The sequence below is a fragment of the Prunus avium genome, chromosome 1 (assembly GCF_965620075.1).
Source record: "Prunus avium chromosome 1, drPruAviu1.hap1.1, whole genome shotgun sequence".
NCBI lineage: Eukaryota > Viridiplantae > Streptophyta > Magnoliopsida > Rosales > Rosaceae > Prunus > Prunus avium.
Window position 1 is genome coordinate 9,805,801 of NC_142284.1, and position 279,661 is coordinate 10,085,461.

At 38.0% G+C, this 279,661-nt stretch overlaps 33 protein-coding genes, 9 long non-coding RNA genes, 5 other non-coding genes and 1 pseudogene across 66 annotated transcripts; 28 read left to right on the top strand and 20 right to left on the bottom strand.

The window, feature by feature from the left end:
* Positions 1-349: 349 nt before the first annotated feature.
* LOC110771152 (Peroxidase family protein) lies at positions 350-1,940 on the bottom strand. The gene is made up of 3 exons (XM_021975408.2): positions 1,576-1,940; positions 1,021-1,381; positions 350-912 (listed from the first exon to the last, which is right to left on the bottom strand). Exons 1-3 carry the CDS (start codon positions 1,780-1,782, stop codon positions 506-508), a joined length of 975 nt encoding a protein of 324 aa, XP_021831100.1. The 5' UTR covers positions 1,783-1,940; the 3' UTR covers positions 350-505.
* A 3,068-nt stretch (positions 1,941-5,008) lies between these two features.
* On the top strand, positions 5,009-7,430 carry LOC110771139 (Pectin lyase-like superfamily protein). Its single transcript, XM_021975386.2, has 5 exons — positions 5,009-5,326; positions 5,424-5,586; positions 5,864-6,070; positions 6,175-6,425; positions 6,660-7,430. The coding sequence occupies exons 1-5, from the start codon at positions 5,064-5,066 to the stop codon at positions 6,811-6,813; spliced, it is 1,038 nt and encodes a 345-aa protein (XP_021831078.1). The 5' UTR covers positions 5,009-5,063; the 3' UTR covers positions 6,814-7,430.
* LOC110771140 (uncharacterized) lies at positions 7,290-8,435 on the bottom strand. The gene has a single exon (XM_088247512.1). The coding sequence runs from the start codon at positions 8,356-8,358 to the stop codon at positions 7,423-7,425; it is 936 nt and encodes a 311-aa protein (XP_088103638.1). The 5' UTR covers positions 8,359-8,435; the 3' UTR covers positions 7,290-7,422.
* Positions 8,436-16,258: 7,823 nt separating this feature from the next.
* Positions 16,259-17,224, top strand: LOC110771134 (DNA-binding enhancer protein-like protein). The gene is made up of 2 exons (XM_021975377.2): positions 16,259-16,592; positions 16,930-17,224. The coding sequence occupies exons 1-2, from the start codon at positions 16,405-16,407 to the stop codon at positions 17,075-17,077; spliced, it is 336 nt and encodes a 111-aa protein (XP_021831069.1). The 5' UTR covers positions 16,259-16,404; the 3' UTR covers positions 17,078-17,224.
* Positions 17,225-17,633: 409 nt separating this feature from the next.
* Positions 17,634-23,856, bottom strand: LOC110771143 (uncharacterized). Its single transcript, XM_021975394.2, has 13 exons — positions 22,814-23,856; positions 22,155-22,569; positions 21,419-22,079; positions 21,069-21,109; positions 20,695-20,763; positions 20,301-20,401; positions 20,078-20,156; positions 19,902-20,000; positions 19,699-19,767; positions 19,533-19,582; positions 19,337-19,418; positions 18,942-19,036; positions 17,634-18,295 (listed from the first exon to the last, which is right to left on the bottom strand). Exons 1-13 carry the CDS (start codon positions 23,287-23,289, stop codon positions 18,169-18,171), a joined length of 2,364 nt encoding a protein of 787 aa, XP_021831086.2. The 5' UTR covers positions 23,290-23,856; the 3' UTR covers positions 17,634-18,168.
* Positions 23,857-36,491: 12,635 nt separating this feature from the next.
* Positions 36,492-42,372, bottom strand: LOC110771141 (phytochrome B). 2 transcript variants are annotated; one of them, XM_088244132.1, is made up of 5 exons: positions 39,793-42,372; positions 38,302-39,109; positions 37,860-38,153; positions 37,577-37,643; positions 37,170-37,308 (listed from the first exon to the last, which is right to left on the bottom strand). In XM_088244132.1, exons 1-4 carry the CDS (start codon positions 41,831-41,833, stop codon positions 37,610-37,612), a joined length of 3,177 nt encoding a protein of 1,058 aa, XP_088100258.1. In that variant the 5' UTR covers positions 41,834-42,372; the 3' UTR covers positions 37,170-37,308; positions 37,577-37,609. The 2 variants fall into 2 exon arrangements, with proteins under 2 accessions (XP_021831080.2, XP_088100258.1); XM_021975388.2 differs by lacking the exon at positions 37,577-37,643 and having other exon boundaries at positions 36,492-37,308; positions 39,793-42,369.
* A 959-nt stretch (positions 42,373-43,331) lies between these two features.
* Positions 43,332-48,489, bottom strand: ACLB-1 (ATP-citrate lyase B-1). Its single transcript, XM_021975378.2, has 17 exons — positions 48,258-48,489; positions 47,566-47,693; positions 47,369-47,471; positions 47,096-47,161; positions 46,898-47,021; positions 46,675-46,809; positions 46,232-46,292; positions 46,061-46,137; positions 45,797-45,952; positions 45,574-45,702; positions 45,332-45,464; positions 45,111-45,238; positions 44,856-44,961; positions 44,663-44,739; positions 44,493-44,563; positions 44,088-44,372; positions 43,332-43,649 (listed from the first exon to the last, which is right to left on the bottom strand). Exons 2-17 carry the CDS (start codon positions 47,663-47,665, stop codon positions 43,574-43,576), a joined length of 1,827 nt encoding a protein of 608 aa, XP_021831070.1. The 5' UTR covers positions 47,666-47,693; positions 48,258-48,489; the 3' UTR covers positions 43,332-43,573.
* A 12,615-nt stretch (positions 48,490-61,104) lies between these two features.
* On the top strand, positions 61,105-61,300 carry LOC148297248 (U2 spliceosomal RNA). Its single transcript, XR_015833357.1, has one exon. It is a non-coding gene; the product is annotated as a U2 spliceosomal RNA (small nuclear RNA).
* Positions 61,301-63,943: 2,643 nt separating this feature from the next.
* LOC148297249 (U2 spliceosomal RNA) lies at positions 63,944-64,139 on the top strand. The gene has a single exon (XR_015833358.1). It is a non-coding gene; the product is annotated as a U2 spliceosomal RNA (small nuclear RNA).
* A 40-nt stretch (positions 64,140-64,179) lies between these two features.
* Positions 64,180-67,210, bottom strand: LOC110771138 (uncharacterized). Its single transcript, XM_021975385.2, has 13 exons — positions 67,063-67,210; positions 66,778-66,923; positions 66,633-66,681; positions 66,374-66,520; positions 65,914-66,050; positions 65,737-65,806; positions 65,526-65,616; positions 65,330-65,399; positions 65,113-65,208; positions 64,896-64,995; positions 64,729-64,815; positions 64,566-64,654; positions 64,180-64,395 (listed from the first exon to the last, which is right to left on the bottom strand). The coding sequence occupies exons 1-13, from the start codon at positions 67,109-67,111 to the stop codon at positions 64,237-64,239; spliced, it is 1,290 nt and encodes a 429-aa protein (XP_021831077.1). The 5' UTR covers positions 67,112-67,210; the 3' UTR covers positions 64,180-64,236.
* A 228-nt stretch (positions 67,211-67,438) lies between these two features.
* Positions 67,439-67,634, top strand: LOC148297250 (U2 spliceosomal RNA). Its single transcript, XR_015833364.1, has one exon. It is a non-coding gene; the product is annotated as a U2 spliceosomal RNA (small nuclear RNA).
* Positions 67,635-68,902: 1,268 nt separating this feature from the next.
* LOC148297251 (U1 spliceosomal RNA) lies at positions 68,903-69,064 on the top strand. The gene has a single exon (XR_015833283.1). It is a non-coding gene; the product is annotated as a U1 spliceosomal RNA (small nuclear RNA).
* Positions 69,065-71,648: 2,584 nt separating this feature from the next.
* Positions 71,649-71,835, top strand: LOC148297252 (U2 spliceosomal RNA). The gene has a single exon (XR_015833174.1). It is a non-coding gene; the product is annotated as a U2 spliceosomal RNA (small nuclear RNA).
* Positions 71,836-73,464: 1,629 nt separating this feature from the next.
* LOC110771149 (receptor-like protein kinase ANXUR2 pseudogene) lies at positions 73,465-75,383 on the top strand (annotated as a pseudogene).
* A 2,770-nt stretch (positions 75,384-78,153) lies between these two features.
* On the top strand, positions 78,154-81,207 carry LOC110771147 (receptor-like protein kinase ANXUR1). Its single transcript, XM_021975399.2, has one exon. The coding sequence runs from the start codon at positions 78,461-78,463 to the stop codon at positions 81,041-81,043; it is 2,583 nt and encodes an 860-aa protein (XP_021831091.2). The 5' UTR covers positions 78,154-78,460; the 3' UTR covers positions 81,044-81,207.
* Positions 81,208-81,909: 702 nt separating this feature from the next.
* HCF107 (high chlorophyll fluorescent 107) lies at positions 81,910-85,805 on the bottom strand. Its single transcript, XM_021975400.2, has 8 exons — positions 85,194-85,805; positions 84,936-85,079; positions 84,298-84,603; positions 84,122-84,181; positions 83,694-83,939; positions 83,081-83,191; positions 82,667-82,843; positions 81,910-82,550 (listed from the first exon to the last, which is right to left on the bottom strand). Exons 1-8 carry the CDS (start codon positions 85,737-85,739, stop codon positions 82,215-82,217), a joined length of 1,926 nt encoding a protein of 641 aa, XP_021831092.1. The 5' UTR covers positions 85,740-85,805; the 3' UTR covers positions 81,910-82,214.
* A 904-nt stretch (positions 85,806-86,709) lies between these two features.
* On the bottom strand, positions 86,710-92,501 carry LOC110771150 (fip1 motif-containing protein). Its single transcript, XM_021975404.2, has 9 exons — positions 91,881-92,501; positions 91,345-91,556; positions 90,988-91,114; positions 90,731-90,796; positions 90,503-90,634; positions 90,313-90,414; positions 90,047-90,225; positions 88,226-89,948; positions 86,710-87,759 (listed from the first exon to the last, which is right to left on the bottom strand). Exons 1-9 carry the CDS (start codon positions 92,286-92,288, stop codon positions 87,205-87,207), a joined length of 3,504 nt encoding a protein of 1,167 aa, XP_021831096.1. The 5' UTR covers positions 92,289-92,501; the 3' UTR covers positions 86,710-87,204.
* Positions 92,502-93,172: 671 nt separating this feature from the next.
* Positions 93,173-97,817, bottom strand: LOC110771151 (Nucleic acid-binding proteins superfamily). Its single transcript, XM_021975407.2, has 13 exons — positions 97,391-97,817; positions 97,106-97,292; positions 96,949-97,021; positions 96,708-96,852; positions 96,491-96,600; positions 96,120-96,251; positions 95,906-96,047; positions 95,689-95,832; positions 95,107-95,267; positions 94,924-94,998; positions 94,590-94,728; positions 93,721-93,987; positions 93,173-93,495 (listed from the first exon to the last, which is right to left on the bottom strand). Exons 1-13 carry the CDS (start codon positions 97,637-97,639, stop codon positions 93,334-93,336), a joined length of 1,986 nt encoding a protein of 661 aa, XP_021831099.1. The 5' UTR covers positions 97,640-97,817; the 3' UTR covers positions 93,173-93,333.
* Positions 97,818-98,804: 987 nt separating this feature from the next.
* LOC110771154 (Cyclophilin-like peptidyl-prolyl cis-trans isomerase family protein) lies at positions 98,805-101,725 on the bottom strand. Its single transcript, XM_021975414.2, has 8 exons — positions 101,387-101,725; positions 101,112-101,278; positions 100,940-100,979; positions 100,770-100,814; positions 100,191-100,276; positions 99,502-99,639; positions 99,261-99,411; positions 98,805-99,166 (listed from the first exon to the last, which is right to left on the bottom strand). Exons 2-8 carry the CDS (start codon positions 101,261-101,263, stop codon positions 99,080-99,082), a joined length of 699 nt encoding a protein of 232 aa, XP_021831106.1. The 5' UTR covers positions 101,264-101,278; positions 101,387-101,725; the 3' UTR covers positions 98,805-99,079.
* A 714-nt stretch (positions 101,726-102,439) lies between these two features.
* LOC110771145 (uncharacterized) lies at positions 102,440-104,555 on the bottom strand. 3 transcript variants are annotated; one of them, XM_021975398.2, is made up of 3 exons: positions 103,829-104,555; positions 103,606-103,681; positions 102,440-103,464 (listed from the first exon to the last, which is right to left on the bottom strand). In XM_021975398.2, exons 1-3 carry the CDS (start codon positions 103,943-103,945, stop codon positions 102,719-102,721), a joined length of 939 nt encoding a protein of 312 aa, XP_021831090.1. In that variant the 5' UTR covers positions 103,946-104,555; the 3' UTR covers positions 102,440-102,718. The 3 variants fall into 3 exon arrangements, with proteins under 3 accessions (XP_021831090.1, XP_021831089.1, XP_021831088.1); XM_021975397.2 differs by having other exon boundaries at positions 102,440-103,681; XM_021975396.2 differs by having other exon boundaries at positions 103,606-104,555.
* A 3,682-nt stretch (positions 104,556-108,237) lies between these two features.
* On the top strand, positions 108,238-110,207 carry LOC110771157 (putative N-acetyltransferase HLS1-like). Its single transcript, XM_021975416.2, has 3 exons — positions 108,238-108,531; positions 108,703-108,833; positions 109,100-110,207. Exons 1-3 carry the CDS (start codon positions 108,349-108,351, stop codon positions 109,968-109,970), a joined length of 1,185 nt encoding a protein of 394 aa, XP_021831108.2. The 5' UTR covers positions 108,238-108,348; the 3' UTR covers positions 109,971-110,207.
* A 364-nt stretch (positions 110,208-110,571) lies between these two features.
* ALDH22A1 (aldehyde dehydrogenase 22A1) lies at positions 110,572-116,234 on the bottom strand. 2 transcript variants are annotated; one of them, XM_088247402.1, is made up of 15 exons: positions 116,079-116,231; positions 115,778-115,984; positions 115,643-115,686; positions 115,217-115,321; positions 114,882-115,009; positions 114,529-114,651; positions 114,071-114,224; positions 113,725-113,828; positions 113,553-113,631; positions 113,009-113,104; positions 112,728-112,865; positions 112,412-112,627; positions 112,123-112,314; positions 111,320-111,463; positions 110,572-111,222 (listed from the first exon to the last, which is right to left on the bottom strand). In XM_088247402.1, the coding sequence occupies exons 2-15, from the start codon at positions 115,887-115,889 to the stop codon at positions 111,067-111,069; spliced, it is 1,791 nt and encodes a 596-aa protein (XP_088103528.1). In that variant the 5' UTR covers positions 115,890-115,984; positions 116,079-116,231; the 3' UTR covers positions 110,572-111,066. The 2 variants fall into 2 exon arrangements, with proteins under 2 accessions (XP_088103528.1, XP_021831065.2); XM_021975373.2 differs by having other exon boundaries at positions 115,778-116,234.
* A 482-nt stretch (positions 116,235-116,716) lies between these two features.
* On the top strand, positions 116,717-119,198 carry LOC110771131 (UPF0481 protein At3g47200-like). The gene is made up of 2 exons (XM_021975374.2): positions 116,717-116,987; positions 117,725-119,198. Exon 2 carries the CDS (start codon positions 117,751-117,753, stop codon positions 119,074-119,076), a length of 1,326 nt encoding a protein of 441 aa, XP_021831066.2. The 5' UTR covers positions 116,717-116,987; positions 117,725-117,750; the 3' UTR covers positions 119,077-119,198.
* A 649-nt stretch (positions 119,199-119,847) lies between these two features.
* On the top strand, positions 119,848-121,500 carry LOC110771133 (Adenine nucleotide alpha hydrolases-like superfamily protein). The gene is made up of 4 exons (XM_021975376.2): positions 119,848-120,127; positions 120,365-120,474; positions 120,597-120,715; positions 121,069-121,500. The coding sequence occupies exons 1-4, from the start codon at positions 119,953-119,955 to the stop codon at positions 121,157-121,159; spliced, it is 495 nt and encodes a 164-aa protein (XP_021831068.1). The 5' UTR covers positions 119,848-119,952; the 3' UTR covers positions 121,160-121,500.
* A 155-nt stretch (positions 121,501-121,655) lies between these two features.
* LOC110771132 (Plant invertase/pectin methylesterase inhibitor superfamily protein) lies at positions 121,656-123,198 on the top strand. Its single transcript, XM_021975375.2, has one exon. It carries the CDS (start codon positions 122,081-122,083, stop codon positions 122,948-122,950), a length of 870 nt encoding a protein of 289 aa, XP_021831067.2. The 5' UTR covers positions 121,656-122,080; the 3' UTR covers positions 122,951-123,198.
* A 334-nt stretch (positions 123,199-123,532) lies between these two features.
* Positions 123,533-126,554, top strand: LOC110771137 (PAPA-1-like family protein / zinc finger (HIT type) family protein). Of its 3 annotated transcripts, none has more exons than XM_021975380.2 (7): positions 123,533-123,746; positions 124,157-124,554; positions 124,899-125,505; positions 125,609-125,706; positions 125,783-125,872; positions 125,962-126,089; positions 126,207-126,554. In XM_021975380.2, exons 2-7 carry the CDS (start codon positions 124,201-124,203, stop codon positions 126,349-126,351), a joined length of 1,422 nt encoding a protein of 473 aa, XP_021831072.2. In that variant the 5' UTR covers positions 123,533-123,746; positions 124,157-124,200; the 3' UTR covers positions 126,352-126,554. The 3 variants fall into 3 exon arrangements, with proteins under 3 accessions (XP_021831072.2, XP_021831071.2, XP_021831074.2); XM_021975379.2 differs by having other exon boundaries at positions 123,533-123,742; XM_021975382.2 differs by having other exon boundaries at positions 123,533-123,742; positions 124,164-124,554.
* A 362-nt stretch (positions 126,555-126,916) lies between these two features.
* UBC32 (ubiquitin-conjugating enzyme 32) lies at positions 126,917-129,343 on the bottom strand. The gene is made up of 5 exons (XM_021975395.2): positions 129,102-129,343; positions 128,631-128,762; positions 128,426-128,510; positions 127,739-127,902; positions 126,917-127,650 (listed from the first exon to the last, which is right to left on the bottom strand). Exons 1-5 carry the CDS (start codon positions 129,210-129,212, stop codon positions 127,219-127,221), a joined length of 924 nt encoding a protein of 307 aa, XP_021831087.2. The 5' UTR covers positions 129,213-129,343; the 3' UTR covers positions 126,917-127,218.
* A 1,637-nt stretch (positions 129,344-130,980) lies between these two features.
* LOC110771129 (DELLA protein RGL1-like) lies at positions 130,981-133,029 on the top strand. The gene has a single exon (XM_021975372.2). The coding sequence runs from the start codon at positions 131,066-131,068 to the stop codon at positions 132,863-132,865; it is 1,800 nt and encodes a 599-aa protein (XP_021831064.2). The 5' UTR covers positions 130,981-131,065; the 3' UTR covers positions 132,866-133,029.
* A 2,844-nt stretch (positions 133,030-135,873) lies between these two features.
* On the top strand, positions 135,874-137,199 carry LOC110771163 (DELLA protein GAI1-like). Its single transcript, XM_021975423.2, has one exon. The coding sequence runs from the start codon at positions 135,874-135,876 to the stop codon at positions 137,197-137,199; it is 1,326 nt and encodes a 441-aa protein (XP_021831115.2).
* Positions 137,200-139,921: 2,722 nt separating this feature from the next.
* On the top strand, positions 139,922-145,281 carry LOC110771158 (heme oxygenase-like, multi-helical). Of its 4 annotated transcripts, none has more exons than XM_021975418.2 (4): positions 139,922-140,138; positions 140,311-140,531; positions 141,727-142,105; positions 145,020-145,281. In XM_021975418.2, exons 1-3 carry the CDS (start codon positions 139,983-139,985, stop codon positions 142,091-142,093), a joined length of 744 nt encoding a protein of 247 aa, XP_021831110.2. In that variant the 5' UTR covers positions 139,922-139,982; the 3' UTR covers positions 142,094-142,105; positions 145,020-145,281. The 4 variants fall into 4 exon arrangements, with proteins under 4 accessions (XP_021831110.2, XP_021831111.2, XP_021831112.2 ...); XM_021975419.2 differs by having other exon boundaries at positions 145,080-145,281; XM_021975420.2 differs by having other exon boundaries at positions 145,083-145,281.
* On the bottom strand, positions 142,641-144,724 carry LOC148297253 (uncharacterized). The gene is made up of 2 exons (XR_015833032.1): positions 144,443-144,724; positions 142,641-143,028 (listed from the first exon to the last, which is right to left on the bottom strand). It is a non-coding gene; the product is annotated as an uncharacterized LOC148297253 (long non-coding RNA).
* A 5,880-nt stretch (positions 145,282-151,161) lies between the features above and the next one.
* LOC148297254 (uncharacterized) lies at positions 151,162-154,849 on the top strand. 6 transcript variants are annotated; one of them, XR_015833089.1, is made up of 7 exons: positions 151,175-151,909; positions 152,215-152,302; positions 152,561-152,687; positions 152,792-152,891; positions 153,179-153,261; positions 153,402-153,463; positions 154,479-154,849. It is a non-coding gene; the product is annotated as an uncharacterized LOC148297254 (long non-coding RNA). The 6 variants fall into 6 exon arrangements; XR_015833088.1 differs by having other exon boundaries at positions 151,173-151,909; positions 152,561-152,891; XR_015833092.1 differs by having other exon boundaries at positions 151,162-151,909; positions 152,134-152,302; positions 152,561-153,261.
* Positions 154,850-155,807: 958 nt separating this feature from the next.
* LOC148297255 (uncharacterized) lies at positions 155,808-156,385 on the bottom strand. Its single transcript, XR_015833093.1, has 2 exons — positions 156,249-156,385; positions 155,808-156,176 (listed from the first exon to the last, which is right to left on the bottom strand). It is a non-coding gene; the product is annotated as an uncharacterized LOC148297255 (long non-coding RNA).
* A 2,853-nt stretch (positions 156,386-159,238) lies between these two features.
* On the bottom strand, positions 159,239-161,017 carry LOC148297256 (uncharacterized). 2 transcript variants are annotated; one of them, XR_015836605.1, is made up of 3 exons: positions 160,667-161,017; positions 160,307-160,579; positions 159,239-159,514 (listed from the first exon to the last, which is right to left on the bottom strand). It is a non-coding gene; the product is annotated as an uncharacterized LOC148297256 (long non-coding RNA). The 2 variants fall into 2 exon arrangements; XR_015836606.1 differs by having other exon boundaries at positions 159,239-159,750.
* Positions 161,018-161,810: 793 nt separating this feature from the next.
* On the top strand, positions 161,811-162,992 carry LOC148297257 (uncharacterized). Its single transcript, XR_015835832.1, has 2 exons — positions 161,811-162,249; positions 162,877-162,992. It is a non-coding gene; the product is annotated as an uncharacterized LOC148297257 (long non-coding RNA).
* Positions 162,993-165,365: 2,373 nt separating this feature from the next.
* Positions 165,366-166,823, top strand: LOC148297258 (uncharacterized). Its single transcript, XR_015835834.1, has 2 exons — positions 165,366-166,326; positions 166,434-166,823. It is a non-coding gene; the product is annotated as an uncharacterized LOC148297258 (long non-coding RNA).
* A 3,131-nt stretch (positions 166,824-169,954) lies between these two features.
* On the top strand, positions 169,955-170,931 carry LOC110771156 (uncharacterized). Its single transcript, XR_002528845.2, has 2 exons — positions 169,955-170,187; positions 170,387-170,931. It is a non-coding gene; the product is annotated as an uncharacterized LOC110771156 (long non-coding RNA).
* A 15,650-nt stretch (positions 170,932-186,581) lies between these two features.
* On the bottom strand, positions 186,582-190,983 carry LOC148297259 (uncharacterized). The gene is made up of 3 exons (XM_088254491.1): positions 190,712-190,983; positions 187,577-188,430; positions 186,582-187,481 (listed from the first exon to the last, which is right to left on the bottom strand). Exons 2-3 carry the CDS (start codon positions 188,418-188,420, stop codon positions 187,465-187,467), a joined length of 861 nt encoding a protein of 286 aa, XP_088110617.1. The 5' UTR covers positions 188,421-188,430; positions 190,712-190,983; the 3' UTR covers positions 186,582-187,464.
* Positions 190,984-199,635: 8,652 nt separating this feature from the next.
* Positions 199,636-201,342, top strand: LOC148297260 (toll/interleukin-1 receptor-like protein). Its single transcript, XM_021975393.2, has 2 exons — positions 199,636-200,797; positions 200,895-201,342. The coding sequence occupies exons 1-2, from the start codon at positions 200,235-200,237 to the stop codon at positions 201,250-201,252; spliced, it is 921 nt and encodes a 306-aa protein (XP_021831085.2). The 5' UTR covers positions 199,636-200,234; the 3' UTR covers positions 201,253-201,342.
* A 1,070-nt stretch (positions 201,343-202,412) lies between these two features.
* Positions 202,413-204,390, top strand: LOC110771142 (disease resistance protein RLM3). The gene is made up of 2 exons (XM_021975389.2): positions 202,413-203,836; positions 203,934-204,390. Exons 1-2 carry the CDS (start codon positions 203,274-203,276, stop codon positions 204,301-204,303), a joined length of 933 nt encoding a protein of 310 aa, XP_021831081.2. The 5' UTR covers positions 202,413-203,273; the 3' UTR covers positions 204,304-204,390.
* A 6,293-nt stretch (positions 204,391-210,683) lies between these two features.
* LOC148297261 (uncharacterized) lies at positions 210,684-211,553 on the top strand. The gene is made up of 2 exons (XM_088244617.1): positions 210,684-211,125; positions 211,435-211,553. Exons 1-2 carry the CDS (start codon positions 210,684-210,686, stop codon positions 211,551-211,553), a joined length of 561 nt encoding a protein of 186 aa, XP_088100743.1.
* A 7,731-nt stretch (positions 211,554-219,284) lies between these two features.
* Positions 219,285-220,051, top strand: LOC148297262 (uncharacterized). Its single transcript, XM_088247461.1, has one exon. The coding sequence runs from the start codon at positions 219,373-219,375 to the stop codon at positions 219,883-219,885; it is 513 nt and encodes a 170-aa protein (XP_088103587.1). The 5' UTR covers positions 219,285-219,372; the 3' UTR covers positions 219,886-220,051.
* A 2,315-nt stretch (positions 220,052-222,366) lies between these two features.
* Positions 222,367-225,062, top strand: LOC110771153 (uncharacterized). 2 transcript variants are annotated; one of them, XM_021975410.2, is made up of 4 exons: positions 222,367-223,016; positions 223,466-223,507; positions 224,255-224,635; positions 224,831-225,062. In XM_021975410.2, exons 1-3 carry the CDS (start codon positions 222,806-222,808, stop codon positions 224,629-224,631), a joined length of 630 nt encoding a protein of 209 aa, XP_021831102.2. In that variant the 5' UTR covers positions 222,367-222,805; the 3' UTR covers positions 224,632-224,635; positions 224,831-225,062. The 2 variants fall into 2 exon arrangements, with proteins under 2 accessions (XP_021831102.2, XP_088103457.1); XM_088247331.1 differs by lacking the exon at positions 223,466-223,507 and having other exon boundaries at positions 224,831-225,060.
* Positions 225,063-231,768: 6,706 nt separating this feature from the next.
* LOC110771155 (uncharacterized) lies at positions 231,769-232,756 on the top strand. The gene has a single exon (XM_088255167.1). It carries the CDS (start codon positions 231,818-231,820, stop codon positions 232,526-232,528), a length of 711 nt encoding a protein of 236 aa, XP_088111293.1. The 5' UTR covers positions 231,769-231,817; the 3' UTR covers positions 232,529-232,756.
* Positions 232,757-242,397: 9,641 nt separating this feature from the next.
* On the bottom strand, positions 242,398-245,520 carry LOC148297263 (uncharacterized). 4 transcript variants are annotated; one of them, XR_015832989.1, is made up of 4 exons: positions 245,205-245,520; positions 245,030-245,106; positions 243,385-244,199; positions 242,398-242,655 (listed from the first exon to the last, which is right to left on the bottom strand). It is a non-coding gene; the product is annotated as an uncharacterized LOC148297263 (long non-coding RNA). The 4 variants fall into 4 exon arrangements; XR_015832987.1 differs by having other exon boundaries at positions 243,385-243,449; positions 244,799-245,106; positions 245,205-245,519; XR_015832986.1 differs by having other exon boundaries at positions 243,385-243,457; positions 244,799-245,106; positions 245,205-245,519.
* A 4,675-nt stretch (positions 245,521-250,195) lies between these two features.
* Positions 250,196-252,660, top strand: LOC148297264 (uncharacterized). Its single transcript, XR_015833115.1, has 3 exons — positions 250,196-250,647; positions 251,402-251,465; positions 252,390-252,660. It is a non-coding gene; the product is annotated as an uncharacterized LOC148297264 (long non-coding RNA).
* An 8,410-nt stretch (positions 252,661-261,070) lies between these two features.
* Positions 261,071-261,798, bottom strand: LOC148297265 (uncharacterized). The gene is made up of 4 exons (XM_088244129.1): positions 261,763-261,798; positions 261,461-261,650; positions 261,221-261,306; positions 261,071-261,121 (listed from the first exon to the last, which is right to left on the bottom strand). Exons 1-4 carry the CDS (start codon positions 261,796-261,798, stop codon positions 261,071-261,073), a joined length of 363 nt encoding a protein of 120 aa, XP_088100255.1.
* A 46-nt stretch (positions 261,799-261,844) lies between these two features.
* LOC148297266 (uncharacterized) lies at positions 261,845-267,952 on the bottom strand. Its single transcript, XM_088244689.1, has 4 exons — positions 266,607-267,952; positions 262,337-262,340; positions 262,055-262,233; positions 261,845-261,971 (listed from the first exon to the last, which is right to left on the bottom strand). Exons 1-4 carry the CDS (start codon positions 267,950-267,952, stop codon positions 261,845-261,847), a joined length of 1,656 nt encoding a protein of 551 aa, XP_088100815.1.
* Between the last annotated feature and the right edge of the window lie 11,709 nt (positions 267,953-279,661).

Sequence of the window (279,661 nt, forward strand, 5' to 3'; positions counted from 1 at the left end):
GTTTAAGTTTCGCATTTGTTGCAAACTACATGGCTATTCAATACATTAACGCTCGAGTCTCATTACAGGATTAGGGAGAGACATAAAATTAAGTTAAGCCACCATCCGTACCGTATCTCTTTAGTTTTCCTTTTCTTTTTTAGGAAATTAGTCTGGCTTTAGTTAGGAAATCCTGGGTTTAGGTTGCTACACAAATTTTAGTTTTGCTTTGTATAATTTTCGGTGTGTGGCCTTTGCTTTTGAGTTTCGGGGTTGTGTTCTTGTTTTTGTTGGGCCTTTTATTGCTCATAGGCTTAATGGATCGTATTTTAATCAGAACAAAACAGAGGATTTGAACATGGAACGAGCCTAAAAGAAATAAATGTATGTATATATTGAAAAATAAAAAGTAAATCTTCTTGATCCAAAGTTTGGAAAGCAATGAAGATTCGAATTCAACATGAACTGAATAATTTTTGGTAACAACAATGGTATTGCAATTTAAATTAACAAACACCTTTGACTCTCAGTCCAGTGCATTGCATATCTTTCTAACAACACCTTGATTCCCACTCAGGACACTAGAGCTAGAGAGCTTGACAAAGGCAGAAGAAAATGCCTGAAAGAAACCATCCTGATCAGCAGCAAATCGCTTGACAGCGAGAGCTGTGCGCGGGTCCATCACCATTTCAGCATCAACTCCAAGTACCCCATGGCCTCTAATTACATTATTGTAGTAGTGGTTGTCAAATGTAAGTGTTGTAGGGTCATTAAGAACGAAGCTTGCATTTGATGTCAAAGAGCCTTGAGGACAGTTTATCCTGAGGAATGCTTCAAACATGGGCGCCATGCCTTCTACACGCCCACCTTGATCAAGTCCGCTTAGACGATTTAGAATGTTCAAACAATGTGTCACCCCTAGTGTGTGCGCGCCTGCAAAATTGCAATAATATGTTTTTGGACGTGTTAGTTTCATAAAAAGAATTTTAAACAAAAAGGGTTGGTTTTCTGAAAAAGCACTTTTTAAGTTCATGTAGCTACCCATTATGGCCACAGATTCTTCAACTGTCATCCCTTTCTTTGCAAATAGTTGAAGCATGCCATCAACTCCAATGGCAGCAGAAGGAAGCAAAGAATCTGCAAGCTTATAGTTTGGAGGAACAGAAGAGTCTCTTCTTCCCAAAGGAACCTTTATCTCTGGCCCTCCTGACGCAGCCACTGCCTCCCGAGCAGCCAAGACAAGAATGTCAGAGCAAGAAACCTGTTGGGGACATTCCAATTCAACCATTGCCTTGAGAATGTTGATTGACTCTCTCTTTCTGATACCAAAGTTTTTCCCTGCAGCCATTTCAGATGACACAGTTTTCTCATTTGGATCCACAAGAATTGAAGCATCACAGCCCTGTTGTTACAAAATCAAACCATCATTTATTGAAAAAATATAACTAATAAAAAATAGACTGCAGAGTTTCTATTTTTAAGCCACGCACTTCACCCTCAATGTTTGGGCTTATATCTCAACTAACCTATGTCTCAAATTCCTAAACTGAGAGAGAGAGAGAGAGAGAGAGAGAGAGAGAGAGAAATAAAAAAGACCTGAACTTGGCAATCATGGAACATGAGCCTCAACAGAGCTGCAGGAGCAGTGGGATCAGTGAGAAAAATAGGTTGGAGGGCAGCTCTAACAATGGCCTCAACTTGTGGGCATGAGTTCTCATAGAAATTATAAGAAAGCCCTTGCCCTTCAGCTCCAATGCTGAACACAAACAGAGATATGCCTACCACTATAGCTCTCAGATCCATTGTGATGATTGGCTATGTGAACTTCAATGCTGCTGCTCTGACTCTCGGAAAACAGAGGACTCTATCACCACCAGTAGCAGTACGTGAACTTAAAGGATGCCAGTCCAATTTACCTCCAGTGGAGGGATCAATTTTCTTTTATAATTGTAATGCAATTATGAACTTATACGGCTTTTAGTAATTGCTAATACAAAACAGCTTTAATTTGTGAAAAAGAAAAAGGTACTGTAATAAGAACAGTGATGGAAATTAAACACATGGATGATTAAATATTTGATGTCGAATTGTTCTTGACAATGCCATGCAAAATGATTGCTTTCTATTCATTACGATTAATAATACATTGATTGATTGCCATCTATCTGATAAACAATTTATCCTTTTCCAGTGGCAGCTTATCCTGTGAAGTAAATGCTAGAGTTCTACTTATAGTTTGCCACTAATATTCTGTTCTGCAAATTTTATTTTGTTTACACAAACCCAGTTGGTAAGTAATTATAACCAAACCCTACCCTAATTACAATTTACATTCCACCCTTTTACCATGGTGAATGTCAAGTTCACCCTTCATGTTAAGGATATGGTTTGCCTCCTTCTCTAATCACGGTTTGATACATGTGCAAAAATAATTTATCAAAAACACAAAAAGAAAAACGTGTGAGAGCATATAGGGGTTGGTTTCAAGAGCATGTGTCCGACTAATTCATAATGAGCAGTTGAGTCTGGCGGTGGACTAGACTTAAAATTCCAACCAGAATCCAAATAATGCAGCAGGCAAAAGTTCAATGAAAAAAATAAAAGACGCGATTTTATTAGGAGAAGAAAAGCATACGAACCACAAAACAAGAAAAACTTCGACGACAACACGAGCCCACTTATTAATTATCTGTTGGTCAATATCAGGAAGTAAAGCTTTTCCATGGTTGGTTGGTGGTGGTTCTCCCCGCAAACTTTGATTGGCATTTTGTGTTGTCAAAATCAAACATGCAATGCCTTTGATGGGTTGATCTTATCCAACCCCCCCACATTTTAAATGTTTATTGCATATTTATTCTTGTAACTTTAATTGGATTTGAGGCATTACTGCTCCCTGAATTTGAGCTTGATCACAAACTATACGGTTTGTGAGTTTAGTATATCGCCCTTCTCAAGTGCACACTGCATTGTACATTTGAGTTTGGTACATCGCCCCTCTCCCTCTCACATGCACACTGCATATAGTTTGGTGCTTTGGTTTGGAAATGACCTGCAACTGCCGAAGTAAATGAACACGGCATCACTCACTTGTTCATGGGAAAGCCATGTTTTTTGTTTTGTTTTTACAAAAGAAAAGGCAAGCATGGTTTTAAATTTTTAATCGATGTATATTCAAATATCCAGAAATGTAATGTCAAAAGTAGAGACAGGTGTCGAGCGGAGAATACTAGAGACTGATCACACAAGAATATCATGAGGCTGTTTTACAATTGTAGATCTTTATTTTGTTAGTGCCATTGTAGATCTTATGGGTTTGACTGAGTTGAGTGGTTTGTTCTCATAGAGAATGCATGTCAACACCTCAGCGCAAAAGAATAGACCGATCACTGCAATGCAACTGTACCATCCTTAGGGAGAGCTTTTTGTAAACAGCAACCCAGCACGATGTCCAAATGTTATTACCTCCGCAATTATTGGGAATACTATCAATGAGATCATACATATATGAAAGCGTAGTAGAAAAAGAGAAGAGATTTTTTACCTCCACTTGACAAGCACACAAGTTCAAAGACTGGAAAGCATAGAGCACTCTCAAAGTTTCTAGGGTTGACATAAGATTTGTTAGGGCGTTGTATTTATACTTACCACTTTAAATTCTAATGAAATTGCTCAACTCATTAATTCCTTCAAAATAAATGACTTTTTGAATACACCTAAACTTTGTTTGACTTCTAAAAAGTCATAATTGAATACACCTAGATTTCGATGTATTTTTTAAAAGTCAATTGAAATATGAATTGAATACACCCAAACTTTTACAAACTCTTTTAAAATCTTAATTGAATACACTTAGATTTTTAAACTCTTTTAAAATCTTAATTGAATACACTCCCCCTAAGAACCAATTAGAATAACAAGTGGCTAATTTTGAGTTTTTCTCTCCAAATAGGCTCTATATGAGTTTTTGTATAATATGTCATGCTAAAATGAGTTTTTGAATAAATATCTATATTTTTTCTACTACCCCTCCTTGCTCTCCTCTATGTTTACAATGATGTCTGCACGGTAATAACGTATGGACGTTCGCATAAGAGAAGAACTGTATATGTATATATAGGTAATATAAACATATACAACCAAGTAGTTATTCATTTGCCAAGAACCCCTAGCCGTTCTCTCCCTCTGTGAGTCCTAAAGAAAAACTCCACAAAGGGGGGAGGAGGAAGAATCGTCACTGCCCCTCCTCCCCCTTATCTCTTCTCGTCTTTTCCTTTTAGATTAGTGAATAAGTCCGCTAGGGCGTTTTGAATAAAAATCCCCTTGTGGTGGTTTCTTCTAAATCATGGTTAGATTGAAGTTTCTCATCACCCTTTTTAGTCTATATTCTCAATCAAATCCTGCTCCCTAACGTCGCTCATGTTCTCTAAATTTAATTCTGCATTGTCGTTGATGGAGGCTGCTGCAAATCACCCAATTGTTCTTTGGCAAGGTTGTTGTTTTCGTGTATTTGTTCGCTCTTATGTGCAAGTAAATCACTAGAAATCATATTTTCCCTATATCTGTTACGGATGAGGTGGTGGGTGTGTGGCCACAACGACACTTCTTTAGGTGGTGGTGGTAGAGTTCATCTAGGTTCATGAGTTGTTCTAAGGTTTTGGTTATGTTGGGTTTATGGGCTTTGTTTGGGCTTATGGTTAATTGTGGTGGTGTGGGCTAGTAGTTTTAGTGCGGCTTTTGTCCGCATTAGTTTTGCTTTATTTAATGGTATACATGCAGTTGTATGTTAAACAACAAAAGAAAATTTGGTTACCACGTCATCATGTTAAGAATGCCATATATTGAACGGTTACAATCGGACGAGCTAAAACCTACCTACAACGGTGTTTGCACGCCATTTGTGTATGTTTCTCTTCCCATTTTAGAACGTGTGCCAACCTCAATTGCTCATTAAGCAAATCAAAAGAGAAAAACCAGACAAGAATCCAACGGAGGCCCTCTAAAATAGATGGAATTTCGTTTAGCCAACAATAAACCCCACTATATAAACTCTCGACCCAAATTGAAGATTTTGCTCTCCCTAAAACATGGCTGGGTCTACATCCACAACATTCATTACCTTGGCAATCATTTTTTGCATCGCAGTAACTTTCACAAATGTTGTCGATGGATTGACTGCGCAAAAAGTAATTGACTCTCCCCTCTTGACCCAAAAGATTCACACCAACCGCACCATCAAGGTCGATATCAATGGCAAGGGAGATTTCACATCTGTTCAAGCTGCCATTGATTCTGTTCCTGAAGGAAATAGTAAGTGGATCATCATCCATGTTAGAAAAGGGGTGTACAGGTAATTCACCATCAATTAGAGCCTCTTTTGGAATTAATTAATAAGTTTTTTTTTTATGTATTACATTATCTAATGCATTATATGTTTTGGCCGGCAGAGAAAAGGTGATCGTACCACGTAGTAAGCCCTATATATTCATGAGAGGAAATGGGAAGGGAAGGTCCGCCATTGTCTGGTCCCAAAGCTCTTCGGACAATGTCGAATCTGCTACTTTCAGCGTCGAAGCTCCCCACTTCATTGCCTTTGGGATTAGCTTCAAGGTTCATCATCATTTCCTTTTTCTACATACATATGTATATTTAAAAATGTTCTTAGATGATCCCTTTTTTTCTTTTTCAATTGAAGTCCCGTTTGCAATCGTAGGTCAAGAATGTAACATTTGCCTGATTTTTACTGTCAAACAAATGATAATCTAAACGATACTCTCAAGCAAGCAAAAACTTAATCATTCTCTTATCGGATTCTAGTAGTGTCAAACAAGCGTTAATCTAAACTACACTATATATATAAATAATTGAATGATGAGTGAATGTGCAGAATGAGGCTCCCACAGGTGTGGCTTACACCTCGCAGAACCAGTCAGTGGCAGCATTTGTGGCAGCAGACAAAGTAGCATTTTACCATTGTGCATTTTACAGTACCCATAACACCCTCTTCGATTATAGGGGCAGGCATTATTATGATAACTGCTACATCCAAGGCTCAATCGACTTCATCTTTGGACGTGGTAAATCTATCTTCCACGTAAGTATCAGTACTCCAATTTATCTTCTTTTTTTTTTGGGGGGGGTTTTCATATTGTTAATTTCACAAGAGTAAACTAATATAAATGTATACAATTAATGCAGGGGTGTGAGATCTTTGTGATTGGAGACAAAAGGGTGTCAATTAAGGGGTCTGTGACAGCTCAAAATAGGGAGAGCGAGAAGGAGAACAGTGGGATTGTGTTCAACCAGGGCAAACTGTATGGTGTTGGGGACACTGTGTATCTTGGCAGGGCCAAGGGTGCCTTTTCCAGAGTTGTTTATGCACACATGTACCTCTCCAAGACCGTCGTGCCTCAAGGCTGGACCAATTGGAGCTATGCTGGCGGTACAGAGTAAGAACCAACTAACATGTCCATGTTTTTAAAAATATAAGTGATAATTTAAACTACAAGGAGATGGGGGTTTCTCACACACACTAATAAGGTGTTATTGGGATTCGAACCGAGATTACTGACGTTTCACACACACTAACATGTTGTTATTTGTTTCCTTGTATTGGTTGTTATTATGCCAAAGTTTTAGTCGACTAACACAGAATGTTGTGGGATGATTATGAAAACGTACAGAAACTTATACCACGCGGAATATAAATGCAAAGGGCCAGGAGCCGAGGCTGGAGGGCGAGCTGAATGGGCCAAACAACTCACTGAAAAAGAAGCTGCCCCCTTCTTGTCTATCGACTTCATCAATGGCCAGGAATGGCTCCCAGTGTGGCTATGAATTAATTGATGTTTGTTTGTTCATGAATCTCGATCATTAGATTATTAGCCGGGAGTTTACGACATTGATCGAACATGCAATGCAAGAGGCTCATATATGTTTGATTAATCCCTATAATTTATTTCCATATACAAATGTATAACTCTGTATTATAATCAAAAGTTACATTATTCAGATATGTGGTTCTATCCAATCCATTATCGATCCAATCAATTGCTAGCTACAATCCAATTCATGTTAATTCTTTCTAGCTTATTACTCAATTCAGATTCCAGCTTGTACTGCAAGTAATGTCAGCAGTTGCTTGTTCCAACTTCGGGTTTTATAAATCAGAAAGTTTTATCTTTCTATATATAAATGTTGGTTTTCTATTTGAGTGTTAATAAATATTTTGGTTCTTGCCTTCTTACGTTTAGTTATGGTAGTCGTTTCGGCCAAAGCTTGGAATCACAAAATGCTTGCATGGAAGATGTAAATAAAAGCTAAAAGTGAAGCACGTTACAGCTCTTCATTTATTCTCTGTAGTTTAAGGGCAATACATTTTCATGCACGATAGCATATAACACACGACTTTTGCAGGCTAACTTGGGCTATAGCTGAATTTGGGATTTAAAATCCACCACCAATTCCTCCACCACCGCCAGCACCGCCACCAAAGCCACCACCAGCACCGCCTCCAACACCACCACCTTTCCCACCCCCAAAACCTCCGCCAGCACCACCACCTGCACCACCTCCCCCACCAACTCCTCCTCCAACACCACCACCTTTCCCACCCCCAAAGCCTCCACCAGCACCTCCACCAGCACCACCTCCACCACCAACACCTCCCCCAGAGCCTCCACCAACACCACCTCCACCTCCTTTGCCACCTCCAAAGCCTCCTCCGGCACCACCACCTGCACCACCGCCTGCTCCTCCACCAACACCACCTCCACTTCCACCACCTGCTCCTCCACCAACACCACCCCCGGATCCACCTCCTACACCGCCTCCTTTGCCACCTCCAAAGCCATGACCTCCTCCGGCACCGCCACCTGCACCACCACCTGCTCCTCCACCAACCCCACCGCCACTTCCACCACCAACTCCGCCTCCTGCACCACCCCCGGATCCACCTCCTACACCGCCTCCTTTGCCACCTCCAAAGCCATGGCCTCCTCCGGCACCGCCACCTGCACCACCGCCTGCTCCTCCACCAACACCACCTCCACTTCCACCACCAACTCCACCTCCTGCACCACCCCCGGATCCACCTCCTACACCTCCGCCTTTGCCACCACCAAAGCCCCCACCAGCACCACCACCAACTCCACCTCCGGCACCACCCCCGGCACCACCTCCTACACCGCCTCCTTTGCCACCTCCAATTCCACCACCTGCACCGCCTCCGCCTCCTACACCCCCCCCGAATCCCCCACCAGCACCACCACCCAAACCGCCGTCAGAGAATGTTTCTTTCTCAAGTTTGCGACACTCAGCTATTGCTAGCACCACTACAAACATCACGGCAAACAACCCAACAAGCTTGGAAAACCTCCCCATCTTTCCCCAATAAAGTGTATATAGAATAGAGGAAGCGGGACTGTTAATTGTTTGGTTTGATTAACTTTGGTCATGGGCATCGACTATTTATAGTGTGCTATAGCAAGTACATGATACTGTAGTTGTAAAGGTCAGAAGATGTCAATACATAAATGCATGCAGTTGAGGTGCTTACGATTGTGGACTTTTTACGAAACATGATTAATGAAATGGTGGGAAATTCAACCCTGTTTGACAAAATCATAATTAGCCGGCGCAACCATAATTTTGTAGTCCCTGACACCGTCTCAGTGGTGTCCCAGCTGTGCCTGTGCTCAACGACTAAGTATAGGCGTACGAAATAGTCCAACTCTACTTATTAGTGTTTCGAGAATTATAGTAAAATATGTTCGTATCCAAGCATTTGGAGTTATAACCCAAGTGATGAAGTAGAGTTGGAAAGTAGAGCCTCAGAGTTAAACTCAAGAAAATATGAGTATCCACGTTCATATATATTTTACCATAACTAAATGAGGCTTAATTTTTAAGCCTCATCTTAAAAAATAATCAAAAAAACAAAATTGCAAAAATGGGTGAACAAATTTGACGATGTTTCCTAACAAAAGAACGTGATGATCTCAATATGTGTGTTAACTTTTAACATGATAAGTTTGAGTGTGGGAATGCTTCTCATAGGGCTAAAAGTGCTTTCTAATAATCAAAAGCGTTTCTGATTGTGTTTGGCAGAAAAATTTAGAAGTGCTTATGGGTTATAAAGGCACTCCTAAGTGTTTTTTCTAGATAGCACTTGACACACACACACACACATATATATGAAAATTTCAATGTATTTATAATAAAAGTGCTTTTGTTAAAAGTGCTTATGAGCAAAAGTACTTCCTAAATGAGCAGTTCCAAACGAACCCTCAGTTGTATTATCACTAATTAATGCCTTGAAGTAAGTCCATGTGATTTTGCTAGCACAAAGAAAGAAATCCATGTGATTAGTTCAATCAAATTAATTATATGGACCACCGACAGCAATTTTGTAATGGTACAAAATTTCATGAGAAGATGAGATTTGGCACGTAAACATTTTATCTATAGCATTGAAGGAGATGATCTTAAATGATGATGAGTTCAAGAGTCAATTTGAATCCAAATTGAAAGTTGGAAGAAATTTAGGCCTACACTTCAAAACTCCATATAATACAACGGTTTCGAGCCTCCGTTCTGCTCATGTAATTTGTGTTTGGTTAGGCCTAGTAAGGGAGGATACTGAAATTAGGCTGTGAACTTCTTTAGCTTCGGCGAAAAGAGCCCTACTTGAGCCATTACAATATAAGAGCTATTCATTCATTCTTATCCGCCCATTAGTCTAACACGCATTCAAAATGGACTCCTTCAAAGCACAAAAGTAAAAATTTATGTACAATTGTCACATTGTATTTTGAGTGTAAGTAAAAATGAGTCATTGCATGTAAAGAAGTCAAGTATTTTCTGGATAAAGAAGTACAAAACTCACCTTGAAGTCAAGTATTTCACCTATCTCTTGTCCCGAAAAAGAGACGATGACATTAATCGAACTTGAAGAAATTAAGGTTAAAATTATGTGTTTGGAATAGTGCATCGACCGTTAGTGAAAGCAAGTGATAAAGCTGCATTTGCTATTTATAATCTCCTTCAATTTTTCCAGCAAACTTCTGGTCAAAAAGTTAACTTTGACAAATCTACTATTAATTATTTTTCTAATTCAGTTCTTAGACATAAAAAGGATGGAATTGCTAGTATTTTAAATATTCCGCATAAATTATCTATTGGTAAATATTTAGGTATTCGTGATATCATCTCCTCGAAAGATAAAGAAATTTCTAAAGAGTTTTGCTACTCTGAATTCAAAATAAGCTGTCTGGTTGGAAGTCACGTTTACTGTCCAGAGGAGGCAAACAAGTTCTGGTTGGAAATCTATTCTTAAAATCAGGCCTCTGTTGTTAAAAGGTATGAGATAGATTGTTGGTAATGGAAAACACATTAATAGATAATATTGTTGGAATTTTAGAGGTGTGTGATGAGTTTTTTGACACTCTGATACCATTGTTGGTTTATGTGGTAAAGGGATTTAAGACAATAGGACAATAGTTGAACAAAGCAATTTTATTACATTAGAGGAGAATAGTTCATAGCTTGGTGTACATCGGGTTAAGCTAATTGGCTTATTGGCCCTCTTTCTCCCTTAGCTTGGTGAGCTTATTGGCTCCTCAACATAACTTTGTTTGGATAGCTCTTGGCTCCCTTAGTTTGGGAGTTGGCTTGTTTACTCCCCATTTAGTTTGGGAGTTTATTGGTTCACTCCCCATCTAGTTTGGGAGTTCCTTTTGTTGACTCCACTTTGCTAGATTACATTGCATGTCTATTATTTTATAGTTGAGTCTTGCCGCCATGCTTTAGTCCCACTGACTTGTTCTCTTTTCTCTAGCCACAAGTGTGTGGCTTCATCTAGAATATTCTTTGCATATTTTTTTGTGTGTTGCCGACATTTCATCATCTAGTTTGTAGGTTCTTGAGTTTTCTAGAATTGTGTAGTTACATCTACACAAATATGCATTACTTTTTCAACAAATTTAAATGAAATGAATCTTGATGATTCTGTTGCTGATTACATCCTTCATAATCATTGGAATAAAGCTGAGCTGATGCAAGTCTCTTGCATGGTGATACTGTTAATTCTATCACACCCATCAATTTACCTCAAGATACTGAGGATAGTTTTGTCTGGGGTCCTTCCCCAAATGGCAGGTTCAGCTAGAAATTTTTTGTACGACTTGTTGGAAAATCTGGCAGTTGCGTAATCAATTTTTAAACACATTGAACCTTCGTGTTACAAAGCACTTGAAGATATTCAGGCCATGTTATCCTCATACTGGCATATAAATGTTAATAATTCGAAAAAGAAAAGGAAGCATCATAGGGTAATGTATGGTTGGGAACCTCCTCCAAATGATTTTGTTAAGATTAATTTTGATGGTTCTGTCTGGAATACTGGTAAAGGGGCAGGTGGTTTTGTCATTAGAGATAGTTCTGCATGCGTTTTGTTAGCAGGTGGGTGCGATTCCGATTGGTTAAGTCAAACAATATGGGTAGAATATTTTCAGATATATTTCATTCTCCGAAAGGAGGTATTTATAATACAGGTTACAAACCCTAGTAGGGTTTAATTAGGAAATAAGTGGAATCCTAATTACATAATATCTATACAAAAGAAAAAATAAATAAAACCCAAATAGAATAGGATATATTCTACTCGCCAACACTCCCCCTCAAGTTGGAGCAAAGACGTCATGCATGCCCAACTTGTCAAGCGAGTTGAGAAAGATACTTGTAGAAACAGCTTTCGTAAGAACATCAGCTAACTGATACTCTGAACGGATGAAGGGGAAGGACACAATCTCCGCATTCAACTTTTCTTTAATGAAATTTCGATCAACCTCCACATGTTTTGTACGGTCATGTTGTACAGGATTATGAGCAATTGCAATCGCAGCCCGTATTGTTACAATATAAATCCATGGGTTTATTAGGCCCAAAACCAAGGTCTTTCAACAATCTCCTCAACCATAGTAACTCAGATACACCATGGGCCATTCCCCGATACTCGGCCTCAGCACTAGATCTAGACACCACCTTTTGTTTCTTGCTTCTCCATGTAACAAGATTGCCACCCACAAACATAAAATACCCAGATGTCGAACGCCTATCTGTGGCTGAACCTGCCCAATCAGCATCTGTATACCCTTCTACATTCGTATGGCCATACTTGGAGAAAATTAACCCCTTACCAGGAATTACTTTCAGATACCTTAAAATACGAGTCACAGCCCCCATATGATCCACACTAGGAGAGTGCATAAACTGACTCACTATATTTACAGCATACGCAATGTTCGGACGGGTATGAGCTAAATAAATCAATTTCCCCACAAGTCGTTGATAACGTTCTTTATCAGTCGGAACTTGATTGGGATATATCCCCAACTTATGATTCTGCTCACTAGGGGTATCAATTGGTTTACAATCCAACATTCCAGTTTCTGCAAGTAAATCCAAAACATACTTTCTTTGGGATAGAAAAATACCATGTTTAGATCTGGCAACTTCAATCCCAAGAAAATACTTTAAATCACCCAATGATTTCATCTCGAACTCCGAAGCCAGATACTTCTGAAGACTCTGTATCTCCACATGATCATCTCCAGTCACAATCATATCATCAACATAAATAATTAAAGCCGTTAATTTACCTTTATGACGCTTCAGAAACAAAGTATGATCAGAGTTACTTTGTACATACCCAAACTTCTTCATGGATGCAGCAAATCTTCCAAACCATGCTATTGGAGACTGCTTTAATCCATACAAGGATTTCCGTAGCTTGCACACCACACCCTCCTTAGAAGTCACAGGGATACCCGGCGGAGGATTCATATATATTTATTCCTTGAGGTCACCATGGAGGAATGCATTTTTGACATCAAATTGTAGCAGCGGCCAGTCACGGTTAGCAGCTAAGGATAGGAGTACGCGTACAGTGTTGAGCTTAGCTACTGGAGCAAAAGTCTCTGTGTAATCCACTCCATATGTCTGAGTATACCCTTTTGCTACCAATCTTGCCTTGTAACGGTCAATGGAACCATCAGCCTTGTGCTTCAAAGTAAACACCCATCTGCACCCAACTGCCTTTTTTCCTTTTGGTAAAAGAACTAACTCCCAAGTAGCATTTTTGTTCAAGGCTTCCATCTCAACATGCATTGCATCTACCCAGTTTTGATCAGAAAGAGCATCCTGCAACTTAGTTGGCACACATACACTAGATAATTGACACAAATATGATGCATATGACTTAGATAAACGATGAGTTGACATATAATGGTTAATGAGATATTTAGACTTGGCATATATATCAGGAGAATATTGCACTTTAGGTTTCCCACGGGTAGTACGTGGGGGCAAAGAATAGGTAGGCACATCACTAGAAAGTACCTCATTATCACAACTTGATTGAGGCAATGGCAGGGCAGAGGGGGGTCTATTATCAATTTCATCTGTACGAGAGTCGTCAATATCACTGTTATGTCCTTCTAAGAGAGGCTCGAAAACACAAACAATTTCGTTTGGCGACTGGTCGTGGCTTTCCTCGCGACTGGTCGCGTCACTCGTATCGGTACTGTTGTCGCTCGTCGACGCGAGCGACTGGTCGCTTCTTATGTGCGACCGGTCGTTTTCATCACAGAGTCGTTGGCGACCGGTCGCGTCTTCCCTGCGACCGGTCGCTTCCTGTTCGCTAGAAATTCCTTCTTCAGGTCCAAAAACTTCCATATTTTTCACTCCGAAACTCTTCAATTCACTCCCCCTCTCCCCCTGAATTGAAGAGGAGGGAGAGACATAGTAAGGTACTTCTTCATGAAAAGTAACATCCAAAGTGACATGTACCTTCTGAGTAGGCGGGTGATAACACTTATAACCCTTCTGAGTAGTAGAATAACCAATGAAGACGCAGCGGAGAGCACAAGGATCAAGTTTACTCCATTGATGGGAGTAGACATGAACATACGCAACACACCCAAACACCTTCGGAGGTAACTTAGAGACCGAAATCGGAGGAGTAAGAGCACACAACACATCAAGTGGAGTCTTGAAATCAAGAACCCGACTAGAAGTACGGTTAATCAAGTAGGCCGCGGCCAAGATACCATGTCCCCAAAGATGATGAGGAACAGACATATCCAACATAAGAGAGCGGGCAACTTCAAGTAACTGACGATTCTTCCTTTCAGACACGTCATTCTGTTGAGGAGTGAATGGAGTGGTAGTTTGGTAAATGATACCGTGATCACGAAAGAACTGATTCAATGTATGATTCACATATTCACCGCCATTATCGGTCCGAAAAACTTTAACATGAGCATGAAACTGAGTAGACACCATGGCACAAAAATCAGGGAGAATAGAGGCAACATCATGTTTATTCTTCATCAAATACACCCATGTTAAGCGAGTGCAGTTATCAATAAACGTAACAAACCAACGGAAACCATTTGAAGTCACACGAGCAGGACCCCATACATCAGAATGGACTAACTCAAAAGGCAAGGCAGCTTTATTATTATTTAAGGGAAAAACAGTACGGTGACTCTTGGCCATTACACAAGTCTCACATTTGAAGCTAGACTCATCACAGGAGCGGAATAAAGATGAAAACAGACGCTTAAGGTAGCCAAATGACGGGTGTCCCAAGCGACGATGCCATAACCAAATTTGCTGTTTGTCTTTGATACTGCAACGTTGAACAGTATTAACGACACGATCACGAACTGGTGCAGAAGGTAATGTCAAATAATACAACCCCCCTATCCGTTTACCATGCCCAATCACCTCGTGAGTCTTGAGATCCTGAAAAGAGCAATGAGTAGGATAGAAAGTAGCAGAAGCATTAAGTGTATCAAGTAAGCGACCAACAGATAACAAGTTACAATGGATATTGGGAACTAATAACGCACGAGACAAGGACAGAGTTGGGGTGAGAGAAATGGTGTCCTCGCCAGTAATTGGAGAGGGCAAACCATTAGCACTAGTTATATATGGGTCACGGGTGTTACTAGACAACTCATCAAAAAATTTAGCATTATAAGTCATATGATCAGAAGCACCAGTGTCAATTATCCAAGTATTAGAGCCAGTACCTGGAATAGAGTCAGAAATACGCAAATTTGCAGAAGCAGCAGCAGCACCAACAATGGAATTATCACCCATGATTGTAGCAGAAACTCAACAAATCACGCAGGGTATACAACAGATCACAGCACAAACACAAATATGGCATATGCATGAAGACAACAGAGGCACAAACACAGTAGAGGCAGATGCACGAACACAGTAGAGGCAGATGCACGAACACAGTAGAGGCACAAACACGACAGAGCACACAGCGGAACACGGCAAAGGCACAGACACAAGAACCCTAAAAGAAATTAGGGCACACAGTAGAACACGGGTGGGCATAACACACACAGGTCACCAGAAACCTGGCTCTGATACCAAGTCAAACAATATGGGTAGAATATTTTCAAATATATTTCATTCTCCGAAAGGAGATATTTATAATACAGGTTACAAACCCTAGTAGGGTTTAATTAGGAAATAAGTGGAATCCTAATTACATAATATCTATACAAAAGGAAAAATAAATAAAACCCAAATAGAATAGGATATATTCTACTCGCCAACAGGTTATTGTTCTGTGCTACAAGCAAAGGCTTAACTCTTCGCCATGTAGTTTATTGCGCTCGACAGTGTAAGTTCAGGACTCAAGATATTTATTGAAGGCGATTCTCAAAGGAGTCAATGTCCATGGAATGTTGCTTTGTAAAAGGAGTCAATGTCCATGGAATGTTGCTGCAATCATTAAAGATATCCAGTTAATTGCTGAAGATTTTGAAGAGATCTTATTTCGACATGTTTTCAGAAAAGCGAATAGAGCTGCAGATGGATTTGCTAATATTGGGCAAACTAGGAGTATGTGGTTTTCTAGTTTTCCTTCGACTTTGTACTTTGTCATATTACCCTATACAATTGGTGTAAGGACTCCAAGGGGGTCTAACTTTGTACCTTTGCTTGTTCCAAAAAAAAAAGACCGTTAGCGAGTAGAAAGAAAAATAAAATCGATTAATTCTCTCACTTGACCATTGCCACCCTCTTGGGCCATGCCTAGGGTTTACCATTGACTTCGCACACAAGTTAGGGCTGAGCAGGCTATGATTATAGCCCAATTTTTAACGGACTGATTGGGCCTTCTCTCATTCTAGCCCAGTAGTGACGGGCTCCTAAGTCCTCAATTCTCAATTTCTAAGCAGGCACTCACCCACCACTTCAAGTCTCAACAAAATCTAGGGTTTTAGGAAATTCCTTCAGAAAAAAAAAGAGGCTTGTAATTCTCTCTATTTCTCTGAATTGTGTGAGAAGCAGAAAGAAAACGCAATCAAAATCGAAAGCAGGATCAGAGAAGAGAAGAAAATGGAGGGAGGTGGAGAAGGAGAGATAGAGAGGGTGGAGAACTCGAAGGACTTGCAGCAGCAGAGCAAAGCCTTCGATAAGCTCACTGACCGCGTCGAAGATCGCCAGCTCGACTCTACCCGAGTCCAGGAGGCCATGGCTTCCATTGCTGCCTCCTCCGAAGCCGATTGGAATGCTATGCGATTGAGGTCACTGTTCAGATTTACTCTTTTTTTTAAATTCTTTCTATCAAAAATTTCAATTTAGGGTTAACTGAATTCAGTTTGAATTACGCATGCGATTAAAGCACAATTTTTTTGTCATGAAATTTGCATAAAGTCGTTAACTTTGATTTGGGGTTTAGGCAGAACTGAAGTTGAGGTAGCAATAATTATATATTTGTATATAATGTGTAGCAAATTGCATCTTTTGATGCCAAACATAAGCATAAGATGAGCTTGTTTAAGACTTGGGCCTGCCCATATTTAAAGTTTTCAGCTTTCTGAAAGAGCTCCATGGCTCTCTATGCTTCATCACAATTTACAGGGAGAAGGAATTGGCTGCAGTGAAGATCAATGCAGCTGATGTTGACATAATTGCAAATGAACTAGAGTTGGACAGGAAGGTTGCTGAGAGGACCTTGCGGGAGCACAAAGGTGATGCCGTTGCTGCCATTCGACACTTGCTTCACTAGAATAATGCCCTTGACAAAATGAAGATGACAAGAACTTGGGTTTCTTCTTATTTTCATTGTTCAATGTTAAATCAGATGTTCACATTGTTGTATTGTGATTTGTGACGAGGATAGATTATTAAGAAACGTGCAGGTTTGTGAGTGTTACATGTTTGGCTTGGATTGACCCAGATTTGTTTCAGCGTTTAATGGAAGATTATACCAAATAGAAGTGGCCGTCCTAATTCCTAAGATAAGATTCCATGACAAGAAGAAAGCGCGTTCGTTTTCCTGCCCGTCCATATTGTCTGTTACCAATATGCGGTTGGCCTAACACCATCTTTAAAGATATTATTTGTCTGCCAAAACTTTTGTGCTGCAGTGGATATTATCAACTTATATGCACGTTGGGACAAATTAGGGAATTCCTCTTACGGCATGCGATGGCCATCCAATCCAATGCACTGGACCCAGATATTGGTAACAGAGAGAGACACATTGATAAAGTGAAGTGCCAGGTGCTTTTATAACAACCAGTGCATGTGATAAAATATCAGCAAAGCATAAGCACACAACAAGCACTTAAATTTTCAAGCTTTATTGCCGCAGAATTGCCTATGAGGAATCAATAATAAAAACCCAGTAAATTGAAATGATAAAGCAAAGAGATTGGTAACTCACTCTATTTACTAAAATGAATAAAGACTCTACCCCTTTGTACAACCTTTTTTCTTTTTCTGAGTAATGGTGCTTGGAATTTTCCAATATAGAATCACAAAATGGGCGGCATGTGGCGCCCTGTTGCATGACACAGCGTACTTTGAAGCCCATAATTTTACTTTTGTAGGATGTCATGTCAGTGGAGTGAATAAACAACCATCATCACACATTCAAACCCATCATCATCTACAATTAGGCAGCTCCCTCTCAGCTACTATCTATCTGCCTTTCAACTTTGTGGTTCCAAATACCACTTGCCATTTGTGGCTATCTCTGGCTAATTACCATTTTTCCAGCAACAAGTGAAAAAGCATCTATTTGAGAGTGCCTTGCTTCTTCATCCAACAATGTGGTAGATAAAGAAACCCAATGCAATGCCACACAAAGCTGAGCTACAATTCCTTTTGGGTGATATCACCCGCAGCAGAACGTGCTGCTTGAAACTGAAGAGCATATTGTCTCTGCATGTCTCTAAGCTTTTCCAGCAGTTCTTGAAATGTTGGCCGAGAAGCTGCATCACTGGTTTTGATGAAGTTGAAATCAGCACAATAGCCACCGTTTTACCAAAGTTGATTAATAACAGTTAGAAGAAATAACAACATAGAAGTCTTGAATTATAGACACCAGACACTACAGGGTAATAAACAACTAAGCTTGACCTTCGGATGCCATCAATGTCCCTTTCAAATATCCATACGACCCAACAAACGCATGCCAAACTACCTTTACCACAAAAATCAAACTAAACATCTTTTGAAGACAATAAAATATTCATAGGATAATATGATCCTTATCCATATGCAATTAATATGAACATCATATATAACATATATACACCTACTTGCAATTGACTACAGTCCACAATATAGTGATGGTTAATGCAAAGCCCTATTGATTAGGCTAATTCTGGCTAGAAAGGCAAGTTGGTAAAACAAGTGCAGCAAAGGATATGAAGATATGCTTCTAGCAGCATGTCAAACAAAGAAAGTGAGGGTCATGTACTTCACAAATGTCATACGGACTATTTTGTAAGCATACTGACCAACTACTGAGATGATAATCACATGTGAACTGATCCAAGTTGAGGGGTAGCATTTCATATACTAAATTTAATCCTTGGATCAAAAATATGAAATCAACTAAGAAGCATGGAAAGAATTACCACCTCTGCCAGCAGCTCTCAATCACAGAAGCCCACTGAGGGTCCACATCTTTTGGGATCTCTAGCCTTTGGTTCATAAACCCTACAGCTCCAATCACCTGCAAGTATCCTAAAAAAATTGTTGTTCATATGTGCACACAATATATCCTGGCCCCTTTTGTTATTATTATAAAAAGAAATGGCATAGTGAAGAGATACTACTAAGAATGCTTGGTTCATTTCTCGCCACTGAAAAATAAGGTTTGTGGGAGAACTGAGGATATTGAGTTTAATATTACATCTCTAAAAGAAGGTAATAAACAATTACAAAAAAATTTAATTTATGTAAGTTTACAGAAATGTTGTGATATCTTTCGTTCTTGAATAGTGTCTGGATATTTTATCAAAGAAAACAATACCTGCATTGAGTTTAGATTGTCCCAAGGGATCTTCTCAGTAACAAGCTCCCACAATATCACCCCATAGCTGTATATATCAGACCTATATACATCCAAAGTTCCAAACAGCACAAAGAGATAAATTTAGTTATAGAAATCATAGAAGGAACCAAGACACCGTTAAGGTAAATATTCCAGATGAACAATTACAACATACTTCTCATCTGAGGGTTCATTACGTAGAACTTCTGGTGCCATCCATTGAGGCTACAAAAAATAAAATTGCCACATGTAAGTGAGAATTTCAAAATTTTATGCAGGCTCATATATAGTGACATTAGACTGATTGGTTTAATATAATTAGTAAAGACGAGTTAAAATACCGTCCCCTTCCCAGTCTTGGTTGTGAGAAATGTATCATGCTTAAGACGTGAAAGACCAAAATCACCAACCTGTTCAGATAACATTAAATGGGTCATTGTTTAACTTGATAGAACTGCTGTGTAACCCAAAGAAGAAAAAACTTATGGACCACAAAACATCAAATAGAGGGATTTAAGAAATAGAAACATGACCGGCAACAAACCTTGACAGTCCAGTTCCTATCAACTAGGAGATTTGAAGACTTCAGATCCCTATGAATGATAGGTGGATTGAAATGATGAAGATAATTCATGCCTCGTGCCTGTGGAAAATTCAGTATTTCTTGATGAGATTACTCTAATATATATCGTTTTTGTACTATTACTCAATAATACTCACTATATCTATTGCCATATGAACACGTCGTCTCCAGTCTAGTTTTGATGTGTTCCTCTGTAGTAAGCGAAACAAACTTCCACTGCATTAAGAGAATATTGATATGAGTGGCACCAGTGAACTCGCGAAGTACTTTAAAAAGGATATATGAACTTCCAGAAATGATAAACATAAATTCAGACACTTGTAAATATAGAGCTTCCAGAAAGGGAAGTTCAGAACCAACCGTGGGAGGAACTCTGTTACAATGCAGAGACGCTGAGGTGAAGTCACAGCTCCCATAAAAAGCAGAACGTTTGGATGTCGAAGCCTTTTCATAAGAGACACCTTGATAAACAATACCATATTGTAACATGAGCATTTAACAAAATGAATAACTACAAAATTAACCATAAGACAAACGATGAAAGGAATGCCATAGAAATATTTTTTTGCAGTCTGGCATGGGGTGGTCAAGATTGTCACACCCACAAGTCCCTTCTAATATGGAATGTGCATTACATAATCCCAAACTCATCAAGAGAAATCTCCAAAAGGCAAATTCAAACGTTCCAGTCAAACTCTCATCTGCTTCCTGAGTACATAAGCAAGCGCAAATCATATGCAGCTAGAAAGCACACCTCTTGTCTGAAGGAAAGTATCACATCTTCTGCATATTCTTGCTTGGAGAATACCTTGACAGCAACATCCTGTAACAGCAAAGATATCAGTCAAACACACATGAACATTATATGCTCGCAATACTTCTAATGCTTCTTCACCTTCCGTATTCTAAACAATTAAAACAGAATAAACATCCCACATGCATCATCATCATACCACACCTAGTTCGTATGAATAAGAAGAGTTGTTCACTGATACCGCAAACACCCATATTTATAGAAGAGTAATGGGAAATCATCACTAGAACATATCACTTCGGTTAAATCTGGAACTTTTTTTTTAGCATCCACTTCAATTTGTAGTTAACTAAAGAAAGAGTCAGAGAACATACCGATCCATACCACAGACCATGGTATACAGTTCCACATGAACCTGCAGAATGAGGAAACGATAAATAGATATTAAAATGAAAATAAACCAAGAATAAACTCACAAGAGAAATTGTGTTGGCCCTTAGATGGACATTTTGGCAATCAAGCATGTCCCATAATCAAAGTCACCAATGATTCAATGCAGTAGATGATTCAGGATCGATGAAATACATAATGGACAACCCGCTTAATCACCTTTGGTCCTTTGGGTGATTACAGACGTGCTTTACCAGCATCAATCAAACAGTTTCTTGAAATGAAGAATATTATTACTTCAAAAGCATGCACTGGTCACTTGAAAGATGATTACCTTGCCCAACCTGTTCTCCGATTATCAAGTCTTCCCATAGGATTTCGTAATCCAGGCAGTCACTGTCCACATCCACCTTATTCACAGCACTACTGCTGGTACTTCCACAGCTGCTGGCACTGCTTGTGCTGTTCACATTAAATGAGGAGGTCCAAGATCCAGAAGCCTCATTATTTGCAGTCCGATTATTTTCATTCACCTGACTCTCTGGTTTTGAACCAAAATAACTCTTCTGATGAACCGAATCATTTTCTTGCTCATTATGCAACCAAGGCCAAACAAAACGAGTAGTCTTAGCATCTGACCCTTCTCGCTCATTTCCTTTCCATGGCCATGATAATCCTTTCTTACCCATCCATGCTTCTGCTTTTGTTGATATTATCTTTTGGATTGAAGGTTTTCCTTCACTCTCATCGCCAGAATCTCTGGAGGGTTTTCCTGGAGACTTCTCATCAATCTGGGAGAACACACCAAAAGGAGATGGCGGCATATCTCCTCTAGGTGTGCTAGCCCCACTTGAATTTGCATCCTCCCTATGGTCAGAGAAAAGAGAATCTGAACCATGATCCGAATAATGACTATCTCCGCTCCCACCTTCGCGATCCATGTTGTTTTCTCCTGCCCGAATTCTCGACTTCACTTTGTTGCTCACTTTGGATGCCTGTTTCATGACTCTAACAATCAGCATGCACCATTCAATACTAAATCAAAGGAAGAGGGGAATTATAAGACTAACCAAATTTGTTAATTTTGATGCAATTGCATTTTGTAGAGGCTGCTGAGGATCAAGGCCAAGTTTAGCTGTAACACTAGCTCTAGAACGGCTGTAGCTTGAATCTGATTCTGGGTGCTTCGCACCTGACAATGGAATCCTCATTTCTTGTAAGGGCCGTATATCACTTGACACACTAATAATCCCAATAAAAGTGCCATCATCATCATAGAATGGAGTATTTGTTACAATGGCGGTAAACCTCTCCCCAAACTTGTTCTTGACAGGGAACTGCCCAGTCCAGCTCTCCCCATTGGTGACACGGTGGACTATATTATTTGCTACAGCAACGTCCTGGGGTTCTACTAAGAGCTCAATGGGACTCTTTCCAAGGGCCTCAGCCGCAGAAAAACCATATAGGTTTTCAGCACTTTTGTTCCTGCAAAATTAAATTTTCCCAAATGCACCAAACTGAAACCTTCTAAAACAGAAACCAAACTTCAACGCATAAATACTCAATCTCATTTTAACACCACAAATTAACAGTTGCAACGAGAAATCAAATAACCCCCCAATAATATAACAAATACTGAAAACAAAAAGAAAAATACAAGCAATCAAATTTCACCCATACAAAAAAACATCAAAATCTGCAAGACCAAGACTTTGATTGAGCTACTCACCAGTAAATTATATGACCATTAAGATCAAATATATGCACAGACTGCCCAATTGACTGCAATATGTTCAGATACTGCCTATCAGTAAAGTTCACAGCTGACGGCCCGCTGCCACTTCCACCACCTCCGCTGCTAGCACTGCCACCGCCGCCACGGAAGGTGCCTCCAGTCGGAGGATCATGGCTGCGGCTCTCCCTCTGAAGCGGCGACGAATGCCGAAACGAAGTAGACCCTTTCTTCCAAGCCGCCGCATCGATACCTCCACTACCACCACCACCACCGCCAGCGCCGGCACCTACTCTTCTTTTAGGCACAGACGATAACCTTGAGCGCTGTGGCGAAACGGAGTGAGCCCTTTGGTGCTCTGATTTGACATCGTCTGAGTGCCTGAGCTTGGACATCTCTTGCTTGAGGTGGGCGTGACCCGCTTCAAGTACTTGGATCTTCTTGAGAAGCTCCTCTGGAGGTGGACTGTCCATTGAAAGAAGCTCCAAGCTTGAAGCAATACACAACAACCCAATTGAGAGTCTTCAATGAAATGAACAAGCTTGGCTTGAAAATGGTATTATACCAAGCTCAACAAGAAGAAGATTCATGGGTCTGTCTCTCTCTCTCTTTGCTTCTCCAATAACCCAAAATGAGAAAATAATGGAGACCCAGTTGATGATCTTGAAAGCCACCTATAAGCAACTACTAAGCATGGGTTGAAATTGATAAGACAGAGTCAGAGAGATTGATGAATCTCTGTCCCTCTTTTCTCAAAATAACTGCATTCTTTCCTTTGCTTGCTTCCTATAATAAGTGCAGTCAAATTACTTGCTGATTTGAGAGGTCAATAGCATACTAAATAAACATCCCTGTTTACTTTTTGGTTTTCTGCTTTTGATCTTCTTCAACTTCTTCTTCTTCTCTCTCTTACTCTCTCTCTCTCTCTCTCTCTTTTAGGTTTTAGCTTATTCTCTCTGCTTTCACCTCTCTCTCTCTCACACACTCTCTCTTGTTTTGGGCGGTTTTGCTGTTTTCTCTGATTTTTTATCTCGTCATCATCATCATCTGAATATTACTATTTAGACCATAAGTTATTTATATGCTTAATCTCTGCAAAATGCTTTACCCACGCGCGGAATAAGCGAGTACATAGACTAACCAATCATTCTTCCTGATTTTCACCTTTAACTCCAATCAGCAATGGGCGTCTTCACCGCCCGAGCTGCTGCGTTTATCTTTTGCAAGTAAGGCTCTTCCTTTTCCGCTAAAAGGCCCTCTTAGTTAGTCTATTTCCACTCCTCTTTTTTATCCTACCACTCCCATCTTTTTTACCTTTGCTTCTTTTTTTGGAGGCCATGCAAAATAATAATATTGTACGTCATAAATTCCAAGTGGGCAAGGCAATGTCCATTTTTGTCCATAAATTTCTTTTTATTTTTTTGGAATTTAATTGGTCTATTATCAAAGTCATGTTTAAAATATGGGATTGGGTTAGCTTGAGGCTTTTTTTCTTTTTTCCTTTTTTGGTCAATACGAAGGTTTCAATAACAAAACGGAGAGGGCCAGAATCAAATACACCCGGGGATGAACACCAACCAGGACATCACAAGAAAATAAAAACAACTTAAAGAAAACAAATCACAAGATTTTCAATAGGACGGTTGTCCAGCAGGGATGACAGCAAAACCCCAAACAAAGAAGATGAGTGAGGAGCAAGACACCGTGCCTTATCGGGGGGCGCAGGAAGGCCATCCTTCGTAAGAATTCTGACCGGAGAGGGAGGGGGGTTAGCTTGAGGCTTTAGATTACTTAATTTGCAGTTGCACATAATATACATTGGACTGACTTGTAATGAGTTTACAATTTTGCCCTCGGCTCTCTTGTGGTATGAAAATTGTGCTTTATGAGAAACTATTTTATAAATGGAGGGATAAGGTTAGGTTAATGAGCTCATGAGGTTTCGTTCATACATATCACGAGAAAAGGGCAATTCTGTGCTCTAAAAGCTGTCTAATCAAAATGTTTTTGGACCTATTAGGAACCTGATTTACCAATGGTAGCATACCATAAATGGAGAAGAATTTTGGTTGGTTGGCTTCCTTTTAAGGGCATGACATAAAGAGTCTTGACTTACAGATCAGATGTCTCGGGTTCAAATTTTCACCTTATTATAGTTGTGTGTGAGGAATTCGCCTTTCCTATAAATTAGTCTATCACTTGTACTATTTTTTTAAAAATCTTGATATAGGCTGGCTAAATTGAGGGGTAGGAGAATGAGAAATTATTCAATAATACTGCTATACCACGTCATCCTGTGATACTTCCACTCAAATCTTGCCATTTGAAAAAGAAATGATTTGCTTTTTCACAACTGGACTTTTACTTAATTTTCATATTTTGAAATAGAAATATAAACATAAAAACAAATTAAAAAGTACCATAGCCGCCACCCCTCTCTCTTCCCCTTTCTCTCTTCCTCTTTCTCTTCCTCCCCTTCTCTCTTCCTCCTTCACCACTGCCACTACCAGCGGCTGTTGTGTAGATACAGCTGCACCAAAATGGATTCAGTTGCATCCTCAACTTGTGATACTCGCAAGTGCACGAGCCGTTTGGTAGTATAGCGTATGTAAGTGCGAGGTCGATCCCACGAGGATTGGTGATTGAATGATCCAATTCATTTCTCCTACACAAAACAGAAATGAAAAAGAAAGGAAATAAATAAAACAAGGAAGAAAGAAAATAACTAACTCAAGTAGATAAGTTCCCAAGTTCAATTAGATTAACGGATTGATTCTAGCTAATATATGATTAAGCCATGGTGTTTGGTCATAACCTTGTGTTCCTAATTCCCTAATTTGATCATTTGTTGTCTAACCTAAAATTAAGCATTAGGAACCCATTAAGCATAGAAGAACATTTTAAACAACCAAGTATGTATCTAATCCCTGTTGTCGAATGTCCATACATACTCTTCCTATTCATAGTTCAATTCGAATTAAAGCATGGTGTATACTCTTAATTCAAACCAAGATAGCTAACATGCAAGCCTAAATGGTGATCAATCATTCAAACTAGCATATTAACTTATAAGCATAATGAATAAGAACAAAAACCATAATTGAAACTTGGAAACTAATTCAACTTGAAAACTTAAGAAAAGAATTTACATAACAAAGAAAAATAAATTACAACTAAGAAGCAAAAGGAAAGCTAGAATTGAGAACTAGAAAGCAAAATTAAGAGAATTTGAGGGAGAGAAGGGAAGGGAGCTCTAGAGAAGTGTTTGAGAGCTCCCCCCCTTGGGGTGTGTTTACAAGCTTGGGAAACCTCACTATATATAGGCCTAAGGAAGCTGAAAATCTGAATTAAGTATGGCTAATGCATACAACACTTGTTTTATAAAATCTGAAATGGTTGATGCACTTCACTAATGCATACAACACTTCCATTATAAAATCTGAAATGGTTGATGCACTTCACTAATAAATCTCACCAGCAGCCCTAGCTCATCTTCATGTCACCATGACCAAGCTTCCAACCAGAAATAATAGCTCATCCTGAGGTCAGCATGACCAGCAACTTCAAGGGCTTACGAATTGGGCTTCCCTTAAGCAAATTAAGACTTTAAGCACTCAAACTTGAAGTTCAGAATGTCCTCTTTCCAGCCATATATCATTTGGGCCAATCCAAGGTCGGAGGAGGAAGTTAAGGCCAAAACAAATTGCTAACTCATTTTGCGCGCTGATAAAATCCATCCTGAGCATGGCTCTGTGTTTGCTAGGTAACAGACTCCATATTTATCCAATGGGGCTGAATTTTGGATATGTTATATTACACACCCATTGGAACAACTTTCATGAAGAATGTGGCCTCATCCGAGCTATGTAGGTTGCTGAAACAAAGCTTGCAATATGACCTACGAAACTGGGCTGGCAGGGGACTGTAGCCAAAATTGAGTTTGTCTTTAAGCTCTTCATCCATTCATCCAAATTAGGCCCTAACATGCATGGATTGCATCATTTACTATCCAAAGCCATCATTATTACCTAAAGCTCAATGAACTGAAAGATAAACACAAAAAGGATTAAAAGCACAAGTTTAACTAAAAAACATAACCAAATCATAAGCTAGAAGGGTACAAAATGATATGTAAATATGCACCGATCAAATACCCCCAAACCTAGATTTTGCTAGTCCTCGAGCAAAACAAAAGGAAAACAAAGATAAAAACAAACAAGAAGTTAACTAGACCACTTTCGTAGGTAACTCGATTGCATTGAGCATATGCAACAAGCCTTTAAACCTCTAGGCATCCCTAGTAGGAGGAGTTGTGTCTCCTGAGGGTTTAACAGATACGATACCCACAAACGTTTTACTGACTCTGTAAAACAAGGTAATTAGAAAACTTAAAAGATTGTTAGTCCTTAAGCAAAATAAAAAAACAAAAACAAAAAAAATAATTACATTAACAAAAACAAAACAAAAAAAACAAAACAAAACAAAACAAAACAAAAAAAATTACAAAAATAAAAAGAACTCAAAACAATCTTTCCGAACATTTTCTGAAGAGAAATGACTCATGCACATGACTCAAAAAGTTTTAACAATAAAAGCTCAATTTTAAACATTATTCACAAAGCGGCAAAGTTCAAAACATAATATGCTCAAAGTGTGGTAGTGTGATAGCCAAATGCAACAAATTCCCCAATCTTAGTTTTCACACAATTTCAAAAATCATACAAAGCACAAGTTCAACTTCAAATCTCACCAAAGTTGTCCTCTCACAAATGAATCACTCGGAAGAGGGCTATAATGCAACACTCAGTTATAAACATGAGATTAGAGTTAAACCATAAAGACTTAACTCGAAATAGAAAGATGAAGAACTTGCATTAATATGATCTCAAGAAGGATGCCAAACACTTAAAAGTAGAAAAATGAATGCAATTCAACCACATGACATTTAAGATCAATTTAGGTCTTTAACATAGGTTGTAATGGGGCCAAGGGTGTAAGGTGAGTGAGAAATGAAAGGTATGGATAATACAAAGTCCAAGGAACTCACAATGTAAGAGCATAAAAAAATTGTTTACAAGACTTCGAATCATCACGATTAGATTTTTTTTCTTTTACATGATCAAAACTCCTTATACCTTCATTTACAATGATTTAAACTCCTTTCCAAACACCAATGAAACCCAAAAACAAAATTTCATTCAACTACCATTTAATCATAACTTTTTTCTTTTCTTTTCTTTCACCAATTGTGTGATTTTCTTTTTTTTCTTTTTTTTTTTCTTCTATGTAATATCCCTTCCCAAACTTAGCATGAAAAACACATCCGACTTAGAGCTCATGAGTTCCTTAGAAAGGTAAATATTTGTTTTTCGGGCTAAGGCGAGGAAATATAATTGGTAAAATGAAAGAAAAGATTTACATGTAGGCTCAAAATGGTTAACACTGGAAAATCATGCTTAAGCATGCATAAGGTTAGCTTGAAAGGCACAAACGATCCAAAGAAGGCCTTAATATCATTTCTTTAAATGTCATGAAATCAAATTGCATATGAATGAATGACTTTTAAGTGTTCAACCAAATCAATGAATAATGAGATCAAACAACAACTTTGATGACAAGAAAATAAGAGTATGTGTATAACACTCATGAAATGAAGTACAAGGCTCAAAAGCTCACTTTATATGGTTGGTTATATAAGTCTAATTTATGCTTCATACAATTCTTTAGATCATGCAAATCCTTTAATTGGAAAATTATGAAACAAATGGCAAGTGCAAAGAAGATTTCGAACATGTCATGCTAGAACGATGCCAAATTAATTAATTAATTAATTTTATATATATATATATATATATTTTTTTACAATAAAAATTTACAAGGAAAAAATAAAAAATAAAAAATAATAAAAAAATTCAATTTTTTATTTAAGTCATGCAAACATTTATCACAATCTCATCAAATGTGTTCGGAAAGTGACTAAACAAAACAAGATTCAAAACAAGAAAGAAATTTAAATTTTTTTATTTTATTTTTAAATTTTAAGAAAAACCAAGTTTACTTGCTAAACTCCAATACCCCCAAACCTAGAAATGAGCATTGTCCTCAATGTTTAAAAATTAGCCACAAACAATGTCATAACAACAAATGAAAGGTATTAAAGCAAATAAATAAATAAAAAATCACAAAATCACAAAAGAAAACAAAAACAAAATAATTATAAAATAAAAATTACAACACAAACAAACAAAAAAACAAAAAAAAAATGAAACAGTAAACCCTAATCACACAATTCTGAAACCCAAAAAAAATTTTGAAGCCCAAAGCCCACAATTTCGAAACACAAACCACGGTGAATTTAACCCACTTTGAAACCCAAACTAAAGTGAAACCCGACCCACAATTTGTTTTCATTTCCGGCTTTTTATTATTATTTAGTTTTGTAAAAACAAACTATCGAACCGTGATTAGCAACACAAAGAGCGGGATTTTAACATGGGTCATGATGTCTCAGTTCAGTGTAAGGGACCAACAGACAGGGCGAGACACGTGTCGACGCATAGAGGCGCCGCAGACTCCACAAGCAAAAATTACGGGCTCATGGATAGGCGCGAAGACTTTACTGAACGCGTTCGTTCAGAAAAGACACGTCGTGATAAATGAGTTGGGTATGGTTGGAAGGCGAGAAGGTTGTGGGACTCAAGGAATGCTGGAGATTCAGAAAATGCTCAGATGCTGTAATGGCTAGGGTTTGTCAAAGACTAAGTCTATAAGAAAGGGTGAAAAAAAAACGCAAACTCAGAAACACACAAAAGAGAAAAGAAAGAAAGAAGAAAAGAGAGTGAGAAATCAAATGGCCTCTAACTACCCATTTTCATTGGATCTCAACCTAGCTCCACCGACTCAGACACGAGGCCAAGCAGCGGCACCAGTATGGATGCCCTACTTTGCTTCCACACGGGGGCCTGTGACAGTAACTGACTCAATACTCCTGGACAACGATGTTGCCATTGGAGTGGCTAGAAATTTAGTGACTCCTAAAGATATACGTGTTCTGGGGACAAGGGATGACAACCGGGTCGTGAGCGATGCCCTGGCACTGAGCGTGCAGAGTACGGCAACAGTCGCAAGTTTGGGTCATCGCCTACTTGCGAAGTCCCATGAGGTAGAGGTGCTAAAGGGTCAGTTGGCGGCGGAGCGAAGTATGGTTGAAGAGTGTCAGACTGCTATAAAAAGCTTGAAAAGGGAGAGGTCAAGGATAGTGGAGGTGAATCGACACCAGCTAGAAGTATTGCGGGACGAGAATAAAAACCTATCAAAAATGGTAGAGTTGTACTCTCGCGACATGCGAAAACAGCTGGAGGACCTAGACCGACCGGGTAAACGCAAACAAGCAGATCGCGAGAGTAGTTACGCTCAAGCTAAGATTGCGATCTTTGGGAGCTCAAGTGATGAGCCCCAAGAAGCTGTGCGTGAAGCCCCGGAAGAGGACAGCCAGAGGGCCAACCTCAAAGCTCCAATGGTCGAGACACCAAGCACCGAGAAGAAATGATTTCATACTGCATTATTGTTGTTTTTATTTTATTTTGTTGTTTTTGTATTTTCGTTATTTTGTTTCGGAAATAAAAGAGTAAGGTTGCAGAAAGAAAAAGAAAAAGAAAAAGAAAACACACTTCCCAACTAAAATAAAAACAAAGACGACAAACGGAAAAGAAAACACATTTCCCTAACTAAAATAAGACAAAGATGATAGCCGAAAGGGAAAGGCAAAAACACAAAGCACTAGAAAATGAAAGTAACGGGCAAAAACATTAAACACCAGAAAACACGGAGGAAAAAAAAGAAAAGTAAAGTAAAGGTGCTCCCCCTTGAAGCGATTAGGTCGAGCATGCCTGGGAAATCCGAAATGGTGTTGGCTCTCTCTCATCAGCATATGTCTATTTAAACCACACCTCTGCAAGCGGATGATACCCAGCATTTCTTCCTGCAACTCAAGGAAAAACATCAAAAAATCCAGAAACAGAAAAAAAAAAAAAAAAATGGCATCCTCATGCACTCACCTTGATGATCTCAACCTTGAGCTCTCACTTGCACCACCGAATGCCCAGACAAGGGCTCCTTCAAACACTGTCTTTCCAAACTCTTCATATCATCACGGCACGGCCTCAAACTTTGTTGAGGCAATACCGAACTTTTCTGAGGCACTGTCGAACAGAGCAGTGCTGCTAGGAGGCATGATTAGCAGCAAGCTCACTCCGACAGATCATCTGCATGTGGCACAGAGGTCTGATAAGGCAGCGGTAGAGGAGTCCCACAATTTAACTGTGCTCCACGCGGTCTCCGCTACCAATTTGGGCATGCGATTACTGGCGAGGACAAGGGAGTGTGCCGCGATGAGCGAGGAAATAGCTTCCTTGAAGGCTATGGTGGCGGACTTGCAGAAGCGGCTCTACTGTGCCAATCAGCACGTGGAAGCACTGCAGAGAAAAAATGAGGACCATGTGGAGCTGCTGCAGATTCTACAAGTGCGAGAAAATAGAGGCAAGCCATGATGATGATGGAGATGAAGAAGATGAAGAAGATGATGAAGAAGATGATGATGATGTTGTTTTTTATTTTTATTGTTTTTTATTTTTGTTTTATTTTTTTATTTTTATGCAATGTTTGAATTGAAATAAAGTTTGTTTTTAACACTCAGAGAAAAAAAAAAAAAAAAAAAAAAAAAAAAAAAAAAAAAAAAAAAAAAAAAAACTAACCATACCACGTAAATAAATACATAAACTAACTTAACAAAACAAACACAAAACAAAAACAAAGACTTAACAGAAAAGAAAACAAAGAAAATAAAAATAAAAAAAACTTAATTTAAAAACACACGAATATACAAGCAACTCATGGATGACCAGTTAAGGGCCTCAGAAAACACAGCCAGGGGATCCGGGAAGGTTGGAGGGGTCACAATGGTCCCGCTTAAAACCCAAACTTCTTAGACACCGAAGGTGTCGCCTAAAGAACTCCTAGACACTGTATTAACGGAAGTGCTCACTGGGGTTATCATAAGTCGGCTCATATGAAAAATCTTTTTATTTTTTATTTTTTATTTTTATTTATAAAATTTTTAAGATAAGAAACAAAAACAAATTAAGATAAAATGAAACAACAAACCATAAACGAAAATGAACTAAGTATTGTAAACAAATTCAAACAAACAACATAAATTGTTGTACTAAAAGAAACAAACCAAGAAACCAAAGAAAAAAAACAAACAACACTTTCTATCACCCGTTTATCACCATTTGGACAGATTCGTTTCCATGTTTTTCAGCTTCGACCTCTGTTCAGTTTTTAGGCTATAACTTTCCAACCGTAAGTCCAAATTTTACGTTCTTTATATGGTTGGATTCAGCATAGAAAAACAAAGAACTCAACGCGGACCAAAAGGCAAAAACAACTACGAAAATAAACAGAATTCAAAGAAGAGAAAGGATTGAAATGCTCCCCCTTGAAGCGATTAGGTCGAGCATGGATGCACTTGGAGGTCGCGACTTCTCCCACTACTCCACACTTCCTATCTTTGAAGTTGCCATCTCTCTCCATTTTTATTGAGCTATTTACATTGCTAAAACAAACACATACAAAAACTTGAAACGGAATTAAAGGATTACGAAATATAAAAAAAAACTAAAAATGAAAGGGAAAAATCAACACAAGTTCAATTTCATGCTTCAAAGCAACAAGCACCAATGAGTTGTGTAAGCTGGGACTTAAACCCAGTTCTCTTGCTTGTTGGGCAATTGTCCTTTTCTGTTGGACTACAAACACAACTTGTCCATTAACGTCATTAACTTTAAAACTTGAAATTGTTCAGTTAAGAAAAAAAATAAAATAAAGTAGGAAAGCCAAATAGAATCAAACAATGTTACCGATCCCCGGCAACGGCGCCAAAAACTTGTTGTGTAGATACAGCTGCACCAAAATGGATTCAGTTGCATCCTCAACTTGTGATACTCGCAAGTGCACGAGCCGTTTGGTAGTATAGCGTATGTAAGTGCGAGGTCGATCCCACGAGGATTGGTGATTGAATGATCCAATTCATTTCTCCTACACAAAACAGAAATGAAAAAGAAAGGAAATAAATAAAACAAGGAAGAAAGAAAATAACTAACTCAAGTAGATAAGTTCCCAAGTTCAATTAGATTAACGGATTGATTCTAGCTAATATATGATTAAGCCATGGTGTTTGGTCATAACCTTGTGTTCCTAATTCCCTAATTTGATCATTTGTTGTCTAACCTAAAATTAAGCATTAGGAACCCATTAAGCATAGAAGAACATTTTAAACAACCAAGTATGTATCTAATCCCTGTTGTCGAATGTCCATACATACTCTTCCTATTCATAGTTCAATTCGAATTAAAGCATGGTGTATACTCTTAATTCAAACCAAGATAGCTAACATGCAAGCCTAAATGGTGATCAATCATTCAAACTAGCATATTAACTTATAAGCATAATGAATAAGAACAAAAACCATAATTGAAACTTGGAAACTAATTCAACTTGAAAACTTAAGAAAAGAATTTACATAACAAAGAAAAATAAATTACAACTAAGAAGCAAAAGGAAAGCTAGAATTGAGAACTAGAAAGCAAAATTAAGAGAATTTGAGGGAGAGAAGGGAAGGGAGCTCTAGAGAAGTGTTTGAGAGCTCCCCCCCTTGGGGTGTGTTTACAAGCTTGGGAAACCTCACTATATATAGGCCTAAGGAAGCTGAAAATCTGAATTAAGTATGGCTAATGCATACAACACTTGTTTTATAAAATCTGAAATGGTTGATGCACTTCACTAATGCATACAACACTTCCATTATAAAATCTGAAATGGTTGATGCACTTCACTAATAAATCTCACCAGCAGCCCTAGCTCATCTTCATGTCACCATGACCAAGCTTCCAACCAGAAATAATAGCTCATCCTGAGGTCAGCATGACCAGCAACTTCAAGGGCTTACGAATTGGGCTTCCCTTAAGCAAATTAAGACTTTAAGCACTCAAACTTGAAGTTCAGAATGTCCTCTTTCCAGCCATATATCATTTGGGCCAATCCAAGGTCGGAGGAGGAAGTTAAGGCCAAAACAAATTGCTAACTCATTTTGCGCGCTGATAAAATCCATCCTGAGCATGGCTCTGTGTTTGCTAGGTAACAGACTCCATATTTATCCAATGGGGCTGAATTTTGGATATGTTATATTACACACCCATTGGAACAACTTTCATGAAGAATGTGGCCTCATCCGAGCTATGTAGGTTGCTGAAACAAAGCTTGCAATATGACCTACGAAACTGGGCTGGCAGGGGACTGTAGCCAAAATTGAGTTTGTCTTTAAGCTCTTCATCCATTCATCCAAATTAGGCCCTAACATGCATGGATTGCATCATTTACTATCCAAAGCCATCATTATTACCTAAAGCTCAATGAACTGAAAGATAAACACAAAAAGGATTAAAAGCACAAGTTTAACTAAAAAACATAACCAAATCATAAGCTAGAAGGGTACAAAATGATATGTAAATATGCACCGATCAGCGGCCACCCCTCTCTCTTCCCCTTCTCTCTTCCTCTTTCAAACAATATAGTTATCTTCCATTTAATGCCCCTATACCTTTCTCTGATTTCTCTCAGACCTAGACCTTTCTTATATTGCCACTGGCCGATCCTGATTACCCAAGCATGAACCCATTATTAATCATCAAGACTACTTCCCAACTGTTATCATCAATACCAGTTTGATCATCCTCCCTCTAAACCCAACCCCACTGCCTAAAATTAGTATAAGGGGTAAAGAGAAAGAGGAAGGGAGAGGGACGGTGGTCATGGCATTGGCAGGTGCTGGGGATTAGGTTCGTTGGGTTGGGGTGGTGCTGCTGCTGTTGGGGCAATACTCTATTTTTTTATATATAAATTTATTATCAAGTCTTTAATTTTTCTAATTCTATTTCAAAATATAAAAATTGAGAAGCCCAGCTGTAAAAAAAAGTAAATTATTCAATTTTAAAAATGAAAGCATGACAATATTTAAGTGGGAGTACCATAAGCTGACGTGATATATTTATATTATTCTATAATTTTTCGAAATAAGACACATAACATAAGCACCAGTTGGGGTTTGACTCGATTATCCTCTTTGAGTTTTGCATTATTGGGTGGCTTTTTTTTTTGTTTACTCTTTCTCCTTCCTACCCTTATCTCTCTTTTTGTATTTAGAGCCTTGCTTTCAACATTTGTATGGAGGAATGCCAGTTGGTAATATGTGTGTTGACAACTTGACAATACTTTATAAGCACTAATAACGTTTAACATTTGTCTTATGTTTATTCATTATTTATGTGTACATATATGGCTTATGTCAGTTTGTTAGGTAGATGCGTCGGTCTTATTGTATTCAAGTTCGAATATCTCTTTATCTAAATTATAGTACTTAAAAAAAAATATCCCCCTATAGAAAGAAAAAAAATTCATTATTTATGTGCACGAATAACGTTAATGTTCATCTCGAACTTATTTTTCACTTGTTTTTATCGTTTCATGCATGTGAGAGATGGATTTTTCTTGTATTCTTCTATCCCTTCTCTTTTCTGTATTTAGAGCTTTGCTTTCAACATTGGTGTAGATAAATGTTAGTTGTTAATGTTTGTGTTGATAATCTTCTATGTGCATGAACAACGTTTAATATTTTTCTTGTATTTATTTGTTGTCACGCACATGAATAATATTGTACATTTATCTTTTATTTAAAAATAAGTATGTCTCATAATCGCTAGTATGCGCGAGAATCATGAATAATATTTGACATTTATTTATTTTGCGTGTGTCTCATATTCGCTCGTATGCGTGAGAGTCAGTGAACATTTGTCTTTTATTATTCAATTAACTTCTAATAGGACACTTTCAACTTTGGAAGCAAGGGGCAAGTTGCCCTGTCTCTCTGCCTCTTGAACAAAAGTGTTGACACTAAAACTAAAACTCAGTTTGCGTGCACAGCATTACAATGGGCGTGCAAGCACACAACTTTTGGAGTGAAAGAGACAATGAGCAGCAGCAACAAAGCTTCTTGTTCTCTCTCCTAATATTATGGGATAACATAATATTATAATTAACAAACGAAACAAGTGACACTTCCATTATTACCATTAAGTGCTAAACTTTACCATAAAATATCCTTATCTCATACCAAACCCAGCATCTTGTAAGCTCATAGTGACCTATCAAGTTGACTTAGGCTCATTACATCCAATTCTACAATAAACTAAGTATGGGGGACGAATTTGACAGGTGAGAGACAAAACAACAAGCAAGTTCTAAAATCCATCCAGCTCTAAGAAAAATGGGCAATTGTAATGTATAATATTACTCTTGTTAACACCCACCTGCCCAAATAAGTTACAATTCACAGCAAAAATGGGATTTTTTTAATAATAAAAAAAACCGATATAATCAATGAGGCTGGTAAGGCACTCTGCTATACATGAAAAATTTAGTTGCACCGGCTATCCCGGCCGATAATACTATGCTACATGAGAGTGTTATCACGCGTGTCATAGCGTTATTGACCGGAATAGTAAAGTAGTGCTATCCCTGTTTCATGGAAGTCTATCTTCGATGTGGACACAGACAGAGGTGATCCAAAGTATATCTTCGCCAAGAAAAAAGCATATATTACTCAGACAAGTCATCCATGTTACATTAAATCCAGCAACTAGAGGATGACTATCAGTATCACTTTATTACATAGAAGAAGTATTATACATTAAACGGGAAAAGGCCAAAAAGCTTTCGCTGTGGACACTTTGAGAACGCGTAGCGGAAACGACTTTAGCACAAGCAATCAAGTAGAAACATGCGAAAGAAAGATGTGACTCAATCTAACGAGTCTCCTACCGAAAGACTTTTGATCGTGGAAGCCTCTCTACAATACCTCAAATACACCCACTTGGTCCTTTTCAATGAATAACACAGGGCAGCACACTAATGCATTAAGATTTGGCTTAACTGCATTAGAGAAATCTTAAGACTGCGCGTAGGCTATCAGCTACCTTACTCGAGCATGTTTGTCATTTGAACTTGTGTAGTCGAACAGCAATCTTGGATAACGCAAACATGTTTTGAGTTTTGTCAAGTACCCTTGAAACGAATCAGGTAGCTTTGGTGCCTGGTGCAGTTTGTTCTGGGAGAAGGAGCATCTCCTGTTGAGACTATAAAGTCCTGGATATCCAATGACCTAGTCAATACTCTTTGTACTCCGAGGCATAGGAAACTCAAGAATAATTAAGAAATAACATCTCTCTGACTCTCTGATATATTGGACTTCTCCATTCATGAGCTTTAAAATCTTCCTGCACATGCTCAGTCCTAGGCCCTCCTGAGTCATCCATTGACTGCTATGGAACATATCCTGAACTAATTGAGGAGGAAGACCTTCACCAGGACAAACCAACCTTCACCATAAACACTGTATTAGTCATTTACATATCAAAACAATATCCATGTCAATAACAATATAAGAAGAAAAGCGCTGCTTTTGTGCATTGCAATTTGCAAGTGATGCCCAACAAGACTAGCAAAGGGATGTTTGTATGAACTATGAAAAAAGTTGGCAGACAGATTTTACAATTGTATTCCATTGAGCACATAATCATTCTGGTCAGACTATGCCAAGAGAATGCAAGAGGACACAAGTACAAAACAGATTTTTGCATTACCGACCCATAATCACCGAACCAAGTTATTCAACAGACGTCAAGGCTCAGAGACCATGATTGCAATTTTGCTCCTACAAAACATGGCAGATAGTTTTCAAACCTATGGGTTCAACAAGACAGCCACAGTCCAACCCAAAAACGCCTCCTGGTTGGTTAAGGTTCTTAATTTGAGCCCACCGGACACCAGGTAAAGTCAGGTTGCAAGGACAATTTGCGTACATAACTTTATTGTCTCGTCACCATCAACGTCCAACTAATAATATATTAATACTGAGAAGCCAAAGTACCTGAATTCAGTACGAACCAGAGTGACTCCATCAGCTACTTTCTTCAAGCTTGGAAGAACATGAATCTCCACCCAGCCTTCAGGCGATGGTGCATAACGTACCATATTCAATAAGAAATCAGCTAAGACCTGCTGAATTCTCACTTGATCACCACAAACAGCCAATGTTTTGATTTCTTCAGGAATATCCCGAATCAATTGTAGATCCCTTTCCCTCAGCAATAACATTACTTGGCTAACAACAGCGTTTATGACACTCCCAAGAAAGAATTCTGACTTCTCAAGCTCCAGTGATCTAATTCACCAACAAAAAAAAAACTTAATTGTGTTTTTCCTAGTTTCAATTATGAAGAAATTTGGATACAGTTATTAATAATGCAGTCCTAGATGAAGATATTAAACAGAAGAGCATGTGAAAAGAATTTTGTTAAAAGCCTACTTACCCATCTTCAATGCTATCCAGATCAACATCTTCTATAATCTTCAAAATTTGCTTCTCACAAGCAGCACTGGTCTCCAAAAACTGCTTTTGATCTTCAGTTAAGTCTGTAGCCTCCAAAAGTGAGTTAGTAAAGCGTATACCACTTAAAGGATTTTTTATTTCCTGGCAAATGTAAGCCAATTCTTTCATCCTAGAAAAACATTCATTTTCCTGTTGCCTCTGAACTTTAAGAGCTTGCTGCAGTTCTGAACTTGCAATCTGCAAAAAGCAGAAAGCTCCAATAACCTGACCTTCTGCGTTCACCCTCTTATTGGCTGTCAAGAGAGCTTGTACATATTTCCCATTTCGGTCAAAGAATGAAAAGGAAAATTTGTCTGTGTCTAGCCCTCCAATGGCATTGTGTAGGACAATCATGAATTTTGTCATAGCATCTGGACCCTTGAGTCGACAGCAACTGCCGAAGACCTCTCCAACCAACATTTTTCCAAGGATTTCTCCATGGCTCCACCCAGTGAGCTTTGCCATGGCAGTGTTCCATTCCGAGCAACATGTGTTATCATCTGAAGCAAATATAGGAGGGATCAAAGGGTTTGGACTATGAACGATGGCCTTGTAATCACCTTGTATTTTTATGAACTTGTCCATTACTACTTTTTGACCAGTTACATCCTGACCAACGAAGCAAACTCCAACTATATTGCTAGTGTAATCCTTGCTACAGCAAGCATTAACCACCACAAATACAGGTTTGTTGTCGTGCTCTGGGCCAAATGTCCTCATTTTTATTTCTACATTCTTATCTTCTTCTCCTGCATTGAAAATATTAATATAGTAAAATATTCAATTTTTACCAAAACAGACTTGCTTTCAAAATAAACATTAAACATGTGATCCAAATCATCAATAATGAAACAAAAATGTATAAAAAATAAAAACTGTTTAGTCCCCTCTCTTGGGCATAATAAGCGCATAATAAGCCATACTGGCATTAATGTCATGTTCATTTTTTCTTTTTAAGGTAGCATTCAGAAACTTATACCTATATTGTACATCAACACTCATGTTCTGTCCATGTTCCATTGCTACTAAGCAACCACCTAATTGATCATTTGATAGTCACGCAAGAGAATAAGAAATGCATATATTAATACAACACAATACGAGCAACAACTACAATATGAGAATTGCATTGCCAATTCAAGAAAGAATAACATATGTAGATATTTACAGTAAAATTTAATCAATTAGAAGATACCTAGGCATCACAATGAAACGTCTCAGTGAACTTCACAACTTGAAGTAAGTCAACTTTCAATAAGACAAATATAGCGAATTTATTTATTTATTTTGGTTTGAAATGATTATATGGCCAAGGTTAGCTTTGTGGTTTTACTTGAAATTTTTTAATGAGCTGGAAACAAAGTCAATAAGACCCCATTAATAAACTTCTCGAATTAAGTAGAAATAAAGACATTAGGTCTAGAAAGACTACCTCTTAAAGCACGGAAAAGAAGCCTGTCAACAATTTCTTCAGATTCTTTGTAAACAAGATCATGAACCAAGGACTTCCCAGTAGCTTCCTCGACTGAGAGACCTGTCAACTCTGCAACCTTTGCATTCCACCCATTTATACATCCATCAACATCTACAGCAAATATGGGGGCAGTTGCAGTCTCTATCAATCTAACCATTTCTCTTGCTACCGAGCTGAGCTCATTGATCCCTTGAAACTCCAGATCACCAAGCTGGGCCTGCGTAACAGCTTTTGAATTGTTTGTCTCTGCATCCTTAAATGAGTCTCTCAAAATAATCTGCAAAGAGTGTATTGCATCCATTTCTGCGTTCTCCCACGGCAAACTACGGCTTTTAACCACTTCCAAAAATGCCTTGAATGAAGAGCGTGGATGCATCCTCTGTCCATCATCCTTGTCCTCTGGATGATGCTTTGCTCCACCCCATTTGATCTCTTTGCCAGTGTGGGATCGGAACCAGAACAGAAAATCCCTCTTGGTGATATAAGCAGCAGCCATCCCACAAACAGCATCGCCCAGAGAGGCAGCTCCGGGGTACCCAGCATCACCCAAACTATCTGTGCTTAAACCTGTTGAACTTCCATGGAAAGCCAACAGCCACTCCACAATGTCCTTTATCTGCGCTTCAGTCGGGGTCACACCTTGTGGGTAGTACTTCCCTTGGTAGTATAGTGCAGCCCCGTCACACTTCACAAGGTCCATAATACTAGGACTTTGAGTAACAATGCCAGCTGGGGTGTCACGAAGAAGCATATCACACAAGAGAGTCTGGGTCCTCAAAACATGTTTCTCAGACAATTGTGAAGCCAATTGCAATTCCATATTCAACTGAAGCCCAAAGGCCTGCATTAGGAACTCACAAGCATACCGAAGGGGAAACGGAATGCACCGAGCAGAGGTATGGTGGCAAACAACCAGGCCCCATAGTCTCATTGAGTTCCTCCCGCCAATAGCTTCCTCATCATTTCCATTGATGATGACTGCCAAAGCTAGCGAGGCAATGGAGCCCATATTAGCCATATACTGGGAGTGACAACCATGAGGGGCACGAAGTGTGGATCCAACCAAGCACAGAGGCTGCATCAGCCCTTCATCCTGAATTACATGGACCGGCGTGGCATGACAGTCTACTATCATTCTGACCCGGTTCTGCTTGAACAAAAACCTCGACGCCTGAGGTATATCCGTGGCAGGATAGTGCAGCCCAAGATATGGCTCTAAGTCGGGCCTCTTGCTCTCAGCCACAACCTCACCATGCTCATCCTCATGAAACTTATACACCATAACTCTATCATAACCAGTAAGCTCCCTTACACTCTCAACCGCAGTATCACACAAAATCTTAATGTCCCCACCAGGCAGTGACTGCAGCTGTGAAATTGCCCTCACTGCCAATTTCTGAGACTGAACCGCGCCGGCTATAGACAGCGCAGGGTCCTCTGTTCTAGCAGGCTCCAAATCAATCACAACCCCAACATCAATCCGGTGCAGAATTGCGTAAAAGGGCTTACCAGAAATCTTGGAGTGCATCCAAATTGGGTTCAAAAGAGTAATCTCCCGAGCCCCAAATGCCTTCTCGAGCAAAACTGCGCTGGAGGGCGTGAAGAGTGTACGGACATCAGTCCCAATTGTGAGGATCTCAGGTTTTTCGAGGATCGGAACTGACTGCGGCGTTAGGTCGAGCAGGTCTCGGGCGTTTTCGCTGTATGCAATGACCCCAAAGGTGGCTTCGTCCACAGCCATCATGCACCCAAAGGGTTGAATATGGCCCCCCCTTTGAATTTTGGACAGGTAAGCTGTAATCTGCTGCTCCGGGACTGAGTCTTTGGTGGTCCTCATGCTCTGTGAGTAGTCGAAGGACTTACCAGACTCGCCTGACTGCTCAAACACCGCGTGCAGCCGAGCATCGACGGTGTACTGAGCAATGGCTTTGCTTACAGACTCTGTATTGTTGTGAGCTTTGGCATGGCCTGTGCCCGACGACTGAGCACCTGAAGCCATTTGCTGACTTTGGTCTTCCTCTGTTTGACACAATTCTCACTGGTTTTTTTTTTGGGGGGTTAAATTTGCAGCGAGTGAGAAAAAGAGGCTAATAAAAGCCGAAAACCCATATCGGCATAAAAAATTGAGATCGATCAGAAAATGGGCTGCAGTGAAGCTTGTGACTAGTTGGAGGTGGAGGCTGGATTTCAGTTGTTTATGTGGTTTAATTGTGAGATGGGTAGAGAGCGAGAGAGGGAGGGAGGGGGGCCTATGAAGCAACGCTGTTTTGGTTTGATCTTCTTTTTTGTTTTGCTGTGCTCTGAGAGAACTGAGAAATGAGAGTGACACTTCTCTCTCTCTCTCTTTTTCTCTTTTTTTTTTTTTTTTTTTTTGGTGAACTTCTCATTTGTTTTTTTGTTTGTCTGATTTATCTCTCTTTTTCTTGGATTTTCCTTTTCATTTTCTTTGGGGGGTTTTACTTGTGGGCATGGACAGAGCTGCGGTGGTGGTGAGAGAATATAATGGAGGCCATCCGATTGGTTTGGTGGTCGTGTGCGTTTGGGGAATTGGGCCAATGACAATAATTTTGATGCTGCAGATTTTGTTTTCCTATTGCACACAGTTTACATTTATTCTTTATACTATTTCTGTCATTCAGGTCGACGTATTTAAATATTCTTTGCACCTGACCGTGTCAACTCAGTTTCCTTTCCTTTCTCCAAAAATATAATATAATAAGAAATCAGAAAGGAAGAAAGCAATGTCCTTTCTAATTTTAGCTTAAGAAAGTCGTTTCTCTTTCTTTCTTTTGCTTGCATTGGTATTCCCAAAGTGGATAAATTCATACCTGCTGCAACATTTATAGATTGTGTCCATAATTGACTTGGTTTGAGGTTTAAATGAGATACAAGTATGTTGCTGTTGAGAAGGGGAAAAGAATGGTGTTGCGGATTGTTCGGTAAACTGGAGTTATAATCTGAATTTGGGAATTTGCTTCTTTGATAAGGCTTCTGTCTGGGTTAGCTCTCTGTTGATGGATGACTTTCTTGGTCTTGCTAGGCCTCAACTCATGCGCGATGTTTAGTTGTTGTTTTCTGGGGGTTCTCCTTATTTCAACAAAAAAAAAAAACGTATGTCTACTTTTTTTGGGTCAAAAAGTGGAAAGTACAAAACCCCGTGGGCAATCCTTGGTTTTGGTTAGCTCAAGTTACTCAATGATATGGCAAGATTGGCTAAGCACTAGTTTCAAAACCCCAATTAGTGCTTAAATCTCCCAAGTTATAGTTCATTATTGCCCAGTAGAAGTTAATCAAAACATTAGCCTCTGTTAAAATACAGACCGGCACTCAAAATATGGACCAATGAAACCGAATAAAAAGAAAACGGTATGCGTGCGACAAATTTCTATTTATTCATTGACCTTCTTTTTTTTGGTTTTTTTTTTTTCCTTGGAGAGGACAAAACATGCCCAAGAGAATACCCACTTTACTCTATTCTCTCCTAAAAACCCAGAAAGTGAAACCAAGAAATTTTATAGGAAAACATAACTTTGTTTAGTAAACTGCTCGAGGTTGTCCCTTTATGAACTTTGGATACAACTTACAAATGAAGATACTCAACTCCAGCATTAGCAATACAAACACTATTCTAACAACTGAACAATCATTCCAAGCGAATCTGCAGACTCAAGGACCTTGAAGACAACAATGCTTGTCGAAAGCAGGTAAGTCGGCTTTGCACCTGCTATCCGAGAGCCTTTCACTTGGTGTAAAGAACATCCTCCCATGGGTGGCGGTATAGGGGCTGCTTCAATCTCTTCTGGTCAAAAGTGTGCCTGATATGAAGGGCAGGGAGTAATCAGTCAGGTAAAAGGAAATTTTACAGAAATTCTAAGGAATACATCATGTGTAAAGCAGAAAATGATGTCCTCTCTCCTATGTTTATCTGACCCACCACTGAACCTCATTGTCATCAAGGACAATCGTTTGTTTCGTATTACTCTCAATGGCAAAGCTAGGGTATCTAAACCATATATAAACCCAACAAATAGGAATTGACTACTTGAGTTATTAATAAGTCCTATCTGTATCAGCCACAACAGGACCGTAGGACCACCTAATCTGTTTAGCGACCTTTTAAGTCCAAATACATTTTCCTTTGGTGTAAAGAAGCTATGTGCCTATGTAGAATTGATTCTTCACGTGTCTATATCCAGAATTTAAGTCTACCTAACCAAAAGAAAATTGGCCAAAGAAATTATTTTAGTACTCACCCAATCAAACCGATGGAACGTGCCAGCACAAATAGCCCATTCAGATAGCCAATATCAACAATTTCATCAATCTCTTGCTTGCTGAACATTCCACTGCCTGCAAGAAGATCCAAGAACAGGGTGCCAATAGCACCATCGACATTAAGGACCAGGTTGTTTGCCTTCGAGAGTGTGTAGGTTTCAACTTGTACGGCATATTCCATGTATTTGACAGAAGGGAAATGTGTGCGTGCGAACGCTTGTAGCAGCTCTACTCTCTTATCTCTGTTGTCCCCTCTCTTGATCCTTTTCCACAGCAAAGAAACAAGAAATTCCAACAATAAGATTTCTTATGCAACTACTAAATGCATTAAAGATTGAAACCCCAAGTTTATACTATTGCATAATATTGAAAACTCTCAATACCTGTGCCCAATCCCTGGCACACGAATGCCCTTCTTTTTCATACTCTCGACAAATTCATAAGGTGTAAGATTCTGATGAAACACAGCAGAGGGATAGCTTGTTAGAGTTAAAACATTATTTTAACGTTTAAGCGTTGAGTTATTACACACAAAATGTCCAATAAAGCTCACCCTGTCATATGCATCCTTGAAGTATCGAGCAGCATCATCAACGGCACCACCAAATCGGGGACCAATTGTGAGCAAACCTGTTTCAAAGGCTCATATATAATTATTCCATAACCAAATCATCTCTGAGAAGCCCAGTCCTTAAAGTAGAAAATTTTATAACAAAGTATAGAACATTCAGTGGTAAAATATCTACCTGAGACAAGGCTGGAAACAAGGTCCTTGCCAGCCCTAGCAGTTACTATTGTGTTGTGAGCTCCAGAGACGCAAGGACCATGGTCAGCACATAACATGATGCATATCTGAAATGAATGTCATATGTATTAGTGAAAGAGGCTAGAATACACAATTTTGCTCCTAGAGCAATCACAGCTAGATTTTTAGTAAACAAAAGTTAAACAGATGGGTGAAGAAGTATGAATAAGCAGCTCCATAGTAATCAGGAATCTACCTCAATAAACTGAGTACAATAACGGGGAAGGCTGCGCTTGAACCACAAAAGAGAGATAACATCACCCACACCGTAACCCTGCTCAACAATGGAGGACATAGGTACACCAGCATAGCATGGTTCCTCACCTGCAAAGTGGATTAAAAGAAGTCAATGAAACTGATGTCTAAATATCAAACACATGAGTAAAATATAGGAATGTCATTGGATTTAATACATACCTCTATCATCAGAGATTGTGGATATAATATGAGTTGGAGCCCGAACTTTTCCACTCTTAATTGCAGAGTTAAGATCTTCAGGTATTTGTGGAGGCTTAAATTCCTTCACTGGTGTAATCTTCCCTTGTTCAACCTGTGGAAATCAACCAGATTTGTCTTAGACAGCCACGGACACTAATGGAATTAGAGAACTTTTCAAGCAATCTTTGTGGTGGTTATCCTCAAGGTATGCTGTAAATTACCAGTTTTTCAAAGGTTTCCTTGATAGCAGTTTCTAAAGCTTCATATGAAGTGGGAACAACAGCTCCAGCATCCCTCAAGGCTTGATTCTTTGCTTGTGCAGACTCCAACTCACCACCACTTTTTGCACCCTGATTTAGACAATGTGAAGGAAGATTTAGAATTTTTAACCCTTTTACTTTCTTGGGAAGAGATTAGTCAAGAGCAACTGAGATGACAACTTACAGCATGACCAAATTGTACTTCGGATTTGAAAAGCCTTGCGCAAGTTCCACTAACCCAAGCAACGACTGGTTTGGAAACTTTCCCCTGTTTCAAAGCTTCAACTAGAGAATACTCATCTCTCCCGCCAAGTTCCCCAAGTACAACAATAAGTTTAACCTGCATTAGATCAAAAAATCAGATTGCAAATTTCAGGATGCTGATGCCCCCAAACAAAATGCAAAAATGGACAGGCCCTGAAGAGAAGTAAATGAAAGCAAAATTTACCTGGGGGATATTGTTAAACCGCAGAACATGGTCAGAAAGAGTAGAACCTGGGAACACATCTCCTCCAATAGCAATACCTAAAGAGTTTCAAGAACATACCCAAATTTTACAACCTTGCTCAAATATTAAATCAGTTATGAAGACTAAATTAAGCAGACCAAACGTAGATACCTTCAAAAAGTCCATCTGTTACACGAGCCACAGTATTGTATAATTCATTAGACATCCCACCCTGCAATGGCAACATATTTTATTATTTTAAGAATTCTAAACAAAAATATGAGTTTCTTGACAAGGCACACCGCAACGCAGTTTGAATAAATATGTGGAAACTCATGGCACATTGCAGAACTAGACCTATTCTCAGTAGTTTCTAAAACTCAGGGCATAGGACTTAAATGAATAAACTTGATCAGACATTAAATACAAAAGCATAATGTAATTTGCTAGATGTTTAATGTATATACATTCTGACATATACATTTACCAAAATTATCCGAAAGTTAATGATATTGACTTCTGAGTGGGCATAAAGAATGGTCAACAATGGAACAAAACAGAATGCAAGAAAGAAAATGAAAAAAAAATAAAAAGGCACCGGAATAGCTACATACAGATTTGGAGACAAAACCAACAGATCCAGGCCTGTACAGCTTGCAGTGAATTATGTTATCAATTGTTCCAGCAGTGTCACCAATCTTAAAAGCACCAGCTTGAATTCCTCCCACAGTAGCTGGGCCAATAACAACCTGAAAATTATATGATCATTCAAGTGAGTACTTCCTGTTCATTTTCATAGTTAGTGCAATTCAGAAGACATTGTATCTATTGTCTAACCTTGTTGTTTGCTCGTGCATACGCGATCAATTGCTTAGCGTCTGACTCAGGTACACCTTCAGCAATGATTGCAACAACTCTAATGGTTGGTTGCTTCAGAGCAGCCATGGAGGAAGCGGCAGCACTGCAGATATGTCAACATATATTCAGGATCGAAATTCTGCACTCCAATAAACTACTCACGAAATAAGCACTGACCTTCTAAAGGAAGCAAAGTTGATGAAGACATCGGCAGTAGGATGTGCTGCACAAGATGCTTCAATCCTGCAACAGTTATCAAAATGAAGGTCAGGCAATCTCAAACTCAGAAAAAAAAAAATTCAATAACAACAGATCAACAATGAAATTTGATTAATAACTTAATTGGCATGCTTCAGTTATGTTAAGACTAACTGCACATATACATAAGGTGGATTGCAGCTAAAAAAGACAAATGAAATCTAAAAAGAGAATGAAAGAATGGTGACTTACGTTGAGTGCACTGGTATGGCGATCTCCTCTTGACCGAAAAAGAGTTTCTGAAATCCCTCAGCACCGGGATTAATGATTCCAGCAACGGACGGTGTTTCCCTCCCTATTACAAAGCTCAGTTACTACATTTACATTTTTATTCTAAAAGAATACAAGTAAGATCACTTTCGAGATCAAAATTAGGATCTGATACACACCACAAAGGAAGTCAAAATCCAGCATGCGCTGGATTGGGAGCTGCTTGTAGTTGTAGAACAAGGCTTGAGTGGTGCGCGAGAAAAGTTGTCCGGTGGCCATGGTTTCTGGTCAAGGCAACCTCCGGTTTCTGAACATACAATAAGAAACCAAAACTGTCAACTACTGACACTGATGCATCACACATGAATACATGATTCATACAAATTCGTAGCTCTTGTTTCAATAATTATGGGTTTAGGCAGAAGCATTTAGAATTAAGTAGATCAAAATGAAATCATCCAGTTAGGTGGATCTAGAGGCACAATATTGATCAAATTTCTGTTAGCTAAAGCACACCTAAAGCCAACCAGATCGCAATTATAGTTACCTAACAGATCTCTACGCAATGCACCTAACAAACCAACCAGCCCAAACAAACCCCAACCAACCCAATTGTCAAAGACAATACAAGCAGAAGCAGATCTTAAGCTCCCTCCTAAACTCCTATTTCCATTTATATCACCAAACAACGTAAACAAAACAAAACAGAGGATCAATTTTTCCTGGAGGACATCAAAAGCCGGGGAAATTTCAAATACGGACAAGAAATGGGATCCCAGAAACGGAACCAAACAGCGGATCTCGTAATCCGAGGCTGTTAGTTGGAGGGTCAACCGGAAATAGTAGAAGAAAGAGAGGAATTGCAGTTTACCTGTGAGGCTGTGAGAGTGGAATTTGGGATTTGGGGGAAATGTAAATGCTGGAATTTAGGGAGGATAGAGGAGGTGTTTAAATAGAGAGAGAGAGAGAGATATAGAGAAGAGAAGGGAAGAGAAGAGGGAGGGGTTGAGTTGAGGCTCTGAGACGGAGAGGTTGCTACCAACGAGAGAGAGGAAGGGGGAAGGAGGGCGGGGTGAGCTGGTCACGTGGCGCTGGGTAGTTAGCTCACTGACACTGACTTTTATTTTATAAATTTTTTTATATCATACTGGTTGGTTGGCGCTGTACAAAATTTACTCCTCTACTCTACTTCATTCAATATTGTTTGTGACGAGGTGTGTGTGTAGAGAGAGAGAGAGAGAGAGAGAGAGAGAGAGTGGTGGGCTGGTTGAGGGAGGTTGGTAGATCCAGGACTCTACGGGTTGGCGCTTGACCACTAAAATGGACAATTTTATTTCACACGAGTTTCTTTTCTATAATTCCATTACTTGAAATGTAAAGTACCCTCCAAATAAGTTTAAATTGCGAACCCACCATTAACGACTTTTTTCTTTTTTCTTTTTCTGCCAACAACCATCGGCCATAAATTATTATTTACCTATAAATAATTTCTCCAAAAAAAACTCTCTCTGCTTCGGTCCCAAGAAGAAAAGGGGACGTTTTGTCTACAATTTTGGATTACCCTCCCATATGGACAAATATTTAGGAATTCAAAATATTATTAGATGGATTGATTTGCACATTTCAAGGATTTCAATACTAGAATTAAGAAGAAGAAAGAAAAAAAAAGATGGTAGGAAATCAGGTTTACTGTCTAGAGCTGGAAAGTTGATTTTAATCATTTCTAATATTTATGATGTGCTCAATTATATTGGACACATCTTGTTTTCCTTGTCCAAGTAATGTTATACATAAGATTTATGTATATATTAGCCAAAAATTAATGGGTTTTTTTTTATAATACAAGTAATATAGCGTGAGGGGAAATCAAACCTCAAACCTCGGTTAGAGAGTTAAGTGCTCTTAATTACTTGAGCTAAAAACTCATTATGGGAGTTTAAGTATTAGAAATTTGGAAGATATTAATATGGTTTGTTTGGTAAATTTATGTTGGAAAATTTTAACTCAGTCTCATAATTGGTGAGTGTAGATGGTGAATACGAAATATTGAAATATTTCTTATTAAATTACTGCATTTAGTTCATGGGAAAGAAGGCTTGGGAATGAGAAATCAATTGTTTTCCTATGTTTGGTAAGTACATACATGGTAAATGTTTGTCTAACACATGAGAAAATATGGGGGAAATGTAACCTTCCTCCCCATTTGGTTTCATTTTCCCTTCCCATGGGAAACTTTGGGAAAATGTTCTAGCATTAAATTTAAATGCACATTTTTCATGACCATTTTGTCCCCATTAATAATTTAGAATTACAATATAGCTATAAATGCATTCTTTTTTATTTGATTTCATATGGCTATAATTGAAAAATTAAATCAACTTTACTTTCCTAGCATTACCAAATATGGGAAATGAATCTTCCATTTCTCATCCCTTAGAAAAAAATCATGGGAAATTATTTATCATCAAATCCTTCCCACAATCCAAACAAGTTTGTGTTGTGATTTAGAAACTGCTCATTTGCAATCACCCAACTTTTTATTTAATGGTACTTTTATTTCTAACAGCGGAAGAAATTTCAATTTATATTTCCCTCTACATAGTTTTAAAATATATATATTACTTCAAAATGGTGTGAACCAAATGCGTCCTTATGAACAAGGAATGGAAAAGCGTAGCCATAGCTGTCAAAATGGGTTTGACAATCAGCATGTGTGCGTGCAATTCATGTATTTTTCTTGATTGAGATTTTTGCTCTCCTTGTGCTCGATTAAAGTCCTGAAAGGAAAATTTCCATCGTGGTCCAAAACAATATAAAGCTCCCTGTTATTGACTTTCAAATATCAATCTCAGTCAGTGTTGGTGCTTGAATGCACATTCTACTAAGCCAATTTTTCCACATGCAATGCAATGAAAGTGATCATTTATGTATTTAGAGTGCGGACATAGCATTTAGCTAGGCCTTCATTGTTTTTAACATAGTCCTCTCTCGTTCTTTACGAATTAACAACTATGTTAACAAACAATCAGCTAAACTGGTTTTGCATAATAATGCAATAAAAAAGCAAGCACTAGGTCTTATTATGGTGGCCTTTTGCTCACTTAACCCAATCCAAATTACGTAACACTCATAAAAAATTCTGAAGCGTCTCCACTCATAAATTTCTGTCGTGAGTGGGGTGGGGTGTGTCATGGGTGACTGATGATAAGTTTAGTGTTTTTTATTTGTTATTTTTTATTTGAAACTAACGGTGTTAATTTGGAGTTAATTTTGGGAGTTTCACTAAAATACCCAAAATGGGGGCTGAAATTATAAAAATACCCAACACCCAAAACACTTTATAAACATACCCAAAACTCATCATTACACACACTCAAAACTCATTTATAAACATACCCAAAACTCATCATTACACACATACCCAAAACCCATTTTGGGTATGTTTCTATGTTTAAATAATGCTTGGGTATTTTTATAAATACATGTCTAGGATTGGGTATTTTTATAAATATCTATTAATTAAATAGGTATGTGTCAAAAGTTAAAAATTGATATGTCATATCTTAGTTGTTAGATTATTAGAATGGTTAAGATCTTACAAAATGCAAATAAATGCATGATAGCTAAAATATAGAGCCTCGAGATCCGTTTAACCTATGAGGCTATAAGTTTTTTTTCCCTCTAATAAGTTAAATATTTTTAGCAAGCCTTTCAAGAAAAGGATAATGCAATTTTTCCTTTTATTTTGAAGTTTATTGGGATTATCTTCATTATTTGTCAATAAAGTAAAACTTGAGTGAAGCATCATGCCAAGTTTGAACAAGTCTTTGCCAGCATTTAGATACTCTAAAGTCTACACGTTGAAGGATATTTAGATATTTTTTGTTGGCTTGTAAATGTTCAAAGAAAGTGGCCAAAACTCCAGTTGGTCAAAATTAACAAAAAACAGTATTCTCATCAACTCAGAGAGAATAAACGATACTCTGCAACCATTACTGTGATCAGACTCCAGTGCCAACACTAGTCAACTGCCGCTTTCTTTCTTTTCTTTTTTTTCATTTTTGGAGTCGGAGCTGCCTCTTGTTTTTCCTCAACATTGACTTCCATATCTCTGTATATATATACAGTCCTCTTCTATTGAGAGATTCCTCAAAATTATTTGAGGGACACCCTTTAGGATCTCCTCCTAATTTTTTTTCAACAATCGAAATCATCTATTTCTTAAGTCTACATTCATAGATCATCTTAGCAAAAAATTAGACAAATTGGAAACCATTTCGACATCTAATTGTGTCTTACAAAATCAATGAACACGGTGCTTCAATAAATTACTAAAACTTCAATAATTCAATTGAGTGGTCAAATGATATTGGATTCAAGTGATTTTTTGTAGAGATGATCTTTGAATGAATATTTACAAAATAGATTGTTTGGATTAGTGAAATACAATACGAAGTGGGCCCTATAAGGATGTCCCTCAAATAAGTTTATTTATGGAATCCATCAACTGAAGCTCGATATATATATATATATATATATATATATATATTCAGAATTATAAATTAGGAATTTATACCTTCATTCTTGGTTGAAATAACATATGTTTGTTCTCAAATTTATTCTTTTTATTTTAATGATATATATATTAGAATACTATTTTTTTTAAGCGATATTGGGGGAATCAAACCTAAAACATCGAGTGCAGGCTAAATACTATTAACCACTTGAGTTGTAAGCTCCTTACCTATAGAATATATTAAAATACTATTGTGTCAACAGATACACCGCCCGCATTAACATATTATTAAGGAGAGGTTCTACAAAATAGATAACAAAAATAGACTGCCAACAAAGTTAAACAACCGGTTGAAAAATTCTTCTTCTTTTACTTTTGAAACCAAATGTCAATCGAATATACATATGACCTATGACACATTTGAACATTTCTCTTTGCACTTGGTTGCACATTTAACATATATGTACAAGTTACAACATGCTTTTGAATTTTTATTTTCTTTGATTTGGACATAGTAAATCCTAGTCATTCTAGTCAAATTTCTCCAGCAATATCTGGCTATGTCACTCTAACCCAATTGACGTGCATGCATATATGCCATTTTTTATTGGAATTAAAAATATCGAACACAAACTTATTTTTATATATATTTTTAAATAAATCAAACAGAAACTAATACAAGAAATATCAATTGTTGACACCGTAACTGACCAAGCAACTAGAAGACTAGAAGGAACTCTAAGCAAAGTAAGAGGAGTCCCACATCGGAAAACAACAAGAAGTGAAGGCTCCCTCTCACCTATAAAAGCATACCACTCTCCACTTAAGGGGGGATACGAAACTGAGCTGGGCTCCCTCTTCAGGACTCTCCTGTTAGTCTGGCCTTCGAGTCCTGGGTCTCCAGACCCGGGGACTTGACCTCTGGGCTCCAGACTCCTAACTTTGTACCTTAGGCCCTAGGCCTTCTTCCATTTATCTTTGGGTCTAATCCCCTTGTACAAATGTAAACAATATCATAATGAGAACATATTCTCTGTGGACGTAGCCCATTCATTAAGGGTGAACCACATATATCTTGTCTTTTGTGTATTTATAAATTGGCCAAATCCTCACATACACGCAGAAGGTCCAAACCTTCACCCATCATCCATCACACCTCATCACTAAGTTGGACTCAATCTTGGCCCAACCATTTTGAGCATCAACAGTTTGGCGCCGTCTGTGGGAATCGACACAAAAGGCTTCTGTCATTCTCCCTTCCTTCAGTGCCCTTCGGCACCCCTCCAATCATCATCCTTAACCATTCAACATTATCTGTGTCGAAGTAATCAGGAGTCAAACTCAGACATCACATCAACATGCCGAAGTTTTAGGGCCAAGCTCCAGCCTGTTGACTCTCGAAGCCCAGCTCCACAAACCTGGCAAAGGTCAAGCCAAGACCCACCCAGAAGGCTCATGCCACAAGGCACGACACTTAACTAGCCTAGGCCCAACCATGGCTCCCCTGTCGAAACTAAGCCCAGACCCCCTTTGGCTCCATTCGGCACACCTTTTCTTGCGACATGCAAGCTTGGCACCTTCGGCACCCCATGCCCTCCGACATTTTATATTGCGACAAGCAAGTCTTATGCCTTCGGCACCCCCGTGCCTAGCCACTTCCTCTTGCGACGTGCAAGCTTGGCACCTTCGGCACCCCATGCCCTCCGGCATTTTATATTGCGACAAGCAAGTCTTATGCCTTCGGCACCCCCGTGCCTAGCCACTTCCTCTTGCGACGTGCAAGCTTGGCACCTTCGGCACCCCATGCCCTCCGACATTTTATATTGCGACATGCAAGTCTTGTGCCTTCGGCATCCTCGTGCCTAGCCCTTCCCCTTGCCACATGCAAGCTTGTTTCGCCTTCGGCACCCCCGTGCCTAGGCCCACCTTTGGCACCTCCATGCTTTGCAACATGCAAGCTTCGGCACCCCTTTGCCTAAGCCCACCTTCGGCACCCCCGTGCCTAAGCCCACCTTTGGCACCCCCGTGCCTAAGCTCACATTTGGTACCCCAGTGCCTAAGCTCCCCTTCGGCACCCCGTGCCTAAGCTCACCTCCGGCACCCCGTGCCTAAGCCCACCTTCGGCACCCTAGTGCCCAAGCTCACCTTCGGTACCCCAGTGCCTGAGCTCACCTTCGGCGCCCCCGTGCCTAAGCCTACCTTTGGCACCTCCATGCCTTGCCACATGCAAGCTTGTTTCGCCTTCGGCATCTTCTTACCTAAGCCCACCTTCGGCACCCCGTGCCCTTCGGCATTTTATATTGCGACAAGCAAGTCTTATGCCTTTGGCACCCCCGTGCCTAGCCACTTCCTCTTGCGACATGCAAGCTTGGCACCTTCGGCACCCCATGCCCTCCGGCATTATTGCGACATGCAAGTCTTACACCTTCGGCATCCTCATGCCCAGCCACTTCCTCTTGCGACATGCAAGCTTGGCACCTTCGGCACCCCGTGCCATTCGGCATTTTATATTGCGACAAGCAAGTCTCATGCCTTCGGCACCCTCGTGCCTAGCCACTTCCTCTTGCGACATGCAAGCTTGGCACCTTCGGCACCCCGTGCCCTTCAGCATTTTATATTGCGACATGCAAGTCTTGTGCCTTCGGCATCCTCGTGCCTAGCTCTTCCCCTTGCCACATGCAAGCTTGTTTCGCCTTCGGCACCCCCGTGCCTAGGCCCACCTTTGGCACCTCCATGCTTTGCAACATCCAAGCTTTGGCATCCCTTTGCCTAAGCTCACCTTCGGCACCCCTTTGCCTAAGCCCACCTTTGGCACCCCTGTGCCTAAGCTCACCCTCGGCGCCCCCATGCCTAAGCTCACCTTCGGCACCCCCGTGCCTAGGCACAATGCCTTGTGACATGCGAGCTTGTGCGTTTGGCAAACCACTCTGCCTTCGGCACCCTTGTGCCTTTAGCATCCCCTTTGCCTTTGGCACCCCCGTGCCTAAACCCATCTCTTGCAACATGCCTTCAGCACCCCCCATGCCTAAGCCCACATTCGGCACCCCGAGCCTAGGAACATTACCTTGCAACATGCAAAGCTTTGTATCGCCTTCGCCATCCCAACTCCAAAATTATGTCAGTATCCAAGGGACCTAGCCCCCTTCCGAAGGCTCAGCTCCAAAACAAACTCCTAAGGCCAAGCTGAGTACTTAGGCCTAGCCCTTGCCTAGCCCTATCTTGAGCAAAACAGGCTCAATAAAAGCCATAGATGGCCCTTACCGATCGGCACCTTGGTCCCTCGCCTAGCCCAACACTCAGGCCTAGCCAAATCTGCAGCTTGGCTCCTTGCGAAGCCTAGCCTCCTTCCAAATTCCAAAACTCCCAGCTTCTAGATCTCCCAGCCCCTAGACACTCATGCCAGCCCAAACTATAACTAGACTCCTTGCCGAAGCCCTTGCGGCCCAGCCCTTGCTAAATGCCCAGGCTAAACCCACATGACCTGGCCCTTCCTAAAATGCCCAGCTCTCTTGTCGAAACATTAAAAGGCCAGCTCTTGATGTTGGCTCCAATTCCATGCCGAAGCCTCAAAAGCCAAGCCCGTGTGGGACTCTATTTTTCTCTCCACGCTCCCTACCGTTCGGCAAGGAAGCTAAACCCTCAAGCTTTGCTCCCTTACCGAAGCAAATGGCTGACCCAGCCATAAAAAAAAAAAAAAATAATAAATAAATAAATAAATTTGCACCTGCCGAACGGTAGGCAACATGCAGAAGGAATTTGGGAAGTGAGGGAGCACTTGGCTGACCTAGCCACCAAAAAAAAAAAAAAAAAAAAAAAAAAATTTGCACCTGCCGAACGGTAGGCAACATGCAGAAGGAATTTGGGAAGTGAAAATGCCCACTTGGCTAGCTACTTGGCTGACCTAGCCACACAAAAAAAAAATAATAAATAAAAAAATATAAAAATTTTGCACCTGCCGAACGGTAGGCATTGTGCAGAAGGAATTTGGGAAGTGAAAGTGCCCAATTGGCTAGCCACTTGGCTGACCTAGCCACAAAAAAAAAAAAAAAAAAAAAAAAAAAAAAAAATTTGCACCTGCCGAACGGTAGGCATTGTGCAGAAGGAATTTGGGAAGTGAAAGTGCCCAATTGGCTAGCTACTTGGCTGACCTAGCCACAAAAAAAAAATAATAATAAAATTGAACCTGCCGAACGGTAGGTGACAGGCAGAAGGAAATTTGGGGGAGTTGCCAATTTTTGGCTGACCTAGCTCAAAAAAAAAAATAAAAAAAATAAAAAAAAATGCCGAACGGCAGGAAGCATGCAGAAGGTAAAATGGGGACTTGCCAATTTTTTTGCTGACCTAGCTCAAAAAAAAAAAACCTTCTCTCCCTCCAAACCACTTTGGTTTTTTGTTGCAACTTCTCTCCCTCCAAAGTTCTTCTTACCCGGGGACTTGGGGGACTGGGGATAGTGCACTATACGACTTGGAAGACAAACTACGGTGTTGCTCGGCCAGTGCACTTAAGATTACAAATCCCCAAGCAAGAAGTTCTTCTTACTCGCGAACTTGGGGGACTACTGTTGACACCGTAACTGACCAAGCAACTAGAAGACTAGAAGGAACTCTAAGCAAAGCAAGAGGAGTCCCACATCGGAAAACAACAAGAAGTGAAGGCTCCCTCTCACCTATAAAAGCATACCACTCTCCACTTAAGGGGGGATACGAAACTGAGCTGGGCTCCCTCCTTCAGGACTCTCCTGTTAGTCTGGCCTTCGAGTCCTGGGTCTCCAGACCCGGGGACTTGACCTCTGGGCTCCAGACTCCTAACTTTGTACCTTAGGCCCTAGGCCTTCTTCCATTTATCTTTGGGTCTAATCCCCTTGTACAAATGTAAACAATATCATAATGAGAACATATTCTCTGTGGACGTAGCCCATTCATTAAGGGTGAACCACATATATCTTGTCTTTTGTGTATTTATAAATTGGCCAAATCCTCACATACACGCAGAAGGTCCAAACCTTCACCCATCATCCATCACACCTCATCACTAAGTTGGACTCAATCTTGGCCCAACCATTTTGAGCATCAACATCAATGACGTGGTGCACCGAAAAAAATTATATCGATCGTATGGTGGACGCCTTGACGTCAGTTTGTTTGACTTATAAACATTTGATACGTGCATATAATATTCGAAATTTTAGAAGCCCCCCAGCATTTTGGTTGTTTTTGCTTCAACTGAAGGGCATTTCGGTCTACGTAACTATACCAACGTCCAAAGATGAATTGTTACCCAACTCTCTTTTATTTTTTCTTTCTTCATTTTACAATCAGAAATCTGCTCTTCAAACTGGAAAACAAAAAGACAAGAAAAACATAAGAGACAAATAATTGAAAGCTGTGAAACGGAGATATCAATATTTTGCTATTTTTGATCGATCACGATATGTCACAAGTGATCACTTTTTCCTGTGGCAATATGTGATTTGTTGGAATAACAAAATAGTGCTATCCATGTTATACAAGTTTTTCTGCTTTTAAAAGCAGCACAATCGGTTGGGAGTGGGTTCTAAATGAATGGCCATGAAAATTAGTTGTAGAGAAACTGATGTCGCAACCAACCATGTGACGCTGCGTTTCACAGTGATTGTACAACTAAACAAGTATGAAGAAGAAGATGAAGATTGGTCCATTTTGACTCAAATCAAGTGTCCTTGCTTCATACTCTTCATTTTTTTTTTCTAAGTTTGAATTATTCCCAGTTGGTGTTCTTCACTCAGTTGGCTTAATTACTGTTTTAGGTCAACCTCAGTTGGCTTGAGGAAAATCATTACGCCCATTCCTCTACGCTAAGCCACAATTGCACTGCATGAATAATATAAACCAAATGGTTCACACTATAATATTTATATTGCAGCCCCTCATCATTGACTAGAGCATATATATGGAGTTTTGGACTGAAGTTGACTACATCGTGTAGAGCATTTGATCAATAATAGATTTATAAAAAGAATTTAAAACCCTTTAAATCCATATTGCAATGCTATTTTAATTATAAGCCACCCAATCAATGATACTAAGTTGTTTATTTCAGCATAGTTGGTGTCGACTTGGATTTGTTTTTTGCCTTTTTCCTTTTCTTTGCCTCTGGGTTCAGATATCGGGATATCATTTTTAATTAACCTAACTCAAGAGTTTTTCAGGTATTGAATTACATATTGTAAGGTGAACTCACATATTTTTCGTTTTCGTATGTGTTAATAAATACATGGAAAGTCACGAAACATAATAACTTTAACATCCATGTGTTAGTTGTTGGAATTTTTGTGAGTATTTCAAAATACAAAATTATTTTATTACTTATTTTATGTTGAATTTATTTTTCCAGATTTTTGTGTGGTTTGATTACTTCTTTAAAACTGAAATCATTTTGTATATTTATAAAATTTACAGTTATGACCCGATACTTTTATATTAATTTTGAGACCCGTTAGCTTTGATTTGATCATCACTTAAATGGTCAAAATATTGTAGTTTAACACGTTTTGTTTTCAAAAACCATTTGTGTCAGTTTGGGGGGGTGTATTCAATTAAGATTTTAAAAGATTGTAATTACATGATTTTAATGTAATGGATTTCAACCGGATTTGTAATTATATGATTTTGCTTATGATTTTAATAGATTGCAATTACATGATTTTACTTATGATTTTATTCACTTATGATTTTACTTATGATTTTAATAGATTACAATTACAGGATTTTATTTCTATGGGAGTATTTTTGCTCACCACATTAACCAATAAAATCTCATAAACCTTTCTGCCCATTTTGCAACATAATATTTATAATATTATAAAAATGTTATTAATTGACAAAAACAATACACCCATTGAAGACAAAATTTGTTAAACCGAAACCAAAACTGAATTCATAGAAAATATTTCAAAATAACTCAATAAGTGACAATAAAATGTTCTAATGACATTGAAGTAATTTTATATAGCAATTAGAATATTAAAGTTGTAGATATAACATGATGTTGTAAGGCTAACGGCTGAAAGAAACTAGAACCAAAATAAATCAGTTTTTTGATTCCATACTTAATATGATATTTATGCCAGTTTTGATCCGTAAAGAATTTAACGGTCCATGCCATTACACATAATTTGAACGTAGTAGCGCTTTGTTCAATAGATAAAGACCTTCGTTTTACTTGGATATTCCCATTTGAATAACCAACGGAAGAGCTTTTACAAAATTGGTTTGCAACTTTCATCATCTAAAGTTGGTGGTTGTTTACTAAACACTGAGGGAGAGAGGAGAGTGTGAAGGAGAAAGAGGGGTCAGGGGAGGAAGGAGGAAAGAAAGAAAAAATTAGAAGAAAAAAAAAAGGAAGAGGGAAAGGAGGAAAAAGGGGGACTATGCTGTGATGTGGACCCTTTATCGTCTCTCTTATGAATTTTTTTTTTATATACAGTAAAAGGCATGAAAAAATAATGGGGAAGAAAAAGCATGAGAGCATATATGAGAATCATGCATAGGAGGGTGTGATTTGTTATGTGATTTGGTATATATATCACACACTCAAAAGTCTCACACAATACACCATTTAATGAAATACATTAAAATCAGTAAGTTTTTGAATACCACAGTACTTTTTCTTATCTATTAAAAGTCTTAATTGAATACCACCGGACTTGTATTGATTATTTAAAAATCCTAATTGAATACCACCAGACTTTTATTGTTTACTTAAAAATCCTAATTGAATACTGCTGTACTTTTAAGCTTCAAAATAATCCATTAAAATCTTAATTGAATACACCCTCCTTGGTATATTTACTTTTGGGAATTAATTGGTTGATTAAGTTGGGCAATTATTGCCTTACTTTACCGTTGAATTTTTAGGGCATTTATTTTGCCTAAAATGATTTTAAGATCCAACCTCTAACGGGAGGGAGCCAACTCCAATAAATACCCTTTGGTCATGTTTGGTACGCCTCATTGAATTAAATAGCACTTGAAATCCATTTTTAGTAAGAGATGAGACTAACTTAAATGAGACTATATAGTCCAATAGTGAAAAAAAAATGGCTCGCTTGCTCGTTTAATATAATGAGCCTAAAAAGTGGTTCACTAAATAGCACGCTCGCAAATTAGAACACCCAAGTTCGACACCTCTCTCTTTAAAAAAAATATCATAATTTTATTTGTTTTTTTTATTATTGTTTTAAATCTTGGAATGGTTTTTTTTTTTTTGGCAACATTTTTTTTAAAGGTCAAAATTTGTAATTAAATTTAAATATTACAAGAATGATTTTGATATGCATTTGATCACATTTGGAAAATCAAACTATAATAATTTACAATGTTTGATGTTCTTTTGATATTGAAAAAAGTTTAATAATTCATGATGTGCTGCTTTCTTTATCACAAGCAATTTTTACCTTGTCAAATTATATTTTTAAGTTTGAAGTCAAAAGTCAAATATACAAAAATTATATATATTCTTTTTTTAATTACTGTTTTTACAGTACTTCTATTAATTTTATTTAATCTACTATATCAATGTAAATTACAATTTTCTAATATATATTTTCTATGATGTTTTACAGGAAAAGTAGCATTCATAAACCAAATTTTCCAACATTAATAAATAAACACACAGAAATTTAGAATCAGAATAATTTCAATACCCTTTTCAAATAAGTAAATATGGAGACTAATTCCTACACAGTATAGAGAGTCAATTTCGATGTGTAGTGTGCAATAACATATATTATTTGCTGATCACTATTTTTTGTTGGTTTTTTTTTTAATTATTTTTAAAAAAGTTTATGCATATCCTAGCTAGAGCAAAGCCACCTTTCGTCCTAAGCGAAAATTTAAAGGTCTTAAATTACAGATTCAAATGGTATGATTGATATCCGCCATGCATCAACCATGGCATTCAGCAATCTCTTTAGTGAGTCAGAAGCATAACCTTGTTTAGGAAAAGAAAGATTTGCAGATCACTCTACCGTTCAAAGCTAAGCCAAGCCAAGCCATGGAGTAGAAGCTTTGCTTTTGCTGTGTTCTGTTTCTGGTGATAAGATGGCTGTGGATGCGGCAAAAGTACTTCAAGAGAGCGTGTTCGCAATCCCACATCGACCACTTCAAGAAAGGAGGAGAAAGGAGCTGTGTATAAAACAAACCGCACAAGCCATGAATAAACATACCTTTCTCGGCCTTTTGGCTAAGATCAAGTGTAGTATCTGTTCTTATCAGTTTAATATCTGATACGTGGGCTAATGGCCCACACGATATTAAATTAATTTCTTTAGGGGGAGAGCCCAACACAGTAGCTTGCTACTGGGGTTCTCACGCGTCGCCCAAGCGTTGCACTATTGCATGGGCCTGGCGCACCTCACCAAAACGAGTTTAAGCTTTTTACGGTCTAGCACTAAATGTTGTTCATAATATATGTTGTTGTCTAGCCCAAACCATATAAAAAAAATTATTAAATTAAAAATAAAAAGCAAATGCACCAACATTTCCCCACATCTCAAAAAATCTATTTAAAAAAGAAATATAAATATCGGAGATAAGAAAAAAGTTTTGATTTTCCAATGCTGTGTGTTTCCGTATGGGAATGGGAGACACTTGATGACTGACTTTACTTTGAAAATTCGAAAGAAAACTTGAAAGAGGATCCATTTAGATCAACTTGAAAGTGGATCCATGTAGATCACCTTGATGGTCTCGAGCTTTGGCTTTTGAGCCCCCTTATTGAACCTCTCACCAAAATCCCCCTCATTATAGCATTTCCGTCCTCGGATAGTTGTTAGAAATGAAGATGAGATTCATGCAATATCAAAGTGAAGGCAAAACTATGTTTTAGATAAAAGCAATATTAAATTGGGATTTGAACATAAAAGACCTCGGACAATATCAAACTTTCTTTTTCGTCCTGGCTAATACTAAAGACTGACTTTACTCTGGAAATTCGAAAGGAAACGTGAAAGTGAATCCATTTGGATCACCTTGATGATCCACTAGTAATTTTACTTGGGCTTTTTATTTTTTTTTTTTTTTTTTGGTGAACTTTTACTTGGGCTTTTGAGCCCTTGTGACCATTGTATGATTTGGTCATGGGTTTGTCTTGAGCCCTTTGCCTTTGAATAATTTATTTTGTTAATTTCCCATGTCCTTATAATCACCTAGTTTTTTCTAATATTAATTAGGTGCCAATTTTGGGGTCCATATTGGTTATTTACATCCTTATTGGATAGGTGTTAGAAATGATGATGAGATTCATGCACTATCAAAGTGAAGGCAAAACTATGTTTTTGATACCAACGATACTAGATTGGGAATTGAGCCTAAAAGACCTCAGACACAAGGGTAAATGTTTTTAACAAACCCCTTACAAAAGAAAAATGTGTTAAAACATACAAAAAACTGAAACACTTATGTTCACATTTAAGCTAGATTTGTGTTGAAAAGAAGGGTAATAATTAGAAGAGAAGAATATAGAACATACAATCAATTTACAAAACATTAAGCTACCAGATGATATATGCCTTGAATCAAGACACCTATGCTCAAGAAAATTTGTCCACTTCTGTGTTTCAAAAAACCATGTTAAGACACAGGAATATTATAGTTGACCATAGAAGGTATAGTCATGAGCATATTAGAATTGTTCTCTCTCTCTCTCTCTCTCTCTATGAACTCATACACACATGGGAAAATTGGCATAATGTAATATTTCCATACACAATAAAATAGCCAACCAAGTCTCACACAAACTACTCACCTAATCCCAAATATATAAAGGCAATCACTCAAACCTTAGCATATTAAATGTGCAGCATTGAATATAGATCAATTTTCAAACCCTCCTGCTTCCAATGATGAAGAGTTTAAAATCTCTAACACTCGTACTTCTCATTCAAATTGCCTTCCTTCCAATATTCCATTGCAGAATCTTATCCCCAATGGATGCCAATCTCATTGACCAAACATGCATGCAAGAAAACACCAAATTACGATCTTTGCGAGGGTTTTCTTGATCCACCAGGTTTGTGATCTCTGACGTTCAATCGAACGGCAGCTTGAAACCACTTAGGCCGAAGGTGCAGAAATGGGGTGCAAACAGACACACAAATTCTAATTTCCTGTGTGCTCTATTTGGGCTAAAGTAAAAACAACCATTATGTAAAATAAAATCAAGTTGGATTTGCTTATAATCCACAATTATCCACTTAACAGTCGGTGCCAGAACAGTTTTTTTCTCCATTTTTTGTTTGGTTTGGTTTGTTTTGTGTGTAAGACTATAAGCTTATTGGCATATACAACATTGGAACATAGCCAACAAAATTTTCAACCCTTTGTCCTGCTTTCAAAGATGGCAGAGCAAGGCATGAATGATGCTGCCAATGAGGTTGATTATCTATATTCAGCCACCCCGTTTGATAACCATTTCAATTTTGGTTTTTAGTTTTCATATTTTGTGCTAGAGTATAGAGGAAAAAGAGGGAGAATGGAAGTGAGAATAAGAGTGGAGATGTGATTGAGAGGGAAGATGGGATTGAGAGGGAAGATGAGAGGAGATGATGGGAGGGAATGGTAACAAAAGTGAAAACAAAAACCAAAAACTGAAATATATTATGAAATTGTTTTCATTTTCAAGTTTTTGTTTTCACTTTGTTACTCCTTACTCTCAGCCTCTCATCATCTCTATCAATCTCATCCTCACTCTCATTTTCCTCTATACTCTAGGATAAAAAATGAAAACTAAAAACTAAAATTGAAATGGTTATCAAACGGGCTTTTAGCAAATCAATAAATTGGTTCAGTTTCTAAAATATTTTATAATTACTGGATGATTTATACCTATGATGATAATAAGGCTGTGGAGAGGTTTTAGATGTACTTGCATTGACGCACAAAAACAGCAAAGATTTCTTCAAGAAAGGGTATTGACAATCCCATTGTCCCACATCGACCAGTTGAAGAAAGGAGGAGAACGGAGATGTGTATAAAACAATGAGCCCAAGACAGAAATAAGCATACCTTTCTCGGCCTTTTGGCTAAGATCAAGTGTAGTATCTGTTCTTATCAGTTTAATATCTGATACGTGGGCCAATGGCCCACACGATATTAAATTAATTTCTTTAGGGGGAGGACCCACCACAGTAGCTTGCTACTGGGGCTCTCAAGCGTCGCCCAAGCGTTGCACTACTGCATGGGCCTGGCGCACCCCACCAAAGCAAGTTCAAATTTTCCCAGCCAACTAATAAGAATGTAGAAGAAAAATTGAAACCCACCTTAAACAAAACTTATAATGTGAAAGACTGATTTGTTATGACATTGCTATGAGGGAATTTGAAATGGGGAAAGACTTTACGGTTCCGACAATAGAAAGGGCCTCTCTCAGTGCCTGAAGGAGATGGTCTGGATAATCCTCCATACTAGCAATGCCGTGCTGTGATGGCATATTACTTAGGATTCTTCCCACAATCTGAACAAAAAATATCAAACTTTGTACGTGAAAATAGTAAACATTGCCAAAACTAGAATGTGTATCCTAGCCACAAATTTTTGGGCAAAAACTTAAAAACAGCAGTGAAAAAATGTTAACTGAACGTGTTAGGAAGGTAGAAAGTTCAATGTGAATAGAATAAGACTGACCTTTCGTGCATAGCCACCATAAGCAACACCACCGATTATAGCATGCACTGAACTAGACGTTCCAGTTAATATTTCATCCCTTGAGTTTCCTGTAAAAATATTGGAATAAAAAAATTGCAAAAGAACAGAGTGCTTGACCAGATGAGAGGAGGAATTATGTTACTATGGAAGGATGTCGTTTGGAAAAGTCCGACTTTCTTCAACCCATCAACTGTGTGAGCATTGGTGCCACCCGCCAGTTGAAGAAAACCTGCCATTGTCAAGAGATCAAAAGAAAGCATAGCCTCTGTAGTCTGTACCAAAGGTGAATACCAGATCATATGTACAAACCATGAGGCCTATCTTTTATTGCAGCCAAACGAAGAGCAAAAGCAATCGATTCTCTTGTGGCACCTCGACCAATATCTCCACTCATGGGGCGGCCATCCAACTTCAGTTTACAGGTTTTTTATGCAGGTAGAAAGCCAAAAAACTAAGTGAGGTTGTGATGATATATTTTGAAAATATTTTAAGCAATTATGTTGGGTTCAAATTACAGGAGGCACACCTGCCATAGATTGAAGCAACATAGATCTGGTTCCATAACCGAGTACATATCCTTCATTGATGATACTGTTGCCTCCCCAATATCAGGTAAGCTAACCTGGAAATGGCAAAAATTATTGCAGAACTCCTAAGAAATTCTACCAGACAGACAAACAGCGAGTTTACAGCTTAATAGTCCCTGTGAATTATTAAACAGAAGAAGTAGGTGACACACTTACTGCTGCTAATCTCAAATATTTGATCGAGTCGGCCAAACCATCCCAAAGTTCTTTAAATGGAGAAATCTGCCTACAGAAATTAAGGCTTAGTACAGTGGGATTGCCTCCCCTTGAATTGATATAAACTCAATTAGATTAAGTGCATAGAACATCCATGAAATAGTAAAAGTTTCTTCCCTCAATCAAGAAACTGTACCTTCCAGTTGTATGAATCTCTACAGCATCAACATCATTTCTTTTGAGAAGTTCAGAGGTTGTAGCAGCCTCTCTTATATATGAGGTCACTCCTATATCAAATGCACATCAACATATAAAATAATTTTGTATCCAACACATAAATGATAAAAGTTGATGTCTAAAAAGTATACATCTTCTGCATATTACTTTTTCAGTAAAATGATTCATACTTATTTTATCATATGGGCAAACTGGAATGCAACGGCCGCAGCCATAACAGCGTTCAGTTAGAACTCCACCCTGCATATTTAGTTAAAAGTTTTAGAAAGAGATCCTTGATGAACACCATGTACAAAGATATAGAAGCCTCAAAACATTAATATTGCTTTAAGAAAGGGAAAAAACACCTTAAATGCACCAGGTGCATTGGTATGAAAAGAGAGTTGTGTTGTTGAATTTTGAGCCTCCAATGATATTGCATCAGCAGGACAAACTCTCTCACAAGGCTTTGAACAGTCAAGGGGACAATCCTCTGGATCAAATTCTGTTTTTAAGATGGTAATCAATTCGGTAAGACTTAAAAAAATTGTGGGTAACTGAGATGAATCCAAGAAAGCATTGTGTTCATGACAGCTGAGGCAGCCAATCATTAAGACTCAAGATCACAAAGTTATATTGATACATAAAATTACAAAACATGAGCAATTCCGGCTTGGAATTCTACCCAAAAACATAAAGGTATGCAAATTTCACCTAAGATAATTAGAAATAACACAAGAATCTGTGAGCTAAAAGTTACGTTCCATAGGCACTTGAGTTCATGGCAATGCCTATGATGCTAACTAAAGTAAAGAAGAAGGCGCTTACCGGCCTTGCGAAAGTGAAGATCCTCATCATCATTAACACTGATCATGACCCAAGGCCTTCGAAGGGGGAGAATCTCAATTGCTGCATCAATCCCCTCGTTTACGGCATTCACAACTGAGACATCTGCTGCACAGTCTATGCAATCAACTGCAACCGTTCATCCAGTAACATTAATTAATTTAACTTCAAAATATATGCTCACTCACTCAATCAAAAAGAGTTAAAATAAAGCTCCTCAAAAGAGTTTTTAATTAATTACCTCCTGCAAGAGTGTAAACCAGAGAAAGATTCCTTATATCAACCACATCCTAGAGAGAGACAGAGAACAGTTAAATTAGTGTGACAGGAGGTGATATTGAAATGGACGGCTGGAAGGGTTTTAAGGGCCTTGTTGCTGTAATTACCTCAAAGCTTGCACCACATATGAGCTTGACCCAGTTGCCATTTTGAAGAGATTTTACTGGTGAGCACGTTATTGATGGAACCCCAACAGTTTTTATGAGATTCCTCACGTCTTCAAGGCCTTTGTTGCTTTTAAAGTTCACTTTTGCTGAAATTTTTTAAGACAGAGAACTGTCAGAGATGGAAAGAGAAAGAAGAAGAAGAAATGATGTTAAGGAGAAATTGAAGTACTGCAGGAAAAGCTCATAACACAAAAGCCATCAGAAAGTGAAAGAGAAAGGAGAAACCTTGGTGCTGAGGAGAAATAGAAGCACTGCAGGAAAAGCTCAAAGCCATCTCAACGAACAAGGCACAGAGATTTTCATTAATGGATAAATGAGCCAGAATTTGGCGGTGAAATATCCCAAGAACCTGTTAGTCTGTTGGGGATAATTTGGGCTTTCATTTTTTTCCAAGAGCTGTGACAGGCCCAGTTCAATTAAACTAAAAGCACGTTGAGCCCAATGTCAAGGGATGCAGCAGTAAATTTACTGAAAAAAACAAGTACAGAGACGGCAAGAGAGAGTTTTTCGAGAAAGTGTTTTCGCATTCCCACATCGACCACTTGATGTAAGTAGGAGAACGGAGATTGTATAAATAAGTCAGCCCAAGACAGTGAAAAGCATACCTTTCTCGGCCTTTTGGCTAAGATCAAGTGTAGTATCTGTTCTTATCAGTTTAATATCTGATACGTGGACCAATGGTTCACACGATATTAAATTAATTTCTTTAGGGGGAGAGTTCACCACAGTAGCTTGCTATTGGGGCTCTCGGGCGTCGACCAAGTGTTGCACTACTGCATGGGCCTGGCGCACCCTACCAAAACAAGTTCAAATTGTTCAAGAAAAACAGAAGCCAATGGAAACTGATCTTATAATGTGGAAATCAAGGGTTTTTTGCCAATGTAATGTGGAAAACTAACAGTCATAAAACCCACTTATGCCAATAACGCCGATCAAAGGCATAAAACCCACTTAAGACATTACATTGGCCAAAAACCCAAACACTCAAAAAAAAAAACCTTCCCATTTGAAATACAAACCATAAAAAAACAAAGTTGAGGCCCAAAAACAAAGATCCCGCCCAAAATAACACAAACAAAGAAAACTCTAAACCTAAGAACATGAAACTAATGTACCATCAACACATGTCTACAACTGCAGAGGAGTAACCGTTAAATAAAACCAAAGCTTCCAACGGAGAATAGGGGTGGGCAAGACACCAAAGTTTCAAAGAGTGCTACTACAATCCAAAAATAAGTGCAAAATGTACTTTAAATACATTGACATACTAGAAAGTGCCACCGAGGAAGAATGACGGAAGAGGCACTCGTGGAGTTGAGGAGCAAAGGATGGTGGTGGAGATCTGATGCCGAGATGCAACTGAATGCAATGGGTAGAGAACAATATAATATATAAGGGGAAAATGGTGGAGATCTTAGTCCACTATTAAAGAATGCAAATGGATATATTCTCGACTCTAATAAAGGAAAATTCTGAATCCAACGGAAACTAAAGTAATATAGTTTTCTATTACATTCTCTTTACCCTGACATTATGTGTGCATTAAAAATAATTGATGTTGTTAAGTCAAATTGTTGAGGTTAAATGTGTTTAGGATGAGTGGAGAGAAAGCTTCTGATGAGCTGCAACTAAATCACACACAGAAAACCATTCATTGTGAAATTCAATCAAGCTCTCAAAGTACACCTTATGCAGCTGCTGTGTTTGTCAATTATACTGTAGCTGCGCATCTAATTCTACAAAACCCCTAGTCTATGAGACTATATATGACCAGTTTCCTTTCTTATTTCCTTTATTATTTCGCGTTGGACTTTGGAGGTGAAAACATGCAACTTTTCACTGCTAAGATTTTACTTTTCGTATATGCTCCTTAATATTTTACTTATAATAAATATTTTAATTACAAGTGTTTCTCTAGTTTAATCTTGTCAAATTGCATGTCTTTGGCACTTTTCCCGTCATTTTAGCCTGTGATTATATCTAGCTTCAAGTACCACATCGGAAATGCACAAGAAGTGAAAAGCGAGAATCATGTATAAAAGAGGAACTAGAGGCACTTTAAAAAATACTTACCTGGACGGGGTCTATGGGCGATCAAGAAGGCTCATGGCCTAGGTTGGTGACCTCCATTGCACTTAGGAGGGGTGCCCGCCTATGGTCTCCTCAACGTAGGAGAGCTAACGTCATAATTTGTTGCAGTGGGGGCATGCGTTCGCGCGGCCCCTACCTCAATTCAATATCAACTTTATGCTAATGGCTAGCAAAATAGGGTTAATTTCTCAATTTTTCTAGTATAATTGTTTAATATATCAGTTGTTTAATTCAATTCGCAATTTCCCAAGTTCAATTGTGACATAGTTTGTTCTTAGCCCAAAAACACATATATTCAAAGAATTGATTCTAAATCAGCATGTTTTTTCTCCTAAAAAAAATCAGCATGTTGAATATGTTTCATATTTACCTACTGCCGTACTCATAAGGTTTTTGTGTTCTGCCTTATCTACTGCCGTGCTCACAGAGTTTTTGTGTTTCACCTTACCTACTGTCATGCTCACAGGGTTTTTGTGTTATGCTTTTATGTGCTCTATTTGTTTGGGTTTGTCAATTGTTTCACTTGTGATTTATGACAAGGCCTTCTCTACAGTTGTTCAATTGGTCAATGTCGAGTATGGTGTTTTATGACTCGCTTGTCAAGTTGGGTATGCGAAATATCTTTGCCCCAACTTAAGGGGGAGTGTTGGCGAGTCCTAACTTAGTTAGGATTTTGGTTATTTACCCATTTATCTAGTCCTATTATAATTTAGATTTATTTTCTATTGTAATTTAGATATATTTCCTATTTTATTTAGGGTTAACACATCTTTGTACTTATATAAATACCTCCATAATGGAGATGAATAAATATATGAGCATAACTGAATATATGCCCTACTTTGTTTGACTTAGATTATATGAACTTTCACGGCTCCCAAATTCGAGTCCAATTATTCATGTACCTTGAATGTGGAGGTTGCCAGAAAGTTGCCAATTTTTTTATCGCCTTATTGTATATGAAATTTGATTTTTTTTTTTATATAAAAATAATCAGAATCAAGTTTCATTAATATAAAAAGCTAAAGCTAGTTACATCAAAGAAAACTGAAAACAACAAAAGCAACACAAAAGACATCAAGCCCATTACAGTCATAAAACTCACTATAGGCATAACGCCAATCAAAGGTATCAAACCCAATAGGCTTAAAAACCCACTTAAGACATTACATTGGCAAAAAACCCAAACATTTAAATAAATAAATAAATAAATAAAAAACAACATCCCATTTGAAAAACAAACCATAAAAAAAACAAAGTTGAGGCCCAAAAATAAAGATCCTGCCCAAAATAACACAAACAAAGAAAACCCTAAACCTAAGAACATGAAACTACTGTACCACCAAAGCACGTCTACAATCGCGGAGGAGTAACCGTTAAATAAAACCAAAGCTTCCAACGGAGAATGGTGGTGGACAAGCCACCAAAGCTTCGAAGAGCGCTACTGCAATTTAAAAAAAAAGGTACAAAATGCACTTTAAATACATTCACATACCAAAAAGTGCCACTGAGGAAGAACGACGGAAGAGGCACCTATGAGGAGCAAAGGATGGTGGTGAAGATCTAACGCCGAGATGCAGCCGCATGTGATGGGTAGAGAATAATATAACATATAGGGGGAAAGTGGAGGATGAAAGTGAGAAGTGTATGGTGAAAACCAAAGGTGGTGGGTGGGGGAGAAAGATTAGGGAGAAGTTGTAGATCTAGGGTTTCCATGTTCACCCAAATTTTAGGGGAAAAAAGGTGAGGGTAGAGAGAAGAAGGGGAAAAAAAACAGGTTCAGAAAAGAAAAGGGAAGAAAGGAGAGAGGATAGGGTAGTGGGGGGAGGTGCACCCTCTGGTACGGCGTTGAAGGGCTTATGAGGATATGCTAGTGTTGAGAGCTCTTTCAGTGTAGAAATTTTCCTCTTTGAAAATTTGATGTTCTTAATTGGCAAGGGCATGTCAATTGTATTTTGGTATAACATACTCTTAGAGTTGGTAAAAACTGACACACTCATCAAACAAACAAATCCTCAATTTACAAAGTTGAATTTTAAAGTACACCCTATGGCCTATCCTCACATTTAGACACTTCAATTTCAATTACTTAATGTTGAAACATTGTTGGTTTTCAATGAGTTTGCAAACGAAACATTCAAGTACAAACACGTGAATAGATGTTATTATGGGAACATGATATGTATGTGCCTGCCTAGAGCATTTCCACCCATTGTGCCGTGGCAAAGGGTAAGGGCAAGTAAAGACAGACACTATTCACTTGAATATTGTCTGCCCTATCCTTTTTAATTTTGCTTTCCCACTTATTGCCATGGCAAGTAAAGGCAAATACTATGCACATGAGATATGAGAAAATGAATTTGTATGGAGTTTTGGTGTGGGAAGTGAAGAACACAGCTAGGTAGGTTTTTTTAAAATTTTATTGGGAATTTAAATTGGTCGCTGATGTCACGCTAATATTCATGGGCTGGCTCGGGTAAATATGGCCCATTCTTACCCAGTCAAACTTTTGTTGCTCTGGGCATTAATTCAAGACTAGGCTGCCTTTTGCTAGGCCAAAAGGCAACCAGTGGAAGTGCTTTAACTAAATGCCTTTGGCTGCCCACAATTATTTTTGGTGGGATTCAAGAGTGTTCGCAAATATCCCACATCGACAAGTTGAAGAAAGGAAATGAATAAAGGTGTACGTATAAAAGAATCAGCCCAAGACAATATTAAGCATACCTTTCTCGACCTTTTGGCTAAGATGAAGTGTAGTATATGTTCTTAATCAGTTTAATATCTGATACGTGGGTCAATGGCTCACATGATATTAAATTAACTTCTTTAGGGGGAAGGTCCACCACAGTAGCTTACTACTGGGGCTCTCGCGTGTCCCCAAAAGCCACAAATTTATACACACATTTTCAACCTTTCAATTAAAGTAGTTTTAAACTTTTAATGGTTGAGATTGCATTTGAAAAGAAATCAATATCATCTCAACTATATATGATTAATATGCCTTGAAACTAACACATTTTCTCTCTCCTCCCTCCTCATAAATTCAAACCAGAAACTTATGACTTAATTTGTTCTCAAACGTTTAAACAAATTTTTTTGCCTTTGGTATAATCTACTAGACACATGTATGTTACAGAGTCATGATTATGATCAGGAAGCTTTGTGATGGATGGTCCGAAGCCATATGAAGAAATCCATGGCTGTTCATAGTCGTCCTCCAGCTCACATTGAAATGTTGATAACTGCTTTTCCTTTTTAATGGGTGGGGGGGTGTCTTAAATCTTCAATATTGTTCCAATTCCCAAATTTTTATATACTTACTAGAATAATTAAAGAGCTGTACGTAAGCAGTGGTGGACCTATTAAGGCACAAGAATGTGCAGCTACACCTTCTCTCACCGGAAAAATCATTGTAGGTTCTTCAAATTGCCTCTTTGCTTCAACATTTAAGTAAATGTCTTTGTCTTTTTTCTTTCATTTATTTTTTATATTACTCCATTTACTTAAGTTTATAACGTAAATAAGGAAGTACCCCCATTTGGATTCAAATAAAAATACTAGAAAATCAAATTCCCACCAAATCAAAATTTGAAAAATCGATTTTAGTGCAAAATACGATTTAGGCTAAAAATGATGGCTCATTAAGTCAATATATATATATATATATATATATATATATATATACTTCATACTAAAATCCCATAAAATCAAGCTTTCTTATTTGATGTGTACGGAATAAAAGCCGCCAAAAATTATCTTGAGAAAATGATTATTCCGAAAAATTATTTTTCATACTTAGTCAATATTTTTACATAAAAGAATTTTTCATGTATGATATGAATGCATGAAGGGACTTAAAATCAATCTAGGTAAAAAACTTTAGATGTTCAATTCACAAAGAGTTTTTAGCCTTTCAAAATTGGACCTCTGCTAAAAAATTTCTAGATCCGCCAGTGTATGTAGGACGTGTTTTGCACGTATTATTTAGAAGCTCACAGGCAAAGTAGTGTTCCTTTTTATTTTTCTTCAGGTAAATGAAAGCAATGCCTACCTTAGTACATGCATTAAAGAAGTATTGTTTATTATTAAAACACCAAAAAAGAAAAGAAAAACAGGGGATGGAAACGTCACACTCTCACGTAATATTATTAATTTACGTGTTAAAATTTAATACTGATGGAGGCTCCGTTTTAGTTTAGTATTTGCTAATTTTGGAGTTTTCTCTTCAAATACACTCTATATGAATTTTTGTATAATATATTATGTTAAAATGGACTTATTTAAAAAAAGAAAAAAAGGTAATAGAAAGTACTAATGGTAAAAGGAATAGATGTAATTTTATACACCCATGCAATGCAAAACATCTACAACCCAAAAGATAATTTGGGATCAGTCTTCGACTCGGTCAATGCCAAAGAGAATTAAGCGCCTCTCTCTTTACCGTTACTCTCCAACCACATAACGACCTCCTGTCCTAACAACCCTCCACCGGTAATGGACACAAAATTTCAAAGAAGAAAACAAAACAAAATTACAGAGAAATGAAAGCAAAACACAGTTGGAATTCTAATTCTTGCATCACTTCCTAAAATTCTCAGGTAAATTTCTAATCTTTTCTTCAATTTAAAGAAAAAAAAAGATCGAAAAAAAACGAAGTTCGATTTGATAGAGCCACTGCAATTGAATTCTTGTACAGGAATGTTTCCCAGTTTTCCTGTACTCTGTTTTTCCCCTGTGACAACAATTGGCCTTGTCCTCCCCTGACATCTCAGTTGTTGAAATCTCTCCATCTCTACAGGGTTGCTCCATTCAGCTATGATCTCCAAAACCCAAATCTTGTTTTCTCTGATTTTGCTTTCCTCTTTCTCATTAAACGCCATTCATGTTCTCTGCAAAGCCCCAGCCCCAGCCCCAGCCCCAGCCTCAGCCTCCGAGTCCCAATTCATCTCTTGTGGCTCTTCCCCGTATGGCGAAACTGATTCGTATGGCCGCAAATGGGCCTCGGATTCAAAGTTTCTCACCTCCTCCGACAACACGAAGAGTGCAACAACCGACTACCAAGACCCAGCTCTGCCTTCCAAAGTCCCATACATGACAACGAGAATCATCAACTCTGCAACATCATACAAGTTCTCTGTTTCATCCAGTCAGCGCCTTCTCTTGAGATTCCAGTTTTACCCATCCGTTTACGAGTCTTTGGAAAACAACAAAGCAATTTTCGACGTAACGGCGAATGGCCTCACTCTGCTCCGCCATTTCAGTCCTTTCATCACAGCCCTGGCTCTCACGCAGGCCTACATCATAAGAGAGTACTCGCTCGTCCCTGTACCATCCGGCTCTCTAACCATCACATTCACACCTTCTTCGAAACACGAAAATTGCTTCGCTTTCGTCAATTCAATCGAGATAATCCCCATGGAGGACACGTTCAAGCCCGCAGACTTGCTCGGGTTCAGGGGCCAATCAATCGACGTCAAAGGCTCTTCGCTCCAGACCATGCACAGGCTCAATGTCGGCGGAGGCTACATTCCACCAATAAACGACTCAGGGCTGGCCAGGACTTGGCTAGATGACTCGCCCTACTTGTTAAACGCAGCTTTCGGGGCCTCATTTTTCGATGGGATCTTTCTTGGGGTTGCAATTGAGGCTGACAATAATGTTACAGTTAAATACACTGATGATGTGCCAGAATTTGTTGCACCTCTCAGTGTGTACAGGACAGCAAGATCCATGGGGCCCGATCCGAAAGTCAATGAGAAATATAACCTCACTTGGGTTTTCCAGGTTGATGCAAATTTTACATATCTGGTTAGGTTCCATTTCTGTGAGTTCCAAAGCACCAAGGCCAATGAGAGATCGTTCGATATTTTTCTCAACAACCAAACAGCAGAGGAGACTGCAGATGTGATTCAGTGGGCAGGGTCCATAGGGACGCCGATTTATAAGGATTATGCAACTCATATTAATGATAAAGAGGGAGATGAGATGCTTTGGGTGGCCTTGCATCCAAACCTGGGGCAGCATCCTGAGTATTATGATGCAATTCTTAATGGACTGGAGATCTTTAAGGTCAATGACACCCATGGGAACTTTGCAGGTCCAAATATTGTGCCCTCAAAGATGCTTCTTAACGCTGACGCTGCAGCCAGGAGTTTTATGCCAAACTTACTCTAGACCTTGATGTTGGGGGATTTTGTGGAAATGGATCCCCTTTGATTCATATACTTAACTTAAACTATTTTGATTCCAAATTTCCAGGGTTTCAAAGCATGTAAGTGTGATACTTTTTTTAAAAATGCAATTTATGGGCCACATTACAGGTAAAGAACAAGCATACGATGGTCGACTATGATAGTAAAATCTCTTTCATTTGCATCATAATTTTTTTTTTGTTGACAAAGAACTATGTATTAAAATAAGCGTCATCATCCTTTGTTTCTATCTTAATAACAATATTGCAACCCTTCAAAAGACAGAATTAAAAAGTTTGAGTACTTGTAATTGTGTTTCTCCTTAATTAGTTCGTGATTGTGAGGTACTTTTGAGTACCAATTACATTACTTGTTAAGGGCACCTCCAGCGCGAGCCCCAAACCGGGCAAATGGCAGCCCCAAGCCCCAAACCCCACTCCAGCGCGCAAGGTCCATCCTGGGCAAGGGGTGGGACCCACCAGCCACGGCAAGCCCACGAGCAAGAATCGACTGGGCTGTTGACCGAAGGCTGCTTACGTTAGCGGCTAACCCACAGCTGCCAGAAACACGTGGCTTCTCCTGGAGCCTCCGATCCAATCCAACAGCTCTCCAATTTTTGGCTAAAAAAATTGAAAAATTTTGTAAAAAATATCAAAAAATTATGGAAATTTTTTTATATAAATAACTACCAATATTATTCACTTTTCACACCAAATCTTCATACAAATTCATCTCCTTCCAATATTTTTCACTTTCCACACCAAATTTTCTACTACAAAATTTCATTTGTGCAAAAATACAAATGACCTCTTCAATCGAAGTCGAAGGGTCGTGGACAAAAGTTCGAAGAGGTTAAAATCTTGGCGACGAGGTAAAAAAAAAAAAAAAATTGCCGTTTTATTAAATTTAATGTCATTTTAAAAATATATTTCTTGCATTTCCAATTTCATTTTTTAAAATAGATTATTCAAGGCAAAACAAACAAGAGGAAAACCATTACACATGGCTCCTCAATGGTGCATTTGGATGAGGGAAATAAACTTGGGATTTTGACAAAACTCAGAATTTCTAAATTGACATGAACCAATTCTCGTTTTTGGATTAAAAAACATAGAAATTTAGAAATTCCGCGTGGGAAAAAACATGGAATTTGGAGATCATAAATCCCAACTTTAAATTCTATCTAAAAGTCATCATATCTAAAATCCCAAGAGATTGAGTTTTTAAAAAAGACAACTTTACAAATAAAGGTTAAATTCCGTGTTTTAAATCCGTCACCCAAACAAGAAACTTTACAAATTCTAGAACATTAATTTATGTCATTTTAAATTCCGTAATTTATGAAATCCTTTGTGCTTTTAAATTTCCTCATCCAAACACACTGCAAGTGAACAATGCCCGTAGTCGGTTCCAGTGGTGTGTTCCATGTCATAAATAATGGCACTACTACGTCCTCCGAAATAAAATACTCCCCCACGTCGTGATCTGGTGGAACCACCTCTGCCAATGATTGTATCGTCCTTGTACTCGATTGTGTATGACTATGAGGATCAGGAGTATTTCAATTGTATGATGAGTGCGATGTGAATTTTATAATAAATACGGACACGTGGCAACCGAAAATCTTATCCGAAAATTTAATCCTAAAATTTAATCCGAAAATCTTATCCAAAAATTTTATCTGAAATTTGAGATGAGAATTTTATAATAAATAGTGACATGTGGCAACCGAAAATTTTATCCGAAAATCTTATCAAAATTAATGGTTTAAGAATAAAAAATAGAAAATAAATTAAAGTGAATAGTATTGCCCTTACCCTTGCCTTTTGGGGTGGAAATAAAAAAAGCAAGGCTGCCACTATTCATGTGAATAATGACAAACATTGCGTTGTCTTTGCCTTGCCCTTACCTTTTGGGGTGGATGTGCTCTAATGAGAAACAATAAAAACAACCGAAGAAAAAAGGGAGCACAATCACTTAAAAGTGGACTGCATGGGAGAATGGGCATTAGCTTCCATTCTTATAAGAAAGCCCTCTTATGATGTTTCTAATACTCTATGCAACATTCTATGTGTGTATGTGACAAGAAAAAGGTGTATTTCAAAATTTCATAGTTTGAAAAAAATCATTCGAACTAAGCTTGTGAACCTTGATATTTGGTTTGACTCGACTCATTTACACCACTATGTAAGAAAAAGTGATTTACAGTAATAATTTATATACATTTTAAAAACATTATTCTTGCACTATTATAGTGGTGAACCTTATGTAATCATATTTTGTTATAATTTATATATAATTATAATGCCAAGATGAGCTATTGCCTTACACAATTTTGTCAAGATCTGACCTAAGTTCTATGTAATTAATGTGATATAAAGTGCCTTAACAAATCAAATAGGGATTATAAATATGAATTAGTATAATATATAATTTGTCTTATATAGTTATTTATTTATGAATATTGTATATCCGATTTTGAATATGATCTGAATTTAAAAATAAAAATAAATTATACATGTTTTTTCTTTTGTGTAGAGAAGGATTATACTTAGCTTCTTATAAAATTACCAGAAAGACGAATTTAGTGTCATGTATATGATTTTGGGTGATCGTTGGTGGAGGAGTCTCAAATTGTCTTATTTTTTATGTTAGATTGCTCCGTCATTATAATTATAATGGCCATTTATGGCTAGCTTGTATTGGTCATTTATGGCTAATGATTTTTTTAACTGAATTATAAATGCAATTTCATAATCTTTTTTTTATTTAAAAAAATGTGTCATGGATATTATGCTTTGTGATTGGGATTTCAATTGACCCATGCAGTGCAAGCATGCATATTACAAACAAAACCAAAGTATAATTCGGATTCATTCATCAATCCACTCGGTGAATGTATCACCACTCAAAATCAAACCTAAAGAAACGCCAAGGCAGTCAATGCCAAACACCATTTACCGTTTCTCTCTCTAACCCAATTACTCTCTGACCAGTAACTACCTCCTATCCTAACGTTCCCTAGACCCTGGACCCAAAAAAAAAAAAAAACAGAGAAAAATGAAAGCAAAAACACATCTTGATTTGTAATTCTTGCATATCATCCTGAAATTTCCAGGTAAATTTGTAATCTTTACTTTTCATGAAAACCAGAAGACCCCATTTGGATTTAGTACAGTTATTGTAATTGAACCTCAGGAAAGTACAGGAAAACATTTTCTCTCATTGTTCTTGTTCTCCTGTACTCTGTTTTCCCCTGTACCATAAATACATATTGATCTTGTTCTTCCTTAACCTTTTAGCTCTTGAATTCTCCATCAAAAGGGTTTCCATTTTCAGCAATGATCTCCAAAACTGATATCTTATATTCTCTGATCTTGTTATCTTTCTCATTAAACACCGTTCATGTTCATAGCAAAGACTCTGATTCTTACGTCATTTCTTGTGGCTCTTCAAGTGGAGGCACCGATTCCGATGGCCGCAAATGGGCCTCAGATTCCCAGTTTCTTACGTCCTCCGATAAATCGAACACGGTAACGGCCCAATACCAAGACCCTTCTCTGCCTTCTCAAGTTCCATACATGTCTGCAAGAATTTTCAACTCTGCGTCGTCGTACAAGTTCTCTGTTTCACCCAAGCAACGCCTTTTGGTCAGGCTCCATTTTTATCCAACTTCCTACAACAGCCTCGACCCTTCCAACTCATATTTCGACGTGGTTGGAAATGGGTTTACTCTCCTTCACAATTTCAGTGCCTCCATTACAGCCCAAGCTCTCACACAGGCCTATATCATGAGAGAATTCTCACTCATTCCTCCCCAGTCTGGCTATCTCAACATCACATTCATACCCTCTTCACAGCATGATAAATCCTATGCTTTTGTCAATGGGATTGAGGTCATCTCAATGCCTGCTGATATGTTCAAGCCTGCACACTTGATCGGGTTCCAGGACCAAACTGTCGAGGTCCAGAGCTCTTCCCTTCAGACCATGTTCAGGCTCAATGTTGGTGGACAGTTTATTCCTACAACCAATGATTCAGGGCTTTCAAGGACATGGTACGATGATTCGCCATACTTGTTTGGTGCAGCATTTGGGGTCACATCTGAGGCTGGTAAAAATGTTAGCATTAAATATCCTCCTGAAGTGCCAGGCTATATTGCACCTCTGAATGTGTACAGCACAGCTAGATCAATGGGACCGGACCCGAAAATCAATCAGAATTACAATCTCACATGGGTTTTCTCTGTTGATGCCAATTTTACATATGTTGTTAGGTTCCATTTTTGTGAGCTTCAACTCACCAAGATTAATCAGAGGGTGTTTGATATTTTCCTCAACAACCGAACAGCACAGAAATCTGCTGATGCGATTGCTTGGGCAGGGTCCATAGGAGTGCCACTTTATAAAGATTATGCAACTGTTGTTAATGATAGAGATGGTGATGAGGAAATATGGGTGGCATTGCATCCATCTGTGTCAGAGAAGCCTGAGTATTATGACTCAATTCTTAATGGTTTGGAGATCTTTAAGCTCAATGACACACGTGGGAACTTGGCAGGCCCAAATCCTGAGCCTTCAAAGATGCTTCAAGAAGCCGAGGCTGCTGCAGCTAGTAATTTTTCTCCCCCGCCGGAATCCAAGAGCAAGGGTGAAGTAATTGGAATAGCTGGTGGGGCTGCTGGTGGCGCGGCTGTAGTTGCAGCAGTATGCTTTGTTGTGTACATAAAGAAGAAGAGAAAGAATGGAATGGAGTCTGGGATGGGTGCTTGGTTGCCCCTTTATGGTAACTCTCACACATCAACTATTTCTGGCAAGAGCAACACTGGTAGCAGCCACCTTTCAAGTCTGGCTGCTGGTCTATGTAGGCATTTTTCATTATCTGAGATAAAACATGGTACCAAGAACTTTGATGAATCTCAAGTTATTGGGGTTGGAGGGTTTGGGAAGGTTTACAAAGGCATTATTGATGGAGGGACCCAAGTGGCTATAAAAAGATCGAATCCATCTTCGGAGCAAGGAGTTAATGAATTCCAAACTGAAATTGAGATGCTTTCAAAGCTTAGACATAAGCATTTAGTCTCTTTGATTGGTTTTTGCGAAGAAGACGGGGAGATGGTTCTTGTTTATGATTACATGGCTAATGGGACTCTAAGGGAACACCTATACAAGAGCAACCAACCTCCCTTGTCATGGAAGCAAAGGTTAGAAATTTGCATTGGAGCTGCTAGAGGATTACATTATCTTCATACTGGTGCCAGGTACACCATCATCCATAGAGATGTGAAAACCACAAACATTCTATTGGACGAGAATTGGGTAGCTAAAGTGTCTGATTTCGGGCTATCAAAAACAGGTCCTAATATTAGTCAAAATCAAACCCATGTTAGTACGGTGGTGAAGGGTAGCTTTGGGTACTTGGACCCTGAATATTTCCGCAGGCAACAATTGACAGAAAAATCTGATGTGTACTCTTTTGGGGTGGTTCTGTTTGAAGTCCTGTGTGCCAGGCCAGCGCTCAATGCTACATTGCCAAAGGAACAAGTTAGTCTTGCAGATTGGGCTATACATTGTCGAAAAAAGGGAATTCTCGGCGAAATTATTGATCCGCATCTTAAGGCAGGACCCCCTATAAATCCTGAGTGTCTGAAAAAGTTTTCAGAGACAGCTGAGAAGTGCTTAGCTGATCATGGACTTGAACGTCCTTCAATGGGTGACGTCCTTTGGAACCTCGAGTTCGCACTTCAACTGCATGAAAACCCTGATGGAGAAGCAGTTGTTGCTCAAGATAAAGCAAATGATGCTTATGCAATTCACAATTCCACATTGACCGTCGAGGAAGAGAGCACTGCAAGTGAGGCTACTGTAGAAGACTTAAACACAAGTGCAGTTTTTTCACAAATAGTGAATCCAAGAGGAAGATGAGGCCAATCATGTAAACTATGCCTCGATCATCTCTTTTTCTATATTGTTTTGTTTTCTGGCTAGGAATTTTGTTTTAGTAGGCTGTGTATTGATATCATGCCTCTTCAAATTTTTGTTTTTCACCTTGGTAGATCCAAGAAGACAGAATGGAAACTATTGCAGAAATTTTTTGGGGCATGATCCCATCTCTCCATCCGGTAAATACCTTTATTTATTTAAGGAATTTGTCAATTCTTGTTTTGGTTTCTGTATTTGAAGGAAAATAATGTGGCTTTCTGCCAATACCAATTAGATATGGGCAAAATGACAACACAGCTCATGTAAGCATGTAAGCCTGTAAATTATAAAGTTGAAGACAAACATAAAGTAAGCACAGGGGAAGCATTTAAACACAGACACCAAATGTTCTGAATTGCATAATACTATTTACAGAATGATTACAAAAATAACAATTTGGTTCCCTTTTTGTTGTTCCATCACAACAAGCATGGAGAAGGCCATTTTCAAAACCCCTTTTTCTTTGTACAAAATTCAATACCCCATTTATAGGCAAAAAATAAAAGAGTCTCCAATCATTCATTTCTGCGTTTTTTTTAAAGTCAACATTCATTCTGTTTTCTACTTATCTGTACTTGAGCTCTGGTTGCCAAAGCCAGAGAGAGAGAGAGAGAGAGAGAGAGAGAGAGAGAGAGAGAGAGAGAGAGAGAGAGAAGAATAACATAAACTATTGGTGGCTAAGTCCCAAAATGATCACTCTAAGTAGAATGTGATAGTTGCGAGGGCTAAAATATAATTAGCAAATAAACTTCGCGGACTTGAAAGCAAGGGGGTACATGAGGGTGTTGGAGCAAGTGAAACTGATGAGATGATGGGGCTTCAAACGAGATTAACTAAAAATAAGAAAAGAGTTTAACATTCCAAAATATTTTCTTTAGTCATTGAAGGCTGAAGCCCAATGCAAATGGTTTTTCTGTGTTGACCAGTAAATTACAAGTTTTACTTGCATATCAAGTTACCTTACTCCGAGGTATGAAATATACAAGGCGAGCCCTCAGCCTCAAATTTCATGATACAAACCACAAAACCCACAAGAGGCCCTGTCATATATACGATTAAAATGCTCTAATGTTTTCTGTACTATGTAACAGGTTCTTCTCCATTTGGCAAATCACTATAATACTTTCGCTCTTGTTCTGTTTAGTACAAAAGGCCGTGAGGTTTCCATCTGAACTTCTAGCTTGGATGGGTCTAGAGATAATTTTTCTGTAACAAAAGCATCCACATCAAAACCACTCTCATTTTCCATGTCATTTCTTTTAGAGGAAGGGCCAGCCGACTCTTCATCGATATTATTTTCATTTGCTCCTGTTATTGTTCTCAGAGAATCCTGTTGTAGTTGTTGTGAATTCTGGTCCAACTTCAAGAGGCTCTTTATACGGTCAAGCGCGGGGTCTATAATGTCTAAGAATCCCATAATCCATGAAGCATCATCCACAATTTCAACGCGCTATTAAGAGAAACAAACGAGTGTTAAAAGTTGAGGGCTTGAAGCCTTCCAGGACAAATATCCCAAACAGATAGCTTTCTCACAAATAAAATGCAGTGACTATGCTAATTACTAACCTGCTGGAAATAGAGGTCACGAATTTCCTCTGCACGTACAGAGTTTCCTTGATTTTCCTCTAATGATGCCCATGTCATCCACGTGACATAACTCTGAGAATTTATATTAAGGGAGGACCTAAACAATCTCCTGGCAGCTGATAGGTTACCATTTCTCTGTTCTAGAACTCCCCAAGCCTACCACAGAAACAGATGGTCATGGGCATGAAGCCTTAATAATCATACATGTGGATAATGTTTGCTATGGCATTGATCTAAGTTTCTTCCTTAAAAATATGGCTTGTTATGTGCCATCGCTAATCTTTTTTCATAAGAAACATGATAGAGAAGACCTTAAGGAAGTTGCTGTTCCAAGTATAACATAACTGAACATTTTCAAGTATAAGATACCAGACACCTAACTACGGTCTTTACCTGCAGGCAACGAGCAGCAGTTTCACTAGTTGAGTTGATGGACAATGCTTTTTGGTATAATTTCCTTGCTGTCTCTATGTTTCCTTCTTTCCATTCCATCCATCCCCAAGCCTAAACACCCCAAGATTTCACATTTAGAGAATTAGTTTTCTGTTGAATTCACAATGATGCACGTATACACAAACAAGTCCTGTAATTCCCGAAGATAAATCTGTCTGGGTATTTCGGAAAGTGGCCAATGCATAAAGGATGGAAATTACTTTTCTTTTCTTGTATAAGAAATGATGTTGTGGTATGAAATAACTTGGATAAGAAGAGTATCAATGGTATGCAACAAGGAAAGGTAATGGTCTGTGCAGTCCAGCACTTTATGTAGGCAACAAAAAACGCCCAATAAATGTTTTCGTATTCTCTATTATCGCAAAGTCTGACTAATTCCAATTCTGCTTTTAGTACTGTTGAAGAGCATTCATACTTCTGTTCAACCAATTAGCAGTATACAAGCATCATCCACACACATAATTTATCAGGTCGTCATCTCAAACAAATAAATGGCAACAGGTTTATGATTTATGATCCAACTCGGATCTCCGTACGGATAAGCGAGTCTTACCGTCCACACTGGTTGATGCCTGGGATCCAACTCAGATGCTCTCCTGAATAACTGTCGAGCAAGATTTGCAGTTGAGTTTTTATATTCCAATAAAGCAAGGGACTGAAGCAGAACTGGATCCCTTGGATTGAGCGCGTGACCTATCTTTAAAAGCTTTCTTGCCTTGTCAACGTTACCTATATTAGCTTCAAACATTCCCCAGACATGCCATGCAAACCTATTCTTGGGGCTTGCCTGTATCGCTTTCTACAAATAGAGGTGGAAAACATCACAATCAACGCTGTAAATACAGAAAATAAAACAAAAGAAACTAAACATATCCAATTTAGTAACTGAAACATTCTAAGAAAAGAACTGCAGCAAAGTCCTAATCTACAAGGAAATGGAAACTGATAGTCATGCATGATCACAGTAAAATAAACAATCACCTCAAAGAGTTGCCTGGCAGCATGATTGTTCTCCTGTTGCATCTCCAATTGAGCCCATGCCTGAATCATTAGAATTGGACAAATTACTACCAGGAAAAAGACATTTCAACAGCCAGAAAGACATGGAAAGTTAACTTGTAACAGAGAGGCCTACGTGCAGGAGAATGATGACTTACAAGCCAACTGGCACAGCTTTTGGGATTGCACTTGGTGGCCTGCCTGAACAAATATCGAGCCTGCTCATAGCGATTGGCTTTAGCTTCCAGCAATGCAAGTGTCTGGTATACGTACTCATTCCCTCCACAAAATCTTAGACCTTTAGCAAGCAGATGCCTTGCCTTTTTTATATTTCCCTGCTTTAGCTCTAGAACTCCCCACCCATGCCAGGCAGCAATGTGCCTCTTATCAGCAACCGTGGCCGCATCAAATAATTCCCTTGCTCTCCTTGTATTTCCCATCTTATTTTCCAAAACAGCCCAGCACTGTAAACAACCACCTCAATGAAATCAATCAATCAATCAGTCCTAACAAGAACTATTCCCACATATGACTTCCTAACAAATTACTTTCTTTCGGACTTCTATAACAAACAACAGAAAGCCTGATTTGTTCATGGTTAAAAATCATCAACCAGAACTAATGATTCACCATTTTGGGCATCAATGGAAGAAGATATTTTCATTTTCCAACACCAAATCTTAAAATAAGTGGTACTCATATTAACAAAGGCCTGCCCCACACTTTAAAATTTCAATTTTGCATACCAGTTAACCAGTTGCACAAAGTTCAATTTGAAAAACAGAGAAAACCAAACCTGCCAAATGTATGGATTTTCTCCTTGAGTAGCTTGGCAGCCTTTCTCATACACAGCTCGAGCTTCGGCCGTCTTTGATTGTTTGCTTAAGGCCTTCCCCAGCGCCACGTACGCTCTTCCATCTTCAGGCCAATAATATATACACTGTTGCAAACAAAGCCACTCTCAGTGAAACAGAACACTACTAATTTTAATTTTTAAACACTTAAAAAAATTCAGACATGCATAACCGCAAACACAATTGATAAGATTATATACCTTTTCAAGTAATTTCTCTGCTTCAGCATATCGATAGTTTCTGGTCAAGATCTTAGCTCTATACAATGCCAAGTCCAAGTTCACCGACAATGGCTTCTCTTTCACACCCGATTCAGCCTTCTGTTCCGGCTCGAATAACGGCATCTTCTTCGCCAACTCGGCAAGCCCTGCATCGAGGGCCGTCGGTGCCTCCTCGCCACCGTCGCCGTCGCCGTCACCGGAGACTTCCATGGCTGGCCGGCGAACCACGAGCACTCTTTTTGACGACTCTGCCTCAGGCAGCAAGGCATTGCTTTGGCTCTGGTCTTTCGAAACGGCGATGTTGGAGGAGTCGGAAGAGGGGAGAGGGGTCTGGTCGAGGACTGGTACGGAGGAGTCCCGGGTGGAGCAGCGTGGAGGGGTTGAGAGGGAATAAGGAGAAGAGTGGAGGGGTAAAGTGGGGATTTTGAAGGCGAACTTGGAGTGGTTGTTAGGGTTTTGGGAGGTGCAGGAGAAGACAGTGAAGTTGGGGTTTGAGGGAGGAGGAGGAGAAGAGAGAAGGTGCATTTCTCTCTGTGTTTAACGGATTAAACTGTATTGTATGATCCACGTTGAAACGAATGTGAGGCGGGTAGAGGAAGAACCACTGCTTGTCCAATTACCATTATAGCCTTACAACTCTCTTCTATTTGTTTTGCGAGTAAAGCAATAAACACTGACAAATAAATAAACTGGGATTTTAGGGGAAAAAAGGCTCCATAATCCATATATGTTAATGTATGATATGAGATTTCTTTTTCCTTTGTCTTTTTTGGTTTTTTGAGTACAAATAGTAGTTTAAATTAGAGTAAATGGGGGTTTCTCATACATACACAACTAAGATGTTATAAGGTTTGAATTTAATACCTCTATTCTGCCGGTTAAGGCCATTTTACACTAAGCTAAACTTTTCGGCTTTGTGTTTTCTTTTTAAATTATTAAATAGGTGCAATATTTACTAAGTTTTATATGAAAGTTTTAACTAGTAGTTTTTTTATACCAATATTTTTAGAGTAAGATGTAGTTTTATTTATTTATTTAAATTTTATCAAACACCAAAATTCTTCTTTATAAAACGATATTTTAAATTACTCTAGTATACAGAATAAGACATTTTTCATACTCTCTTTTTATTTTAGTGTGAAAATGATCTCATTTGGAGAGGATATTGTAGTCAATTGCAGAGAGCGTACTCAAAACTAACGGTCATTCACCGAAGGACATTTCTCCTTCAATTGAGAGGATAGTTGGCGTACACCTTGCCACGTTTTCACTCTTGCTTTTTTGTTACTTTTTCTTATGTGGTTCTAGAGAGGGCGGATTTTTATGCCATGTGGAAGCTCCTTATTGGTAGTTCATCAGGATCAGATAGTTTATCAGACTAAAAACAATCTATTCAATCCGAAGCCTCAGTATATCAGGAATCAGGATAGTAGCTCACAACAATTTCGGAGATTTTTGGACAGAAGAAAATACACAGTCAAATCAGTTGGCCCCGTATACCATATCAATATTATAATTTTTTTTATATAAAAAGGGACAAAAATAAAATATGCATATACAGGCAACAACAGGATATGAGTGAATTAAATGAATCCGAATTCTGGCAAAAATGGTTCAAATTCAACCAATCTTCTTGAGCATGATTCTTGGCCATTTGCTGCAACACAAGCACCCTTATTTCTCAAACTTGAATCTGCATTGAAGATTGTTATCGCAATGAAGTCTTTTGCAGGTAGGAATAGGTAATAGGTCACTTGAATATCAAATCTTCCCTCCAATTTCTCTGAAAGAAGGGAAAAATAACAAAAACTCTAACCTGATTCTGTATCTCAAATTGCTGTGTTTAAGCTTTTATTGACCTGCCTCAAATAGCATAAGTCACTCTGAGGAAGACTTCAAGTTCAAGCCATGAGATCAAATCTAAGACTACTATAATAAAAGTCTATATATAGAAAAACAAAAAATAGACATGGCATTGCTCTTAAACAACCTATACACCGCCCCACCGCCTCTTTCGGGCTGGCCTATGTTGCTTTGTTTCAGCTGTTTCAGCTAGAAGATCAACCTCAGGCTTGGACAATTTGTCTGGCTCTTTTTTCAAGGTGATTGACTCCTTAAAGCGCTCCCCACGTTTCTCCATTTTTGCCATTGTCTCAAGAATCCTTTGGTTGTCATATCCTTCTACAACCTTATTCCCATGGGAAGCACTCCCATTATTAAACGGTCTCCTTTTTACATTGTGAGCTGGTGCTGCATATTCAGAATCATGTTTTCTCTGTAAGGGATGTGCTGTGGTCAGTTCGTCTGTTACAATCTGGCCATCCTCCATATCCAAATCATCATTTTGACCTGTAACTGGAAACGCTTCAAGCCTGTTCTCATTGTTTTGGTTACGTCGAACTTTTGGGATGCTAAATTGGACTGCCCTTTTCTCAGATTCACTAGAACCCGCTAAAGTTGTCCGTGCCCCACCAATCTCTGGGTCCATATTTTCACGCCTATCATTGCACATCAAAGTTCTGCCTTTGGAGCATCTTCCAGAGGACTGCAGTGTATAGTCACAAGGAAATGTCACTCATATATAATATATCAATCACTAAATGGGTAAAGTAGATGATTCAACACATGCAGCAGAAGGTGAATGAACCAACTCCGCTACTAGGGGCGATGCAAGAAGAACTTAAATTAATGGATCGTTGATCGACGGGGAACATTTTCCCCCTCATTACATGCTTCACACCCTGGACCTAAGAAGGCCTTATGTTGATCTGAATGGAAACTCTAACACTCAAGAACATATAAACAAAGTAGAAATTGTTAAAGAGCTTCACAAAACACATTACCTGGAGAGGGGAAAGTGAAAATATTATATAAAAAGGAAAAGGAGAAACAGAAAACATGCAACGGGATAGAATTGAAAAGAATAAATAAGGCTTGCTGAACTCATGTCGAGCACTCATATATACAAGTACAGTGATAATAGGTTTCATCCTTTGTTCCCTTAACTTTACCTTGCCTTCCCCAACAATCAAGTCAATCGAATCTCTGCACCTCGGGATCGTCTGCTCATGCTTACCCATCAAAGGAATTCTATTCATACACTTAGCACTACTTCTTTTTCTCATCATTTTCAATCTATGCTGCTCTGGTAGCATATCATCAATATGCATAGCATCATGAGAAGAACCATATTTAACATGAAATGTTTCATTCCTTACATATTTCCGATAAGAAACAGATCCCTTCTTAGAATACAATTTGTCACCATGATCCCTGACAGTTAACTGATCCTCTGTCCAGTGCAGCACTTCAGATCGCCAGTTAGATCTTCTCCACCTTAAATGATCATTAGGATAAATGATATCATCAATTTCATCAGTATTATGACTATCAAACCAGTTATTCTCTTTGGCTTCAGCAGAGTATATTTTGCTCGCATGTCTCCAATATCTTTCATCAGTTGCTCTTGAGTAAGAAACATCATTTCTTGGTGATAGGGAGTCATTCCACCTTTCTTCATCAGCTGTGTAAGACTGATGGGACAAATATCGATTTTCTCCGTGTCTGCAATATTGATCTTTAGTTTTCCCAGAGCATGAATCATCCCAATACAAAACGGGACTGTCAACATGTCCACCCCTTCCCCTAGAGTTTTTTAATTCTCTCCTGCCCTGTGGAAATTTCCTTTTTCGGTCAGTGAATGAAACGCATCTCCCAAATTTTTCTCCCACAAAGTCATCTTCACATTTATAATTAAAACCACCACTAGGGTTTGGTATTTTCTTAAACTGCAGTTTGCTGCTATTCCTTCTACATGGAGCATCCCTTTCTTCAGCAGTGTGGGAGGAATACCTAGAATGCAACCCCCTGGACTCCCTGTTGGTGAGAGGACTCCTCTCTTTAGTGAATTGTGTTCTTCCAAAATGATGCCAATCTGCATCCCGCTCTTCACAAGAATACTCCCTTTCATTCCAGGTTTTTCTGACATATGGATCTAGCATGTCTTGGAACTTCTGACTACCTTTTCTATTCCAATAATTTGTATTAGCTGTCTGAACATGGTTATCAGTATATCTAATACCATAATGGCTTGATTCTTTATAATCTGAAATATCTTCTCTGTGACTACAGCTGAAATCTTGCAGCCTTTTTTTCTGTCTGCGAGAATTCACATAGTGATCCCTGTCATACAGGTCATCTGTTTCCGAGGTGGGGGATGCATCATGATCATCTTTTCTGTGAACATTTGGTTCAACAACACTGCCAAGCCTCGTACCCTGATGCTTGCGCTTCTTTGGAGCAGGACTTCCACGTGCAGGATAATCTTTGACATCAACTACTTTTCTCTTGATGACTATGCTTTTTGAGTTCTTACAAGATGATCTGACAGATTTGCAATGTTCAATGTGTGGATTCACTGTTGACCTTACAGGAGTATGGATATCTTCTGGATCAAAATGATCATTATTATTGGATGCTTCAGAATCACTTACAAAACAGGATGAAGTGGGGCTAAGTTGATCATCATCACCAAGTGATAATTGTGCTTCCATCATGCTTTGATCAGCATAGACAGCATTCCTGCCAACACTTTCTGTTGTTTGATTTGCAATTTCAATGGTTTCCAATGAGATAGCATTCACTTGCTTATGATCATACCCGTCCTGATCAAAGGCCTGTTTATTTGTGTGATTATCAGAATCTATTGCCATGGGACTGATCTGCTGGGAACACCTGATGATATCAAGGAAAGATATATGCATTACATGTGGCATAAGAAATTGTATAATAACTGGAATATTTAGGGCCCTACATCAAACAAGAATACAGACCTGTCTAATCTTCTTGAGTTTCCTTTGAGACTTCCTACAGATAAATCGTCTTCTTTGGCAATATTAGAAGAGGGAATAATAAATTCCCCATTTGCAGATGCCTCATGTACAGTGCCATTTGTACAGCCCTGTCCCTCACCAGAATCAGAGGTTTCCTCAGTGGGGCCCTGCACAGTAATCTACCCAATCATGTGACACTGATTAGTAATAGCATAATATAAGGTAGATGCAAAAAATCCATAAGACAATTCAAAGTGACAACACACCTGTATCACAACATCAGAATCTAAACTACGTGGATGCCTACTATCAAAAGATGGTTGGCGTTCAATAATACTATCTTCAATCTGAATTGCTCTGCCTTTCGGCTGAAACATCAAAAGCCAACAAGTTATAATTATCTCAAACTAGTTTCTGAATACAACAATCACAGAATAGTAATAAATTCTGACATACTACTTCCAACTGTCTCACTCTGGAATCAAAAAATCTTGATAGAGGACCATGTTTCCTTGGGCCAGCATGATTCATATCTTTAGAAATAGTTTCCTGAGCAAATTTATCATACTCAGATCCAGCTTCTTTAGCCTAGTAAGCAAGAAACGGGTGGACATGTAAACACCAAAAATTTGAACAACGGTTGTGGTGATATATTAAGAGTCCCAAAAGATTTAAATAAATAACCTGATAGAGTTTTGAGGAGTCTGGGACAGGGATCCCAAACTGCATGGATGTCAGCCGAAGTTGTTCCTGCAACGCATTAATTATTAGGATTGTATTTACAAATTGCTTTGTCAAAGAAAACCATTGAGAACCAGTTTGGTCATAAGGCCAGACCATTTAAACCTGACATAACATCCAAATGGGATCTAGAAGACAAGCCTAGAGAAATTTTTTTATAAATTTGTTTTCAATGATAAGTATGGCACCATTTCATTTACCAGGGAGTTGCAGTACTGTTTCCAACTGTCCTCATTCAAACCAAAGTTGAAGTAATCTGTTAAATCAACTCCAGGATACCTCCATGGCTTCTCCTCAAATGATTCAACATTTACATCAAGTATGGTCCTGGAAGAAAGAAAATAAGGATGCTTTGTGTCAAACTTTGGACAGTACTACTCTAAAATCATTTTTTGGAGAAAAATATAAATTCTAGAATTCTCTACAGAGCCAGAGTTCTTCTCAATTCTTTTGTTGTCTTTTTTGGTATTCGAATTCATGAAACTTGACATATTGACAGGTTAACCATTAAAGAAATTGGGTTTGTGAAGATTTAATTTTGTTTGAAATTTACTAACCTATACCAAGGAAGTCTGAAACCATATCTATTTTGAGTCAGCACTGGATGGGGTGTATCACGAACACAAGCAATGTGAGAGCTTGACCCCTTACGTTGATTGCGCACATTATTATTATCATGGTCTCCTATAACCAACATGGAAGACACCAAGCCCACAGCCTCATTGGCTTTTCCATTGCTTGGACAAGTAGATCCTTGAGTCCTTACATACTGCACAAATCAGCAAGCATCTCTCAGTTAGAAAAGTAGTAGGCAACAAGACAGCAGCTAAAGAAACATAACATTTCGTATCGAAAAATATCAGTGTTGGAGTTGAAATACTTAAACACGTAGAAAATCAAACATAGTATTCATCATCTATCCATATTCAGTTCTGTAACCGGAAACATTCCGATTATATATTTATTTTACAGGGCACTTTCATCTTTCTCCTGAATACTTAAGTTTCTATAACTAACCAGTGAATGAAAATTACTGGTTTCAAATTAGTTCAGAAAATTTAAAAATTAAATTTGTCTGGCACAATTAGAATACCTTGTACTCTTTTGTAGCCACAAAACCATCCTCATCCTCATCCTCATCATTCTTCATGCTCCCTCGGCCTTCAACTGGAAACATTTGACCCTCACAGTCCTCATCATTCAAAACTATTTTCAAGTCATCCTCACTGTCACTTCCACTGTAGTCTTCATTCGCCTCCAAACCCGAAACTTTCTCACCCAACTCCTCGGAGACAGAATCGGGTTTCTTAGAATCAGAGACAGATTGCTCCTCAGAACCAGGCCTAGCGTTCTTCACCTTGTGGTCATCATCATCATCGTTTATATCTTCTTCTGGCTCTGTATAAAGGTGAGCAAAGTTCGGAACGCCATTGATGGCTGAGTTGGCCTGCGGTTCAACACCAGCATATAGCTCCCCGAAATCATCGTCGAAATCTTCCATTGCCTATAAACTCTGGAAGTTAAGAGGGGAAATTCTCCTAGGGTTTTGCTTGCTAGTGATAGGGAACCTCCATTGGTAACGAAATGATAAGGAGCTTTGGATGGCTCCGATGTATAAAAGTCTCGAGCTTTTGTTTTTGGTCTGGAAAAGTCTCGAGCTTGAAATGCTAAAAATGTGTCAAAAACCCCTCAAAAACCCTGAACCCCTTTTGACCAAAAAAAAAACATAGAAAAACCCTGAACCCCTAAAACCCTAGCACACAGCCACTTATTATTTGTTTTATTTATTGCATTATTTTCCTCGCTGGACTCCCTAAATTTTGTCCCGCCAAAAATAACCAAAAAACTCAAACCACTTTCTCTGACTTCCCTCTCCCCACTCCCGCCACCGCCATGTGCTCTCGCCCATCTGCCTTCAACGCTGTCATGTCCGGCACTCGAGTCGCCATCAAGAAGCACAAAAACCCTACACCCTAAACCCAAGGAAACTCCCAATTGCTATCCAAATCCCAATTATTCCAATTATGCTGAGGACGGTAGTAAGCCTGATGATTTGGTAGCTGTGGTTCGTCTGTTGGCCAATAGGATTGCGCCGGCTCATAGGGCTTGGAGATTGGGATTGCAGATAAATCAATTACTAAGAAGCAAAACAAGGAACTTGGAGACTTGGCTTTTCAAATTCATCTCAATTCAGGACTGGCAACTTGGCAAGCCTGCTCCTTTTTAACTGTTGCCAAGGTTTTCAGTACATTTCATCTCATCATTGTTATGGAGTCCGAGGAGAGGAGTGTCCTTATGACCTTTCTGTGGATGATTGGGGGTTTTTTTATTTTTTTTATTTTTTTTCTTCAAATGCTGCTGTTGATTGGAGTTGTGATCAAAACATTGAATAATAGGATTTAAATTTGTAGATCTCTACTGGATTTGTTTTGTTCGAATGAAATATGAATTTCTACTGTATCTAGACTGATAATCATATATTTTACCCTTTTTTTTCACACAAATAATAATTTGAGCTGCCTACTGAGTATTACATTTGCAAGCCATCATTGTTCACTCTTCAATGCTCCAGTTATCTCCCATGAGATCCCTTCAGTCTCTAGCATACGAAGAGCATCATTGGGTCCACAGCCCTGCTGCTTACAATTAACAATTGCAACCATGAATCTCTGTTTCTCTAATGAAGTAGGATACATAGCTTGATCATCCTGGAATACAAATCAAAAGTTAAACTAAAAAGGACATGAAATATGCAAACAAGTAGAAGCATCTTCTCAGCAAAATACCGTTGCAGATCTAAAAAATTAAGCAACACAAACGGAGATCCTCATAATTAGATTGTAATTTGGCTTATGATAACGTTTAAATTGTACATGCATTCATTTTGACCTACTTCCATGTAGCTAGAAAAATCAATTGATTTCAAACATTACCTCAGGCAGTTCAAAGAATTCATCAGGAGATATTTGCAGCAACTCTGTAGCAGTATGACCAGTACACCATGCAGAAACTTCCCCACTCTCGTCTGCAAGAGTAATTTTCAGGTAGAAAGTATGGATAACTTCAGCACCACAACTGGTGTTACAGAAGCTGCATTCCAGAACATCATTGGGCTGCTCGGTAACAAAATGGCCGCATATGGCATGCGAAATTTTTTTACTGACATGAACCATCTTCATTTTCAGCCAAACCTGAACTATCTGTCCACATGATAGTATATAATTATAGAAGAACAGATATCCCAACTTACAGGCTATAAAATGCAAGACATATCCAGTGTAGTAGATAATTGATATAAAAGCACAACACCTATTGCAAGGAATAGAAAACGTGGCTCCTTCATGCCCTCCCCCACACTTTCCACCAAAAGGAATGCGAAAGAGAGTTTTACCACAATACACATCGTGACTGACAAACTTGCAGACAAGGAAGACACGGTAATTCTGTGCCATAAAGTTGCAGCACTATAATTCCTTTTCATTTCAGGATTATTGTTTTACTAGGTATGTGTGAGTGATTGAGTGCGTGTAAGCTGTCAGGAGCACACACAAAATCAGGCCTACTATTCTTCCTCAATTCTAAATAATATTTTGGAAACAGGGTTATGATAAAGTGGCAAACGTTTGCACATCCAGAGAGAAGCGGAACATGATAACTTCTTTCTTTTTTTCCCTTTTGCAAGTGAACATATTAGTTTTACAGCATAAAAAGCAGAAGTATAGATAAAGGAATCATGGCAGAAACAGACAAATGATTTTATCATGATAACTAGTCACAACAAAAATCTATTGGAAACCCACACCTGCATACAGCTAGTCTGGCTAGATAGATCAGAGAGGCTTGACAATTTATGAAGACAAGATGAGTTTAGCAACGCTGGCAAGGAACTGAGGTTGAAGAAAGAAGCTCCAGCAGTATTCTCGAACCATAATGCTTCCAGGCTGTCAAGCAAAAAATGTTTTCGTGGAACCCTTATAAATTCCAAATCAGACTACAAACCACATAACTAGGAACAAACCAGAAAGTGTCTCTCAACTATAACTGAAAATGACTGGTCGAGAACATTGGAACTTGCTTTAACCACCCACATATTGACATTAGAAAATGACTAATTGAAAATGCTTGAATAAGCTCACCCCTTCCGCTTCGTCATAATGCATGTCAGGCCTGATATGTACACTGTGTGACCAATGCTTAATCTTCTTAATGACCTAGGAAATACACATTTTAAAGCAAAATTATATTATTAAAAATGTGAAATTTATAGTCGGGGAATGGGTCATAAAACCAATTGTACCAAATTAACTTATTATCCTTACCAACACTTCACAAAATGTAACTTTGCCCAAATTGCTCCAGTGGTATCTTCAACTCTCAAGGAGAAGATAGCTTCTGTGGTACTTCTTTCTCTGGTAATATTGGTAACAACACCGTAAAGGCTGACACCAGTCATCTTGTCATGAAGGTCAGTCACGAATGACTGCAAACTTCACAGGAGTAAGAGATATTAATAAAAACAACGATATGCAAATGCTAACAGGAGACTCGGGTATGAATCATTCAGGCAGTTGATTTCACACAAACTTGGATGATTGCATAGCAAGTAGATAAGAATGGAATAAGTTTTTAAATAACTGCATAAAGGCATTAGTGCATGATTGCTGAAGAATGACAATAACCTACTACATAATATGACTAGGACAGATGTTCATGGAATCAGTGCATAAGTTGATTCTGTGGTGCTCAAAGCTTCAAAATTCTATCAATAAACCATATTCAAGAAATTAATGATAATGCATCCCTTGAGAATCATGGTACTCATAGCTTCTAACACAAATTAAATTATAGACATTGCTAAATAGTGTTCACACAATAAGGAAGTGTAATGGAAGGAAACTCACTTGAAAAGGATAACTACTGAAGTCAATGGACCCATGTGAATCACAGGGCAAGGAAACTTGAGAAACTTGTGGAGCCTGACTGGGATCTATTGTGCTCTGCAGTCTTGACCCTTGATACCGATTTGGTGTCAGTGCTACAGATACCTGATTTATACAGAAAATTAACTCCATATCTTAAATGATAACCCAATTATCCAAACTGTGATATATGACTTACTTGCTCCTCATGTTGAATCAGAGGCACCAAAAACAATTGCGTTGTACTACCAAATTCAAGGCAAACTTCATTACTCGTTTCAATACCTCTGTCTACGGAACTAGCAATATATGGTCTATCCAGTGCAAGCATACTTCCCATGCTGAAGAAATTGAATTATGAACATTCAATGGAAGAAAGTATCTAAAATATGAAAAATGGTTCTAGAGTTTACCTCAAAAGATTGGCCAAGACAACCTGATCACCCCACAGCAGAAATTGTAGCTTCACACCATCATTGTCAACAAGAGTAATTTGTTTACTCTGTAAAGTACCATGTACTTCCAGTGGCCCAATAATTTCAATTCTACACATAAAGAGGGAAAGCAAGGTAACCACTTCAACCCCAGGGAAAATTCAACCTCACTAATCAGCATTATTCCAGTTATGAACTTCTAATTTCAAGACAGGTCCATATGATATATCATGTTTATAGGATCTCAGTTGATTATCACATCCCCACCTCATTAGGACATCTGAAAATAATTAATATTTATAAAATATCTCGCATACTTAAAATTGGTTATTAGAAACAATTTATCTTACCTTGCGTACAACGAATAACAAACATCTTTATAAGTGGCATCAGGAGAAATTGAACAGAATGGATCTGAACAAAACTTAGTTCCTATCAGCATTAAATCACCATCTTCAGCCTATATTAATGAAAGCAAAAAAGACAAGTAAGAAGAAAAGTAAAAAGACACAGCCCAAATCCTTTTCCTAATCTCAAGGCTGGGCAGCAGTCAAATCTGAAAATTACCTCATCTAACAATATGGTCAGATATTCTGTTGGCAACAGCCGCATATAAGCGGATCCTCCTTTAGTTGCAGGACGAAGATAGCACCCAGTGAGAAAGATCTCCCTCCCTTTCTTGAGAAGTCCATTACGAGTCAAGTCACAGTATCTGCACAGACAAAATCTCATGCTATTGGTTTCACCAGAAACTTAAATGTAGTTGTAAATACACATAAAAGCAACACACACCAAGAACAACATATACCTTTGGTGGAGATAAATGTCAATAGTATTGGAGCTCCAATAATCTCCTAAGGAAAGCATAGAGATGTTGGTACCTGAGAAAAGAGAAGCAATTAATATCACCGATAAAGAAAATAACAATTACGTTAAAGCTCCAAAATTTCAAAATGAAAGTCTACCTGGGAGAACAAAAGCTTCCACAATTACGGCTTCCAAAACACTATTCAAGGACAAGAAATTCTTTTCATAAATGGAGTCGATGGTCACGGTGTTCGGAAGCTTCCTTCTCTTGTACTTCTTTCTCGACTGCTTCACACATTCCGGCATTTTCTTTGGAGGCCTGTCCCTATGTTGCTCACTCCACGCCTAGCAAAAACCAACACAATTCAAATCAGGTTCCTTTCTTTTATTTTCTCACATTTTCTCAGCAACCAAACAGAGACGAATTCGATTAAAAACGGTACCTGAGATATATCAGAGAGTAGAATCGCGGCAGTGACGCCGCTGGAGTAGGCGCTACAAGTCTTGAGAATCCGAGAGGCTATCCAGTTCCAGCTGGGTCCAATACTGGTTTCCGGCCCCTTTTCATTCGGATCCAAATTTTCGTCTGGTTCAGGCGAGAGAGCGGACCTCGCGTAATCAATGAATTTGAGAAACGGATCTTCTTGATTTTTTGGCTGATCAATGTCCATGACCGAGTCGAGCGAGTTCATTTCCACCGAGTTCACAAGCCCTACCAATCTGCACTGTGTAATAATATAATACACATTTTGGGATTTTAAGGGGGAGGGAAGAGAACTCGTACAGCTTTTTGGCGCGGGTTTTGAAAATTGCGGCACCGGTGCTGGACTGGGCCGAATACTTAATGATTAGTATGTGCCTGGCAATGCAGCAAGAATTCTATAATGAGGGCCATTTGTGAGGTCATATCTTTTAACTGTTCGATCAAATTGGTTAATCGTTGGATCAAAGTGGTTAGCTTAATCCAACGATTAAGAAATAAAATCTCGCCTAAGGGCCGTATATAAGGCCCTCACTATAGAATGACTCGACAACGTAATCCTTAATCTTTTGGTCCACATATCAATTTAATCCCTCTTGTCGCATTTAGTTAAAGATCTTTGTTAAAATTGATAATGTGGAGTAATGTGATAGCACGTGGCCAACTTTAAAGGTATGTTTGTGTCACAATACAACTTATCCACCCATGAGACAGTACAATTCTCTATTTTTGCTTAACAAGACTAACCCTAAAATGGAGAGCAGATGACTTCGTTGAGCAATAACATGAGGTTTTATAACTAAAATAAGCTATATTTTGATGAAAATTATCGTTTAAAATTGGTCACGTAATGACACTTCATTAATAGTGAAAATTTTGTCAGACTGGGACAGTAAAACCAAATTGATGCGCATACCAAAAGATGAAGGACCTCATGAGTCATGAATTGCTTTGAGATTTGAAAGACTAAAATGAAGACTTCTAAAAAGTTCAAGGACCAATTGTGATTAAAAAAAAACAAACAAACAAACAAACCCTTCTTTTACGGTTTACCCCGATAGATGCATAAACAAAGTTGATCACCAAATCCAATTACATGAGAGCAATTTCAACCAAGAGTTTTAGGCCAGCACGTGGATGACATAAAATAAAAGGGGCAAAGCAAGAAGCTGGGCAATCGTTTGGAAGTACAACCCATTCAGGCATCTAACAAGGTGAAATATCAACTCAGTTACCAAACTGTGCAAATCGAAACCTTAACCTCCATGACTCCGTGATGGCGACAACAATCCACGACATTGTCTAAGAATAATTTTAAGGTGGAAATGCCATAAGAAGAACAAAATGAATCATATCAAATAATCATAACACAATGATTGCGACAACAAAAGTCCATATCAAATTAGCTTCATTGTCATATTTTGTCCACCCCAGATGTGGAACCTACACCTAAAATGAGTATCAAAACTCCCCCCTCCCCCACTAAATCACAAACCAAATCAAGAGAGTAGAAGAAGAGAAAATTGGACGGGGAACATCAGAAACCTAAGATGTACTGTTGTACATTGCAAGGGTAGTCCGGCAAGAAAATACTCAAACCAGCAACTATACTATGCAGGAATACTTCACATTATATTGTATTGAATTGCCCTTAAATCTCACGTTTCAGAATCACGCCGGTGATCCCTACAGAAGATTTAGGCCGATAATGTTCATCTGTATCGACCTCTTCGATTTCCTGAATGGAAGATCATATGCAAAGAATTATATATTAGATATTATCCAAGTCTAGGCATGACAAAATATTACTCAAGATGCAAAAATATATATACCTGCACCACATCCTCTCCCTTAATGACCCGTCCAAACACAATCAGCTTATCATTTAAATCTGGTATTGGTGCAGTTGTGATAACAAGCTCAAATCCCTTGTCATCTGGTCTATTCTTCGTAGTTCCAAGCATAAAAGCTTCATGCTTTGGTCTTCATGTTTCTCACAGGTAAGAATAAAGCTATCAGTTTTGTGACAATGGATGAAATACCAACCAATTCAATTTTTTTTTAAAAACAAACCTCGTAACTAGTTGACTACGGAGCTTCCCTTTTGATATCCAATCTTCAGCTGCTCCAAGTCCTTGGGAACCTCCCCCTTTAATAACATAGTGTTTGATCACATGACTGAAGGGCATCCCCTTAAAGTGCCCCTTTTGACTGCAAAACTAATGCCTTAGAAGTGTCTTGAGAGCATAACACAATATTACCAAACACACAAACCAAGCACGTCTATTTGTAGATGTTACTGCTAGTCAGTATATTGGGATGCTTTCCAATTGTTAAAGTTCGTATTTTATTTGCAATTACTGCACTAATCAAGCCTACATTTAGGACCTAAATGTTGTCAAGATATCTAGAACACAGAACCCTTTAACTTGTTGGTGAACCCCTTCACAAAGGAGCTACAACAAAATATATGACAATGGCTTATAAAAATATAAGAATATCTAAATGATTAAAACATGGGATAGAGAACTTTTATTAATAGGAAATTCAAGAAGAACCCAAATTAATGGGAAACTTATTGTTGGTTTGACTATTGGTAATTTGGTAACAGCTATGCACTAAGATCCGCCCCATCCCCTAATTTTAACTTTATTCTCTCAATCTTTAGGGAAAAGGACTCAAATAGAGAGGGAGAGATATATGATTTTCGATAACTAGAGCATGTATGCATGTAAGATTTATATGCACTGTTGAATACTCACCACAAGTCAAGAAATCTATCCACAACCTCTGGAGAACCATCCTTGAAAAGTTCCACTGTGATAGGACCTTTTGACGTATTTAGAATCTATATAAAAAAAACACAGGGGAGGGGAGAAGAAAGAGAGTGAATAACTAACAATATAGAGAAGCAGATAGGAGTGTTCGGTGTTACATCGAATTAAACCACTAAACATAAACATCACCAGAAAAATAGGAATAAAATGTCTCCAAACGAAACCAGTGCAGCAATCCTTATGCATTAAATTTTCCCAAAAATGAACCTTCTGTAAAACGAAAATTCATTCTCAAAACTGGCGTGCAAATTAAGTGACTTCTTGCACAGTAGTAATAGTTGCTCGATTATTTGTGTATTCCAAATATAACAAGATAAAATCTAAAACACAAAGCAAAACACTGCTAATGTGCTCATTTAGAGCCATAAACTGATCGATAAACATTGACGTCATAACTAATTTAACCACACCACCACAACCAAAAGCACACCCTCTTAGTTCTAGCAGTCGCAGTTGCAGTTCACATTAACACAAAAAAGCAAGTTGGAAAAAAAAGACACTTACAGCATAACCGGGAAGATCGTACTTCTTTACAAACCCACCAATATCCTAGACAATAAAAATTAATAAATTTAGTCAAATATGCATTTACTCATAATTACTGCAAAACAGGAAGATTAATAATTACACAAATGAAAATGAAAGGAAAAAAAAAACTCATTTCAAATAAATACCTCTAGAGTAGATAAGTCCGACCCAGATTGGTCCGGCGACCTACGAGCAAATTAGCGCACAACAAAATAAGAGGCTGAAATTATCCAAATTAGCACTACAATTCAAATTTTCCAGAGAAAGAAAATCACGAAGGATATGAAAACTACCACAGACAGAAAATAGAAATGCTACCTTCTAGACCAATAGCGATAAGTGGCAACTAAGGACAAGGCGATCAAAGCGATGATTAAATTGCACATAACTATGGTAGTGATACTGATTCGAGTTGGGCCCTTCTTCTTTTTGCTCTGAATTAACAGCGCCTGAGGCTTTATCCGAGCCATGAGCTTCGACTTCAACTGTAACCACGAAATTCAAAAGAATAAATAAAATTGGATGATGCGCCCCGATCCCCAAAATAATTGGAAGCGAAACCCTAGAAAAAGAAATGAAATTGGTGAGGTTACCTTCGGGCTTTGGGCTGTGAATCTGCTGTGATTCAAGATCGCAGGAGTGGTTTTGGTTTTTGGTTTCAGTGACGTTGAGAAGTTGAATCAGAGAGAGTACGGTTGGTGGGTGATTTCAGTTTACGCCAATCTGGTCGATCTTCTTCTCGGTTGGATTGGATTTGGACCCATTTTTCAATTTTTCGAATGTTTAATTTTAAAACTGGTGGGGGGTGGAGCCCACGTGAGATTATTCGCCGGAGAGCAGAGCTCCAGCTCTTCCCATATCACGTGATGGACGGTCGTGATTGGATTAGCGTGTAGATTTTTGGGAGCTTGGCGTTCGGTTTCTGGCCCCGATCGCGGGTTTTGGCTCCATCCTTTAAACCCGTCAATTTTCCCACCTGCACGGTACATGTCATTTTTCATTTTTCATTTTTAATTAATATTTATCTTTCTTTCTTTTCCTTCCTTATTTTTTTCCTAACCAAAGAAAATGCAAATGAGTCAAGAAACATTACAAGAAGAAGATTGTTAATTTAAGCTCTTGATGTTAGCCTAATTGGTGGTATTAAATTTGCGATAACCAAAGTTAAAGATTGAGATAGGTTAAGAGTTCAATTTCCTCCAATGTAACAAAGAAGAAGAATGTTAACTCAAAATTCGCTTATTATAGGTATTCTTTTTACTTTTTAGATTCGCTTATTCATACTTAAAATGTTGTTTAGCTCGCTTAACGTCAAACCAACTTGGTGTTCCCCATCATGAATTTAATCTTAAGATCATTGTTTTTTTATAAAATTTAAAACAAAGGGTAAATTCACCTCGTACCCTTGTCTTAAATTCCAAATGTTCCACCTTTTTCAGGCACCAAATGAGAGACACTTGAACACTTAATACATTTAGTTCTTAGCATTGTTAGCATCCCTTTGCATATTGCCAACAATCTCACAAATTTGGAACCCTTGCACCTAATTACCTTGGTGGGACGTTTCCTTTCTTTTGCATTGCAATATGCATTGACAATATGTGATCTCTGGCAGTGTGAATACCTCAATTTTCAACACTTCAATATTCAAATACGCATTATTATTATTATTATTATTATTATTCAAATAAATAGAGACTACACCACTGGTCAAAAGGAGAATCAAAGTCTTTCTCCATTTCAACCAACACTTAAAGAAACAAAAGCCATGTTCATAGGCTTCGTACAAGACCAACAAAAAACATAAACAAACTACTTAATCTACCACAAGTCAAAAAACCAACCCAAATGTCACTCTCTCTTATAACATTCACAGACACAGAAGAAAGCAGCAAACTTTTTATACTGATATCAATTTATCTTTCTCATAGAAACCACTGGTGCACAGCAACTCCCAGATCCCTCACCCTTCCATACAAAGCAATACATTCCCAATAAGCCCTTTTGCTGCCATACGTCTTTCCATTTTTCTGCCACCATCCATTATTGCACTCCAAAAACAATTCATCTACCAAGCAGATTGTCTTCTTCTTTATCATTTCCACAACCATTTCTGCTTCTGCTTTCATCACAACATAGTCCTCTTCCCTCACATTTTTCTTTAGCCAATCTGATACATCATTTCGTGGCGGTGCCACCGCTGTGCTTGAAGCTTCTTCAGGCTCTACTTCGAGGCTGTAAACTTCAAATTCTTTATCCATTTTTGGATAGTTTAGCTGAAACCATTCAGTCACGCCGCTGTTGTCCTCATTTAAGTCCACATTAACAAACACTCGGCGGTCATAACCTTGAAGAGAATCACCCAACAAGTTAGGAAGGAACTTGATCTTCTTCAAGTACTCATTTGATTTAGCCAACACACGTCTCGGTGGCTCAAGCACCACATCTTCTAGACCGTTCAACACTGTCTTCTTGGCCTCGGTTTCGAATTGGCAAAGCCGCCTAGACTTCACCGCCAAATCATAAGACGGGCCGGTTTTCCTAATTGCCACAAAGGTGGAAGCATATCGACGAAGATACACGATCTTGTAATTGGGTTTCAGTCTAAAAGCATTTGAAGGGTCATTGCTTAATGGAACAGCCACAATGCCACCAATCTTCAAAATGCGATCTACAAATTTAGCATCAACCAAGTTGAATACGAAAACAAAATCCAAAGACTCGTCCAAGAATGAGCTTTTTCGCTCCAAATCCGAATCCATAACAATGTCAAATACTTTATAATCAAAAGGATGAAGATTTTGAATCATACCAACATTGACAGGGCTCACAATGAGAACCTTGTCACTTTTTCTGCGAAGGCCTTCACCAGCTAAATCATGGAAAAGCTGACCCAATTGCTCAAAATTGAAAATTTCAGATTGAGTATCATATTTTAATTCAGAAACACTTACTCCCCTCAAAAGGGACCCAATGCAGGGCAGTGTGAGAATAACCAAACCCAGAAAAACAGACCTTGAAATAATGCGCAATACCTTGGAATCAGGAAGCTTGATCACCAAATGAGTCTCGGAATCCAATCCCATCCTTCCACCATGAAGGTGCTTGACCTTGCTCTGGTCCTTGGCTGTATATCCACCAGCCAATTCCATTTCTCTGTTTCCTTTTCAACACTTTCGTAAAAAAATTATCCGATAAAAGCTCTGTGAAAACGCGAGATCCGATCTGCAGGTCAAGAAGAAAAGCTCGAAGAGCCGATTTGGTGGGTACCCAGATGCGAAAAAAGTCTGAAGATTGCAAATTTTGCAATGTATTCAAGAAGGAATCGAAGGTAAAACAACTAAGAACATTTTGGGATTAGCGGGCACAGAACCTAGCGGCGGTGTGATTACCACCCACGAGGGCCACGAAGGATTTTCTACACCAAAGAAGTAAAAGCTGCCTAATCCTCTCAACCTCCATTGTCTTCTTTTTAATGCACACTCGCTCACTCGCTGTCTCTCTCTCCCTCCCTCTCTGTTTATGATTTTTTTTTTCTCTTACCCAGATCAGTGTGAGAATGACGTTTCAGAATCCTACCCAGATACTAATTTGCAATGGATCGTCATCTGAAAGCCAACCACCATAGACCAGAGTGGTTGGATTGCGAAGAGAGAGATGGAGCGAGCGATATAGAAAGATAGAGACTTTGGGGGTTGCGAAGAAAAAGAGAGAAGACTTTTTGTTGAAAATGAAAAACTTATGGGGATGGAATTGCGTGACAGAATTGAATTTATTTATAGAGAAGGAAATGGAATTATGGAAGGATGTGATCGTAGGAGTGTCCTATGCAAATTGCTATTTTTGCGACACAAATGCCGTGACTCGGCCACATTTTGTTACTTTCTGTGTTTGGGCCACCTACCTTACCAATAAAAAACAAAGAAAGAAAGAGAGAGAAATATACCAGAATATGGTGGGAATGGGTGAGAGATATTGAGATGGTTGGGAAAAAAAGTGACTAAATTTGGGAGCTAATTATATTGTTTAGATTGGCATTTGAGATGATGGTTGTGGTGGGTTGGTTTGTTGATTTGTTTAGGTTCAACTTAAGTACACATTATCTTATCTTAGGAACTTGTAGTGTTTAGGTTGAATGTCATACTTATTAGGTTCATGTGTTCCAAGATCTTGGAGCATAGAAATTTAGACATCCCAAGAGAAAGAGTATGATGTTCAAAACGTACATGCATTGGGCTTCAAGAAATCACAAAAGCGTCCTTAGGGAAGTAAAGTTCATAAAGCCTTCTCTCAATGGACCAAATAGGCTGCAACACACAGAAGCCCATGATCATTGGTAAAAACTAAAATTTGTTGGAGTAAAATTCCCATACCGACCAGTTTCTTTGCCTTTGGAAGCAAAATAAATCTATTTATACTTACAAATAAGAACACTTTTACATGCAACTCTTGGCAGTCTCATGCATATTCTAAAATTTCCCATTATATATACAAATCAGAACATTCTTTATTTTTTATTTTTTATGAAGGGGCGGTAAGGCCCCAGAACCAAACCAGCTAACCAACACATTCAAACGGGCAAATCAGAACATTTTGAATGCATACATCAATGCGAATTGGATAGCATATAAAGAGTTCATATCTTTTTTTAGGCTATTGTCAAGAATTGATCATGTCATTCTTCCGAGGTGCAGTGGCATGACATTTACCCGTCACACTCACATCATCATGTATTCATGTTGCAATGCAAAGATATGATGATGCTTACTTAGATGTGAAAAAATGAAACAATAAAAAAATGGCTAAAATATTTGAAAATTTGTTTGGTACCTTTGGACTAAGGGTCATCATTTGGCCCGTGGTCCGCAAGGGCTAAAGTGGGTAGCTTGAGGCTTGATGGGCCAAAGTTCGGTCCAGCTCGATGGTTAGGCTCTTTTAGTTCGGTTCGTTCTAAGGTCGGGGAGAACTTCGGTTTAGGTTTTGAAATCTCCAGTTTGACAAGGCCCACTCATGATTCAACCCCACCCGAGTAGGCCCGTTCATTGCCTTGTTGTTTTTTTGTTTCCCCTTATATTGCCTTATTTCCATTATAAACATTTAAGTAAAGGGTTATTTACTGAAATAGTTCTCAAACTTATACCCGAGTTGCATTTTGGTCCCTCAACTAAATTATTCGTTCAAATTGTCCACCAACTCTTTATTATTCGATGAATTGGTCCACTGTTACATTTTCTGTGAGTTTTAGTCATGTGAACTGCATGTGAGGAAAATAGGAAGGGTAAATGCGATTTTTCATAATGGAGTTTTCATTTCCCTTTTTCTTCTTCTTCTTCTTCCCTCCTTGTACAACCAAATGACAGCGACGCCGAAAGATAATCAGTCGGTGCAGAAGAGATGACATCGACGACGACTTCATTCAGACATGACTTCTTTGACTTCGATGGCCAATGTTGCAGCACACGTTGAACTCCACAACAGGTTACAGTGGTGGAGCCGGCTTGTTGCACCGCTAAATCTTAAGAAATAGGAGCAGAGGATTGAGGGAGAAGGCACATGGGTGCCTTGGTCAATTTATGGTATTGGATTCCTCTTGCTGGAGTTGCAAAAATGGAAAAATAAAAAAGCAGTTCTCTTGTGTTGCTCTGTAGGATAGATGTGGGATGAGATGAAGGGGATATTTCTTGTTTTATTTATCACTTGTTTTTTTTTATATATATGTTCTTAATTAAGAGAAAGAAGAAATTGATGAGAGAAGAGAAGAAGGCAGAGCCACCCCCACCACCAGCCCCAACCCACACCCACTGCCCACCCCTTCTGCGTCCTCCCTCTATCTATGTTTTAATTAATTAATTAATATTTTAGTATAAATTGACGATTTTAACCCTCAAATGAATGGCAATATTGATGGAGTGTAATTGTAAGACCAATGCGCCGATTAATAAAGATTTGGTGGACCATTTGAATGAATAATTTAGTTGAGGGACCAAAATGCAATTCTGGTTTAAGTTTGAGGACCATTTGAGTAAATAACCCTTTAAGTAAATGTCTTGTCTTTTTACTTTAATTTATTTTTATATTAATCCATTTATTTATGTTTATGCATCACAAATTATTTGAGCATGTGAATAAAAAAAGTTATAAGCTTTTGTGCTTATGGATCTCAAAACGTATAGAAAATGGTGTTTCAAATTGGCATAAGATTAGAGATGTGTTAAAGCATATTTAACTTATATGCGAAATTCGCATGTGAACATGAAATGACAAGAATTAAAGATAAAATTATTTCAACTGAGTAGTCAAATTCTACATGGTGTTTCAAATTGGCATAAGTTTAGAGACGTGTTAAAGCATTTTTAACTAATATGTCAAATTGGTATGTGAACATAAAATGACGAGAATTGAAGATAAAATTATTTCAACCAAGTAGTCAAATCCTACATGAATTTGACATACATATGGAGTTAACAATTTAACAGTGCGTAAAACTGAACAATACGAAAATGTTGCTACACCCTTCGAACAAAAAAAAACACTTGTAAGGTAGGTGGTGGTGAAAGTCGAGGTGGGGTTGCACTAATACATGAGAATGTTGCTGTGTAATCAATTATGAGAAGCCACCAAAACCAAGAGTGTGACCATGTGAAACAAGCTCATTCACAACTTCAAACACATATTTCTGGAACTCTTCTGGCACCGATTCACACTTTCGTTTGTGATTGTGGTGCACAGTTAAAGGAAATCTGACCCACTACTCATTATCATGTTGAAAGGTCAAGTAATAATTCTTGCACTTGCTGTTTTTAGTCCTAGAGGTCCTGTCAGACAGTTAATTTCTTCTTTTTACTTTCAAACTGGAACCCCCGGTTACCAGGTACTGTCCCATGTTATATATATGGGTAATGCTAGGCTTACCACATTTTTCATACCACATTCATACCACCTCTCTAATAGAGGTGGAGCCCACCAATACAATGGGGCCCACCTCTATTAGAGAGATGGTATAAATGTGGTATGAAAAATGTGGTAAGCCTAGCATTTTCCTATATATATATGCATACATAATGTATGCTGTAATTGTTGAAGCAAAGGTTAAAGGACACTGAACCCACAATAATGAATGGGAAGACTAGTTTCAAACAACAGCTAGCACCTGATCTGAAACTAAAAAATGAGCACACAAATGTACAGCAAAAAACACAGAATACAGAAATGATTACAAATATTCCCTGAATCGCTTTGCAATATCATTGTTCCATTTTTCTGGTGCAGCTCAAGTAGATAGCACAAGAATAGTATTTTTTTGATGAATTATGAATGCATCAAGTTCTGGTCCAATGTGATTTATAGAACTGAGATTGCTGACAGAAGTAACCAGCCACAAAAAAAGAAAAAAGAGAGAAAAGAAAAGAAAAAACAAATTATAACATAGGTAGCTAGCCTAGCCTAGCATATAAGAATGCAATAAGAGGCACTTGGGGCAGCAAGCCAAATTGAAGATTGTTCTCCACTTCAAATCTTATAACTTTGCTCTTTTAGCAAGAAAGAAAAAAAAGACATGGTTGACAGCGCAGAGAACAAAGTTCTTGTAAGGGAATTCAATGCAGACACAGATAGTGAAGTGGTGGGGAAGCTAGAGAGGAACTGTGACCTAGGGTCTAAAAGGGGGGTCTCCATTTTCACTAACATGATGGGTGACCCTTGTTGTAGGATTAGGTTCTACCCCCTTCATGTTATGCTGGTGGGTTAGGGTCACTTTTTCATATCTCATAATCATTTTTATGTCTCCTCCAATAAGCAATAACATTTGCATGATTTCTATATTATTTTGTACTGCTTTCTATATGGAAACCCCTGTCCCCCTCTGGACTTTATTAATGTAAAATGATCATTGCATTAAAATGGCCTACAGGTAGCAGAGCTGCTCGAAAACAGGGAGCTTGTTGGAGTGGTTCGAGGATGCATGAAGCATGTAGGCACTGGTTTTGGGGCAAGCTATGAGATAGGTTGCATACTAGGCCTTCGCGTCTCTCCTACACACCGGTATTTCTCCACTTTGTTTATCAGATAGAATGGAATTTAGAAGAAATCTTCTTCTCTAAGCAACAAGTTTTCATTTCTGAATTGCCAATACAATCGGCTGCAATTGAGTGTAAAAGCTGTGACTCTTTCTGAACTGAGTTGCAGCATACTGGAAAAGCTAAATGATGTAAATAAGCATAAGATTAATAAGTTCTAGCAGATCTCAAGTATAAATATAAAGAAATTTTTTTATGATGGATTAACTTTTATATGTTTCTCTGGTTTAGGCGGATGGGAATTGGATTGAAACTCATGAACTCAGTGGAGGAGTGGCTGCTGAGGAAGGGAGCACAGTACACATTCCTGGCAACCGAAAAGGGCAACATCGCCTCTACAAATCTCTTCACTTTCAAATGCAATTATGTGAACCTCAGCTCACTAGTCATATTTGTTCAGCCAATTTGTTCCCCTATTGATGATCTGCTTCCCCAAGAGATAAAAATAGAGAAGCTGCACATAGACCAGGCAATTTTCTTGTACAAAAATAAGCTAAGAGGCAAAGACATGTATCCGACGGACATTGATGTGATCTTGAAGGAGAAGCTGAGCCTCGGCACTTGGGTCTGCTATTTCGAAGAACAGGGTTGGATCAACTTAAACACCGAGGAAAATGGTAAGGACATCACCAGTAAAACTCAAAGCTCTTGGGTAATCTTTAGCATATGGAATACATGTGAAGCTTACAAGCTTCATATAAGAAAGTCTCATCCACTAAGGTCTTTTCATGCTACCCTAAGCCATGCAAGGGAGAAAATATTGTCCTGCCTAAAATTGCCTGTCCGTGTCTCCATGCAGAGCTCCTTTGGGTTTCTCTTTCTCTATGGGATTCACGGAGAGGGAGAGAAGCTCGGGGAGCTCATGAAATCTGTGTGGAACTTCGCATCACGGTTGGGACAAAATGTGAAGGACAGCAAGTTGATTTTAACTGAGCTGGGGTTGTGTGATCCTCTCATAAAGCATGTCCCCAAGGATTCCAATATGTCATGTATCAATGATGTCTGGTATGCGAAAAGCTTGATCAGCCACGCTGATGAAAAAGATGAACTGCTGCTGAAGGGACAACTAGGTAATGTGTTTGTTGATCCAAGAGAATTCTAGGGTTCATTACTAGGCCAATGTTCCAAAAACAGCTCTGGCTAATCAACATATCAATGCTATTATCGTTGTATTCGTATATTCTTATTTTGGTTGCTTGGAATGTTGTTAGTTATTCAAGAGAGCAAACATCTCTAGATTTTGGGTTTGGAATTTTGAAAGGAGACTTGGGAATGGGAAATCAATTGCTTTCCCATGTTTGATAAGTCTAGGCATGGGAAATCGTTGCCTGGCCCATGGGAAAGTGAAGCCATCCTCCTAACATGAGTTTTGTTTTCTCTTCTCATGAGAAAGTTTGGGAAAATAAGCTAATATTAAATAAACATTTCTCATGATCATTTTGTCTCTATTAACAATTTAGAATTACAATATATCATTAAATGCATTCTTTTTTTATTTGATTTAATATGGGTATAATTGAAAATATATACAAACTTTGTTTTCCATTCTTACTCAAAACAAACATGGGAAAGGAAATAAAGTGATATCTCCCAATTACTTTCCCAGTATTACCAAACGTGGAAAAAGAATCTTCCATTTCCCATCCCTTAAGAAATGACATGGAAAATGATTTCTCCTTAAATTCGTTCAGTGAATCAAACGGGGCCTAGAGATTTTGGGATTTGACATTTGGGGTTTGCAATTTCAAGTTTCACGGCTTGACTTTGAGGTTTACCAGTTTGAGGTTCGGGTTTTGGCCAACACAAAACTCTAACCACAAGACCCAAACCCCAAACTAAAACGTCTAATCCCAAATAGCAAAATACCAACTGGGAACCCCGAGACCCGGTAGTTGTTCAAAAGAATATACAGAATCAGTATTTCTACAAGTCTTAGAGAGACCCAAAATACCAGCCGCAATCATTGCTTCAAACAAACTCTGTTTCTATATTGAAAATCAGAATTTCCTTGAAAGGATTGGACAAGACATTCGAAGCAGAAGCATTCTGTAACTAAAAAAGAACCAGAAGGAAAAACAGAAGTGATTAGGTTGATGCTCAACAATAGCCATGATTCTGAGATCTATGGGAAGTCAAAATCCACAATATATTAGAACTCGGTTAACTGATGAAAATGTTCCAATCCTCATGTGCCCTACTCAGTCATCTCTTCTCTTACTGTTAGCAGGAGAGTTTTGCTCTGTAAGAATCTTTAGAACATTAACCAATGCTCGCAAACGGTCCCAAATGTTCATGCCGTAGAGTGCTTCAACAAGTGACTCCTGGAACTCAAAACCATTCTCTCCAACAGGATACTACAGTTGGTCAAGCAAGAAAATCAGTCACATTTGTAGAATTTCAGAGACAGAGAAAGAGATGAGATGACATTACAGTTTAGTTTTGAAATCTGACCTGAATAGGCTTTGGTATCTTGGTTTTAATGTACGGCCACCATCTATCCTCAACAACTGACTTTACAAGACAACAAGCTCGCAATCCTTCTACACCAGCAAATCTTCCAAATCCACTGTCTTTTACACCGCCAAATGGCAGGGACTGGAAATTCATGAGACATCTTTAGTTCATTGGATTAACAATGTCACCATGATATAAAATCTTTCATTAAAAGAAATAATAATGAGTGATGTTTCAACGCTTAACTAAAGAGATCTCTGATTAATATGGCGGTAAAATTCTTTTATGTTCTGAAGAATATTCATGAATGGAAAGCATTCCCTTGAGATATATGATATCAGCTTCATCTTGTATCGCTGAATTGTCTAACTCAGACCTCAGAAAAGAAAAACTGTCTAATCTAATCAATGAAAGCATTTTCTTTCTCTTCATAAAAAGAAAAACAAATCAATGATCACATTAATTTTTTAGAATAAGTTCACATCCAGTCTTTCTGCTATCTCTAAAGCAGGAAATTATTCGTAGTTCATTATTAAAAGAAGAAACAATGTATCATCTAGTTAAGTCAGTAAAGTCTCTTGTCTATCCAAAAACTATCAGTAAAGTCCCTTGCATGAGCCCTGAGACAGACTCCCACCTTCACCAATGTTGGAGGGGTTTTATGAGATCGGAGAGGGCTACCTCCAGTTCTATAACCCACAGAACCAATAAGACTTTAAAGGACCCAGAGAAAGAAGAAAAAAAAAAAAAAGGAGAAACAAGACACATTATCAACTGCCGACCACTTGAAAAATTATTACCTGACACATGTATGTTGATGCGAAATCGTTGATTGCAGCAACTCCACAATGTATCTGGGAAGCTATCTCTTTTGCACGACGCTGGCTGCCAGAAAAAACAGCACAGCCAAGTCCATATTTTGAGTCATTAGCAAGCTTGACAGCCTCTTCATCAGTGCTAAATTTCATTATTGGCATGATTGGTCCAAATGCCTGCAAAAATGTAGAAAGAATTTCTCCATGTAACTAATTGAAGATTAAAGGTACATGTGAAAATGCAATGTAGAACAAACTATACGACTTTCACTACCTCCTCTTGCATCAACTTCATCGTGTGATTTACATTTTCTATTACAGTAGGTGGGAAAAACTGATCAACTGCGCCTTCACCTATATGGCCGACACTTCCCCGAACAACAAATTTTGCTCCTTTGTCTAAGGCATCATTTACAAGGTTTTGAAGCCTTTCAGAGTGCTCTTGCAAACATATAGCTCCCATATCATACTTTCCAGCAAGTGGTGGACCCTAGAAAATAAGATAAATGAAAGAACCATGAATTTTAAACATTAAGTAGTTAGATTCATCTTCCTTATAATAAAAAACATGATGAAAGGGGCATACTTACAGCAGTAACAGATTTTACAATCTTGGAAACTTGGCTGACAAATGAAGAATAAATGTCCTTGTGAACATAAAATCTCTCAGCCCCAGCACAGTTCTGTCCACTTGACTGAAGAACAGCTCTCACAGCAATTTGGGCAACCTAAATTGAGTAGTTTAGTCTCCTATTAGGTCACATAGTGTTTAAGAATACAAAAAAATCTAATTCAAAATGTCATTCTCCAATTGAATGTCCAAGCATGGTAGACATCATAAAACACTAGTGAAGGTGGGAAAAATTCATACATGTTTCACATCTGCATCTTCACAAACAATAAATGCATCTTTTCCACCAAGTTCTAGTGTAACTGGTATAAGCATCTCAGCAGCATTTCTCATTATCTGCAGGCATAATAATTTCAAAAATGACATGATGTATCCGAATTTACTACTGAAATAAAACTTGTGTAATAGATGAAATACAGAAAAATTCAGTTAAAAATCATTTCTAATATATGATTTAACCAGAATTTTATAAACTCTTCAAAACTTATCAAAATTTTACGAGGAAAGTGAGAGCTTAGATCAAATGGCCTATATATATATATTTTTTGTTTTCTTAATTTTTCCCTATTAGGCCAGGGTTATTAATCTAGGGTTGCACAGTTGGGTTTAAGGGCTTAAGTTTAGGGTTTAACTTTCAGAACATTTGGAGCAAAAGAAACAAATTAACTAATAATTTGAGAGCTATTAGAGCGAAAGAAGGATTAGAAGTTTGGAAGTAAGAAGCATGTTTCAGGAATTAAACAAAAACAAGAAATCTAACCAATCAGCCAAAAGAAGACCATACCATCTTACCCACACCAGGTGATCCGACAAAAATTATCTTGTCAACAGAAGACACCAGCGCTTCTCCAGTTTCAGCGAACCTAGTGAGGAAAAGGTTTGATTATAGGGAGACAAATAAACAAGACTAGAGAGAAATCCCACCCAAAAAGAATAAAAAATGAAAAATTAAATACCCAGTTATGACGTCAACTAGATTTTCAGGAGCTCCTACAGCAGCAAGGGCTGATTGGATTATTCGGAAGTAGAAACAACCAGACCAACTTGCATGTTCTGAAACCTACAATTAGAAGCATATGGTTTTCTGAAAAATTAACAAAACAAGCTTTGCAACAAATCCTTAGAAGCCAGTTTTTTAATGATACATAGCCTCAATCCACACAACCAACAACAGCTACCAAAACTGAAAGGAATAAGTTACTACGGATATAAAACAGGTGCAATGGTGTCTAGTTCTGACGAAAGACACAAAGTACAGATAGTGATTAAAGTAAACAACAGTGACATTCCAACATTAACTACCTTAATCACAATGCTATTTCCAGAAAAAACTGCTGCCAGCATTGGATTAAAGATATTATGAAAAGGATAATTCCATGACACAATGGCACCAATAACGCCAAGCGGGTGGAATTCCACTTTGGATTTCTTGTGAAGCATTGACCTTCCAGAACACCTGAAATTTTTTCATGAACAATATAATCACAATACAGTATTGAGAAAAGTAAGGAAAGGTAAACACTCTTTATCGGGAAAGAAAACCAAAAATTGGATAGGAAACGGTAAAACTTATTTAATGATAGGGTGCATATCCAGAAAAGAGTACAGTAGAAGAGCTCAAGCAATGCAAATATTAAAATGTAGATTGCCACTGAGATATATCAAGACAACAAGATATACGTCACAACACCTTGTTATGTCAGTTGAATTAATAGTGATTAAATAAGATATAGAAAATGCAATAAGGAACAAGCAAATACCTGTATTCAGGCTTTAACCAACGCTCACCCTCTGAAAGGAGCCAAGTGATCTTCTCACATGTTGTCATTATTTCCCCTAAAGAGGCATCTACCATTGTCTTCCCCGTATCACGTGAAGATATTCTAACGAAAATGGTATATGTAAGTACACAAAATAATATAGAAAAAGACGATAAAGGTGGAATCCATGTAAATAGATTACTAAATTTTTTAACAAAAGATAAACCCTACATAATACTTCAGATCACAGTAAGGATGAAAAGTATATTTCAAATTAGCATGCACAGGCTCATGCATAGAGAGAGAGAGAGAGAGAGAGAGAGAGAGAGAGAGAGAGAGAATAGAGTACTTACTCACATATAAGCTCCTGGTGTTCAATTATATACTTCAGAAGAATCCGGAGAAGCTGGCGTCTTTGCTTGAAGCTACTCTTTGCCCATATTTTCTGTGCCTTCCTTGCTTGTGCTACCCGCTCCTTGACCTGAGAATACATATTTACAAAGCGAATTTCCCAATAGTTGTGATATATCATTTGAGCTCTGTGTCAAAATGCCAAACCAGGTGCTATGTAGGCACAAAATCAAGTTCATCACTTTAATGCCAAACAGCAAAGAGGAGTACAATATAACAGTTTCCTACACATTCAATTCACCAATCCCCAAATCCAAACATGCATAACAGGACTAACCTCATCTGGTGTCAGTGCAGGGAAATATCCCAAGTATTTCATGGTTGCAGGTTCATAGCACTGAACCTTCGTCTCAGCTTGCGGCGTCCTTCCCCTCGGAGGTACCTGCACATAAACACCAATGAGAGGCAGCCAATTGGATGCTTCACATGATCACATTCATACAACTCAAACAATGTAATAACCTTAAGCACCCATAAACTAGCAAGAAACAGTACAAAGTGAAAAGCAAATTTGAATCTAATTATAAGCAATTTAAGTACTTCCAAAACTATAATTAGCTAGGTTTAACTGATAAAAAGTAAGTAACATCGACAAATGCAAAGAATTGAACTACAATCAAGAATTGAAGAGAAATGCTTACAAAAAGATACAAATTTTAATAAAAATTACAATCAAAAGACAAAAGCTTTGATAAAAACTCACATATATGAAACCATTCTCCTGCGTCTGGTTCCCATCATCCGACACTGGCATTGATAAAACCGCGCCAATCAATCACCAATACAAAAGAAACATATAAATGGCGAGAGAGAGAAAGAGAGAGAGAGAGAGAGGTACCATCAGAAGCATCGACTTCGATGGAAGGCACATTAGGGGGAATGAGCATAAAGAGGAATTTACAAATGGCGTAAGCGAATCCGAGGACGAGCAGAGGCCACCAAAACGCCATCGTTTCGAAGCAGAACACAAATCAAAAACCTTTTTTCTGCTGAACCCCTATAGTGTTCTTGCAAATGAGAATCAGAGACAATGCTCGAGAGAAGACTGATGGGTAAAGTTGCAAAACAAAAATGAAAACAGAATAAAAACAAAAGCAATGGAAACAGATTCTCGGACTTGGCTTTGGATCGGACTTTACTTTACTTCTTTATTGGGTATTCCACTTTCTTCGTCGAGAAATTTAATATGGACGGCCAAGATGGCATCTTGAAGACTTGATCTCCTCAGATAATGATGTAAATTTATAAGTGAAGATTGAGAGACTGAACTGAAGTGAGGGAGAGAAACGAGGGGTAGTTAGTTTAGTTTTAGACAACTTCTCGTGTATATCCGATCAATCACGTGACATCCCATGGCATGGCACGTGATATCTAAAATCTACATACTGGATTTTGGTTTTTTTTTTTTCTGGGTAAGAGATTATTTATTTATTAATCAAATTCTTACATATTGTCATGTGAAAAAGTTATCACGCATAACATCCCGCAGTTGGTCGGTAATAACAAAACATTGTTATCCCTGATTCATACCGGTGTTTCTCCTCAATAGGCTCATGACAATAAGCCAAAAACAAAAAGCTAACAAAGTAGAGAGAGACCTCGTTGATGCGTTCATATTTAAAGCCACAGTGAATTTACTATAACTAATACTTAAATTTACTTTTAAGCAATTATATTTAGCTTTATCTTTGGACAAAGCTATGCTTTGGTGTCCACGTTTCTTTTTTCAGAAGGAATACTGCTCTGCAGACTGCAGTTCCGTGTAATTTATTGCATTCTGTTTTGGTCTGTTTGACAAACTGCTCAAGTTAACATTGATTCCTGTACTGTCGGACCAAAAATTTCCACCCAGATTTTGGTCCTCCACAAGCTGAGTCTTCTTTTATTAGTTGTGAAAGTTTTGGGCTTACATATAAATGGCTCCTTGGTTTCCTGTAACCATGAAATGCTCATCAAGTTTTGTTGTGAAAACAAAGGAAATGCTCATGACTGGGCAAAATAGCCCCATCTAAGCAGCTCAGCTACATTTTCCTGTTGATTACAGCAAGGTACACTGATTCCTGAACCATTCTGTTATTATTTTCTCTGTATATTCTGTCTTCGAAATGTTTGCCATGAATGAATGTATATCTATTTGAACAAGGTACATTATATTGGAATTATTCTATCCAAGTGGTAAGAGCCAAATATAATAGTTTCTGCTGCGGCATCTGTTTGTTCTGCCTGCAGGTCAGAGAAACACTCATTTTATATATCAAGAACTTCCTAAAAATTATAAAATTGCCGTCAGTTTCTTAAAACAAGCCCAACCCCAAACCCTCATAAACTCAAAACACTTAATAGGGCATCAAAGTAATTTAATAACCAAAATTAAATGGTGTATGGTTTATCTATATCACTAGTGCTAAGAATGGGTATATAACTAAATGTTTCGAAGAACAAATCCAAGACTTTACCACATTTACTAGGTCCGTTACAGTTAAATTAAGATATCTTATGTTTGCTGCTTCTCAATCTTATCTGATAAACAATACCAGACCCTCCTTACCCATTTTTGCCTAATTGTTGTGCTATTTCAAGGTTTTATACCAACATTGTGAAACCAAAGTAAAGGAATTTGTTAAAACCCTTTTTCTCCCTGGAGAAAGAGAAAAGTTAACATGAATAGTGCACATATGAGACTCTAGTTCTGTATCATGCTTGTATTGATCTAGAGAAGAATGGCATTGCATTTTCTGTTGAGAATTCGCAATACTCAAATTGAGGGCTTTTCTTTTTTGCATAGAACAAACCACAACTTCTCTTTGAAATATGGAAAACAACAAGATTTCAGAGAGACAGCCACAATTAAGAGACCATGTCTCGGTTGAAATCACTCCTGAGCATGATGAACTTGTATCTTCTATCAAGGAAAAGATGGAAAACATTGCTGTATCAGTCTGTATCTTCAGAGTCCCCAAGGAACTTCGCGAGCATAACGAAAAGAAATATACTCCTGATCACGTTTCCATTGGTCCTCTGCACCGTGCAAAACAGACTACAGTGCCGCAAGATGATAAGTGGCGCTATTGTTATGCACTCCTCAATCGAAAACCGAATTTAGAAGCAACCTTGAGCATCTGCGTGAAAGCTCTTCGAGAGTTGGAGCACAAAGCACGAAGATGCTATGAGGGAGAGATTGATATCAGCAGCAGTGATGACTTTGTTCAATTGTTGCTAATTGATGGCTGCTTCATCATTGAGCTATTTCTGAAGTATGCCTACAAGAGCCTTAGGTCCCGGAGAGACCCTATATTCACTAAGCCTGGGATGCTTTTCGGCCTGAGATGTGACATGGCATTACTAGAAAACCAAATTCCTTTCTTTGTTGTTCAAAGGCTATTTCAATTAGTACCACTTCCTCCAAAATGCAACGAGCCACTCAATGAGCTCGCGTCCCGGTTTTACAGAAGAATAATACCAGGAGATGATAAGCATGTTATCAAAGACAAATTCAATCAAGAAGGGTATCATTTACTTGATCTAATTCGGCATTGTATCCTCCCAACATATCCGAAATTGCATCTGAAAGAAGATGTGCCTCCTAAAGATTTGGATTGTGCCAAAAATCTTAAAAGGGCAGGCATTAAATTCAAGACGGCTACAAGCCAAAGTTTCTTGGACATCAAGTTTGCTCATGGTGTTTTCCAAATCCCACCTCTTGAAGTCCATCATTGCACAGAAACACTTCTTAGGAACCTCATTGCACTTGAGCAGCATCAGCTTGATGATACCATACAGCATGTCACATCTTATGCCTTCCTCATGGGGTGCCTCATCGCCTCTGAGAAGGATGTGAAATTACTTCGGCGGAGACAGATTCTCATCCACGATGAGAAGAAGGATAAAGAGGTCTATGAAATATTCAATAAGCTTTGCAAGGAGATCAAGCCTACGGATTTCTACTATGGGAGGCTTTTTCAAGAGGTGGCTGAATACATCAAGAACAAAAGTTGGCATGAAAAGCGGCAGAATTTGGACACACATCTCAAAACTCCAACTTCGGTTATGGTGTTTGTTGCTGCAATTTTGCTTCTTCTTCTCACCTTTGTTGGAGCTTGCTTTTCCATACTCTCATTTGCTCTCCACCATGTTTAGAACAAACAACCCCTAATCCATACACACTTGATGAAACCACATTTATATATTATATGATTGTTCAATACACAATTAATAATTAATTAATAATATGATTTCACAATGATTGATTTTGGGTTCAATATTTCTTTAATATAGCCTGAACAATAAATAATCCATTATAACTTTAAACAACATAGCATTTACAAAAAAATATAATGTAAATGTATCTAATCCCATTATTAATCACGTCTCTAACAAATGAAATAAACACGATGTAAGTGGTTTCCACATAAATATCGCCATACACATTATAATCAAACATCAAATTTGGCAGCGAAAAAAAAAAAGCAGTCGGTAAAGTCTTTAGATCAAGTTGTATCTTGTCTTCAAACTCAACCTTATGAAAGGACTCAAGCCATCCCATCCCATCTAATAAAGCGTTTTATTTTTTCCACTGTCTGAATTTTCATTTATTTTTTGGCTCGCATTTTGGGGCTAACTGACCCGACAGACAGAGTGACACACTGAGCATTATATGTACCCTTTGCATATTTGACTGGGGCATTACTCAGTCGTGTCTTATGCTCATAATTCAAAGCAAAGACTTAAACCTCCTATCCATCACATGAGCACCACATCTCCTAAACATCCACCGACAGATGCTCATCACAAGCCTCAAGACCCCACCCAGAGTACCATCCAACGGTTCACATAAACTAACAAAATATCACGACAAGTGGGCAGATCACATCACTACACACCCAACTTTCTATCATGTTGGTGGTCATGGCCAATTGCATAAATAAAGAGCTCTTCTTTCTCACCCTCTGAACTTTCGGTGTTCTTTCTTCTGACCAACTTTTCAGATTAAAAAAATCCCACAAACTCAGAGAGATGGGAGAAAGGAGAATTGGAGTGGCTGTGGATTTCTCGGCGGGCAGCCGGACTGCCCTGAAATGGGCAGTGGACAACGTTGCCCGGCAGGGCGATTTCCTCATCCTGGTCGTCGTTCGTCCTGAAGAGAACTATGAGCAAGGCGAGATGCAGCTCTGGGGAATCAACGGTTCCCGTATGCCCTCTCTCTCTCTCTCTCTCTCTCTCTCTCTCTCTCTCTGTGTCATATAAATCTATAGATCTTTTATAATTAACTCTCTCTCCTCTGTTAAATGTCAGCTCTGATCAAGATTTTCTGGTTAAAGTTTGAAACTTTTCTGTTTCTTTTGCTTATTTGGTTTAAAGTTTTAATTTTGATTTCTGGGTTTTGTCTGTTATGAGTGGATGCATGATATATTGACTCACTTTTCAGCTTTGATCCCTGTGGTTGAGTTCTCTGATGCCAACATTATGAAGAAGTATAAAGTGAATCCTGACCCTGAAACCTTGGACATCGCCAACACTGCGGCTAAGCAGAAAGAGGTTGGCTGCAACTGGGTTTTATTAATTATTCAGCTCATCATACTAATTGAGCTCTGTTTCAATGATGTTCTTGCACACTTGAATAATGAAGTGGTGTTTTGTGATCTTGTGATTTGGAGCAGATTACGGTGGTGATGAAGATCTACTGGGGCGATGCCCGTGAGAAGATCATTGAGGCTATTGACAAGATTCCCTTGAGCCTCCTTGTTATTGGAAACAGAGGCCTTGGCAAGCTCAAGAGGTACCAATCACAAACTCAAATCAATTATTTCTTGATGCATGAATTTGAGTTTGTGTTACAACAACATGTTTATTGTTTTGGAATTTTTGAGTTTGGTTGAGGGAGGCTGCCATTGTTTTCCAGTTCGTGGTTGGCTGCATTCTTTGGTTGTCAAGTTCCTATTGACTTCTTGGGGCCCATGATGGCAATAATAATCTAATAGCTACCATAGACTTTTCTACACAGTTATACTGTTTGTACTGTTATGAAACGTCGGTTTGTGAATCAAACCACTTTGGAAAATTAAAATTAAAAAATGCTCATCTAATTTCTTTTGTGTTTTGATGGATCTGGATGCGTTTGTTGTTTTGCAGAGTCATCATGGGCAGTGTCAGCAACCATGTGGTAAATAATGCTTCCTGTCCAGTTACTGTAGTGAAGAACAATGCGGACCAGGAATGCTAAATCCTTTGTCCCCCAATGCCTGCTTGGTAAATAAGTGCAATGCTGCCTCTGGTTCAATTGCTTCCTTTCCTGCAACTGCAAGCCGTTTTTTAGTATGGATAAGATTTAGTTAAAATTATGTTTTCAACTGTTTGTTACTGTATATTGAAGTTGGACAGATTTCGTGTATGTATATGCTGGAGTTTGTGTATGCATATAACGTATATATGTGACTTCAGCCTGTGGCCCATGATGGTGATTTTGTTCTTAGAATTCAAGGGCTAATTAACTTGTATACAGGGTTTCTCTATTGCCATGTACCTGGGTTGGAACTTCAGGGAAAGAGTCTTTTGCTTTTGGAAGAGAGGGTATTTGCCTATGTGTGCAAGTGGCTTGTAGTTCAAGTGGCTAAGTGCATTTACCCTGGACCGTAGGTTCTAGGTTCGGTTCCCCCTTCCCAATATCCCCCTGTATAAAAAAAAAACCTAAAAAAGAACTAAAACTTTTGGATTGACAATCCATGCTCTGATTAAAACTAAGCAATACCAAGAAAGACCAAAGATGACCAATCCATGTTTGCTTAACCGTCAACATTAATTTCTCCTTTTATTTTAGAATGTCCACTTTCTATTTTTATTTGAAGAGCTTAAACTATAGATCATTTAGAAGATTAGCCTTTATCAGGTTTTGTGGAGAGAGAGAGAGAGAGAGAGAGAGAGAGAGAGAGAGCATCCACCTATTATAGGAGATTGAATTGCAGTCCTCTCATTCTAAAGCTCATGGTGAAAAAAAGAAAAAGAAAAAAGGAATGAGCTAAAAGAAGTGAATCCCATTCATAGCCAAAAAATCCGCAAACCAAGCTAATGGTCTTTCAAAAGCTCTCATTCCTTCATTTTCTTCTCTTTTAGTTTCTCCCACCCTGCAAACAATTCAGAAACAACGATGGAGCCAAAGTACTATACTCAATCACCTCTCATCATCATATTTTTCTTCCTCTTTTGCTTCAACTTTGCACAAGCCGTTTGCAAGCCTCGGAATTTGTACTTGAGGTACCTAACTATTCCCTCTCCATCACCAAATTCTCCTTCAAACTCGCAGCCGGCTATGCCCCCTACAAAGCCACAGCCGGGTCAATTCTTCCCTTCATGGCGCCCAACAGGTCCTCCACCAAGCCGTACTGCATCAGCCCCAAACCCTTCTTCACAGCCTCCAGAAAAACCACCTCCTGCTGGCAATTCTATTTCTCCTTCACCTTCCTCCACATCCTCTCTTCGCCGCCCTTCTGATAATCCCAAAGACAGCCCGCGCAGCAACCTCTTTCCACAGTCTATATATCCCAAATCAGCTTCATCATTTGTCCCACCTAACCCAGCAATCCAACAAATATGCAAAAACACTGACTACCCTGATATTTGCGTCTCATCTGTGGCCCCTTTCCTACCATTAGCACCCAAGCTGGACCCTATAGGTGTGCTTGAGATGACAATCAAGGCAGCCAGGACGCATGCCAAGTTGTCGCTAGCCGCGGCCTCAAAACTTGTGCTGATGGCTAACATTGCCCGTGGCACAGCCGCTGCGCTCAGCGATTGCAAGGACATGTACGGTGATGCCTTGGATGGCCTTCAGAGTGCAATGGATGCAATCCAGAGCCGGGACATTGGCACGATCAATAGCATGCTCAGCGGGGTGGTGACAGATGCTGTGACATGCGGGGATGGGTTTGAAGGAGAGAAATCTCCATTAGGGGATTATGATGACAAGCTTCACAAGATGGCCAGCAATTGCCTTGCCATTGCTTCCTTGATCAAGTGATCATGATATATAAATCTTCAATTGCTTCCATTTTGCTTTTGTGCTGTCTCTTTTAATTTGTAAAAGAGAAACATCAAATATATATAGCTAGCAAATTGGGAAGAGTAGATGTAGGAATATGTTAAACAAGTACCAGCATGTATCATTTCGAATTACTTGTATAGACATATATATACTTGGTTATGAAAGAATGTTATGCGAAGACACATAAATTTGCATCTTTGCATTCAAACTAAGGATTTTGAATATTTGAATTTGTATTAGGGAGTTTTTATCGGCACTCTAAAAAAGTTTCTTGTAAAAATATAAGGAAGAAATTACATTTGAAGGAATGCATGATGACTTTTCTGGAGTGGCGAATAACGGTTTATGAGATTTTTGAAATACTAATCGGTTCATCAAATCCACATATATTTCACTACTTTATAAATTTAAGATAATATGGACTTCAAATAATCAAGAAGAAATGGTGTCTCAAAGCTTTGGTCGTTATTTATCTTCAACAACCTTTTCTGTTTGGGCTTGAGGCCTGTCCACGAGCCCATGACTGGTTCATGCACATATGACCTGCTTAAAAACCTGTGCTAACTAAATGAAGGAAAAACAAAAATGGAGGAAAATGAAGCAGATAATGGAGTTCCATTTTCATGCTTTACCAAAACTAGTCCCAAAATGGCAAACTCCACTCTCTCACACTCTGAGCATTAACTCCTTGAGTCTTCCTTTGCAGCAACCTAGGGTTTCTATTCGCTTCATCGCTTATGCTTCGTGCTACTCCCTGCCTTCTTCAATGTAAGTAAGTGCTTTTCATGTCGTCTTCGTTTTCAGTTTCCACATTTTCTTTTTCAATTCTCTGTTCGTTTCCACGGAGAATGGTTTGACAGAAAATCTGAAACACCAACTCAAGAAAAGAAGCTAAATTGTAAGGAGGTACTTTTTTTTTTTGTTCTTCTTCTTAAGCTTGAAAGTAGAGTAAGAGTGGACGCTGGTGCGGCCTTAATTTTCCGTTTGGTTGCTTAGGAACGAAAATGTTGTCTCTAAGAACTTAAAAATCCATGACAAAACCACGGCAATGAAATTTTTTAAGCTTCAGTATGTTGCTGCTTTTCGTTTTCTGTCATAAACTACATGTTGGTGCCATTAGATTTGTGCTATCATATTTATTTATTTCTTGCTTAGGGATTTGTTTTTATTATTTATTTTTAGATTTTAGGTAGAAGCATAAAAGCACTGCAGCTATTTTCGCGTAAATGGAAAGTTTCGTTGGAGCTGGGCTTTCACCTGGAGGTTGCATTGTGAGGAAGAAGAGGAGTGTTGTAGCACAAAAACCTCGCTTAGATCCCCCCATATTTTCACAGAGCTCTAATAATTTTCCACCCTTTGGAAACATTGATAAGGATCAGAATAATAAGGAGAAAGTAGTTCTTTTTGATGGATTGGGAAGGGGGAACAAGCTGAAGAAGTTAAGGCTTAAGCTTGGAGGTGTTACCCATACAATCCACACCAAGTATACAGAGGATTTTGGCTGTGGTGGTGGCTCTTCCGTCGCTAAATCTTCAAGCTCGATCGATGCCTTCACACCCCAACTGAAGCCCCTTCCTCAGGTACCTCACTCTGATTCTTGTAATTATTGCAACTGTTAATATGTCTCATTCTGGACCACCTGTATAAGTGGAATTTATTTTTTCAACCTGTCTGATTTTCCAAAGAATTTGATTTTTCTTCTGTGTAATCACAACTGTAATGACAAGGAACTCTTTAAAACGTTTGTAGTTCAATGATGGCTATTTTGGTTTCACAAGTTACTTTATAGAATGAAATACCCCCATTTTTAGAAGGAATTGTATGTGACTTGTTCCGTTTTTCATGTTTCCAATATATGGATGGATGCCTTGTCATTTTACTTTTTACCTAGATGAGAGCTTGTTTAGTAATACTGTTGATGCAGGATGATGTAGGTGGAGGTCCCTTCTGTTCTGATGGGGGAAATGGCTTTAGAGTTAAACGAAAAGACCACTTGAAAGTTGATTCTAGTTCTAGAAAGGAGTATTCTTCAAAAGGAAAAATCTTTAGGGAAAATGCTCAAACGGATAATGAACCAGTTCGTAAGAGCAAGCGGGTTCCTAAGAGATGTGTCTTAGATGCGGATGAAGATGATGATGAATATGAGGAAATCCGGTTCCTTGGAAGACTAAGTGCTTCTAAGGTTGCTCGTTCAGAGAGAATTCAAATGGATGATGACTTTCATGGAGATGCTAATGGAGAATATAAATCATCAAGAGTGGGAAAAGATAGGAGAAACAAGTCAAGATCAGAGAAAAAGTACAAGGACAAAGACTATTTGGAAGAAGAGGAACAACTAGCATCTGCTGATGAGCCTGAACCAAATGGGAAGAAGCTGAAAAGGGGATCTCTTTGTTTACCTCTAGAAGGGTGGAAAGAATCACCCCCCACTACACGTAACCGTGCCCTCCAGTCGGGAAAAGATATTTTAAATGGTTCTGGTTCAGGTTTTCATGAACTTGCAACTGATTTGCTTCCTGCCCCATCTAAAAGTGCGCATCTTCTCTCTTTTTTTATTGCGTAATTCTGGTGATATTTATAAGCATATGTTTACTAAACTTGTTTTCAGTTTTTCTGTTGGCTGGTTGACCGCAGGAAAGGAGAAAGTCTCTGAAGTGGAACGACAATTAAAGAAAGCTGAGGCTACACAGAGACGTAAAGTACAGTCAGAGAAGGCAGCTAGGGAAGCTGAGGTTTGGCCTTTATATCAGGTTTTATAATATTATCTCAGGTGACAAATGTAGAAACAGTCTCACTTCTAATTTTTAGGCTGAGGCAATCAGAAAGATACTTGGTCAAGATTCGAAGAAGAAGAAGAAGGAAGAAAAACTGAAGCGGCAGAGGGATGAATTGATTCAGGTATTTGAGAAATTATAGAATATTTGTCTTCATTTTCTCATGGCTGTTTGAATTTGTTATGATGCAGTGTTGACTATCATATTATGCAGGGAAGGACTGGCAGTGCTGTCACACTGGCACCGAACACTGTCCGATGGGTCATCGGTCCTAACGGAACGATCGTTACATTTTCTGATGATATTGGGCTGCCAGGTATATTCAGTCCAGTGCCCTGCAGGTACGGCATTTGCTTCCTTCTTACCATCCCCAGTTTTTGTTTTTAATCTTTAAATGTTGCTTTTGCTTCATGTAACTGGCACGTAAATTTGATGATTTGGTGATTTGTGTTATTTAGCTATCCTCCCCCACGTGAAAAATGTGCGGGTCCAAATTGCACGAATGCATACAAGTATCGGGATTCCAAGTCGAAGCTTCCTCTGTGCAGTCTTCATTGTTACAGGGCAATACAAGAAATGATGCAGCCTCTAATTGCTTGCTGATGATATCATCTCCCCCTGCACATCATTTTGAACCAATTAATATGTTTGATGTAGGCAGACGGATAATGGAAACTCATCATTTTGAAGTCATGCTGGAATGGCGCTAGATCATCCCCTTCAAATTGTCAACTAACCACTAATGTTTTGTTAGGATAAGCAAATTATGCTGTAAGTGCAATTAATTAGAATAGTTATATGAAAAACGGATGTGTTTCAATACTGCATTATAATTACTGGCTTGTGCTAATTTTGGCGCGAGGGAAACATGTTTGAATCAAATAATGCTATTTTCTTACTGCATATGCACCACTAGAAATCCACGTGGACCTCCGTTGCCAAACAAAAACATGGCCACAGTGTTCACGTTTTGACTTCCTATACCCTTATAACAAAGTCTTTTGTGCTAGTTGTTTTGTTACCGGAGAAAATGAGTAATTTCGATTCATCCATAGGCGGGAACGAATTATAGTAATTTGTTCCAACCTGAGACATAAACAAAGACAAGGATAATCTTTCTAAAGCCAAAAAGACTCGAGAAATCAAAAGTAACCTTAATTACAAGGTCTGGCCAAAATGCATAAATGCATCATATACATAAAGGTGGTCACTGGTCACCAGAATTTTCATATATCAAAGTGACTTTCATATATCAAAGATTTGTCAATTTCTGTGACATGAATATGTTTCTGGGATGACCAAGCTTAGAAATGCAAAACAGGTTAAGTTTACTTACAATTGTATACAATAAGACGATCATAATAGATCACAAATTCTCCAAATAGATGTAAAACTTTAAACAGATGTCTTTTAGCTACTATAAGGCAAAGGCATCTTCTGTTACCAAGGCAGTACCAATCATCTCTAAATCTAAGATCCATCCATGAAAACAGCACCGTGTCCGCTAGATTTCATAAACTTCTTAAATAGAAGAACCATAATTGCAATGGTAAGTCCAACAGCAGCCCATGTGAACAAGCGATCATCGGCCGGTTTTTGTACTTTCATTTCTGGCCTTTGTAGCAGCTGACTTGATCCACCGGAAGGAGCTACATTCAATGTCCTCACTACTTCAGGGCCTGGGTTAGCATTCAAAGGGGCTTCCTGTACTTCTTCAACAATCCTGTCTCCTACTGCTGGGTTTGGAGACCCTTCTGCAGCAGGTTCCCCAGCAGGTGTGGCTCCATCATTTTGGGAACTCACCTGAACATCACCTTCCCTGTTTGAGGGATGCTCTTTGGAATCCTGTGAGGGGCTCAGTTGAGGAACAGGTGGTGCCTTGCTTAGCATACGTTCATGAATCTGTGAAATTAACACATCCATTAGCAAGTTTTCGTCATGAAATGTTAGTCTATGTTGATTGCAATGAAACTTTCAGTAGTTATGGTACCTCATCAATTAGCTTCTGACGTTCAGCAGTGCCATATCTTGGGGCTGTTGCACGAGATTTGATGGCCAGGGAACGCCTTTCTTCCGTCTTGTATTCTACTGAACCCAATGCACCATTTGGGTTGGTGGGCATAAATGCAATAAGTGCAACTAAAGCAGTTCGCACTGCAAACGGCAACAATACATTAGCAAGATGAAAGTAAAATGTCACAACTCAAATTTCAGCTGTCTTTCCCATTAGCACACTGACCATATTCCCAATCCCGATTAAAATGTCAATAACTGAATAAATACACATTAAGAATAAAAATAGGCAAAGATCAAAACACGTCACATTATAAAAAACACTGGATGCAGCCAAGACAATTAGTTCAGGTTGCGGCATGGACTTATAGTCATTTGGTCATTGGACTAAGCAGTCCAGTTCCAACTCCATTTCAAGCCAATCATGGTTTAGTGGTGTATCTATCCATTAAAATGTCATGAGTTCTGGCGTGCATGATTGGGCTAAGCAATATGGATGCCCCTTACTAAATGCATATTGGAAAATTGCTAAACCTATCCAGCATGAGTGAACCATATTTAGCTACCTAGTAATCAGCTTCCAAATTTAAACATCATATGAAATTTTAACTGCATTATACAATACTACTAGCATACACAATCTCTCAGAAAGAATGAAACTCACCACTCCATGATGGCTGCCAGTGCTCGGGATGATGATTCGATATGCTTAAGCAAATCTTGGTTTGGGTTTCAAACCGACCATTGGGCTGTAAGTAAAGTAAATAAGCCAACCCATCATGAGTGATACTTTTTTATATATAAAAATAATGAAAACTAACCCAATCAGCAAAAGAGCCCATAAACCTCAAAAAGCAAGAACATATTACCGTCAACAACATAAATGAAGGAGGCTTGAATGGGTATTCCGCCGGCAACTGGATCCGCCCATGATAAATCCCACCCTCGAATTCGGTTTCACTAGGGCCTCTGATTGCAAATTGCCAGTCAAATATGTTCTCCTGAAAACAAATACCAATGAGCTAACAACTACAGATATCGACAGATTGATAATTAGCATTTTGGCCAAACAACATGCCCAATTCCAATAGCGGAAAAGCGAAAAAACGAAGTGACCAATTATGCCCAATGTCTTCTTCAAAAAACCACAACAACTTATCTTAGAACAAATTCGAATGCTAAAAATCCCAATTCAGCTCGAACCCAATACTCAAAATTCAAATAGAATTGAAATTCACCTATCAAAATCTTAACTTACCCATCAAAGTGAAATTAAACCAAAAGTCAAAGATCAATTACATAAAATAAAAACAAAGGGGCATGGGAAAAGTAAAATTAACCTCGAGGGGGAGGCTCATGAAATCGTCGGAGGGATTGGATTGCATCTCCTTAACCTCCTGTAGAATCCGCTTCACCGCTGGGTTCTTCAGGTTGTACTTGTCCTCCGCCATCACCCTCCGATCCGACTCGATTCGACTTTGTTCGATCTGCCCAGATCCACCCGATCCACAACCACCTCTTCCGGTTAACAAAACTTTAAATTTACAATTATTATACGAAGCGGAGAGAGGAAAGAGACCTGCAGGTGTTTATAGGTGTGATTGAGATAGCACTCTTTGATTTTTGTTCGTTCTTCGCCACGTCATCTGATGTGCGTTTGCGTACGTGTCATAATATTACTGGATATCGTGGAGCTAACTTTGTTTATGTTAAAGTGAATTGATGGATTAATTGGGTAAATTAAATCCATGGCACACCACTCGGCCTAATTCCATACAGGGCCTTAACTTCAGATATCTTCAAGTCCAAGCCTGCTTGTTAACAGATCCTAAAATCTTATCCACGCTCAACTAAGATCCCAAGGCTCAAAATTGGGGGTCAATGCCTAGTTGAGGCGTCAATTGATGTATATGACCTTAAAGTTAGGGTTTAAGTTATTGATTGTGAATGACAATTCGCGCAGGTTGGGAGGGACATTGGTATGTAATGCAAGTTTAAGGAGACTCAAAATCAAATTAAAAGTTCGGACGAACAAAGTGACATAAGGTCCGGGATTAAGGGGCATTGCTAAATTTTTTCCCTTTCAATTTATTTAGGGTGATGATTTTAACACTCCAAAATCAAAAAGTTTGAGCCCAACATTATAAATTCCATCATTTTAAATTTTCTTAGCCCTTAAATTCCCCCATCCAAACAAAAAAGTAAAAGAACTTGATTATAGAATCTTACCTATATTCGACTATATCACAGGACGAACTGCTTCTCACTCGTACTCGATGCTCATGTTGGTTAATGTTCCTTTTTTTTTCTTCTTTTTTCTTCTTTTCTTTCTTTCTTTTGTTAAGCTTTGCATTCATAGAGAAGTGGTGGTTGATATTGAACATTTTGAAGATACAGAGTACGTTTTCTCTTTCTCCACCTTTGACATATAAATATATACTTTGATGGTCCTTGTATATATACACATAACAAATTTCAAGGGCTACTTGTGTTCCATATATATATATATATATATATATATTCGCCTGCACCCAACTGGGGTTGCTTTGCTTGATCTTGGTCAGCCGCTGGCGCTCATCAAGGCGTGCATGCCTGCCGGCCACGGTCTGCACCAGCTATTAGGTCTGTGCAAAAATGTGTAGAATCCTTCGCTGTTGCTCTCGAATCCGACAAGGTACTGTTACAAGCTAATGACAGGTGAAATATACACACAACAACATCCAACTTCTGTCGGCTGTCGCTCTCAGAGCCTCCTCAGCTCTTTCGATTGAAAGCACAACAAGCTTTGTACATAGCAGGCTGCTTTGTAAGCTCCCAACTAACTTACCTGTATTGCATTATCTTCTTCGCTCCTTGATTATAATAATATTCTATATTGTCTACCTTTTGTTTCATCTCTCTTGGCTGAACTTCTTAGGAGATACATTGTTTGGGAACTTCGTATAATAATTGTTTTGATGATTGGGGGCTGTCATTGACACCTCGTTTGGATCCTGAAAGGAATTATATTATACTTTTATTGTTGTTAATTGGGCCAAATGGCATTCATATATTTGGATTATGGGATGCAGGCCATCTTGATAGCATCAAAAACATCAATATCGTTGTTCTGTACTTGATGATGACCCATGTGCGACTCTGTCAAAAGGGGTAATATTATTCTATTTACAAAGTGATTTTCATATATAACCAACTTGGAATAAGAAACTCAGAAGATGTTTAATTTGTTCATGTCTATCTTGAATTATTGCTTAATATCTGAACCTGGAGCCCAAATTGTGTGTGTGTTAGTTTCCCTTTCGAGATGACGAATGCTATGTTTTCTTTCGGGGAGTTCAATTTCAGTGGAGTTCAGGATAAACTTAGCTCCACTGATAAAGGTTCTGATATTATAATGGAAGAGGTGAACAATATTGGGAAACAAGTTCGTTCTTATGAAGCTGACAATTTGGGGGACTCAGGGGGATTTGGTTCCCTTGGTTCTGATTATGGATTTTATGGCAATAATCACTACTCCTCAGAGCTCCTTTTCCCCAAGTTTCAACAACAAGAAGAGCGGCAACCATTGGTTTCAGACTACGGATTATTTGATGCCATGCAGTTTGATGCTCTCTCTCCACCATTTCAAGCATGCTTAGAGGAGATTGCAAAGCTTAAAGATATCCCAACTTTGGTTCCACATGTTGAACCCAAGAAAGAGAAGCGAGATTTCTCCTCCTTAGCAGGGCTTGATCTCTTGAACAACTACGGCAGTGGGTTTAAACGGTTGAATGGGGACAGGATTTTTGAGTCTAGCAATTACACAGCATGCACAGATCAGGTGGCAGGCAGGAAGTTATCAACTGAAGAAATCATGAGGGTGGCAGGAGCAAGGTTCATTCGGACTTCTTCCCAAACGTCTGGTGTTGCTTCCATGCTTAGCCATCCTTATGAATTATCCTTTTCTGGCCTCTCAGTTGAGGAGACTAGAGATGTGGAGCTTGTTGAGTTCCTTCTTGCTTCTGCTGAGAAAGTAGGATATCAGCAGTATGAGCGTGCAGGCAAATTGCTTAATCGATGTGATTTGTTGTCTTCCAGTACCGGGAATTCAGTTGAACGAGTAGTTTACTATTTTTCTGAAGCTCTTCAAGAGAAGATCGATCGCGAAACTGGAAGAGTCACACCAAAGGGTTTGGGGAACAAGCCTTCATTTGATGTTAATAAGGCAATGAAGGGACCAAATGAGACCTCCCTTGCATGTCAAATCAAGATTCCTTTCGGCCAAGTTGCACAATTTGCTGGAATTCAAGCCATTGTGGAAAATGTGGCTGAGGCTAAGAAGGTACATGTAATTGATCTGGAAATCAGGAATGGGGTGCAATGGACAGGTCTGATGCAAGCCTTAGCATCTCGTTCTGATTGTCCAGTTGAGCTTCTCAAGATAAGTGCTATAGGAACTAGTTCCAGAATATTAATTGAGGAAACAGGCAAGAGGTTGGAGAGTTTTGCCGAAAGCATGAACTTACCCTTTTCTTTCAAATTAGTGATGGTACCAGACATGCTAGATCTCAAAGAAGATATGTTTGAGCTAGATTCTGAAGAAACAGTTGCTGTCTATTCTGAGTTCGCAATGAGGAGCATGGTTGCACAGCCAGATCGACTGGAATCTGCAATGAGAGTAATCAAAAACATCCGTCCATGTGTAACAGTGGTCACTGAAGTTGAGGGAAATCACAACTCTCCAGTCTTTGTGACCCGTTTTATTGAGGCCCTTTTCTTCTTTGGCGCGTACTTCGACTGCGTGGAAACTTGTATGGAACGAAATGATCCAAACAGAATGATTTTAGAATCACTGTACTTTGGGAATGGACTTAGAAACATTGTGGCAGCTGAAGGAGAGGAAAGGAAGATTCGACATGTGAAGATTGACATTTGGAGGGCATTTTTTGCACGGTATGGAATGGAGGAAATAGATTGGAGCCCATCATCCTTGTATCAAGTAGACCTGGTGCTTAAGAATTTTTCTTGTGGGAGTTCTTGCACAGTCAATATGGATGGGAAATGCCTTCTTGTTGGATGGAAGGGCACACCCCTCCAGTCTCTTTCTCTTTGGAAATTTCTTTGATAATAATAAGAAACGGAGTTGGCATGTGGTTTTATATCCCTCATATATTATTCTTTTCTTGGTTGAGCTTCAAACTTTAGTTTCTGTTTTATAACTATGATCAGGACCTGTATAGGTTATTATTATTATTAAATTTTTAATCATCATCGATGCGTTCATCACAACCCAGTTTCTGATTGAAGAATGCTTCATGCATATCCCCACCTCACATTTCCAATGCTAACCTTGTGCTTTATTCAACTGAAATGACTGATTGGCGCATATGATGCATAATGATGAGTGATGATTATATTGTCTCACAAGTTCTCATGCTGTTTTGTTTACTCTTTTGAAGTTTATGTTGTCTCATGATGATTAATGATGAGTGAATTCCTGCCTCAATGATATCAGGTCATGATCTAAAAAGGAACTTCACTTTGATATGTTAAGATTAAGTCCAAATTATGACACTCTGTGATTGTCTTCCTTGTGCAAGGAGATGATCACTTTGCTTTATTTATCCATTGATGGATTCCCTGTGTGAAGAAAACTAAGCCATTAAGAGAGGCAACTGTTTGTGAAGGATTTCAACTACAGACATATGTCCTCATCACACTCGAGCTGTACAAGGGCAACCACAAAACATGTCTCTCCAGCCATGGATCATAAGTTCATAACACACTTGCTCTATAAATTTTTGCACAAATTAATATCTAGGACAAACTACAGTAAAACCCCCCAACCTATAGGGTCATTTATGATTCCATACCCGATTTTGGGGATATTTACGAGTACATACACAACGTTGCGGAAAACCTATAAATTGCCTCATCCGTTAGTCAAACCGTTAGTGAATCTGTTAAATGCTGACGTGGCAAATATGTGACCCAAATTTTGATAATGTGGACTTCCATGTGGGCAAAATATATAATAAACAATTCTCAATTATTTAAAAATAATTTTAAATTATTAAAATTATTAAACTTCAAAAAGAAAAAAGAAAATGAAAAATTCAATACCATAGCCGTCTCCTCCTAGCCCCATCGAATACTAGAGCCCTAGCCACCTCCCCTCTCTCTCTCTCTCTATGAATGTCTCCGTCTCTCTCCGTCTCTATGTGGGATCTGCGACACAACATGGAGCCAATAGATCTAGACCCCCTCGTTCCAATGGTGAGATCGGCGATTCGAGGAGATCTGCACGTCGCTCAGTTTTCGAGGTCGACGACGACCTAACCACCTGGGTTTTACCGATCGAAGGTTCTCGGGGGGTTGGGTTCGCTACGACATCGGCATCTGGGTGTGATGAGAAATCGATCGGCGTTATGAATTGTTATTTTTTCCGGAGATTAAGGATTATCATATCAATTTTTTCCTTAAAAAATTCAATCTTTAAATTTTATGGGTTTTGGCTATGTGAATTGTTTTATATCTGGTAGATGAAATGGTGATGGGTTGTTGTAATTGATGTTTTAAGTTGGGTTCCAAATCTGGGTTTGCAAATATGAGGGCAGAAGAAATGGTGATGGGTTGTTGCTGCCGCCATTGTTGTGAGCTTGCTCGACCAGAATGTTGGGTCTGCCAACGCCATCTCTAAGACCACCGCCACTGCCATTGATGACATCTCTTTTGGCAAAGGTGTTCTTATTGTTGTGCATCCAAACCTTGAGAGGTCCACATTAATCTCATTGCTAAACTCCTGCACAATCTACTCGTCCCGGTTCTGCATCTTTCACCCAACCCTGTCTGCAAATTGGTACATCTTGTCCTTCTGGTCCTAGCTGAACTTGGTCTTGAACCACTTCCTTGCTTTTGGGCTCGGCGAAACAATTGGGTTGAGGACTATGAATCTATGATTGTTATTAGGCTCAGCGAAACAATTAGGAGGAGAGGACTTTGATTTTTGAATTTTTTTATAAAATTTTGCTTTTTAAAATTTGAATTAATTTAACAATAATAAATAATTTAAACAGTAAAATCAATTTTTTAATTAATTTTTGGTCCACGTGGAAGTCCACGTCATAAAAAAAAAAAAGGATTCCACTTTTAACACGTCAGCATTTAACAGACTTATAAATAGTTTGGCTAACGGAGAGGGTTAATTTGTAGGTTTTCCGCGACGTTGTGTATGTACTCGTAAATGTTCCCAAAATTGGGTATGGAATCGTAAATGACCCTATAGGTTGGGGGGTTTATTGTAGTTTATCCTAATATCTAAATTCAACTATCATGAAAGCTACCCTGCTGCAAGAGTTGTGAACATCAGTCTTGTTCTTGATGTCTTCTGTGTCAAACTAGTATTGAGTGTATTGTGCTGTGCATATTACTCAAACTAGATGGTGTCGATTTGCTCTCGATTTGTATTATTACTATTAAAATTCTACTATTTCTTTTTTATTTCCCTTCCATCAACCTGATGCCATGCTGTGGTGCTTCATGAAAACATGCTTCCAGTTTGTACTTTCTACTCTCTGTTGTGTGGTTTTCTAGCTTGTCTTATTCTTTATCTTTATTCCCTTATTCTTTTGCTGCATAATAAGCCGGCTGACATTCTAAGCAAATTTATTTAAAGATATACCAGATCCTTGTTATGGAGAAAACTAAATCAGCAAAAGGAATAATTTACCTATCCGCTTGGATTATGTCGTCCCATATTCCTTGCAAAAATAATATTGTCTGTAGCTTTTGGATGTATTAAACTGCGGCCAGGCTATTGAGGATCAACAAGAATCATTTGGTGAAAACCAGAATAATTTGTATTGTACTATTTTTTTTTTCTAGTAAACCTGTCCAATCCAACCAAGTTACTCCACCATTTCAGTTTTCCATACAGCTGTTGACAGTTTTTCCTAGAAATTTCATGGAAGGCCAAGCCTAGAATATCCTACAAATTTTGTCAAACCACGTCAAAAGTCATAGCTTAGCTTTCGACAACCAAGAGGTCAGCTTATATATACACAGGATGAGAATTGAGAAGAACCCTTACACTTTAACACTAAGAAAAACCCCCAGCTTTATACACTTTGAACCATGAGTTGTGTACCTGGCTTGTCAACTGTTGAAGTAATGAGAGTAGCAAGAGCAAGCTTCATCCAGTTCTCTTCCCGGAGATACGCTGATGACTGCATGCCTGCTCGTGTTTTAGGCAGTGCTCCGCTTGGCCTCTCAGACCAGGAAGCCAAAGATGTTGAGCTTGCACACCTTCTTTTAGCTTTTGCTGAAAAGGTTGCAAAGCAGCAATATGGTTGTGCAAGAAAACTACAGAACCTATGCCATTTCCTATCTTCCAGCTGTGGAAATTCAGTTCAAAGAGTTGTTTACTATTTTACCAAAGCTCTTCAGGAGAAGACTGATAGAGAAACTGGCAGAAACGCATCTGAGGGCTCAGAAAGCAGAGATGTACTTGCAATGCATTTCCAACAAGCAATGGCGAGTTCAACTCCTGCTTTAATGGCATGCTTCTTAGAAGTTCCCTTTTATCAAGTAACTGAGTTTGCAGGGATCCAAGCAATTGTTGAAACTGTAGCATCAGCCAAAAAGGTTCACTTCATTGACCTTGCAATCGGAACTGGGGGGCACTGCATAGTGTTGATGCAAGCTCTTGCAACTCGATACGAATGCCCGATCGAGCTGCTAAAAGTTACTGCTGTTGGAGTGACATCAAGAGAAAAGATTAAGGACACTGGCAGAAGGTTGGCTCAGTTTGCCGAGGCATTGAAATTACCATTTTCCTTCAAAGTAGCCATGGTGAAAGATATCAAAGATATTAATGAAGACACCTTTGAGTTAGAGGATGGTGAAGCAGCTGCAGTTTACTGCCCTCTGCTGCTATGCAGCACAATGAGACAACCCAATTGCTCAGAATCTCTAATAAAAGTACTCAGAAACCTCAATCCCCGTCTGATGGTGATTACCGAAATCGAAGCAAATCACAACTCACCAACTTTCACAAACCGTTTCAATGAAGCACTCTTGTACTATAGTGCTTATTTTGAGTGCCTTGATGTTTGCATGGACAGGGGCAGCGCCTACAGGATGGAATTGGAAGAAACATATTTGAGCCTTGAGATAAAAAATATCATTGTGAGCGAAGGCAAAGAGAGGATAATCCGGCGCATGAAAATCGATGCTTGGAGGACTTTGTTTGCAGAATGTGGAATGGTGGAAGCAGAGCTCAGCTTGTCATCCTTGTACCAAGCAGACCTTGTGGCTAAACAGTTTGCTTGTGGGAGTTGTTGTACATTGGATGCTAATGGGAAAGGCCTTATTGTTGGATGGAAAGGAACACCAATTCTCTCTCTTTCTGTTTGGAAGTTCCCTGCAGTCAATGCTAAGACTGCTAAATATCTCATGTAATAGCTAAGCACCTATAAACAAACGAAAAAAGAAAGAAAGAGGAGATCAATGTTTTCTAAATTTTGTTTTCCTGACAAAGTATCAAGAGTGCATCCCTTTCCCTTGATGTTTTCTAAATTTTATTTTTTAAATACGTTTTTTACTCCAATGGGAAACGATGTAAATCCAAAGATGCATATTCAATTTGTTTGTAATAATTCATTTTTTTGTTTTAACTTTGTAAAATTAATTTTGTGCGTGTTAGATTTATTTTATTTTTCCAAATAAATGGACCTAAAAAAATTCAAATTTGTAGAACATAAGATTTTACCTACAAACTAACATAAAAATATCTATGTAGAAATCTGGGCCATTGGAAGTGCAATGCAAAGTGCATGAAATCTGGGCCTTCCATTTTGAATTACAATCCTTCTCTTTCCCTTTTTCTTTTGTGGTTCTCGCCTGCAAAGGATGTAAAAAAAGATGCAAATGTGCATCTAATTTTACATCTCCATGGTTGTGATACATTTTTACAACCATTTACATATTCCCATTGATGATTCCGGCTACAAAGGGTGTATATTTAACATACACCCCCGGCTGTGGATGCTCTTATTGAAGAAATTATAACAAAAGACCATTACATCAGCCAAATTAGTTATAGGGAAAGTGAAAAATAGAATCGAGTTCGAATATGCTGTCTCCAAATTTCATGTCCCCATGTCCCCCTATATCACAGCAATATAATGAAATTATTCTTTTATTTACATTGTCAAACTTTGAATTTAGACTATTAAACATGTTAATATTTAGTCAGTGCTTATATTTCACCAATCTACCAAAAAAAGAAGAGACTAAAAGGCAGTGTGTCCATCTCCTTGAACCTGAGTTTAATCTCCCTTCCCGTACATTAGAGTATTTTAAAATATTAATTTGTCAAAAACAGAAAAACAAAAATAGAAAGGACAAATAAAAAAAGAATTACAAAGAAATATACAAATGGCAGAAATTACACATTGGACCTTTACTTGCAGGCCCATTATCAACAACGGTGGGCCATTGTCCAATGCTCCTTTAATAAGACAAGCGTGCCGGTTCTTTTCCTGCATGGCTACCACGTGTTGGGCAGACGAAGATTGCCCCTTGGGCCTGTCCTCTCCACTCCAACACAAAAGCCCCTCCTCCATCTCTCTCCCTCTCACTCGAACTCGAACATACTCACTGGTAGGGCTCATCATTTGGCCCGCGGGCTCATGGGCTTACGGGGGCCCGCCCGGCCCATCGAAAAAAAGCCCGGCCCGGCCCGTTATGGGCTTTGAGAAAGCCCGGCCCGCTTGGGCTTGGGCTGGGCTTGGGCTTGAGTGTTTGAAGCCCAGCCCGGCCCATAGGCCCGGCCCGATGAAGCCCGATGAAGCCCAGCCCGGCCCGCCCATAAAAGCCCGGCCCGATGAAGCCCGATGTATAACTATATCTTTATATTTATGAGAAAAAAAAGAGAACTATGAAGTTATGAACAAAGAAAAAAAAATTGAGACATAAACATATAGACAAATATAAATAGAGAACTATGAAAAAAAGAGGAAATATAAAAACACATCAAAATAGGCCTCATATTTATGAAAAAAAAGACAAATATCTTTACATAATAATTAATACACAAACACCTAATCCCACCTCCTTTGACAATAATGACACTTGAAACTAACATTTCCTCCAGCTTGATTGAGCATTAGAGCACTCTGGAATTTCATTAATGTGAGCATTGGCTCTCATTAATGTGAGGCTTGTGACAAGGTCCTCGTAGTTAGAGCACTTTGGAATTTCATTAATCAGGTCACATTCCTCCATATAGGCCTGTAAGTCGTGTGCACTCTGATCATTAGGGTTTGCTACAGCATATGCTTGATCCTTGAGGAAAGCTAACTGTGCTTGTAAGTTGACCACCTGAAAAGTTCAAACCAAAAGCATATACTCATCATTTACTTCAACATACAATCTGAACATACAAAGGGTACTAAATGATTAACCTGCTGTTTGAGAGCAATAATATGTGAAACACAGCCATATATGGGATCTTGAAGCCTGGCTACAGCTTCATGCCATATTGTCGTTGCGGCCTCACATCGATCGCTCAACGGAAGGTGAGCTAAAAGATTCGACACATTGCTTGCGCCAAAAACCTTGTGGATGACAGAAAAATGGGTAGCTCCCTCTTCATAGGAGAAATAAGGCTCAAAAATACACCCTATCACACATTTTCTTCTTAAGAACTTGCAGGCTCCACAGGGAGAACGAGAACTAGCCATGGTTTTGATGATCTTTTTTGTTGGTGATTATTGCTGGCTAATCTCCTAGAGAAAGAGGAAGAGCGACTCAGTAGGGGAAGGGAAGGAGAAAATTAAAAAATATCAGTCACAGTGGAAGGGAATAATTGAGGGAAAGCGAATAATTGAAGGCATCCAAAGCGAATAATTGAAGGCATCCAAAGCGAATAATTGAGTATATTTGAAGCGAAGTTTAGGCCCATTTCGGCCCGGCCCGTTGGGCTTAGCCCGGCCCGGCCCGATGGGCTATTTCAAGCCCGACTCATGGGCTGGGCTTGGGCTTTGAATTTTCTAAAAAAGCCCAGCCCGACCCGGCCCGATATTTTCTCTCTCCTCTTTAAAGCCCGGCCCGGCCCGGCCCAAGCCCATTAAATTTGGGCCGGGCTAGCCCGGCCCGGCCCATTGACGAGCCCTACTCACTGGAACGGTCAAACAGAGAGAGCACGCAAGGAAAGGGGAGAGAGATCGAAGCCGCAGAAAATGGATGGGAAGTCGAAGCCTGGGGTGCCGTATGATGGGATGACCGACACGTGGGTGAAGAAGCACCGTCTGATCTACATAGGAGCCACCCGACACCCTTTTATCCTCAGCATTCGTGATGGCACCGTCGATCTTTCCGCCTTCAAACGATGGCTGGTAAGCAAGCCGCACGCATTAAACGTGGTTAATTTAATTACGACGTAACGGTGTCGTTTCATTTTTCCAATTTCTCCGAACAGCGTTTAGAAATTGCAATTAGTTTATTTTATTTTATTTTGTTTTGTTTTGTTTTTGTAATTTAATTTTAAAATGCTTGGTGTGGCTGCAGGGGCAAGACTACATATTTGTTAGGGCGTTTGTGCCTTTTGTAGCGAGTGTGCTAATAAAGGCTTATAAGAAAGGTGATGAGAGTAGTGGTGATACGGAAGTGATATTGAGTGGTTTGGGTTCTCTGAATGATGAGATTGCATGGTTCAAGCAAGAGGCTTCCAAATGGGGTGTTGACCTCTCTCAAGTTGCCCCTGAAAAACCAACACAAGATTACTGCGGGTAATTAACTACCATCTTCTTTTAATTAAACTCAAAATTACTTGCTCAGCATTTAGCAAGCAGTCATTAATTAGTAAGGTGTCTTATGTCAATACCCTTCTCTCTAAATTAATCTAATTTAAAGTAGTTTAGATTATCGTTTGTATTCAAAAACTATGTTGGGTTTAGGCCATGGTGAGTATTTATATGTACCAAGTAGTCCTCCTTCCCTGGTCCATTATGGCATGCAAGATTTTCTCAATTTTGTTTTCTCCAATTTTATTTTCTATAAGTTTGTTCACCAAATGATGTGACATGTGAAAGGGGAATGAAGTTGAGTGGGTAAGGAAGGAACAAACAAATGTGTTGTTATACATATCTGGTTAGTACTAGAAATGTCCTACCAGAACTGTCCTACCAGAAATAGCCCACCAAGAATGGCTTACCAGATATTGCCTAGCCAATATGGCCTACCTGAAATGTCTTACCCATTTCAATATTGCCTAGCCAATATGGCTTACCCAAAATGTCCTACCCGTTTCAATATTGCCTAAACCAAGATGGCCTAGCCGAAATGTCATACCCGAACAATATGTCATACCCGAGCAATATGTGCTAGCCAACTCCTACTGCCTCAGCCATGTGCAGACCACCACGCACACCTTTGATAACAGATCACCACGTGCGTCCTGACATTTCACCAGGCCACTACCCCCTGTCTCCTGACAGCCCATGCCTTCCCCACGTGCTCAGCCCATACTCCACTGAGGATGACCCATGCCTTCCCCACGTGCCCAGCTCATTCTCCATTGAGGCTGACCTATGCCTTTGCCACTTGCCCATTAAACAACGGCAAGTGGCCCTCCTCTCCTGCCTATATAAAGGAAGAGACCCCTCTCCAGCAAGGGCTCCAACTCTCCTCTCCATGCGCATATCCGGAGACACCCAAGCTCTCCCTCTTCCTCTTGTATTCAGGCTCTCAAGCCTCTCTCTATGTATAATGTAATACTCATTTATAATAAATACCAAGCTCTATAGTGGACGTAGCCCTATTCATGGGTGAACCACTCTAAATCTGTGTAATGTGTGTGATTGACCATATACCCTCTAGGGCCGTGCTAAATCACCCGTTAACAAAATGATACATAGTTGGGATTGAAAATTTAGGATATTTTTTATGTAAATATTAGTATTAATTGGAGTGGTGTTTTTACAGATTTCTAGAGGAATTAATGAGGCCAGAGGTTGATTATACTGTGGCCATGGCAGCCTTTTGGGCCATTGAAGCTGTGTATCAAGAGAGCTTTGCCCATTGCCTGGAAGAGGGGTCCAAAACCCCAATAGAGCTACAAGAGGCTTGCCAGAGATGGGGCAATGATGGGTTTGGTCGCTACTGCTCTTCTCTACGAAACATAGCTGACCGGCAGTTGGAGAAGGCGGCTTCAGGCAGCGTGCCTCTGGTGAAGGTTTCGGAAGATGCAGTGAGCAAAGTTGAAGTAACATTCCTGCGTGTGCTTGAATATGAGGTTGATTTCTGGAACATGAGCTGCGGAACAGATGGACACTCTGCTCCAAAACCCTAAGAGTGGAAGCAGGTGATCAGCTTGCTTTGGTTTGTTTACTTTAATGTTCTGAGACTGAGAGCAGTAAATATTAGGCTACAGTTGCACAAAGCAAACAACTCTTACCTGTGTTTGTGTAAATTAAACTACGCCATAATAAGTCACTGTTTGAGATCTATGCAGCTTTTAAATCCCATTTTAAGGGCTAGTTTGGCATTGCTGTGCTTTTAAAAAAAGTTGCTTCTGCTGTGCTGCGAAAATAATCAGCTGTGAAAAAAAGCAGCTAGGCGTTTGGTAAACCGAATGTGAAAAACTGCTGTGAGTTGTCAAAGTGTTTGGTAAATTTTTTTCAGAAGTGCTTTTAGTATGTATAATGACCGAAAAGGGCATGATGATGAAACTGTTTGTTTTTTTCTTCATTCTTTTTCTACTTTAAAAAAAGAAAACAAACTTCACTACATAAATTTGTTTTCTTTTTTTAATTTACACTTTTTTGTAATAAAAAATTGTAATCTACAATTAGCACACATATATTACCATAAATTATAAATTAATATTGTAACAAAAATAGTTCTAAATATTGTTATATTAATAATAACAATGTGTTTTGAGGGCTTTGTAGAGGGTTAGCATACCAAATATACAAAAATTGTTCAATTTTAACATGCCCAAATAGATCACTACAATATAAAAAAAAGCTAATTAGATGCATTCATTAAATTTGTAGCGATGCTATTTCTCAATGCTTCCATCTCTTGTGTTCCATTGTCATGAAGACTATGAAGTTCTTGTTGCACATCAACATCCTCACCTATCTCTTCACTTAAGATATCATTTGAAGCATCAAAATGTCTATCACGTTGGGCATGCCTCCTTATATAATTATGAAGTGTCATTGTGGTTATTCCATGTAGCTGGAGCTTTTGATGAACTTCCCACATTCTTTCCCATCCTTACTAAAGAAATATGTGTTGAGTATGAGAAATAGATAATAGCAAATAATTGTCGCAATATACATTATACTGAAAGCATAAAAATAGCAAACTTTCCTTTTCGTACAGATATGAATATTCATCTATATTATCCACTATATGGTATATGTTTGAAAATGATAACAACTCCCAAGAAAACTTCCTTAAACCCACTTCTCAATCTCAACAACAGACAAAGAGTCCAAGCATGGAGTTATCCTAATGATTCATGAAAGAAAACCAACAAGAAGACGAATCCACACATGAAAATAAATTGATCACCTTCACAATTGACATAAGAACAAGAACTATATAATTTTCCTAATCTTTAACATATATTACTTGAGGAACTAGCTAGCCTATTCTCACCCGAGGAGACAAAGATAACATAAAGTCTTAGCCAATATTTCCACCAACACAAAAAATATAACTAAAAGGAAGAACTTGAAACCATTACCCAATCAAAATTCTTCTAACACAATAATAAAGTCCACCGACACTAACAAAAAATAATAATAAGGAAGAACTTGAAACTATGACCACTAAAAATTAAAAGCTTTATTTACCAAAAATCTTCTAACACAACAATGGACGACAGCTTAGATGGAATAGCAGTTTCAAAGAATAGGATTTTTTTTTTTCTTTTCATTCTTGAGAAAAGAGAAGCCACCAGATCTGGAGCTAATGGCTTCTTCACTCTTTTCTTGTAGTTCAAAGGAATTATCTTTGAGCTTGAAGACAACAAGGTTAGGACAATGGAAAAATCAACACGGGACTTGACTTGGGCTATATATATATATATATGATTGCAAACCATCAATATCAGTGAGATTCTAGTTCTACTACCCAACCCGCAGCCCAAATATAAGTCTCTGCTCAACCACTTCACCGTAGAGGCTTATGAGTAACAGCGGCAACAACCAAATTACATTGAAGAATCACTGAAGAATAACAATAGCAAAAATACACTAAAGTGATGAAATCCATTAATTATTTGATTACTTTTGTTCTTGAGATTTTGGAACCGTACCAAACTACACAATGAGTAATAAATCTATGAACAATGATGGTTGGGTAATCTAGAGAAAAAAAAGCATATAGGACAGATATGTTTCAGAGAAACAGAAACAGAGCGAGAAGTATCTGACCCAAAGGCCAATTGAAAAACCTAGACCAAACTAGGGAGGAACCTTGCCAAAAAGCAAGGAGAGACAAACCCAGTACAAAACTAGGAGCAAAACTCTCTCTCTGTCTCTCTGTCTCTCTATCTCTCCCGTGTCTTCCCCCTAAAGCCCCAAGAACACAAAGCCCCCAATCTCATAGAAACCAAACAAAAAAACCTAATTTCATAACATATATAAACCCAAAAATCATAAATGTAATGGGAAGATGAACTCACTGATGAGTAGCTGATTGTTGTTAGCAATTAACTTCCTTAATTGAGATGGAATTTTGAGATGCAGGGGGAGGAAGAAGAAGAACAGTGAGAAGAGCAGTCTGTGAGAGTGAAGGTCAGAGAGTGTGAAGGTCGCGAGATTATAGAGGGATAAACGTTGTCATTTTGTGAAATATTTAGGGGTATTATTGGAATAATAAAACTTTCATTAATGAGAAAACCGGCTCTTTTTTTAAGCAGCTTTTGAAAGCTGGGTATTGGCGACTTTGAGTTTCTGCTTTTAATGATGGGTGTTTTTAAAATAAGCGTGTTTTTTTGGGTTTACCAAACACCCAACTCATGCCAAATTTTTATTAAAGCTGCTTTTTTAAAAATTTAAACGGGGCCAAACGCCACCTAAGTCAAACATAGTCTAGTGCCAAAGCTTTTGTAAGGTTAGAGCAAGTCTCTTTATTGTACGCATGTCAAACATAGCCAGCAAACTAAATGGAACCCTCCCGTCAGTTGTACGCATGCTTTGTGCCAATATTGCATTACACCAACTGGTTTACTAGTAGTCCTCCTGTATTTCCTTATGCAGGTATTAATCCTCCTGCACCAGTTCCCAATCGATGTTATAATACTTACCCTCATCATGCAGCAGCTTCTGTTCCTGGCCGTCCATTATATGGATTTCATGATCAATATCACTCTCCATCTCCTGCACTCTATGGTTATCTATCAAAGCATGCTCCTACTGTCTATAACTACACAATGTCACAGCGCCCTCCTGAACATGATGCTGTGCCTAAAACGAAGCTCAAGAAGAAAAGCAGGCCTTATAGTCAAATAATAGTCAAATAATATGGTAGAATATTTTCAGATGTATTTCATTCTTCGAAAGGAGGTATTTATAATACAAGGTTACAAATCCTAGTAGGGTCAAACTGGGAAAACAAGGGGAATCCTAATTACATAATATCTATATAAAAGAAAATAAATAAAATAATATCCTAATAGAATAGGATATCTCTCGCTAACACTCCCCCTCAAGTTGGAGCAAAGACGTCACGCATGCTCAACTTGTCAAGCGAGTTGAGAAAGATACTTGTAGAAACAGCTTTCGTAAGAACATCGGCTAACTGGTACTCAGAACGGATGAACGGAAAAGAAACAATCTCTGCATCCAACTTTTCTCTAATGAAATTTCGATCAACTTCCACATGCTTTGTACGATCATGTTGTACAGGGTTATGAGCAATTGCAATCGCAGCCGTATGTCACAATATAAATCCATGGGTTTCTTAGGCCCAAAACCAAGGTCTCTCAACAATCTCCTCAACTATAGTAATTCAGAAACACCATGGGCCATTCTCCGATATTTGGCCTCAGCACTAGACCGAGACACCACCTTTTGTTTCTTGCTCCTCCACGTAACAAGATTGCCACCAACAAACATAAAATACCCAGATGTCGAGCGCCTATCTGTAACTGAACCAGCCCAATCAGCATCTGTTTACCCTTCCACATCTGTATGACCATACTTGGAAAACATTAACCCCTTGCCAGGAGTCCCTTTGAGGTATCTCAAAATACGTGTCACGGCACCCATATGATCTTCACTAGGTGAGTGCATAAACTGACTCACTACACTTACTGCATACGCAATATCAGGACGTGTATGAGCCAAATAAATTAATTTTCCCACAAGCCTTTGATAGCGCTCCTTATCAGTAGGAGCTTGATCATGATACAACCCCAACTTGTGATTCTGTTCACTTGGAGTATCAATAGGTTTACAATCCAACATTCCAGTTTCTGCAAGCAAGTCCAAAACATACTTTCTTTGGGACAGAAAAATACCATGCTTAGATCTGGCAACTTCAATCCCAAGAAAGTATTTCAAGTCACCTAATGATTTCATCTCAAATTCAGATGCAAGATATTTCTGAAGACTCTGTATTTCTACCTGATCATCTCCAGTTACAATCATATCATCAACATAAATTATTAAAGTTGTCAATTTACCTCTGCGACGTTTCAGAAACAAAGTATGATCCGAGTTACTTTGTACATACCCAGATTTCCTCATAGCTGCAGCAAACCTCCCGAACCAAGCTCTTGGAGACTGCTTTAATCCATACAATGATTTCCGTAGCTTGCACACCATACCCTCCTTAGAGGTCACAAGGATACCCGGCAGAGGATCCATGTATATTTCTTCTTTGAGGTCACCATTGAGAAATGCATTCTTGACATCAAATTGTAACAGCGGCCAATCATGATTAGCAGCTAAGGACAAGAGTACGCGTACAGTGTTGAGCTTGGCTACTGGAGCGAAAGTCTCCGTGTAATCCACTTCATAGGTCTGAGTATACCCTTTTGCTACCAATCTTGCCTTGTAACGGTCAATAGAACCATCAGCCTTATGCTTCAAAGTAAACACCCATCTGCACCCAACTGCCTTTTTTCCTTTTGGTAAAGGAACTAACTCTCAAGTAGCATTCTTGTTCAAGGCTTCCATCTCAATATGCATTGCATCTACCCAGTTTTGATTAGATAGAGCATCCTGCAACTTAGTTGGCACACATACACTAGATAATTGACACAAATATTATGCATATGACTTAGATAAACGATGAGTTGACATATAATGGTTAATGAGATATTTGGACTTGGCATGTATATCAGGAGAATATTGTACTTTAGGTTTCCCACGGGTAGTGCGTGGGGGCAATGAATAAGTAGACACATTACTAGAAAGTACCTCATTATCACGAGTTGATTGGGGCAGTGGCAGGGCAGAGGGGGGTCCTGTATCAATTTCATATGTACGAGAGTCGCTAGTATCATTGTTATGTCCTTCTGAGAGAGGCTCGAAAAATTTCAAAATATCACCGGGTGACCGGTCGTGACATTCCTGGCGACCGGTCGCGTCACTCGTATCGTCATTGTCGTCGCTCATTGAGGCAGGCGACCGGTCGTTTCCTATGTGTAACCGGTTGCTTTCAGGCAGATTCGTTAGCGACCGGTCGCTCACTTCTATGCGACCGGTCGTATCCAGGCAGATTTGTTCGCGACCGGTCGTTTCCTCCATTCGACCGGTCGCTTCCTGTTTGCCAGAAATTCCTTCTTCAGGTCCAATATCTTCCATATTTTCTACTCCGAAACTCTTCAATTTACTCCCCATCTCCCCCTGAATTGAAGAGGAGGGGGAAACATAATAAGGTACTTCTTCATGAAAGGTAACATCCAAAGTAATATGTACCTTCTGAGTAGGCGGGTGATAGCACTTATAACCCTTCTGAGTAGTAGAATAGTCAATAAAGATGCAACGGAGAGCACAAGGATCAAGTTTACTCCGTTGATGGGAGTAGACATGAACATAAGCAACACACCCAAACACCTTCGGAGATAACTTAGAGACCGAAACCGGAGGAGTATGGGCACACAACACATCAAGTGGAGTCTTGAAATCAAGAACCCGACTAGGAGTACGGTTAATCAAGTAGGCCGCGGCCAAGACACTATGTCCCCAAAGATGATGGGGAACAGACATATCCAACATAAGAGAGCGGGCAACTTCAAGTAACTGACGATTCTTCCTTTCAGACACGCCATTCTGTTGAGGAGTGAATGGAGTGGTAGTTTGGTGAATGATACCGTGATCACGAAAGAATTGGTTCAAGGTATGATTCACATATTCACCGCCATTATCGGTCCGAAATACTTAAACATGATCATGAAACTGAGTAGACACCATGGCACAAAAATCAGGGAGAATAGAGGCAACATCAAGTTTATTCTTCATCAAATACACCCATGTTAAGCGAGTGCAGTCATCAATAAACGTAACAAACCAACGGAAACCATGAGAAGTCACACGAGCAGGACCCCATACATCAGAATGGACTAACTCAAAAGGCAAAGCAGCTTTATTATTACTTAAGGGAAAAACAGTAAGGTGACTCTTGGCCATTACACAAGTCTCACATTTGAAACTAGACCCATCACAGAAGCGGAATAAAGATGGAAACAGACGCTTAAGGTAGCCAAATGACGGGTGTCCCAAGCGACGATGCCATAACCAAATTTGCTGTTTGTCTTTGACACCGCAACGTTGAACAGTATTAACGACACGATCACGAACTGGTGCAGAAGGTAATATCAAATAATACAACCCCCCTATCCGTTTACCATGCCCAATCACTTCGTGAGTCTTGAGATCCTGAAAAGAGCAATGAGTAGGATAGAAAGTAGCATAAGCATTAAGTGTATCAAGTAAGCGACCAACAGATAACAAGTTACAATGGATATTGGGAACTAATAACGCACGAGACAAGGACAGAGTTGGGGTGAGAGAAATGGTGCCTTCGCCAGTAATTGGAGAGGGCAAACCATTAGCACTAGTTATGTATGGGTCACGGGTTTTACTAGACAACTCATCAAAAAATTTAGCATCATAAGTCATATGATCAGAAGCACCAGTGTCAATTATCCAAGTATTGGAGCTAGTACTTGGAATAGAGTCAGAAACACGCAAATTTGCAGAAGCAGCAGCAGCACCAACAATGGAATTATCACCCATGATTGTAGCAGAAACTCAACAAATCACGCAGAGTATACAACAGAACACAGCACAGACACAAATATGGCAGATGCACGAAGACAACAGAGGCACAAACACAGTAGAGGCAGATGCACGAACACAGTAGAGGCACGAACACGACAGAGCACACATCGGAACACGGCAAAGGCACAGGCACAAGAACCCTAAAAGAAATTAGGGCACACAGTAGAACACGGGTGGGCACAACACACATAGGTCAGCAGAAACCTGGCTCTGATACCAAGTCAAACAATATGGTAGAATATTTTCAGATGTATTTCATTCTTCGAATGGAGGTATTTATAATACAAAGTTACAAACCCTAGTAGGGTCAAACTGGGAAAACAAGTGGAATCCTAATTACATAATATGTATATAAAAGGAAATAAATAAAATAATATCCTAATAGAATAGGATATCTCTCGCTAACACTTATGACACTCACAAGACATCTTATAAAGTGTGCGGCAATCGAGTTAGCTGAAACAAAGGGGATCGTAATGGAGCTTTCAATATTGGTATCAATTATTGTACTTGTCAAGACTTGAGCCCTAGTAATGTTGAGAGGAAGAAGCATGGAAAGTTAATTGGCAACAAGTATGGCACTCATCATCGACGTGAGTCGAAAGCTGGGGAGAAGAAGGTCAAGGCCTTGAAGGGCATTAGTCTGTACTCTGTACACGTAAGGGTTAGGCCTAGAGTCTTTGTATAGAAGGAATTGGTTTGTTTTAAATTAGTTTATTATATATATGCTTACATATATGTTATTTTGGGTTTCAGTTGAAAGATCTATCAAGTAATAATTTGAAAAGTTGACGTCTCCGCCTGCTTCATTTCCGATATAAACTCCCCTAACGCATTGGGGTTTGTCAAATTCTATATACCAAATGATACGAAAGTCTAGCATTATTGGAGACGAATTGTGTGGAGTAACTCACTTGGGATATCCTTCCAGATCGTGGTTTCTGGCATTTTGTTTAATTAACTTCAAGCACACCGGACAACAAGAGATCTCTAAGCCTCTAACCTTTACTTAACCAAATTGAAGAGCTCGGTTGAAAGCCTTCCCAAAAGCCAGATACTAAAAATAAAAATAAAGAACTTTCAGGACACTTGGGATTTCCGTAGATTGTATATATAAATTTAAGCTAAAGGACTCCCAAGTTACGTACCAAGATATGCATCCAAGGTGAGAATGCTAACTAGTTATAAAGCCATGGGTTGGAGTGACCACTTGTAGGCTTTAGAACTAGGGATCAAGGCCCCCATGCAATACTGGGTGCCAAAAGTTCTGCTGCCCCTACTCTCTATACTAGGGGAGTAAGTTGGATTGGAAAATCCGATTCTGTTCCGAAATTTTTTTATTTTGGCAAGTCCAAATGAATTTCGACATTCGAAAGTTTCGAAATCTGAAAATTCCGAAATAAATTGGATCGGAATGAATCTAAAGATTCCGAAATATATTGGGGTTTCAAGCTTAGATTACACACAATTACTAATTTCATGTTGAACTAAATATAATTTGATGACCAAATAGACATAGATAAGTTCTTTTATAAAGGATAACAACATCTAAGTACTGGCATATAATAGTTTACCAAGCTTACGGTATGATTTTCAATTTTGAGTTAATTTTAGGGAGTTTCACTAAAATACCCAAAATGGGGGCTAAAATTATAAAAATACCCAACACCCAAAACACTTTATAAACATACCCAAAACTCATCATTACACACACTCAAAACCCATTTATAAACATACCCAAAACCCATCATTACACACATACCCAAAACTCATTTTGGGTATGTTTCTATGTTTAAATAGTGCTTGGGTATTTTTATAAATACATGTCTAGGATTGGGTATTTTTATAAATATCTATTAATTTTAATCCTTCAAATAGTTGGGCATGTTTAGAATTTTGAACTAGTTTATGAAATTGTCCTATAAAATTCCGAAATATGTAAGAAAATTATGAGTTTTCCATGTTGGAATGAATATTGAAATTTCGAAACTTTTTGAAATGGAATTAGAATAGAATTTTCATTCCGAATGTTTTTTGGATTGGAATTGGCATGTCTTGATTCTGATCCAATCCGTCCGAAAATCAGCCATAATAACTACCAACGCCGCGGCTCAGGTGGGAACTCCTTTTTGCGAACCCCTATTTGCTGCTTCATCTCAGCCATCAAAGTAATCTCAACGGCTGGAAAGAAAAAGAGAGCTTACAATAGAAATGGGTACGCTGCACTTCCCCTTAAGGCACGTATCCTGGCACGCCTTTTCTAATCCCGCCTTTTTCCATCTAATCGCGCCTATTTTTTTCGGACTCCCTCTTTTTCCTCTCAGACAAATTCTCCTCTCTCTCACCTCACCTGTTTATTCTCTCTGTGAGTGGCGATTAGGTTAGGGTTGATAACAGTTACTGTTCACGTTTTTCCCATCTCCTTCACCTCCTCCACGCACATAGTACCCATACACCGACATCGCCTCCTCAGACATCTATGAATCCCAAGAAAATCTTTAAGTTTTTAGAATTCTAACCTTCAAATATATTTCATAAAATCCTAATTTTAATTTTTTGTGTTCTTTCTCTCTCACGACTGCCTTCCTTGCCCGCCAGTGTGGGAGGTAAAGTGAGGGGCCTTGGCTCTGTCTTGGGCCTGTTTCCCTGTTACTTGGATCTGTTACTGTATTTTGCTGTTTCAGTGAGCTTTTGTTGTTGTTTGGGATCGTAATATGTTTTTCCGTAGACTAGTTTTGGCCTCGACGGCTCTCTTTCTCGCCGGCGCTCTCTTTCTTGATGTCTCTCTCTCTCTCTCTGGTTCGCTCGGTCTCGCGCTCTCTCTCCATGGGAGCCTCCCTTCCTCCATGGATCCATAGGTAACAACTGTCCTTCCTTCACTTATTATTATTTTCTATGTTTTTTGAAAATTCAATTTCTATGTCCCTAATTTGATTTAGGGTTAAAATGTTTGGGTATTTAATTGTAAATTATCTGTGAAAATCATTATTTTTTTGTATATATTTTCGGTATTTAATTGTATAATTATCTGTAAATTATGACTGTCAAATTCCCTTGAAGTTCCATTTTTTGATCAAATTAGGCACTTTTCAGTTCAGTTGTTGGTTTTTTAATGCGAACCTACACTGAGTTTTGCCCGTGCAATTTCATCATTCACATTTAGGAAACCCTGACTGTCTCTCCATCTCTCTCTCGCCGGCTCTGTCTTTCGACTGGTCTCTCTCGCCGTCAAACCTTCCTCTATTCCATAGGTAACAAATGTCCTTCGTCCTCCTAGAATTATTTTCTATAATTTTTGAAAAATCAATTTATATATCCCTAATTTGATTTAGGGTTAAAATATTTGTGTATTTAATTGTAAATTATATGCGAAATCATTATCTTTTTCTATATATTTTCGATTTACATAGAAATATTAGTGATTATATGTGGATATGCGTTTGTTCCTCAATTGTTTATGAGATTCTAAATCAGATGTCCTGTTGTTTGTGATTTGTTGTTGTAACAAGAGATGAGAATCAGATCTCTTGGTGTTTGTGATGACTTTACCTTCCAACTTCCTACCAACTGTCTTATGTTAATGGAAATTACAGAAACCCATTTGATTGAAACTTGGCAACAAAGAGAATGCTCTGTGTAAGTTTCTGAACCAATATTTCTTTTTTGCTTTTTCTCCGTTTCCTTTGTATCTGCCAGGAAATGCATTTAATTATTCACTATCGATGTGACTTGGGCAACAGATGAGATGAATAAGGGCATTTTGTTGATATGGGGCAGTATTATGAGATAAATATGCAATATTTTGCTGATAATTCAAAGCTTAAGAAACATGGCTGTAAGGTGAGAAAACACTATCTCTAACTTAGCACAAAAGTATTGGCAAAATGTGAATTATGCCATTTTTACGTTTTGTTTCTCCATCAATTTGATGACTTTGTATCTGTATTCAGTTTTAAGTTTTAACAGGTTTGACCACCTAAGCTGTCTCCACCACCACCATATCCCTTTAGTTTTCTAATTGTTAATTTAGTTTGTTATGTAATTTTGATATATTGTTCATGTTTGGGTAGTGTTTGAGTTTTTCTATTTCTAGTTTAAGCCTCAATCTAAAACTGTGATGTGTACAGGTTTTCTGTTTTCTTAAAAAAATAGAACAGAGACTTTGGCACATCTTTTCTCAAATCGGCTGATTCCTTTGCTGCACTGCAATGTATGTCCCTCTCCTTATTGATTGTTTTTTCATAAATTTTATGCTAATTTTTTTGGGTACATGTATGTTTGTGGATACTGGTGATTTTGGATATAAGGTTGACAGTTGATCCTACGTTTCTTTTATTTGTATTGTCACAGAGGTCAAGGCCTTCCTACTGCAAACTCTCCTTCTTTTGGTCCTTCACTTTGAGCTCAAAATGGTTAGCGTGCTCCATTATAGCCTTTAGTACAGTTGGAGTTGGATTAATAAATCTAATGGTTTCTGATACACTATTGATGGGTTATTGATACAATATTGACAAATTATGCACGTGTTATTACTGATAAAATAGACTAGAGTGATAATCTATTCACCTGTTGTTGACAAATTATTGATGGCTTCTTGGCATTCATAAGTATCCTAAAAGGTAGCTTCAACTATGATTTGTGAAACTAAAATTTTAACTTTGGGAAATTTGAAGTAATAATTGGAGGAAGAGTTGTTGTAAGGGAGAGTAATGGTGGTCAACATAGTAGTATTGGTAGTATAGAAATAAACTTGACTTTGAGAAATTATTTGAAATTTGTATATGTCAAAATTATATTTTAAGGCTTAAAAGATGAAGGAAATGTGATTAGAAGTTTGTAGGATTTTTTGGTGAATGTGTCTAATTTTGTATAAATTTATTATGATTTTTGGAAGTTAAAGCATTGGAAAATACTAATAAATTAAAGAGAATGACACATAGCAGTGTCAGATTGGTGCATCATCAGAGTTTTTGACATGTGTCAGTATCATGTAGCAATACGTGTCATCACAGGTTCATTTTTGTATCTTAAACTTAAAAAATTCACACAAAAAAATGATGAAAAATCAGAAAAATGCACCAAAAATTTATAGAAACTTATTGATATCTGCCAATGATAACAAGAGCAGTACTGATAGCACCTCCCTTCCAGTTCCTTTACTAGTAAGGGGAGCCATCACCATGGCACATTATCTTCGACTATGATGTGTGAAAATAAAATTTTGAAGTTGGGAAATTTGAAGTAATAATTGGAGAAAGAGTTGTTGTAAGGGAGAGTAATAATGTTCAACATGGTATTATTGTTAGTATAGAACTTTCAGAAATTATTTGAATTTTTTATATTTAAAAATTATATTTTCAACTTAAAAGATAACAAAATGCCACAAGGAATTCATAGGATTTTAACGATATTTTGTTGTTGTTGTAGCTCATCATCTTTTGAAACAGATGTGGCTGCTTCAGTTACTGAGAATATGCACCCTACCTAGAAGACGCAGAATAGTGAACGTATTGTGCAGCCTAATACGACAAAGGCATTTTTTGCAAGACTTTGATTTAATGCACGGACCCTGCATTTGAGTAGTTATCGTTACATTTTCACATGATGAATTTTAATCAATCGTTTGTGAGACTTTTTTTTTTGGTCTGAATCGTTTGTGAGACTTATGTATGTTCATATCTGATACTGAAGGTTAATCTAAAATTGACATAAACTAGCCTGTACTTGTGTTGAAGCCATAGTGAATCCATTGGGAAACAGATAAACACACTCAAACATGCTCCAAAGTAATCTGAGAAGCTGAAACCATTTTTTGAAGTCGAACGCAGTCAATAGAGTATCAACCGGCATTCTGCTGTGTCAGTCAGTTGTTCCATTATGCTCCATTAAGCTCCAATCTTGGTTATGAAAATTTGGATCTAAAAGTTGATGTGCATGTGGTGGAGGATTTGCCTCCATTTTTAAGCTTGTAGAAAAAAATGAAAATGCATTTCTAATAGTGTAATACGATGCCCAAAAAATGGAGACACCCAAAGCGGATGGAGACATTCATTACGTGCTAAGTTGGGAATTCACACCTAAAGCAATAGTTCTGTGCTCCATATTAAACAATGTGCTCTCACAAGTTGTTTTCATACTACAAAACCCTTATCTTGCATTCATGCATGGAAAAACTTGGATGCAACAACCATTATGTTGTAAGTAATACAAAGGACATATAATTGAAACCAAAAACCTTTCTTCTGATACTCTGTTTAGCAAATTTTAACAAAAATTTAAAAAACAAAGCAGATGAGCCAGCAACATAACACAAGTAAATGAAACGATGAGTTCGAATAAAATTGAACAAGAAAATGATTTTAATGTATGAAAGTGGTTGTTAACCTCCGATGTCCCAACATCTGTTGGAAATCCCTCTTTAGTGTGAAGTCAAGATATGCGGCTGGTATTTTTCCCTTTGCAAAGCACATGGATGAATGTATGGAATATGCATGCATGGTCATTAATTTCGGCGCCTTGGGTTTCCTCTTTAGTGGAGGAATATTTTTTGTATTAATGATGTCTTTGGTGGGAGACAAGGTGTAATGATGGGCAACATCATTATGGTTTCTTTAGCATGCACGTGGCCTGTTTTTTGGGAGTTGAAAATCAGCCTTTCTTTTATGGTTTTTTTTACCAACATAATAGTTACCAAATTTGCAGGCAACCAGAGCTTCCTCCCTGCTTAGGATGGTGAAACTTACAAGAAGTGCCAAATTTGCAAGACCCTCTCCTCATATAATACTGCCACTAAAGAATCATAGCACATCTTATCCGGAAAAAAAAAATTCACAACACAATCAAACAAAGGAGATTCACAAACTTTCAAGGACTATCAAGATCTGCTACTTTTTCTACCATCAATCTGTACAATTACCTTACTTAAGATGGTTGAAAATTTATCAAAATCGTGAACTAGATACAATGAACCAACAACAATATACCCATTTTTTCAGAACAAATACAGAAAAATTAATCAAGAAACATGTAAAGAAAAAACAAATTGGCATTTAGGAATTGATACAAACCATGAGTGAGAGGGTTACTGGAACGAAGAGGGAGAAAGTAGACAAACCAACCTAGATTCTGCAAAAATAAAAATAAAACTTGAAACCCAAATACGAAATAAGAGATTGAATTCTTGAAATGGATACTTACAAAGCAATCATACTTCTTCTTGGAGCATGTAGCCACAGAGAGAGAGAGAGAGAGATGAGGAGAGGGAGAGGGAGAGCATATAGTGGGTCTGGAAAAGATATAAGGAGAGAGGAGGAGGGAAGTGGTTTCAATTTGGGGTTGAAAAGAGAAAAGAAGCGTCAATTTTTTTAGGATGAGGGGAACAAGATGGGTAGCGCGAAAATAGAATTTCGCCCAAAAAAAAGAGCGGCAGCGAAAAAAAAGGAAGGAGAAATCAATGTCCAAGACTCTGCCACGTGTCAATCTATTACATTTCATATTATTTCTCTATAATTTAATTTCTAAAATTCATAATAAATAAATTTAAAAAAAAAACATAGAAAATTCCTATGAACATCTTGTGATATTCTCTTCTCCTTAAAGCTCCAAAATGCTAATTCTAAATTATAAAAATGCAAATCAATAATAACCACTCAACTTTGTTCATAGATATGAATCAAAACATTCTTTCACATACACTCTTGTTTCTTTTATCAAATGATTCTCATTAATTTAAATATATGAAATCATAATTTTAGATCTCCATAATCGAATGTTGTGTCATAAGAAATTTGTAGCAATTTGTAGTATATTTTTCTGATTTTTATATAATTTTTTAAGAATTGTTTAAGATAAAACACAATAAATTACAAAAACATGACACGTGTTATCATCTTATAAGGCCACACATGAGAAATACTCACAGGGTGCTCTAAAATTCATAATAAAAAATTAAAAATCATAAAAATACACCGAAAATTCATATATTCTCTTCTCCTTAAAGCTCCAAAATTCTAATTCTGAATTATAAAAATACAAGCTCAATGATAAAAACTCAACTTTGTTCACAGACAAATCAAAACATTCTATCATATACACTCTTTTTATTTATGATTTAACTTCAAAAATTCACAATAAATAAATTAGAAAATTAGAAAATTACAACAAACATTCAGAATATTATTTAATACCCATCCCAAGTTATTATGTTTTGATAGCATAAAAACACACACATATATATAGCATGAAAAGTTTGTCATATGAAAACCCTAAACCCCAAACCCTAACCCCTAACCACTAAACTCTACCATTTTAAATCAATTTTAAAGTAAAAAGAAATAGTTAATTGCATGAGATGCCAGGTGGCGGCATCCCTTGCTGACACGTGGAAGTGGATGGGATGTTGGGCTCACCTTTTGCTGACACGTGTCATATTTGTTATATTTTAATCATATTTTGTTGTAAAATTGTTTAAAATATAACAATAAATGAAAAAAATACAAAAAATATACATACATATTTCTCAGCACCAATACTTGTATCCCAAGTCCAAAAAGTGGTTTACAATTGTTTTAAAATTAAAATTTGGGGGTCATCCCTAAATGTGAATGATGCAAATAAAAACATAACTATATTTTGTAAACCCTAAGCTATTGTTTGTTTGATCACATAAGGATCGAATCAAAATTTGAATTCACTGGCGAAATTTGACGTACGTGCTCGAAGAAAATGTCATACCAATCCCGACATTATTTTTTGGGAATTTTTTGAATTATAAACGATTTTTAAATCAATTTTGAAGTAAAAAGAAATAGTTAATTGGATGAGATGCCAGGTGGCGGCTTACCTTGCCGACACATGGAAATGGATGGGATGCTAGGCTCTCCTTGTGCTGACATGTGTTACGTTTGTTATATTTTAATCATATTTTGTTGTAAAATCGTTTAAAATATTAAAATAAATGGAAAAAATACAACAACAAAAAATTACATACATATTTCTCAACATCAATACTTCGTATCCCAAGTCCAAAAAGTGGTTTACAAAGTATTGATCACTACTTTACAACAACTCTTCCTCTAATTATTACTTCAAATTTCCCAAAGTCAAAATCTTGTTTTCACACCTCATAGTTTAAGTTTCAAAAATCACAATCACCATAAATTCTCACAAACTCATTATGACATTTTCTTTATCTTTTAAGCTTTAAAATATAATTTTTACACATAAAAAAATTCAAATAGTTTATCAAAGTTTCAATTTTCTTCCTCTTGCAGCACCACATGTCATCTTTTTTTTTCTTTTTTTTTTGTTTAACTGACAAAATTCACAAAAAATGATTAAAAAAAACACCGTAAATTTTCTCCCTATATTTTCGCGTATTTATTTGAAGATAATCATGTTTTGGAAAGTGTAGAGTGTCATAAATGTAATTTTACTTAATTTTCTCCCTAGATTCTCCTTAGTAAAAATGTAAAGTGTCATAAATGACTGAAAAGATTATCAACAGTTTATCATATTTTGGAATTTTAATATACATATTATGTCACAAACACTGATATGATTTGATTTTAATCTCTTGTTGTGCCATGTGTAATATGATTATGATTATATTTGTTTTCATAAAATTCATAATCCCCTTTTTTTTGTTAGCATATGAAGAATCCTATGACTTAAGAGTTGTCATCATGTGAGTTGTCGTCATGTGAAACACCAAGACCAAACATAAGTCCCTACACTTGACCAAACCTTTCCCTCCTTAATTCATGGAGGACACTTTCCCTACACCTTTTCTACTTGTCTCATGGAATACTTGTTTCATGGAAGACTTTCTCTCCTTGTCTAATGGAGACCTTGTTTCATGGAGGAATCCCAGATAGAAGTTGTGTAATTAATAACACTTGTATAAATGTATCATGAGAAATAGAAAGTAATAACAAGAAAGGAAACCAGAAAACATCTTTGTGCTATTCTCATTCTCGACATTTCTTACTTGTTCTGTCGAAACCAGAAACCATCCTTATGATACCTTTGTGATACTCTCCTGATACTATTTTGACATTTTTAGGGTGGGGCATGTGCCAGATATATCTCTAAAACCCCACACAAATCTCTTCAACTCCTCCTCTTCTCCGCCTTCTTCTTGGCTCTTCGGAAAATCCAATCTTCTAAACAATGTTTTGATACAGTGATGTTGAATATGTGTTGTAGGGTGCATAACGATAACCATAATGATACATAATCCTCATAGACAGCCTGAAATATGCAACAAGCATGATACACAATGATGCCATGATACAAAAGAGTTTCTCAGTGAATATTATCCTGCTTTTAGTGCATACAGATCATACAGCTTCAACGCATCCTCAAGGGAATCAAATTCAAGTCCTAGTTTTGGTTTGAACTCCACACTAACTTCCTGTTTCACCTCTGCTTCAGACTCCATTTCACAATTCTTGCAATTTAACCTTGAAAATCATATCATCATCATAATAATATTGCCACATGCGTTTAAAGAGCATTCAAATGTATATTAACCACAATATTATAAACACAGAAATATCAAAATTTCAACAAATATCAAATAGACTATCAAACATTAGTAAATAATCGAGTCTGAAACGAAATAAGCTACGAACCATTAGTGAATGCACGTGCTTCACCTACGAAGCTGTTTGGAGTCACTAGTGAAACCTTAAACAACCTACATCCAAACTAGCGTAAATTATGTCCATATACTCAAATTAACAATTACTGGATATCAGTTACCTCGTAAGTGATTTTGATCTTCAAATTTTCACCAAATATCAAATAGACTATCAAACATTAGTAAATAATGAAGTATAAAACGAAATAAGCTATGAACTATTAGTGAATACAAGTGCTATATCTACGAAGCCTTTTGGAGTCTCTAGTGAAATATTAAACAACCGACATCCAAAATAACGTAAATTATGCAAATATATTCGGTAAAAACATTTCCTCCAGGATACCAAAATTAACAAATACAAGATATCAATTACCTCATAAGTGATTTTGATCTTCAAATTTTCCACAAATATCAACTAGACTATGCAACATTAGTAAATCGTGGAGTCTGAAACGAAATAATCTATGAACCTATTACTGAATATAAATGCTACACCCAGGAGGCCTTTTGAAGTCTCTACTGAAACTTTAAACAACCTACATCCAAACTAGCGTAAATTATGCTCATATATTTGGTCAAAACATTTTCTCAAGTATAAATAAAGGCTTACCTCGTAATTGATTTTGAGCTTTTAAATTTCAACAAATATGATATTGTCGTCGATTTGAAGCGACAACCCCAAACAAATTTGATCTTCGTCTTCTCAACTATTCGAACTCAACGCTAGTTTCCAGTTTGCTCCAACACTTTCAAACGACGACTCTAGTTTCCGATTTGCTCCAACACTTTTTCCTCCAAGTCAATGCTAGTTTCGACTGTGCTCAACGATTCTATCAAGGTGTTACGCGCACCAGTTTTTTTGGTACCAGATGGGTCCTCAAGTCTTCACAAGTGCACAGAACACAATCATCAAACCAGAAAAATGAAAACAGAAAATGAATTACAGTGCATGTGCTCATCAGGATAATACCTTGCTTTGTATTATTTGAATCACCAAACCAGAAAACTGAACAGCTCTCTTTCCTCAAACAAAATAGCAAATCAGAAAAAAGAAGAAAACCATGTTCTTTGAGAGAGAGAGAGAGAGAGAGAGAGAGAGAGAGACAAATAAAGACAGAGAAACAGAACTTTTTTTGGAGGGAGATATTGTGGTCTTCAAGAGCACAATGCGTTTGTTTTGGAGGGAGGAAGCCACGTTCCAGTGGTATGGTTTTACCCACTTTCAGTTACACTTGCTTCTTATCATCCGTTAGATTTGATCCAACGGTGTTCTGATTTAGAGGTTCGCAAAATGACGTTCCCACCAGAGAATAGCCCTAACTACCAATGCATCAACCCAAAAGGAAAAAAAAGAAAGAAAAAAAAAGCCTACCCATGCAACATATATTTCCTGTTGGGCCTGAAACGAAGCCCAAGAAAAGCAAACCCCGATCCTGAAATTAGAGTCCTTTTATTTGGTGAACTGAAATTTCATTCGTTTAAAGTAAAGAGTAGATAAGAAAAGTGACATAGAGAGGTCGAATACGTTAGTGGTGTTCACAAGTAGCAGGTAATGGAGGTCCCTACCTCCCAGCCCTATTTTCTCATGTTCAGATGATGAAGGTTTATTTTATAAAAAATGCTAGTCACATTTGCATAACACCTTGCGAATACATTGCTCTTATTTTATTAAGTCTCTTTAGAAAAAGAGAAATTCCTACTCTTCCGTTTATGTTGACGGGGGCTAAAACACAGGTTTTCCACACGAGAGTGAATTTTTTTTTTTTTTTGGATTATTAAAAGAAGACTAAACCCTCAGACCCAAAAAAGATGGCTAAAGAAAGACCACCAAAACCACCCCACAACCTCCCATCCCTATCGTCGACTGTACCCACACACACGCTCTCTCTTTCTCTCTCTCTCTCTCTCTCTCTCTCTCTCTCTCTCTCTCTCTCTCTCTCTCTCTCTCTCTCTCTCTCTCAGCATTATTGAAGAATAATTGTGTGGAGGAGAAACAACGGGGTCCTTCCAAAATCCTACCACGACGAGCTTTCGTGAAGACTTTAAGGTTCCGGAGACGACTTCACACTTGCTACGAATTTAATATCAAAAGCCTAAAACACGCGTGGAAAATATAGACCTTATCAGATATCAACTTGAGTTGCCAAGTTATTGACCCAATCAAGGTGGAAAAAAATGTCTACAGGCCGCCTTGTTCCCAAGGGAGCTCCCAGTACAACTGGTCATCCCAAGCAACCAGTTTCTGAAGACACTTCTGATTCTAAAGTAACCGTCGACCACCAAAACAGCAGCAGCAGCTCGAAGTCCCCAGAAATAAAGAGATCCAAAAATCATGCCGCTCTCAAGCCCAAGAAAGAGAAACGTAATAAGAAAAAAAAGAAGAAGAGCAGAAGCGGCAATGCCTTCAGCATGGTTGGCAACATAATTAAGGCCAACAAATCTGACCGGGTTGGAATTTTCGACTTCGGCAACACGCTCCACAAACAAGTCGACTCCAGTGAAGAAACCGACTCGGCCCCCAGTGAAGAAGAAGAGTGATGATCACTCAATGAGGTTTGTAGCTAGCTAGCTAGGGCCTCTTTTTAATTATGTAAACAATAGTATATGAAGTTTGCGAAATTTATCACATTTTATCCCTTTTTGTGTGTGACACTAATAGTCTTTAAGGTTACCACCCTCCACACATCAAAATGGTCCCTACTATTAGTTTCCATCAAATTTTTTGTATGGCTTTAAAATAATATAATATATTTTAAATATTTTTAAATCTTAAGGACCATTGATTAAAATATTAGGGTGTATTTAGATCATAGGATTTACTCAATTAATTTTAGGATTCGTTTAGCAACACTCTTTCAAAAATAAGGGTGATTTTGAAAACTAGATTTCACTTTTTTTAAAACTGAAAACGATATTTTCAGTTTTCAGTTTTAAAAAGAAAGTGAAAATAAAAAGTGAAAATGAAATGGGTATCAAACATACCCTAAATTTATTTATTTTTATATTTGTGTATATGCATGTTTATTATGAACAATCAGATTGTCTATTATCTCTTCAGAGAAGAGGCAAACTGAAAAATATTTAGCTTTACAATTAAAGAGTACATTTTAGTGTGTTTTGGAAATACCGTGTTCGCAATTACCTGTTTTAATAGTTGTTAAATTTGTCTTATTATGTTAGGTTAAAGTGCCAACCACTACGTGGAAACATACCCCTCCTTCAGGGGCAGTACACTTGAGGCATGTTTACATATCAGTAGTGGGTATGGAAAGAAAATGAATGATTTTCATTCCTGACTTCTCATGCGTTTACTTTCAATTAAGAATGAAAAAATGGGTGAGTCCCACCTCAAAATCCATAATCACATCCCCTCAAAATTAGGAATCAGATTAACTAAGGAGGGGTAGTTGATCCGAATACGATTCCTTTTTTCCCTTATTTCTTTTCAAAAATACCCTTACCACTTTAAGATAATTCCAAAACAACCCAAACCTTAGAAAGATGATTTGGTTTCTCTCAAAAGAACTAGACAAATTATTTGAAAGCAAATTCATCCAATACCTTGAACTAAAATTGTAGAACAAATCTGGCGGCAATCATAAAACATGAAATCAATGTCGTGACAAAGCCTCACACCCCAACCCGAGTTCAACGTCTATGTCAGAGTCAGACCCCTCCATTCAGATATAATCAAATGCATGCATGTCCTTACTCACTCCAGATAGAAGTACTTGGGGGAAACAAAAGGAACAAAATTATGTGCTTTCTCATCTCACCATTAGGGCTCATCATTTGGCCCGCGGGCTCATGGGCTTACGGGGGCCCGCCCGGCCCATCGAAAAAAAGCCCGGCCCGGCCCGTTATGGGCTTTGAGAAAGCCCGGCCCGCTTGGGCTTGGGCTGGGCTTGGGCTTGAGTGTTTGAAGCCCAGCCCGGCCCATAGGCCCGGCCCGATGAAGCCCGATGAAGCCCAGCCCGGCCCGCCCATAAAAGCCCGGCCCGATGAAGCCCGATGTATAACTATATCTTTATATTTATGAGAAAAAAAAGAGAACTATGAAGTTATGAACAAAGAAAAAAAAATTGAGACATAAACATATAGACAAATATAAATAGAGAACTATGAAAAAAAGAGGAAATATAAAAACACATCAAAATAGGCCTCATATTTATGAAAAAAAAGACAAATATCTTTACATAATAATTAATACACAAACACCTAATCCCACCTCCTTTGACAATAATGACACTTGAAACTAACATTTCCTCCAGCTTGATTGAGCATTAGAGCACTCTGGAATTTCATTAATGTGAGCATTGGCTCTCATTAATGTGAGGCTTGTGACAAGGTCCTCGTAGTTAGAGCACTTTGGAATTTCATTAATCAGGTCACATTCCTCCATATAGGCCTGTAAGTCGTGTGCACTCTGATCATTAGGGTTTGCTACAGCATATGCTTGATCCTTGAGGAAAGCTAACTGTGCTTGTAAGTTGACCACCTGAAAAGTTCAAACCAAAAGCATATACTCATCATTTACTTCAACATACAATCTGAACATACAAAGGGTACTAAATGATTAACCTGCTGTTTGAGAGCAATAATATGTGAAACACAGCCATATATGGGATCTTGAAGCCTGGCTACAGCTTCATGCCATATTGTCGTTGCGGCCTCACATCGATCGCTCAACGGAAGGTGAGCTAAAAGATTCGACACATTGCTTGCGCCAAAAACCTTGTGGATGACAGAAAAATGGGTAGCTCCCTCTTCATAGGAGAAATAAGGCTCAAAAATACACCCTATCACACATTTTCTTCTTAAGAACTTGCAGGCTCCACAGGGAGAACGAGAACTAGCCATGGTTTTGATGATCTTTTTTGTTGGTGATTATTGCTGGCTAATCTCCTAGAGAAAGAGGAAGAGCGACTCAGTAGGGGAAGGGAAGGAGAAAATTAAAAAATATCAGTCACAGTGGAAGGGAATAATTGAGGGAAAGCGAATAATTGAAGGCATCCAAAGCGAATAATTGAAGGCATCCAAAGCGAATAATTGAGTATATTTGAAGCGAAGTTTAGGCCCATTTCGGCCCGGCCCGTTGGGCTTAGCCCGGCCCGGCCCGATGGGCTATTTCAAGCCCGACTCATGGGCTGGGCTTGGGCTTTGAATTTTCTAAAAAAGCCCAGCCCGACCCGGCCCGATATTTTCTCTCTCCTCTTTAAAGCCCGGCCCGGCCCGGCCCAAGCCCATTAAATTTGGGCCGGGCTAGCCCGGCCCGGCCCATTGACGAGCCCTACTCACCATTGTTTCATCCTTCTTAGAGAAAAATTGAATTTCAGAGAGAGAGAGAGAGAGAGGACCACTTTGCGATCGAACGAAGGAGGGACCTTGTACGCGACCTCGAACTCACCATGTCTGTCGTGTGTCTTTGAGCCTGAGACTCAGAGATCTAGCTCAAAATAAACAAAAGGATAAAAACGTCATTACAAATACAAATTAAACAGGCTCTAAACAGTGGCGGATCCAGGATTGTTACTCCATGGAGTCATAGTGTTAAAGTTTTGAATTTTTTTAAGATAAAAACAATGCTAAAAAAATTAAAAAACACGCCAAATTTATTCCAATTAACAAAAACATCATTCAATAAATCAAGCCCATATATATATATATATATATAAAATAACCCAAATAATAAAATATCTAGAATATTACAACAAAAAGAGCACAATGGGTGTTGAACCCTTGACCAAAAAGATTTTTTCAATTAAGAGGCCACTATAGTAGTGATATCTTTACTCTATTTATGTATACTTTTAATATTTATATGTCTATCCAACATAATTATAAAAATATTTTAAAAAACCCTAACAGATCTCTTCCCTTCTTATTATTATTTGTGTTTGCAGTGCCTTCTTCTTCTCCTTTTTTTTGGTCGAAATCCTTCTTTCTTCTCCATCTCAATCACAGTCTTCTTCCTCTCTCTCTCTCTCTCTCTCTCTCTCTCTCTCTCTCTCTCGTCTTCCTCTCTCTTTCTTCTCCCTCTCAATCACTGTCTTCTTCTTCTTCCTCCCTCTTTATTCTCCCTCACAGCTTGCATATCTTCTTCTCCATGGGGTCATCTCCCATGGCTGCCAAGGCCAATAAGGGACCTCTAAGCCATTTCCAGGTCTGCCATGGGGTTGTCTGACCCCATTGACCCCATGGTGGATCCACCACTGGCTCTGAAGCCCTTAAGAAGGCCGATTGACCTCAAGCTAACAAAAATAGATGACTAAACCCAAAACAGAACTAGCTAATTGATTATATCCTTATTATTTTGCATTATATTGAGTATTACCAAATTTTTCTTATTATATACTAGTTTTTTCATCACTCGAAGTGACGGAGCTATGTGGATGGCGTGATTCTAATGGTTTGCTAAGCAAGCAAATAGTAGAAAGCAAGATACTTCCTATTCTTAATGCAAAACTTGGATGTCAAAAAACTTATCTTCAATGTGAGAGTCGTCTAAAATGGTTTAAGAAAAGATATCACAGTTTTACTTAGCATATGCATCATAGTTTTGCATTTGAGTGGGACTCTGTCACAACGAAATTCACAGCTACTGAAGAAGTATGGCAAAATTACTTTAAGGTTATATTTCAATTTTGTGAAATATTACTTTATATTGATAACTTTCACTTTCGTACTTCTTGCATGTTATTAATTTTTTTTTCTTCTATATTTTTGGTTTTTGCTAGTCCCACCCAAGTCAAGTGCATCTTCAAAGAGAAACATTTGCAGACTATGAGGACTTGGTAATTGCAATTGGCAATGGAATGGCTGCTAGAAAAAACTCAATTGGACTTGGTGATAATACCGATGCTAGAACGTATGAAGTTGGAGAAAGTAGACTTACGAGATTGTAGGATACCAATGAGGCATTTGTACCAAGTCAAAATGAAACACCACACCAAACTTTGTCATCTTGAAATTTTACTTCATCACCTTTTCTAGACACAAATTTGGAGGCTCCATTGGGGGCTACATATTTATTTATGTTTGTCTATATTAGGTAGTATTGTAAATATTAATTGGACCTATGTCGTATATTCAGGTAAATATTTCTTAGTGGATTGTGGATTCCCAAATCGATGTCAATTTTTAGCTCCGTTTCGAGGTTTTCAATGTCATTTTCAAGATTTTCTGGTCAAGGTCGTGATCCCGAAAATGCAACTGAGTTGTTCAATCTTAGTCATGCTTCCTTGAGAAACGTAATCGAGAGAATATTCAGTATATTTAAGTCACAATTCACAATTTTTAAGTTTGCGCCTCCATTTCCATATACGACACAAGAACATTTGGTCTTAGCTTGTGCAGGGTTGCACAATTTTCTGCACAAGGAGTGTCATTGTGATGAATTTCCTATTGAAGGAGACAACGGCCATTCAAAATCGTCATTGTTACTAGGAAATGAAGGAAATAATTATGACCAAGTTTTTCAAACCCAAGAACAACAACGCAAAAATTCTAACCAATGGAGGGTTGGAGTATCTTTAGATATGTGGAGAGATGCTATGAATGACGGGAGTCAAAGCTGAGCATTGAAGCAGATACCTGTTCGTTTTTATGCATATATAATTGTAGTTTACTTATCATTTTTTTGGTCATGAATTAACTTTTATGTTTTGACTTTTGCACATTTTTCATAAACACGTGGACATAAATCCTTATTTGGTTGCACATTTGAACAAAACAGATGCTCTTTTTTATTTTCTTTTGATGTATAATGTTTGGATGTTATGTTTTTGTAAAGGTATTTTTCTATTTTGAAAATCTGGAAAAATAATAAATAGCCCAAAAAAAAAAGTAAATAAGAAAATAACATTTTAGAACTCTAATCTACTTTTTTCAAATCTATGATAAAACTCTAACAAACACCATTCAAATCAATTCAGAAATTTAGTCAAACTCTATGTGGAGTTTATAGAAATCAATTAAAATATATTGAACTCTATAAACTTAGTAACTCCATTGAACTCTTCTAAAATCTTAATTGAATACACCCTTTGAAATAAACAAATTAAACTTTGTAATGACATCCAAACTCTTAAATTTGGAATCACTACATCTAAATGGACCCTATAAGAGTCTTAAAAATGAACAAACTAGAACTACACTAGCTGCCACATTCCATTCAGGGCCGTTTGGTTCATATGAAATGAGGTTTGGGAATATCCCATTTTAAGTAAGTCCATAAGAAATGGTTGCCTGGTACATGGGAAAATAGGGGGAAAATGCAACCCTCCACCCCTCAAGGGGTTTCATTTTCCCTTCCCATGTAAAATTAAAGTAGCATTAAATGCACATTTTGTCCACAGTAACAATTTAGAATTACAATATAGTATTAAATAATTTTTTTTATTTAATTTTATCTAATATGGGTGTAATTCAAAAATTAAACAAACTTTCTTTTACATTCCTTCCTATGCAAGCCAAACATGGGAAATGAAATGAAGTGGTATTTTCTTGTTATTTTCCCAACATGACCAAATATGGGAAATGAATCTTCCATTTCTCATCCATTGGGAAAAGACATGGGAAATTATTTCCCATCAAATTCTTTTCGCGAACCAGACAGGGTCATTGTTGTGCGCAGTGGAAGCGGATTGCACTGAAATGATGAATATGAAACCATTGAAACAATAAGAGCAAAATATGAAATACAAAAATCTAAGAGACACAAGGATTATACTGGTTCAGCCCATGTGTAGCCGACATCCAGTTCAAAGATGGCAAAAATTTCCACTAATATCCCAAAGGAGATTACAAACAAAGGAGATTAACTCTCTCACCTATCCTAGGGTTTACATAGTTTAACCCTCACAACCCAAATTCCAAATACACCCAAATCACTCACATACAGATGACAAAAGGGGGAACAAATAGTGCCATTAAAATAATGCCAAAACCACCCACATCATATTTGAGTCAAACATTTCGGCACTTCCTGCTGAATGTTCTCCACTAGCTGTTCCACACCAACATTCAAAACTTTCCCACGTGATTTGCTGCATGCTTCCTCTTTCCTTTGTCCAATAGTTAATAAATAACTCTATCAACAAACCACAACTTTCGCTGCATCAAAGGAAAGAAAGCAGGGACAATAATTTGGGCCAGCATTCAACAGTCATGGCATATGCTCTATGTCCTAGCTAACAAAACGAAAGCCTTTGCTCTTCGGCTCGTTGAATACCTAAACATGCAACATCAAAATTTAAAATTTTTGGCTAACAAAAACATCATCTCTTACTTGTCAAGGATTGACTTGGACTCAACTTTTATCCAATTCAAATTGAAACATCAAATGAGTATCAAAGGCGGGTGGGCTCATTCCACAAAAATTAGCCTAGTCCATCGAAGCAAAAATTACCTTATCCTATAAAAGTAGATCTCCTGTTAGCCATACCATACCACAAACATTTCAAGCTTCAAGTTTTCTTCTTTGAGCATGTGAATGAAATTTTATTCAGATCTTTACCCGCATAAGAAATAATAGCCCACCCCTATAAAAGAAAAAATAAAATATTAGTTCTGCCCTGGGGACAAAATTGGAAGAAATCTCTCTTTGTCTAACGTTCTTATTACTCAAACGCGACAAGAGCATATGGAAATCTCTTTTTCATCTACCGCTCTGAAATACACAAATCACCCCCTTGTATTTTCCGTGGTTGTGAAGGTTCCGTTTGTCACCGGGGGAAAGAAAAAGATTAAGACACTTAGACACGGAAGGTAAAGTTCTATGTAAGTAGGAAGTAAATGGCAAATGAAAACTCCAGGCTAGCTCCTTCATCATTTATAACTATATAACACATTGAGTGAGACCATCCGCTATCTAACAATTTAAGCAGATCCGATTAATTATTCTATGAACTTTAATTTTAAGCCTCTCAAAAACAAAATGGAACCCACCCATCTGCTGTACGCATGCTTTGTGCCAATACTGCACTTTTGTCCAGAGCCAGTATTATACAACACCAACTGCTTTACTAGTCCTCCTGGATGTCCTTGTCCTGCACCAGTTCCCAATCAGTATTATAATATTTACGCCAATCATGCAGCTTCTGTTCCTGGCCCTCCATTATATGGATGTCACGATCAATATCATACTCTGTCTCCTGCACTCTATAATTATCAATCGAAGCATGCTCCTGCTGTCTATAACTACCCAATGTCACAGCACGCTCCTGATTATGATGCTGTGCTTAAAAAGAAGCTCAAGAAAAGCAAGCCTTATGACATTATTAACAAGACATGTTATAAAGTGTGCGGCAATCGAGTTAGCCGAAACAAAGGAGATCGTAATGAAACTTTCAACGTTGGTATCAATTGTTTTACTTTTCAAGACTTGAGCCCTAGTAGTGTTCGGAAGAAGAAGCATGGAAAGTTAATTGGCAACAAGTATGGTACTCACCATCGATGTGACTCGAAAGCTCAAAAGAGGTCAAGGCACAGGTAGGGCTAGGTCTAGAGAAAATTTGGTTCTGTTGGTTTATTGATGTGTTTCGCTTATTAAGTAAAACATATATGTTGTTATAGGTTTCCATTGAAGGATCTCTTAAATAACACTATTCAATTAGTTTTTTTTTTCGGAAGCACTATGTTCACAAATACATGTCTTAATGTTTTCACGTTTGTCTTATTTTTATTGAAGGTACTTGAAGAAAAACTATATAGACCCTCAAAAACTTGAGTTGCCAAGACATTGCCTGAAGGTAAAGAAAATGCCTACAGACCGCCTAGTTCTGACGCCTACTGGTCATCCCAAGCAACTGGTTTCTGAGGATATTTCTGAAGTGAAGATCGACCACCAAAACAGAAACAGCAGCTCCAAGTCCCCAGAAATGAGTTCCAAGAATGTGAGAGGTCGGAAGAAAAGGAAGGGCAGAAGCGGCAATGTCTTCAACATTGTTGGCAATCAAATTAAGGGGAGCAAAGCTGACCGGGTAGGAATTTTCGGTTTTGGCAACACCCACGTCCATAAAAGGCCACGAGAAAGAAAAACAAGTCGACTCCATGGCCAATAGAGAAACCAACTCGGCCTCCAGTAAAAATGAAAAAGGCAAGTGATTGCTGGAAAATACATTACTTGGAGTGGTTCTGTGAGGAAGCACTTGTTAGACTTTGTAATTATCTTAGAGATATGACTCTCATTCATTGTACATATCATTACAGTCTAATACAATTGTTTTTATCTTTGATTTATTCTTCTTCTTTCTTCTTCTTCCTCACCCTTAACATAGAAACAGAGCCCATGAGGGCTCATTACATAATTATCACCCTTACATATCATTACATATCATTACATAATTATCATAGGTTAACATAGAAACAGAGCCCATGAGGGCTAGCGCGGTTTGAAACCATCCAAAATTAATCTTTCAACAATTTTTTTTTTTGGAAAAAGGATTCTTTTATATCATTACACAGGAGCGATTAATGGAAGTCTAAGAAAATAATAATAATTTGGTGGTGGAGCATAAATTAATTTGTTTGGTGCTTTTGGTAAGTACCAATTATTAGCTATTTTTTCTCGGCGCCCTGATTCATCTACTATAGACGCCAGTGGGGCCCTGATTCATTGACTTTATTTAGATGCCGGCGGTGGTGAAAGCTTTTGTAAAAATGGAAACCTTGCAGTGTGGTAGAGAAAAAGTTTGATTGTATTGATATCAATTTGAAAAGAGTAATGCTACACTTTTAATATTTTTATATCACATGATATGGTATGCCTATATCATATGTCACATCAATTAAATTTATGAATGGTATTTTAATAAAGAAAGTTTAATTAACAATTTTTTTAAGTGTTAATAAATCATAACGAAAAAAGAAAATGTTAAATAATTTTAATTAATGTGGCTGTCCATCTCATCTGCCACAAAAGTAGTATGAAAATGTGGTAAAAGTAGCATTAGACATGTAAAAAATAATATATGTGGCACCTCTGAATGCTTTACAAAATAATAGTTTGTGTATATATTGTTGACACCATGTTGACCTCACGTCATTCTTAAGTAAATCCTACAAATCAAGGGATAACCCTTGCTTGTCATATCTCACATCCCAACAAATAAAGAGTAGCCATGCCACCTCCTATGCATTCTCAATGCCCAAGACCCCAAATCAAGGGGAGCCATGCAAAAATCCCAACAATCAAGCAACCTTATCTACTCCAACTTGGTCTATAAAAGGGAACTCACCACCTCCAAGCAAGGGGACCATCAGCTGCCATTCTCTACTTCTCTAAGAGCTATCCAAAGCTCTCCCAAGCTCTCTATTTCTCTTCTACTATAGCTCTCAAGCATCTCTTGTTGGAATATTAGGTACTGATTTGGATTTTATAGAGAAAAGGGAAGGAGATGAAAGAATGAGTTGGAAGAATTATTTATGCAAAACCGAATATGTTGTTGCTGAAAATAGCTCAGCAAATGAAAGTTTGTATGCATAGCAAAAACAACTACATCCAAATCATTACAAAATTGAGCCACCAATGTGTGCATGACACTTGGCAATTTCCTATAGGCATTTGAGCCACACAAAATTCTCCTAATAGAAAAAGAATCTAAGCTGTTACTTAGACATTCCAGCTGTAAACAGTAAAACAGTAAAAGTAAATCAGTAAAACCAATTTACACATCAACACTCCCTTCTAAATGGTTTGCTGATTTCACTCCAAGAAGCTCTCTTAGAATGCAGAACCTTTCCTTTGATAATGCCTTCCTGAAGATGTCTGCAACTTGATCTTGACCTTTGTAATAGATCAGAACCACCACTCCTTCTTGAATTGCATCTATAATGAAATGGAACTTTCTTCCTATGTGCTTTGACCTTTGATGGAACACAGGATTCTTGGACATGGCTATAATCGATGTGTTGTCACACTTGATTGGTGTAGCTTCAAGTTGTTCTTCTCCAAAATCTCCAGCACTAATCTTAGCTAAATTGCTTGAGTTGTTGCTTCTGCAGCACTGACATATTTAGCCTCTGCAGTTGAGCAACACTATTTTCCTTTACTGAGGCCTAAGAAAATGCACCACTGCCAAATGAAAGGCATAGCCCGATGTGCTTTTCATGTCATCTTCTGAACCACTCCAATCACTATCACAAAATCCAATCAACATAGCTAGCTTTCTAGACTCATATTCAATGCCATAATCCAAAGTTCCTTGCACATATCTCAGTACTCTTCTTGCAGCTCCAAAATGCTTCTTTGAGGGACCATGCATAAATCGGGCAAGCAAACTAGCTGAATACATAATGTCCGGCCTGGTTGTTGTAAGATACAGTAAACTCCCCACAATTTTCCTATAGGTCTCCTCATCTGCAAGTTCACTTTCGTCTTCTCTTTTGAGTTTTTCTATTGGAACTAGTGGTGTGCTCGCTAGTTGGCAATCCTTCAAACCAAATCTGTCAAGCAGAGTCTTGGCATACTTATGTTGATGAATGAAGATTCTCCCTTCTTTCTGGATTACCCCCATTCCTAGGAAATGATGCAGCAAGCCCAGATCGGTCATCTTATACTTAATCATCATATCCTCCTTAAACTCTTTCATCATTTCACTGTTGCTTCCAGTGTACACAATGTCATCCACATATATTGACATAATGACTGTACTAATACCTTCTTTAGTCTTCACATACAGAGTAGCTTCGCTTATACTCCTTTGAAATCCACATTTGAGTAGATAAGTGTCAATTTCACCATTCCAAGCCCTTGATGCCTGCTTCAAACCATAGAGAGCCTTCTTCAACTTATACACCTTGTCTTCTGCTCCCTTAACTTCAAAACCTTTAGGTTGCTTGATGTAAACTTCCTCCTTCAACACTCCATTTAAAAATGCTGATTTCACATCCAATTGGAAAAGTTTCCAATTCCTTTGAGCAACCAAAGCAAATAGAGTTCTAATTGTATCCAATCTGGCCACTGGAGCAAAAGTTTCGTTGAAATCTACTCCCGGCTTCTGTGTGCATCCCTTAGCTACAAGTCGTGCCTTGTGCTTTTGGATAGAACCATTAAGATTTAGTTTTATCTTGAAGATCCATCTTACACCCACAATTGGCTTGTTACCATGTCTGTTAACCATCTCCCATGTAGAATTCTTCTCGATCATTGTGATATATTCTCTCATTGCTTGATTCCAAGCCTCATCTTGAGTTGCTTCAGCAAAGTTTTCAGGTTCCACAATGCTTACTTTGCATTGTGCAAAGATGTCATTTAGATTCTTCCACTTCATAGGTGTGTGATCATAAAGTTCAGACGTTTCAGCTTCATTTGATGTAGATCGGGCACTTGGTGGAACACCATTTAATGAAGATCGGGTACTTGGTGAGGCATCATTTGATGAAGGTCGGGCACATGGAGAAGATAGAGTTTGATTAGGAGAATCAAACTCCATCTCGTCTTCAGTCATCCCCGCTTCCTCACTATTGTTCCAAGGAATTGACATGTGCACATCGTCATTAATTGTTTCCCAATTCCAGAGAGATTTCTCATCAAATATCACACTTTTTGACACAATTACTTTCTGAATTCTTAGTTTAAACACCCTGTACCCTTTCTCACAGGTTCCATATCCAACAAAGACTCCCTTCTCACTAGTTTCTTCTAACTTATGCCTCTGCTAAGATGGAATATGAGTATAGCAGAGATAACCAAACACTCTCATATGCTTTACTCCAGGTTTTCTTCCACTGAATGCTTCAAATGGGGTCTTGTTCTTAAGAGCCCTTGTACTTGGTAGGCATTCTCTTTTCATGACGCATTGTTCTAGCCATCTCCACAATGGTTATTTTCTTCCTCTCTGCAACTTCATGTTGTTGAGGAGAATAGGCCATTGTTAATTGCCTTTCAAGCCCCAAGTCTTCACAGAACTTGCTGAATTTTGTTGAAGTGTATTTACCACCTATGTCTGATCTTAGCTTCTTGATCTGAAATCCACTTTGCAACTCCACCATGGCTTTAAATATTTTGAACACTGAGCACATGATTTGTGTTGCAAAAAGAACACCCAACACTTCTTTGTATGATCATCAATGAAGGTGAGGAAATATCTATTTCCTCCAAGTGTAGTGACCTGCATCGGGCCACATGAATCTGAGTGTACTAACTCCAATGGTTGTGAAGCTCTCCACACTTTAGTTTTGTCAAATGCTTCTTTGTGAGCCTTGCCCATAGCACAGCCCTCACACACATCTCCAAAACTTTCCAACTTAGAAAGTCCAACCACCATTTCTTTATCTTGTAGCATCTTCAGGCTAACATAGTTCAAGTGACCAAATCTTCTATGCCATTTTCATGAGTGACCTGGCCTCATTATGGGTGAACCACTCAAACAGTGGTGTTATGTGTGTGATTATGTCTTAATCCGTTAGGTACAAATTCATCCGTTAACATATATTAACACAACCCTAGGGCTATATATACTAAGGTTCTGCGTAAGGACAAAGAGGAGAGCTGTCTTGATCATTTGCCAGCAGCAAATGGTGTACGAGAGTCCTTGCTGGAATATGATCAAAAGGTGGTTTATCATGATTCATGGGTGCTGCTGAGAGTTTTCTTGCTCTTGGTTTATTGTGCTAATAGGTGGTAGATGTATAGGTTTACAGAAGAATATTCAAAGTCTGGGGATACCGCGCGCATAGCTTAGCTTGGTAACTAAACTAAACAAAGGCACGTTTGTTACATTGGACTAGGATAGGGATTGGACTATTTAGAACTAGTAGTCCTCCCCTAGTCCAAACAAAGTCTGAATTAAGACCTGGATTGGGTGGGCCTATTTTAGTCCTCCTAAAATCAAGGTCCCAGCCCAAATTAAGAGCCAAAAACATGCGAGTAACGAGCACGCGACGCGAGCACCGACGTCTTCATTTTCAACCTCCAAATCGTCGAGCTTCGTCTCTCTATTCACTTCTTCAAGACATTCTCTCTCTTCTCCGCAAGCTAGTTGCTTCCAGTGCTATTGATGGGACTTCTGCAACTACTCTCATTGTAGAAGCTGGGAGAATGGCGATTCAAATAAAAAAAATCTGCACTTCTGTTGCATCATGCAGATTGGCTTTTGTGATTTCATCCTTGAAGTAGTTTTCAGTGATTTTTCTAGGTTTCTATATGAAGAAGTTAGTTTTTTTTTGGTTTGTTGGAATATCGCATTATAATCCCCATCAGTTGAACTCGGGCGCCATGTTCAGCACCATAATAAAGTATGAGGCCAACCCTGGGCCTGGCCCCGAAGGTGATAGCTTAGGGCCTTGGACCAAGGGAGAGGCCATATTTTTAATATTTGTATATCTTTTATATAATTGTCGATAAAGTCATGATAAATTAAGGAAACTTGTCAAAATAACCTAGTATGAGAAAAGAGCCGTCTCTGACTTTTGAGTGGCCTAGGGCCAAAAATATTTTTAAATGTAGACCCTTGTATTGTTAAAGATTCTTGTAGAAACCAGAAACAACAGGTCTCCTAAATAAACATAAAGAACACTGTCCGCGTTCACGCTTAAACATAAATAGGAAGGAAAATCCAGAAGTTGGCGTCCTCCCTTACGTTCTTTGGAAAATAAAAAGAATGCACTAGTTTTTAACTCACTTGTAGAAACCAGAAACAACAGGTCTCCTAAATAAACATAAAGAACACTGATACACACACAAACAGCATATTAGTTGGACATTGAGAAGCAAAGAGTGCTTGCATTACATCGTCAGCCAGGGGCTTCCAGTAATCAGTGATGGCAGGTGTTCGAACACGTTGAGGATCAGTTAAAGCATTCTGGACATGTCAAAAGTCTCTTGAGCAAAAATAATAGCAAATTTATTCAAATAAATAAGTAAATGATTCACTGCTTGAGTCATACAAATACCTTTGCTTCATTGGTCTGCGAGCATTATAGACACTAATCCATTATCGAGATTTTGGCGATACAGGTAGATGCTCCTCTTTATCGCGCATCCGTTAGATTTTAAAAATTCCAACAATTTAACACTGGGTGATTCGAGCCCCTTCCACCAATGAATTGCCACCAGACCTTTCTACCAACTGAGCTGAAGCTTGACTTGCTAAAGGCTTCAACTCTTATTAAATGTATACGTGCTTCCCGCTCCTTTTTTTTTTCCCCAACAATCCCCCATCTTTCTTATAGATCTTTCTCACAAATATCCTAAAATCTTAATTAAGATTATTATTTTGTTTATAAATATTTTATCTCTTTGTTTTTTCATCATAAAAATCTTGATTTTTTTTTCTCTTGCAAAGTTTGTAATTAGTGAAAGTGCTGTTAGTATGTAATTAGTCACACAAGCTCATCATGGAATTAAGTTTTGGAGATTCACTATTATACCCAATATAGGGCCCAAATTATAAAAGAAAACTTATATGAAATAAACTTTAGAAATACACCCCAAAACTCATTTACAACACAACAAAGAGGCTTCGAAGTTCCTTTCAATTACAAAAATGTCATTGATTTCTTAAAACAAGCTCAACCTCAAAACCTCATCAATAGGGCATCAAAGTAATTTAATAATCAAAATTAAATTAACTAGGGCCAGTAGTCATTTTTTGGGTTTTTTCTTTTGGGGTTGTTTATAGAAATTAAATGGTGCTAAAAATGGGTATATAACTAAATATCTCTTAAGTTGTTTCAATTTCTTTTATTAAATTAGTAGATAATTGATTAAATGAACATGTCCAAGTTTCATTCAAGATTTTCATATTTTTCTAACAATTTTCATGACTTTTATTCAATTTTTATCAAAATTTCCGTTGAAATTTCCACATTTTCAAACTCCCAATATTTCCAAAACAACCGATATTTTGATACCTTGCTCCTATCCTCCCCAGAGCTCATTCTATAACGAGCACTGATACTCTCTCTTTCTTTTCTACTTAATCACAAAATGAAAGTTATCTATCGTCTTGGGTACCAAACAATAGAGCAACTTGAGGGTTGAAGACAGTTTAGGATAAAGTTTGCATAGGCTTTGGTATAGGAGTTTATGACAAACGGTTCCTCAATATTTTTTTTTTTAGGGTTTAGGGCTACTTGAACTTATACATTAATTTTAATTTATTACTTTTATAAAAACTTTTAAAGAAGTGTCATCTTAATGTTTCAAATTCATAATTTATCACTACACCTTGATGGCGTCCAAGTTTTCGTCCAAAAAGTCACATGTGCGTTGCATATGACCGCTTTTTAGGAATATTCAGTATTTCTCTTAATGAAACAAAAAACTCCTAAACTAAAATTTTAAATTTTAAAAAGAAAAGAAAATGGGAAAATAACAAACCTCTACTCAAGTCACAGACTCGCAACAAAACATCTACCCTCCCATTGAAAATGTGTTGAGAATTTGGCTTGTGTTTTAGTGAAAAGAATAGGAAGGCAGGTGAAATGATGAAAGAGAAGAGGGTCATAGAGAGAGGAGAATGGTTGGCAAGAGTGGGGCTTGGGGCAATTCGAGGACACTGGAGGATGGGCTAATAACACTGCATGACGGTGCGACAGTGAGAACATAAAAATCTAACTCTGCTTATCAAATGAAAAGAAAATGAAATAAGGGAGTGCTTAATCTAGTACAATAATATATATATATATATATATATATATATATATATAAAAGTTGTGGCGTTAACGGAGTCTAGTCTAGTGGAAAAGGGCATTGACTTTAGATCAATGGTTTCATGTTTGAATCTTCATGACACCTTGTAGTGTGTGTATGAGAAACCCTATTCTATTATAGTTTAGATTATCATTTGTATTTTGTATTTTTTTTTTTAAATGATTTTTTTTTGGACGAATATTTTTTAGCAATTGATCAATATTGAAAGGGGTATATGTTTTCTAGAGGCTATTAGCATGATTAATTTGTAAATAAATAAATCATAATCATACTGAATGATGGCAAGTGAGCCCATTATTCTTCTATAAAGGACTGATAAGCTAACAATATGAAGCCAAGGTGAAAAATATGTCTACCGGCCACCTATTTCTGAAGCCTCCGATTGGTGATCAGAAGAAACAAGGTTCTTCTGAGGATTCTAAAGCGAGCATCGACCAAGAAAACAGCAACAACTCGAGAATGAGTTCCAAAACTAATGCCACTCTGCAGCAAGAGAATGAGACTAGTAAGAGAAAAACAAACAAGGGCAGAAGAGGCAATGACTTCAGCATTGTTGGGAATGAAATTAAGGCGAATAAATCGGGCAAGGTAGGAATTTTTGGGTTTGGCAACAACACCCACATCTATAAAGGCCACCACCAGGAGAAAGGAAAACAAGTCCACTCCAGTAGCGGAGAAACCGACTCGGCCTCCAGTTCTGAAGATGACGAAGAAGTATTAACTAATTAGGCCTGCTTGGTTGGTTGTACTGGAGTAGACTGGACTGTTCTTCTTCAATTAAAATTGACTAAAATCCAATATGGTGTTTGATGAGTTTAATCTCTCCGTTTGTTTTGTTCTTGGTAACAATGTCTTATTTTCTCCACCTCTCTATCCCCTTCTGGCTTCATTTTTGTTGTTGTGGATTTTGGTAAATGAGTTTATCCAATTTGATCGCAGTTGTTCTGGGTAAATGAATTGTATTTAGATCAGATGTTCGATGTAAGTCCCAATCTCTTTGATTGTATTGGTTATGTAATTTGATGCGTTTCAATTTTTAATTTTGTGTGTATTTTTCTTTAAATAATTATTTATGATATTAAATAATGAAATATACTCTAAAAATTAATTAAAAAAATCGAAACCCAAAACTAGTTACTTATCATTTAGCTACTTGTTATTTTCACATTCAATTTTAATTTATTAAATAGTGATTGATATTTCTTTTAGAAAATTCAAAATCCCAAAATTTATCAATATCACATCTATCGCACCACCAGACTGCAAGTCATCTTTCCCTGTAAATCTTGTTGCATTATATGCTTCTCAAATTTCCATGAACCAACCATAGTATACCTATGCGCTTCATGTCCTATGTATTAATCCATGTGCGAATGTGAAGAAATGTCTCACATTGGAAAGTTAATAAATTCATCAAGAACTTATATGGAGTTGAGCTACTTCCCCTATTGCTAGTTGATTTTGATTTGAAACTTCAACTTCTTTCATAGTATTAGAGTCAGCTTCTCGACCTGACAAACCCACGAATTGAGTTGAAATGACTCGCGTGACGGTTTTGATCTCAGTATTGATCAAAGAGTTAACAGTATAACCATGGGCGTTTCTAGCCTATGGCAGGCTGGGCTCATGCCCGACCCAAAATTTTGCTAAAAAAATATTACCTACACTACATATGTCCAGCCCACTTAAATTAAACATTTTCTTTCTCTCTCTCTCTCTCTCTCATTCTTTTTCTCCTCTCTTCTCTCCCTCTTTTTTTTTTTTTTTTTTCTTTTCCTTCTCTCATCTATCATCTCTCTTCTCTTATTTTTTTTTCGTTCTTTTCCTTCTATCTTCTCTCCTCTTTCTCTTTTTTGTTTTTATTCTTTTTCCTTCTCTCTTTATTTTTTCTTCCTTTTATTTCTCTCTTGTTGTTAAAAAAAATTACCTACACTACTTATGATTATTTTTTTTTTCTCTCGCACAAACTCCAACCCGGCCTATAAATTTTTTTTTCTTGCACAAAGACAGCTGTTTTAAAAACTACGTAACTTGACTAATAGGGCTGTGGAGCTCGATGTGGAAAGCCAGAAACGGGTATCATAATGGACCTCTATAAAAAGGAAACAAGGGGAGAAAGAAGGTCACAACTTAGGAAAAAAAAACCATAGGTCATCCAATTTTCTTCCTTTCCATTTATCTTGATATAAACCCAGCTCTGCCAACACATAAAAAAAATGGCCTCTTCATTCCCATTTTCCTCCTTTTTAAAAAAAATGTGAAATAAATATTTGTTTGATTTTTTCTAATTTTTTCTTTTAATTTTACTTTTGGTTTTTATTTTAGTTTTTGTATTAGTAGATATAGATACATTTGAGGGTAAGACTCATTACGTCCCCTCTTCTTATTATATCTTTTTATATTTATTAATGAAATTCACTCGTACCGTCAAATTTAATATATAAGTTTTGCCCAATCGGCTTTCGAATCCTGGAACCGCCATTGAGTACAACACTAAATATAACTAAATTCTTCGAGTAGTGCAGAGTAGAAAAATTGGAAGTTTATGAAAATAGAATTTTGGTAGTGAAATTCTCAATTATTATTTCAATGTCAATAATGTATTATTAGTCCTATTATGATATTTTCACCGGATTCAATTCTCTTTCTATAGATGACGACGAAGCCCACTAGCGGGTACAGGAGGCTGGCAGGCTCTTGAGCCCGAGTGGGCCCCTTGCCAATAAAAGCTGAAGACCATGTTATTTACTTTTTTCTCTCCCCAACCGCCCATGTGATTCACTTATCACCTACCATACACCGGGCCCGCTAGCGCATAAAAATAATAAAAAACCTGATTCTTGTACTCTTACAATGATAACAGGGTATTCACCTTCTAGGTAATTTCAAAATTTATTCCCTTTACAGCAAACATAAAAGTAGAGATAGAGATGATAAAAAAAGGTGGAACATGATTGGGGATCCCCGACTCTAACGGGGGAAGATTTCGGGGCCAAACGGGTATCGGGTATGGGGATCTCTGAACTTGAAAAATCCCCGACGGGTATTGGGAGGGGATGGTATTGGCGTCCACATCCCCGAACCCGACCCGAAAATATATATGTTTATATTCAAATAAATAAATAAATAAATATAATATTTATGTTTAACCCTAAGTTAACCTCCTTCTCCTAATTCTTCATAATCTTCTTTGAAATTTCATATTGATGTGATTTTGAATACTTGAGATAAACTTTATAGTTAATTTGGATGTGTTGAATGATAATTTAATATGAAACTTAATGTTAAAATGCATGATAAATATTTTTTATGCAAAAAAAATCGGGGATTAGGGGCGGGTATGGGGGATAGTCTCCCTACGGGGATGGGGACGGGGATTCTCCGAAACCTATTAAACGGGGATGGGTTAGGGGACGGGGACGGGGATGGAGAGCGGGGACGGGGATGGTATTGTCATACCCGGCCTCTACTTGACCCGTTGCCATCCCTAGGTGCCCCTAATTTTCAATGGTGATCATCATAGTGCAAGTATAATTCTTGTTTGTGCCTAATAAATCTGACCGAAGGAGACTGACCGAAGGAATCTCCTCTCGGCCCTAGCGTCCATTTACGGCCGAACGTTACAGGTCATCGTTCCCTTCCTTTTGTTAAAAATAAAGGTAGGTTATAATTCAAAGTCATCGCGGCCTCGGTAATCCCGGCCGAGAACAAAACTACTCAGATATACGGCCAAAGTAGGAAAGTCAAGTGGCGTCGCCTCATGGCATTGAGGTCCCACGTTTTATTTAATGAAGTAATGCCTCAGATCACAGCAGAAAGCCCATGATCCACGTAGGAGCATTTAATGAGCCAAGAAAGAGGGGACGTGATTGAAGTCAGATATGGCGAGTAAAATCAGGGATTAGGTGCGAAAATCCCATGATTTTGTAAGGCTAAGCCACCAATCATCATACCAGGGCATTAAATGCTCTTCCAAGGCCCGAGATGCAGAGCCCACCACCAAGGCGGCCGCCGGGGTTTATGGGTGTCACACCACCATGCTTCACGTTCCCAAATACCGACTCGACTGCCCACTAGCTCTGATCAACCTCACCATGCAGATTTTCAGTTTCATTGTCTCCTCAAAACCTTCCCTATAAATAACAAGCTTCAACTACATTTAAAGGGTTCAACACCAAACACAAGCCTCCCATGGAGCAGATTATATTTTCCTGTCATTTACTTCTAGTCATTTATCTTCTTGTAATGCATTTTCAATACTTTTACTTGCTTTCTTAGGAGTAGTGGCAGTTTGTAGGAAAATTCATGTTGGTTTTAAAACATTTTTAAGAAGTTCATTTGAATATTAAACATGCATTTAATCAAATTAATCGCAGCGGAAGAATATGGTGGTTGTTTAAATTCAAAAACAAAACTTCTTCCAAGTATCTTAAGCCATGAACATTGATATGTTTTTCATAAATGAAAATTCAAGAGAAAGGATAAGATCTAATTACCCTTGAAGCAATTATATGAACCAAGTTGTGTTTTGGTCTTCTCTTGATGATTTTCCTTTGTTGATCTCCTCTTGATCTTTCTCCTCCTTGTGAGCCACAAAAGTATATGGCCTCTAAGTCTCCACACCAATGAAACCTTGAGATGAGAAGAGGTATCTTGAGAATACAAGGATGCTAGTACAAGATTCTCAAGATTGGTTTCAATCTAAACCCCTTTGAAAGAAGATTGTGTTTCACTCTTGAAAAACTCACAACTATCTCTCTTTGATCTCCCAAACCTCTTTTTGGTTGATGTTGGATTGTGTTTGTGTGTCAAATGAGCTTATAGAAACAATTCCCATACACATGCACTTAACCATTTTCGGCCAAACCCCATTGGGCTTCCAAAATTGGGCCTTATGACACTTAAACCATAATATTTAGGTGTCTTAAGCCCTTGGGCTTGATACCCAACCATTTGGGCTTCCCTCTAACTATTATCGAGGCCCAAATATATTTTTACACGTAGTAAATCATCCACATCAAATCAATCAAATTGATTTCCTCATTCTCATTTGTGTTACTCAAAGTTAACCATTTAAGGTGTGCGATCCATTAGGTTCTAATTTAGCAAGGCAGTGGGAAAACATTAGAACTCTTTCTAACCAACTGGAATTAAAACCCCTTTTTAATTCTTCCTTTATTTTGGATTGATCACAATCAGTCCTAGGACTTCCACAAGCCAAGAGTGACATCTAGCAATATATCATGGCTACCCAAGCTAATTAGAATAGATGAAGAACCTATTCAGTTGGAATTGCAATGCAATACGGTCCTTCTCTTATACAATGTTTCCAATCATATTGTTAGGGTACGGATTGATAATGTCAAACCCCTAATATGATTAAACTCATATGATTCAATAGAACACAATTAAAAACCACTTTCTAAATCATGTTCAAGTACTTCGGCCGAAGATTCACTGAATCATATCTTGAAACATTCTCCTTTCTTTATCAAGGTAGAGATTCCTTATTGTACATTCACATGCCTCTATGATGAATTAAGAGATCCCAATAACACATAAGGAAAATCTTTTACGACTTGCCTTTGTGAGCTATCAAAGATCAATAACGCATCACAAGACAACCATGATGCCTCAGGTCTAAGGACTAATTTGCATTATTGCAACTATGAGTTCTCGTTTGACATATAGATAAATACTCCATACGAGAACTCCGGTTGATCGCGTTCAGTGTACTCATTCACTAATGAGCACCCACATACTTGTATTAGTGTCAACTACACAAATGGTTTGAGACCAACCATCCTCATCATTGAGCATACATAGTATGTGCCAATCTTGACGGTTTATCAATGCCCATTTGATAACCTTATGATTAGGAACATTTTGGGATACTACAGTTAGAGATTAAAGGTCTCCCGAATCTAAACTTCTTTAGATTACTTTATCTCTTATTTAGTACACCCTGGACTTTTGTTTCTTTACACGACATAAAAGATAACAAAATAATATTGCCCTTTATTTATCATATACGAAATGTATTCTAAGGAGATTACATCAAATGTATTGGCTCTTAGGGCACATTTCTAACAATCTCCCACTTGCACTAGAGCCATTTAGCCATGTATCTAATACCCATTTTCTCTGTATGTCTATCCAGTTGTGACTGTGACATAGGCTTAGTGAGTGGATCTGCTACGTTGTCTGCTGATGCAACCTTTAGGATGCACACATCACCATTCGAAATGAGTTCTCGAATCTTGTGGAATTTTCTTTCAATGTGTTTGGATCTCTGATGAGACCTTGGTTCCTTGGCTTGAGCTATCGCCCCATTATTGTCACAGTACAAAGGCACTGGTGACATTATGGTTGGAACCACATTTAGTTCGGTAATGAACTTTTTCATCCAAACAGCTTCTTTTGCCGCTTCTGAGGCAGCAATGTACTCAGCTTCAGTGGTGGAGTCAGCCGTAACACTTTGTTTACAGCTTCTCCAACTAACAGCGCCTCCATTCAGAATGAAGACATACCCAGATGTGGATTTACGATCATCAACATCAGATGCGAAATCAGAATCGGTAAACGCTTCCACTTGTAACTCTGATGTTCCTCCATAAATAAGGAACATATCCTTAGTTCTTCGTAAGTATTTAAGGATACTCTTAACGGCTCCCCAATGATCTAATCCTGGGTTTGACTGATATCTACTTGTTATACTAACAGCATAACTGATATCCGGTCTTGTACAAACCATGGCATACATGAGACTCCCTATTGCTGATGCATAAGGGATTTTACTCATCTGCTGTATATCTTCAGGAGTTTTCGGACACATGTTCTTAGAAAGGTGAAGTCCATGTCTAACTGGAAGTAACCCTTTCTTAGATTGTTCCATATGAAATCTCTTTAGCACCTTATCTATATACAATGATTGAGATAATCCAATTATTCTCTGAGATCTATCACGATAAATCTTTATACCAAGTATATAAGATGCCTCCCCTAAATCTTTCATTGCGAATGATTTAGTGAGCCACAGCTTCACTGAAGATAGCATTCCTATATCGTTTCCAATAATCAGTATGTCATCTACATACAACACTAGGAATACTACCGAACTCCCACTGACATTTTTGTACACACATTGGTCATCCATGTTTTGCATGAAGTCGAACGATTTGACAACTTCATCAAAGCGGATGTTCCAACTCCTAGAAGCTTGCTTCAACCCATAAATGGATTTATGTAGCTTGCATACCTCATGCTTATCAGCTGTAGGAATGAAGCCTTCAGGTTGATCCATGTATAGTTCTTCCTGAAGGTGGCCATTAAGAAAAGCCGTCTTCACATCCATTTGCCAAATCTCATAATCATGGTATGCAGCTATTGCAAGCAAAATCCGAATAGACTTTGTCATAGCAACATGAGAGAAGGTTTCTTCATAGTCAATCCCTTCTCTCTGCTTGTAGCCCTTTGCTACTAGCCTTGGCTTGTAGGTTTCTATTTTCCCATATGAGCCTATCTTCCTCTTAAAGATCCATTTATTTCCTATTGGTACAATACCAGGAGGCGGATCAACTAGAGTCCAGACTTGGTTGGTATACATAGAATCCATTTCGGATTTCATGGCTCCAAGCCATTTCTGTGAGTCAATGTCTGACATTGCCTCATTGTAGTTCGAAGGGTCTTCAATATCCTTACAATCACTTAGGAGATTTAACTCTCCTTCGTTTTCATGAAGGAAACCGTAATACCTCTCAGGCATTCTTCTAACCCTACTTGAACTACGCGGAGTTTGTGTCATATCAGTTTGTGGATCTGGGATTGCATTCAGTTCAGTGTTGATTTCTAGCTCTTTGGACAATTCCTTGAGTTCTATCTCATGTCCCCCTTTCCCATCAAGAGCGTATTCTCTTTCCAGGAAGGTAGCTGACCTTGCGACGAACACCTTTTGCTCGTCGATGTGATAGAAGTAATATCCCATAGTTTCCTTGGGATACCCGATAAATCTACACTTCACTGACCTTGCATCTAGTTTATCCACATCTTGTCTTTTGACATATGCTGGACAACCCCAAATCTTGATATAACCAAGACTTGGTTTCTTCCCAAACCACATTTCGTATGGAGTTTGTGGAACAGACTTGGAAGGCACTCTATTTAACAAATGAATTGCTGTTTCAAGTGCATATCTCCAAAAGGATATAGGTAAATCAGTATAGCTCATCATGGAACGAACCATATCCATTAAGGTTCGATTTCTCCTTTCAGAAACCCCATTATGTTGTGGAGTCCCTGGTGGAGTCCATTGTGATAAGATGCCATGTTCCTTGAGGTAATCAAGAAACTCTGTGCTTAAGTATTCACCTCCTCGATCGGATCTAAGGATTTTAATACTCTTGCCTGTTTGGTTTTCAACTTCATTTCTGAATTCCTGAAACTTTTCAAAAGATTCAGACTTATGCTTCATTAAGTATAAGTACCCGAACCGTGAATGATCATCAGTAAAGGTAATGAAGTATGAATAACCTCCCCTTGCGTTTGTAGACAAAGGTCCACAAACATCTGTGTGGATTAACCCCAACAACTCTGTAACTCTTTCTCCTTTTCCTGTAAAAGGAGACTTGGTCATTTTACCTTGTAGACAAGATTCACAAGTAGGCATAGGAGCAGGGTCTAAAGATCCAAGGCATCCATCTTTTGCCATCCGGTGAATCCTATCTTGGCCAATGTGTCCAAGTTTGAGGTGCCACAATTTAGTTGAGTTATCCACTTCTCTAGGCCTTTTAGGTCTAGGTGCATCTTTATCTATACAGTTAATACTACCATTCATTTCTAAATGAAAAAGACCATCAATCAAATTTGCATAAGCAATAATTCGATTATTATGTGAAATAGAACAAAGTAGTTTGTCAAACAAAACAACAAATCCGTCTCTTAAAAGCATAGAGACAGATATTAAGTTCTTTACACAACCAGAAATGAAATAACAATTATTCAAATTCAGGGTCTCCCCGGAAGGTAGATTGAGACGATAGGTGCCTATAGCTTTGGCAGCTACCTTAGTGCCATTACCCACAGTTAGCACCATTTCTCCTTTTCCGAGTCTTCTACTTCCTACTAGTCCCTGCACACAATTGCAAATATGTTGACTAGCTCCTGAATCAACTATCCAGGTAGAAGTATTAACTGTAAAAACTGATTCAAGAACAAGAGTGTTACCTTCCGAAGGCTTGTTCTTTAAGCTTGCGAGGTAATCCTTGCAATTTCTCTTCCAATGTCCATCCTTTCCACAGTGAAAGCAAGTTCCTTTCGGTTCCTTGCCTTTCTTTGTTATTTTTCTTTCCTTGGGTTTTAGAAAACCTTTCTTCTTCTTTCCCTTATCCTTACCTTTCGGTTTGGATTTGGAAGAGGAGGAAGAACTCTTTTCAAACACCGCAACTGTCCCTTTCAGCCCTTTATCCTTTGAGATATTCTTTTCAGCTACTATAGCCATATTGAGTAGCTCAGATAAAAAACTTTCCATCTTTCCCATATTATAGTTCATAACAAATTGGGAAAAATCTGATGAGAGGGACGAAAGAAAAAAATCTTGTTGAACTTCAGCATTAAATGGACAATCCAATTTTTCTAATTTCTCAAGTAATGATATTATCTTGAGACCATGCTGATTAACCGGAGTCCCTCTTGTCATCTTTGTGTTGACAAGTTCACATATTGTATTGAATCGCAAGCTACGAGTAGCTTCACCATAAAGCTCATTAAGGTGAAGCAATATGGAAGCACAATCTTCCATATCTTCATGTTGTTTTAGTAGCTCATCATTCATGGATGCTAGTAAGTAACATTTACCTCTACTATCATCCTTGACATGCTTCTCATAAGCAGTTATTTCTTCCTGAGTAGCTTCTTCGTCAGGAGCAATATGTGGTGGGGCTTGTGTCAACACATAATCAATCTCATCCATTTTAAGGACAAGTTTCATTTTGCGAAGCCAACCCGGATAGTTCGTGCCATCAAGGATGTAATTGTTAAGTATCGATGAGATTGGGTTTTTAACGGCCATTTGAAAAATTCTGCAACACCGTAAACAAATTTTAGTTTAGATTAATCTTCTACCAAAAACTTAGGGTCTTTAAGTCATGATGGTAGCTCCCACTATTTTTGGCAAATTTCATATCCCTCTTGAAATCCGAGAGTTTCCGTTGAAACTCTTAGTGGGGATGGGAGTCTCATTTTCATATAGTTTTCCTCAACCTAACAGTTTGTTGGATTGCTATCTTACTAATGAGAGGATACTCTTATCCAATCACATCATTCATGTGAATACCCATCACTATGGCCTCTAGAGAACTAGACCTCAACCTAACAGTTTGTTGGTTTCGTTCGTCTTAGTTAAGTTATTCCCACCATGCTTGTGGGTATAGGGTTTCAAGCATGACCTCAACCTAACGATTTGTTGGCCACACTCGTTATCTATCCGCACTACATCAAGTATGTGTAATAGGCTTCCCTTGGATGGTTACAAGTACTGGATGTTGCCTCACTGAGGTACAACAAAGTGTAAATGTGCCACCCAATAAGAGACTACCACGGTGGAAGGCCACAAAATAGCATTCAAAATGCCATTTCGCTTATCAACTTAATATTGCTTTGAGGGTAGTTGAATTGGTCTCATTTTAATCCAATTTTAATCCTGTTAAAATTACCTATCTAATCTCATTAAATGGTTCCCAATGCAACATATTAGTAGCACATAATACTCCCACTAAATATTTTAGAAACCATTTGCTTAAGATAGCGAGAATATATGGTGCTACTAATTGGTTAATTATTGTCATTACCGAACATTCAAATTGCATTGGGCTTAGAGGATGATTATGGACTTTCTTGTTGATCCAACACGAGCCACCATGTTGGATCATGGTCTTGGAAGGTGATTCATTTTAATTACGCGCGCATAAAAAATAAATTAGGCATGAAAGCCATTTCATTATTACATAGCCAAATAAATTAGGCATGAAAGCCATTTCATTATTACATAGCCAATCAAAAACGAATACATATCCAATAAGCGGCCAATCACATAGCTCAATTGTTTGGTCTAAGTCCATAACCATCCTTTAATTATTTAAACGCTTTAAACAATTAAACTAGCAATGTAAATACATGCTCTTGGGTTGCATACATATGTGGGTTTAATTCAAGTGGTAACCATATTCAAAATAAATTTACCATGGAGTGAAAACGTTTTACTACAATAGCAAAAGTAATTGTGGAAATCTATTGGACATAGTTACACTTATCATATATAGTAATTAGGTCCAAAACTATTCAACAATTAATAATGGATCCAAAGTTGATCCACTAGGGTGTGGGGTTAAAGCATGCATTTGTATAATACAAAGTGGTGATCATGATTATTCCAACAAGGTGAATAATCATGAATGTGACTAGGTAGGCCAACCACACTCACCAAAGTAATCAAAATTAATTTTAGTGTGGTGGGTAAAAAATTAGTGATGGGAATAATTTGAACAACTTTTGCATTTTATATCAAATCACCATAATTTAAATCTAGATAGCCCCACACACTCACCAAAGTAATCTTATTAAATTTAGTGTGGTGGGTAAATGTTTATTAAGTGGAAACATTTTTGAAAAACTTTTAATTTTATAATAAAACACCATCATCATCTTTTGACCTATTTTGGTGGAAAATTCCACTAAACACAATCATCAAAATTAGTCACCTAACTTATGGATCAAAAAGATCCCATAACAAGAACATCAAGAACACCAAGAACATGCATATGAACTTATATGAATGTTCATGCTATTTCCGGAAAAATCCATATTCCATTTTAACCATCTCATGCTCTTAATATCATATATTTCATGAAGTTAAAATCATGGGGGTTTTAATGCAACTATGCTCTAATGTTCATACATACATATATGCATTCAAAGAGAGCATCAATCATCAAAACACAAATCCGGAAATTCAAAATCCCAAACAACCCCTTTCACTCCATTTGATTTTTATTCAATCAAATCAAAATAAATCAAGTATAACTATTATACTTTTAAATGAATTCACAACCCACATATGCATCTCTAAACCCTAGAAACATATCAAGTTCATGACCTATGGCTCTGATACCAATTGTTGGTTTTAAAACATTTTTAAGAAGTTCATTTGAATATTAAACATGCATTTAATCAAATTAATCGCAGCGGAAGAATATGGTGGTTGTTTAAATTCAAAAACAAAACTTCTTCCAAGTATCTTAAGCCATGAACATTGATATGTTTTTCATAAATGAAAATTCAAGAGAAAGGATAAGATCTAATTACCCTTGAAGCAATTATATGAACCAAGTTGTGTTTTGGTCTTCTCTTGATGATTTTCCTTTGTTGATCTCCTCTTGATCTTTCTCCTCCTTGTGAGCCACAAAAGTATATGGCCTCTAAGTCTCCACACCAATGAAACCTTGAGATGAGAAGAGGTATCTTGAGAATACAAGGATGCTAGTACAAGATTCTCAAGATTGGTTTCAATCTAAACCCCTTTGAAAGAAGATTGTGTTTCACTCTTGAAAAACTCACAACTATCTCTCTTTGATCTCCCAAACCTCTTTTTGGTTGATGTTGGATTGTGTTTGTGTGTCAAATGAGCTTATAGAAACAATTCCCATACACATGCACTTAACCATTTTCGGCCAAACCCCATTGGGCTTCCAAAATTGGGCCTTATGACACTTAAACCATAATATTTAGGTGTCTTAAGCCCTTGGGCTTGATACCCAACCATTTGGGCTTCCCTCTAACTATTATCGAGGCCCAAATATATTTTTACACGTAGTAAATCATCCACATCAAATCAATCAAATTGATTTCCTCATTCTCATTTGTGTTACTCAAAGTTAACCATTTAAGGTGTGCGATCCATTAGGTTCTAATTTAGCAAGGCAGTGGGAAAACATTAGAACTCTTTCTAACCAACTGGAATTAAAACCCCTTTTTAATTCTTCCTTTATTTTGGATTGATCACAATCAGTCCTAGGACTTCCACAAGCCAAGAGTGACATCTAGCAATATATCATGGCTACCCAAGCTAATTAGAATAGATGAAGAACCTATTCAGTTGGAATTGCAATGCAATACGGTCCTTCTCTTATACAATGTTTCCAATCATATTGTTAGGGTACGGATTGATAATGTCAAACCCCTAATATGATTAAACTCATATGATTCAATAGAACACAATTAAAAACCACTTTCTAAATCATGTTCAAGTACTTCGGCCGAAGATTCACTGAATCATATCTTGAAACATTCTCCTTTCTTTATCAAGGTAGAGATTCCTTATTGTACATTCACATGCCTCTATGATGAATTAAGAGATCCCAATAACACATAAGGAAAATCTTTTACGACTTGCCTTTGTGAGCTATCAAAGATCAATAACGCATCACAAGACAACCATGATGCCTCAGGTCTAAGGACTAATTTGCATTATTGCAACTATGAGTTCTCGTTTGACATATAGATAAATACTCCATACGAGAACTCCGGTTGATCGCGTTCAGTGTACTCATTCACTAATGAGCACCCACATACTTGTATTAGTGTCAACTACACAAATGGTTTGAGACCAACCATCCTCATCATTGAGCATACATAGTATGTGCCAATCTTGACGGTTTATCAATGCCCATTTGATAACCTTATGATTAGGAACATTTTGGGATACTACAGTTAGAGATTAAAGGTCTCCCGAATCTAAACTTCTTTAGATTACTTTATCTCTTATTTAGTACACCCTGGACTTTTGTTTCTTTACACGACATAAAAGATAACAAAATAATATTGCCCTTTATTTATCATATACGAAATGTATTCTAAGGAGATTACATCAAATGTATTGGCTCTTAGGGCACATTTCTAACAATCTCCCACTTGCACTAGAGCCATTTAGCCATGTATCTAATACCCATTTTCTCTGTATGTCTATCCAGTTGTGACTGTGACATAGGCTTAGTGAGTGGATCTGCTACGTTGTCTGCTGATGCAACCTTTAGGATGCACACATCACCATTCGAAATGAGTTCTCGAATCTTGTGGAATTTTCTTTCAATGTGTTTGGATCTCTGATGAGACCTTGGTTCCTTGGCTTGAGCTATCGCCCCATTATTGTCACAGTACAAGAAAAAAAAAATTCGGCCATCTCCACCACAACCCCTACCCCCTTTCTCCGATGCACCTCCCTTGCCAACCTAGCCCCACCGTCGATCCACCTCCCTCTCCTTTCTGGCTCTCTGTCCCTCTCGACCCCTCCCAAACAGCCCACCCACTAGCATCAACCCTAATCCACCGAAACAAAAAGAAAGTGAATTTCCAACTCCAGGAAGATGATACTTGCAATGATTCTTGCTAAAACCCAAGAAAAAAAGTATTTGTTTGAATAAATAAATTCAGCCAGTAAACACAAAATTCCGCTAAATTCATTGTCGTTGGCCCAATGTTCTTGAACTCAGTTTGAGTATATAATTTTTCTACTTTTCTTACTAATCCACCTAGCCACCATTTACGTTATTCTAGGGTTTACTTAACAATAAAATCAACATCTTCAGTTTCTCCAAAAACCAGGACCAGTGAAAGAGTAAAATCTGGAATTTGGAATTTTCCTCTTTACAAGTCTTGCAAGGTGAATTTGGAGTTAGCGTAATCACGTCAATATTTTCCTCCTCCAAAGGAGTAGGTATCTTTTTTTTTTTTTTTTTTTGGTCGAAAAGCAAATTCATTGATAACCCACAAAAGGGCATGGAACACAACAACAGGGCCAAGTAAGGAGCACCCGCAAAGGACAAACGCAACAGCACCAGAACAGGATCAGATCTAACTAAATCCAAAGCATAGGCATAGCATGAAGATCATGATCCCGTCCGAAAGAAAATTAAACAGGCATAATGCCAACAGTAAAACGAAATCCACACATAACATGTGGTAGCAACACCAAATTGAAACAAGAAAAATTACAGATAATACAGACCCACATCACAGATCTAACCCAAAAGCCAGTAACTCTCAGAGCAGTCCAAAGGCACAAGAATAGTAACCAAGTAACAGGAAGGAGGTGGTGCAGGCACCAGAGTCGGAACGTTGTCGCGGCTCGACACACCTTCCGAGGGGTACGCGAGAGCTCGCGTTTTGAGTTGTCCGTTGAATCCGGATGATGAATTCGGTTCGAAAGGGAAGTGGGGGGATCTGGGTTTTGACCAACAACAACCCAAGAAATCGCATCTTCGCCGGAATCGTAAGCACCGACGCACCAAGGGAGACCCAGCAACTGAAATGACAACGGCCAAAGAACAGCTCTGTGAGAGATGGAATGAAGGAGAAATGAGGGATCTAAACAGATAGGAGGCATGAAGCCTTCGATACAAGCAGGGAATGCTCGAACGACGTCACCGGCTCTCATCCAAGGAGAGAGCAACATGACCAGCAAAATGGGGACACCAAATGCCCGAGAGAAGAACTCGGTAGACCGCGGCGGCCACAGGGGAAAACCACCCAAGCCACCGAATCACCAATGCAATCCCCGAAAAACTAGATCCAGAATGGATCTACCGGAGATGCCAAAATGGGAGAGCAACGAATCCACCCTAACCCAAACACCCGCACCCTGTGAAAATAAGAGAAAAGCCCGAAGACAGAGCAAAAGAAGAGGGAGATATGAAGAAAACTCAGGGAGAGTGGAAGGAATGGACGGAACGCGAGGGAAGGAAAGGAGAAGAGGGTGAGAAAGAGACAGGGGAGGGGGGGGATGGAGGGTGGAGAGCAAAAGGAACTCACCCACCCCCAAAGGGGGTGGCGGCTAAAACTCCAACCCTTGTTTTTCTTTCACAGTGGTGGGCTAGAATTTGGAGTTAGCGTAATCACGTCAGTATTTTTGAAGAAAAAAAAAGAAAGCCTATATGGCCCACCATCAACTACAACACATTAGGGAAATATTATTTTCTCAAGTTTATTTGTATTCTCTTCGAAGAACTGAACAATATGTTAACCTAATTCTATTGTTCTTGTGTTTACAACTAATATATAAATGAAACTTAATTATTTATATTTTTGCATTTGCATTTGTGAAGTTTATTTGGTTGATGCCAAAAAAAATTTAGGGATTCAAATTGCAAAATCTACTCTTAAGGACAACTACATGCCTCAACATAAAACAATTATTATACTCAAGTAGCAATAGAGACCAACTTCTACATCCCAAAAGATAAGTATTTTACAGTACTTATATTAATTTTATTTAATCTACTATATCAATGTAAATTACAATTATCTAATATATATTTTCTATGATGTTTTGCAGGAAAGTAGTATCCATAAACCAAATTTTCCAACATTAATAAACACACATGAATTTACACTACTACAAAAAGGGCAAAAGACGACCAGAAAAAGACGACGGTAGAACAAAAAACCGTCGTTGTTTTTAAAAAGACGACGGTAACAAAAAACCGTCGTGGATAAGTGACTTAAACAACTAAAAAATGGAGATACTGTTGAGAATTTTTTTATAACGACGCACACAAATAAAAAAGCGTCGTCTTATTAAAAAGCTTTTCTTCAGAGTTAAAATCTGACCAAAAAACAACGACAGCAGGTATGACAAGCGTTGTCTTTTAAAAATCAAGTGTCCTTTTTTTGGTAAAGACGTGGTTGTTTTGAAAGAACTGTCGTCTATTATATGTAAAGATGACGGTTTTTTTTATAAAAAGAATCGTCTATTATTAATTAAAGACGACGGTTTTTTTTATAAAAAGGGTTGTCTATTATTAAGTAAAGACGACGGTTTTTTTATAAAAAGGGTCGTCTATTATGAAGTAAAGACGACCCTTTTTATATGAAAATGGTCGTCTATTATGAAGTAAAGATGACCCTTTTAATATAAAAAGGGTCGTCTATTATATGTAAAGACGACGGTTTTTTTTTTATAAAAAGGGTCGTCTATTATGAAGTAAAAACGACCCCTTTTATATGAAAGGGTCGTCTATTATATGTAAAGACGACCATTTTTATATGAAAAGGGTCGTCTATTATGAAGTAAAGACGACCCTTTTTATATGAAAATGGTCGTCTATTATGAAGTAAAGACGACTCTTTTTATATGAAAAGGGTCGTCTATTATGAATTAAAGACGACCCTTTTCATATAAAAAGGGTCGTCTATTATATGTAAAGATGACGGTTTTTTTTTAAAAAGGGTCGTCTATTATGAAGTAAAGATGACGGTTTTTTTAAAAAAGGGTCGTCTATTATGAAGTAAAGATGACGATTTTTTTTTAAAAAGGGTCGTCTATTATGAAGTAAAGAATTACCATCCTCACGTGGCCTTTAAATTACTACGCAATTCAAAATAACTTTGCCCCTACTATATAATGGACAATCATGCCAGCACAAAGTCAAGAGTCAAGGGCCGACGGCCACGAATTTTCCGACTGGTGATGACCGTCAGCCTCCGCAGAAGAGCACTGAGTCGTCACTGCTTAGGGAAAAGACGATGGTACTACTATTAGGAGTGGATCCACATAGGGACAAAAGAGGTCAATTGACCCCAACAAACCCGGAATCCACCATTGGAGGCGAAAATGTTGACTTCTGCAAATTGCTCACAAACTGCTTGATGAAATGCTCCAGAGGGTGCAGCATACCAGCATAGCAGGCAGATTACCTTATTTCCATTTTCAGCATTTAAGTAAATGTCTTTATCATTTTACTTTCATTTATTTTAATATTACTCCATCTACTTAAGTTTATAATGTAAATAAGGAAGTACCCCCCATTTGGATTCAAATAAAAATACTAAAAAATCAAATTCCCACCAAATCAAAATATGAAAAACCGGTTTTAGTGCAAAATATGATTTAGGCTAAAAATGATGGCTCATTAAGTCAATATACTTCATACTAAAATCCCATAAAATCAAGTTTTCTTATTTGATCTGTAAGGAATAAAAACCGCCAAAAATTATTTTGAGAAACTGATTATTCCGTAAAACCATTTTTCATACTTAGCCAATATTTTCACAAAAAATAATTTTTCATGTATGATATAAATGTATGAAGGGACCTAAGGTCAATCTAAGTAAAAGGCATTGGATGTTCAATCCATAAAGAGTTTTACAAGAATAACCAAACTCTTACGTATTGAAGAAATATTTGCTTGAATAAGCACCCCTTAAAACAGTACTCATAAGGGTCCAAAGTTTGAGAGCTATAACCCAAAAGAAATGCAAATAAAGCCCAAAATCAAAACGACGATGGACCTCAAAAATGACGTAGATGCCCTAAAATGAGCGAGATTGCACTAATATATGTCAACTTTTACGTTGAATAGGACGAGACGCCTTGGGAGGTGAAGAGGATTGCGCTAATTTTTTGGTTTATTATCACATTCTTAGAGATATTACTGGTGTATTGCAGTGTGTGTCTATTTTTTGAAGTTGATGCAGTTCTCTTTGATAATGAATGCGAGTATTTTGTTTGGTTTTATATAGTAACTATGAATTAGAATATTGTTGTTTCATTTCGATTGGTTTTAAGTAAATCATGTGCGAATGTAAAGAAATATCTGACATTGGAAAGTTAATAAACCCATCAAGAGTTTATAAGGAGTTGAACTACTCCTCCTATTGCCAATTTGTTTTAAGTTGAAATTTCAACTTCTTTTATAGTGTCAAAGTCAGCTTCTCGACCTAACAAATCCACGAATTGAATTCAACCAACTTACGTGAACGTTTTGATCTCAATATTGATGAAAGAGTACACAGTACAACACTAAATATAACTAAATTCTTCGAGTAGCGCACAGGATAAAAATTAGAAGTTTATGAGAATAAAATTTTGGTAGTGGAAATTCTCAATTATTATTTCAACATCAATAATGTATTATGTTATATTATTAGTCCTATTATGATATTTTCACCGGATTCAATCCTCAGGAGCCGCCCCTTTTGCCCACTAGCGCGCATGATTATGTACAGGAGGCTGACAGAAGAATATATCACAGTATAGATGACGACAAAGACCCGCAGGAGCCGCCCCTTTTGCCCGAGTGGGTCTCTCGCCAATAAAAGCTGAAGACCACGTGTGTTTATGTCTATTGGCTTTCCTTTAATTATGTAGGTGTTTGTTTCCTAGTTGGAGTTGGAGTGTGTTTCTGCAATTTGTGGAGACTGGCCCCTATTTTTCTATGAGGTGCAGGCCCTTTTTGACAAAAATAAAAAGAGTACACACACCTTTAATTTTGGGTCGTCATCTAACTGACGTTGGTTACAGCTTTTAATTTTGGGTCGTCATCTAAACGACGGCCTCTGGGTTTCCGACAACCTAGGCACTCAGAAGGACCCGTCAAAAACATCTTTCTCAATGTTTACTCGATTATGATGCTTTCACACACTTTCACCATAGTTGTTGCTAGCACAGGGGATGCCTAGATTGACGGGTCCTTCTGAGTGCCTAGGTTGTCACTAGTAATCTTCTAGGCTTGCAGGTACAGATTGGTGTGCTCTGTGTGTTCTTGGTTATGGCTTTCATGACTAGTTGTTGACTAGTCATAATCATCTTTGGTCAAGTTTTAAAGTGTGTGAATATTGCTGTGTCTGTTTGAATAGCATTTAAATTTACCCCTCGTCACCTAAGTACCAATTTCAGTAATTGTAGGCTATTGGGCATACGGTCAAAAGGTATACCATACCCTAAACCAACGTTATATTGTCAGATTATTAATTCGGACTATTATTTGAATGTTTGAACGTAGTTTGAATTAACATTCTGATAATATAAAATATGTTAGATATCTGATAAAAGAACATTTAATTGCAACACACTAATATGTTTTCTCATTCGCAGATACCGGCACAAGAAGGCATGTTTGCAGCCTTGTTCGGCTTCCATGCGCTCGACACGTCCCAATTCATCTTAGGGCTAGCAAGTTTGTTTGTCATAGTCAATGCATTGAGCTCCTTCCAAATCTATGGCATGCTGATGTTCGACGAGATGGAGTCACATTACACTAGGAGGTTCAAGAAGCCAGCTCCATGGTGGCTGAGGGCCATTGTGATATGCATGTTTACTTATGGATGCTACTTCATGGCTGTGGCCATCCCCTTCCTGAGAATCGTGGCTGGTTTGCTAGCTGAGAATCGTGGCTGGTTTGCTAGGAGGGATTTCATTGCCTGTGACATTGGCCTATCCATGTTTCATGTGGATCAAGATGAAGAAGCCTAAGAAGTACGGCATAAGTTGGGGGGTTAACTGGGTGCTTGGGGTTGTGGGGATGATTTTAAGTGTTATGTTGACTGCGGCTGGTCTTTATGTTGTGATTGATACTGGTATTAAGGTGAGCTTCTTCAAGCCTCAGTGATTGAAAATCAATGTCAAATATATGATATATTTGTTGCGTCTAGAATTGTAAACTCTAGCTTGCATACGTAGTTTTGTTTTGGTTTTGTGATGTTTAAAGAAAGTGATTGATATTTGTAGTGAAAAGTTTCCACATAGTCAAGGAGAATGCACAACATCTATGTCTCAAAACTCTAATGGCATGTTTACTAATCAGGAATTGGAATTCTCATCAGGAATTGAATTCCGCCTATAGAGAATTCCTGCGTTTACTTCACATAAGGAATTGAAAAAGTAAGCGGGGCCCACACCAAATTAGGAATTGAATTCCTGATTTTGGAGGAATTCAATTACTGAATGGGAGGTGGTATTCTAATTCCTGGAGAATTCACCCATTAGGAATTCATCTTTTTTACCCATTATATCCTCACACAATTTTCAAAATTCCAAATACGCCATCTACTTTAACCAAAAAATGAGGACATTTTAGTAATTAGTACCACTTATACCCCAATTCCTTATGGTTTAGTAAACAACTTCAATAAGAATTCGGAATCTAACTCCCCTCAATCCATATGGTTTAGTAAACAATTTCATTAGGAATCCGGAATCCGGAATCTAATTCTCCTCAATCCAACTCCTCCTCAATTCAATTCCCCCTAATTCAATTCCGGATTAGTAAACATGCCATAATTGCAGCTTCTTAATCCACCCAACAATTTGGTATGTGAAATAATCTGATTGGGCAATTTCCACATTATCCACTTCATTCTCCTCCTGGACCTAAATAAGGTAATAAAATCTGAACAAAGAGTGAACATTGGATTTTCTTAAAGAGAGAGCCCAAGGCCGAGCAGGGGAAAAATAGGAAACAGGGAGAGAGCCCAAGACCCATAAACAAAATATTTTTGTTTATTCCTCTCATTTCTCTCTCTTCCCTAAGTTCTCTGTTATCTCTGATTTCTTCTCTCTTTCCTCTTCTTGTCTCTCTCATTCTTTCTTTCCTCTCTTCTTGCTCACCGATTCTTTCTTCCTCTCCTTTCTCCGATTCTTTCTTTTATCTCATCTCATCTCATTTATTCTTTCTTTCCTCTATTCTTTCTCACTGATTATTTCTTCCTCTCTTTTCTTATTTTTTTTCCTTTTTTTTTTTTTTTTTTTATTTCTTTGTTTTCTTTCTCACCAGATCTTTATTTCTTCTTCTCTTCTCCTCTTTGTCTGATATCTCTTTTTGTTTCTTACTTTCCTTTGGTGGATCAATTGGATCTGTTTTCCGGATAGTTTTTTTAGTATCTTTTAAGGTTCAGATATGGTTTTTCTTGTATGAATTCGGCGATTCACATTGCTTTGTGTAAAAATGTCAGTTAGGCTAAATCTACAATATCAGATTATCTTTCTTCTCCAAGTTTTCATCTCAAATATCAGATTTGCTTTAATTATAGCTCTGGTGCATTCAGAGAAACAGATATGGACTCCATTGAGTTCTTTCAAGTTTTCATCATAATTATCATGACTCTGGTCTTCATGTACTTCAGATCATTAACATCTTCTTCTTCTTCCACTTCTTCTGTTGCTGCTGTTGATACTGATATCCCCCCTCTTCAAAAAAAGTATGATGTCTTTATTAGCTTCAGAGGTGAGGAAACACGCGATGGTTTTACCAGCCATCTTCACAAGGCTTTGCTTCGGAAGAACATTGAGACCTACATGGATGACAGACTTGAGAAAGGAGACGACATTGGACCTGCCCTTCTAAAAGCAATCGAGAGATCGAAAATTGCACTAGTCATTTTCTCAGAAGACTACGCTTCTTCCACTTGGTGTTTGAAAGAACTTGTGCATATACTTGGATGCAAGAAAAAACATGGACAGATTGTTATACCCATTTTTTATCGCATAGATCCATCACATGTACGAAAACAAAAGTCAACTTATGCACTTAAGGGCAGTAGGGATGAGGTGGCCAACTGGAGGGCTGCTTTGGAGGAAGCAGCCAATATTTCTGGGTTTTATGATTTAAGAAAAACAGGGTATACTAAATCTCTAGCTTGTATCAATTTCTACTTGTTATCATTTGATTCATACTTACTCATACTATTGTTTGTCTTTCATAATGATATTTGCCAGGAGGACAGAGGCCGATTTTGTTGAGGAAGTTGTTCAAGATGTTTTGACAAAATTGAATATGTCTACAGGCTTAATACAAAATTACAACAGCAGCTCGAATCCCCCAGCAACGGGTTCCAAAAGCTGTGCTACTTCTAGTACAACTACCAAGCCCAAGAATAATACTAAAAGAGGTGAGGCCAAAAGAGGCGATGCCTTCAACATTTCTGGGAATACAATTAAGGGGAGAAATTCAGGTAGGGTAGGAATTTTCGAGTTTGGCAACAAAAACGAATATGAAGGCCACAAGAAAGAAAAACAAGCCGGCTCAAGTAGTGGAGAAACCGACTCGGCCTCCGGTAGTGAAAACGAAGAGTGAACTCAGGTGATCTGTAGTCTGTAGGCCTCTTTATGTATGCACCATTTCTTATGTAATTTGATGACTTATTAGAAGGGGATTTTGTTTTAATGACTTATTAGTTTTTAAATATTTTTTTTATCAAAATGTTATTAATTATCTTTTTAAAAAAGAATGTTATTAATTATGATAGTTTGAAGTCAAATGTTGTATTAGTTGAATTGAAGAGTCTGCTGGGCAACCAAGGTGGTTGGTGTGAGTGGTTCGGCACTCTCATTCCTTAAGAGAGATCAGGGGTTCGATCCCTACTCTTGTACGGAGTCACCACTTCGGCCAGCACTTTATCTCTTACGGGCCGATCCGGTGTGAGCGGGGATTAGTCTGGGTTGTGGTTAAGGCTTAAAAGTGCCATCCATAGTTGGAGCCCATCCAGGACCATCTCGTGGTTCAGACAAAAAAAAAAAAAAAAAAAAGAATCTGCTGGGCACAAAATATTAAAGTAGTAAATAAAACTTTTCAAATTGTCACGTATAAGTCAACAAATTTCAATTTGAAGCAAATGACCCACTAGTGTAGTGATTTGGAGTATTTACTCCCTCAAGCAAGGTCCTAGATTCGAGATTTAGCATCATGTAGTGTGTGTGAGTTTAATATGTTATCGTCATTCTCAATAAAAAATGTCTTTAAAAAAAAAAAAATTCAATTTGAAAATTTTGATTTACTATTACTATTGGAGATGCTCTTAATAATTTGGTTAATGTCTGAACATATCACATGTGTCAGAAAAGTAACGAAGAGGGATCTCCACCCGAGAATTCCTACACCAAATTAAGTTTTTTTTAGCATTATTGAAGTGAAGAAACACCCCGGGCCCTTCCAAACCTACCACCACGTGCTCTCTTCCCTACCAATGCTTTTAACTCTTTGTTTTTTTGCCTCTTGATAGGAATGCTTCTAACTTTGGTTTTCACTACATAAAATATGCAGTTGAAAAAGACTTTATAATATGTTTACCTATTTGGAATTAAGTCTGTGACGTAAGGGATGACATTGGATCAACTACTCGTTTTCATAATAAGTTAGTGAGATTATTGTATAGTTGTGAAATACAACTACGTGGTATAATTCGTACCACGTATGTTAATATATATAAATGATATGGTTAATATTTATCAATTTTAAGTTATATCATAAAACATCCACAAGTTATACAATATTTCAGTACCACACTACAATTATTTGAAAAAATTCTTGACTTTAAAGGTATTGAATTACTGATTTTTATGTGAGATATATTTTTTAATTTCTTATGTGTAGAGATACTCGTTTAATTCTCTTTATCGGAAACTTTGGTTGTACTCGTTCATTCTTTCCTTAATAAGATATTATTGCTTTTTCGTGAAAAAAAGAGACTAAACATGCATTGAAGCTTCCTGAAAGCGAGTTCACACACTTGCTACGAAATATCGAGCCTGTTTTTTATTTTATTTTGTTGGATGCGGAAATATCGAGCCTGCTGCGTTTCCCTTATATTATAGACCTCAGAAATTTTTTGTTTTTGAAATGCAGCGATTTGGGGAGTGGGGGCACTTTTCTTGGGATTCGAAGTGGTGACCAAGTAAACCCCTCGGTCATAGACCTCAGAAACTTGAGTTGCCGAGAAACTTGAGTTGCCGAGATATTTGACCCAAGGTGGAAAAAATGGCTACAGGTTACTTAGTCCTGTTGCGTTTCCGTTCTTCAGTGTATGAATGCTTGAATTTCAAGGCCTTCCACATAGCAATTGTTTTGTAAAGCGAGGAAAGGTCTCCGCATTGGTCTCATTGCCACCGCCTTCTGCTATCTTCCATTTGGATAGGCTTTAAACCTTGTTTACTGCTTTCTATTCTCCCTCTTTCTAAACTGCTTAATTCGACTCTCAGGTGCAACTTGAATAAACCCATCCATCATCTACAATATCAGATTATCTTTCTTCTCCAAGTTTTCATCTCAAATATCAGATTTGCTTTAATTATAGCTCTGGTGCATTCAGAGAAACAGATATGGACTCCATTGAGTTCTTTCTAGTTTTCATCATAATTATCATGACTCTGTTCTTCATGTACTTCAGATCATTAACATCTTCTTTTTCTTCCACTTCTTCTGTTGCTGCTGTTGATACTTATATCCGCTCTCTTCCAGAAAAGTATGATGTGTTTATTAGCTTCAGAGGTGAGGACACACGCGATGGTTTTACCAGCCATCTTCAGAGGGCTTTGCTTCGGAAGAATATTCAGACCTACATGGATGACAGACTTGAGAAAGGAGACGACATTGAACCCGCCCTTCTACAAGCAATCGAGGAATCGAAAATTGCACTAGTCATTTTCTCAAAAGACTATGCTTCTTCCACTTGGTGTTTGAAAGAACTTGTGCATATACTTGGATGCAAGAAAAGGAATGGACAGATTGTTATACCCATTTTTTATCGCATAGATCCATCACATGTACGAAAACAAAAGGCAACTTATGCACTTAAGGGCAGTAGGGATGAGGTGGCCAACTGGAGGGCTGCTTTGGAGGAAGCAGCCAATATTTCTGGGTTTTATGATTCAAGAAAAACAGGGTATACTAAATCTCTAGCTTGTATCAATTTCTACTTGTTATCATTTGATTCATACTTACTCATACTATTGTTTGTCTTTCATAACGATATTTGCCAGGAGCACAGAGGCCGATTTTGTTGAGGAAGTTGTTCAAGATGTTTTGACAAAATTGAATATGTCTACAGGCTCCCCAATCCTAAAGCCTACAATTGGTGATAACAAGAAATCATCTGAGGATGCTAAAGTGAACATGGAGCAGGAAAACAACAGCAGCTCGAAGCCCAAGAATAATACTAAGAGAGGTGAGGCGGAAAGAGGCGATACCTTCAACTTTTCTGGGAATACAATTAAGGGGAGATATTCAGGTAGTGTAGGAATTTTCGACTTTGCCAACAAAAACGAATATAAAGGCCACAAGAAAGAAAAACAAGCCGACTCAAGTAGTGGAGAAACCGACTCGGCCTTCGGCGGTGAAAACGAAGAGTGAACTCAGGTGATCTCTAGTCTGTAGGCCTCTTTATGTATGCACCATTTCTTATGTAATTTGATAATAAAGATTTATCCTTTATACAAACCCTTTAGTTTTGAGTTGGTTTCCTTTGCCAGATTCCTTCGTGTGGTTCTACTATCTAACGATTATGTGCAGCGATCAGTGATCCATGATGATTGATGACTATCATAGACAGGCAATAAGGTCCCCATGATTGATGAAATTGTTTCTTCACCAAAGGTGTATTTCCTTGTAGTGGATGAAATGAATGGAATACAAACTCATGTGCAGAAATAGAAATCATAAACAAACTCTGCTGGTAAACTCATACAGGTGTAAAACCAATTAAACAAGAGTTGTAGCAATCCTACAAGATATGTGTTTACCTACCGATCTACCTACCGATCTAGACACGTGGAGGAAATTGGGCTTGGTCAAAGGTGCCCTCGGCACTCTACCTACCGATCTCTCCATTAGGGCAACGCCCACTCTTGGGACACGTGGCACGCTCCCAAGCGACGTTCACAGTCCCACATCGAAATTATCAACAAATGCACACCTCCCAAGGCCTATAAAAGGAGGCCAACTATCCCAAAATGGAGGTAATCAGAACTCACGGCATACAAGCCTATTGATTTGTCAGTTGAACTTTCTATTCCTGAACTTACTTAAGCATCGGAGAGCCTTCGGCCGGTACCACACCGGTGCCCTAGGTCTTACTGTGCGTTTGCTCATATTGCAGATCACGTCGACTACCGAGGCCTTAAGGATACCGAAGGCATAAAAATTACTAAGTTGACCCACAAAGTCAGAGAATCACTTTTTGGCGTCAACAGTTTGGCGCCGTCTGTGGGAAACGATAAAATCGACCCTTTATCCCAAACACATGGGGACCAACTCAAAAGCTACGTTCCTACCACAGGAGGGGATGCCGTTCGGCATGCCTAGCCGGGTTAGCCCAGCGCCACCCCCATGCACCCTGGCAACTAATCCACCTGTACTCCAACCCGCTGAAAATGCGGAGCTTTTAGCCCAAGTCGTGTCCCTTCGGCAGGACATGGCTAGGTTGCAGGAACACAACAATTTCCTCTCATCCAGGGTGGACGAAACACAACAGCTGCTGAACCAGCAGCAAACGCAAAATATCCAGACCGGTCGATCCTCCGAGAGCCTACAGACTCCCCGTCGGCAGAAAAAGGGCAAGAAGGTGGCAAAGGCAATGCCTGCGCCGTCTAAACAATTGGTGGTCCCGGCACCAAAAAATAAGCCCTATGGGCCGAAGAAGGTCTATTTCGATTGCCGACACAGGCTGTTAGAGCGGGAAGTCGAACGGCAGTCTGAACGGCAGGAATCGCCGATCAGGATAAATGCCCGCCTGGACGATCCCCGACTGAGAAACATGGGGAGGAAGTCTCCAATACGGAGGATACAAGTCTTGGAATCAACGGCAGAGTCGGACCGAGAGTATGCTCCTTCCACCAATCGGTCATCGTCCTACCGTTCGGCAACGCCAACGAAATTCTCTGAGGTTAACCCTGTCAGGTCCCAGCAGCGATCGGTGCATCAAACCGCGGAGGAGATACCGGACAGGGACCCTGTCATCCGCCTCCTCCTTCAAATGGTACAAAAGATGGAGGATGATCGAACTCGTTCTCAGGAGCCGGACTGGGGAAGGCTCCGGCCAGGACCCTTCACCGAACGCATAAGGCGCTCCCGGCAGGACAGAGACGTACAGCCCCTACGCATAACCCCTTACACAGGAGTGGAGGATCCACTAACACACCTTCATTCTTTCCAATCGGCTGTGTTTGTGCCTGATAAATCACGGCCATAAGCTGGCCGAAGGAGCCCTTTCTCTCGGCCCTGGCACTTGTTCGCAGAAGCTGAAACGCAGCGTTTCGCCAGGGTATTTCGCCTTCCTAAAAAATAAAAGAGGAAATGCTAAGGCATGATCATCTCGGCCTCAAGCATAGGCCGAGGCCGAGGCCGAAAAAAATTGCGGCCAAGGCATTAAAGGCAAATCATCACGTGACAGCAGGGTCCCAGGCTTCATTTAATGAAGTAGTGCATGTTTAATGCAGCAAACCCATTGGCCACAAAGAAGCATTTAATGCATGAGGAAAGGTGGGAAGTGACTGAAGTCAGGATTTGGTGATGAGGATCAGAGTGATTAGACATGGACATTCTCACAAGAATTCTGACAGCCTGAGATGTTGGTTCACCAGCTATCCAGGCCATAAATGCGTCTCCACGGCCAGAGGCTCAGAACCCACGATCAAGAGCGGCGATTGAGATTCACCGGGATTTCTGGGGTCTCACCACCATACTTCACGATCCCAAATGTCGATTGGACTGCTCACTTGCGCTAATCAGACTCCACTACGCGTAAATTCAGCCTCGATTACTCATCCAGGGACTCTTCCTATAAATACAAGACTCGAGCTACATTCAAAGGGTTCAACACCAAAACAAAGCCTCCCACGGAGCAACTTATTTTTTCCTGTAATGCACTTTCAATATCTTTACTTGCTTTCCTAGGAGTAGTGGTAGATTGTAAGGAAAATCCATTCATCAATATATCATACGACCCTTGATTTTCAAGGCGCCGGAGCACCATCCTTGTTATTCGTTCACTCACCCCATATATCACACGACCGTCGCTCCCTGAGTAGCGCGCCGGAGCACCGCCCAAAACCCACCACCAACACCATCACTCAACGGCCTTGTAGTTCAGGCCGTGAACCTAACAGCCGAGACCAGTTCCTCTCTCGGCTACAATCGTTTTGAGTAGGAAGACAGATCAAACAGGCGCACCACTTATCCATCCAACACTCATCAACACATTAACGCACGGTAGACCATGCTGGCACGCCCGCGCACAACCGCACCGCACCCAAAAGCAGGAAACTCCGTGTTAACGCACATCCCCTCGGTCCGGAACTCCAGGCCGTGAGATTTGCGCGGCAGACAGGCTGTAGGCTGCCGAGGGCTAAGCGACGAAGAACTGTGCCTTCTGTTCCCCTCTTCGCTCACGGAAGCGGCTCTGAACTGGTTCTACCGTTTGGAACCAAGAACGGTAGATTCCTTCGACGAGCTAAAACAGATTTTCCTGAACCATTTTATGATTCAGACGGACAGACTGTATTCTGCCGATGATCTATATACCATCCGGCAGAGAGATGACGAACCATTGCGTGAGTATGCCGCATGATTCATCCATGAATACTCAAGATGTCCAGATACCGATGACAGGGCAGCCTACGGCGCCTTCAAGAGTGGCCTACGGTTCTCACACTTTCTGTATCTGGTACACAGCAGCAATTGGCGTACGTACGATGAACTCATGAAGCAAGCGGCAATCCACGCCAAAGCTGAATACTTCAACTTGAGGGCCGAGCCCACGACTCGGTAGAGCGAACCCATACAGCGGTCCTCCACGGCACAGGCATCGCCGTTCGCACCAGCAGCACAAACTGCCGGATACCTTGAAAGCCACAAACGCAAAGATGCCGGAAGCTCCCAAAAGGGGCATTCCAAGAAAAACAAGAGCAGGTACGGCAGGGACAACTACCGAGCTCCACTACCGGCACATAACCAGGGGACAGAGGTGTTCACCCTGCTTAATACCTCCTACGAAGCGGTACTGATGAAAGAAAATGAGATAATCCCGAAGCCAGCATTCCGAAAGCCCAGTCGGCAAGACGGCAGGGATATAGGGAAATTCTGTCGATACCACTAGCAGAATAGCCACAACACTGAGGACTGCATCAGCTTGCGGAAGATCGTCGAGCGGTTGATTCGGGAAGGCAAACTGGATCAGTACATAGCCAGGCCGCAGCAGGCGCCAGTGCAGAACGCCAATCGACAGATCAACATGATCAGCACGATCAGTGGGGGCCCAACCCTCGCCGGGGCATCTAACCGGTCAATGAAGCAGTATGTCAGGGCGGCACAATACCCCCAAGTCCTCGGCATAGAAAGTAGCCGGCATACCAAGATGCCGAAGGTCAGATGGGAACCCATCACCTTCTCCGAGGAAGAAGAGAAGGGGATCATCTACCCACATGACGACCCTATGATCATCCGAGCCGAAATTGTCGAATTCGATGTCGGACGAATTCTGATCGACACTGGCAGCTCGGTAAATGTCATCTTTGCCGATGCATTCAAAGAACTCGGAATAGATGACAGCCAGGTCAACCGACAACTCTCGCCTCTCCTTAGCTTTTCGGGAGACCTGGTCCAGCCAATCGGCAGTGTCAGTCTGCCAATCTCCTTCGGCACAGCCCCACGAAGGACCATGGTCTACGACCAGTTCCTTGTGGTGGACTGTCCGACGGCCTACAACGTCATAGTTGGTCTAACGGCGCTCATGGAGATAAAGGCCCACTTATCCCCCCACATGCTACTCATGAAGTTCAACCTGCTACGGCACGGGGGCAATCAGGGGCGATCAGGTAAGCGCTCGGAACTGCTATGCCACGGCGTTGAAATCAGCAGCCCCTCAAAAGCAGAAGGAGACCCTTACGGTCGCAGGCTTGCCGAACGGCAACAAACCAGTGGACGATCCAAGGGAGGAAACGCCCACTCCGGTGGCACAACCTGTCGAGGATCTCGAAATGGTGGTGCTGGACGAGCGTCAACCGGATCGGTGTGTGAGAATCAGTACCATGTTAAGCGCCACCCTCCGTGCCGAATTCATCCAGTTCCTTCGGCAGAACTCGTAAGTCTTTGCCTGGTCTTATAACGACATGCCAGGCATATCCCCTGATGTCATCAGCCACAAGCTGAGCATCTCACTAGCCTTCAAACCCGTCAGGCAAAAGCGCCGATCCTATGATGCCGAACGGTATGAAGCTATGAAAAACGAAGTGGACAAACTAATGACCATAGGCTTCATCCGGGAGGCTGTATACCTGGATTGGCTGGCAAACACTATCATGGTTCGGAAGGCAAAAGGCGGGTGGCGAATGTGCCAAGACTATACCGACCTCAATAAGGCCTGTCTGAAGGATAGCTTCCCGTTGCCACGCATCGATCAGCTGGTTGACGCCACTGCAGGTCACGAATTGCTCAGCTTCATGGACTCATACTCAGGATACAACCAGATCTTCATGCACCCTGCCGATAGCGAACACACGGCGTTCATAACAGACAAAGGCCTATATTGCTATAACGTCATGCCGTTCGGCTTGAAGAATGCGGGGGCGACCTATCACAGACTAGTCAACTGAATCTTCGCCGAGCAGATTGGCAGTACAATGGAGGTCTATGTGGATGACATGCTAGTAAAGAGCCGAACGGCAGGGGAACATCTGGCGAACCTATCCCTCATGTTCGGCATCTTGAAGGAATACTGAATGAGACTCAACCCTACGAAGTGCGCCTTCGGCGTATCTTCAGGGAGATTCCTCGGTTTCATGATCAGCCAGAGGGGCATCGAGGCGAACCCCGACAAAATCAAAGCCATAATTAACATGGAGGTGCCGAAGACACAAAAGGACATCCAGAGCCTTACCGGACGAGTGGCAGCCCTCACTCGCTTCATCTCCAAAGCCACATACAAGTGTGCACCGTTCTTCAAAACCTTGAAAGGGGGCAAACATCACATAGAGTGGACTGCCGAATGTGATAAGGCGTTTCAAGACTTGAAGGATTACATGGGCAGAGCTCCGCTGCTGTCAAAACCCATCCCTGGGGAAATACTCTCTCTATATCTATCGGTATCCAACACTGCCGTCAGCTCAGTACTGATACGGAACCCTGAGAAGACGGAGCTACCAATTTTTTACGTCAGTAAGGCCCTTCAGGGGGCAGAGTCTCGGTACCCCACACTCGAGCAGCTGGCTTTAGCCCTGGTCGTTTCTGCCCGGCGGTTGAGGCCCTATTTTCAGGCCCACACCATGATCGTTCTAACCAACCAGCCCCTTCAGCAAGTTTTTCAAAAATCAGAAACATCCGGTAGGCTGGTGAAATGGGCGATCGAGTTGGGAGAATTCGACGTACAGTTCAAACCCAGGCCTGCCGAAAAAGGACAAGCCATAGCGGACTTCATCGCTGAGCTAACACCTTCGGAAGCCTCAGAACCTGAAAGAACCCCTGCACAGGAAGGCCTATCGAACGGCAGTCGTCTCGACCAGTCGACTCCTTTCTGGATCCTACACGTGGATGGCTTGGCAAACCAACAAGGGTGCGGAGCTGGTCTTGTACTCACCGCTCCCAATGGAGCCAAAATTGAATATGCCATTAGGTTCGGCTTCCGAACGTCCAACAACGAAGCCGAATACGAGACACTTTTGGCCGGCCTACGGCTCGCCCAAAGCATGGGGGCCATTCAGATCAGCATCTACAGCGATTGGCAGCTGATAGTGAACTAGATGACTGCCGATTTCGCAGTGAAGGACGCGTCAATGTCGGCGTACCTCACGGCAGCACACCAACTGCTAAACAAATTCCAGGCGTACGAAATTCGGCAGATACCAAGTAACGAGAACAGTCATGCCGACGCCCTTGCTAAGTTGGCTTCGGCGATCAACGACAAAGTGGGCCGAAAAATCCCCGTCGAGATACTGACCCTGCCGAGCACCACCGTTGCCGAGATTTGCGCCATAAAGTACACCAATACATGGATGTCGCCCATTCATGTTTACCTAACGAACGGCACCCTCCCTGAAGACAAGGCCAGGGTAAGACAGCTGCGTTACCGATCGACAAGGTACATCGTCATCAACGATGTTCTGTACAAACGAGGCTACATCATCCCGTACATGAAATGCATCACCGAAGAGCAGGGCGAGAAGGTGGAGGAAATTGGGCTTGGTCAAAGGTGCCCTCGGCACTCTACCTACCGATCTCTCCATTAGGGCAACGCCCACTCCTGGGACACGTGGCACGCTCCCAAGCGACGTCCACAGTCCCACATCGAAATTATCAACAAATGCACACCTCCCAAGGCCTATAAAAGGAGGCCAACTATCCCAAAATGGAGGTAATCAGAACTCACGGCATACAAGCCTATTGATCTGTCAGTTGAAATTTCTATTCCCGAACTTACTTAAGCATCAGAGAGCCTTCGGCCGGTACCACACCGGTGCCCTAGGTCTTACTGTGCATTTGCTCATATTGCAGATCACGTCGACTACCGAGGCCTTAAGGATACCGAAGGCATAAAAATTACTAAGTTGACCCACAAAGTTAGAGAATCACTTTTTGGCGTCAACAATATGAACATCGTCGGTGAGCTGTAAAGCTGTAAAACCAGTCCATGTGCAACCATTCACTTATGTAATGATCATTGGGATATCCTTTTTAAATACACGATGGATGATTAACGTGGGAAACAAAGGAGGGTGCTCTAGAAAGCTTTTACAGATTTCTTTAATGGATAGAAATCTGTAAAGCATACACCAATTCAGTATAAACGGGAGGGACCACAAAATGCGTGGGTCAATATCCATTGGCCCATAGGTTGGCATCCAGACAACAAAGTTGACGACGGAGAACCCAAGAGATATAAAGAATTGGACAATGCTTGGGAGCCATTCCTCCTCAACAGCTAACGTGGCTTCTTTACAAAACAACACGTGTTGTATTTTTTTTTTTTTTTCCTCAACTCCTTTAACTCAAGTCTTTTGCTGGTTTTTTAAACTTGGGTAAGTTAAGGAGGAAGAGACGAAAGCAGTGGAGGGTGACTCGTAGGTTTTTTTCTTCTTTTGATAAAAAGGATTTTTCATGGTTGTTGAAGAAAGGAGGAGGAGAGAGAAAGGGAGGAGGAGAAAACCTACATGCTAAATAGAGGTGAAACCAAAAAAATTTGCCGATGCCGTTCTAGCCACACCAAGTCAGGCAAAAATGAAAAGAAAAAAATGGCCAGAGACACCATACGCCAGCCAAAATGGAAATAAAATGAAGGTCTATCTTTAGTTGATATGAGGATCGTGGAAAAAAAAAATTTGGAAAAAAGGTGGTCTTCATTTCACCCAAATTCCTAAATTATAAGAAGGAAAAAGAAAATAAGAAAAAACAGCCGGAGAGAGGAAGAAAGAAGAAGTGGAAAAGAAAGAAAGAGGGTTATAACCAGTGGAGAGAGGAAGAAGAACGTTTTAATATTTTTACTATTTTAACCTATATATTATATCTATTTCTTATAATAATATTACATATGGTAGCCTACCCAAGCCCAAGGCACCGGCCCTGCCTTCGTCTCTTCCTCCTTAAAACTAACCCAAGTTAAAGAAAACCAACAAAAAGACTTGAGTTAAAGGAGTTGAAAGAAAAAAAAACAGGAAGAAAAAAAAAACACATGTTGTTTTGTAAAGAAGCCACGTTGATTGTTGAGGAGGAATGGCTTCTGATATATCAGGAGCCAAGCATTATCCTAAAGAATTTGGACAATTTTCTCACAACATCCCTTTCAATTGTATCATGATAATATAATTTAATCATAATAATAATAATATCCTTAGCTACCAAGTTTTTATACCTTGAGTCTAGAATTTCAATGTGACTAATAACATGTATAAATATAGTAAAAAAATGTGGTAAGTCTAGTATTACTCTAGAAGTATGTCAAAACGAATGATTAACACCATATTAACTTACAAACTAGTTAACATTAATTTAAAAATTAAAGCTGCGTTCACCACTTAAGTATTTAACAGATTGGTTGATGGAAGGAGTCAATATATAAGTTTTATTTGAAATCAACCTTACAATTCGAGGGGTTTTAAGTAATTGACTTTTTGTTGGTCGGCATCATATCCTCTATATATATTGATGATGATCACCAAACAAATAATATTTATGTTAATAGTTGTTGACCGCGTCAAAGTTCAAAGGGTAGTTTGGTAACTAAAGTACTTCTTAGGAATATGTACAGAGTACTAAATCATGCAGATGGTTAACATATAATATATAAGAACGAAAATGAAGTAGCAGAGCCCTACCTTAGCAATAGAGCACCAAATATACTTTAAGAGCAACATTAGGAAAAAGGAAAAAAAAAAAATGTTCCTCAAATGAAGCGAAACAAGTTGGTAAACATGAAAGATGCTTTGGCGCAGTGCAAGCATAATAATTAGGCTAAAATGCAGTTTTGCTCCCTGAACTATATCATAACTGTCAATTTTCTCTTTATTTATTAAGAACTTAAACTACATAAAAGGGCCAATTAGGGACTCGCCGTCAATTTTTTTGAATGTCCATCCACATTTCCGTCACTTTAAGAGGTAAATTCATAAATTTAAAGGAAAATAATAATAAAAATATATTAAAAAATTCATAATTTTTTTTGAATGTCCATCCACATTACCGTCATCTCCACCACAACCACTATCCCCTCTCGCCGATGCACCTCACCCGCCAACCTAGCCCCACCCTCGATCCACCTCCCTCCCCTTTTTGGCTCTCTCTCTCTCTCTCGACCCCTCCCAAACAGCCCACCCACAAGCATCAACCCCTAACCCGCCCAAAAAAAAGAAAGAAAGTGAATTTCCAACTCTAGGAAGATGATACTTGCAATGATTCTTGCTAAAACCCAAAAAAAAAAAAAATTATTTGTTTGAATAAATAAATTCAACTAATAAACACAAAATTCAGCTAAATCCATTGTCGTCAGCTCAATGTTCCTGAACTCAGTTTGAATTTTGAATTTTTCTACTTTTCTTACTAATCCCCCTATGTTGGATATTTATCCATTATTGTTATTTGATTTATTTAGTTAATTTGCCTCTGCTAATAATCCCTATGTGTCAGGGAACATGGTTAGTGTTTGACCTAATCTTTAGGAGAATCCCAATAGTCTAGGATTGTTAGACGTGGGATATTTAGTTGCTTATTTTTCTGATTACTTGTTTTTTTTGTACGGCTATTTATGCCAATCTTTGGAGTCAATGAAAAGACGAACATTCTCTCAGACTTTTACACTCTTTAGCTTTCGAAGTTCTAGTTCTTAACAATTGGTATCTGAGCCCCACTGGGGTCTGGTTTGAAAAGCAGCAGCTTTCATCTTGCAGCAGCAAGACTCAATGGCGTCTGAAAACAATTTTGGGCAACCTGCGATTCCACGCTTTGATGGTCACTATGACCATTGGAGTCTGCTAATGGAAAATTTCTTGCGATCAAATGAGTATTGGACTCAGATTGAAACTGACATCGCAGAGCCCACTAGTGGAGCTATCTTGACAGAGAAGCAGAGAAAGACATTGGAGGAGCAAAGATTGAAGGATTTGAAGACAAAGAACTACTTGTTTCAAGCAATAGATCGTGCCATTCTGGAAACCATCCTCAAGAAGGATACTGCCAAGGATATCTGGGATTCCTTGAAGATGAAGTATCAAGGTACAACACGAGTGAAACGTGCCCAACTTCAAGCTCTTTGCAAAGAGTTTGAGGTTCTCCACATGAAGGAAGGAGAGTCTGTTAATGATTACTTTGCAAGGACATTGGTGATCGCAAATAAGATGCGTATTCATGACGAAAATATGGAAGATGTTGCAGTCATTGAGAAAATTCTTCGCTCAATGACACGCAAATTTGACTATGTAGTGTGTTCCATTGAAGAATCGAATGACATTGACAGTCTTTCGATTGATGTGTTGCAAAGTTCATTGTTGGTTCATGAGCAAAGGATGACTAGTCATGTTGTGGAGGAGCAAGCCTTGAAGATCACCACTTATGAAGGAGCAGCTCCAGGCAGAGGTAGAGGACGCTGGGGATTTCGAGGAAGAGGCAGAGGCAGAGGACAAGGAGCACAATTTGACAAGGCAAGTGTGGAATGCTTTCACTGTCACAAGTTTGGCCACTATCAATATGAATGCCTTGACAAAGAGAAGGAAACTAAGGTGAATCTTGCTGAGACCGAAGAAGAAATGCTCTTGATGGCTTACATCGACAAAAAGGAGAACCCATCAGGTGATACTTGGTATTTAGACTCCGGCTGCAGCAATCATATGTGTGGTAATAAACTCTTGTTCTCTGATCTAGATGAAAATTTTAGAAAAAATGTGAAGCTTGGAAACAATGCTAGCATCTGTGTTATGGGTAAAGGGAATATTAAAATTCAGCTGGATGGTAGCATGCAAACAATCACTGGCGTATTTTATGCCCCAGAACTAAAGAGTAATCTTATTAGTCTTGGTCAGCTACAAGAAAAGGGTTTCGCAATCCTTATTCAGAAAGACAACTGTCAGATTCATCATCCGGAGAAGGGGCTTTTTGCACAAGCCAAAATGACAACAAATCGGATGTTCCCTCTATACACACAGATTCCACATGATGATCAAACTTGCTTCACTTCAACCACACAAGACGCAACATGGCTGTGGCACTATCGTTATGGGCACCTAAACTTTAATGGATTGAAGACCTTGGCTCAAAAGAAGATGGTAAGAGGACTGCCTCAAATTCAGACTCCTTCAAAGGTATGCGAGGATTGTATTATTGGAAAGCAGCATCGTGACTCATTTCCAAAAGGGAGCACATGGAGAGCTACAGAAGTACTGCAATTGGTTCATTCAGATATATGTGGACCAATTAACCCAACATCAAACAGCAATAAAAGACAACTTACTGCAGCCTATTCACCACAGCAAAACGGGGTGGCAGAGAGGAAAAATCGTACTATTATGAATATGGTACGAAGCATGCTGACAAAGAAAGACATCCTAAAGAAGTTTTGGCCAGAAGCTGTTAACTGGAGTGTTCATATTTAGAATAGAAGCCCCACACTTGTTGTTAAAAACATGACACCTGAAGAAGCATGGACCAGACGCAAACCAGCTGTTGATCACTTCAGAATATTTGGATGTCTAGCCTACGCACATGTACCTGATCAGAAAAGAGGCAAACTTGATGACAAAAGTGTGAAATGTGTGCTACTTGGTGTTAGTGAAGAATCAAAGGCGTATAGGCTGTACAATCCAGTCACTTAGAAGATCATTATCAGCCGTGATGTTATGTTTGATGAAGACAGTAGTTGGAATTGGGGCATCACTGTATCTGAATCAATTCCATTTGATTTAGATATCAATGATGAAAGAAGGACTGATGTACAAATTTTAGAAGATATCTTGCCAAATGTTCCAGCAAGTGAAAGCCTAACAGAGCATGAAGCACAAAATTCCAGAGATTTGATGTCAAATGTTCCAGCAAGCGAACCTTCTGAAGGTCAACCTTCAAACTCATATGCTCAACGGATCAGGGGAAGGCCTTTTTGGATGACAGACTATGTAAGCGGAGATGAATTATCAGATGATGATAATGTTGCTCATCATGCTTTGTTTGCAGATAGTGATCCAGTACTCTTTGAGGATGCTGTTAATGATGTAAAGTGGAGGAAAGCTATGGATGCAGAAATAGAGGCAATCGAGAAAAATGATACTTGGGAATTGACAGATCTTCCAGCAGAGGAAAAAACCATTGGGGTTAAATGGATCTTCAAAACAAAGCTCAACGAGAAAGGAGAGGTTGACAAATACAAAGCGCGGCTGGTGACAAAGGGATACACGCAAGTTCTTTTTTTTTTTCTTCTTCTTTCCATAGTTCTCTATTTACATTTATCTATATGTTTATGTCTTCATTTTTTTTCTTTGTTCATTTCATAAATTCAAAATACATAAATTAAAATTTAGAAAACAACAACAAAAATTCATATGAACTCTTGTGACATTCTCTTCACTGTAAAGCTGTAAAAGAGGACATGGAAGAAGTGCCTTCTAAGTTGACATAGTTTGATGTAGCTCCAACATTATTGATATGGCTTAAATTCAGTTGTGGCAAGGTGTTTGATGAAGCATATATAAATATCAAATGGTGTAGCATATAATCATTAAATTGTCTATGGCATGGTGGATAAGTTGTTGATTGGAATGAAAGTGGTAGGGGTTCGAAACCCCTTGTGTGTGTCTCCATTTCCTTTCACTTTTAAACTAAATTTATATTTATATAAAATATATGGGGCTGTGGGTCAGGCTTTAATGGGCTTTGCAGCCCGGGCCTTCATGGGCTCAAACAGGTGGGGCCTATAGGCCGGGCTGGGCTTTAGACACCTAAGCCCAAGCCTAACCCATTAAATATCGGGCCGAGCTTTTTCTCAATGGGCCGGGCTGGCCCTCATCGGCCCATGGGCCCGTGGGCTAAATGATGACCCCTAAATCTAGGCATCCCCTGTGCTAGCAACAATTAGAGTGATAAGTATGTGAACATTCATCAACATTTCAGATATAACACAAACAATATGACTAGGCATATAAATCAGAGAATCACACAATAAATGTTTACCTAGAAACCAACCATTGGGAAAAACTAAGGGTCATCACTCCACCAGGCAATCCACTAAGTTAAGAAGGTTCTTACAGAAAAAGTAATCACAAGCTCAAGCAATCCCAGGTCTATTTAGGAAATGGGCACTACCTCTATGTGCAACCTTCTTCTCCAAACTTAGTTGAGCTAGTAGCTTGTCCTTCATGGAAATGGCAGCTAGTCCATCAGCTCCTTCACCCCATGGCACTGCAACTCAACTCCGGATTGACAGATCGATGAATATGTAGATTCAATGAATAAAAGTTCGATTTCTTCAAGAAACCATTCTTGAAGAAATTAATCCAAGAATCTGATCTAGATATGAATAAGAATGTGTTTTAACTATCCTAGATGCAAATTTTGAATAACAAAGCAAATTTCAAAAATAATTTGAAAATCTCATTTTGGAAACCTCATATCTCACTCATCTCACCATTTGCAGAGGAGAAGAAGAAAATGACTCTCTTTCTCTCTCTCAAAAATGATGAATGAATGAGTGAAGAGGATTTCAAATATCAAAGCAGATTTTAAAAACCATTTATCAAAATCTCATAATGAAAACCTACTTCACTGAGAAGGAAGAAAAGCAGAGAAAAAAGGCTCTCAAAATTCTACCTTTCTGTCAAAGTGACAACTACAGTGTTGTAGCCTCCCTTTTTACCCAAAAAGAAATAAACATATATAAGATACTTAAATTATCATACTATATATGATTACGAACAATTGATAAGTTTAGTGTGTGGCTCATATTACAAATATAGACAAATAGTTATCTGTGTGACAACATAAATCTGACAAGAGAACATTACTCGATATATACTCATTCGATTTCAAGTTTTAAAACACGGCAATGAATAACATGTAATCCTTCAAAAGAGACTTTATGGCTCCCATGGTCATTAGCTTGTGGACAAGATAATGGTCTTCCATTAACGTATAATAATTCAATTAAGAGCACGAACCCTTTTAGTTAATTAATGATTGTTGACCAAGGATTGGGAATGATTCGATACAGATGGTCATATAAAATTAAACAACAATGTACCAGTGTAGATTTTGATTTTCCTTGGCTGCCGCCCAAAGCTTGCAATGCACATGATTTTTTATCTGAAAGACTGAAACCATTGGTTTATGTAATCCTAACTACTGTTTTCTTTCACTTCTTTTTCTTGTTTGGAAGTTGGCTTTGTAAACATCTTATGATTAGACAGTTAGGAACATGGGGTCATGTGGGAATATTTCATTAGCATTTGGAAGTAGTTGAGTCATAAAAAAAGATTAAATCTTAATCTAATAAATTAAGCTAAAATTAGCTGTTCTTTTGACCATAACCAGCTAATGTAACATGAGGCAGAACAACAAGTGCAGAAATTATAATAATAACATTGGTGATCTTTTGGGCAACAAAAAAAAAAACTTAAGGGAAAAATTAAGGGAAAAATTTATCAACAAAAAAAAAAAACTTAAGGGAAAAATTGACAATTATGCTATAATTCAGGGCAAACCCGCATTTAGGTCATCAGCTCCAAGCCCACTTGTACTATTTTTATTTTTTGGGTTATTTAGAATTTCCTCTTTGGCTACAATTATTTCATCGTCAAACCTAAGTATAAATATATCAAAATTCAATCTAACAACCAAAATTTTAATTTAAAAAATACATCTTGAGATGACAATCTAACTTTCCTCCTTCTTTCCATTTTTTGTTGTTGTCCCCAAACCCATTTACTCGGCAATCAAGCCAGCTATATATCGACAATCTATTATATGAGGAGGAGGTCAACATATGAGTTAATTCAAGTGCATATGGATAGGGAAAAAGGGTTTAGCCAGGATCAGCCTCCAGCTGAAACAGTAACACTGATGTTGCGCCCAAAAGGAAATGATATTCCAAAGCTCCAGAGAAAGATAACTGAGGAAGAAGAGAGGAAAAGGAATAAAGAAAGAGATAGAGACGGCAGCAGCAGCAGCAGCTGCAGGAACAATATTTGTCAGAATGAAATTACCGCAACCAACGCCACAGATGTTGGGGTCTCCAACTTTGGCAACTACGCCGTCCAAGGTAAAGGGGGCAGCGAAGGAACGAAGGGCTTCCCTGACCGTGGCGGTGGTTACAACATTTCTGGCAATAAAATTAGTGCAGATGGAGCCAGGAAAGTTGGGATTCACAACTTCGGCAACACCACATACGGCATGCCTTTTACTACTGAGGAGGATCATGGAGAAGAAGCAGAAGGCGGCTCCAGTCCACCAAAGCCACAAGGGGAGCCCACCGGCTAACTCATCATCGATCATATGGTTTGGGAAAATTAAATATGAAAAAAAAATATAAATAAAAGAGTAGTCTCTTCTTCCATGTTTAATTTTATTATGTATACAGTATACGGTGTGCGAAAATAAGAACTCGTACGGTAATCACCCAGGCTTGTAAGCCTATTCTTATGTATATGTGTTATTTGTGATCATGGCTTAAGGTTTATTAATTACCTCGTACCATATATATTATATAGAAAATTAGATTAAAACCCAAAAATATTAGGTTGAATTCATTATTTTTGTTCTTTTAAACTAGGTTTATATATACTTGGTTCATGTAGGGTGGCGTTTATATATATAATTCGTTACTTTGAATTTGTCAGAGTACGATGTATATTAGGATGATCCCATGTCTAACAAGATTCCATATATGATTTTGGAAGATGATAGATATATGATGTTGTTTATGGAGGAAAGAAGGATGAATGATTTTAATAGTTTACAAGCACCGGAGGATATTTGGCACCATGATGGTTAACAAATATTCCAACAGCTTAGCTTCAATAATATGAGACAATTTTGTGATGTGGTTTCTGAAACAAAGAAGAATGAATGAGAGAGAGGAGATAGAGGAAGAACAGGGCAATTGCGAGGAGTTACGTGAGTTTTGTTAAGCTCATGAGGCATAGTAGAAGGCCTCCAAATTTTTTGGATGATGATAAGAATTACACAACATTTTTCATAAGAGTACATGAATGACAAATTTATTAGCTTAGCTTGATATACATTGTCGGCTCATTTCTTAACAGCTCAACTTTTTGAGGCTTAGTGGTTGTCTAGCATGATATCATACCCCTGATTCTAGAATGAGGCTACACGCGTAAGGGACAGTGTTAGCGTTGCTTGATATACAATTTTCTAAAAACCATGTAAACACATCACCATCTAAACATTTTTTTATATATTATTATTAACAAATCTTGGGCATCAAGAAAGCCAAATAGGACCTCATTCGGTGGGTAGGATAAGTATTAGGGTTAGATTAATGTAATTAAATCCTACGTTTTCATCATACTAAAAAATGGGTATGGATACGATACAAGATAAGACAATACATATGTCAACCCCGCAATGAGGTCTATTTGGCTAGCATAGCTTGATATACAATTTTCTAAAGACCAAGTAAACACATCACCATCTAAACATTTTTTTTTATATTAACAAATCTTGGGCATCAAGAAAGCCAAATACGACCTCATTTGGTGCGTAGGATAAGTATTAGGATTAGATTAATGTAATTAAATTCTACATTTTCATCATACTAAAAAATGGGTATGGATACGATACAAGATAAGACAATACAAATGTCAACTCGGCAAGGTCATTCAACATAAAAGAAAGCGAGAGAGACAACCGTTGAGGTGGGGTGTGGGTTAAGGGTTGATGTATGGTGAGTGGTGAGTGATTTTCTCATATACATACGCATGTAGCAAAATTTAATTGGCTCTTACTCAATAGGGTGCATGCACCTCCATGTTCATCCATTGTTAATTCTTTGGTATGACCGTTAGATTATCTTGTGGTGCTACATTTCATCCATATTATACATGTGGTGTTATACTTCCAATTCAACCTAATCAAATCCTACCTCCTAATCCCATCCAATCATATATAGTTGGCGGATCCAGGATTCTCGGGTCATAGGCTCACAGTGTAAAAAGTGTAGAAGTTTTTTCAGGCTAAATTGTTGAGGTTTTTTTCAGGACAAATGAGTCATTTTCTATCCAATTATTTTATTAAAAAAAATAGAAAAATTTATTTATTTCACATTTTAAAAAAAAAAAAAAAAAAAGAAGGAAACATGGGACTACATTAATTTAAAAAAAAATTAAAAAAACAACAATTTTAAAGCTTAAAAGATTAATTTCCTAATGTTTTTGTAGATTAATTTCCTGTTGATAATTTCCATGAATTTTTCAGTAGAGGGACAATTTTAAAAGGCTAAATGCTTGCAAAAAAAATTTAGACAACTAAATACCCTTGAAATTTAAATAATATTAACATCATTCATAATTAAAACAATAAAAGTACATGTGATTTCGAGGTCACGAGATAAAAGATTAATTTTCCTAATGTTTTTGTAGATTAATTTCATCTTCATAATTTCCATGAATTTTTCAGTAGAGTGACAATTTTAAAAGTCTAAAGACTTGGAAAACAAATATAGACAACTAATACCCTTAAAATTTAAATAATATTAATGTCATTCATAATTAAAACAAATAAACGTACATGTGATTTGGAGGTCACGAGATAAAAATACACAGGATTACAAGTTTGGGGTAATTTTCGATGAATTTTTCAAAGCACATATGACTTTTTAATGAATTTATTAAGTTAGTCCAATTAAAAATAGACATGTGGCGCATTGCTAATGGATCATTTCAAAAAAGAATTAAAATGAGAAGTGCTGGATTATAACCCCAGACACGCTGACTCTTTCTTCTTCGTTGAACTTGCTCTGCAACTTCAATTCTAAAAGTCGTTAAAAACTTCTAAAATTCAGAACTTTGGTTGTGGGGCTCCGATTGACGAACTGTTTTCTTCGTGAGATAGAGCCCAACAATCTAAAGTAATATTGAGGGTCTCACACAGCAGCAAACAAAACAACCTCTGTGGCCTTTCTTCGAGCACCCTGCTTGTATCTCTTGGGGTCGTCGTTCTGCTCGCCATGGGGTCTGCTCAAGCCTCCACAGGCTGTCCATAGCCATTTTCCGGCCAGTTCTTGGGGTCAAGCGACCCTTCTTGTCCCTTAATCCGTCCGCCCTTATGATCAGCCTCCAACTGATGAAGAAGCATTGAAAACCATCCAAATCCCCAGCAGAAGAGCAGTCAAGAGCCAGAACACCCAAACCCAAACAAAAGTGGGTCAGAGGTAGACAAGATGAATGAAGGAGATGGCAAGTGGGAAATTCGTGGGAATGAAATTACAGCAGAGAAGAGCACAAACGTTGGGATTTCAGACTTCCACAACACAAAAGGTCATGTTGAAGGGCCCAGGGGCCCCGAACGTGGTCACAACGTTCATGGGAATAACATCAGTGCAGATGGAAGCAAGAGTGTTGGGATTTCAAACTTTGGCAACCACACTGGCGGTCAGGCAGTTTTTTCTTTCTTTCTTATAGTTAGTGTTAATGTTAAGCCCATTTAGAGCATAAATATCAATTAAACTATCTTTGTGATGATAAATTTTCATTTTTGAATTTTCTTTTCTCTTAATTCATTTTTGTTCATCATGGTAGACCTTAGCTGACATTGTTGGTGTAAAATAGGCCTTTTAAACAAATAAAATAAAAATGATATGTTCTTAAATTATATATATATACACAATCAATTCCATAAGCCTCCCTTAAGGGATTAACCAAGTTTAAAATCTAACAGTTCAATAAGGTAAATCTAGCTCACCCTATTTTGAAATCCTGGGTCTGTCCTTTTTAACTGGCTAAACCCCGTCGGCTGTTAGACTCTCTTTTCATCTTCTTCGTTTTAATACTTGTGAGAGTAAAAGCATCCAAAATCGTTGTTGTTTTGTTTGGAAAACTAGGCTACAAGACTAAAGACGAAGCAACTAGCGGGTTGAGTGAAGGTGAGATAATAAAGAAATCAAAGTTAGCATTCAAGCCAACGACATGCTTTAATTTAATAATGTATTAGGTACGTGATCGAAGCTTGTAGGCCTATTTTCATGTTCTATAATGTAATAGAGTCTTTGATTGGGTCAAACCTTTTCCTTTTGTTTTTTCGTGTGTGTTACATTTCCTAACAACAATATGAAATGCAATTTATTTACTTTCTTTGAATATTCACTAGAAAACTTATATTTGTTTTGAGTGATTATCTCGAAGGCTTTTGTTTAATCTAAAAGCGTGACCAATCTTTGATCTTACAAAAGTACAAAACTAAGAGACAGACTCAAGCCTCTTAATTGTATGATGAATCTAATAACATCGTTGCTTACCAACTCTTTGTACCTGCACTATAGAATTCCGATGTGACTTAATAACTTTTTTAAAAGCAAGACACAAACTCAAAGCATTTTAAACTGTATCATGATAATACCATTGAGTATAGAATTTGGATTTGACTATAATTTTGATGTACTGATGCATTTTATGTACGTAATATTGTTATAATATGTGTGAACTGAAAGACCAAGTGACTGTGAGAGGATTACACCAATAAATTTCTTATATATATATATAAGGGAGTAGACGCTAGCATATGATATAATTAAAGTATGCATATATGGCCTTGGTAAAATATTGTTGGTCATGATCATATTCTCCAACTAAAATTGTAGTAGTGAACTTGAAGGGATTCATAATAATGGCAGGGTACGGCAGCAACAGCGGATATGATCCTCTAAATGATGTCAACTGGAGCAGCGCCGGCCGTGGCGGTCAAGGAAAGGTGCCCAAAGGTGACGGTCACGACATTAGGAGCAATACCATTATAGGAGATGGAGCCGAGGAAGGGTTTCACAACTTTAGAAATGGCACTGAAGTTGACGGCGGCAGCAGCAATATTAGTGACAATGAAATTAGGGCATGCAATGAAGCCTCAAACGTTGGGATGTCCAACTTTCACAACCAGGATGCTGAAGGCGGCGGTGAACCCAAAAGTGTCGTGGGTCACAACATTTGTGACAACAAAATTAGTGCAGATACTTCCACGAACGTGGGATTGGACGACTTTGGCAACATCAAATAGAACTGTAAGGCTACTAGTACTAAAGATCATCATCGTTTGGGGGAAAATATATTCAAAAGTTCGCATAAAGCAACTGAAGAACGTAAATAATTGAAATAAAACAATAGTCTGTTCTTCCATTCTTTAATTTTGGTATCTCTGAGGCTTGCAGGCCTCCTTTTATGTATATGTAATAATATTCTTGTTTTTCTTTGCTTAGGCGATCCCCAATGGAAGAGTTTTCAGGTCCTATATCATAAAACTTGCCGGAGCTAGTTCTAAATGTGTGTACTCATATAGAGCATTAGAGCACCAACGGGGCCCACATTTTGAAAAGCTGAACATACAAAAGCATGAAAAACCAGCGGATCCCATGTTTGAATCAAGTTAAAAAGTTGTTTTTTATGTTCCAACGGTTGTTTTGTTTGTCTTTTTTTTTCTTGCTATGTTTGTTTCCTTTCTTTTTTTCATGTTTGCTTTCAATTTTTTTTATGGAGAAGTTTATCGTGTAATTATTCTAATTTTCCTTTAAATACTTCGATTTTCTATGTTTCTAGATTTTAAGTACAAATTTTTAACTTCTTTTAACATTAGGACTTTATATTTACTTATTTTTACTTTGAAAGTTTGTTTTTTCGAATCTTGTCTAAATTTTTATTTTTATTTATTTATAGTATGTTCATTAAAAAAAATAACATAACACAAACATATATTAAATCAAAATAAGTTAACAACCATAAAAATTAACATGTAAAAGAAATTATGTTATAAAAAGATATAGAGTCGCGGATATAGAGCCAACCATTGTGGGAGATGCCCTTAGTGCCCTAAAGATTTTATTGGAGCTCTAAATGAGGCTCAATCAATCTCTTTTAGAGCCCCAACTATTGGGGACGACCTTATCTGCTTGTATAGGCATTAGGGTTTATCCAGAGGGTAGTATTTAAAGAATTTTATAGAATTTTTTCATTTTGTATAGTGGATAAAAGCCTTGGGTCCATGGCTAGTGCTTACCAAGAAAGCTCCTATTTGAGGAACACCCTTTTAGGGCCCACCACACATTGTATTTCAATTATTCGAACCATCTACTTTTTAGATATTCCATTAAAGATCATCTCTGCAAAAAATGACTTGAATACGAAACCATTTGACCACTCAATTAGATGGTTATTATAGGCTTTTTTTGAAGCACGGTGTTCGTCTATTTCGTTGGTCCTAATTAGATGCCTTAATGATTTTCAATTTGCATGATTTTTTGAAAGGATGATCTATGAATGAAGGCTTGAAAAATAGACGGTTTGGATCGTTGAAAAAAAATCGTAGAAGACCTTAAAGGGTGTCTCTCAAATAAAATTATTTGGAAGATCCATAGGGTCTTCCCTTTTGGATATATATATATTTTGACACACTTTTAACCCTTTAGATTCAAGCACTATTAACGGTCCAGATGAATACTGACTCATTTTTCAAAGGCCAAAAGTCACTTTTGATCCCTGTAGTTTGGCACTTCAACCACTTTTGACCCTGTAGTTTCAATTCGGTCAATTTTGCCATTGTAGTTTCGTATTTTTAGCAATTCAAGGATATGTTAGTATTCTTGTCAATTTTTTTAACGATGCAATGGGCAATTTCGCCAACCCAAAACTCTTGAGTGTAAAAGGTTGTCTGAAATTCTCCCTATTTCATATTAGAGCTCGAAATTCAACCACTAATCCCAATTTTTGACGAACCCTAAACCCAAATGACCAATTTCAAGCCCTAATATGAAATTAAGGGAGTTTCATACAAGCTTTTATGCTCAAGGATTTTGGGTTGACGAAATTGCCCCTTTCACCATCAAAGAAATTGACATGAATACTAACTTGTCCTTGAATTGCTACAAATACGAAACTACAAGGTCAAAATTGACGGAATTGAAATTATAGGATCAAAAGTGGTTGAAGTGCCAAACTACAAGGATCAAAAGTAACTTTTAGCCTTTTTCAAAATAATAAACTATTTCTTTCCTCTCCTTTTTCGGGAAAGTAAATTACTCTCCCCAATACCTGACTACCCACACGTCTTTTCTCCATTCTTCTTCTCCGAATCTAAACCAGAAAAAATGAGTGTGAGAAAGTGTTTGAATTCTATTGATCTTCGCTGACCTTCAATCATCAATATTATGAAAAAATTCAAGCAATCATCAATAAATTCTATAAATTTTGTTATTATAATAGATGCAATCTGAACTATTGAATGTGCACTAATCTAACAGCCTAAAATGTGAGTCATAATTGTTAATGTATGAATTTTGATTAATTCTTTTGGCTTCCCTTGACAATTTTGTAATAGGACTTTTATATGTATTTATCAAGCTCAATGATAGATTAAAATTAGCATCTCTAAGTGTTCTTAAATCTCATCTATCCTATGGAGGTTCAAGCAATTTGACAAAGGTAAAATCATGCATTGCATATCATGCATTAAAACTGTTTTCATAAAAGATGACTAGTCATCTTTGCTCAGTGCGATTTCCAGCTAGTTAACCATCTGTTTTGTCCTATTATATTTTCTCTCTCTGTTGCCATGTGTCAGTCCGACCTAAGGGATTCTTTTGTCTGTAAAAGCAAGTAAATCCCTCATTTGGAAGCCGTCTCTTTTGTGTGGAAGTTTTGGAAAGATTGGCTTGCCATCTTTCTCTTCTTCTTCCTCAAGAGTAAACCATATATTTCATCTATGAGTTTTTCTAATTGATTTCTTTTTGAAAAACTGCTTTTGAAATATGAATCTGCATCTAGCTATTTAAATCATTCTCTCATATAGATCTAGATCGGATTCGTGACTGATTTCTTCAAGAGTATGGTTTCTTGAAGAAATTGGTCTTTCTCCCATGAATCCAAAGTTTGGTTTCGTTCTAAGTTGGAGCTTGCAAGCTAGTGCCATGGGATGAACGAGCTGAAGAAGGAGCTGCCATTGCCATGAAGAACTGAGCTTCAAGCTTTGCTAAGTTGGAGAAGAAGATTGCACAAAGGAGGTAAAGCTCATCTTCCTAAATAGATCTAGGTTTTGCTTGAGCTTGCTTGTATTCCTTTGTAAGAATCTTTTTCTACTTAGTGGATTGCCTAGTCGGTTGATGACTCCCAGTTTTTCCCAATGGTGGGTTTCTGGGTAAACAAAACCTGTTTTGCATATCTGTAAATTTATCTGGGTTTCTGTTCTTGGTGGTTGACTAGTCATCTATATCTGCTGTTTGCTGTTTACTTGATATTGATGACTTCACACACTTTCACCATAGTTGTTGCTAGCACAGGGGATGCCTAGATTGATGGGTCCTTCTGAGTGCCTAGGTTGTCACTAATAATCTTCTAGGACTGCAGGTACTCTGTGGCATACTCTGTGTGTTCTCTTGATTGTTGAGTTGTTGTGTCTTGTTTGTTTAGTTAAATTTACCCCTCGTCACCTAAGTATCAATTTCAATAATGTGTGTTAAAAATGTGAGTCACATATATATAGTTATTCTCTCAGACTTCTGCACATTATTATCATGTGGACGTCATTGTTAAGAGAGAAAAATACATGGTGTTTGCATAGTAATAACGTCCGGACGTCTGCATTGGAGAATTTAGGTATATATATATATATGTATATGGATAGTAGAAAATACATGGCATATCGTATAAATATATATATTGCGCTTTAAAACTCGATTTTTGTAAATTCCATCAATTTGAAGTTACTATCAAATTTAGGAGGATATGTTGAAGATTGAGTAGAGAGAATGGAGAGTGCAGAGAATTTGGAAGCTGCTCATATTTACAAGGAATGTCTAGAAAAGTACTCCCTAAGACAAGGAATGAGACAAGTGTGCCATGAGACAAGGAATGTCTTGTGTTTTGTCTTGCGTTCCATAAGATGACAACTACATATGCTAACAGTTACTTGGTACATCGAATGCCTCATCAAACACAAAGTATATGTCTAAGTGATTTCAACTTATATTTTGCCGATGAGATTTGTCTCAGTCTTACAGGCTTAGAGCAATGAAGAAATTCATTTTTTATTATTTATTTTTTTGTTTGTTTTTGTTTGGGGACTTTGGCTTTTAATTTCCAACAGGCCTGGAAAAGTGAGGGATGCTGCTATGCTTCGACCGAGAAATCTTGAGGATCACAGTTCAGATTCTGATTAAGCAGACAGTGTTCAGTTATAGCCAGAGGTGATTTGAAGTGTGACATTTTCCCCGAAACAACCCAGAAAAAAAAAAAAACCACAGGATCGCTCTGTCACCCAATGCCTAAAATATAATATATATTTATTTATTGTGCTTTTTATTATTTGAAATTGGGTTTTAATTTGTTTTTAAGTTATATTACATGAACTGGAATTGTTGAAGAAGCAATTTTTCAGTTTGATTTTGGATTTTAAGAGCCCCCTTTACCCATCATCATCTGATATGGATAAATTTTGTTTTGATTTTGACAGATTGGTGAGTTTGACTGGATTGTAATTTGTTTATCTTGTTCTGGTTCTGATGCTTTGAAGGGTTGAACCCCAAGATTTCTGGGAATAAATGAACAATATTGTGATTGAGGCAAGAATATGATAGCTTTCACGTGAACAAAAGTAATTCAGTATTGTGCGATGAAGAGTTCTCTTTTGTTTTTGCTTATTATTTTTCTTTTGTAATTCCCTTTTGTGATAATCTCAGTGCTGTTTGCTACTGTTACATGAACTGGAATTAGTGTGGTGTAGAAAATACCACTTTAAGAAAGGGTTGTAGACTAGCCCTCACTCTTTGAGTTCTTTTTCTCATTCAGTGGCAACTAATCTTTCAATGTCTAACTGGCTTATATTGACATATAGGCACATAGTTGTTGGATTCCACCCTTTGGCTATTTGTGAAGATATGGTGAGTAGAGAATGGAAGCAAAGCAAGTTTTTGAGTCTCTACAACTTTTATGTAATTTGAAATTGTAAGAACTAAGGCCCCATTTGGTGGCCGGATTGGACAAGACTAGATTGGGCTTGGAGGGTTGGACTGAGCTGGTTGGAACTGGACCAGACTTTGAGTCTATTGTTTGATGGTATACTTAACTTTGGCCTGGATTGGTGCACTGTTTGGTACAAGACTGAACTAGACTACTGGACCTTATTGATGCACGAATTCCAAGTGAAATGCCAAATCTGAGTCCTAAATACTCTCCTTATTAGGGCTGTCATGTTTGGGGTTGACTATGGTGATTGCATTTTGCTAAAATTGAAAATCAGGACTGTCATGTTTGGTGGTTTTGTTCAAATTGGGAACTATCTGTGATTGTATATATGCTAATATGTTTACATTTAATGTTTTTTCCTTTTCATTTCAGTTGGGAACTGATCATTGTGGTCGTGGAGCTTCCCCTGCGTGGTTTGTGCTCTTTTCTTCTTCAACTTTTTGGGGTCTTGCTTATGTTTTTATGACCATTTCTTTGATACTTATGTTTGATTCTACTAGTGTTGTAGGATAGACTATTTGGAACTTTTGAAAACTGTCAAAAGTTATTTATTTTAATTACATAATGCTGCAAACTCCAGCTTTCTTCCATGCTCTAAGTAATTGTTATGCTTTTAATTTTTGTTTGTGTTGATGCATGTTGTATGTCTCCCTTACTTTGTTCTTTGGTCAATACTCAAGTACTATTTTTATTTCTTGTTATATGCAATATGGTTATACTTGGCTGACCACAAACTTTCTTTTTTTACTAGCTCTTGTTGTTTCCTTATTTCTCCTCTTTTAATCCTCTTGAGAATGCTTTTCCCTGTTTCATGTATTTCTTATTAGTAGGACAGTGCTTAGGACTTCAGAATTTTGTAAAACTTCGATCCATATGTTATTGTTTTGGCAGATTGGTATGGTTAGGGAGGGTCCAGCCAAAGCAAGTCGGGCTTTTAATGTGCTGCAATTCTAGGTCTTCAATGTTGGTGTAGCTGCTTAGTATTGTATTCTCTTTCTTTTCAAGCTTTTAATGTTGGATTGAAATATTTATATTGTTGAATGAAGATATGACTTCTATTTATTTTAGTTTGGCAGTACAAGAGTTGAATTAAGGGAGAACAAAAAAATGCATTGTTACATCGCTTGATAAACCTAGATTCAACCGATGTCATAACCATCATATTATACCATGAAGTGTTGTTTTTACCTCTTAAGACATCAGGAAATATATCATTAGTGAAGTGGTTCTTGTTAAAAAGAATCGCAAATATGAAGAAAACGATGCATATTAAGGCATCACTTTGGTTGAAAAAACTGATGTTGTTTATGTAAAAGGCATCGATTTTCCCCGATGGCTTTTACGCCCTGCTTTAGTATCACATTACAAGGCATCAGTATGTGATAGTAAAAGGCATCAATTTTCCCCCGATGCCTATTAGCCTTTTTTTTGGGTAGTGTGAACTTTTGGATGGACTCGATTGCTCCCTTTTTTTCTTTTTTTTTTAAAATTTATTTATCAAGGGATGACTCATAGTTAACCATGTCGATGTGGGATTAAATACATGATTCTAACATATATGGCCATGATTCATATCCAACAATTAGAACCTCATGTATGTTGAGGTTCGATCCCAAGGAATAATATTTTTTTCCTCACATCCTTACACATGCTTATAAAGAATATAAATATAGTCCCCTTTCATTGAGGGATTCTTCAAATAATTTTATTTGTCCTATTTGAGGGATACCCTTTAGGGTACCGTACCGTTTATTTTTTCAACGATCCGAACTATCTAATTTTGAAGTCTTCATTCATAGAGCATCCTTGCAAAAAATCAAACAAATTGAAAATCATTAAGGCATCTTTTTGAGACCAACAAAATCAATGAACCCAGTGCTTCAAGAAAGTACATAAATTTTAATAATTTAATTGATGGTCAAATGATATTGGATTCAAGTGATTTTTTTGTAGAGATGATCTTTGAATGAATATCTACAAAATATACGGTTTGGATTAGTGAAATATAATGTGGAGTGGGCCCTATAAGGATGTCACTCTTCACTTTATGAACCTGTGTAAGGATGTGAGAGGAAAAATATACATATGTTGACAGAAGTGTGAGAATATAGCTTGGAAAGCAAGCTAATGCCCACTTGACAATATTCCCCCACTTTTATCTATATATAAAGGGGAAAAATATACCATGTTTTGAAAGTGGACAAGGCAAAGCAATCTTCCAACTGATACGTACAATGACATTTACCAATATGCTGAAGGCGTTGGGTTTGCTCAACAATGGTCCAGCTCCAGAGCAATGCTACAATCCAAATAGTACCAGAGGCACTCCTGCACCTGCTACTTCCAAAGTATATAATCATCCAGGTTATGCTCCTCCTCCTCCTCTTCCTAATGTGGTTAATGGATATCCAGTTAATAATAATTACACTCCTAATCCTGCTACTAATGCTGCTCCTGCGTACTACTACTATTATCCCACACAACCGACCCCAACTAATCCTTCAGAATTAAGCCATGATAATGTGACGTCCTTTGTTCCTCATGGACATGACATTAGTGAGGGCTTAACGCCACCCCACGCAAATGACAATAGTTGCTCAATTGCTGGACCTAACCAACCGGCAAATTCGAAAAGTAGAACTAGTACTTATGCTAATCCCCAGCTGCCCAAGAATAGTGGAAAAGGTGACAAGCACAAGAATATTGGAGAAAAGCATGGCAAGAAAAAGAATGGGAAAAAAAAGAGTTCCAGATCAAGCGGCGATTCATTCAAGGTTCATGGGAATACTATTAATGGAGGCAAAGGCGACAAGGTTGGAGTTTTCGACTTTGGTAACAAGTATAGTAGAGGCGGCAAGAAGAGAGACGAAGAAGAAGAAGACTCGACTGAAGAAGACTCGACTGAAGAAGAAACTGACTCCGGTACTGAAGACGAAAGAGATTAGTTCTGAAGTAATTACTGCATATATGATGGCAACAGTAAATAATGGAGTTGTCAAAATATATGGGCAACTTACATGGTGCTTAAAGATCAAATTCAACAATATTCTGTAAATTTTATCTAGTCACTCTTACTTTCAAAGAAAAAAAATTGTGTAACGATTATATCTACCTTTTCAATCGCAGTTATGGTGGATGTATTCAATCTTATGAAATTATATTTCATTTGGGAACAGTTATTTTCAAATAGCAAGTACTAGAAAAATATGTCGGGATTAAGCAATCTTTATTTATTTATTTATTTATTAAAGGGCAAAGACTAAAGAGCTTATTCATCAATAGAATGCAGAGAACACAAATCATCTGAAGGTAAGAGTGAAGCCAGCTAGGCCCCTTCAATCCAGTAACATTGCTCATTAGATAAAGCAAATTTGGCTAATTGGTGAGCCACAAAATTACATGAATGAGTGCTCATGTAAAATTCAGTTCGGTTCACGGCCTTAATCACCTCCAAACAATCACTTTCAATAATCAACCTTATGAATCCTGCATCTAATGCCATATGACAACCTAGGCTTCAAAAGCCTTAAGGGAAAGACAACCAATTACAAATTTAGCCATGGCATCCATTAATTCTTCATTAGCATTTCAGACTACTGCTACTAGCCCCATCTTATCAGCCACACAACATGCCCCATCAACAATTAATTTTAGCAAATCCCCCTCATGAGGTTTCCAACGACAAGTAACTAATTGGGACTAAGTAATCTGCAAAGTGACTGGAAGATTATTTTTTCTAGCCACTTGAAAAATGTTACTCTATTTAGCCATGTGCCAATTGGTTTACTAGTATTATTATTTTAATATTTTAGAAATCAGAAAGTAGGACTCATGTTCTTATTTTAAATTTTTTATTACCCTTATTGAATATCAAAGGTTTCATTATTTCTTGATAAGCTCATTAACTAATGGCATTTTTTGGTTTCATTTTCAACTTGTACAAAACATTTCTAATAATAAAATAATTACTCTTATTGTAAACATTTTCTAATAATAAAATAATAACTCTTATTAGAAACACTTACATATATGTAATGCGTGTGAGAATGACAGAATAGAAAAGATAAAGAGAGAAAATGATGATAAAAAAGATAAGGATTAGTAAAGCCTCCTCTTTTACATAATAGTATTGATAGATATGTTTCCTAAGCCTAACAACGTCCTCAAAATGCTTTACGTCTTCGTAGCAAAAGAGAAAGGGTAATATATACGTTACTTTTTATAAAAAGAAAAGGTATAGTCAGAATAAAATTTTCTTTCTATTTGATGGTACGAATAAAGTTAATTCGTGGGTTTACCGATCGCGTATGGCTAAGTGACAGATTTATTTGAGGGTGAGTGAAGGCTATTACCCTTATTAGGTCCTTTTTGTTGCCCGTGAAATTCAATTGATACTCTTTTGAGTAAAGTGCTATGGGGACGAACTGTTTGATAAATTTCATATAAATATCTAGTACCCACCTTCTTTGTTCCTTGAAGGAATATCATCATCAGTCACATCGCATTATCTTCTCGACAAAGCTAACACTTATATAAGAACCCAAGTTAATTACCAAGATGTGTATGCAAACTGTAGATAAAAAATGTCGACAGGCCAGGTATTTCTAAAGCCTAACTTGGAGAACCAAAACAGCAGGTTCTCGAGGCCACCAGGTAATGGCCCCCAGCCAGCAGCTGCTTCCAAGAGCAATGGAAAATGTGGCTGCAAAACGAAGAGTGGCTCTAAGAAAAAGAAAGGCAAGCCATCATCAAGCAAAGCCGACAAGGCCGGAGTTTTCAGGTTTGGCAACAAGTACATTTGCCGCAAGAAACCGGTAGAAGAGGAGTCCAGTTCTGGAAGCGAAACCGATGACTCCAGTGAAGACGGAGAGTGAAGTGTATAATAGTTGGCTTTTGGACCATAATTAAATAATGGCTTTTCGACCTTAATATGCACTGACTAAAAAACGCTAGAATAACAGAGGTTTTGTAGGCCTCTTTCTCCTGTTATGCATATATGTGTATAATTTAAATAATAAATATTATCTTTAGTAAATTTGACTCTTTCCCTTCAAATTAATATTTTCTTACCTACAACCCATCGTTTTATTTTTCTATAAATAAAACCCGATTTTTATAAGAAAAACCCGATAACTAGGATCCAACTCATTAAATTTCCTAAGCAAGCTTAATGTGTTAAATTTTATATTTTTTAAAATTCCTCTAATACCCTTGATTACATTTTTAACGTGATTTATTTAAGTAATTAGGTGCAATTCAATGGCAATTAATTGTGTTTCAATTTTGTATAGATTCCAAGGATTTAATGGGTCAATTTCTTCCTTATTTTAAAAAAAAGTAATTAAAACTTGGTGTAATTACTGCTGTACGGTATGGTTTGAATATAGTCGTTGTTCCTTTTAAAAAACAAGAATATACTCGTCTTTTTTTCTTTCCAAATTTGACTACTTGATCATTTCGTATTTTAATTTTCAAATTAATAGCTTATTTATTTCCTTTTATTTATACCAATTTTCAAATTCAATTATTAGCAAATCCCCCTCAGGAGGTTTCCAACGACAAGTTGAAATTGGCACTTAGTTGACGAGGGGTAAAATTACACGACACTTAAACAAAACCACAACTATCACGCTCAGATTCGAAAATAGGAATTATCTCCGAATTTAAACATGAATCATACCATAGTTATAGAAACAAACTCCCTATAACTATGAAATGATAGAAATAGAGGCAATAATATTACAAACTTATTTAATAAATACAAAGTCAGAGTCGCAGTAGCTCAAAGTTAGTTACACACACTAGAGTAATATTCCAACAATTTATTCCTTAATAATTTTACAAATAGTAACTAACAACACTGATCTAGTCCTCTGGTGGAACTTTTAGTTATGTAAGATCCATTTCGTAACTTTAATCAACTAGAATCTTCCAAACATAATGTCATCAATATCAATATTTCTTTCTTAAGTATCTACAAGAAATTTCAACTTAGCATTATTAACTCCAATAATTTTCTTTTCCACATGCATCTTTGTTTATGGATCATATCCCCAAATCTAAAATAATTTCAATCCTTTATGAAGAATCACAACAATACCACCCGCACATAAATAAAAACTCAAGTCACTTGCAAAGGACCAACTAGTGTAGTGGTTTGGAGTATTTACTCCCTCAGGCAAGGTCCTGGGTTCGAGTCCTAGAATCAGTGTAGTGTGTGTGAGTTTAGTATGCTATCGCCCCTCTCAATAGGAAAGGTTCTCACCAAAAAAAAAAAAACTCAAGTCACTTAAACAACCAAATTTGAAATTATATATTCCTAAGTAACTAATCACCCAAAACTTACAACCTTTTCTCCAATTGCATCCGAGTTATCTTAATGACATTATAGGCATCCTCCAATTTATACACTTACAACCATAAAATTATCTGTTTACATAAATGCATCTCCAAAAGTATTATTAGACTTCCTCTTCAAAGCCTAATTGTTTCACACAACACATTTACTCTTTAATTATCAACACAGCTTTCCATATTTAACACCGATTTTACTCAGCTAGAACTAAAACTTTTTATGCTTAGTAATAATTCCCAAATAAAATCTTCAAATCATACCCAAAATTTATCAAAAATATTTCTTTCATTCTCCACGCTAAGTAACACCAAAATTCGACTTTTTAGGCTAACTCACCATATACAATATTTAGCCAAGTCCAGGAAACTACGGATCTCTGTCACTATAGTATTCTGACTTTAATTCAATACTGCTTCCAATTTGGGAATATCCATTGAACCTCCATCCTTCGAAATCAAACATCCAAGAAACTAAATTCAAAATCTCCAAGAGACTCAAAAGGTATTAGCACTTCCAATTTCAACATTCTAACTCAATTCTCACAATTACTATCATTCATTCCTCGTAAGTACCATATACTGAGAATTAATGGTGAACTTTATTCAATATTTCTCCCTAGAAATCGTTCAACAATGGCACACACAATCTTCCTTGATATCTCAAACTACCATATATTCCAACAATGCTACTATCCTTAATTTTATATAAGTCTTTGTGGAAAGTCTAGTATTCTCCAAAATAAGCACCACATATATATATTCCAATAATCCTACAAAAATCTACTGGTACGTTCTTCCAAAATATCACAACCTTTGTATTTAACATACCTAAACACATTTAACCTGATCAATTAACATTTCAACTCCTTAACTTATTCCTCATACATCTAGCCACTCTTCAATCTTTAAGTAAAAATCTAAACCAAATCAGATTTTACTAATGCTAATATGGACGAATTTAAATTCTTAAACTTGTATATATGTATCCAATAACTACTTAAACTCGTAAAAACAACAATGATTTACGTTACTCACACTACCCTTCAATTCAAGCCTAAATGACCACCCCCATACATCGCCATACTAATTTTGAAAAAGAATTCAGTCCTCGCAAAATTTTAACTATCATCTAATTTTCCCAACATCTTCAAATTCATTGCTCTCATTTCTTTCAAATTTGAAACTTAAGTACTGTAAAACTACAATTCTAATTTTATAACTAGAAAACCTCAAGCATAAGGATAACTATAGTACGTAAATCTATAAATACGCTAACGTTCACTTTTCCCGAAATAGATGTACTTGCATATATCAATCACCCATCTAACTTTAAATGTACTTGTGTACTAATGATCACTAGACTTTTCCTCGAAAATTTGTAGAGACCCTCAAAACCTATATTGTTACAACTCAAAAATTCAAACCTATTTCCAGTTCCTTTACACAACCTCATAAGTTCTACCCAAAGAATCTAATACCTGGGCTCTGATACCATCTTGTCACACCCCGATTTGAAAATAGGAATTATCTCCGAATTAAGGCATGAATCATACCATAGTTATAGAAACAAACTCCTATAACTATGATATGATAGAAATAGAGGCAATAATATTACAAACTTATTTAATAAATACGAAGTCAGAGTCGCGGTAGCTCAAAGTTAGTTACACACACTAGAGTAATATTCCAACAATTTATTCCTTCATAATTTTACAAACAGTAACTAACAACACTGATCTAATCCTCTGGTGGAACTTCTCCTTCCTCAAAATTTGCATTGGAACCTACATCATCTATTAGGTTGTGAGCATTCTAATGTCCGGTAGAGTACCGTAAAACCCCTCAAGGTCAACTATTACAGTTAATCAAGTGTCATGCATCAAACAACACAAGATATATAAATTATGCAATCAGACCAGATAAATAAATTTGCATATGCGGTGATGTCATGAACTCACTCCCTTCTAATCCCACTAATTCATACCTTAGGGCAACAAGCCTGCATGTCCCTTACCATGTGTTTTACCACTGTGGCTCCGAATACCCTAAAATATGAACTAGCGTCCATCGATCTCTTAACCCATTTTTCTTTTGTTTACGAATTTGTCAACTCTCACTTTTCATTAAGGCCTTGCTCCCATCATCTCAATATATTCATGCCCTGCTCTCGTCACTTGAATATATTCTGCATTTTTACTCAGATATATCTAAAGCGTTCTCCCACCCCTTAGATATACCGTAAACGACACACACACACCCCAAATACCACTGTATTTATGATGCATATGTAATGCAGCGCAAACATCATTTATTTGTGCGGAATAATAATACAAATAATAACAATAATATTTCAAGCTTCATCACATGAATTACACCCAATGTCAAAATAATATCCATGGAGAAACATCAATAATAATATTCACATAACATCAAATAATATTCATCAAGAAAAGCAACAATAATATTCATATTTATAGTATTATATATAAGCACTAGGAAACCTTACCTCGTGCCCAGCTAGCTTAACCTTGTGCGGGTTCGTCCTCGAAAGTACGCAGAGTAGAACACCTAATTAAGATAATTTATTGATTAAAATTCACTAGAAATAAGGAAACACGTTTAAGTGTCCTACTGCGCACGTAGACCTTAAACCCCACGATACTCTCAATAAGTTGCTCGACCCGATTGTTACTCCCTTAACCTCACATCCAAGCAAGCATAGGACCAAGCGTCAAGGATAAACTAATCTATTCCCCTCATATAATAGTTCTACTCTTTAGGATGTTTAAAACCAGGTGGTTCAGCTCTAGACTCATAAAGAAAATTTAAAACATTAATTTAAAACAAAAACTTGAGTTTTGCTAAACATTTAGGTTGGAACAAGTTAACTTTGAAAATTCAATAAATATTGAGTTTAAATCAAAATAATGTAAAACTTTCCATATCACAACTAGACATAGAAACATTAAAAATGTCAAATTTTGATAAAAATTAGGGTTAAGGAAGCATGTCAAAATAGAAACCAAAATAGACTAGGCTGTAGAATGTTTTTTATTTTTTATTTTTTATTTTAAAGGTTTGTACACTTTGTTTTGAATAATCACCAAAATTTCAATTTACAACCAAACGAGATAAAACTTTCCAGATTTGAAGAAGATACGTGAAAGTAAAACATATTAAAATTTCATGAAAATCCAAGTTCATGAAGTTTTCAAACATGTATTCAAAACAGGACATGCAGCAGAATCAGAACAATTCCAGCAGCATAGTCTATACTTTGAAATTTCACCAAAAAAAAAATCAATTTAAATTCAAATGACACAAAACCAACTTTGAAATAACTCTTGAGATATCCATTTTGATGTAACAAAATCCCATAATGAAATTGGAACAAAATCACATTGAAATAATCTAGAACTTCACAAAAAAACACTTCGAAAGATATATATGTCATTGAGGCATTCTAACCAACACTTGATTTACAACTAGTACTCAAAGAGACAATATGAAGATGAGCTTCATACCTTCAAAGAATCATTTACTTGAGATGATAGTGGCTAATTTGATCAATGGAATGACAAGTAACAAGTCATTTGAGAGAAAGTACACCTCTTTGGATATGTTATAAAGAGGGGAATTTGGTGTAACTATCATGAAGAAACATAGTGTTTTGAGCTTTCGAAATGAGTGTTCTAGATTGAAACTGAGGGAAGGAACAAGGGTCGAAGACTATAAACAAGTTCCACTCTAAACGTTTCCAAGGTGGCTATAGAAGTCCAATCAACCTAAACTTTTGATATGTTATAATAGACAGAATTTCGAACAACTTTGATGAAGGAACCAAAGTCATTTGAGTACAGGAAATCATAGAAACATATTGAAACCAAGCATACTACTTCGAAATTAGAAAATGGTAAACATACTGTGATCATACCAACTTTTCGGAGCTTGTGCTAATCGGATTGAGCTGAAATTGGAGAATGTTATAGGAATCACATAAATGAACAACTTTTATGAAGGAAGTCTTCTCATTTGAGCTTCTGAAATTTGAATTCTCGGCTGCTCCAAGGAAGTGATGAATTTTGGATTTCGCAGAGGAACAAAAGAAGAATGAGGATGAAAATAAAGTGAATGAGGAAGAAAGGGGTGATACAATGAATGAGGAAGAGAATAAATTCATGATTGAAGAATTCTTAGGCTAGGTGACTCACCACTTTAGACTAGATCACTCATCCTTTCATAATAGTGGATTTGAAAGCTTGAGGCATGGGGGGAGAATGGGAGGAGGGTGGTTTGATGCCCTCCACATTTCATATATATATTTTTTCTTACAAGGTTATTTGGGTAATTTTTCACACATATGGGTATTTTGGTCATTTTAGCCCAAAATTCAGAAATGATTTCCTACGTGTTGGTTGAGTCGACTACTATCATAGTACCAAAGAATCATAATGGTCTCACCTCAATTTCTTAAATGTCATTTGAAAAATTCACAAAATGTTACGTAATGGCATTTTTATCCAACTTGAAATTACACACTTAATCCAATAGCCTCAATCCAAAATCACTTGATAAAATACCCATAATCATTCTTCACTATAATATTGTTTTTCACTTAAATATGAAAATCCACTTTGAATTTTTCGGGGTATTACAACAACAAACTTCACACACTTTAGACATTGACCAAATACGCTTATGACTAGTCAACTGTCACACATGAATAACCACAACCAAGAACATACACAGAGCATATCAATATGTACCTGCAAGCCCAGAGAATTACTAGTGACAACCTAAGCACTCAGAAGGACCCATCAATCTAGGCATCCCATGTGCTAGCAACAACTATGGTGAAAGTGTGTGATGGCATCATAATCAAGTAAACACCAAACATCATAACATGATGACTAGTCAACCGCAAGAACACAAACCCAGAAATACATAAACATCATGCGATGACTAGTCAATTGTCAAGAATACAAACCAGAAAATTACAGAGATGCAAACCAGAAATTGTTCACCCAGAACCCCACTATTGGGAAAAACTGGGGGTCATCAACCGACCAGTCAATCCACTAAGCAAAAAGATTCTTGCAAAGAAATATTAGCAAGCTCAACAAATCCTAGGTCTATTTAGGAAGATGAGTTATACCTCTTTTGTGCAATCTTCTTCTCAAGCTTAGCAAAACCAGCAGCTTAGTTTTTCATGGCAATGGCAGCTCCTTCTTCAGCTCTTTCATCCCATGGCACCAGATAGCCAGCTTCAACTCAAACAAAAACAAAATTTGGATTCAAGGAGAAAATGACAAATTTCTTCAAGAAACTATACTCTAGAAGAAATCAATCTTGAATCTAGCCTAGATATATATGAGAGAGTGTTTGATCTAGCAAGATGAGGTTTTCATATTTCAAATACAGTTTTCGAAAAATCAATTTGGAAAACTCAAAGATGAAAACTATGAAGGTTTACTCTTGAGGAAGAAGAAGAGAAAGTTTTCTAAGAAGCTTTTCAAAACTCACCCACAAAAGAGACGGCTGCCAAATGAAGAATTCTTTGGCTTTTACCCAAAAATTCCTAGGTCAGAATAGTACACAAGGCAGCAGAGAAATTTGCAGAATATGACAAAACAGATGGTTAGGATCCAGCTAGAGTCAGTAAGCTGGAAATCCTACTTATGCAAAGGTTGACTAGTCATACGAAGGAAAGATGATTAGTCATAATCTTCAGAAATTTAGTGAATGCAATGTAGTGCAATGCAGAATTTACCTTTGTCAAACACATTGTTGTCCATCATAATGTAGCCAAATAAGAACACCTAGAGAAGTAATTCTTAATCTAAACTTAGAGCTTGGGAAATTACAATGACTGTCATATTACAAAATTGTCAAGGCACTACTACAAAAATTGAAATAGACGACGGGGAAACACCGTCGTCTTTTTCTTTTTCAAACCGTCGTTAAATCGACAGTCGTCTTTTTAAATGTCAAATTACGACGGTAATTAACCGTCGTCTATTACATGTAAAGACGACGGTTTTTAAAAGAACCGTCGTCTATTAGTTGTAAAGACGACGGTTTTATGAAAGAACTGTCGTCTATTATATGTAAAGACGACGGTTCTTTTAAAACCGTCATCTATAGATATCTATAGACGACGGTTTTGTTGAAAAACGTCGTGTATTAGCTGAAAAGACGACGATTTTAAAAAAAAATCGTCATCTATTATCCCTAAAGATGACTGTTTGTTAAAATACAGTCGTCTATCAACTATAAAGATGACGGTTTCGTTGAACCTATCGTCATGTATTTATTGCAAAACTGACGTAGTGATTTTATATGTTAGCTTTTTTTTTTCCCACTTCCAATGGTTCTCTACAACAATTTTAACTATAAAACCATAATGCTTTGTGAACAATAAATTCATATCCAAATATGCTATTACCCACTCATACATATGTACTCAAATTGTTTCTTTCTTAAAATTTGAAGATTCAATAGTAATTTCATAATTTACCAATATATCCAAATCGTTTCTTTCAAAAATTTAATAGCAATTACATAGCAGTTCTATATCCAACAGACATGAGCACAAGCTCCTAAAGCATATTTGGCATGCTTAATAGGTTCTCCTTTGATCCACCAGTTCACAGATATCTCGATCATTCGAATTATGAACCATTTGCATAGGTAAACTACCTCAACATCAAACCACCACCTGCAGAAAATCAACATCTGTTCATTCTTCCTGTAAAAGAATCTATAATATCAGGGAAGCACAGAAAAACATAATTTAATTTTTGTCATCATTCCAAGCCGCTTTGCCAACAGAAAAATTATTTGCTCCTAAACATCAAATTGACATACATATTAGATTCTCAACAACAAAAGGATAACAGAGAAGCAGTAAAAAGATGCATATATTCAAATTGCTATTTGAAGCAACATTACAGGCAAAACGACATGAAGCTAAATTCTCCCCAATGACTAATAAAAGAAGTGGCTCTAACTCTAAGTGCGCAATAAAATGAATAAAAGATGAAGGAAGTGGCGATCTGCTCTGCTAACATGAAAGTACACAGAGCACGTGACATGCACGAGCATATTGCAGAAAAAGAAAGTGGTATATCATATATGCATGCACAATTAAATTAGCCCGTTGTTAATAATTTAGGATCATCACCTGCACACGTCTCTTGCATTATATATAATTAATTGAACATTGCCTGTCCACTTTTTTATTTTAATTTTTTTTTTCAGATGGTTGAGATATGCATGACCTGAAATTGACAATTAAATAAGCCAAACCAAGTGCTTGTTAAATTATAGGTTGAATGGGTTTGAAATTCTAGCAACAGAGGTAAGCATAAACTATTGCAAATTGCTATTTGAAGTGCAGTTACTTGTTCAAACAGAATGCTATCTATACAATCTAAAGTGGAATTACCTATTCAAACGGATGTTAGTGAAAAACTTTCTTGCAGCAGCCCTAGTGAACATCTTAAAACCACACTGCGATGCTGAAGAATACCATGTCATGATAACAGTTGAGTGCCTTCACTTAAGATTTGGTACACTATGCAGAAAATTGCAAAACATATATTGATAGAATTGGATCATGAACAAATTATCCCAAGACCTTCACTTTATATTTATAAAACGCAAATCACCCATTAAACTTATCACAACATGTCAAAGAGAAAGAGGAACTCTAATTTCAGGTAAAATACAGCCGCACAAATTAAGAAAAAATAAAAAGTAAAATAAATGATTCTTAGCACGCAATACCTAAATATTTGGCAAACAAATGCAACCCTTAGCACCACAAAGTCAAGAAAGGAAAGTACCAGTGTTAGTGTAAAAAAAGAGAGGGGTGGGGGGGAAATCACCTCAAAAAGTGCAATAATCTCAGTAATGACAGTAATCTCAGCAATATGGTTCACTTATCTTATCCATTTCTAACACGCTAGACATGATTATCAACATTGGTACAATACTCATTCTAATTGGATAACAACTTCACAATACTAAGCACTGAATTATTGTGGTTTATACACCAAAATGCAGAAATCAAGTGGAATTTACTTCTGAAGCAGTAACTAAGGAAAAGCTTACACACCTAGCTGCAACTAAGGAAAGCAGACATGAAAATCCAAACCATATTTCATGAGCTCAACCACCACCCAAGCATTGGCCAATACTCAACCAATTAAACCAAAGCATTTGATAAAGTAGCAATTTTAAAGCGAAAACCAAACGGAACTATAGCATTGAAAAAGAATTATATCAGATAGTATTCTAAGACAAAACTACAACACTGAAGCATAAAAATGAACATCAATGTCAAGTTGTCAGCGAAAAATCAGAAAAGGAAAAATCTCAGACAAGAAAGCTAATAATCCATTGTTGTGTTGCACAGATATGTTACAAGATATGCAAAACAATACGACGATATGACAAAAGATTAGCATATACAGGGATAAGACAATAAAGAAATATATAGTTAAATATTAATTGTTTATTTTTTTCTTTAACATTTGAAACTAGCACTCAGATCTCGCTTTTATAGAAACAATTCCAAACAATCCATTTTTTTTCCAAAAAAAATTACCCTCTCCCCTTTGTTCTTGGAAAAGAAAATACAAAATAACCCCTCATGTATCCCTTGCATATCCATCATGTATCCATGTAGTCAACTAAATACGAATTCTGAGTATCTGATGCATTTTGAGACATACCGTGGATCAAGAAAGAGAACCAAAAACAAAAAAACAGAGAGAGAGAGAGATCAACTGAGATTAAAATATACATGATATAGCTGCAGTATTAGCAAGACTCAACTAAGATTATCTGAACCCCACCTTAAAATTAACGAACCACAAACCATCTTTCATCTCTGTTCGAGAAATTAAAGCCTGAGACTGAGAAAGGGGACTGACCAGAGTTCTTATGAAAGAAATGCACTCCAGAAAATAAAAATCTATATGAATAGACAACCAGCATAATCCAAACAGAGCAACAACTCATAATCAAATTGAAACAATATAATAGGTAAATCATAAAGAACATAAAAAAGAAAAGAAATTTCAGACCAACTGTTGCAGAGGCCTTCGCGGCTTTGGAGGTTTTGTTGCAGAAGGAGCAAGCTTAGGGTTTCGGTGGGTTTGATCTGAAAGAGATGGAGATCGATGAGAAAGTACAAGTAAAAGGATACTAGGGATTTGAAATAGAAAAAGCCCCAAATCTCTTATTGAAACTCTCACTTACCACGACGGCCCGACGAGATGGCGAGCTCAGAAACCTTGAGTAAAGTCGCAGTGGAGAGCAGACGACGTTATCGATCACGACCTGCAAAGCAAAAGAAGCGAATGGTCAAGAGAGAGACGCATAGCAGAAAGAGAAAGACAGATGAAGAGAGAGATCTGTGACGACGAGGGAGGAAGAGAGATGAGGAAAATTCAGAGTTCGTTCAAGAGAGTTGAGAGAGCGCTGCGAGAAGTAGAGGAGGGAATGTTTTCGAGTTGGGAGGAAATCTGAAAATTAGGTCGAGAGCGAACTCACTTAAGGAGCCTAGCGTGTTTTAAAAGACAACCTTTTGTAATTTACAAACGTCGTCTTTTAAAACACAACTCTATTTTAGTGGTGTCTAAAATGGTATATCACGACGCTTTTGTAAAACCGTCATCTTTTAAAATACAACGACGGTTTTAAACTACACGGTCGTCTATTTTGTGTCGTGGTTTTACAATTTTGTAGTAGTGAGGGAAGCCAAAAGAAAATCACAAAATGCATACACTTACACAAGTAACTTATTGGGACTAAGTAATCTGCAAAGTGACTGGAAGATTATTTTTTCTAGCCACTTGAAAAATGTTACTCTATTTATCTATGTGCCAATTGGTTTATTATTATTATTATTATAATATTTTAGAAATCAGAAAGTAGGAGTCATGTTCTTATTTAATTTTATTTTTTTCAATATGAAAAAACTGTTAATTTACTATATTACCCTTATTGAATATCATAAGTTTCATTTCTTGATAAGCTCATTAACATAACATTTGAGGTGTGAAGAAACATCATTTCTTGATAAGCTCATTAACATAACGTTTTAGAATCTCCCTCCGTGTCATGATTCATACATAACATTTGAGGTGTGAAACATGCTTCAACCAAGAAAAACTGGAAGCCGTAAACAATGGCGGACCCAGGAATTTTTATAGGGGTAGGCTAAATATATATATATATATATATTTTTAGAGAGAAGATATATTATAAGCCTTTTTTTTTTCTCTTGAAACAAAAATGTAAATAAAATTTTATAAATCAAACGTGGCCACATTACAAGCAAATATAACATAAAGAAGTACAAAATATAAATAAATACCAAATCAAATACATTGTCCAACTTAAAAAAAATCATATATGCTAATTAATAATTCAAGTTGCAAAAATAAATTATATATCAACAGTCTCCAAAAGTTTTCACCTTAACCCTAAATTATAAAAACTTAACAACAACAATTAAAATTGGAAATTGAATATATATAAAATAAAAAAAACTTACCAAGATTGAAGAACCTACTGAAGATAGGTAGGTAAATTTTTTAGAGGAGGAGAGCTATTTCCTCTTGGCTCTCAAGATTCAAATATGGCGTTTTGGGTGGCTAGAAGAATTTTTTTTATGTTTGCTCTTTGTGGGTGTAGCCACTGGAGGACCCAGAAATTTTTGAGCGGAGGTGCAATATTGACTAAGTATGAAAAATGGTTTTTCAGAATACTCATTTTCTCAAGATAATTTTTGGCGGCTTTTATTCCTTACACATCAAATAACAAAGCTTGATTTTATGGGATTTTAATATGAAGTATATATTGACTTAATGAGCCATCATTTTTAGCCTAAATCGTATTTTGCACTAAAACCGATTTTTCATATTTTGATTTGGTGAGAATTTGATTTTCTAGTATTTTTATTTGAATCCAAATGGGGGGTACTTCCTTATTTACATTGTAAACTTAAGTAAATGGAGTAATATAAAAATAAATGAAAGTAAAAGGACAAAAACATTTACTTAAATGTTGAAAATGGAAATAAGGTAATCTGCACACCAGTTGAGTAAGTAAAGGGGCAATTTGAAGCACTTATAATGATTTTTCCAGTGAATTTATATAGGAAATAAGGTAATCTGCACACCAGTTGAGTAAGTAAAGAGGCAATTTGAATCACTTATAATGATTTTTTCGGTGAATTTATATAGGTTTGGATTGATGTTATTATTTCCCATATGCTTTAGGAGTGGGCTAATATTTATTAGAGTAGAAATAAAGCTTATAACATTTAAACTATGTTCAATACTTTATAAATCTTCCCCTAGGCTGGAGCCCACTCCAGCCTAAGCTTAGGTCCGCCCTTGGCCATAAAGCTTTACGTCTTCGTAGCAAAAGAGAAAGGGTATATAAAGAAAAGGTGTAGTCAGAATAAAATTTTGTTTTTATTTGATGGTACGAATAAAGTTGATTCGTGGGCTTACCAATCGCCTATGGCTAAACAGTGACAGATTTATTTAAGGGCGAGTGAAGGCTATTACCCTTATTAGGTCTTTTTTGTTACCGTGAAATTAATTCATACTCTTTGGAGCAAAGTGCTATGGGGACAAACTGTTTGATAAAATTCCTTACATATAAATTATTTAGTACCCACCATCTTCTTTTCGTTTGATGCTAAGAATAAAGTTCATTCATTGTATTATCGATCAAGTATGGGTAAGTCCTTAATAAAAAAAACCCAGTACTCCTCACGCATGCAACTCCATTGGAATATTTAAAAAGCGTTTGAAAGCTTTCGGGAATCGGAAGCCAATTCTTTACGTGCTAAGAAAGAATCATATTCCGTCCATATCAGGAAGGAGTATCAATCAATCACATCGCATTATCTTCTCGACAAAGCTAACACTTATATAAGAACCCAAGTTAATTACCAAGATGTGTATGCAAACTTAAGATAAAAAAATGTCGACAGGCCAGCTATTTCTAAAGCCTAACTTGGAGAACCAAAACAGCAGGTTCTTGAGGCCACCAGGTAATGCCCCCCAGCCAGCAGCTTCTTCCAAGAGCAATGGAAAAAGTGGCAGCAAAACAAAGAATGGCTCTAAGAAAAAGAAAGGCAAGCCATCAGGCGATGTTTTCAGAATTAGGGGGAATACTATTAACGGAGACAAAGCAGACAAGGCCGGAGTTTTCGGGTTTGGCAACAAGTACATTGGCCGCAAGAAACAAGTAGAAGAGGAGTCCAGTTCTGGAAGCGAAAGCGATGACTCCAGTGAAGACGGAGAGTGAAGTGTATAATAGATGGTTTTTGGACCATAATTAAATAATGGCTTTTCCACTTCCTTAATATGCACTGAATTACTAAAAATCGCTAGAATAACAGAGGTTTTGTAGGCCTCTTTCTCTTGTTATGCATATATGTGTGTAATTTAAAGACAAATAATAAATATAGTAAATTTGACTTACACCCTTTAAATTCAATTTGCGTTACCTACAGCCCTTCACTTTTTGTTCCTATAAATAATACCCCATTTTTATAAGTAAAAACCCATGACTAGGATCCAACTCATCAAGTTACTTTATTAAGCTCAATATCTGATTTATTATAATTTTTTTATTCCCAAAATACCCCTATTTACAATTCAACGTGTAATGAAGTGGTGTTTTAATTTTATTGTGGTGATCCCCTTCAAAAATTTTGTATGCAATTAATTATCCGTTTTATTATTAAAATTCATTAATAGTCAACAATGAGTTGGCCGGAAATGCTTAGTTTTCCTTATTTGCTTGCCTTTTTTAAATTTTGTTCCATCTTTTCCTTTCTACGCATGCTCTCGGTTTTTGGTTCAATAAAAGTACCTTAGGGTTGATTTAAAAAGAAGTGCCGCAGGGGATTTCATTATTATTTTAAAAAAATTTTGGATTTTGAATTTCATTTATTAAAGTTTTACTATACCTAGTTTTTCATGGATAATAATATACTTATTATTTTATTTTATATACAAATTCAGTTATATACTCAATCTTAGACATAGTCTTATAGAAAAACCCTATACCATTTAAAAACTATAAATACACCCAAAAAAAATTGAAAAATTGACAGCTGTCGATTTTTTCAATTTAATAGCTATTTTTTAGTTTATATGTGGTGTAAAATACCTATATTGCCCTTGTACTATGGATTTAGGATAGAAAAATCAGATTTGTCAAAAAAACCAAATCAGATCTGCCAAAAAACTAAATCATATTCACTTTCTCCTTTCTCGCTGGTGCTTTCTCGGTGTTGGAGCAAGAGGAGCTTCCATTGAAGCTCAATCTCAGGTCCAACTACATTCTTCATCTCTGATCTACAATTTTCAATATTTCACCTTCAATTTCTTATTCTAAAATCATGCTTCTATTCATATTTTTTTTTTCCGGATTGTTTGGAACCTCGAACGAACCTCAATCAGATGGTCCTAGCTCTACTCCCCATCTTCGAGCTCTACTCCTCTTTTTCCATGTCATTGTCGCAGTCATCGTCGTTTGGGTTGGACTTGAGATTTTTGATCTTTTGCTTCAATTATGTGTTTCTCTTTGGATTTTAGTTGATTTTCAGAATGTATTTTAAGCTTTGATGATTGATTTATCTTTTGTTACTATTTCAGTTATGGATCTCATTTTTGTTTAACAATGTACTTCTATGACAGAGTATTAACAATATACTTCTATGACATAGTAGTATTAACAATCTGGGCTCGGCTTGTTTTGAGTTGGTTTGGTTTGTTCTTTCTTCATCATTTCTTTGGTAGACATGTATCAGAAATAGCAACATGACAGGCATTAATCAACATGAAAGTAAACTAGAAGTGTTATTACCCTAGATTGGAACATTACAGGGGTAGGCATGCATTAGAAATAGGATTTCATAAGAAACTAGCAGTGTTATTACTCTAGACTGGAACATTATAGGGGTAGATATGCATTAGAAATAGGATGCCATAGAAACTAGCAGTGTTAATACTCTAGACTAAAACATTACAGGGGTAGATATGCATTAGAAATAGGATTTCATAGGAAACTAGCAGTGTTATTACCCCTATACTAGAACATTTTGTAACATCCCGACCCAAAATATTATTAAGATTGGATTTAATTTAATGAAAATTTGGAATTTCCAATTTTGCCTTCGAAGTGGGGGCAAAAAGGTCAATTTTTATCCGGAGAGAGTTTGGAGCATTGGGTGGTGTTTTTAGAAAGGTTGTACTGAGCCGAGTTCGTAGACACGCGGTAGGCTCGATTCGGACTTGAAACGAAGAAGTTACGATCGAAAAATCATTGAGGATTTAATTGATAATTTTCAGAAATTAATTTGGAATAAAAATCAGATTTTTCTAATTATTTCTCATTTCTCTCTCTCTCTCTCTCTCTCCCGCGAGCAGCCCCCTCCCCTTCGACAAAAACCTCCAGCCGCCACTTCCAGCAGCCACCGTCGCCGCCACGCTGCACCACCGGCCACAAGACCGGACTCGATCGAACCGCCACCTCCTCCTCTCTCTTCCCCGGCCAGCACCGCACCTGGAGTCGTCGACAGCCGCCGGAAATCGCAGAAAACAGGCCGGAAAATTGTGGAACTTCAACACCTTCGTTCTCCTTCGTTTCTCAACCAAATTGGACGAGTGAGGTATGAAATTTCATCTATTTTTCGTGCTCTAGCTGCCTGTTGGATAGGTTTCCCGAAATTTTGAGAGATTACAAGTTAAATTTCGAAGTTTAGCTACAGCCGGTTTTCAGTTGAAATTTCCGGCCACTTCCGGCCATTTTCTGGCCTTCACCCAAGAAGAAAAGTGGTTCCAAATTAGGTGTATTACCTAGGTTAGGAGTTTGGAGCCAAAATACTAAGTTTTTCCGGTCACCGGAATTGTGATCAAGCCACCCGCGTGCGGCAGCGCGTGGGGCGGCGCGTGGGCAGTCCGGCAGAGGCCACATTTTATCCTAGAATGATCCTTACGTTGTCACGAGCGCATAGGAGTTTACGGATCTCAATTTGGATATCGTTTGGGCCTCGAACCAATTTGACATATTATGTGATTTTCGGGTGTGATGTGTTTGGCCCGTTGGATCAAACCCAATTTCACGTATGTTGTTCCAGGTATTCCTAGGATCGCATAGGAATTCACGGATTGTGAATCGGAACCCCGGATGTTCCGGTTCAATAATTTAAAGTTTATGATTTACGATAACCGTTCGATCGTGAGTTTTGACCGTCCGGTTGACCGAGTGTCTTCCGAGACTTTTTCAGCGTTTGAAACTCTTAGGTGGACCCTAGGAGTGTCTCGTTCCTCGTGCGTACTAGAAACCCGGGAAAATTAGGATTTTATTTTAAAGTCTTATTTTGAAGAGTTGGATTTTTATATCGTATTCCTATTCTGAAATAGGTAATCCGACTCCGCCTTCGGAGCAGGCAGGACCCTCTCAGGGTCACGCAGCTTGGGACTACTTGTGAGTGGACTTTGTTTTCAAATAAATAGCATGGATTTATCTTGGAAATTGCATGTATAAGAATTTAAGGATTTACTGACAGTTAATTTGTGCTTTAAAGTGAAACTAATATGTTCGTAAGTATTTGGTATATTTTCTGGGTTTTGATATTCTAAGTATCTTGAGTATATATAAATTGATATATGTGAATTGTTATCTATCTTTGAGGGCTATGTGTGGGAAGTACGGGGTTGTTTTATGAGTTGTGGGAAGATGTGGTATAGATTGTCAGTTTGAAGTGCTATAAGCACTACCCCGTGTACCTCCCCCTGGATTTGTGAATGGATTATGGAAATGTGATACTTGGAAATATCGGAACCCGGGGCATACCTTAACGGGGTGTCGCTGTAGACCCTTAATTGGGTAGTCTGCGCGCGTAGGACTGTTTACATGCGTACGGGTCTTGATTCTTCGTCCGTACGTGCTGGCTGAGAGTTAGTCCCCCAGTTGGACGGCTTGTCCCTAGCCACATAGTCCGCTTGAGGGCTGATAATTGTGAGCTAGTCAACAATCCCCTGCTGGATTGTTTCCCCGGTACAATTAGGTGTGTCTTATATATATACAGAGTGTATCTCTCATATTTTAGTATTATGCAATTGTTCTTATTTTTGAGCGAGGATACTTCCCCGCTCGTCGTGCCGGTGGGCACGGGTTTCGAGAGTTTGATTTGAGTTTTGTAAGGAAAGGTTTGGGTGGGTTGATTTGCAAGTTTCACTGAATTTCGGATTTAGCTCGGATTGAGCAAACTATATATGCATGAATATAATGGTTTTTAATGTATTGAGTTCATGCATGGTTTTCTAACAGTGGGGTTATATTACTTTGGTTTAAATTGAACTAAACTTTGTTTTGTCCACTCACAATTTTCTGTTTTGCGCCCCACAGCCAGTAGTGACTGGTACGAGCAGCAGAGCTGTGTCGTGTGCCCTTGAACCGTGAACTTTGGTGCTCTGAGCTTTGGTAGAGCTTCGGTACCCTGTTAACTCGTAAAACTCTATTCTTACTGGTTGGTTGAATTCTGTTAGATGCTCTGTTATTGCCCAGTTAGAATTTGGTATTTTGAGGCCGGAGGCCATGGTTTGTAACACTAAGCTTTGTGTATATTTTACGCTGGCTGTTGGGTTGAATAAATATCTGTGTTTTTGACAGGTTGAAATTTTTGGGTTATGTCCTGTTTACAGGGGAGACTGCCAAAATTTTGGTAGAAAGTCTCGGGTTTTAGTACATGGGCCCGGCATCTGCGGTATGCCGGATATTTAGGCGGGATCCGACCCGGTTTCCGAGGAAATCCGGGGCGGGTCCTGTCACATTTAGCCATTAATCAACATGACAGTAAACTAGAAGTGTTATTACCCTAGACTGGAACATTACAGCCATTAATCAACATGACGCGTTAATGAAGCTGCGATTTTCGAGATGTTTTGTTTGTAATGGAATTTTTTAATAAAATTGGGCTGAGTTTGTTTTGGGTGCTTTTTAAGTTTTTTGTATTGGGTTTCTTTTAAGTTGATCAGTGGCAGTCACGTAATTTATAGAAACTTCAACACCAATTTCTTATGTAGTAAATGGGATTTGGGTGTGTTTCTAAAGTGCATTTCATATGAGGTTTTGTTTTATAATTTCAACCCCTATTTTGGGTATATTAGTGAAGCCCGCTATTTTTTTAACGTACCTATTATTAAACTATATCACCAAGTAGTGGGTCTTGGAAAAGGTTTAAAGTTAGAATCTCCCTCCGTGTCATGACTCATACATAACATTTGAGGTGTGAAACATCCTTCAACCAAGAAAAACTGGAAGCCAAAGCTTTATGTCTTCGTAGCAAAAGAGAAAGGGTATATATACTTTACTTTTCATAAAAAGAAAACGCCAAAGCTTTTTATCTGAAGGTACAACTAAAGTTGATTCGTGGGGTTACCCATCACGTATGGCTAAACCGTGACAGATTTAAGGGCAAGTGAAGGCTATTACCCTTATTAGGCCTTTTTTGTTACCCATGAAATTCAATTGATACTCTTTGGAGCAAAGTGCTGTGGGACAAACTGTTGGATAAAATTCCTTGCATATAAATTACTTCATTTTGTTTGATGCTAAGAATGAAGTTCATTCATTGTATTATCGATCGAGTATGGCTAAGTCCTTAATAAAAAACCCAGTACTCTAAACCCTCACGCATACGACTTCATTGGAATATTGAACAAGCGTTTGAAAGCTTTCAGGAATCGGAAGCCAATTCTTTATGCGCTATGAAAGAATCATATTCCGTCAATACCAGGAAAGAGTATCAATCAGTCACATCGCATTATCATCTGGACAAAGCTAACACTTATATAAGAACCCAAGTTAATTACCAAGATGTGTATGCAAACTTAAGATAAAAAATGTCGACCGGCCAGCTATTTCTAAAGCCTAACTTGGAGAACCAAAACAACAGGTTCTTGAGGCCACCAGGTAATGCCCCCCAGCCAGCAGCTTCTTCCAAGAGCAATGGAAAAAGTGGCAGCAAAACGAAGAGTGGCTCTAAGAAAAAGAAAGGCAAACCATCATCAAGCGATGTTTTCAAAATTAATGGGAATACTATTAACGGAGGCAAAGCCGACAAGGCCGGAGTTTTTGGGTTTGGCAACAAGTACATTGGCCGCAAGAAACAGGTAGAAGAGGAGTCCAGTTCTGGAAGCGAAAGCGATGACTCCAGTGAAGACGGAGAGTGAAGTGTATAATAGATGGTTTGTGGACCATAATTAAATAATGGCTTTTCCACTGCCTCTTATATGCACTGAACTACTAAAAATAGCTAGAATAACAGAGGTTTTGTAGGCCTCTTTCTCTTGTTATGCATATATGTGTGTAATTTAAAGAGAAATAATATATAGGCAATCTTTGCTATATATATGATCCACATGCAATTCCACATTAATTAAAGCGACCCCAAATGCAAGACATTCAATAATATAATTGATGCTGAAGCAATTTTCAACCTAGATTAGTAGTAGTCTACCATGTTGGATCAAAGTCACCAAATCCGAGGATTAAACCCAACTCCTCGATGGAAATTTGGAACTATATCAACTTTTTTATATTTATTTCTTCATACAAAACTACCAATTTTCAGCTAGCTTGTTCCTGTGTACTAGATAAACAACTTAACATGATTTCCATTCCCAGGTTCAAAGTATTTGCAATGCAAACCCTCTCTTTTTCATTTATGTCCAACAGTTTTGGGATCCCTTTCATGTTGGTAGGGTGTGATATGATATGAATTATTCCTCACCTTTCTCAGTGCCCCATCCTTGTAAATCCTTTGGGCCTTGACAGCAAAAACTAATATTGTGGATCCCTAAACCCAAAAATAACAAGAAAAACTAAATAGGGACCAAGGTATCCCGATAATATCGGATTTTTGGGGGGCCGATATTTTCGCAACAAACCATGGTGTTATTGTCAATATATCAATATTTTTATTGATATTATCCCGATAATATCGGGGACGATAATTTCAACATTTTTATGAATGATTTGGGAAATATATCGCGATATTATCGATAATATCCCAATAATATCGCGATACGAAACTCAAAAATATTTATATACATGGTTTTTGTGAAAACCATTTTACTCCTTCAACACCTTAAATGATTTTGCTTATGGACAACGTCAACCAATCTCGGATCCATATGGGTGGCATGTTAACAATTACATGCAAAACTATTTTGGGGATTTATCATTTGATGACTACTCTTCACAATATACTTACTTTACACATAGAGATGATGAAGATAGTGAAAATTTTGAACCTCATAGGAATTCTATGTGGTACTAAGTCCCTCATGTATCTTACCATGCAATGTATAAAGTGCAAAATATTGTAGTAATTCATTATATATAAATGATTATGGTGTGTTTAATCATCTTTCATTAATTACTACATATTTTTTACACTTACAGTGTTTGCCAGCTCGCTATATAATCAACTTAAATCAGTTAAATCCATCATGCAATACATTTTCCTTCCAATTTTTTGTGATAAACTAATAGATAATTGACTAAATAAACATCCTGCAAAGTTTCAATAAAAATTTCCAAGTTTTTCTTACAATTTCCGTGGTTTTTATTCAATTTTTACCGATACCGATAATATCCCGATATTTCCATCGACATTTCCGTGTTTTTGGACTTCCGATATTTCCGATACCACCGATATTTTAGACTTTGATAGGGATTGCTGCGGGCCTTCAAACAAGGTAAGGCCCAGAGAGGCCAACCTATCTGCAAAGATTTTTTTGTTTTTTTGTTTTTTTTCAAAGGTAGGAAGGGTGAGTGAGATTTCTCACACAGGGACGGAGGCGCAAAAATGTCAACAAAACAGTGTACATGTTTAGTAAAATATAGGTAATATTTTGCGACGTTAATTGTTATATAGCAAACCACAAAGTGTCATATTATTTTTCAGTCAAATTCGGAGTGATTAATGATTTGCAAGTATATACATTTTGTGCAATGGACTCAAACAAACAATCTGTGACTCTGTCTTTGGTGCTTCAACTTTGGCAGGTTTGAATTATATGGGTGTACCAGGCAGGGACAACTCTTGCTGTTAAGAGCTACAACAAGGAGAGGTTGAAGATAAAATTTGCAGGTGTTTGACTGGGAGCTATCAGAAGATGACCTTGGCCAGATCAATAAAATCCCACAGCACAAACTGATGAGGAGAGAGAAGAACTGGATTCGGATGATGGATTATTATCACGATACAAATCGGTTGAAGAATTATGGGATGGAGAGATTTAGACCTGAAAACCAACCCTTGTTATGTAACATGTTTGAGTGCATCCAAATAAAAGTGCCAGGGCCCATCTCTAATGGGATTTTTATACTTGATAGGAAGGGAGCTCCACTATATATTTGTTGGTTATCAAACGGGACTTTAATTATTGAGAATTTGAGATGATCCCAGAGTAATCCTTTTTTGTCACCCCAAATTCTATAATCCACATACTAGATCTTAATAAGTAGAATTTGTCAATTTGTCGAAATAAATTGCCATAAGCTTCCTAGAAACACAAAGGGCTCACTGATCATCAAATTAATCAAAAAATGGATGTGATTTCAATCAATTGAAAATAGAAAGAAAAAGAAGAAGTGGGTATTTTTGATAGTTAAATAGGGTGTACTTAGTTAATTTTACATTTTGATTTAAATATTAGGGTGTACTTAAATCATAGGGTACGTGCACTTAGTTAATTTTAGAGTTCGTTTAATAACATCCTTTATTTATAGAAACCAAACAAATCAGAAAGAGAATTGATCATATTTACCTTCTGGGCAATTAAGATAAGAGCCGTATCCTACACTACCCCATCTTTCGTAAGTTCTTCCTCCATAGGCTGTTCGTTCATAACATATTATTGTATTAACATGGCAGCTTAATTTGAAAAGGACAAGATTCTTATCTTAAGGAAACTTCGTAATGTCTTAATTTTTTGCTGGTCGTGGACCACCATTATAACTGGCCCATTATTAAGGACCTTTAATTTTCTTCTTTTTGAATTTATTCTGGATTTGCTCGAGCTCCACTTGTTTGGAAGTCATGGAACGTATAAGAAGAATCGAATACTTCAAGGGTAGTGAAATTATTCGAAAACAATAATTAAACAACCCATCATCCAATCTCTCTTTTAAGCACCCCACATACTAGGTAGCATCTCCAAGGGATATGTGTCAAATATCAAATATCAAATTTAAATTTGATGGCTAATATGGCAATTTGACATCTTACACAGCTTTACACTCCACTCGATATGTCAAATTAAATTATTATTTTATTACATTTTAGTGTTGATTTATTTTTAATTAAAAATAAAAATAAAATATTCATTTGACATCTTGCTTTTGGGATGTCAAAAATAACATCTCAACCTTCAGCCTTAATTCCACATCAGCTTTGACACATCAGTTGGAGTGATGTGAGATGTTATTTCTAGCAGTTAAATGTCTATGTGACACTTTTGACACATCGGTTGGAGATGCTCTAAGTAATTGAGCACCAAACCTACGTAAGCAAATGACGGTTTAGTTCTAGAGAGAAAATGACGGTTCGATTGAAACCACTCTTTCTTCTTAATTTGTGCTACACATATATAAAGACTCTAGTTCGACGTGCACTATCACTAACTTATTAAGAAATCATTTTTATTTGTTGGGTTCTTTCTCTCCCTCCCAAATCACGTTTCTGGAGTTTGGGGGGGCCGAGGGGTACGACCTTTCCAGGTTGGTTGTTCGTTCCACATTAGCATTATATGTTGACAAAATGGACACAATATTCACATTCCGAGGGCATATAGTACGTAACATGGCACAAGCAAGCTAAGACTACGATTAGATATCATGATCTATATAAGGGTAGCATGTTGATGATGTTTGATTTGAAGCGGCCAAGGCAAAAATTAGAAACCTAGCTATTAGCTAAGTAATTTTGAACCTCCAAACTTGCCTAGCTAATGGCATGTTGTTGTTGCTTTAATTATAAGAAAACTGAGCCTGCCGTAACCGTCGTACAAGATCCACTGCCTCTCCTACCCAGAAAAGATCCACAGCCTCCCGCAACCATAACAAAAGATCCACAGCCTCCCTTACCCATAACAAAAGATCCACAGCCTCCTCCTAAATATTCTGATAGTCCCAAACCACCCAAACCTACTGTTGTGGATCCCAGCGGCGGCATAACTTTCAACATTCATGGGAATGAGATTAGCAACAACAAAGCCGATGACGTCGGATTATCCCACTTTGGCAACAAGAAGAATGGCGGCCCAAATGCTAACAACCAGGATGGCAGTGCCCACAGTGCCAAGCAGGGTGGCAGCGACAAACTTCATTTCAACTTAGAGGGTGATAGCGACAAAGTTTGTTTCAACTTAGAGGGTAATAAAATTCACGGGAACCAGGCCAAGAATGTCGGATTTTCTGAATTTGGCAACGCTTGAATTGGAAGAAATGGCAAGATCTCGTTGCATGTAATTGAAGAAGGCCAATAGGATCACTTCTGCTTAATATATATGTACTAAATCTATCTACTAGTGTTTCGTCAAAAAAAATGTATTTCTACTAAAATCTATCTACTAAAAAGTTTGTCTCCGCTTGCGTCTCTTTTTCATGAATGATATTAAATTAGATAAAATTTCTTAATAATTAAGTGATTTTCTCAAATGACTCACTAATCACACCATGGGGTATCCATTTGGATGGAGTGATTCTAAATCTAAGGATTTAGATGTCATTATAAGTTAAAATTGTAAAATTACACTACGACAAAATATGTATGCCAAGACTACTACAAAATTGGAAATAGATGACGGGGAAACACCGTCATCTTTATGCTTTGAAAACTATCATTATATCGACCTATCTCTTTTGAATGTCAAATTACGATGGTTTTTCACAGTTATCGTTTATCTTTAAAGATGACGGTTATTAAAAAACCATCGTTATTTAATTTTAAAGATGACAGTTTTTAAAAAAGTCGTTGCTATCAGTAAAGATGACGGTTCTTATTAAAACCGTCGTAAATTGTCAGTAAAGATGCCGGTTTCTACTTAAAACCCATATTGAAACTTAGTCCAGAACCCCAAATCAAAGAACCATGGCCAAGATACTGAAACAACCATAAGCCAGGATGCCATACATGTTTATCACTCAACAAATTCAAACAAATTTAAGCCATTTTTCTGCATTCCATAACAAATTCAAACAGTTATATCTGTTACCTTAACAACAATAAGTAAATCACCTAAATTTTTACAAACTTATTCTCTATTATTGCAAATCAGTGAGTCCTAGAACTAACCCACTGCCATTCATTTTTCTCTAAAAAAACAAATGAGAAGCATGAATGAAACCCAACAAAAATCAACATAAAATAGAGAAAAATGTCATGAATGTGAAAATAAATTCAAAAATCAAAGTTTATTCGAATAATCAAGAAGATCAAGTGGTTTTTTGTTTTCTCATATCCATTGCCACCCTCTCAGAAAGCAGATATACATGATACTCGAAATCAACAAACAATATAACCCTATTTTCGTAGGGCGCAAAATAGGGTTATATTTGAGGTTGAAACTAGTAATCATTTGAAGTTGGTTACTAGTTAACTGACAAAATTTACCCCTGTAATATTCCATGTGTCATCACAGCCAGCCCACATACAATATAACCCTATTTTCGTAGGGAGCAAAAAGCAGAATGAGCTGTCACTACTACATTTTAGCGTTTGCGCGACGAATCAAAAATAGTCGCGCAAAGAACAAATCTGTCGCGGAAACAATAGCGCGACAGATATATCGTCGCGCAAAATCAGTCGCGCAAATACCGTCACGCTAGACTTTGCGCGACAAAACTATAAAATATCGTCGCGCAATACCCTTCGTTGCGCCAATAGTTCAGGGACGACAAACAATCCGTCGCTCAATATTTTGCGCGACGAGAGTACAGGCGTTGCAGCAACTACGCGCGACGACACTTCAATCCGTCACAAATATTTTTTGCGCGACGAATTAACAGACATTGCATGAACATAATGCGACGACATATATTCGTCGCGCAAACAATATTTGCGCGACAAATATTTCGTCGTTGCAAATACCTTGTGCGATGAATAAGGATCGTGACTCAAACCCTTGCGCGACAATGATTTATTTGTCGCATTTTCTTTAGGGGACAAATACGTCCGTCGCGCAAACCGAGGATTATATTCGTTTACGATATATTTTTATTTTTTAAAACGTGATTTGCGCGACGGGTCAATTTTTCGTCGCGCAAATATTAGTAATTACTTTTTTTTTTTTAATTTATGTGAAAAAAAAGAATTTTGATTTATTTTATTTTTATAATTAAATCAAATTGCAATTGAAAAATGTAATGAAGAGAAAATAGTTTTTTAAAACATAATATAAATGTATAATATACAAGAGAAATATTTAAAATGTAATTAAGAAAGTAAAAAACTAATTAAACAATGTAGCTAAATCTACTTCCTCGTCTGGCAAATGCGGCTCGGAGGTCTGGACATTGGGGACAGGGGCAGAGGTTTGGTGGCCATGCGCAGAGGTGGACGGGGGAACAAAAGATGGTACGGGAACGCCGGACTGGGCCATTGACTGTATAATCTGAGCCATCTGTGCCATCTGGGTTTCAAGCTGGGCCACCTTTGCTGTCAAAACACTATTTGACTGCGACGATGAACGGGATCTAGGTTCCCGCCGCCGGGCATTCCCCATCCCTCGACAGTATGTCCCTGGCCGCCTCCCTAGAGTCTGATCCAAGGTGTCCGTCAAGATCTGAAACCCTGCATCCTGTGGAGGAGCCACAGACTCGAGCGGCGTATCGGGAGGAAGCTGGGAGGCGGACTCCTGAAGAACCAACTGGCTCTTCTCAATCATGGTCGTCTGTTTAACATAACATAAAATATAAATAAAAACATTTATATAATAACTATGAAACTTGAACGCGTAAAATAATCATTAAAATTAAAGAGTACTTACATGAAGGGACTCCGCCAACTCATTCCCAGGTCAAACATAAACGTCGCCGAAGACGTCAATCTCTGGGAATTTGGACCCCTCCTAAATTGAACAAGAGTATAAAAATGTTAGTACAAAAAAAAAAAAAGAAATTAACATTAATGACATATTAAAAATTAAATAAAAACAACTTATTATTACCCGACGTCGCGCATCCATCCTATAGGAGAAGGGCCTGGAACCTGAATGATGGAGAAGAGCCTTCTTCTCCCTATTGCCCTTATTTGCTTTAGCCATCTTCTGTTATACAAAAATTAAAACGTATTATTTGAAATTGAAATGAAATATTAAAAAATGACATAAATCATTAGTAAGAAACGTGTAATAATTTTGAACTTAATATAAAAAATACCACATAATCAGCCTCCTGAAAATGACCACAGAGCCACTGCCAACTATCCTCCCGCCCCTCAAGCTCCTTCGGGCAACCCTCCTGAAGAGCAACCTGCGGATCATCAAATGCCTGAAAGTGGTGGTGCAGGTCGCTCTTCCACTGCTTGTACCTATCAGCGAAGAGTCTGTTGATGTACCCCAACAACTCATCGTTGACATTCTCTAAATTGTAATTCATCTACAATAAAATAATTACATACATTAAATATTTAAAATATATAAAATTGGAAGGAAAAACAATTAAAATGTAAGATACATACCGACAGGTGTCCATGCATCTCGTTATGCACCGCATCAGGCATGGCCTTCCAAGACTTCCATTTCATCGGACAATAGGTCCGAACGACTGCACCAACATCGTGCGCCAATGAGCTATGTTGGTCTGCCGTTGGGGCAGCCCGATGACGATCGTCGTATCTGATGTTGATACGAGAGTTGTTCACCCGGGTGACCTTCGATGTAGCCAACTGGCGACACGGTCCCCAGGTGTTCTTCTTGGCTGCAAAGAAATATGAAATTAATGTTAGTTTAATTTGACTAAAATATTGGTACGAAACATATGTAGTTGAAGGAAATCTTTACCTGGTCCGCTCGAAGTGGCGTCGGTGGTGCTGGAAAGCCGATGACGCCGCCTGGCGCTCATTGGTTGCGCCACTGATGACTCTGATGACGCCGGCGCATGGGGGGCACTGGGACCCACTGGCAAGTCGGGCAACTGTGGTGGGCCAGAGGCCGGTGACATCATAGTCGGGGGAGGCAAACTACGTGAAGGTTGCACCGGCTTATGACTTCTGCTGATTAGGTTTGACATCTTGCAATAAAAACAAGCACCAAAGTTTAAAAAAAATAGTTACTGTAATACACCAATCTAATAACAAATATAACATTTATTTCATTTCATTTAAAATAGAGTCAACGTCTAATAACAAATATAACAAATATAACAAATAAAACAAATAAAATATAACAAAAATATAAAACATTCTTCATTAATTATAAAACATAAAAATTATTCCAATTTAGGGTCATTATATAAACTAAGCTAACAAACATACAAATAAATCAAATTTACCAATATAAACTAAGCATATTTTAACAATATTACAAATTTAATTAACGCATATATGTTGGCGTACGGTTTGAGATTTCCGAGTATCCGGGACTCCAATCCACAATCCGTTGAATCCTATATGATCCTAGACATACAAGGTACATCATACATGAGTTTGAGTTTCATCCAATGGTCCGAACAAATCAAACCGTTAAATCGCACAATAGGCGAAATCCATTCGAGGCTGAAACGGTATCCAAATTGGAAACCGAACACACCTACACGCTCATGACAACTAGTGGATCGCATTGGGACACAATGTGATTTTGCTACAGTTCCATAGCGCTGCCACACGCGGCAGCAGCGCATGTATGTGAAAAAGCGATAACGATCGCTGGAAAAATCTCAAAATTAAGGGCCAATCTTCCTACCCTAGGTTCAGGACATCGAATAGAGGCAGTTTTCTTCTCGGACCTGGGCCAAAAAATGGCCGGAAGTGGCCGGAATTTCATCCCGAAATCCGGCCAAAATCTTAGTTACAAAATTAGACAACGTACGCTACAAATTTAACAAATCCTATCCAACCATCAGCTAGACAATAAAAAATAGGGGGAAATGCATACCTCAGTCGTCAGATTTGGAGGCCGGAGGAGGGAGAACGAAGCCGGAGATATTCGCCCAAAACCGGATAAATTCCCGCCGGTTTCTCGAACCCAATCGTCGCGGCGGCGGCTCGGAAAGGTCTGAGTCCGTTGGCGGTGATCGCCCGGTCGTTAATGTGGAAAGTTGAGGTGGTGGCCGGAGGAGAGAGAGAGAGAGAGAGAGAGAGAGAGAGAGAGAGAAGAGACAGCGGCGGCAAGAATGAACCAGAAGGTCTGAAACTGTCGAATTATTATCAGACCTTTGCGCGACGAAATATAAAGTATTCGTCGCGCAAAACAGTAAAGTGTCTAAACGGTGCGTTTTCGATTAAAATTTTCGCGCAAAACTGAAAATATTAACTTTGCGCTACGAAATAAACTCCCATCGTCGCGCAACGTCGTTGCAGTAGCGGCAATTGAACCGCCAAAAATTTCACCACCTTACGCGACGGGGACAAAATTTTCCGTCGCGTAAACATCATACCCTAAACCCTAAACCCTGAACCCTGAACTCTGAACCCTGATCACATAAAACCCTAAACGACATCATCCCATTGCGCGACGAATAAAGTTGTGTTCGTCGCATATACATGTTTTGCGCGACGACAGTTACCCGTCGCGCAATTTCTTCTATAAAATTTGAAACAAATTGTTTTCATAGCATACACATTCTACGAAACTAGTTTCAACGATCCAACCGTCAAACGTATTTGCTTATACTTAGAGATCGTATACACCAAAAATGGGGAAAAAAAAACGTGTAGAGATCAAGTAACGGGACAAAAGTTTTCGACGGTTATAATGGAAAAATCACGATTTAACGGTCAATTTTACTCTGATTTCGATAATTTTTTACGGATACAATCCTTCACCCAACTTGAATTCAATGATAGTATTTGATCTTCATTTCAAATTATTTACACTAGTGGATATCACAAAATCTTATGTTCTACTTAACAAGTTTATATATAAACTTTTAATAGTTAGTGACTATACTGTGTGAATCATATACGCATTATAGAAAACTTTTTTCATCGATCCAACCATCACACTTGTTTGTTTCTACTTAGAGATCGTATACGCCGAAAATCGAAAAAAAAAAAGGTATGTAGATTGCGTAACGGGACAAAAGTTTTCAACGGTTATAAAGGAAAAATCACGATTTAACGGTCAATTTTACCCCGATTTCGAAGATTTTTTACGGATACACTCCTTCACCCTATATGTATCCAATGACAGAGTTTGATCTTCATTTCAAATTATTTATACTAGTGAATACTGAGTTAAAATTCCTAAGTGTCATGTATAGAAATATTTTTAAAAAAATTAAAGTGGTTTACGCGACGAAGTGAAATATTTCGCCTGTAAATAGTTTGCACGACAATTATTTTTCGTCGCGCAAACATTTTTGTGTCGAGTTATTCGTCATGTCGTCGCGCAAAGATCAGTTTTAAATTTTTTCCTGACACTTGTGTTTTTTGGGAAAATTAACCTTGCGAGACGAAACATATCGTCGCGCAAGGGTTACTATAACGACGCTGGTGTTGTCCGTCGCGCAAAAGACACTTCGAAACTATTCCCGGACACTTGTAAATTTTTTTGGACAATTATTCTTGCGAGACGGAGATAATCGTCGCGCAAATGGGTTTGGGCGACGCTATTAGATGTTTTCGTCGCGCAAAATTTTGTTTTATTTTAAAAAAATTAAATTGATATTTAGTGTAAATATTTGTTGATACTATATTCGTATTTACTATATATGCAAAAGATGATCACAACTTGTTTTAGGGGACGTGATAAAGCATATATTTATATGGTTTGGATATTATATATTTATATGATAAAGCATATAATTGTCATAGAAAACTTTTTTTTTTTCATACTATATTTGTATTTTGTTATACCTTTATTCATTTGTCTTTTTACAAAACTCTATGCAAATATATGACGTTAATTAGGAAAAGTTACTGACACAAAGAGAAAACATGTACATTTCATTAAATTACAAATAAATTACATTATTCATCAGATGAACATGTACATTTCGTTAAATTACAAATAAATTACATTATTCATCAGATGAACTATAATAACCTTCGTTATCATCACTATCATGACTATCCGTCTCCCAATCCTCTTCCTCCTCCTCTTCCTCCGCCTCCTCCATAAGTACATCATCGTCGTTGTCGTCCCCCATGGTTGGATCGTATCGCGGAAGATCATCGAGGTCAATTGTAATTGACTGAATCGGTATTTCTCTTGAAGACACTCCGTCAATCTGAAATGGTTCTTGAACAACATTTGTATCGAAAAGTGTATGTGCATCATTTTCCATGGAAGAGTCTAAACGTTGGTCAACGACGTCGACGTCGTTGTCCGATGGGTCTAGTTCTGGTATATCATACACGTTCCTCTGATCCATATGCTGAACCACTTTCCAATCGTTCCCCGCTTTAGGGTCATTTAGATACACAACTTGTTTTGCCATGTTTGCCAAAATGTAAGGGTCGTCATCATACCAAGTTCTGCTCATGTTCACAGATAGTAACCCATGATCGATTTTAATACTTCCCTGCCTATTTGGGTTCGTATCAAACCATCGACACTTAAACATGATCACTTGGTATCGGTCTTTGTAAAGCAATTGCACGACAGTTGTGAGTTTGCCATAGAAATCAATGTCTGTACTTTCCCCTCCACCTGGAACATGGACACCGCTGTTTTGCGTACACAACTTGTCATCTCGTGCATGACCTAAAAACTTGACGCCGTTAACATGGCAACCTGAGAACAATTCTGCTCGGAGTGGCCCGAATGCCAAGTTATATAACTCTTCACTGTAAGTGGGGGAATTCTCTGATTTCAACTTATTCACCTAATATTATAAAAAAAAAACCGAAATAGGTTAGTTTGGAAAAATGTAATAGCACAATATATATATGAATTAGAAAACACTTATAACTTACATATTCCAAAAACCATTGTGGAAACAATTCACGGTGTTTCTTGGAATACAAATGTGATGGATGTTCTCGCTTCATCATCTCTTCATGTTCATCTAAGTATGCCAATATCTCATCACAATTGTTCAATACGAACCAATGAGCTACCTCCATGTCATTTCTGGAAAACGATTCTCCTCGTACAGGATCTCCAAAGGGTCGTGCGCTTTGGGCAAAAACAGAAAGTTGCTCATTTCTCAGACCTCCGTCATTATTGCGCTGAGGTCGATTGAAAGCCGTGTCCACATCCTTTAAATACATTCCACAGAAAGTAAGCGCCTCATATTGAACCCAAGCCTCTACAATTGATCCTTCGGGCTTCGCTCTGTTGCGTACGCTTTTTTTCAGCTCTCCGAGTAGCCTGCCAAAATAAACCGAAATTAGCAAGTAGTAAGCATGAGATAATGATGCATACACAAATGATGATGATGATTATATACCTTTCTATTGGATACATCCAGCGATAGTTGACTGGACCAGCAAGCAATGCCTCTTCTGGCAAGTGAACCATCACGTGAATCATACTCGTGAAGAAAGCCGGAGGGAATATCATCTCAAACTTGCATAAGACTTGGACAATGTCTTGGCGCAACTGATCAATGTCTGTCTTTCGCAACGTTTTTGCCGTCAGTTGGGAAAAAAATCTGGACAACAATATGATTGGCTTGACTACATCTTCCGGCAATAGGTGTCGAATCCCCACAGGAAGTAAGCGTTGCATAAACACATGACAGTCGTGACTCTTGAGTCCAGTAAATTTACCCCCGTCAACCCTCACGCAACGTGCGATATTAGAAGCATACCCGTCAGGAAACTTTACAGACGATACGAACTGTAGAAACTCTTTGTTGTCATTCGGTTTCATGGAAAAAAATGCAAGATCCCGTATAGCTTTATCACTGCCCCTTTTCAGCCATAAACCCTTTCGTATGCCCATTCTTTCCAAATCAAGACGCGCTTTCGGAGTGTCCTTTGTCTTGCCCTTGATATCTAGAATCGTTCCCATCAATGTGTCAAACACATTTTTCTCAACATGCATAACGTCGAGATTGTGCCTCAATTTTAGTTTCGACCAATATGGGAGCTCAAAAAACATAGACTTGTGCGTCCAGTTCATATGTGTAGCAGGTCTGGTCCGACTAACTGTTTTCCCAAACGGAGCAAAATCCAAATGGTTAAGCTGTTCTAAGATCTGATCACCGGACCATTCTCTAGGTTTTGCGCGACGCTCTTTGTTCCCGTCGAACTCTATATCCTTCTCCCGCCACTCGTGGTCCCATGGCAACCATCTTCGATGCCCAAGGTAACACACTTTTCCAGCGTGCCAACCGGAAGTTACATCTTCGTTGCATACAGGGCATGCCATATAACCCTTTGTGCTCCACCCCGAAACCATTGCATATGCGGGAAAATCATTCACAGTCCACATAACTGCCGCCCGCAAAGTGAACATCTTCTTAGTAGATTTATCGTACGTGCGCACCCCGTTTGTCCATAAATCTTTGAGCTCATCAACCAACGGCCTTAAGTACACATCGATTGACCTGCCAGGATCCTCAGTTATCAAAACAGTCATCATCATGTACTCTTTTCTCATGCATTTCCAAGGGGGCAAATTATATGGAAATACGAAAATCGGCCAAGTGCTGTGGTGTTGGTTTAGAACCCCGTACGGATTGAAACCGTCAGTCGCAAGTCCCAACCTCACATTTCGGGGATCAGCAGCAAACTCGGGGAACGTTCGATCGAAATCTTTCCATGCCTCCCCATCTGCAGGATGCCGCATCACATCGTCGTCTACCCGTTTTTCCTTATGCCATCTCATGTCTGTGGCAGTATGCGTCGACATATACAATCGCTGCAACCTTGGTTTCAGGGGCAGATAACGCATGACTTTTTGTGGAATCTTACTCATTCTATTCTGAGATGTCTGTTTGAACCTCGATTCATTGCATATAGGGCATGTATCCAACGTTTCATACTCTTTATAGAATAACATGCAATTATTTTTGCAAGCGTGGATCTTTTCATAACCCAATCCAAGACCACTCAACATCTTCTGTGCCTGTCTGTGATCTTTCGGCAAACAATTGTCTGTTGGAAGCATTTTCTTGAAAACCCCCAAAAAGTAATCGAAACACAAGTTCGACATACGATACTTTATTTTCCCGTGCATTAGCTCCACAATCGCCGTCAGAACGGAAAAGCGCTCGCACCCCGGGTATAACTCCTGGTTGGCATTTCTTAACAGGTTTTCATACTGTTCGAACTCTGCACTGTCCATTGGTGTAGGCACATCATCTTCTCCTTCCTGAGTGCTGCTGGTCGATGCAAATGGAAAAGCATCATGTATAATATCTCTGACTTGTTCATTAGGATCCACAATAGGTTCAACATTGTCCATTCTTGTGGCCCCTGAAGACGAAGCGATGTCTACTTGTTCCCCGTGATGGTTCCAAGTGCTGTATGTCTCAATCATTCCATTTCTTACTAAATGAAATCGAACATGTTCAATTGTCTCCCACAACATGTTGTTACACCTCCTGCAAGGACACCGGATTCTAGTTGCACCTGGGTTGTGTGTCCGTGCAAAGTCAATAAAATCCTCGATTCCATCCAAGTATTCGCCTGCGCACCTATCCGGGTTTTGTATCCACCTCCTGCTCATCTTTCCTGGAACCACAATCACAATACAACAATCATGTTGTATTCGTACAAAATCTTTCCTTATGCCTCCGGTAAGGGCCCTATCCCATTCGGAAATGCATAGCCATGTCATGTAATTTACAGCTACATGAGATTAGATTTCGACGTGGATAAATTTCGGCAGCATCTCGGTACAGTTCTTGAGGTGTACCGTAGATATAAAATACCTACGTACCACCCGAAGAACGTACCGAGACGACACCGAAATCTCCACAATCGAAACCTAATCCTGTAGCTGTAAACTACGGGACATGACTATGCATTTCCAAACTGTCCAAAATATGGGACAATTCAAGAATTAATTGGACCGTAGTCGTGGTTTACCCACCCATGCGCGGTCCAACTAACCTCGAACGGGAACTAAGCTTTATAAAAAAAAATGTACAAAGTTAATTTCAATTAACTTTGTACATTAACGTACATTCATAATTTAACATCATATTATAAACATAATTTCATAAATCAATATAAATATAATGTAATACATTTTATATTATAAAACAACGAAAATACCTTCTAAATCGTTCTCCTCCAATCGCTAATCACATATAATATTCCTATATACAAAGAAATTAATGGTGTTAGTATGAATTTACAGTAAAAATTTTACACTAACGATAAAAAATGCATACCTAATGACCGTATCAGAGGCAGAAGTAGCTCAACTCATAAACGAAATGAAAATGACGAATTTTGTGTGCCGAAACCTCTTGAGAAAGATGCAGCAACAGCAGAGGCAAACTGCAATTTTTTCTGCAGTTTGCCTCTGCCATGGACGTGCTAAGCTTAGTATAGACGACGGGTTTGCGCGACGGATACCTCTGTCGTCGCGCAAGATTCTTCCGTTTTGCGCGACGAATAATTAGTTCAACATATGTCGCGCAAACCACGTCACCGTCGCGCAAAGGTTATTTCCCAGTCACGCAAGGTACTGTCGACATCGATTTTTTGCGCGACGATGTAGTTCTATCCGTCGCACAATAATTCGTCGCACAAACAACGTGCGACGAAATGTTTGTCGCGCAATCCTCTATCGCGCAATTTTTTGGCGCGAAATGCTATGGACAGTAGTCCGTTCTTCGCGCCTTTTTTTTTCGCGACGAAAGTTTTTACTTGTCGCGCAAAATAGCTTAGCGCGACGAGAAATACTGTCGCGCAAAGTTCACCGCCAAATAAATTTTTCCGCGCGTTTTCCCAGCTACTTTATGCGACGCTCTTTGTTTTCGTCGCGCAAACAGTATTTTGCGCGACGATTAATTTTGTCGTACAATGTTGCGCTACGATTTATGTTACCCGTCGCGCAAAATATCTATGTGGGACGATTTATCCTCCGTCGCGCAAAAAACCGTCGCGCAAGGGCTAAAATGTAGTAGTGTGTCCAATGGCATACTAATCAGCTACTTGTTGCTAAAAAATTATCAAGTTTCTTCCAGAAAATGTGGGGTGTGGATTTGTTTTTTTTTTTTGGGTTATTCGCAGCAATGGTCCCTCAACTATACCCTAAGTTACACTTTGGTCATTCAATTCAAATATTAGTTGCAGAGGTCATTCAATTAGGTATTTTGTTGCACCGTTAGTCCTACCGTCAAGTCTGTTACTTTTTATGTTTAAAATGATGATGTGGCAAGTATCTCTTAGATTATTGATGGGCAAATGTGACTTTTCAGTTAAGATTATTTGTAGCAATGATCCCTCAACTATACTCGAAGTTAGATTTTGGTCACTCAATTAGGTGTTGTGTTGCACCATTAGTCCCTACCGTTAGAGAGATTTGACGGTAGGACTAACAGTGCAACAAAAACCCTAATTTAGTGACCTCTGCAACTAATATTTGAGTTGAGTGACCAAAGTGTAACTTGGGGTATAGTTGATGGACCATTGTTGCGAATAATCCTTTTTTTTTTTTAGTACAACCGATTGGGGAAGGGGAATTTACACAAATATTCATTGGATGTCTAGGGGTTTTGAACCTCTGACCACATGAATGGAGGTAGAATAGCTCAACCAACTGAGCTAGTCCACCCCCATAGTTTCTTCCAAAAAATGTGGGGGGTGGACTTTTAATTTTGACAAGAAAATTCCGTCAAACGAATAAACTAGTCAGTGTTAACATTTTTCTTTTCTCAAAATCAAAGATAAATGAGACATTTAATTGTGGTGTCGATAGGAGTTGGGACGGTGTATAAGGAGACCTGGGCTGCACAGCCACCACCATCCCTTGTTCATGTGCTGGTTTCAGATGGACTTCCCAGTCCACCAAATTTGTAATCTCTCATGTAGTCGAGGAAGTTTTGCACTATGCTGTCTTTTGGCTAGTGTCTCCTTTTTGGGTCTTTTCTGTATGGGCGTTGGCCGCCCTTTTGGTCCCTTTGTTGGGCTTTAATGAAGTATTTTCAGACCCAAAAAAAAAAAAAAAAAATTTGTGGTGTCGCCTTTTCTTTCTTTTTTCAACAATTGTTGTGCATCATATATTTGAACTCATGATATTTTTAACCAAGTAAAAATTAAATATTACAAGAGTAAATACTCATGAACGGCTAATTGTGTAGCACCTAGGAAGTGGTAAAAGAGCACATTATACTTCTTGCTTTAAAAATCTGAATATTATATTATACGTTGACAGAATCGAACTGTAGCAGCACCAAGGAAAAGAATTCACATTCGGAGGGCATAAGTAGCTTGGCAAACAAGCAAATGATATTCTTCACTTTGATAATCTATATAAGTGGACAAATTAAGGCAAATGAACTCGTAAGCTAGCTAGCAACCTTTTGATCCTATATATCCCTCTCCAACTGATATCCCACAATGATCATTTGCTCTTTAATTCTAGGTTTCTTGGATGCGTTGGGCCGGGACCCTGCAGAGCCTCAGCGTAATCGCCCACAGCGCCCTCCTCCTTCTAATTATAATTATTGTAATCCCAATCCCAATCCCAATCCCAATCCCACCTATCATTGTAATCCCAATCCCAACTATAATTCTAATCCCAATCCCAATCCCAATCCCGACCCCAACTATAATTATAATCCCAATCCCAACCGCAAAGGTATTAATGTCAAAGGGACAATAACTGTCAGCGAAAACACCGGCAACGCGAAGGGATTTTCCAACTTCAACAACAGCAGTGACACGAGCGGCGTTGATATCTACGCTGGTAATATTGACGTCAAGCATAACACGGGTCAGGCGGAAGCATTTACCAACTTTGGCAACCCCAACTAAAGGAGGGACCAAATTCATGGCAATCGGCTCATTGCATGCATGCATGCAATTTAAGAAGGCCATAATAATATGTATGTACTAAAATATCTACACTGAAAAATAAGAGGCTCCTTCTTTGACTAGGCCTCCTTATCATGTATGTGTTATTAATATTATTCTAATAAATTAATGGAGCTTGACATTATCAAATTCTACGTTTCACTTCTTAGATTTTTATTTTTATTTTGGTCGATATTTAGGGTCCATTTGGTATCCTATTCATAAAAATGAACTAAAAAAATCATGATTTTAGGGTCCAAAAACTAGTTTGGTACTCCAAATTAACAAAAGAAGAGAAGAGAGAGAGAGAGAGAGAGAGAGAGAGACGAGGAGAGGGAGGAGAGAGAAAGAGTCAAGTGAAAGTGTTTTCCTATATAAACTCTAACAAATATTATGATCAATATAAAAGATCTGCCTTTTCCGAAAGCTATGTCAACTTCATTATCCATACCGAATTTGATTAATATTGATTTGCTTCCAACTTACTTGAAATGAAACATGCAATATCATAAGAGTGGATCGAAGTTATAGGAATTATCCGAAAATAGTAATTAGACTTCCCGCCATCCATTGTCCAAGTTATCAACCACGTTGCTTTGCTCTGCTCACTTTTAGAAGAGCTTCCTGCCCTCCTCCATTGGTTGAACAAAGAAAACCAAAAAAAAAAAAAAAAAAAAAAACTTACGAAAGAAGCCTTGAATTCCTTGTTAAACCTCAACTGACCCATTGTTGAGGATGGAGAATCAACGCACTATAGTTACTTGAGTGAGGAATATTACAAATGGACGATGGATCTCTCCCTTTTGAAAAAGCAAACATCAACTTCATTGTCCTTAGTGATGAATTTGTTCTGGATTAGTTTTGTTGAACTCATCATATCAGACGGAATTTTTCGAACTTGCATAATACAATTGGCTAAGCAGTTAATTAATATTATATTGCTCGTATATGCATTGCCAAGAATCAAAGAAGTTAAAAAGATCCTCCAACAAGAAAGGCCACTACGGCCGTATTGTAGTATATTATTCCAAGAAGATAAAATATAAATTATAATATGTGAAGAATCTGATGATCAATATAAAAACCAATCAGCGAGACAATGACGAATCCAGGTGAAACCAATAAGCTTGTTACTTAATCTGCCACTCATGCATCCGGTTGCCAGCCGGCCTACTTCTGCAACCTCGTAGTGATTTTGAAAATTAAAATCATTATGAGTAGGTGAGATTACATTTCACCCCAAAGCACACAAAACATTTACTTATGAGTAAAGTTACTTTAAATGGCTTTAAATACCTGTAGTTTCAAATTAATTTTTAAGAAAATTCATTTTAAATCCGACCCGCACTTGGTTTGGATGAAAACTGTCGTCGCCTCAAGCTCTACATAAACATACACAATTCAAGTCATAATATTCGTAAGTTTTAAACCTTGCAGAACAGATCAAACACGATTATTTCTTCATATCTATATGGAAAATGGCTAAATTCTAATGCTAATCCATCCAAAATACAAAATCCATATTTTAGAAATTGCAAAGAATTTCCAAGATCATGAAACCTCTGTTTGAGCAGAAACAACAATGCAAATCATTTCAGCAACAGGAATGAACATTGTGAAACGACTCCAGAATACTACTACTCCATAACAGCAACTCCTCCAGCAGCCTTTATATTTTCTCAATTATGTCATTTGCTTCCTCTTTGGTAACCCATTGTTTAAGGACACATGATACCTTTTCAACGAGATCTTTAGCCTCCTTCAATCCCAGACTGGTAAAGGTCCTCACTTCCTTGATTACCTTGATCTTTGCAGCTTTATCAAACTTTGTTTTTTCCACCTTCTTCTCCTCAGCCTTTGACGCACCAGCTGGCCTTCCCTGTGAACCCAAGTCCAAGCCTTCTGTTGATATAGGCTGCAACTTGGGAAGCCTTAGCCTCTCACCAAGAGTAGGACCAATTGTTGAAGAATTTGAGTCCCACATCGAAAACTCGACTAAATAAAATACAAAATATAATGAATGGTTCTACTACTAATAATACTGAGGCCTTTTGTAATAAAACCCCAAACCTACTGGGCTTTGTAGGTGGTTAAGTTGGGGACAATATCAGTGTTGTTAGTAGTGGGCCGCTGGCCGTCTCTCTTAATTTAAAACGAGCCCTACAAGCTCTACATAAACATACGCAATGCTCAAGCATGATTTCCATATTTGAAGCCCAATTTTTTTATTTTGAATTTTTTTCCCTTTTCCAAATTTCATTCGTAGGGACAAACCCATGATTTATCTTACATCATATGGTAAGGACTAGAAGATCAACAACATATCCACTAGTTTATAGAGTACTGGTTGCGGTTATGCTTACTCTTCTTGTTTCTACTGCAAGTGCAAAGCGATCATTTTTGGTTATGCATGTGGTAAAAATAGGTTTTGTAACAAGAGGGAAGACGAATTTCTCACATACTCTTTAATTATGTACATCGAAAAGGAAATTGTAGAAAAGTTTAGCATTGAATTTCGAGAATTGAAAGAAGGATTAGTACTATTTTGATACCAAATTGAATAAACATTTTTTTTGTGCTTTTTATTTTCTTTCCATATATTGCCAGGATTAAAAGATTGGAATTTTTTAAATGTATTATTTAATTATATTTCCCTGTCCCCTCCCGCCGCAGGGCTCCACACATAAACTCATGACTTCGTCCCTCCGCACACACATTGCTATAAGGTGTTATAAGGGTTCGAATATGAGACCACTGTAAGTCTAGACCCTTTTCTAGCTACGAGGCTAGACCCCATTGCTATCTGCAAAGGTTGTTAACTTGTTACCCTCTGGCTCTGTTTGAGCTTACTGAAAAACTCTGGAATTGACTGTTTCTGGAAATTGTTTGTTTCCGAAATTTTCAATTTCATAAAAAGTAGGAAGGAAGATTACCTGATTGATTTCGTTGGTACTAATTGTTTTATTTAAGAAAACCCATCAAACATGCCACCAATATTATTCTCAAACTTAGCGAGATCCCTTTTAGATGTCCAATATTAATCTTTCGTATATTTTTCCTCCGTAGGCTATTCATTCATAACAAAATAACATAAGCCTAATTTGAAAAGGATAATATTCTTTTATTTTCAAAATTACATTTGAGAAAAGAAACTTCACTGGGTCCGATCTTGGGTGTCATGGGGAAGGGGGAATCCACCACCACTGGTGGGAACTCATTGGCAAAAGGACAAGATTCTTAAAGAAACTTCGTAATGTCTTAATTGTTTGCTGGTCGTGAACCATTAATTAACTGGCCCATTATTAAGGACCTTCAATTTTCTTCTTTTTGAATTTATTCTGGATTTGCTCGAGCTCCACTTGTTTGGAAGTAAAATTATAAGAAGAATCGAATACTTCAAAGGTAGTGAAACTATTCGAAAACAATAATTAAACTACCCATCATCCAATCTCTCTTTTAAGCACCCCACATATTAGGTAAGCAATTGAGCACCAAACCTACGTAAGCAAAATGACGGTTCAGTTCTAGAGAGAAAATCGTATCGCAATCCAAATCGAAACATTTAACTGTTGATATATATGGATAAAATTATAAAGTAAAAAGAAAAAGGTTGTGTTCAAACTAGCTAGCTAGTGAAAGGGTGTACCACGAATATTGGGACATTTTTTATAGATCAAAGATATATGAATGGGACATTTGATTATAGATATTAGGTATTCCCCTTTTCAATCCTATATTAAAACTTGCCTTCGAGCTTTGGATTCTACACTAGTTTCGATTGAAACAACTCTTTCTTCTTAATTTGTGCTACACATATTTAAAGCCTCTAGTTAGAGGTGCACTATATTTATTCCTATTATCACTAACTTATTAAGAAATCATTTTTATTTGCTAGCAATTGGGTTCTCTCTCTCCCTCCCAAATCACGTTCTGGAGATTGGGTGGGCCGAGGGGTACGACCTTTCCAGGTTGGTTGTTCCACATTAGCATTATATGTTGACGAAATGGACACAATTCACATTCCGAGGGCATATAGTACGTAACTTGGCAAGCAAGCAAGACTACGAGTAGATCATGATCTATATAAGGGTAGCATGTTGATGATGTTTGATTTAAAGCGGCCAAGGCAAAAATTAGCAACCTAGCTATTAGCTAAGTAAGTAGTTTTAAGCCTCCAAACGTTTTCCTAGCTAATGGCATGTTCTTCTTTTAAGGCGGTAATTTCATGTTGTTGCTGTTGTTTCAAGTGTGAGGAAACTCATCAGCCTGTGAAAGATCCGCAGCCTCCTCCTAAAAATTATGATAGTCCCAAACCTACTGTTGTGGATCCACAGCCTCCTCCTAAAAATTATGATAGTCCCAAACCTACTGTTGTGGATCCCAGGGCCGGCATGACTTTCAACATTCATGGGAATGAGATTAGCAACAACAAAGCCGATGATGTCGGATTATCCCAATTTGGCAACAAGAAGAATGGCGGCCGCAATGCTAACAACCAGGATGGCGGCTCCCATGGTGCCAAGCAGGGTGGCGGCGACAAACCTCATCTCAACTTAGAGGGTGACAGCGACAAAGTTTGTTTCAACTTAGAGGGTAATAAAATACACGGGAACCAGGCCAAGAATGTCGGATTTTCTGAATTTGGCAACGCCTGAATTGGAAGAAATGGCAAGATCTCGTTGCATGCAATTGAAGAAGGCCAATAGAATCACTTCTGCTTAATATATATGTACTAAGTCTATCTACTAAAATAAGAGCTGATAAAGAGTATCCTAACTCAAGTTTGTCTCCGCTTGCGTCTCTTTTTCATGAATGATAGATTTAAATGTCATTATAAGATAAAATTGTAAAATTACATTACGACAAAATATGAATAAAAAGGAATTGAAAAAAACAAATAAATTCCAAATGACTCCTTACATATAGTGATTTCAAATCCATTGCAAATGTATTAATTATATCAATGTCATCATGCTTTACACTGAAATGAAAAAAGGTTATTATTCTATGCTAGTTAGCTAGTGGATTGGTCTCTCCATCAACCATGTGCACAAAATTATTCTATGCTTTGCCAAATCACTGATCCAAATTGGTCGATGATGATTGGAGAGACCAATCCACTAGATTAACTAGCACACAATATGCACGTGTTGACCCAATTGTCTTAATTAGGGATGTCAATGACCACAGCATATTTATTAGTGGGTTTTTTCATGTTTTACTTTGGTTGATTTTGTGTGTTTAGTTTGATCCCATTCTTGGATTGGTTTTGTTGCGGGATTTGGTTAGTTATCCCCCCGTTGTTTACTTATTCTTTTTAATAAATTTCTCCTTATACCGTCGAGGTTCCAATAGAAGAAAGAAAAAAAAGGACTTATACGACTTTCCTCCTGATCTTGATATCATCTATATATAAATTGACTTATATAGTATTAGCAACGCAGAGTATGGAGGAAGACAATGAAGAAAAAGTTGGCATAAAGGATGGTCGTGACTTGGATTGGAAGATGAACAAGAAGAATTAAGTATGGCGATAGACTATGTTATTTCCTTTAAAAGGCTGAAGAAATATATTCGACGAAACAGAGAAAACCGCGAAAAAAATATATATATTATATTATACGTTGACAGAATCGAACTGTAGCACAAAGGAACACCATTCACATTCGGAGGGCATAAGTAGCTTGGCAAACAAGCTAATGATATTCTTCCCTTCACTTTGATCATCTATATAAGTGGACAAATGAAGGCAAATTAACTCGTAAGCTAGCTCTTGCCTTTTGAGCCTATCCCTCTCCAACTTATATCCCACGATGGTCATTTGCTCTTTAGTTCTCGGTGTCTCGGATGCGGAGCGTAATCGCCCACAGCGGCCTCCCAATCCCAACTATAATTGTAATCCCAATCCCAACTACAATTGTAAGCGTAATCGCCCACAGCGGCCTCCTCCTAATTTTAATTATTGTAATCCCAATCCCAACTCCAATTGTAAGCGTAATCGCCCACAGCGGCCTCCTCCTAATTATAATTATTGTAATCCCAATCCCAACTATATTTGTAATCCCAATCCCAACTACAACTGTAATCCCAATCCCAATCCCAACTATAATTGTAATCCCAATCCCAATTATGATTATAATCCCAATCCCAATCCCAATAGACCCAGACCACCAAGCAACAACGGAGGCGGATATCCTGCTGGTCTTGATCCAAACCGCAAACTGTTCACTTTCAAAGGGAATGAAGTTAGCGACAACCACGCCGACACGCAGGCATTTAACAACTTTGGCAACGTGCATAACGGGGGTAATAGGCACGGCCACAACGAAGACAATGCTATTTTCGGGTTTGAGGATAATAAAGTCAAGGGAAACCAGGGCAAAGTGAAAGGATTTAACGACTTCGGCAACCAGTACTATTGAGCAGGAAGAGAAGAGTACCGGTGAACCAAACCAATGGCAACCTCTCGCTGCATGCATACAATTGAAGAAGGCCATAAAGAAGAAGGCCGTAATAATATGTATTGTGCTAAAATATCTACATTAAAATAAGAGCTGATGCATCATCTGAGGCTTCTTCCTTGGCTAGGCCTCCTTACCATGTATGTGTTATTAATATTATGCTAATAAATTAATGGGAGCTACATTAAGAGTCAGTTTGGGATTGCTGTCACTTTATAAAAAAACACTGCTTATGTTGTGTTTTGAAAATAATCAACTATAAAATACAGCAGTTCCATGTTTGGTAAACAATATTTTTAAAGTGACTACAGATAATAACTAAATTAGACATGTTGTTAAAAGTGTTATGTGCTAACCATGTGGTGGTGGGTGGCGGATGTAGTTTGGGCAACCAAAAACATAAATTATTTCTATAAAAAAAAAACATAAATTATTTGTATAAGTGTATGGGATGATATGGGTTCATGCGAAAACACTAATTAAACTACCCACTTGTTTGGAAGTGAAATTATAAGAAGAATCGAATACTTCAAAGGTAGTGAAATTATTCGAAAACACTAATTAAACTACCCATCATCCAATCTCTCTTTTAAGCACCCCACATATTAGGTAAGCAATTGAGCACCAAACCTACGTAAGCAATTAAGCACCAAACCTACGAAAGCAAATGACGGTTCAGTTCTAGAGAGAAAATCGTATCGCAATCCAAATTGAAACATTTAACTGTTGAGATATATGGATAAAATTATAAAGTAAAAAGAAAAAGATTGTGTTCAAACTAGCTAGCTAGTGAAAGGGTGTACCACGAATATTGGGACATTTTTTATAGATCAAAGATATATGAATGGGACATTTGATTATAGATATTAGGTATTCCCCTTTTCAATCCTATATTAAAACTTGCCTTCGAGCTTTGGATTCTACACTAGTTTCGATTGAAACAACTCTTTCTTCTTAATTTGTGCTACACATATTTAAAGCCTCTAGTTAGAGGTGCACTATATTTATTCCTATTATCACTAACTTATTAAGAAATCATTTTTATTTGCTAGCAATTGGGTTCT

Coding starts and splice junctions, on each gene's coding strand:
- LOC110771134 (XM_021975377.2), top strand. CDS start 16,405: ATGGAGGGAGGTGGAGAAGGAGAGATAGAGAGGGTGGAGAACTCGAAG. Junction 16,593..16,929: donor TGGAATGCTATGCGATTGAG/GTCACTGTTCAG, acceptor CACAATTTACAG/GGAGAAGGAATTGGCTGCAG.
- LOC110771158 (XM_021975418.2), top strand. CDS start 139,983: ATGGATGGGAAGTCGAAGCCTGGGGTGCCGTATGATGGGATGACCGAC. Junction 140,139..140,310: donor CCGCCTTCAAACGATGGCTG/GTAAGCAAGCCG, acceptor GTGTGGCTGCAG/GGGCAAGACTACATATTTGT. Junction 140,532..141,726: donor CCAACACAAGATTACTGCGG/GTAATTAACTAC, acceptor GTGTTTTTACAG/ATTTCTAGAGGAATTAATGA.
- LOC110771147 (XM_021975399.2), top strand. CDS start 78,461: ATGATCTCCAAAACTGATATCTTATATTCTCTGATCTTGTTATCTTTC.
- LOC110771163 (XM_021975423.2), top strand. CDS start 135,874: ATGAGTTGTGTACCTGGCTTGTCAACTGTTGAAGTAATGAGAGTAGCA.
- LOC148297265 (XM_088244129.1), bottom strand. CDS start 261,798: ATGAAATGGAAGTCTTGGAAGGCCATGCCTGATGCG. Junction 261,651..261,762: donor GGAAGGCCATGCCTGATGCG/GTGCATAACGAG, acceptor ATTTTATTGTAG/ATGAATTACAATTTAGAGAA. Junction 261,307..261,460: donor GGATAGTTGGCAGTGGCTCT/GTGGTCATTTTC, acceptor AGATGGCTAAAG/CAAATAAGGGCAATAGGGAG.
- LOC110771140 (XM_088247512.1), bottom strand. CDS start 8,358: ATGGGGAGGTTTTCCAAGCTTGTTGGGTTGTTTGCCGTGATGTTTGTA.
- LOC110771145 (XM_021975396.2), bottom strand. CDS start 103,945: ATGGAATTGGCTGGTGGATATACAGCCAAGGACCAGAGCAAGGTCAAG. Junction 103,465..103,605: donor TGTGAGCCCTGTCAATGTTG/GTATGATTCAAA, acceptor CTAAATTTGTAG/ATCGCATTTTGAAGATTGGT.
- LOC110771129 (XM_021975372.2), top strand. CDS start 131,066: ATGACGAATGCTATGTTTTCTTTCGGGGAGTTCAATTTCAGTGGAGTT.
- LOC148297259 (XM_088254491.1), bottom strand. CDS start 188,420: ATGGCCGTTAAAAACCCAATCTCATCGATACTTAACAATTACATCCTT.
- LOC148297260 (XM_021975393.2), top strand. CDS start 200,235: ATGGACTCCATTGAGTTCTTTCAAGTTTTCATCATAATTATCATGACT. Junction 200,798..200,894: donor TATGATTTAAGAAAAACAGG/GTATACTAAATC, acceptor GATATTTGCCAG/GAGGACAGAGGCCGATTTTG.
- LOC110771151 (XM_021975407.2), bottom strand. CDS start 97,639: ATGAACTCGCTCGACTCGGTCATGGACATTGATCAGCCAAAAAATCAA. Junction 95,833..95,905: donor TGATTCAACATGAGGAGCAA/GTAAGTCATATA, acceptor TGTATAAATCAG/GTATCTGTAGCACTGACACC. Junction 93,496..93,720: donor AATTCTTTGAACTGCCTGAG/GTAATGTTTGAA, acceptor TTTGTATTCCAG/GATGATCAAGCTATGTATCC.
- LOC110771157 (XM_021975416.2), top strand. CDS start 108,349: ATGGTTGACAGCGCAGAGAACAAAGTTCTTGTAAGGGAATTCAATGCA. Junction 108,532..108,702: donor ACCCCCTTCATGTTATGCTG/GTGGGTTAGGGT, acceptor AATGGCCTACAG/GTAGCAGAGCTGCTCGAAAA. Junction 108,834..109,099: donor CGCGTCTCTCCTACACACCG/GTATTTCTCCAC, acceptor TCTCTGGTTTAG/GCGGATGGGAATTGGATTGA.
- UBC32 (XM_021975395.2), bottom strand. CDS start 129,212: ATGGCGGAGGACAAGTACAACCTGAAGAACCCAGCGGTGAAGCGGATT. Junction 127,903..128,425: donor CTGGCAGCCATCATGGAGTG/GTGAGTTTCATT, acceptor TGCCGTTTGCAG/TGCGAACTGCTTTAGTTGCA. Junction 127,651..127,738: donor GTCAGAAGCTAATTGATGAG/GTACCATAACTA, acceptor TTAATTTCACAG/ATTCATGAACGTATGCTAAG.
- ACLB-1 (XM_021975378.2), bottom strand. CDS start 47,665: ATGGCCACCGGACAACTTTTCTCGCGCACCACTCAAGCCTTGTTCTAC. Junction 47,162..47,368: donor GCCATACCAGTGCACTCAAC/GTAAGTCACCAT, acceptor TAACTGTTGCAG/GATTGAAGCATCTTGTGCAG. Junction 46,293..46,674: donor TTGGTTTTGTCTCCAAATCT/GTATGTAGCTAT, acceptor TTGCCATTGCAG/GGTGGGATGTCTAATGAATT.
- LOC110771133 (XM_021975376.2), top strand. CDS start 119,953: ATGGGAGAAAGGAGAATTGGAGTGGCTGTGGATTTCTCGGCGGGCAGC. Junction 120,128..120,364: donor CTGGGGAATCAACGGTTCCC/GTATGCCCTCTC, acceptor CTCACTTTTCAG/CTTTGATCCCTGTGGTTGAG. Junction 120,716..121,068: donor GGCCTTGGCAAGCTCAAGAG/GTACCAATCACA, acceptor GTTGTTTTGCAG/AGTCATCATGGGCAGTGTCA.
- LOC110771141 (XM_021975388.2), bottom strand. CDS start 41,833: ATGGCTTCAGGTGCTCAGTCGTCGGGCACAGGCCATGCCAAAGCTCAC. Junction 39,110..39,792: donor TCTTTTCCGTGCTTTAAGAG/GTAGTCTTTCTA, acceptor TTTTCAATGCAG/GAGAAGAAGATAAGAATGTA. Junction 38,154..38,301: donor CTGGATAGCATTGAAGATGG/GTAAGTAGGCTT, acceptor TTGGTGAATTAG/ATCACTGGAGCTTGAGAAGT.
- LOC110771132 (XM_021975375.2), top strand. CDS start 122,081: ATGGAGCCAAAGTACTATACTCAATCACCTCTCATCATCATATTTTTC.
- LOC110771155 (XM_088255167.1), top strand. CDS start 231,818: ATGACATTTACCAATATGCTGAAGGCGTTGGGTTTGCTCAACAATGGT.
- HCF107 (XM_021975400.2), bottom strand. CDS start 85,739: ATGCACCTTCTCTCTTCTCCTCCTCCTCCCTCAAACCCCAACTTCACT. Junction 83,940..84,121: donor CTGCCAGGCAACTCTTTGAG/GTGATTGTTTAT, acceptor CTCTATTTGTAG/AAAGCGATACAGGCAAGCCC. Junction 82,551..82,666: donor GTGACCTCTATTTCCAGCAG/GTTAGTAATTAG, acceptor TTCTCTTAATAG/CGCGTTGAAATTGTGGATGA.
- LOC110771137 (XM_021975380.2), top strand. CDS start 124,201: ATGGAAAGTTTCGTTGGAGCTGGGCTTTCACCTGGAGGTTGCATTGTG. Junction 125,506..125,608: donor GCTTCCTGCCCCATCTAAAA/GTGCGCATCTTC, acceptor GGTTGACCGCAG/GAAAGGAGAAAGTCTCTGAA. Junction 125,873..125,961: donor AGAGGGATGAATTGATTCAG/GTATTTGAGAAA, acceptor CATATTATGCAG/GGAAGGACTGGCAGTGCTGT.
- LOC110771143 (XM_021975394.2), bottom strand. CDS start 23,289: ATGGACAGTCCACCTCCAGAGGAGCTTCTCAAGAAGATCCAAGTACTT. Junction 21,110..21,418: donor CGGAGAACAGGTTGGGCAAG/GTAATCATCTTT, acceptor CTCATTCTGCAG/GTTCATGTGGAACTGTATAC. Junction 20,764..21,068: donor ATGGTCTGTGGTATGGATCG/GTATGTTCTCTG, acceptor TTGCTGTTACAG/GATGTTGCTGTCAAGGTATT.
- LOC110771139 (XM_021975386.2), top strand. CDS start 5,064: ATGGCTGGGTCTACATCCACAACATTCATTACCTTGGCAATCATTTTT. Junction 5,327..5,423: donor GTTAGAAAAGGGGTGTACAG/GTAATTCACCAT, acceptor TTTGGCCGGCAG/AGAAAAGGTGATCGTACCAC. Junction 5,587..5,863: donor CCTTTGGGATTAGCTTCAAG/GTTCATCATCAT, acceptor GTGAATGTGCAG/AATGAGGCTCCCACAGGTGT.
- LOC110771138 (XM_021975385.2), bottom strand. CDS start 67,111: ATGGCTTTGAGCTTTTCCTGCAGTGCTTCTATTTCTCCTCAGCACCAA. Junction 64,655..64,728: donor CCAAACGACATCCTTCCATA/GTAACATAATTC, acceptor ATATTTTTACAG/GAAACTCAAGGGATGAAATA. Junction 64,396..64,565: donor ATGGTGGCTATGCACGAAAG/GTCAGTCTTATT, acceptor TTTTTTGTTCAG/ATTGTGGGAAGAATCCTAAG.
- LOC110771150 (XM_021975404.2), bottom strand. CDS start 92,288: ATGGAAGATTTCGACGATGATTTCGGGGAGCTATATGCTGGTGTTGAA. Junction 91,115..91,344: donor TTCAGACTTCCTTGGTATAG/GTTAGTAAATTT, acceptor TCTTTCTTCCAG/GACCATACTTGATGTAAATG. Junction 87,760..88,225: donor TGATTGTTGGGGAAGGCAAG/GTAAAGTTAAGG, acceptor TATACACTGCAG/TCCTCTGGAAGATGCTCCAA.
- ALDH22A1 (XM_021975373.2), bottom strand. CDS start 115,889: ATGGCGTTTTGGTGGCCTCTGCTCGTCCTCGGATTCGCTTACGCCATT. Junction 114,652..114,881: donor CACCAGGAGCTTATATGTGA/GTAAGTACTCTA, acceptor CATTTTCGTTAG/AATATCTTCACGTGATACGG. Junction 114,225..114,528: donor TGGTTAAAGCCTGAATACAG/GTATTTGCTTGT, acceptor AAAAAATTTCAG/GTGTTCTGGAAGGTCAATGC.
- LOC148297262 (XM_088247461.1), top strand. CDS start 219,373: ATGAGGAGGAGGTCAACATATGAGTTAATTCAAGTGCATATGGATAGG.
- LOC110771152 (XM_021975408.2), bottom strand. CDS start 1,782: ATGGATCTGAGAGCTATAGTGGTAGGCATATCTCTGTTTGTGTTCAGC. Junction 1,382..1,575: donor TCCATGATTGCCAAGTTCAG/GTCTTTTTTATT, acceptor TTGTAACAACAG/GGCTGTGATGCTTCAATTCT. Junction 913..1,020: donor AGAATCTGTGGCCATAATGG/GTAGCTACATGA, acceptor GCAATTTTGCAG/GCGCGCACACACTAGGGGTG.
- LOC110771142 (XM_021975389.2), top strand. CDS start 203,274: ATGGACTCCATTGAGTTCTTTCTAGTTTTCATCATAATTATCATGACT. Junction 203,837..203,933: donor TATGATTCAAGAAAAACAGG/GTATACTAAATC, acceptor GATATTTGCCAG/GAGCACAGAGGCCGATTTTG.
- LOC148297261 (XM_088244617.1), top strand. CDS start 210,684: ATGACTGCCGATTTCGCAGTGAAGGACGCGTCAATGTCGGCGTACCTC. Junction 211,126..211,434: donor GGTGGAGGAAATTGGGCTTG/GTCAAAGGTGCC, acceptor CTCATATTGCAG/ATCACGTCGACTACCGAGGC.
- LOC110771131 (XM_021975374.2), top strand. CDS start 117,751: ATGGAAAACAACAAGATTTCAGAGAGACAGCCACAATTAAGAGACCAT.
- LOC110771153 (XM_021975410.2), top strand. CDS start 222,806: ATGAATGAAGGAGATGGCAAGTGGGAAATTCGTGGGAATGAAATTACA. Junction 223,017..223,465: donor CTTTGGCAACCACACTGGCG/GTCAGGCAGTTT, acceptor TTGGAAAACTAG/GCTACAAGACTAAAGACGAA. Junction 223,508..224,254: donor AACTAGCGGGTTGAGTGAAG/GTGAGATAATAA, acceptor TAATAATGGCAG/GGTACGGCAGCAACAGCGGA.
- LOC148297266 (XM_088244689.1), bottom strand. CDS start 267,952: ATGCGGCATCCTGCAGATGGGGAGGCATGGAAAGATTTCGATCGAACG. Junction 261,972..262,054: donor CGCCACTTCGAGCGGACCAG/GTAAAGATTTCC, acceptor ATTTCTTTGCAG/CCAAGAAGAACACCTGGGGA.
- LOC110771154 (XM_021975414.2), bottom strand. CDS start 101,263: ATGGCTCGGATAAAGCCTCAGGCGCTGTTAATTCAGAGCAAAAAGAAG. Junction 100,277..100,769: donor ACGATCTTCCCGGTTATGCT/GTAAGTGTCTTT, acceptor TTTTTTATATAG/ATTCTAAATACGTCAAAAGG. Junction 99,640..100,190: donor GATAGATTTCTTGACTTGTG/GTGAGTATTCAA, acceptor TTAGTTTTGCAG/TCAAAAGGGGCACTTTAAGG.